The sequence below is a fragment of the Cibotium barometz genome, chromosome 30, assembly GCF_041138505.1.
Source record: "Cibotium barometz isolate CiBa-2024 chromosome 30, ASM4113850v1, whole genome shotgun sequence".
In the NCBI taxonomy this organism is placed as follows: Eukaryota; Viridiplantae; Streptophyta; class Polypodiopsida; order Cyatheales; family Cibotiaceae; genus Cibotium; species Cibotium barometz.
The window spans coordinates 32,738,399-33,026,756 of NC_141075.1; the positions used below are offsets into that span (position 1 = coordinate 32,738,399).

At 39.9% G+C, this 288,358-nt stretch overlaps 2 protein-coding genes and 1 long non-coding RNA gene across 3 annotated transcripts; 2 read left to right on the plus strand and 1 right to left on the minus strand.

Annotated features, from left to right (window-relative positions):
- Positions 1-35,871: 35,871 nt before the first annotated feature.
- LOC147621396 (homeobox protein knotted-1-like 4) lies at positions 35,872-167,594 on the minus strand. Its single transcript, XM_086824556.1, has 6 exons — positions 166,755-167,594; positions 165,836-165,956; positions 165,505-165,674; positions 165,119-165,247; positions 36,097-36,220; positions 35,872-36,016 (listed from the first exon to the last, which is right to left on the minus strand). The coding sequence occupies exons 1-6, from the start codon at positions 167,208-167,210 to the stop codon at positions 35,997-35,999; spliced, it is 1,020 nt and encodes a 339-aa protein (XP_086680682.1). The 5' UTR covers positions 167,211-167,594; the 3' UTR covers positions 35,872-35,996.
- A 25,995-nt stretch (positions 167,595-193,589) lies between these two features.
- LOC147621397 (uncharacterized) lies at positions 193,590-194,206 on the plus strand. Its single transcript, XM_086824446.1, has 2 exons — positions 193,590-193,805; positions 193,898-194,206. The coding sequence occupies exons 1-2, from the start codon at positions 193,590-193,592 to the stop codon at positions 194,021-194,023; spliced, it is 342 nt and encodes a 113-aa protein (XP_086680572.1). The 3' UTR covers positions 194,024-194,206.
- A 24,378-nt stretch (positions 194,207-218,584) lies between these two features.
- On the plus strand, positions 218,585-220,129 carry LOC147621398 (uncharacterized). The gene is made up of 3 exons (XR_015269888.1): positions 218,585-218,661; positions 219,642-219,670; positions 219,761-220,129. It is a non-coding gene; the product is annotated as an uncharacterized LOC147621398 (long non-coding RNA).
- The last annotated feature ends 68,229 nt before the right edge of the window (positions 220,130-288,358 follow it).

Here is a 288,358-nt window from a genome sequence, read left to right on the forward strand (position 1 = left end):
GTTTCATAGCTATAAAAGGCAAAGGTGAGTGGTTACAACAGCAGCAAAGGCAAAGAGAAAGCAATAGAGAGAAACAATATGCTAGTGAAGAGAATGTGACATGGAAATGAGCAAATGGACATTGGATTTGAGACTCTTCTCCTTCGTGAGACTCAAACTCAAGTTTGAGCCATTGTGCATTATATAGATTTTAGTTGAATTTTTAATCGCATAGTTTATAAGTATATTTGGGTGTATGGGGAAAGAGGGAAGAAAAGAAGAAATCTCAAGCTCAAGGTCAAGCTCAAGGCTCAAACTTGAGTTTGAGCCTTGTCTATTACACAAGTAAGTAGGAATAGAGAGGGAAGCTAGGATAATCCCATAGAACAAGTGGGGTGTGGGTGAAGATGGGTATATAATCAAAAGTGAAAGTAACTATAATCAAAAGACCTGGGACCTGGGCCTGGGCCTGGGCTTGGGTTTGGGTTTGGGAAAGAAACCGAAACGACTTTCTGCCACACGCCCCCGCCTCCTCCTCTCTCGTGCCCCGTCCGGCGCACCCCCCGCCCTCTCTCCTCCAGCCTCCCTCCTCTCCCGTCCGGTGCAGCCCCCACCTCCCTCTCCTCCGTCAGCCCGGCCCCTCCTCTCCGGCGTAGCCCCATCCTGCCCGCTCCTCTCCTGTGCCCCGTCCGGTGCACCCCCCGCCCTCTCCCATCCGGCGCAGCCCCCGCCTCCCTCTCCTCCATCAGCCCGCCCCCTCCTCTCCCGGTGCAGCCCCCACCCCTCCTCTCCGGTGGGGAAGAAATCGAAACTGAAATGACTTTTTGCTGCACGCCCCCGCCTCCTCCTCTCCCGTGCCCCGTCCGGCGCACCCCCACCCTCTCCCCTCCAGCCTCACTCCTCTCCCGTCCGGCGCAACCTCCTCTCCTCCGTGCCCCCGCCTCCCTCCTCTCCCGTCCGGCGCACCCCTCTCCTCCGTCAGCCCCCCTGACGCAGTCCCATATCCCGCCCCCTCCTCTCCGGTGCACCCCCGCCTACCTCTCCTCCGGGGCACGATGCACCTCCTGCCCTCTCCCTCTCCTCCGTCTCCGGTGCACCCCCGCCGCCTACCTCTCCTCCGGGGCACGATGCACCTCCCGCCCTCTCCCTCTCCTCCGTCTGGCGCACCCCCCTCTCCTCTGACCGTCAGCCCCTGCCCTCCTCTCCCGTGCCCTTGACGCAGCCCCATCCTTCCCCCTCCTCTCCGCGCACCCCCCTCTCCTCCGCCTCCCTCTCCTCCGTCCGATGTTTGTTTCGACCTCTGTTTCCTCTGTTTCCTGCAGAACCATCACGCCGCACGCCATCGGATACTTCAAGCATCCGTCACGTCTGTGCGACATCGGAGACTTTCGTGTGCCCATCTGCGTTTCGTGTGTTCCTTCATCTAATTGAATACTTTACGCAGCAAGTAAGTCCTTCTTTAATTGATTGTCTATATCAATATAAACGCTTACTTGATTGCACGCTAAGTGTGCCATTTGTCAATCGTTGCTCGTCATAGATTGTTTGCACTTCTTGCTGCTCTCTTTTGTATCTTCACGTATGTCGATAACCTGTAAAACTGATCTTTGTGCACATTATATAATCTAAATGACAAGGGTTCCCTATATAAACATGGTATATGTGTCACATATCTGAGTGCACAACTTGGATACAGACTCCACCTTAAGTTCGAGCCTCCCCTACATAGAACTTATGTGTTAATGCTCGACCTAGATTGAGTCTTTGTTCTCCATGTTAGTGCACCGGCCTTAAGGCTCGAACTTGAATTTGAGCCTTTGCTCTCCATGCTAGTGCACCCCGGCCTTAAGGCTTGAACTTGAGTTTGAGCCTTTGCTCTCCATGCTAGTGCACCTCGGCCCCTTAAGGCTCAAACTTCAGTTTGAGCCTTTGCTCTCCATGCTAGTGCACCCCGGCCCCTTAAGGCTCGAACTTCAGATTGAGCCTTTGCTCTCCATGCTAGTGCACCCCGGCCCCTTAAGGCTTGAACTTAAGTTTGAGCCTTTGCTCTCCATGCTAGTGCACCTCGGCCTTAAGGCTCGAACTTCAAATTGAGCCTTCGTTCTCCATGCTAGTGTACACTGGCCTTAAGGATCGAACTTGAGTTGGAGCCTTAGCTCTCTATGCTAGTACACCCCGGTGTTAAGGCTCGACCTTCAGATTGAGCCTTTGTTCTCCATGCTAGTGTGCACCTGCCTTAAGGCTCAAACTTGAGTTGGAGCCTTTGTTCTCCATGCTAGTGTACATCGGCCTTAAGGCTCGAACTTGAGTTGGAGCCTTGGCTCTCGATGATAGTGTACACCGGCCTTAAGGCTCAAACTTCAGATTGAGCCTTTGTTCTCCATGTTAGTGTACTCTAGCCTCAAGGCTTGAACTTGAGTTTGAGCCTTTGCTCTCCATGCTAGTGCACCCCTAGCATCTAAGTGCACAACTTGGATATAGACCCCACCTTAAGATCGAACCTCCCCTACATGGAACTTATGTGTTAAGGCTCATTCTCTATGCTTAACTTTACATGGAACTTGGCCTTAAGGCTCCAACTTGAGTTCGAGCCTTGCCTATCCATGCTAGCGTATCCCTAGCATATGAGTGCACAACTTGGATCTAGGCTCCAACTTAAGTTCGAGCCTCTCCTACATAAAACTTGGCCTTAAGGCTCGAACTTGAGCTTGAGCCTTGTCTCTATATGCTGGTGTACCCTTGTCATATGAGTGCACAACTTGGATCTAGGCTCTAGCTTAAGTTCGGGTTTCCCCTATATATAGAACTTGGCCTTAAGGCTCTAATATACTAGTGTACCCCTAGCATATGAGTGCACACCTTGGATCTAGACTCCAACTTAAGTTCAAGTCTTCCATACATGGAACTTCGCCTTAAGGCTCAAACTTGAGTTTGAGCCTTGCCTCTCTATGCTAGCATACCCCTAGCATATGGGTGCACAACTTGGATCTAGGCTCCAGCTTAAGTCGAGCTTCTATATGGATTAAGTAAATGTAAGTTAGGCCCCCGCTATTCAAGAAAACTAAGTGAAGCATCAATAATTGTAGCATGCATTAAGTTTCTTAAGTTTGATAGGTTTTGATTTGATATGTAGCATTTAAATCCATTTTTTTCTAAGGTTTTGAAACTTTTTTTGTTCTTCACAGGAATGGAAGCTAGCAGAGCGTCCGCTACCTCGCAACAACCACATGGTGTACCAATCTTTACTCTGGATGCTCTCGAAACAACAACTCAAGCTAAAAGTGTCACTCCTAGAATTAAGGTGGATAAAACCTTCGAATTGAGTAACAAAGAAGGAGTAAAATGGTTTGTGGATAGCTATGATGCTAGTGCAAACTTCAAAGGAGTCCTCCATTTGTTTCTGTCTCAAGGTGATACATCATATGGAGATATGGGGATTGTGGTAGGCGCTAAGGATGATGTGGATGCAAGAGCAAACCCATGCTTCACATGCACTGTAGTGCTAGAAGGAGAAACTACAAAAGCAAATAAATTTTGCTTATCATTGGACACTTTTCACCCAGCAGACATGACTAGCAGTAAACTAGGAAAGGACAATTCTATTATAAATCTAGGATTGAAGATCATTGACTTTTCCAATCAAGAAGACTTAGGGGTGGATAATGTGGAGAACCTGGTGAAAGCGATGAGGCATGCAAAGAAGGCTTTGGATTCACGAAAAAAGTCCATACCTGAAAAGGAGACAACAACCACTCAAGTTAGGAAAATTGTGGAGAAAAAAGGCAGGGCCATAGTGAAGAGTGCACTTGAAGCATCTACAAATGCTGGTGCAACTTCTTCAAAACATAAAAAGGAGGGTGACACAATAAAAGTCCTTAATGTAAGCACAATAACAACTGAAGACATGGCAGGCTCTCAGGTGCAAGAAGAGGAGCAATCACTTGCAAAGAAGAGAAAGGCAAAGCACTCTACAAAGGTTTAAGAAATCTCTTCAAAGAGGCAAAGGACAAAACCAGCAAGTGGTTCAAAGGAGATAGATGCATCCGATGACGAGCTAATAGAGATAGATGCGTCCGATGAGCTAATGGAGGTTGAGACTCCAAACAAGGGCAGCAAAGCAATTATCTCATTAGAAATAAAGAAGGGATATTATCCCTTTGGTCTAAATGAGGTCTTCATCAGCATTGATGTGATGAAATGTTATCCTGCTCCTTCAAACTATGTGTATAGAAGGTTTGGGTTCATATTTTGACCCAAGACTTTATTGAGGACCCAAAGCAAGAGGAGATACTTGCAATTTTGATGCACTGTAATCGTGCTATGAAACAACCCCTTGATAAAATCGTAAAAGAAGATATTCATAAAGTTGAATATTGGATTATCTCTGGTCAGCACTCCATTAGTGCTGCAAAAAGCTTGCAGGCTCTAAATATGGCTATAGTGACCCCTCAACTGCGTCAGCAATTTAAGTTAAGGAGATCAAAGATAATTGTAAATTACCCACCCAAGATTTCTTGTGACATTTCCAAGGATGCAAATTTATCTGTTGCAAAGTCAATGCAAAAGGAGCCATTCCTCGATCAACTTCTACAAGCTCGAGCACAATGGCATGTAAATGGTCGTCCTAGTAAACCTTTGCCAAGTGTCAATCAACCCAAGATGGACGAGTCTTGGAAGGTACTCTTTTGATTCTTTGCTATATCTTGGTAAATCATAGACATACATTACTTCTTCTTTACTTTTCATAATATCTTTTACGGATCTATAGTTTCAAGTGTAGCAGTAGCATAAGAAAGATGCATGTGAGGCTTCTTCTCAAACTGCATAAACTTAATAGTTTGGTTTGAAATTGAACTTCAAGCCTCACCTCTCTGTGTGATGGTGTAGCACTTGCATATCTAATTGTGGCTGGAACTTAAGTTGGAGCCTCACTTGCAAGTGCTAGATTTGCATACGGAGGTGACGCTCAAACCTAAGATCGAGCATCACCATTATATACTAGTTTAGCACTGGAAAGTGAGGCTCAAACCTAAGATCGAGCATCACCATTATATACTAGTTTAGCACCGGCAAGTGAGGATCAAAATCAAGTTTGAGCATAAGCTCCAAATGATTGAAAACCCATAGATGCATGATTCCTCCTAATATTTTGTGATATCTATAGCGAGGGGGCTAACTTCTTACTTTGCAACTTTGCAGGCCTTTGTGGAGACCACGGAGCACACACTACATAAGAATTTTGTCAAAAATGATTTACACTTGCTTCTATGTGATGATGATGTATGGCAGAATTGGGTTAAGATCATGAGGCTATATGCAAAAGACTTGTTACCAAATACAAAGGGCGAAACTCAAACTAAAGGTCTTGATCAAAATCCCAAACTTCCAACTTTGAAGAGTGGGCAAATTCAGCAGGCACCAGGAACAGTCACACTAGGCCCAACGTTGTTTAGGTGCATTTTAGGCCTTCAAAAGAGTGATGTTTTGGACATTCAAATAGCACTTCTTGTGACAAGAGAATATTGCTTAAAAAGGAAAAGCAAACCCATCAAAGAATGGATATGGAGGAGATGGCTTGGAAGCTAAAAACAGATTGAGTTATCAAAGATGCAATAACCGCCTTCTATTTTGATCTGACAAGGGAAAAGATGACTTGGGAATAGGTGTGTGAGACATATAAGCTAGGGGAGTATGAGTATAATCAATTAAGGAGCTATAGCCAGTCCTTTGTTAGGGATGCTCTCAATCGTTCAAAAAAAAATCCTTCACTTCCAAAAAGTGTAGTAACTTTACTGAATCACCTATATAGAGCATCTATGGGTATTGTATCTCAACAAGAGTCTATTCCTTGGACAATTAGGGGGTGGGTTTTGATATGACAAAGATCATAGCCTTCTGTAGTGAAGAGCATGTACCATTTCAACTGGCAATCATGGACCTACATGGTACAAAGGAGCAGCTCTCATCATAATTTTTCTCCAAGTTGGCACTTGATTTGAACACACTAAACTCACAATATGAATATATTCTTGTGTGTTTTGTTGATTTCATCACCATTGGAATGCTTATCGAAGGGATTTCTAGCCAGTCAACAAAGGTGCACTATGAATTTGGCGTGATCCACACACAAAAAGATGATGCCTGGACATCTGGAACAGTTGAGATTGCAACTGTTATTCTTTTCATCAGAGCAAGGTTGACAAGTTTGAGGCCATTGATAAGGTTCTCACAAAAAATGTATTCATCTCAGGCTCTAGTGGCCAAAATAGATAATTCATCGACAAAGGCTTTATTGACGGTCTCATCACAGGGTTTTGTCCTGAACAGAGCTATGTTATAGAGATATATTGTGGTGGAGTTGTGCTAGAGGAGAGCTTTCTAAAGAAGAGACGATGTATTGCTTTATGCAAAGATGATTTGGAAGCGATGGCATTAGAATCAAAGTGCTATGCTCTTTTAGACGGTCACCCGTCCTTGCAAGAGTGGTGTGGTGCAAGTGGCGGCACAAAAAAGCAAACACTAGATGATGCAAAAAAAGAGAACCTTCAAAATCTTCACATTGATGACCCGCTAAGTACAGAGGAGGAAGACGAAGGTGATGATATTGACAACAAAAATGACACAGATGATGATAAAGAAGTTGGGGATGCTATAGACTTTGAAGATGCAGGGCAAAGGAATGAAGAGGACCAAGGGAATGATGCTCTATTCAATGAGGATGCCGAAGACAATTTTGAAGATATTGGAAGGCATGAAAATGACGATGAAGGTGGAAATGGTGATGATATATTGGATACTGCAAAAGCCATGGAAGCTACAAATGTTGGGGTTGCTATGGCCGTTGAGAAGATTGGGGATACACATGTCAACAAGGCTTTCCATGCTCATAGCCCATCAAGCTCTCAACCAAAGAAAGGTAGAAAAGTGCATTAATAGTGCTTATTATATGAATGTACAATGAATGGTGATCATTGAAAGGAGCTTATCACAACTAATATTAGCATAGGTTTTGTTCAAAGTGTGGATTTGTTGAAATAATTATTAGTCTTTTGATTAATACATTGGCTTTTTTGGATTCACTTTTAACATTTTTTTATTAAAGTGAATATTTCTATTCTATTTATCCTTTATTTCATGCCAACGTCTGGTACAAATGATGATGCACACTTACTATTAAGAAATTACTCCATATCCTAGTGTAGCAGTGAGGCTCAAAATTAAGTTTGAGCCTAATACAAATGATGACGCACACTTACTACTATTAAGAAATTACACTTACTCCATATCCTAGTGTAGCGGTGAGGCTCAAACTTAAGTTTCAGCCGTACCTCCACTTATGTCCAACCTTGGGGATGTCTTCCAACACAAGGCACAATCTCAAGTTGAGCGATCTTTACATTGCCCTTGTAAGTGAGGCTCTTGACTCTTATGTTATGGTTCCTAATTCATTATGGTACATCACTCAAAGTTGAGTAATCTAAGTTTGGATACAAAGTATATGTGTAGATATGAAAATGACTAGTATTGTATTAGCCTTGGTGTATTATTTAAATCCTAAAAGTAATAGCATTTATTTTAATCTTACAGATTGTTACAAAGAAGAGAAAGATGAAGATAACATTGCTCGACTAGAACATCATCATGAAAGCCCTAAAGAGATCAACTCTCATGATTCAAATGGTAGAAATAATGAAGACAACATGGTGGAGGTAGATCACATCGATGATTCAGCTTTGCAAACATCTTCAAGGCCTTCAAGTGATAGGACTAAAGAGACTAAGGACATTCCTGATTTGCAAGTTAACGTTGAGGTTAGTGAGAATAAAGATAAAGTTAATGAAGAGCTTCAAGAGACTTTTGCAACCAAGGAGAGACAAGAAGAGATTGTCGAACAAATTGATGAGGCTACATATGCTACGAATAAAGGGAAAATAGTTGAAATCAAGGAGAGACAAGAAGAGATTGTCGAACAAATTGATGAGGCTACATATGCTATGAATAAAGGGAAAATAGTTGAAATCAAGGACTCTGTGGGTGTTGAAGAAATTGACGAGGCTACATATGCTACGAATAAAGAGAGAATAGTTGAAATCAAGGACTCTGTGGGGCAGAGGGTGCCAAGAAAACTAAAGGTAGATCTTTTTCAATAGGATGTTATTTAAGATGATTTATTCAGCAAATTTGTGTGTTAAAAAGTATGTTTCTCAGCGAGAGTTGTTTTTGCAGGTACAGCTGCTTCTAACAATCACAAGTTAAGTGCACGAGAAATAGAGCAATGTGTTGAGGAGCTACGTTCCGATACACAAAAGAGTAGGCATCTAGGAAGTTTATATTCTTTTGAGAGAGATGGAGATAGATTAGTATTTCAATCTTCACCAATCAATAGGGAAATGCAATCAACTCTAGAAGCCATCATCATAGATGAGTATGGGAGCATGAAATGAAAGTAAACTTGTGGATGTTTTGTTGTAATTAGCTCTCATTGATAATATAGGATCACTTGTTTTAATATTGTTAAGTATGTAAACACATTAAAGTGTTATCATTCTTTTGTATTGTATGCAAAAAATATTCCTCGTGCAATCACCATAAAGAAACATGCACTTATACTTGATCTTAATGGAGTTTTACTCAACAAGGAAGAGAAGAGGCATCCACAAACAAATTGTATTCGAATTGATATTGGTCGCACCACAGTTGTTATTCGCCCCGAGTGTTTTGAATTTTTGGATGAGATTTGCCAGTACTTTCATGTTGGTATTTGGTCCACCATGCTATACACAAGAATGTTTGTGCCTATGTAAACACTCTTGAACAGTATGCCCATAAAGAAATATCATTTCTTTATGGGGACAAGAAGAATTTTATATCCATAATCTTCGAAAAGTGTATAGGCCAGATAAGCCTACTGTTGAGGCTATGTTTACTCAAGGTTTGGAATCACTGCCAAGATATTTGCAAACAAGAAGAATACATTGCTTATTGATGATAGCCCTTTCAAGGGATGTGTTAATCCAAAAGACAACTGTCTCTTCCCTGAAAGTTTTCAAGGAGGGCACAACTACGTATTATGCAATGACCTTCTACCCTACCTTTTAAATCTAAATAATGACATTAGGTCTAAATAATACAAATGACATTAGGTCTATTATTTTGCTTAATCGGCTAGGTCAATCTCCTATCACACATGGCCATAATTTATTTATCGATTTCCAAGATGTACTGGAAGAATGGCTCCAATTCACCTCCCTATTTTTGCGCAAGAAGAGCTCAATGAATATTCAGATGAAGTGGAAAACTCATCTTTTGCATCTTCACACTTACCATTGTATGGTGATAAGCTAAAGTATATCCAATCAAGAGGGGGAAAAAGAGAAGTAGAATCCATAAGCAAGGATCTAGCAATGTTGGCATCCAAAGCTGGAGTACCATTACTATCCAAAGACCAGCTAAGCTTGTTAAAAGTGTGTCACAAAAAAGAAGGATTTTGAGTGATCAACATGCTATTGCTTATGCTACTCACTTGGGATATGATCGTGGTCATCTCATAAGTGGACTTGTAGCAAAAGCATACATATCAAGGCTACAAAAGGCTTACTTGAGCTTATGGGTAGGATAATGTCTGGTTTCATTAAACAAAAGGCTTACTTGAGCTTATGGGTAGGATAATGTCTGGTTTCATCTCATAAGTGGACTTGTAGCAAAAGCATACATATCAAGGCTACAAAAGGCTTACTTGAGCTTATGGGTAGGATAATGTCTGATTTCATTAAACATTGAGTGACAAAGTATAATCAGATTCCAACCTAACCCATACTAGTTGCTGTTGTTGCAGGTCAAAGGAAACCATTTCCTGAGAGGTCTAAACGTGCAGTTTGAAGTAAATTTGTCTCAGTACTGGATCTTCGGAAATTGATTTTGACTTAGAGAGAAATGTTGGAACTTTGGAGATTGTGATGACCTCAAAGATTGGCTCAGGGACTGTTGGTGGCTCTGCATAACTAGACAATTGTGGTTCTTGGTTGACCTCGACCTGTGAATCCAACAATGTGTCTTGTGTCTCTATGGTATCCCTTTGTCTTTGGTCCTTGTACTTCACCACACCTGCTTCCTCTATTTGAGCTTCCTCCATGGGTGGACTCACCATGGTACTTGCTGGCTTTCTTGCTTGAATCTCCTGTTGGCATTCTATCAACTGTTTCTCCAAATAATGATCTTTGAATTCGATTCCATACTTCTTTCCCACTTCGTGTAAATAAGAAATTTGAGCAACGGATTCAGGATACTGGCAGCGGAAGTAGCACTTCTCGCGCGGGACAGGGGTCCCACATTCGGCACCCACGGGTATCCGGATAAGAGACTAATCCGTCGATTGTTCCAAAACCGAACCCGAAAAAACTTCCTTTATCGGAAAGCACGGGCGATTCCACCAGGATAACTTTTTACTCTAACGTAGTCAAGATCATTTCTGATCGAGCTGATCCAATTGCATCTATAAGATACTTGGTCAGATCAAGGAAGAAACTTGCACTTGGATCATTGGGATCAACGCTTTTTTTCCCATTCAAGAGGCACAGCCGTTGATTCCTATCCATAGAACAGTTACTGTCCGGGATTTATTTTATCTATCGTAAAAACAAAAGTTTGAGTCTCGATTTACGGATCCATCAGTCTAGCCTAACCCCATCCAATCCCATGGGTTAGCCAACCGCCCAACCACTGTAGTGATGGAATCCAATTAGTAATTTGGTTAGGTTTTGTCCCGGGTACCAAGGAAAAGAGTTCCAAGGCCCCCTAGCCGGATGTTCATGCAAAATAAAACTAGTCACACCACTCACACACCCAATATGAAATTGCCTTTTCACAGATTCAACCAGTTTAAAACAATCCTTTAATAAAACCATAGTATCACTGATCACCATCTTCCAATTTATCCAGTTGATTCTTAATTTTTCCATCATTCCTTCATCAGAGTATCTATGGCATCATTGGCAACTAGGACGCTCACCACCTGTCCACTCAGGGGCCGTTTCCTAATCCCTAGCCCATAATACTCGGCAATATAATCACTTATCAAGATGGACTCTCGTTGAAGATCAGCAAGATCAACCAACAGATCCATATAAAGAGCCATGGACTCATCCATTGAAGACCAGCAAGGTCAATCAACCAGATCCATGCCCGATTTCAGAAAACAACTCCAACTCTGTTCCAATATCTTCCTCGACGCACGCGTGGGTATCCTAGGCGACCCAGAGCCCAAGCACCGTATGGTCAGCACCCTCTAGGATCTTTCGTGTCGCAGGTGACCTAGCGCTTCACTCATAGGCCGCTTCCTTGGTCCCTCATCCACCATACCGGAAGCTCACCATTTTAATCGCACCGAGACTGGTCAAGACCTCGGCCGACCTTGCTACGCGAGACATCCTTCATTGACTCTCCGTCAGCAGTTGCAACTTTTTCAGTTAGGTCTCCACGACCTTAATCACAAGATGGTCACAATGCTTTCCCAGCAATCTTGACATAAAACAGTCATTTACAAACAGCATTTACAAACAGTCACAAAATACAGTTTCTATATTAACTCTCATTTTTCCACATTACCCTCCTCATCAATCCACATTGCTTATTCCACATTCCAGTTATATGTGTACTCATCCCATCACATCATTTTCCATCTCATCACTTCAGATTCCTTCACATCACATATCATATATTCACATCCATACATATATCTACATCCACATCCACATTCACATCCATACATCCACATCTACCTCCATACATCTATTTTCACATCCACATCTACATGCACATTCATGCATCCACATCCATACATCCACATCTACATGCACATTCACATCCATACATCCACATCTATATGCGTACATTCACATCTACATGCATACATCCACATCTCTATGCATACATCCACATCCACATTCATATTCACCTCCATACATCTACATCTACATGCATACATCCACCTCCACATTCACATCTACATCTATACATCTACATCTACATGCATACATCCACCTCTACATCCACATCTACATCTATACACCTACATCTACATGCATACATCCACATCTCCATTCACATCTACATCTTTACATCTACATCTACATGCATCCATCCACCTCCACCTCCACATCTACATCTATACATCTACATCTACATGTATACATCCAAATCTCCATTCACATCTACATCTATACATCTACTTCTACATGCATCCATCCACCTCCACATCCACATCTACATCTATACACCTACATCTACATGCATCCATCCACCTCCACATCCACATCTACATCTATACACCTACATCTACATGCATCCATCCACCTCCACATCCACATCTACATCTATACATCTACATCTACATGTATACATCCACATCTCCATTCACATCTACATCTATACATCTACTTCTACATGCATCCATCCACATCTCCATTTACATCCTCATCTACACATCTATTTCTACATGCATACATCCACATCTCCATGCATACATCCACCTCCACATTCACACTCACATCCATACCTCTACATCTACATGCAAACATCTATATCTCTATGCATAATAATATTCTTTTAATTAATCTAGGATGATAGTTCCTAGAATATGGTAGGAAGTCCTCTTTTTATGCTTTGAATGAAATTATTTTATGCGTAATTTCTATAAAAATTTTGCCATAGCTCCGCTACTATGATGACTGATAAATCTCAATTTTTTTCTAAGGGATAAGGCTCATTATTAAAGAAATAATTAGAATGGTCTCTAATTGGATCATCAATCCATAATGGATTGAATCATCAATATACATAAAATAAAAGCATAGAAAAAAGCCATTAATTTGGCCTCAAGCATAGCTTAATCTTGGATTAAGGAAAAGCCTTATGAAAAGCTTCATTTGGATTGAAGAGGGTCATGAGTATGACCATTTCTTAAGTGAGAAAGAGAGAAAAACCATTAGAATTAAATATAAATAGAATTTTATGTAATTCTTTACTATCATTAATTAATTAACTTCAATAGCATTTCAAAAACCATACCAATTAAGCTTCTCAAGCTTGAGAGGGGTTGAGAAGAGAGAATCATTGAGAAATTATAGAAAAGATCATAATTCACTATACTTATCTTATAATTTGCTTGATTCTTTGTTCACGGTAGAGGCCCCCAACCAATCAATTGGATTAGTATGTTGATGGAGCCACCAATGGGGATTGAAGAAAGAGAGAAGTATCAAAAACTAGTGAATTATTAAAGAATTCACAGTTCTTGGCTTAGGTAGAGTAGAGTAACAATGCATAAGACATTATATTTTTTTCAACAAGGGGAGGCTTCTATTTATAGGAAAATTTGAGCTCCTAACCAAACAAACTGATTCTAGAATTTTCCAAGTCAGTTAGGTCACTTTTTGACCATTTTTAGGTCAGTTAAGCTAACTTTTTGGAACTAGACTTGAATGAGGAGAGAGGAGAGATGAAATATCTCAATTTTTATGAGTTTAAAACTCATTCAAGCATGTGAAATATGCACCTCCTTTAAAGAACTCTCCTTCCTTACATATGTGTCATAGTTTTTTTTTTTTACTAATAAACCTTGTACATTTTCAACTCTTCATCTTATGTGAAATATGCACCTCCTTTAAAGAACTCCCCTTCCTTACATATGTGTTTTTTTTAAACTAATAAACCTTGTACATTTTCAACTCTTCATCTTATGTGAGCATTTACTCATTTTTGGATACACAAAATATCTCATATTTTTAATATTGCTCATAGTTTTTTACTAATAAACCTTGTACATTTTCAACTCTTCATTTTATGTGAAATATGCACCTCCTTTAAAGAACTCCTCTTCCTTACATATGTGTCATAGTTTTTTTTTACTAATAAACCTTGTACATTTTCAACTCTTCATCTTATGTGAAATATGCACCTCCTTTAAAGAACTCCCCTTCCTTACATATGTGTTTTTTTTTAAAAACTAATAAACCTTGTACATTTTCAACTCTTCATCTTATGTGAGCATTTACTCATTTTTGGATACCCAAAATATCTCATATTTTTAATATTGCTCATAGTTTTTTACTAATAAACCTTGTACATTTTCAACTCTTCACCTTATGTGAGCATTTACTCATTTTTGGGTATCTTCTTTTTACAAATTGGATTTATCTTCTCCCTACACATGTATTGATGCTATTGGCCCATAGAACCTTAATTGGACCATAGTCTAAAGATTTCTGAAAATCTAGACCCTTAGACTAAGGCTCTTTATACCTATTTCCAATTAATTCCAATTGCACATTTGAAAATTCTTTTTGAATTTCTGTTTCAGGGGAATTCATCTTAATTATATGAGATATTTTTCTATCCAAAAATATTTAAAATCTGAATATTCTCTCTCTAGAATATTTTCTCTCTCTAGGTTAAAACAGTTAGAAACAAGGTCTTTATATTTCTGAAGAGGGATTGATTACAGGGGAAGATACTAGACATCAAAAAGGGGGTTGGAGGAGGAATCTTACAGATAATCTAGTCGTTCTGATGAAGATTATTTTAATGCTTGCTCAGGTGTGTTAAGATTATCAACACTATTATGGTTGGAATTCTAGATGTATATCTTTATGCCAACTTTGGTTCTTTATACAAAGAAATGTAATTGCTTTAAGAGCTTCTACATGGATATATGTGGCAAGTATGGTGTGTATATATGTAGGTTGGCAAGTTGAGGACCATGAGGACCAAAATGGTCCTCATGTGATGAGCTTTTGTTTTTATGCATGCAAGAATACTCTTGTGCGTTAGGGACGGGTCATGCCACTAGGTATGGGTATAGCTGTGAGTGTAAATAAGTGTGTGTGTGTGTGTATAGGTACATGAATGCTATGTTTGTACTTATGTATATCTAGAGATAGATAGATGTTGTTCATATCTATAGGTGGTCTATGTGAGATAGATAGATGTTTTTCATATGTATAGGTAGTTATGTATAGGTAGTGTATGTGAGTACCATGTATGTATATATGTGCAAATATATACATTTACATAAGGCTAAGTTTAAAATACATACATATATATATATATATATATGTATACTTGATTGGTTCTATGCATGGGTACATATGGATGTATAGGTATGAATGCGTATATATAATGTATATATGTATGTGAACATATATATTTACAAAAACATATATATGTGTATATATAATGTATATATGTATGTGAACATATATATTTACAAAAACATATATATGTGTATATTTATTTAGGCATATATGTGTGTGTATGTAAATATATATGGATAGACATTGTAGATGTATGTGTATATATATGTAACTATATATATGGATAGACATTGTAGATGTATGTGTATATGTATATATGTTATATATGTTTATATGTGTGCCAGTTCCTAAAGTATGGATGTATGTGTGTATGTATATGCAAAGAGATTTTGCGTGCGTGTATAAACATGAGAGAGAGAGAGAGAGAGAGAGAGAGAGAGAGAGCGAGAGAGAGCGAGAGAGAGATGTCCATGACTCTATGGTACCCAAACCTCTCATGTTCGGAGGATGGGGGATGGGCTGTCTCCTCATGAAGTTGTCTTTTTTAATGGTGTGCTTGGCTTAGCCCATTGGAGATAGGTCTTGCCACTAGTGATACTCATGTGTGTTATCTGGCTTTCTTATACTGCACAGTTTGCCCCGGTGCATCAAATTTTACATAACTTATAAATTGAAAATCCTAACTTGGTGAAAATTAGCACAATTGAATTTTGTGAAACTTGGTCTTCCACCTAAGGCTCATGTAACCAATTAGGCGAAAATTAGCACAGTTGAATTTTGTGAAACTTGGTCTTCCACCTAAGGCTGATGTAACCAATTAGGCATAAGAACGTGAAGCTAGAGGTTGAATTTAATCTATATAATTTCTCCACATTTTAGTTAACACAGCAGGGGTGTGTGAAAGGGATATTATTTCGTGTGTGAAATAATAGCGTGTAAAAGGACTATTGTTTCCTATGTGAAAGGGCTATTATTTTCTATGTGAAATAATTCCTATTTTCCTACATTTTGAGAGGGTGTTGGTTGATGTGGCCTATGTAGATCATTTAGAATAATTTCCTAAATTATGTACCAAAATGCAAAGGGTGCTGGTTGTTGTGTGGCCAATGTAGAGTAACCCACTATACATGCAACTTATTAATTAGCCACCCATGAGCACATGGTGCTTACTAGAGTTGAACCATTATGGTATGTAGTCCATTGTTGAAATTTGAATGCCTTCAAAACCATTTTAACCTTCAAGGGAAGGCCAACCTAAAGAAGTATCAAAACAGGCCACTGAATGTAAATTCTATTAAATAATAGATTTCCAAAATTCCTAAATGAAGTCTAAGGTCGTTTTTAGGGCCTTGAAGTCTAGAGTAGGCCTTGATATTATCTACCATACACAATAGATTGCCACTTAGAGGTTTGCCCAGTCATTAAGCTCCATGGATTTGTCAATAGAAACACCTATGATAAAATTCATTTTTGATTTCCACTTAGAGATTCACCTAGTCAAGAGGGGACCTTTCTTGACCTCCCTTTAGGAGTAGAGAGAGAAAGACATTTAAAGAATAAGACAATGAAATTTAGAGAAATTGAGTTAGGAGAATCAATTTGGAACACTTAAATTATAAATCGAGTGTATTACATAGGAGATCAAAGAAATGGGTTCTACTAGGTGAATAACTTTTTTTTAGTCTTATCAAGGTTGTAAAGAATTAACGAAAAGAGATTGCTAAAGTGTATGTGAATGAAGGATATATAGAATTTTGACCTAAAAGAATTAAAGAAAAGAGATTGCTAAGTGCATGTGAATTAAGGATATATATAATTCCAACCTAAACCTTAATAAACTTAAGGCAAAGGTTAAAAATTGGGATCAAGAGATTCAAGTGGAGCACACTGTTATATCCAAAAATCTAAGAGATAAACGAGCTCTTTAGGCTAAAAGAGAATTCCCATAGTTATTAGAGACCTTAGAAGATGCAACATTCTGAAGCAAGTCTCATGACATGGGACTTAAAAAGCTACTGGATGAAGTTATTGAGAGGATCACGACAAACTAGAGAAATGTCATTCGGAGATTTAATGGAGAACAAAGAATGTCTTGTTAAGCTTATGAAGGTTTACTCATTCTTAGTGCATGTTTGATGCATCACTGCTTGATCATGCTCTCTATATTGATTGTTTTCTGTATTCATTGTATGTATTGTTGTGGAAGCCTATAAAGGTACCACACATGCCTTTATATTACTAGACAAATGTCATTTGAGTAGTGAATCCTGTCACACGAAGATGGTCGTCCCTGCTCGAGTGGACATGGGTGTGCTCTTAAAATGGTTGGTGTAATAGAGTGGCGACGGCTCCCATCATAGTGGGGCAGTGAGTGTTTGGGGAACTCAGTTATATAAATTCAATAATTTAATTTTATAAATTTAATACGACTCTCATTGTACTCCAATTTCTTGTGGATCAAACAAGTTATGGTGGTGAATTTAACAAAAAGAGTTGGAGTGAATTTGAGTAAGGGAAGCCCATTTTCCATCCATCTTAATCAAAATTTCCCTCTTTATCTACCTAAAGTCTAAAACAAAGGATGCCTATTATTAGGCTTGGTGTTTCTCCAAACCAAGAGAGTATGCCATTTGTCAAGCAATTGAGCTATGGTGACATAGTCTTAGTCCTACATGTACATGCCACATCATATGGAGGAGACTCCACATAAGCATCTTGCCATCTCATCATGCTTTTTCATCATGCCACCTAAAAAAGAGTTTTTACGCTCAAAAACTCAAAAGCACTTGAGATTTTGTTTTGGAGTTATCTTTTTGAAACGCAAGCCCTAATACATATAAATATGGGCAAGAGGTACAGTGGGCCACACTCATCTAGGGGAGATTCAACCCAATCTTATGTCAGCGGTGATCTCTTTTCTACTTTTGAGTTCTCTTGTTTTTTAAATTTTATGTGAAGATTTATATTTTAATTTGTTTCAAGTCTATGGTTTGCCCTAAATTTTGTGCTTGAGGATTATAATTATTCTCCAAGAGTCATAAAAATCCTATCATTCACCTTATCATTACACTCTAGATCTGCTACCCAATGGATAATGCACTAGGCTTAACCAAAGATCTAGGTTCAAGCTCAAGGATCAACTTTCCCACAAGCTGCCACCATTTGGATAACTTTTTGAGCGATCAGAGAGGATGAGAAGCCCCATGTTGTGACTACACTTACATTCTGTTCATTGCATTGCATGACTTTATTTTATTTATCCACTTGATATTTAATATAATAATTTGATCTCTTGAAAGTGATTTAAACTCTTGGGGTAAATGGTTATTGGCTATGTGTTGCTAACCCTACTTGGTTTGTTTAAGAATGGTGGTGTCTTGACTTCATACTTGATCAAGGAGATACTCATACATGTGCGATATCACTCTTGAAGATCCACCATCTTTTGGGCATTGAATTACTGTTATGACCCATGTTATTTGAATAATAATCATGGTCATTTAAATTTATATATTTTTTATGATGCCTATTTCTCATCATGAACACGTTAGGATTGATTGATGTGATGTCAATTGATTGTTACTACTGACGTGGTTTATGTTTATGAGTTTAGGTGATGAGGTGTGCAAGGGTACCGATTTAGGTGTTGCACAGTGCGAGGGTACCGATTTAGGTGTCACACGGATGGTGGATTGAGTCATGGCGTGTGGACCGATCTCACAATATTTTTGTGACTGTATTATGGCATTTGAAATTATTTTGACATCAGTGTGATGTGGTGTGTGCACGTGTCAATTTATTGTACAGTGTGCGTACGAGCATTAGTTGATTTATTTTGTAATGTGCATATGTGCACAAGTTGGATTATTGAATTAGAAAAATAGTGCAAACCTTAGAAGGTTTGAGGACAAAGGTTAATTGAGGACAAAGGCTAATTAAATGGCAAAGTCCAAATATGGATGTATACTTTATTTTTGGCTTAAAGCCTGCTTTTTGGAATATATAAAAATACCCACGCGAGAAGAAGCCACTCACGTTGGGGGGGGAAGATTGCACCCAGTCTTGTGTTGCCTTGTGATGGTGATGTATTTCTTTCTCTTATCTTATGTTTTGTTTTATGCTTTAATTTTTAATTTAATTCAAGTAATTGTTTGATATTTGATTTAATTTATGAGTCTTTTGATTATTCTCTTCAAGAAAATTAAAGGTCCGGTTGCAGTGGTATGAGAGCTTTGGTGAAATTTAATTTTCTTGAAAGCCGTCAAAAGAGGTGAAAGAGACAAAAACCGAGATGAATTTTGGTAGATTTTGGTAAATTTTCTTGAATTTTAATTGAAGTAGAACACGTTTAGGGATTTTTTATGTAGGGATGAAATAAAGGTTGTTTTTGACCATTGGGTAATGAGTCTCCATCAACCTATTGCCCAAAGAAACCATGAAACCTCTCTCAAAAATTGAAAAGCGGTTTTGCTAAATTCTTGACCTCTTTGTGATCTGTCTGTATGGATGGGTTTCAAAATTGATAGTCAATCCTGCTTAGCTTTCCAATTGCTAAACCATTGAGGGAGGAAGCAATCTATAATAGACGGTTGAGAAATATTCTACAAAAAAAAATTTTACTTTGTTTTGTTTTATTTTCTTTTTCTTCCTCCTCTGCGCTGCGTTGCGCTGCGCTGCGCTGGGCTCAAATTTTAGAGTAATAAATATATATATATAATATATATAATTTCTTTTGCCTCTCTCTCCCTCCTTCGTATCCCGGCGGCAGCGGCGGCAGCGGTGGCAGCAGCAGCGGCTTTTTCCCTCCTTAGTACCCGGGCGGCGAATTCAGGTTGCAGAAGGCGCTGAATTCAGGGAAGGAATTTTTTTCAGGATTGCGCTAAATTCAGGGGGGGCGCAGGAATTTTCTATTTAGCTAATTGCGCTTAAAGCTTTGATTTATTACAAAGCTTAAATTAGCCAAAAGTTTTATAAGCTTAAGTTATTTATTTATTTTTATATTAGATGCTGAATTTTCTTTTTTTTAGTGGGCTGCATTCTAACGATTGGCGTTGGGCATTGGCAAGTTTTAGTAAAGCTTTCATAAGCCTTTTACTAAGTTTAATAAGTTTAATTAAAAGTTTATTAGTATAAAAGCTATATATATATATATATATACAAATTGTAAATATTAAAATCATTATGCATTAATTATAATTTCTTCCAAAGCTTTTTTTTAAAACAAATTTGCCCTGAACTTTATGAATTTCAAGATGATTGAATTCACCTAATCATTTCGTTTAAGCTTTTATTAAGCTTGGATTTAACTGTGTGTTGGATTTAAATTAGTAGAAAATCATGTTAAGCAAAGCTTTTATTAGTCAGCTTAATTAAGAAACTCTTTGAGCTTTAATTAATAAAGCTTTAATTTTAAAAGTACACGGATTATTTCTTGAAAAAAAAAATATGTATTTGTGTATTGAGCTAACTTGGCAGGATTCACATCTAGTTCGACGTTCCATATGAGATAAGAAACCCTATCTTTTCTCTTGTTTTAAATTTTTTTTTTTCTATTCTTTTAATTGTCATGAGATGGGTGAATATCCACACCATCGTACTATTCAGGAACAGCTTGACACCGAAGAGATTAACGTACTCGACACACTAACCAAAGGTGGAGGTATGTGTTAAAAATTATTTATAGTATACAATTTATTGTTTGCTTTTGTATCTGTTTTCTAAATATTCTTTTCTTCTAGACCTAGTTAGAAAAACTTTAGCTCCTGAAGAGAATTTTAGATACAGTGACCTAATTAGAAAGATCAAGACAAGATTAACAAAAAATATCTTCAAGATCTAGTTGCCCCAATTTAAGTAAAAGTGATTGTTAGACATCTCATACAAGAATAAGACCAATTTGAAGATTCAAGATCCAAGCAAGTTTCTCTAGTCCTTGATTCAAGTTATCAATTGCTTCACCATCGAATTTAGTGATGATGAGAAAAGTAAAGAAATAGCTTTCAAGTGATTAGAAAACAAGCTTAAGTTCTATGTCAATCACAATTACGAAGTTTATAACAATTCAAGTAAAGTTTTGTTTAAAATTTCAAGTGTTCCAGTTTAAAGATCTATCCAAGTACAAGATTCTTTCTAGACCAAGAATTGCTAAGTCAACGATGTATTCAACCACAAGATTTAAACCCCTTAAGAACAAGATTTACTCAAGAATTGCAATTATGATTAATTAAAGACTAATCTCTCAATTTTCGTCAATTCAAGTATTTTTAATCTAAGCCAAGATTCATCAAGTTCTTGCTAGCAACTAGGGCACAAGATGTTTAATTTTATTCAAGTTCTGATTTCAAGTTTAAGATTAAGCTTAAGATCAAGATCCCCTTTAGATTTCACAAGTAAGATTTACAAATTCAAGAATTATATACCTATTCAAAGATTATAATTTTTGAATTTAATGAGACACAAGATCAAGATTAAGATCAAAGACAAATCTCAAGAATTCATCAAGATTAAGATCAAAAACAAATCCCGAGAATTTAGTGAGACAATTACAAGATGAAGATCAAGAACAAATCCCCCGAATTCATCAAGTTATTGACAGTAAAGTAAGTGATTATTTTTCAATTCTAAGTTGATAAGAATTTTCATTTCGACCTAATTTATTTTTAGAATAAGACTTGTAGTCTAATTTTGAGGATAGAGAAAAGTTATGTTGGAATGAAAGTTTCAGACGGAATTAGCTACTCCGTCTCAAACTTCTATTCTTAAGGTAGTGTCGTGTGAAATTAATCTATGGTATGGGACATTAGATTGGTTTTACATACCTACCCCAGACGTATCTATGTCTCCTATCTTTTACCAGCGAGTGTTTGTATGTGGAAGGTACCTATGTGGTATGGGACACTTAGATCCCTTTTACATGCGTTCATTTGTTTGGTTTTATTTTTTAGAAATTGTTTGATGTGATGATCTTGTCCTCCACATGTACCATGAAGCCATCCACTCATTGATTGCACAACTGAGGACAGTTGATTCCCAATAGGGAGGACTGTTATGACCCATGTTATTTGAATAATAATCATGGTCATTTAAATTTATATATTTTTTATGATGCCTATTTCTCATCATGAACACGTTAGGATTGATTGATGTGATGTCAATTGATTGTTATTACTGACGTGGTTTATGTTTATGAGTTTAGGTGATGAGGTGTGCAAGGGTACCGATTTAGGTGTTGCACAGTGCGAGGGTACCGATTTAGGTGTCACACGGATGGTGGATTGAGTCACGGCGTGTGGACCGATCTCACAATATTTTTGTGACTGTATTATGGCATTTGAAATTATTTTGACATCAGTGTGATGTGGTGTGTGCACGTGTCAATTTATTGTACAGTGTGCGTACGAGCATTAGTTGATTTATTTTGTAATGTGCATATGTGCACAAGTTGGATTATTGAATTAGAAAAATAGTGCAAACCTTAGAAGGTTTGAGGACAAAGGTTAATTGAGGACAAAGGCTAATTAAATGGCAAAGTCCAAATATGGATGTATACTTTATTTTTGGCTTAAAGCCTGCTTTTTGGAATATATAAAAATACCCACGCGAGAAGAAGCCACTCACGTTGGGGGGGGGAAGATTGCACCCAGTCTTGTGTTGCCTTGTGATGGTGATGTATTTCTTTCTCTTATCTTATGTTTTGTTTTATGCTTTAATTTTTAATTTAATTCAAGTAATTGTTTGATATTTGATTTAATTTATGAGTCTTTTGATTATTCTCTTCAAGAAAATTAAAGGTCCGGTTGCAATTACATCCTTGACACAAGGGAAAATTTTGCTAAAGGTCAATTAGATGCTCAGTTTTTGGTGAGACACATTATAAGATAGCTAACAACACCATCCAGATGAGCAAGGGAAAAAGATTAATACATTTTTACTCATAAGCTTTACTAATACTCGTGTATGTTCACTTTTGATTTATGTGTATCCTTGAGCTAAGTGTGTGTGTATGGAGGCTCCTCGTGTCTTGCACATGTCTGATAATTAGCAGCTATGAGTCAATCTGGGAAGGTGAATCATCCTTGCTATGGAGCCATTGTGAGCAAAAGTAAAATTTTTCGATGCCTTAGAATCTGGGGGTAAATGCACCTTGCACAAGTGTAAACCTTAAGCATAATGAAAATAATAATAAGGCTAAAAAAGGCATAAATGCCTTAGTGGATTAACCAAGGCTTTGATGCCTTACACCAATGGCACATCTAGCCAGTGTTGGCAATGGCCTCTCTTTGAAGACAACACAAACCCGGTTCTTAATCACTAGTCTTTCTAAAGCACTTCCTAAAGTACACATGCAACTTTTTTCTCTCATATACATAACCAGCATAGTTCTTTTCCTTGCACGTCACATACGCAAAAGGCTCCATTAAACATAACATAGCAAGGTGTTTTGGCTTGGTTGATTGCATGGTAGCATTGCCACCTATGGAGACACATCATAACATCTCTACTTCCCATTAGCTTTATGTTATCCTTATACATATCACACCATGCTCTTACTTTTTAGGCGCAACATAGCCTTTGTGCCAAGTATTGTTTCTCATAGAAAGCATAGCCCTTGCACCTATAGCACTACACATAGCTAGCATCTGCATAGGCCATGCACTAGCAAAAGTAGTGCTTTATGTTATCCTTATACATATCACACCATGCTCTTACTTTTTAGGTGCAACATAGCCTTTGTGCCAAGTATTGTTTCTCATAGAAAGCATAGCCCTTACACCTATAGCACTACACATAGCTAGCATCTGCATAGGCCATGCACTAGCAAAAGTATTGCTTTCTCAAGTACATCTCGACAGCCTCTCTTTAGCCATGTTTGCAGTGCATAGCCCTTGCACCTATAGCACTACACATAGCTGGCATCTGCATAGGCCATGCACTAGCAAAAGTAGTGCTTTCTCAAGTACATCTCGACAGCCTCTCTTTAGCCATGTTTACAGTGCACACATAAGCAGTATGAACCAATCCCACAATCATACACATAGGTGGAGCCAGGCTTATGTTGCACCTAGTAGCACAGTTGGTAGTGCCCAGTAGCTCAGTGGTGGCAGCAGAGCACTCAGTCTGATCAGTCTGACCACCTTGCATGTCGTGAGCACCACCTTCGTACTACATCTGTGAAGCCTTGGCACGGGCTTAACCACTGGAGTAGCCATTGACAAGATTAAGAAGACCGAGCTTAAAAGGATGGTGCAAGGCAAGCGAGGAGAGAGCGCCAACTGAAGATTGTAGAAGAGCATGTTTTTAATCTCATGTAGAGCAGTTGCTTAGTTGTGAATTTGTACTGGTTTTGGAAGTAATACAAGAACAATGTTGTTTCTCCCTTCATCTCTGTGTAATCGCAATGTGTTGGATAGGAATGCTGTAACGTTATCTTAAGAAACATGTTGTGTACTTTTGATAGAGAGAGTGAGAGAGTTATGTGGTGGTGTAAGAGTAGAGTGTGAGTGTGTGAAGTTCTAAAGCCGAGTGGTGTTCTATGTGTCCCCATAACCACACTGGAGTTGGTGTTTGAATCCAGAAGCTCTGGCAGGTGGCTACATGTCTCCCATGGCATTGCTTGACTGGTCCATTACCCTAGACTTCTGTCTTGCCATTTCGTTGTTGAGAGTGAAAATAGTGAGAAACATCTGGTGATCTTGCTAGGGATTTACTATAACGTCCTGTTAAAAGATCTCCACTCTTCCTTATGGGGTACCGTGACGATGAAGCGAAAAAATCCTGGGTAGAATTTTTCACTCTTCCTTATGGGGTACCGTGACGGTGAAGCGAAAAAATCGTGGGTAGAATTTTTCACCTTTAGGAAAAGGAAAACTTTGGTTTTGCACACATAACTCTATATCAAGCTTGCGGAGAAGCCATAATATAGAGGAAATTTTTAATCGTAGATCTATTGGAGGCAAGTAAAAATCTACACAAGATGTGAGCAGAGCTCAATAATGAAAGAAGCTTGGAAGAAAGCAAGAAGAATGCTGATTGGTTGCAAACTAATGTGGTATCAATGCTGCTGGACAGATAGGTCCTATTGAGACAAGTGTTGGATTTATGTCCAAGATTTAAGGCTAAAATCTTAATGGGCAGGCATTGAAGAATTGAGTAAATAAATGAAAATCTCTAAAGAAGAAACTCCAGAATGTAGAGAATGCAAGAAGCTGAGAAACCCCTAGTTTCTAGATATGATGAAGCAATTCAACAATGTAATCATCAATGATGTAGTATTTGATGGTGGATCCAGAATAAATGTCATTATAGAGGAAATTGCAATAGGATTGGGTCTCAAATGGGAACCCACTCCATTCAACATAAGAATGGAAGATAATAGAATGGTGGTTTCTAAGGGAATTGTAAAAAATATCCTCATGAAAGTCAAGCACTTGTTGACTTCAGGGTCAACCTAGTGGTTATAACCACTAAAAACCACACTGGGTCCTACGAGATGTTATTGGGAAGGCCCTGGTTAAAGACACGGCAAAGTGAAGCAGGACTGGGTAGAAATAGAATCTCCATCAGAAAAGGGAAGCGAAAAGTCCATGTTAACTTTTGTAGAGTAAGGGGATCAGTAAAACCTACCTAAAGGCCAGTTTAATGCGGAAACATTCAATATGTCAGAAGGCCTTGCTGATGATGAAGAGGACACAATACTCCAAGAAATCGATAGGCTATTAAGAGTAGGATTCATTGTGCTAGTGGAGAAAGCTGCTTGAATATCCCCAATTGTGGTAGTCTCCAAAAAGAACATGAAGATTAGGATCTGTGTGGATTATCGTAGCTAAATGCCACAACTACCTCAGACCTCTTACCCACTTCCATTCATGGACTCCTCGCTAGATGAGGTGGTAGGGAAGGAAATGTACTCATTTCTAGATGGATTCACTGGGTACAACCAGGTAAAAATGGCACTAAAAGATAGGGAGAAAACAACTTTTATGATTGAGTGGGGTGTCTTTGTGGGGTGAGTGTCATGATGTTTGGCCTGAAGAATGCACAGGCCACTTTTCAAAGAGTGGTGGAAGAGATTTTCTATGATTACCTAACAGACTTCATGAGGCCTTTGTAGATGATTTTAGTGTACCTCGGATAAGGCAAAGCACATCTATCATTTGAGGCTATGTTTACAGAGATGCAAAGATACAAGGCTTGAGCTAAATCCAACCAATTGTGCATTTGCAATAAAATCAGGAACTCTGTTGGGACACATAGTGTCAGCCCAAAGATTGGCCATAGATCTTGCTAAAGTAGAGGCCATATCCAAAATGTCTACTCCAGAGAACATCAAACAACTAGAGAGATTCCTTGGTAAGGTTAAGTGGCATGCTAGGTTTTTGAAGTATTTAGCACATGTGGCCAACCCACTGTATGAACTTACCAAGAAAGATACCAAGTATGAGTGCAGCCCCCAGAGTGTCAAAGAATTCCAATGGCTAAAGAGAATGGTGTCAACTGCACCCCAGTGGTGACCACCCCAGACTGGAATGAGATATTCCATGTATATGTTAGATGCCTTAGACAAAGCAGTGGGTACTGCATTGAGGTACATGCGATCCATTCATTATACTAGCAAGGCCCTCACAAAGGTAGAAAGGAACTACAACACAATAGAGCGCTCTCTATATGATTTATGCCACGAACAAGTTCTAACACTATCTCTTGGGAAACAAATTTGTTTTCCATGTAGACCATCAAGCCTTGATTTATCTGGTGAACAAAGCTTTTCTTCTAGGAAAGATGGCAAGGTGAATGCTCCTACTATGAGAATTTGAGTTCACCATCCAACACACACTCTGGGAAGAAAATGCAGTAGTAGGAGGTTTTGTGTCCGACTTGGATTCTGGAGAACCGGCCCTAGATGGAGTGGATGATCAACTCCAAGATACCAACCTCTTCACAGTAGCAATTGCAAGAGAGGAGGAGAATTGGTATTATGATATGATGTAGTTACTAGAGGATGGAACATTCTCGGAAGGGTATATTGCTGATAGAAAGAAGAGAATTGCCTTAAGGAGTAGACATTTCACCATGATTGTTGGACAGCTGTACAAAAGGCATAGACCAGATCCTGTGTGCAGGTGTGTCCCAGATCATGAGCAGCAAGCGGTCTTAAGAGAACCACACTGCGGCATTACAGAAGGACACATGGGCGGAGGAATCACAGCTCGAAAATTTTTGCAAGAAAGCCTGTGATGGCCCAATGGTCATGAGGGATGCCATCATTGAGTAAAGCAATGTGATGTCTGTCAGCGGATGGGTCAACCTGATGATTTTGATAGATTGCCCATCTCACCCATTTTTTCGTTGTTTCCATTTATGGTGGGGATTGGATTTCGATGAACCAATCAAACCACCCACGAAAGGCAACATGTGTGAATACATAATTGTGGCAACAACTGATTACTTCACCAAGTGGCTGGAAGCTAAATCTATAAAGAGCAATTTTGCAGAAGAGGTGGTGAAGTTCCTCTTTAAGGACATCATTGCTAGGCATGGTTTGCTGGTGGAGATAGTCAGTGACTAGGGCACACACTTCATGAACAAAGTAATGAAAGGGTTGATGGAAAGACACCTTATCAATCACAAGAAGTCCTCAACCTATTACCCACATTGCAATGGCCAGGCGAAATCAATGCACAATCACGATGTACAAGGAATATACAAGATACACAAAAATAAATGTGATAGTAGATTTGCTTTTCCCTCTCTAATGCCGTATATTTTATGGGGCATAATTCTTTATTAATTCTTCACTTTATACAAGCATAATTATGTGACGATGCCCAAAGATAGTATTTTGTAAGTTAATCACAATCACAATGAAAGATAATGATGACGACAATGTTACTGAATCACACGTTAACAAAATCATTAATTTGAAGATAATTATGATTATCAAAAAGATAATTAGTTTAATCAATTAAGATGATTAAAAATAATGTGTTCACCATCCCTTGGTCTCCTGTGTTTAAACCTGAAGAGGTGATCCACTATCAATGCCCAGTGTGGGTGGATTTCCCAGGGCTTCCATACTTCTTTTGGGAGCAGTTCAGAGAGATCGCAGGCACAATCGGAAGGGTGATGCATGTGCCAAGGTCAGGTGTGCAAGAAGGAAGGGAAGCTAGGAAGACATGCATTTTGTGGGACAGGAGGCAAGAGATCCCTGATTATGTGGAGCTAGATATGCCAAGGTGCAAGATGGATATTGCAGTGCACTTTCATACTTTACCTGATTCATGCTACAAGTGCAGAGCCGTTGGCCACTTTGCTAAAGACTATACTGCTGAAGCACAAGAAGAGACGGTTGAAGTTGAAAAAAAGCAGGGCTTAGATGATCAGCAGAGTGGACAAAACAGTAGTCAGGATGTAACTCAACTCAAGAGTCAAAGGTGAACCTGTGGGTAATGCTCAAAATAAGGGGGACAAGCCTGAGGTGTCTCAAAACTGAGGCAAAGCCTCATTTTGCCAAAGTTTCCTTGTAGATCATTGCCCAATTTATTCTCTCCTGCTTCTGCTGCCCTGAGCATTCTATAATTCTTGTTTGACATTTCCTCTGGCTTTCCCATGAATATTACATTCTACAAGAAGAAGACAAATTGCTCTCTTCGGGTCTCATCAGCCACATCCTTCACCTAGTGCATGTTGCTTGTCTTCGGGATTTCTCTCTCCACCTTGGGCTTTATGTTCGTGTCTAGGACCCCATCCATTAGCAACCCTAGTGCGTGGTACACTGCAAGCTCCAAAATATTTATGGACTCCTTTCCCTCCACATGCATAGTGTTCGTCTCAAGAAACTGATTAATCAGTTTGCCCCCATCCTCGGGTCCTGCAGGTCCTCCCACCAACGATCCAGCAGCTTTTCAAAGCCGCACTTCTTTGCCCATTCCTAGTGTTTCTTTTTTCCTAATGTTGGGGACCATCATCGACATGCAGAGGCTTCCCTCTGGCCTTTGTGTCTTGTTGATCTTTGGCATGGTTCTGTCTTTAGAGAGAGTGCTGTGAATCGGTGAAAAAGATGGGAGCAAGAAAGCAACTTGAGAACGTGCGTGTTTTGGCTCCTTATGCTCTTTATTATTGCGATACTTTTTTCTCTTTCCTTCCTTTCTTGGGGCATTGTCATTTTTGGCTTCCCACTTTTCGATGTGACTTGACCATTCATGTGTATCATTCCTACCATCTTGGCTTAAAAGCATTAAACTTTGCTCGCCACCTCCGTGCCTTATGGTTGCATGTGGAGTTTTAATGATATTGTGACAGCTGTCCTCCATGTAGTCACTTATGCCGATATCGTGGACATTTGCATTGCTTACATGGATCTGGTTGGTGTATACTTGGTTGTGCTTCTTTGCTGACCTAGCCTTGTTTGGTTGCAAAATTGTGATCTCTTGGTAGACTGGCCAAACTTGTGGACTCCTTCAACGGCTTTGTTGCTTTTTGGGTTTTCCACGTTAATTTTCGCTAGTGAGATCGTGCCACAATAGACGTTCCGAACCAGCTGCTGCTGCCGGTCCTCTATTTTTTCTTCTTCCGGTGTTACTATCACCTGTGTATTTTCTCATCTTGAAGTCATTCACTATTTTCGAGAAAGGTATGCTGTCCAAGCCTTCTAGTGTAAAGGCGTTCTGACTTCTTAGGTTTTTTACCATGAATGGGCCTATCCACTAGATCTTGAATTTTTTGGGGTGTGATCCCAACTTGGAGTTGTAGGCTGATACCAAGTCTCCTTGTTTGAAAATTTTATGCTTGAGATTCCTTTCAATCTAAGCTTTCCTGCTCCGTTGCACTATCTCAGCCTGTAGAGAGCTAAGTTGCCTTTCCTCCTCTAAAGCTAAGAGCTCCTGTATTTTGTGCTCCTGGGATTCCTCCATTGGTAGCTTCTTTTGGATGGCCACTCTCAGACTAGGTACCGTAAATTCCATGGGCATTACAGCCTTCAAACCATATGCTAGCTTGAATGGTGTTTGCTCTGTTAAGACTTTGTATGACGTGCAGAATGCCCATAAGCCGGCATCTAACTTCTGGTCCTAATCATTTTTGCTGGCATTTATGATCTTTTTTAGAGTTTTGGTTAGAACCTTGTTGGTCGCGTGTGATTGCTCCATTGCAACCAATATATAGTGTTGAGTAATCATATTCACAAGGGTTGCTCCATTCTCTTGAGGGTACAATAATTACCATACATCCAAGATAAACAAAAATGTTTTTCTTAATTTCTTAAGGTTTTACTAAGATTTAGGTATTAAATTAATACAAAATGGAATAAAGGCTAGGCCTTAGAGATCTTTGGACTAAGAAATTATGTAAAAATAATTTAATTACATTTTTTATTCAAGTGCAAGCTCTATAGAGATAGAAATTCATTAGTTTAGGTAGGAGGGTGTTGAAAATACAATTGATGAAGGGTGCAAAGGGGGGCATGCAACCTTAAGATATAATTGTGGGTAGCCTGTATGTATAAAAAGGAGCACAATGTGAATAAGAATCATTCCTAAACTAGCTCAAAAGATTATTGAGAGCTTGATTAAGCATGATTATGGATATAAACTAGTGGATATACTGATAATGTATTCTCACCCTATTTAAGAGGCAACCAAATGCAATATGTGTGTGTTTATCTCATTTCATTGCCTTGTTATTTTTACTAATCCGATTTCTAATTATCGTTAGTATTCTATAATGCCAAAAACCATGAATTTAATCCTCCACAACTTGCTTCACCTCTCTCTCTCTCTCTCTCTCTCTCTCTCTCTCTCTCTCTCTCTCTCTCTCTCTCTCTCTCTCTCTCTCTCTCTCTCTCTCTCTCTCTCTCTCTCACACACACACACACACACACACACACATAAATAAATTGTGTAGACCATGTCCTCTCTCTCTCTCTCTCTCTCTCTCTCTCTCTCTCTCTCTCTCTCTCTCTCTCTCTCTCTCACCTTATCTTGACTCCCATGCAAGGTGGTATTTATGTACAATCTGCCCCCTACACCCTTTCATAAGTAAAAGGTGTCGTGGGGGCTACCTTACACCCATAATTGATTAGTATAGTACAGTTAGTATGGTGACATCCTCTAAAAGCCCAACACACATGAAAGGTGGTGTATCATATGAATGTAAAACCTTCTTTACACTCTTTTACTACTAAAAGTGTGTTTGTGTGGGTGCCCACTTAGACCCTCAATTGTGATGTATCCTTAGCATGTCCATGTGCCCTCTAAAAGCCCAACACACATGAAAGGTGGTGTATCATATGGATGTAAAACCTTCTTTACACTCTTTTACTGTGTTTGTGTGGGTGCCCACTGTCAGGTTTTTTTCCTGTAAAGCTGTTTTGAGTCAGTGTACATATGGTGTGGATGGTTTGCAAATAAATTTTGCCCTGAATGCCCTGGCATGTGTACAGACGGAATGGCTTTGGAGTGAGTAAGTGAATGCATTTTTCTTCGGAACAGCTACCGGAGACTTGGAGTTTTTATTTGTATGAGCTTTCTAGTCGTCAAGAAGGTGTCTGGGATGTGTATAAATAAGAGGTGGATGAGCATGAGGATATCAATGATGAGTTTTGATGAGTTTTTGGTAAAAATAATGTAGATATACTGGTTTATGTAGAGAGAGCTCAATACAGACTGTAAATATTGAATTTACAAGGGATGCCAGCAAATTATAGATTGTTTTTAGGCTTGAGTTTTGAGAATCTTTCTGGTTTGGAATGGCCGTCCTGGTAATGATGATGCTGTGAGACGAGGCAGTGGGCGGCTCTGGTTTTGGAAAGGTTGTGGGTACAGTGTGATAACCCGAAGCACAAGGAGAAGGAGAGGCTATTGTAGTTGGTGGCCATTATTTTGAAGTAATAAATAAATAAAAAATATGATACACTTGGCCACTTTATAAATAGCCAAGTGGAAGGTCTTTTGGCAGCCAGCTGGATATCTCGAAGGGTGGCGCGACGGCGTGAAGGAGGTGGTGGAAGGTGCCAATCGCAAAAAGAGGAGGGGCCGGTACAGAAGCGAAGGGGGGAGAAAAAGAAGCGGCGGGAGGTGTGTGTGTAAAGGATAGAGAAGGGTGTGCAGCCACAAGCAAAGTAGACGGAGCCAGTAGAGAAGGGTGCTTGTCCGGTCGGTCACCTGGTGGAGTTGCTGCAGAAGCGAAACGAAGTAAGGGAGCCGCTTTGATAGAGAACCTTGCACAGGCGAGGGAGAGACCCCGGGTCGCCGACGAGAGCTGGAGGACACTTGCTGCAGAGACGGGGTTGCCGTCTGTAGGAGTGGTGGTCGCCAAAACCGGGCCCTGAAGATCGTGACTGTGAGGCGCTGCGAAGACATAAAAAAAGTGGCCGCTTAGAGCCTGTGGGAGAAGTGAAAAAAAGGAGTGGAAGGTTTCTGCGTTCTGCAGGCGAAAGTGAAGGGTCTGGCGAGAAGCGAGGTGTGGAGAGAGAAAAAAAGCCGCCAGAGGTGTGAGTGAAGGATAGAGAAGGGTGCTTGTCCGGTCGGTCACCTGGTGGAGTAGCTGCAGGAGGGCCGCATATGGGAGCCGCCTAAGAGTGCAGCTGGGTGCAGAGAAGCGGGTGATTCGGCTGGGAGTCGACGGGGGAGAGAAGGCCCCTTGTGTGTTTCTTGCCTGCCTAGCTACAGCCACAGGCGGCGCAGAAGTGACTGGGCCACGCTGTTGAGGGTTGGCGAGCACTATAGATGTGTGGCCGGTCGACTGGCGTGAGCACAAAGAGCTGGTTGGTGTGGGCCGTGTGGAACTTAGTGAGGGGAGAGGAGAAAGCCTCTGTGTGGCTAGGCAGGGAGCGGGTATGAGCAAAGTGTGCAGTAGACGGAGCCGGTGATTATTGCGATCGTAGAGAAGTGCACCAAAGTCGCTAGGTGACAGGTTGGCGCTGCTACACTCGGACGGGGGCTTTGGTCATTCTATAGAAAGAAGTATGAGAAGGGCTGCTGCCTTTGTTAAAGGTTTTCTTTGGAGGGTGTAGGGCTGCTGGCATTGATTGAAGAGGAGGGTCGCCGAGTAAGAAAGGTGCCAGGTCCAGAGGGAAAATGGCTGGCTGCTGCAGGCGCTTGGAGCCGAGTGTGTAGGTGACCTTAGGAGAGCTGCTCGTTAGCGCAGAAGGGTTCGTGCTGAGGCTGCTGCTGCAGACAAAAACAAGAGACACAGCTGTATGGTATGAAGGGCTGATCACAAGGTTGGTGATATAGAGGGCTGATTCTGCAGAGACACCAAAGAAACTGCTGGTTTTCTACTGGAGGTAGCTGCCTTATTTCGAGACTTCTGGTGTGAGACCAAGAGAAGCTTAGGCAGTGTGTGTGTGAGTTGTTTGCTGTGAGTGTCTGCTAAAGGAGAGTGTGAGGATGAGTGATTGAAGCTTGTCATTTGATAAAGTATGGTGATGGACCACCTCTTGTAAATGGATAATAGGGTCGGGTTAATGGAATCTGAGTGGCTTAGCCTTGCTGACAGAGAAAAGGTTTTTATAATGGAATATGTGAGCTGTTAAAACTGCCTTTCTTTGGGTATCTCTGGGTGGTGTAAAGTGAGAGAGATTTATCTTTCCAGCTAGAGAAGCTGGTGGTGCCCCTTATGCTTGTGAGTGTTCTAAAGGTGGTGAGTCGACGAGCTATAGTGGCCTTTTTATTTTCTTGAGCTGCCTCACACCCACTTAGACCCTCAATTGTGATGTGTCCTTAGCATGTCCATGTGCCCTAGCATGATATACATGAGATATGTTGAAGGAAAACTTGTAAAACCTTCCCTATTTTCTTTTGCTTATGAAATGATGCTTAATGGTTGTATGAGGCCTTTTACTTAGATGTGCTAGGATGTGCACTCATGGCCATGTGCTCTGAACCTCACACACATGCATGTATGTCTTTCCCTACATCCTTCCATGAGCCTTCCATACACAAAAGAGAGTGATGAGGCAATGTATGCATTTTTTACATATTCCCCGACATCCTTCTGTCATGCACAAAAGTGTGCTACCGAGGTACCTTAGACCATCAATCATGTAGTTTCCTCAATACAATTGTGCTAATATGGTTGTACTCCTTCATTACAACCCCCATGTAAGGTGATGTATACGTGTACCTCATTCTATACTGCCTTTTAGTAGTGGAAGGCTAGGCCAATCTTACCCTTTGCACTTTGAAGTGCACCTAGTACCATCATATCAACACCCATGCAAAGTTATGTATGCATGCACACCATTTTATGCCCCCTTCCACGGTGCGAGGGACTACCTTATACCCTCAATAGTGTAGTGCCATAAAGGTGAGCATGTACACATACATGTGATGTACGCATACACACCCTTCTTTACATTTGTTTATCAAAAAACAGTGTTGTTGATGGTAACCTTAGATCCTTAATTATGTAGTTCCCTTAGAAACATCCATAAGACGTTATCTTAACACCCATGCAAGGTGATGTATGCATGTATATCCTTTCCTACACCTTTTTTTCAAATAGAAAAAATGTGTTAGGGATTACCTTAGAGTCTTTGATTGTGTAGTCCTATTTAAACATGGCCATGCGGCCTAATGCAAACACTCGAGCAAGGTGATGAATGCAAGCACACCCTTTCATAAACCTTTTTTTTAAACAAAGGGGAGTTGAGGGTTGCCTAAGAACCCTGGATTTAGTTTTATGTGGAGCATGAAAATTTTCCCTCATCTTTACACACATGAGAGATATTCAAGGTAAGTACACCCTTTCACTTGCAAAAATGGTGTTGGTGACCCTTAATTGAGATGTATAAGGTCATGCTTTATCATCCCAACACACATGCAACACACATGCCACTTGATCCATGCATGTGCACCCTTCCTTACACACTTTTACTTGCAAACGGTTGTAGGTTATATATATGGTTCTTAACATGGCCATGTGCTCTCATCCCAATATCAATGCAATGTAACATATGCATGTACACCATTCCCAATATTAACATTTTCACCAGTGAGATGGTATTAGCTAGCTTAGATCCTTATTAGTGCCCTAAGCATTGCCACATGCATGTGTGTAAGCAGTATGTAGATTTTACATGTATGACCTATGTTATGACCATAACTAAGAGAACCTATCATTACCACATGCATGTGTGTAAGCAATATGCAGATTTTATACGTGTACATGCAATTGTGTGTTACCCAACTAGCACATTATAACAACCATGGAGCAACCTTTCTTGGAAATCTCCATTGAGTGAGAGAAGCCTTTAGGCCATGTGCTCCTTCACGCACAATAACCAGTGGTGTGAAGACACTAAAAGGTATTGTGAATATTGAATTATCCCTAAAAGGTATCCTTTCACCAAGAGACAGGGTGCATGCAAGGGTGACACGATTGTAGGAGCATGAGATCAAAAACCACACTATACACAGAAGAAGATATTCACAGTTTAAAATTTGAAATATATTTGATTTCAAAATGTACGTACGATTAACACAAGCATCTTTGATTCTATATTTGAATTAAAAGCACTAGTGGGGACCTGTTATTGCTACATCACTATGTGCATAGATGTGACAAAATGAGATGGCAAGAGAGAGTGACAAGTGGGTGAATGCTACGGAAAGGGCAAGAATAGTGAGAATAATAGTGTAGAGAGTCACTAGAATCATACAATAATGTAAAGACATTGAACTCTACAATAGATCTCTACAATAGATCTTCTATTCTTCCAAAGAGAGTGATTAATCAATTGGATTGGCATTATTTAGAAGCATAATGCACATATTTAAAATTAGATTGCCAGTAAACTATGGCACGTCTTTATAAAAATTCTGAAACAGATTTCTTGTTTGATCCAGAACCTTTTAAGCTAATTCCAAAATATTCATTAAAACTTGAGAGAGAAGCTTTGAAAGCTTTTGCTGATCCATGCAAAAGCATGATTTAGTGTTGAGAAGTTGAACCTGCAACCAATGTAAATCCTACCATTTTAAAAAAAGGGGGGAAAAGGAAATGAAAATCTAATTACTTAATTTTCGTTTACCTGTAGATGGCACATTAGAAGTTGCGCGATCGCTCCAATTCCTCTTTCGATGATTAATGAACCAGTTATTGATTTGGCGCATCTCTAAACCTGTCTCCTGCACCATCCTCCTCTTTTCTTCTTCCTGGAAGAGTTTGAAAAATATATATGACTGCATATCCATTATGAATGCTTTTTTTCTTTTGTACACCCCCCCAAAAAAAAAAACAAAGAAAGATCAAATTCTAATAATATATATGACCATATCCATTATGAATGCTTTTTTTCTTTTGTACACCCCAAAAAAAGAAAGAAAGAAAGAAAGATCAAATTCTAATCCATGTCCTTGTGAATACCGAAAAAAAAAAACAGAGCGGTGATTTTTGTTTTGATTCGTCAAAAAAAAAAGATTAGCAAAAGGAAAATAATTTGAACAAGAAACTAAATTGATAATCAAATAGCTGGGGAATCAAACCCCCCAATTGTTGGGCTGATCCATTATGAGTTGTTTGGTCACATTAGAGCTTCTTGGCTAGAGCATGGAGAGAACCAACCTTATTTAAACCATAGCACCAACCCTTGCCACACAAACCACATATGGATGATAATCCCTGCAAATCCCTGAACAAAAGAATGCCCAACTTGTCAGAGTGGGTATGTGCTAGAAATCAATGCTCATCCTTGTCCTTGACACTATGCTTTTGCAGGTGATGGTTACTCTCTTCTGTAAGACTCTTTCCTTTATATGAGGAGAAGCCATTGTGTTGAGCATTCGAGCACCCGCGAGACAGTTCCTAGTTTAGACAGTAGATGTTGCCCATATGTGGCCAGATGGTTAGGGACGGCTTAGTAAACTTGACACCATGCTAGGTAGGTTGCATGGAGGCTTAGTAAACTTGACATCATGCCAAGTAAGATGCATATAAGTGCAAGCCAATTAATTATACTCTTGGATAGAAGGAGATCTTCCCAAGACACCTAGTCCTCAAGTTGCCAGGCCTGAGTGGATACTTAAATAACCTCGGATGGGTGTGGAAGCTACACCCAGACTGTAGATCGTACGTTTTTATGTTAACTTTGAGATACTACCATAGTATAGTAGTATTTTCAGTTAGGATTCCAAACATCATCAGAACATCGGTGTCTCTTTGACTCATATTCTAGAAGCTATTTGAACACCTTTGCACTAAGCGCTTCTGATGATGAGTTATCTTTGTGACTGGATATGCAATCTGGTAATAGATGGAATTATAGTAACACAACATGATGTTCTTTATTTCTAATTGTTTGCTATCTTATCAATGCTTCATAATATTTTTAATTAAACTACAAAATGTTGTGTTGGTAAATCTACTAGCACCTTTCGCGATCTCACTACAGTCAAGTGCTCAATCATGTCTTCGGTCTTGTTTTGATTTTTACGATTATGTTGGCACCTACATGGACTTGGCTTGGGTAAATCTCCTTCCTCAATCCATATGACATGACATATTTTGGTGATTGTTAACTCCTCCTATTGTCTCATTGCATTCTTGCTCCATTTTGGATGGTGTCGTATGTATTTTTATTTTATGTGTTAATGCTCATGCTATTTGCGATTCTTTTATTTCTGTTGCACTTCACGGACGTGACAAGTGCCATGATCTGGATCCAAAAGAATTCAGGGAGGAAGATGTTCATAAGGAGGATGTCACAAGCTTGGGCGGAGTGTGACTTGGACATCTAGCAGCGGGGCGGCCTTCCACAAACCAAGCTTCATGACACGGCTCAACCGGCCTGTCTCGCGCGTCGTCTCGCGCGTTTTCCTTGCGGGTCTCACCATTCACTTGCCTTCTTGCCCGGTCCGGCTCCCATGGCCTAGGCTCGGGACTTGCCTTCCATCTTGCCTTCAATCCATGATCCGCCGACTTGGCCGCGTCTCGGTCCCCGTCGACATGGCACGGCTCGCCGGCTTGTCGGTCTGCCGTGTCCACACTTTTCGGTCCCGTTTCCACGTTTCGGCATTATCGTTGTCAAGGTGGGGAGGGCATCCCCCAAAGGCACTCGGCACCACGAAATCTCACTCGCAACACGCGGGAGGCCTAACGTGCCTACCCGGTGCATGAGTGCTTCTATGTGTGCCTAACATGGGTCCTTGCTACGCCACTCCCTTGCACCTCATCCACATAAAGATGCATATTCTTTGGCGCAGGCTAGCATACCCCCAAGGTACCAAGGGCCTTGGATAGGATTCCCACCTCACATACCCCTTTATGGAATTGACGCCCTCGTCAATTTCCTTCGAAACCAAAGGTTGAGTGTATGCACCTTGAAGTATGATCTTTATGCGTAGTAATAAGTAGTAAATAAACACGGGAGGTCTTAACCCTGCTTTATAGCCATCAGCAAGGTTAGTGTCTACCCGTTTACAAAGAAAAATGGTGCATATATTTGTATTTTTGAATTTTTTCTTCTAAAGACCCCAACTTTAAGCCCCCACTTGAGAGTCTCCCAATCCCCCAAAATTTGGCGAGGTGACTGCGTGGTCTCACCGAAGCTCCTGTCGTCTGAGGTGAGTAAGAGTGATTACTTGAGGCAAAGAAGTTTTGCCTAGAATGCATAAGCCTTCAAGGAAGTTGAGATTTGTCCACCAAGTTGACACCAACTTGGTTGCAACATCTTTTCTTCAAATTTGACTTCACATTCCTTTCCGTTGGAGCGTTGTCTCTTGAGCCTTGATGCTCACCGATGCCCCTTGAGCTCTTTGTGCAAAAATCTTCATGGACAAGAGTTGCCCACCTCACTGACTCTAGCTTGGTTTTCCCCCTCTTGTGCCACTTCCAACCCTGCACTTGGTTGCTTTGGAGCTTCTTGCCCTGAATCAACCTGCTTTGGTACATAGGTGCATTGATCCTCTTTGACAAAGTGCCTTTGTCCCCACGTGACACCAAGTGAAACCACCGCGATCCTTTGGCATTCGAACCTTTGCACCTCTTCAGCCTTGGTTCACCCTGATTTGAGTGCTCTAGCTTGCCTTGACACCAAGACTTGCTTTGCCATGCTCTAGCCAACAAACTGCCCCGAAACCTATTCAGAGGCGGTCTTGACCTTTAAGTCTAAGTATGCATGTTCCTGTTCACCAAGGCGCAAAGTCCCTCCACTTAGTCTTGCTTAGGCCCCCATGACACCATGAGGACCTTCACATTAGCTTCGTTTCCTGACTTTGCACCATCACCTTGAACCTTAAGTTCTGAATGTGTCCTGTCGTATCGTGAAGATTCCAGTCTTCTTAGACATCATGCCAACAAGCTTTGCTTGGACGGCTAGGTCCCAAGTTTTACCTTCTACTTTGCATCCACTTTGCCCTTTGGCTAGATATGAGTGCTTTCCACATTGAACTTGAGTGAGCCAGCTGCCACTCTGTCCCACCCAATTGCATGCACACTATTACTTGCACATCCAACTGTTTCCATCTTTAGGTAACCTGGGCCAAGTCTCCCTTTGGACTTTAGTGAAACAACTGCCACTTTGCCTCACCCAACCATCTGCACAACTACCACTTTGCACAAACGGCTGTTTCCATCTTCGGTGAGTGGCGAGTCAAACAACTCGGGTCCACTTGCCCATCTCCAGTTGTACTTGTTCACGCCCACACCCAGAGTGCTATGTGCCCGGCACACTACGGTTCCATGTCCTATGCTTGAGCGCTTGCAAGTAGTCCCCTTCATTAAACTTGCTTTCCAAAGCCATGTAACTCATGAGCCACACAACTCGAGTCCACCTATTTCAAATCGAGCTGTACCTGTTCACCCCCTCACACAAAGTGCTGTATGCTCAGCACTACGGTCCTTGTCTTGCACTTGAGAGCTCAAAGTACTCACCTTCTTCAAACCTGCTTTCCCAAGTCACATAACTTTGTGCCTCTACAGTCCTTTCTGACTTGATTTGGCATGTTCTTGCCCAAAGAAACTTTGCTCTCCCCGGATTGCTCCAATTTGGGCTATCATGGGCTCCAAAGCGCTTATGGAACCTTAGAACCCATGGGTGTTGTCGAGGTGAATCAAATGTGTGCCGCTTGACGGCCCGCACAGTGACCTTGTGTGCCGCCTTGATGGCCCGCACAGCCACATCCTTGGACCACTGCATGGCCTGCTTTCCTTTATTGAGGTCAAAGACCCGGGGATCTTGGTGCCGTGTCTCGGCCTTACCCTCACCCGAGTGCGGTTTTATTCGGCGGTGCTTTATTCGGGTAGCTCGTACACCATGGCGGGCTACACGGCCACATGGGGACCCCTCAAGGTATGGAGAACTGCTTGCATTGCCCAGGGCTCTTGGTGCCTTGCTTGGCCTTACCTCCCTCACCTAGGCGAGTCTTCGGTGTTGCGGTCGGTGGTGGGTGACACGTGTGCCTCTTCTGGGCTACACGGCCATAAGGGGGGACCACTCTCTGTCTGGAGAGCTGCTCACAGTAGCAGTCTGCAAGGCACAGGGATCTTGGTGCCTCTCCTAGGACCTACCCTCACCCAGGAGGAGGACTCAGTGTTGCCTTCTTTGGGTCATGGGTCTCTTGTGCCATCTTGGGCCTTACCCTCACCTGCATGCCTGATGTGTGCCAACATTATTACATCTTCCAGGTTGGTTACTGGGACTGTAGCTCGGTGGTCTTTGTGAAGGTTGATTGCTTGGCTCTTGTTAACCTGAAAAGGGATGTTGACACCTTCACCCTACTTGTTGGCACTGCGAAGGAGTGCGGGGCTTGGCATGCTTGCCTTACCCGAAGTGATCCTTGGTGATTTGAGAAGGGGCTTCAGCTCCTCCGGCGGCCTAACCCGTGTTCTGCGTAGCACTGCAAAGGAGTGTGAGCTCCCGCTTTGCTGCGTTCACTCTTTGACTTGATCCTGCATGATCTGAAAAGGGGCTTCGGCTCCTCCGGCCTAACCCGTGTTCTACACTGTTGCGAAGGAGTGCGGGCTCTTGCTTTGCTGCGTTCACCCTTTGGCTTGATCCTCCTAAATGATCGGAAGAGGGACTCGGCTCCTCGGGCCTATCCCATGCTCTGCACTATGGAGAAGTTGGGCTTCTACTTTTTGCTGCATCTGCCCAAGACGTAATCCTTAATGATTTGAAAGGACTTTGGCTCCTCCGGCCTAACCCATTTGCATCGTGATGATAAAGAGAGGGTGGCTCCATTGCCACAAGGCGAATCATGGTTAGCGGATTTCTCTCTCGCTTACATGATCCCCAAATGATTGGCTAGGTGGCTTGCATTCTGCTCTCTCTTGGGCACCACACCAACACGACGTCCCATTTCATCGCATCTAATTTCTTAGCATAATAAAACCCAGCCCCATAACCGGTGTTGTCTCTCTGTGCGTGGCCCCTTTGCTTCCAAGGTTCTTTCCTTGACCTTTGAGTGGCTACCAGCCCGCGGCCCCCATCTGAGGTGCTGCTGATCTATAAAGTGCCACTTTATCACATTGCCCATTATTCTTCTTTTGCTTTTGAAGTGCTGTCAGCCCCACTAGGATCTAGTGGCATGCTTCTCTAATTAGCTTATGTGCCACCATCTTTAGCTAGACTTGCACTCGGAAACCTTACCTCACATGGAACCCAACTGTCCACTAGCCACATGGCGCATTGGCCAACTTTGGAATCTCTTGGAATGGACCACGCGGTTGCGATCTCCTCGAAAAATTGATCATTTTTAAATATATAGCATGTCCCCAGATTCCATCATTCGGGCCCCTGTCGGGAACTACGTTGTTTTGAGATGCCTTGTGTCAGCAACTTAGGGTCCTGGCGGGTTTGACCAACCACATCATCCTGTGCCTTGCTTCCCGCTGCTCGAGGTAGGTACAAGCAACCATGGGCAAATTCCTTCATCTTGAGGCTCAAATCTCCGTCGGTAACTTTTGTGCCGTTCGGCTTGTGTGGCCGTCACATGGACTCAACCCAACTCGTCGTTTTTTACGTTTTCGCCGTTCTTGCCGTTCTTACCATCCTGGCATCACACGCCTCACATAGGCTTCCAAAACCAACCATGCTCTGATATAAAGTGTCACAAGCCCGAGCGGAGCGGGACTCGGTGGGTTCGTGCTACGCTGCTCCATTGCACCTCATCCCCATAAAGATGCATATTCCTTGGCGCGGGCTAGCATAACCCCAAGGCACCAAGGGCCATGGATAGTATTCCCAGCTCACAGAGGATACTGGCAATCTGCTCCAACCGATACTGTAGATCCGCCCAAAGATAGTGATGGCAATACGGATGCCCAAAATTTTATCACTCTTGCTGCTTCTTGTTTGGTTCCTTGAGGTTTGGGGGTGGGTCCACTTCCTCCTCCCATGGTGGAGCAGGTGTCTTTAAAGTATCAAGATTTTTATGGCAAAAATAGGGATGATCTAGAGATCCACGGGGTCAATTTTGAAAATATATGGCCAATGGCATGCCATTGAATGCTCCCATAGCTCAAAAGCACAAAGTGCAATGCTTTTTTCAGAACCTTTGGTAGGCAGGTAACAAATTGGAATACATAGTATGGGCCCAACCACTTTTGCACTTATAAGGCCTTGTGTAATGCTTTCCCTAGATATCATCATCATCAACAACAAATTATTTTCATGTAACCCTTGTAATTTTTCATCGCCAAATGGGCAATCATATGTGAGTGACTGTAAGTCAAAGGTGGATGTAAAATGCGGCCAAATGAGCACGCTAGTGTGTGTGAAAATGAAGAGTAAATCCTTTGTAAAAACACTGCACAAAATGAGTATGCAAGCATAGGTGTGCACAAGAAAAACCAAAAGTCGACAAGAAGAAGAAGACGTCATCGACAAGAAGAAGAAGTGGAGTCAAGGTCATAGCAACCAAGAGGCTACCATGACATCGGCATCAACTTTAAGAAACAAAGAAGCTACCAATCCACTACCCCTACCCTAAATCACATGTTCAAAATCCACCAAATGAGTAGGCAAATTGATGTAAAACACTCGACCACCAGAGAATAGCCAAAGTAGCACCCTGGGGGAGTGAAAATAAACTCGACGATCTCTAAAAGTAACCTCTGAGCTAGAGAGTAACCAAGCTAAAGAGCCTCTGAGGAGTTACCTAGCCAAGTAAAAAATAAGGGAGGGTAAAAATATGTTGTAACTGACATCCAACCACCTTGAGTAGCCAAAATATTTGGCACACCAAGGAGGGTGTTGAGAAATGTGGTGCGAAAGAGCGCAAGAAAGAGGTAGGGAGTGAGAATGAGTAGCCAAGAAAGTGCAGAGTCTAGCATGAAGCCACATGAGAAAAGGAATTTATCCCACATTGATGTTCAAGCCCAAGGGTGTAGCTCCTCATATAAAAGGGGGGTGTTCAAGCCCAAGGGTGTAGCTCCTCATATAAAAGGGGGGCATTTTAAGTAATAAAATATATCACTTGCACACATCTTAAGCCTCTTTATGAGTACAAGTCTTAATCTTCTAACCTAATTGTGCTTGAGTCTATTACACATACTCATCATCATGAGTTCACTTAGGTATCATCCACCTTAGATTAGTAATGTTAATTGTGTTGTCATTAGAGTAGGATTAGCATCTCATTAGGTAGTTGATTATCATTACGAGAGCTGTATCCATGATTCTTAACACTTGCATCCCTCTAGCCACTTCAAGAGCAAACCCTAGCCCAAGTCCTAGTTGGAGGCCACCCACATGGAGATTTGATTGATCAAGGACAAGAGGGTGGATTATCAGTACCATGTGAGGACCTCCTTTTGGACTCTAGTTCAGGACATGGTCACCTCAGATTTCTTTGAGATTGCAGGTCCTCACCATTGTAGAGACGTGATTGGACATTGTGAGGAGTCTAAATGGTACCATTGAGGAAAATTCCCCCAAGTTCAAGTCATAGCCACATGCCCTCATCCCACAGGTGTGGAGGCAACGAGGGAGAGAGTTTGGGAGATATGTGGAAGGTGGTGCCCCCTGCCCTCCACGCCCTCTTGCACTATCCCTTCTCTCTTATTGATCTGTGATATTCACTTCATTGAGCTGTGAGATTCACTTCATGCCCTTCCACTGCGTGGGGACAAGTGCCTAGGCGAGGTGACTAGTCTCTCTTTTTTTTGCACCACTGGGATATCATGGAACGTGATTTCATGGCCGTTTTTAATGAAAGCATGGCCTCATGACACATGCGGAGAGATTCTCTAAGGGTGAGATTCACTTCATTATGAAGGAGGGTGGTGAAACCATTTAGATATTTGTCAGTGGTGCCTCATCACCATATCAAGAAATGCTTACCAAACCCTCACCAAAGACATCAGATACAGCCTCATCTCCCTAACCTGATTCATCTCACCCAAAGTAGGTTCATCCAAGATACAAGCATCTTGGATAATATCTTCACCTTTTGGGAGGCAACAACTTAAACAAGGTCTCGTAGGGTGGATATGGTAGTGCCACTTTTCGATTATAAGAAGGCCTATGATGGAGTCGATTGGGCCTTATTGGAGGGAACCATGCTTAGGATGGGCTTTCCAACAGAATGGATTAAGGGTGTCTCCACCCTTTATTCGGTAGCTCATAGCGAAGTTCTCATCCAGGGTGCCAAGGGGGATAGGTTTTCGATTTCTAGATAAGTCAAACAAGGATTCTCCCTTGCCCCTTTCCTTTTCCTCTTCATAGCTAAGGTTTTGAGAAATTTTCTCTCCGCATACGAGACAAGACTCTAGGGACTCTGTCTTCTTCCCATTAGATCCCAATAGGAGCTTCTTGACTTGGAGTTTGCAGAGGACACAATTGTGTATCTCTCAGAAGAGGAGAAAAACGTCTAGAGATTTATCCCTTGCCGTTGAGACCTTCTTCTTAGCCTCCAAAACTCACATGAACTGGCACAAGTCATGTGGTTTTTGGGTACATCCTTCACCCAGCATGACTTGATGCCCAATCGAGTCTTTCCATTAGTTCCCAAGGGCACCCCGATCAGACGCCTTTGGATTAAGATTTTAGTCAAGCAGTAGAGCTAGCCCCCCTTCTTTTGAAGAAGCTTTTATATAGGACCAATGCCTACTCATCCCTCCCGCTGCCGCCATGTGATTATGGACAACCATGTGCTCCTTGCCACCATGTGGTACATTACATCTTGCTAGGCATTCTCCAAGGCACAACTAGTCAAGCTTGAGGTCTGATCCCAAGTTTTATGTGGGTCAAGACGGATGGCTCCCTCACGGCCTTTTCTTTGGTTTTCAAGATCGTATGGAGCCATCCCCCTGCAGACACTCCAGACATGTCGAGACTTGCTCCATGCAACCCTTATCGACGAGCCAAAAAAATAAATCGATGGCTGTGTACACTCTGGTGGAGTTTGATTCACCCGTATTGGTGGTGGCTCATAGAGCCTGACGGAGTGATGCAATAAGGTCCCATTTCTCGTGATACATAGTGCTTCTTATGCATTCTTTTGCAAGATGGCACCATGGTTTCACCCTGCATTTGACCCCCTTACAAGTGTTTACAGCTTTCCCATGATGGTCTGTCTCTGATTTTATCGATTGGATGGTCGGTAGGGTATCTCTAAGAGTCTCTGCAGATGATTGCTTTAGTGATGGCGATCTGGCATCCCGTCCCCCATCAAAATTTGAATTTCCTCCCTAAAGGATCTCCCATAGTCATGCTCCCTAGTCTCCAGGGTAATCTGATTCATTAGTGGGTAGAGCACGTCGGTCCCCAAGCTAGTGCTTCGTCCACCTTGCTTGTCCTACCCTTGGCACCAAGCCTGCAAGAGGATGCCCTTCCACCCCACTTGAAGCCGCTTGGCAAGAGCAGGAGATGTAGGTCCTGAGCCTGTGGTGGAGATTCTTGACTAGGCAAGCCTCTTGGCCTAGCCTTCCTCCTAACCTCTCGGCCCAGCCTTCCTCCTTGGCGAGAGTAGGAGATGTAGGTCCTGATCCTACGGTGGAGATGAACCTAACCAGGCAAGCCTCTCGGCCTAGCTTTCCTCGTTGGCGAGAGCAGGAGATGTAGGTCCTGAGCCTGTGGTGGAGAATAAGAGGAGGGTGCTACCATTTTGGCGGCCACTTCGTTGTTTTAGGCAGAGAGAGGGGCTGCAAGATAGATCTTCAGAGAGCAGGAGAGAAGCCTCCGCACGGGCCTTGCATCCCTCTAACGGCTTCAAGAGAAAACCCTAATTCGTTGTGAGAACTCATTGAAAAAATAGGTTGTAGAAGGATATGATGTACATATGTTAGTCTAGAACAAGTTACCAGCAGTGCGGTAGAGCAATTGGTGAAGCGTGTGCGTGTTTGGGGTAAGGTATCGTGATCGAGTCTTACTTCCAGCTCTCATCCGTAAGGACACTGCTTGGTACAAATAAAAATCTCGCGTTACAGAAAAAAACATAGTGTGTAGTTGATGTAGTATGAAAAGAATAAATAGGAAGGGCATGCAACGGCTAGAAGGGGAGATTGTGCATGAAGATATGGGGAGATCCAAAAGACCTAGAGGATGAAAGAGATGTGCATGGGGAGTTCAAAGGCAAAGTGTGACAGTTTCTTATTAGGAAGGTAGGAGAAGTAGTGTGTGTTTTTTTCTATGAATGGGGTTTTTTGGGTTGAAGGTCACAGAATAGGAGGGAGGCTTTGGGAGAACACATTAGAGAGTGTGTAGAGAGAAGAGAAGGAAGCAGCGTGAGTAGGTGAGGGTTAGACCAGGGCAGAGGGAGTGCATGAGAGACAGAGGATCAACTGGTGTTTGCTGAGGCAAGCGTGGGATCTCTGCCTGGAACTTGGTGCTACCCTCAAGACTTAGCTCAATCGCTCTGTCTTTGAAGAAGAAGATCTTCAGAGGTGGCTACAGAATTCATCAAAGAGGTTTGACGCTGTGGAGGTTCCCTCTGTTTTCTTGTTTCTTTCTCTTATTTGATCCGAGGGTCTCAGGGTTGTTGAGACAGTTTAGTTTTGTCTATATGCAGAAGATAGTGTTTAGGTTTGAATTTGTTGTAAGTCGATGATAGAGTTTTGTTTGGGTTTGAATCTGTTGTAAGTGCATGATGGAGTTTTGTGATATGGTGTTTTAGTTGTGATGAATGTGTTGTTTTGATTGAGTTTGTTGAGGAAAAACAATTGTGAGTGAAGATCTAAAGTCTATTGAATCAAGGCTGAGTCAAATAGTGTTAGCTAAGAGTCAGTAGTGTCAAAGAGGGTAAGCTGAGTATCAGAGGAAGTCAGCTTAAGGGGCAAAAGGATAGAAATAAGATTTTTGAGGAAGCTAGTTTGAGTCAAGTCTCTGACAGTAGAGGTTTGTGAGGGTTAGTTAGACAATTTTGTGGACCGAAGGATATTTAACAGAGTCAGCTGGGCTAGTTGCTATAGGGATTGCAAGGCTGGATCATTGAGGAGTCTAGAGTGTCTGGGGTTTGTAAGTTTCAGAGGACACATGAGTGGAAAGTCTGTGTCAGCTGAGTTAGCTCAGTCAAGATTGATCTGACAGTCAGAAGAAAGGTATTGACATGTTTATAAAGATCAGAGTTATTGAGAGTTATATTTGACCCAAGAGGACATTTTAGTGGGTCACCTGATTGAGGTTAAGAGGGTTCAGGTGTCTGACTATATCAGCAGATGTTTAGAAGATAGTTGCAAGGCTGTTGGGTGTCATAAAGATCAGAGTTATTGAGAGTTATATTTGACCCAAGAGGACATTTTAGTGGGTCACCTGATTGAGGTTAAGAGGGTTCAGGTGTCTGACTATGTCAGCAAATGTTTAGAAGATAGTTGCAAGGCTGTTGGGTGTCATGTGCTGGAGGCTTTCAGTGATTTAGATGCCTTAGAGGTAGATTCTATTTGTTCTTCTCATATTTTGGGTTCAGGTGTCTGACTATATCAGCAGATGTTTAGAAGATAGTTGCAAGGCTGTTGGGTGTCATGTGCTGGAGGCTTTCAGTGATTTAGATGCCTTAGAGGTAGATTCTATTTGTTCTTCTCATATTTTGGGTGTTTAGAAGATAGTTGCAAGGCTGTTGGGTGTCATGTGCTGGAGGCTTTCAGTGATTTAGATGCCTTAGAGGTAGATTCTATTTGTTCTTCTCATATTTTGGTGCCTCCACTGTGGATCAAAGAGTTCTTATATAGGGCTTTAATAAACAGGTTGGAGACCACTTGAAGATCAACTCAAGACCTATGGTGGTTGGAGCAGGGTATGAGTTGTTCAAATGGAGAGAGGGGTGAAGATGTAGACCAATTACTAATTTAAGGAGGATTGAATTGGCAACCCTTAGCAACAATAGAGATGAAGATGCTTATAAATTAAGAAGGATGGGATTGCTTTTGGAAGGAGTAGCCAGAGAGTGGTATGAAGATGTGGCTACATAGGATGAAAAAGGAATCTGGGACATGTTGAGGGGAGGTTTGAGAAGGAGATATGGGAAAGTGGACATCCTAGAAGATCTTTGGAGAGAATTGAGTAGGTTATATTAAGGAGAGAAATTAGAAACTATAGTTTTTGTGAATAGATTTGAAGTGAAGAATTCAGAGGGTTTTGGGAGAAAACTAGGTGTCACGAGACTTCTTGAAGAAAGACGGATTCATAGGATTGTTGCATGGAAGCATTAAAGAAAAAGTGGACCTTAAGGATCCAGGTACTTATGCAGAGGCAATGACGATGGCTACAGAGCGATGGAAGAAGAAGATGAGGAAACAAAAGCTGGCAAGAAAGGAAAGGGAAGCAAGCAGGCATGTGGTAGAACCTTTATGTGGAAAGGGAGTCAAAAGCTGGCAAGAAAGGAAAGGGAAGCAAGCAGGCATGTGGTAGAACCTTTATGTGGAAAGGGAGTCCCATGTAGAGGCTCCAAGGGTTGTAGAGTCAAATAGAGGGCAAGATGGGCTACATCAAGAGATTGAGAGGTTGACTGAGTAGATTAGAAACTTGAATCTTGCTATGTAGGCTATTCAAAACCAAGTAAGAAGACCACAAGGGGAGAGATAGCCAAGAAATAGAATGAAGCAGGTCCAGTGCTACAATCGTGGAGAGAGGGGTCATATAGTGCCTCAATGTCTTCAACCAAGAAGGGATCCAGGAGGTATATATCCGATTATTCAAAGACTAGAGGGTAATAGGGATGTTGCCAATAGGGATGGAGTTAATGGAAGTCAAGTGCGCAGACAAGGACAAGTGCAATCTCAAGAACCATTGGTGGGTAATGTGAGTATGATTGAAGAAATTATTGAGGGATGTTTTGGCCAATAAGATGATAAGGTATGATTTGAAGACATGCAAGATTTTAGAGATGGGATAAGAGTTAGAAATGGATATAGGGACTCATTCAACCTCTTTTGACAGCTAAGATGCTTATTCTACAGGATCCTCAGATGAAGCTGACATGGATTTGGATTAGAGCTTGGTGGAGCAAGGGGTGGAAAACCTATCTAATGATACTCATAGAGCTTTGGAGCTGAATGCTGGTGAGAGAACATAAATAGATTTGGAGCATGATAATGACATGTATTCAGGAAGGGATTTGAAGCAAGATGACTTTGTGGAGTAGACACTTGTATATGTAATAGAAGTGCTAGGAAATCTTGTGGATATTGTGGATGATGAGTGTGATCAAGGTGAGTTGAATGATGCTTCTCCATGCATTGTTGATACCTTTCTTGATGTTATTGATGTTACGCTTGGATGTGGTTGTTGCTGGGAATGTTAGTGCAAATGATGCTGAGCCTTTGGATATGGGTTATGTTGATATCTAGGCAGGTGGTTGTGATGTGTTTAGTAAGGGTTGTTGCTTGTAGGATGCAGAGTATTTGAAGAAGATCCAGAACTTGGTTGATGTGGAAAGTAGGTGTGATGTTGATTTTCATGCAAACTCTACTCTACAAGAAGAGAAGCGCTTTAAGGAGACTTGTGGCTCTATGCTAGGTGAGGTTGTTAGTGGAAACATGTATGACCTTTTAGAGATAGACATGCTTGATGATTTGGGTGAGTAAGTACGTGTGGCAAGTATGCGTTGTAGCATAGGGAGTCTATCTTTATGTGGTTGCAATCTTGTAGCTAAGGAGGAGGAGGATTGGCTTAGGGAAATTGATGCTAGAATCTCTCGTCTTTGAGAGAGGTGTAAAATGCGCTCTTGTTTGCCAATAAGGGATGATCATATTGTTCATGTGGATTTTTTTGGTGGTATGTCTTTGCACAAGGCTCCAGAGGGTGATCGGGATTGAAAGATATTCTATGCTGGTTACTTATAGATGTTTGATCCAGGTGGGAGGGTAGATTTAGATGAATGGCTATAAAGGGTGATATGGTACCCTTTTGATCTAGGAGGATGTTAAGTTGTATCTCACTTGATAAGGAAAGGACTACATAGACCCTTTGATATTAAAAAAAAGAGAGAGCAAAGAAGACAGAGTGAAACACTTTCAAGTGTTTCACAATGGGGTTGGGGCAAATATGTGAGAGGTTTTTGGAGCCCAATGAAATCATGACATAGACAAGTTGAGAGGAGGAAAAAACAGTTGTAGAAGGATATGATGTACATATGCTAGTCAAGAAAATAGTGTGTAGTTAATGTCGCATGAAAAGGATAAATAGGAAGGCCATGCAATGGCTAGAAGGGGAGACTGTGAAGATATCAGGACGTCCAAGAAATCTAGAGGATGAAAGGGATGTGCATGGGTAGTTCAAAGGCAACGCATGGCAATTCCTTGTTAGGAAGGTAGGAGAAGTAGAGTGTTTATTTTTCTATGAATGGGTTTTTTTTTTGGCTGAAGGTTGCATAACAAGAGGAGGCTTTGGGAGAACCCAGTGAGTGCGTGCAGAGAGAAGGGAAGTAGTGTGAGTAGGTGAGGGTTAGACCATAGCAAAGCGAGATAGAGGATCAAGTGAAGGTTACTGAGGCAAGCATAGGAACTCTATTTGCATCTCTGTTGGAACTTGGTGCTATCCAGGACTTGGCTCAACTACTCTTTGTGTTTGAAGAAGAAGATCTACCAAGGTGGCTGTAGAATTCATCAAAGAGGTTTGAAGTTGTGGAGGTTCCCTCAGTTTTCTTCTTTCTCTCTTGTTTGAGCCCAAGATCTTAGGGTTATTGAGACTGATTTGGTTTTGTCTATATGTAGAAGACAGTGTTTGGGTTTGAATCTGTTTGTAAGTGGATGATAAAGTTTTGTGATATGGTGTTTTAGTTGTGATAGATGTGTCATTTTGACTGAGTTTGTTGAAGAAAAACAATTGTGAGTGAAGATGTCAAGTTTTTTGAGTTAGGGTTGAGTCAGATAGTGTTAGCTGAGAGTCAACAGTGTCCTAGACAGGGTCAACTGAGTATCAGAGGAAGTTAGATGAAGGGGCAAAAGGGTAGAATTAAACTTTTTGAGTTGAGAGGAATCTAGTTTGAGTCGAGTCTGACAGTTCAGAGGTCTGTGAGGGTCAATTAGAGACAATTTTATGGACTAAGGATATCTAACAGAGTCAGCTGGGGCCAGCTTGCTCTTAGATTAGGGATTTTAAGGTTGGATCATTGAGGAGTCTAGGGGGTTTGGGGGTTTGTAAGTGTCAGAGGACACAAGGTTGTTGGAAAGGTCTAAGTCAGTTGAGTCAGCTCAGTCAAGGCTGAATTTGACATTTAGCTGCAGTGAGAAGAAAAGTATTGACATAGGAGATTTGAGGATTGTTGAATCTAGAATAGAATCTAGAAGTCTAGAAGACAAGAAGTTGTTTGAAAGTCTGAAAAAGTCAACCAGAGTTAGTAATAATCGGTTGAGAGTCAATTGGGGTCATTTGATTCAGGTTGAGAGGGTTCAGGTGTTCGGCTGTATTAGGAGATGTTTAAAGGATAGCAGCAAGGCTATTGGGTGTCTTGTTCTTGGATGTTTTTAGTGATTTAGATGCTATAGAGGCATATTTTGTTCGTTCTTCTCACTGTGGTGGGTGGAGTCCTAGTTGGAGACCACCCGCATGGAGATCTGATCGATCAAGGACAAGAGGGTGATTATCAGTACCATGTGAGGGCCTCCTTTTGGACTCTAGCTCAGGACATGGTCACCTGAGAGTTCTTTGAGATTGTAGGCCCTCACCATTGTAGAGATGGGATTGGACATTGTGAGGAGCCTAGATGGTACCATTCAGGCAAATCCCCCTAGATTCGGGTCATAGCCATATGCTTTTTTGGAGACCTCCTTTTAATTGAGTCAAATCCCCCTACTTTCGGGTCATAGCCATATGCTTTTTTGGAGACCTCCTTTTTGGAGATCTCCTTTTAATTAATCAAATAAGCATGGCATCTAGTGTATTGGTATAACATGTGGGGGTTAAAGAGAGATTTTGTGATGCCCTCACCCCACATGTGGAAGGTGGTGCCCCCTTCCCTCATCAGGGCCTTCTTGCACTCTCCCTTCTCTCTCATCATTGAGCTGTGAGATTCACTTCATGCCCTTCCACCGTAGGGGCAAAGAGTCTTTTTTTGCACCACTAGGATATCATGGATGGTGATTTCATGGCCGTTTTTTATGAGATTATGGCCTTGAGACACATGCGGCGGGGAGATTCTTTGAGGGACTGATTCAATTCAAGTGGTGAAACCATTTAGATATTCGTTAGTGGTGCCCCATCACCTTCTTAGGAAATGCCTACCAAATTCTCTCCAAATACATATAATGTTGACAGCCTTATCTCCCAAACCTGATTCCTCGAGGGATTCACTATAATTAAACCCTCTGTATCACGTGCGTTCAAGGCCTATTTTTAAAATCCCTTATCTGTGAATTTTTCATGAATGAAACAAACCCTTTTTTCTATTCAACTTGTGAATATCCCCTTAAATGGTACCCTTCTATATGTAAATAATATGGAAAAAAAGGGATTTTAAAAATCCATTCTATTGAACCCACTTGCTATGCTTACATATTTATGAGTGACCCCCCCTGATCCTGAGTCATGGCACCCAAATTGGCTTCATTCAAGATAGAAGCATTCTGGATAATATCTTCACCTTTTGGGGTGACAGCTTCAACAAGGTCTGTTGGTATACACTCAATGCCCGCCTCTCAGCATGTATCTCACTTCGATGCATATGAGGAGTAGCCATGTTGCATATGTCTTTAGTGGGAACCCTGGCTTAGACGCCACCCAATGGGGTCATTATTGTGACCATTGATGATGGTTAGGAGATGGTCAGGGATATGTGTGTTAGCTGGGGTCCACGATGGTATGAAGAATATTTCCTAGAATATTCCCTCGGATATTGGGTCCATCATTAATGGTGGGGCGCGTTCTTGATATGATGGTATGAAGAATATTTCCTAGAATATTCCCTCGGATATTAGGTCCATCATTAATGGTGGACCGCGTTCTTGATATGTGGCCATGTCTATACAATGTAACCTCCCTCATTGTATACGTGCCTACCACACCACCTACAGTACTATATATGGACATGGTTGCCATGAGGCTAAGGCATCCAATGCTTGTGAGTATCCACCCCCTTCTACACTTCGTACATACGCAGTGACCATGTCTATACAATGTAACCTCCCTCGTTGTATACGCGCCTACCACACCACCTACAGTACTATATATGGACATGGTTGCCATGAGACTAAGGCATCCAATGCTTGTGAGTATCCACCCCCTTCTACACTTCGTACATACTCCATCCAGATTCTATCTAGATTGCCATCTAAGCTCTACTTGAGAGCGCACGAGTGGACAATGCCATCACTTGTACCTCTTTGGTATAATCAAAATTTTAAATTCTCTCCATTGTGTATCTATTGCATTGTCCATTGTGCATTGTCTTGCTATTTCTTTCTATTGTGCCATATTCTTATATGGTATTAGAGCTTAGGTGCTCTTAGCAAGAATAGTGCATAAAGTTTAGTCTTTCTTTGCATAGAACCCTAGGAGTGGCTTCTACCTCTATTGTTGTTGCTGTTGTTGCACCAGTCTTGCGCATTCCTCCACCTGCCTTCACGGAAGGCAAGTTTGATGGGACGAACTATACTCTTTGAAAATTCAAAATAAATGCCATTCTAGACTCTTATGAGCTCCTAGAAATGCAGAACCAATGGGAAGTCCTAGCCCCAACAGCTTTGCAAACATGCTTCCCGCCAGATGCTACACTTCTTCGGGCATGGAGAAGGCACAATGCTGACACACTTTGTGCCATTGTCAGTGTAAGTGATTATGTTCTTACTCTGATTCAACATACTACCAAGGCTACAGAGGCTTGGATCATACTGAGAACTCAGTATGAGACTTGCAATCAGACCAAGATTTTGAACTTGGGTAATCATCACCTTGAAGTCTTCATGTAAGGGAAAAGAATTAGTCAACAATGTCGAGACCGAGCTTGAACTTTGGGTCGTCCCATTGAAGAGGTATGTTCATCTGCTCAGGCTCTAGTTGATGATTCATGTATTTTGGATAGTGGAGCATCCCGACACATGACTAGTAAGAAGGGTTGGTATAGTTCCTGGAAGCCTCTATAGAAACCCATCAATGTTGTTGTTGGGAATAATGCTAAATGTCCAGCCAAAAGGTCTGGAACCATATATTTTGTGGCAGCTACTATAGGTGAAGAGAAGAAGCTATCAGATGTGCTCTATGTACCCAAGATAAAGAGAAATCTACTATTAGTTGCTGCGATGATAGATTGTGGGGGCTTGAAGTACGCTTCAAGAAAACTAAAGCAGCAAAAATTCTAGATGTTGTTGGCAAGGTAGTCGGCAAAGGAGTAAGGCGCAACAATCTCTACAAGTTGAGTGCCCTTATAGTGTCTGCAGATAATAAGAGTACAAGCAAGCTTTAGCACGAGCGATTAGGTAACACTGGATTTTCCGTGCTAAAGGAGGTATAGAAAAAGGGTATGGTAGCTAATTTGCTTGCATTTTCAGAATTGTAGGAAACATGTGAAGCTTGTATGATGGGCAAGCAACAACGCAAGGCATTTCCACCACAGGAAAGCAGCAATCGGGCGGCAAAGACTCCTCTAGAGAACTGGTACATGCTGATCTTTGTGGTAAAATGTCTACTACTACATTAGGGGGATCTTCTTACTTTATGCTGTTAGTCGACGATTACAGTAGGAGATGTGGGTTTATTTCCTAAGGCTGAAGCTTTTGGCAAGTTCAAATAGTGGCATAAGCTTGTGGAAAATGAGACAAGAAAGAAGGTGAAGAAGTTTTGTACAAATCAAGGAGGAGAATTCCTTTTAAAACAAAATTTGACAATTATTGCAAAGGAGAATGGCATCAAGCGCCAACTCACCAACTCCTCACACACCTCAACAAAATGGTGTTGTAGAACGTCACAAAATCGAACTGTCATGGAGATGGCTCGGCGATGCATGTTAAAGGCAAAGGGTTTGCCCAATACATTTTGGGATGAAGCAGTCAACATAACAGTTTATGTCCTCAATTAGAGCTACACAAAGGCACTCAAGGATGTTACACCTCAAGAGGCCTACTTTGGTAAGAAACCTTCAGTTTCTCATTTCAGAACATTTGGCGGTGAATGTTATGTGCATATTCTAGATGCATCCAGGACCAAGCTAGATGCCAAAAGCAAGAAGTGTATCTTTCTTGGATATAATCAAGAGTCGAAGGCTCTATGATACAGAGGTAAAGAAGATTGTGGCCAGTCGAGATGTGGTATTTGTAGAATAGTCACACTCAGTGGAGGAAGGACGTCTGTCCACTCTATCATCAGTCAGAGAAATAGTCTACCATGAGTCCAACCCACCAGTCGGATTTTCTCTCAAGGAGGAGGAGTTTTTAGAGCATGAAGACTCTCACACATCACAACGGCCCGTTGCTACACCATAAGGAAATCCACTTCCAAAGTGGGCACAATAGCTCTTTGATGAGCGTAATCTAGTATTTGAGAAGCCAGAATCTTTAACAGATGGACCACGCAGATCAAGGAAAATAGAGGAGCAGAGAAGAGCATCTGATCTAATCGTCAATATGGCCTTGATGGCTGAGATAATGGGAACAGTGAAGCAGCCAGCCACCTTGGATGAAGCCTTAGCAAATCCAAAGTGGAAAGCTGCGATGCACTCTAAGTATGACAACATCATAAAGAACAACACCTGGGAACTAGTTGACTGACCACCAAACAGAAAGGTAATTGGTACCAACAAATGGGTTTGGAAAGATAAGTATAAGGCTGATGGCTCACTTGAAAAATACGAAGCTAGGTTGGTTGCACAGGGATTTGCATAGGTAGAGGGTTTTGGCTTTGATGAAACCTTTGCTTCCACAGCTTGTATGACAACTATCAAGGCGGTACTTGCCTTGGTTGCTCATAAAAAGTGGCCGGTCTTTCACATGGATGTCAAATCAGTATTCTGAATGGCCATCTCAAGGAGGAGGTATATGTAACTCATCCACCAGGTTTTGAGATGCCCAGATTAGAAAAAAAAGTTTGTAGGCTGAAGAAGGCATTGTATGGGCTGAAATAGGCCCCAAGGGCATGGTATCACAGGATAGACCAATTTTTCAAAACGATTGAGTTTATAAGAAGTGCTTTTGATGCTAACTTATATGTTCTAAAAAGGCATGGCAAGATTGTTTTGGTTGTCTTGTATGTAGATGACTTAAACACTTCAGGTGACAATGAAGAGATGATCCAAAAGACAATGGATATACTGAGCCATGAGTTTGAGATGACAGACTTGGGACTTAAGCATTTCTATTTGGGGATTGAGGTCTAGCAAGAGTCAAGTAAAATCTTCATTTCGTAGCAAAAGTAGGCTTGGGAGATTCTCAAAGCATTTGGGATAACAAACTGCAAGCCTGTGTCTACGCCAATGGAAGTAAACATGAAGCTTTCTGCAGAGGATTCTTCATCACTTGTTGACATAAGGAAGTACAGGAATTGGTGGGGAGTTTGATTTTTCTCACTAACACTAGACTTGATATTAGCTTCACAGTTGGTGTTTTGAGCAGTTCCTACATACTCCATCCAGAGTCTGTCTAGATCGCCATCTAAGCTCTACTTGAGAGCGCACGGGTGGACAACACCATCACTTGTACCTCTTTGGTATAATTAGAATTTTAAATTCTCTCCATTGTGTATCTATTACCTTGTCTATTGTTGTGCTTTGTCTTGCTATCTATTTCTACTGTGCCACATTCTTAGAAGTCTCATAGGGTGGACATGGTAGTGCTACTTCTAGACTTTGAGAAGGCCTATAATGGAGAAAATTGGGCTTTCTTGGAGGGAACCATGCCTAAGATGGGCTTTCCAAAGGAATTGATTAAGGGTGTCTCTACCCTTTATTTGGTAGCTCATAGCAAGGTTCTCATCCAGAGGGCCAAGGGGGGTGGGTTTTCAATTTACAGATAAGTCAAACAAGGATTCCCCCTTGCGCCTTTTCTTTTGCTATTTGTGGCTAAGGTGATGAGAAATTTTCTCTCCGCTTAGGAGACATGACTCTAGGGGCTGTCTTCTTCGCATATTAGATCCCAAGACATGACTCTAGGGACTGTCTTCTTCGCATATTAGATCCCAAGAGGAGCTTCTCGACTTGGAGTTTGTAGATAACACAATCATGTACCTCTTAGAAGAGGAGGGGAGCCTCCAAAGGTTTATCCCTCACCATTGATGAGACCTTTTTCTTAGCCTCCAAAGCTCAGATTAACTAACATAAGTCATGTGGCTTTTGGGTAGATCCTTCACCCACCTCGAGTTGATGCCCAATTGAGTATTTAGCAAATCCCAAGGGCACCCTAATTAGATACCTCAGGTTCTAGGTTGGGATTAAGATTTTAGTCAAGCATTAAAGCTAGCCCCCCTTCTTCTAAAGAGCATTTAGAAGAAGCTTTTGTATTGGAGCATTGCTTGCTCGTCCTCCCTACTGCCATGTGATTATGGCCAACCATGTGCTCCTTGATACCATGTGGTATAATACATCTTGTTGGGCATTCTCCAAGGCATTCCTAGGTCAAGTTTGAGGTACGATCCTAAGTTTTATGTGGGTCGGGGACCGATGGTGGCTGGCCTGATCGGGGCCAAGGTGGTTTGGAGGGTGACTATGACCTGGTTGTGAAAAGTAGAGCCTTGTAGGGCAAGTTGATCATTCAAGGACTTATGCTAGGAGGTGAGTTCTTGAAGGCTTTTTTGATGAACCAGCGGACCCCGTAACTTGGTGGCCCATGGACTCCCAGTGTACGATGGATTTTCACAGAGGCCACATCTCGAGGCTTGAGAATTGCTTTTAAGGATAGATTTGTAGTAGCCAATTTAATGAGAGCTGGGGGCCAACCCTTTAGTAGCTCCCCCCAACCTCAAATAAGGAGAGACTTCACTAAATGTTGATCTGGAACTGTCTCTTCAAGATGCCCAGTGTTCACCCCTTGGGCATCCTAGGAAAAATTCACTTTCCATAGAAAGGGGACGTGAGCTGTGTGCATGAAACTCATAAAAATCCCTTATCTAAGTTTCTCTAAAAAATAAACTATACACCTTTCTAAGCATATGAGTCCCAATTATGAAATTTAAGTACCCCCTATTTAAGGTTTAAAAGTCAAATAGCAGATATTGATGTTATACATGTGACAAATTGTAGTTCATGTAAGTAGCATGGATGTAAGTGCTAGAAGCACAAAGACCTCCATGCACTCTCCAAAAATTGTTCCATGTGTGTTTAGCGTAAAAGAGTAGTAAACTAATCAAGTTTTCAAGCTACGCCACTAGATTGCATACTGTAAACTACAAGAAGAAATGAAACCCCTACTTTCATTCTCCCCTTCTTCCTTGTCCCCCCTCCCCCTCGCCACCATAAATCTCCATCACCCCCTAAATTATAGGCTTAAGCCCCCCCTTCTAAAACACCCCTCCCTTACACTCATGTGATACCATAAGATGTAGCTTGTAAATCCCTCAGGTTGGGCATGTGTTCTCACATAGCCTGTGGCCCCTTGAGCGTAGGCCCTGCTAGTCTCTGGGTGAGTGGACTAGCTTCAAGTGGCTTTATAATAAGGAGGCTTGGGATAGGCGGCTTGCCAACACAGAGCTAGAGAGTAGATACTCCTCATCATCGACTTGGCCATCCCCCTAACTAGCTCACTCCCTTATAGGACCCCCCTACTCCTCCCTAGTGTGGATGAGATCTTTCATGCACCACCCCATCCCTTTGGTGGTTTTATGATGAGATCTCTCATCTTCTTAATCGGATCTCATGGGTGTCCGACTCTCTCCTTCTAGAGGAGAGGACTTTAGTCTCGGGGGGGGGGGGGGGGGGGGGGTCACTCATAAATATGTAAGTGTAGCAGGTGGATTCAACAGAAGGGATTTTTAAAATCCTTTTTTACACATTTTTTACATACAAAAGGGTACCTTTTAAAGGGGGTATTCACAAATTGAATAGAAAAAGGGTGTGTTTTATTCATGAAAAATTCACAGATAAGGGATTTTTAAAGTAGGCCTTGAATGAACGTGCTATAGAGGGTTTATATATAGTGAACCCCCTGAGACTTTAGTGATGGTTCACTTCAAAGGATAAACATTGGCACATCAATCCTCCTCCATCTTGCAGAGATAGCCTGCGCCAACTCTTGGATACTCTGGCTTTGAGAGAGTTGACCCTCGACATGGACTATATATATATATATATATATATATATACATACATACATACATATATATATATATTATATCTATATCTATATATATATATATATATATACATATATATTATATCTATATCTATATCTATACCCGCTTCAATAGATCACTTGTCCTCCCAAGAAATTTGGACTAGCTTCCTCAGAGAGACTATTGGAAGAGACTTTGGGATAGCTTCTTCCCTCGGAAGGTCACTATGTTTCTCTCGCACAACAAGAAGCAGTTGGCCCATAGGAGTTTAGTAGTACGCACATGGATAGCCATTGGTGGTCATCCCCCTACAGTGCATGAGGTGTAGCCACCCATTGAAGTCACAATGGCATTGCATTTGGGATTGCCCCAAAACATAGTAGGTATGGAAGAGGATTCTTTGGTGCCATTCACCACCTCTAGGGCTACCTCCCACATTATCACATGGAGGCAAAGTTGCCTGGGTAACAAAGTTAGGGCCCACCCTTTGTGAGATAAGGAGATAATTGATGGTGGGCCAAGCCTTGAGGCCCACCCTCTGTGTTAGGAGACAGCTAATGGCCAAGCCTTGAGGCTCACACACTATGAGGCTATCCCCACCCTCGGCTCTCCACCAGTAGAGGCATGGTTGTCTGGCACTTGTTAGAGATGGGAGATAATCACAACATCATAGTGTCATAATTTGGGCACACTTTAGTGAGACCACTGTGGGACCCTCACCCCCAACAATGAAGTACACCCATTACATAAGGACATGTATCATTCATACCCTTCATATCCCCAATGGTTCAGACTGTATGTTGAAATGTGAAGAGGTCTTCCTACGCATTTGGCGATAGGGTCCCTTACGCTTGGAGAGTGGAGGAGACATCACTTGGCATCAGAGACTGTCAATTTGGCCATACCTCCCCCCTATGTATGATTAGCCATACCTCCCCCCTATGTATGATTAGCCAACCATGGAGGGGCTTATCCTCCCTCCCACTATATATGAGGTAGTTTCCCTCCAAGAGTAGCCAACCATGGAGGGGCCTATCCTCCGCTATTTTTTTGTACTCTTTCAAAGGTTTTGTTTCTATAATTTAGGCTACTAGAGCTGGTTTTCATATAACTAATAGGAGGATCTTTTTTGTACTCTTTCAGAGGTTTTATGTCTGTAATTAAGCCTACTTAGCTAGTTTTCATTAATAAATAAAAGAATCTTTTTGCCCAAAAAAAGCATTCTATAGCACTCATCGAGATCTAGATGATTCACAATGGAGAATACTAAAAAATGATAAATTATTTTGTACTAATCAAAGAGATCTATGTAGAAGCAAATTATTTTGTAGCACTCGATGATTCATGGAGGATCATTCACAATGAAGTGTCTCATAAATGATAGATTAGAAGAACAAGTATAGCTCCCTATACATAGTAGCGTTTGTAAATGATTCCAAATGCCTAGCAAGAGGCACAAGGAGGGCACAAGTAACAGTGATACTAGAAAGTTATCAAATATCCTCTATGTGCAAGATATCAAGTGGAATATACTCTCTGTTGTGGCCATGTTGTGATTGGGCTGACCTTGGATACCAAAGGAAATATCACTAGCAAAGGTACTAGGTGCAATAATTTATATCAATTGTCAATATTTTATGCTCGGGGAAATTTGAACACAAGCAGTTATGGTGCATGAGAGATTAGGGCATGAGAGATATGTGTTCTTGTGTTAACCATTCTAGTTCACATTACTTTTGTAACCGCGCTAAGCGCTTAATGTGAAAGAGACATGGGATGACTAAGATTACGGCCTGTGTAATGCCGCTCATAGAAAGAAGTTGTACATAGAGCTAGGAACATTAGCTTTGGGGCCCCACTTGTAAATGGACAGCCGGCCATTGTAAACTATGAGCTCTTGTATATAAGACATCTATGAAATATGAAAAGGGAAAATCCCATTAGTCTTTTGCCTCTTCTCTATCTCTCTCTCTCTCACACACACACACACACATTGAGATTGTGGATGTATATGCTTACTTGTGTTTTCTTGCTTGCATGCATGATTGTTGTAGGGATGGTGATGCTCTAACTTCTCTCCTTCTCTCGCCTCTCATTGCTCTCTACCAAGTCTCTCTTGCATGCATGTGGCGTGAAGTGAAGGTTGAGCTTTCCATAGCTCCTTCCTTCTTGCTCTTTACCTAGCCATTGAATCTCTACTTGGGTGACACAAGTAGAAGTGGAGTGAGCCCCTAGCGGCTTCACATCATCGAGGAGTTAACCCTCACTAGGGTTGGCTAAGGGAAACTCTCCGAGCTCGACTCTTACATGTTGTCTCTCTTCTTCTCTCTCTCCCTCTTGTGTGCAAGGTAGTATGTTAGGATTAACATCTGGCACTGTTGGGGAAAGTGCATTTAGCTTAGGGTCCTTCCCTTTGTTCATTTGTTAGAGTCTTTGTGTGGCCCGTTTGGAGTGCAAATCCACCAAGTGGTTGCTTGATTTTGAGCTTGTTTTTGTTTGTTGATGGTTAATCCATGGAGCATTGAAGGTTGATCGAGCATTGGAGCATTGAGATCTTCACCAAGCGTGGGAAGATCACAATGGAGCATTGAAGGTTGATCGAGCATTGGAGCATTGAGATCTTCACCAAGCGTGGGATCTCCATTTACAAGTTGTACATAGAGCTAGGAACATTAGTTTTGGGCCCCCACTTGTAAATAGACGGCCAGCCATTGTAAACTATGAGCTCTTGTATATAAGACATTTATGAAATATGAAAAGGGAAAATCCCATCAGTCATTCACCTCTACTCTCTCTCTCTCTCTCTCTCTCTCATACACATTGAGGTTGTGGATGTATACATACACATTGAGGTTGTGGATGTATACTTGTGTTTTCTTGCTTGCATGCTTGATTGGTGTGTTCTTGTAGGGATGATGCTCTAACTTCTCTCCTTCTCTCACCTTTCATTGCTTCTACCAAGTGCCTCATGCATGCATGTGGCATAAAGTGAAGGTTGAGCTTTCCATAGCTTCTTCCTTCTTGCTCTTTACCTAGCCATTGAATCTCTACTTGGGTGACACAAGTAGAGGTGGAGTGAGACCCTGGCGTCTTCACATCGAGGAGTTAACCCTCACTAGGGTTGGCTAAGTGAAACTCTCCGGACTCGACCCTTGCATGTTGTCTCTCTTCTTCTCTCACTCCCTCTTGTGTGCAAGGTAGTATGTTAGGATTAACATCTTTGGCGCTGCTGGGAAGTGCATTTAGCTTAGGGTCCTCCACTTTGTTCATTTGCTAGAGTCCTGTGTGGCCCGTTTGGAGTGGAAATCCACCGATTGGTTGCTTGATTTTGAGCTTGGTTTTGTTTGTTGATGGCGATTCCATGGAACATTGAAGGTTGATCGAGCATTGTAGCATTGAGATCTTCACCAAACAAGCATGGGAGAAGCAAGTAATGCAAATCTTTGATTTCTTATTCTTTTTTCATCAAGTTTGTACCTTAGTTCAATTAACAAATTAATCTTAATTAGTTACATTTCATTAAGCATTGTAGGCATTAATAGATAGCTTGAGATTAGCTCTAACTCTCTATTGAATTAAAACCCAAAAAATTGATTCTCTATTGAATTAGAATCCAAAAATTAGTGATAAGATACCTGATTAGCATCAATCTGAGGAAAAAACTGGGCAAAAATTACATTATGCAGGCTAATCTAAGAAGCAACTGATCATTCCTTTCATAGGCCATGACCATGGTACTTCTGCCACGCCCGTTCCATTCTCACTGGGTGGCTAAATCTTTGAGGATCTCCAGCCTTGAATGTAGTAGTTAGCATTAAAAATAGAATAATTTTATTAATTGGGCATATCTTGCATTTAATTGCATTCAACCAAGTAGGTACAACTGAATTTGTTAGGGAATATAGTGGGTGGATGTTAGACCTGCAGCCTTAAATTCTCTGAAATCCCCTAAAATTTCTTAACAATCTATGAATCTGATAGTGTCACGACGACCATTCCTTTTGTGTGCCACAACCGTTCCTTCCCGGATGGTATGCCCGTTCCAAGGTCTTCAATTTCATTTTCCACATCCGTGTCTCTTTTGCCACACCCATGCCATTTCCATTTGCCCTTGCATTCAGAAAGTGTATGGCCATTCCACTTGTGCCATGCAGGGATTTAATATTCACGTGATCACAAGATTTTTTGTGATAAATAACACATGTGAACAAGTTATTCACATGTTCTCATGTTACCGTTCATAAAATAACAGGTCACTTGCCATTTGGGAACCCCTTAAAAGCTTGGCTACACATGGGAATAAGCTATTCACATGTTCTCATGTTACCATCTTCACATAATAGCAGGTCAGTGGTCACCTAAGAAGATTTTTTATGCCCGACAAAGATAATTTTTTAAGGCCCTTGTGAAAGCTTTGTGAATATAACATGTGATCACAAGATTTTGTGTTATTAACATATGTTATTAACATGTTCACATGTTCTCGTTTACGTCAGTGAAATCCCTGGTGCCATGCCTATACCACTTGTTCTGTTGAAAGCGAATGCCCATACCACTGGTTTTGTCTCAAGAGCGTACGTCCATGGCAAACCTAGCATGCTTGTACCATTCATTTGCCATGCTTATACCTTCTCCATTTCAAAGCGCACGCCTGTTCCTTTGTGAAGCCATGCTTGCGTCCTTCAAAAAAGAACGCACGTGCCATCTATTATATCTGAGAAGCATACGTCCGTTCCCTTCATCTCTAGACAACGTATCCTCGTACCATTCCAAAGCGTACGATTGTACCATTTAAAAAAAAGGAGTTTTCACAGGGGGTTCTACACAGCAGTTCCACATTTCCATGCACCTACGCTCGGGTAAACTGGTGTAAAACAATTCACTTTTTAATGACGTGAAATCTCATGAGGCTCCCTCGCTTATAAGGTTAGATCCATTGGTCAATACCGCGTGGACCCAAACGGTGCTTGTCTTTGACACAGCACCAGCACCAGCGAGAGCGAAGACCATCCTAGCACAGGATGAGAAACTCATGACCTCGAGGTAGGAGAACTTGAGCCCCACTGTATAGACAGACCACCTGTCCCCACAAGAGCATGCTCCTACCTCTCCCACACATTCACAGAGAAGCCTTGTTTTGAGGCTCCATAATTTAATCCTAGGAAACACACAATCGAAAGAGCCGCAACCTAGGGCAAGAGGTATGGACCATCCACAAGAAAGTGAGCCCACATTATCTCTAGATCCTTAAGCAGAAATTGGGCAGAGCAAAAGCCATCAGACCCCAATTTGGAGAGCTATGCCTGTCTCAGGAGTGGCTAATTCATCCACGGCCCAAAGACCTATACAAAACCTAGGGCCAGGTCCATCTTATCAAGGACCAGAAACATCATACCAGAGAGAATGGGTCTACCTAGGCCCATCACATCAACCCAGTCCACCTGTATATCAATAGTAGTACCTGCCCCACGGGGAGCATACCTTGGGTACCCACATGGGACCACAAGAGGCACCACCGAACCCACCCATGAGACAAGGGCCTCCAATGGTTTATTATCCGCTAGGACCTCCTCCTCCTCCAACCATTCTTGAATTTATACTTGTTCGAGCCATGGTAGGGCTAACCCTAGAAATGTTAAGATTAGCCATGGAAATAGGGAGGGAGGAGGTTGCGGGCATCACGCACCCACCAGCACCAGTGCAACCGATACTTGCACCTAGATTAGAGTGGAAAAACCCACAAACATCTCAAAGCTGATCACTAAATTTGATGGGACTAGAGATCTCATACCACATTCAGAGATGTTCAATCAAATTTGTGAAGCCTTTGGCCACGTAGAAGATCAAGTTAAGGTGAGTGCCTTTGGCCTCACCCTCGACGACAAAGCTCGCCAATGATTTAGGTCCTTGAAAGATGAGGATAAGTCCACATTTGAAGCCTTGAAAGAGGCCTTCAAGGTAGGATATTCTTGCCAAGGCACCAGCCCGATGGGCAACTACACAATGTTACACAAAGAGAGGGTGAAACCATCCAAGACTATATCAATAGAGTCAGATATCTCCACTCTCATTGCAGTGCCAGAGACAAGTTCTCTAATGAAAGATTGATTGGGAGATTTTTGGAAGGTCTGGAAAATGTACCCCTACACAAGTCATTGTATGCCTTGGGCCATACCTCCTTTGAGCAATGATGTAGGAGTGATATGGACTTTGAGGACAACTTCAAGGGAACACGTTCTTGAGAACTTCATGAGGGTACATTGAAGCCTCTTTTCAAGCAATGATGTAGGCGAGATATGGACTTTGAGGACAACTTCAAGGGAACACATTCCCGAGAACTTCATGAGGGTACATTGAAGCCGCTTTCAAGACCACCAATATAAGATCTGATGGAAAGAGCAAAGATTCCACATCAGGACAACAAGTTGAATAGCTGGCTGCTGTTACATTAATACAACAACAGATGACCCAACATTGGAGAACCGACCAAGTGGGATAGAGTCGACCAACCCCATCTCTATCTGAAGAGGGAGCTTGTATGGTGCCCGATCTATGGATCTAACCATACCAGCACAGAGTGTCCACATTTGAGACCCCGTCCCAACCTCTATTGCACATATTGCCAAAGATGGGGCAATCATGAAGTCACAAACTGTTATCAACAAAGGGCTGCTCAAGCCCGTGTTCTACCCATGCCTTGCTTGCAAACCCAAAGAAACCGCTAGCCTTGCCAGCACCTTCTCTCCACAATGTACCTTAACCAAGCCAAGCAGTGGCCCAAAGAGGAATTCTCAGGGTACTTGAAATGCACTTACCATCCCCAGTTCTCCCACGTCAACCCCCATTGCCTCGAATTGCACAAGTTCGTTAGCTAATCCTAATGGAAACCTTCGAAGAAGGGGACGAGGGGGAAATCCAAGAAGGTAATACTACTATGAAACCCTTGAGCCAACGAGTTCACCCTCACAAATTCTAAGCCACTATGTGATGGAGGGTGACCAAATGTACCCCCAGTATACTTAATTTCCCCAATGCTGCAGGCCAGAGACATGAATATGATGGCAAAATGACCACCGATGCATTGCCATCATTGTGTGACGGACCTCACCGAGTGGTTGAGTATCCTATCAAGAAAGGGATGTCAAGTACCTCTATAGGTGCTCCCGCGTTAGCCCCTTTATACGTCGGGTGCGAAATTGACCATATACATAAAGATTGTCCGTTGAGACCTGGAACAATAGGGAAGGATCGTGAAGCTAATCCGAGCACCAGCATTAACCTGTTGAATGTTAGAGACGGCTTCATCGGCATGGCTCCTCTCAACGCCGTAACCAGACTACAAAATAGACAAAGAGCCGCATCTCATGCTACAACAGAGGCATTAACCTCACGAGACTAGGGCCAAGCAAATGTCCCTGAATATGCACAAGCTACTAGATGCTCAAGAAAGAAAACCACAAAGATCGGCAAGGGAGACATCCAGGTAGTTATCAAAAGTGGTTAAGAAGATGACACGACAACACATGCATTAACTTCTTTGTGAGAATAGGAAGATGTGCTATGCTCAGCCACTCAATCCCAGGAACCTATTGACGCTAACCAGCTCCTGAAAAAGCTTGTGGAATATGCTAACTCCATAAAAGAGAAAGAAAGCTTGTGGAATATCCTAACTTGGTCAAGGATTGCCAAGCGCAAATAGAAGACGAGCCTCCTACTGCCTACTTTCTTAAGCCATGTCCGTCGGTCTCCAATGTGAGACCTACTGAGAGAAAGCTTAGGTATGTCTTAGAGAGCTCCCAGACCAATCACCCCAATAGAGGCCAACAAAAGTGGTAGCTCCCACTCTTGTAGCTACCCCCCACTAGGGAGACCGGGTAGCAGAGTATCTCAAAGACCTGGGGGATGATCATCTTAAAATAATGGATACACAAATCCCTATCCACATCCCATGTACACAAAAGAGCTTAAGATTAAGCCAGAGCGACCTTCCCCCCACGGAACAACCTCCGCTCCTAGAGACATGGCTGGTCTCTCTTTCTTTCTTTCTTCTCAGATCTAGATCTTATCGGCACCTTGATTCAAGGTAGCCAAAGCTTATGGAAAGATCTGAAAGATTGGATGGAGGGATGCCTCGATAGGCATGCAAGAATCCATAGAAGGGGATGTCCAACTCTAATGAGTCAGAGGAAGAGGAGCTAGTAATACCCCACATGATTACTAGCACCCCCACAGTTTGAGTGAATAAGCTTGGACAATACTTCAAAGGAGAGGAATTGAGCACTACATTGCCAATAACCTTTGATGGCCTCAGGTCACAACAATCCCAGATGCATGATCAAGAGTGAGCATTGTTACAAAGAAATGCTAGGAAAAATGGGGAGCACCCACAATGGATGAGACACCACATTTCTAGTCAAACTAGTTTGACAGAGCCACAGCTATATAGACCCATTAGACTATTGAAGGATCTAAAAATAAAGATCGTTGGAATTACCTACCACCACACATTTGTGGTGATGAATTTTGGACGTTATCCTGTTTCTTATGACTGCATCCTTGGATGACCATTCATGAGGGAATCTAAGATAATCAACGGTTGGGATACTGACCACATATACATTCAAAGAAAGGATCAAATTGTAAAGATCAACCTATGCACATAGAAGGTACACCCAATGAGTGGCAGACCATTCACAAAGGACTCAGTAACAACAACTAGATCCACTACAGTATCTCTATATCAAATGTGCCAAAAGACACTAGATGATGAAAAGGATAGAGAGGAATGTGCATCTCTTCTAGAGCGTGAAGACTCTGAGAATTAGATGCATATCCTTGCCACCCTAGACATACTTGCTAGATGCACCGACAAGAGATTTGCTATGGTAGACGGGCATGAAATCACATCTTTATACGTGCTTAGCTCAGCACACCTGCCTAATGTTGCCACCTAGGAACTTGAATAGGCCATTAGAGCAAAACCATCAAGGGAAACACTCTCCCACAGGACTCACAAGCCTGATGGATTCCTAGGACTAGAACAATATGTCTTCTCGGGCAATTCAGACACCCATTAGTTAAGTATGTTGGGGTTGTTGAAGCACATGACCACTTCAACAAAATATGGCAAAAGGATTTCGCCAATAGCTCCCTTTTGGTTGACATGACCACCCCAAAGCCAACAGAACCCGTTGTTCCCGGACCTGAACTAGAAAATATTTGGCGCTTTGCACGCAACAAAAAGTTAGCGCTCGCAAAAAAAAGAAGCCAAAATGTTTGTAGAAGAAGAAAGCGCTAGGGCAAAAGAGACCAAACAGGTGCCCAAACACTTCAAGACCTTTCAAATAGCTGACAGATTCATCTAATATGACTTGGCCCAAAGGTCTTACAAGGGACAACCAGGGGCCTCATTTGATGGTCCAATGAAGGTCAAAGAAATTAAGCCCGGGCGAAGACATGATGCCGGTATATATTGGAGAAGACCTCTCTATAGAGGAAGAGATTGAACTCATCGTTGTGCTTACAGAACTCCAGGATTGCTTTGCCTGAAAGTACATAGATATAAAGGGTGTACCTTCCAAAGTAGTTAAGCACACCATCCCGATGGTTGATGAAGCAAGGCCGATCAAACAAAGGGCATATCCTATGAGTATCCTATGAGTATCCTATGAACCCAAAATATTCCAAGATGGTCCGAGAAAATATTAGCAAACTCATTGACGCCAGATTCATCTATGAGATAGAGTATACCGAATGGGTATCACCTATTATGATAGTGCCCAAAAAGAACGAGAAAGTACGAGTGTGTGTAGAACACAAAAAGGTCAATGCCACCACTATAAGCGATCATTACCTCTTACCCTTCATTGAATTTGTGCTAGAACGAGTAGTAGAAAGGAAGCCTATAGCTTCCTTGATGGATTCTTTGGACCTGGTTGATCGACTCAAAGGATCAGTGCAAGACAACCTTCACCATCGAATGGAGCACTTATGCATACCGTGTCATGCCCTTTGGGCTGACCAATTCCCCAGGCACCTTGCACTTCCTATAAGGAATATCTTTGAAATTTCCTTGAGGTCTTTATGGATCACCTTTGCATCAACTCCTCATGGAAAGGCACACCTTGACTGTTTACGTAAGGTGTTAGAAAGATGCAGGCTGTATCACATCTCATTGAACCCACTCAAATGTCAATTTTGGGTTAGACATGGAGTGATCCTGGGACACATTGTGTCCAGCCACAGATAAAGTGTGGCTCATCTTGAGATGCCCCCACCCACTAACTTTAAGGGAGTCCAGCGTTGTTTCATGGGACATGTGGGCTACTATCTCGGTGATTTATTTTTATGTATGCTGATATAGCTCGACCTCTTTATGGACTCCTGATAATTTTCGAGTGGATGCAGGAATGCCAACAGGCCTATACGTCTCTCAAGAAAGCCTTGGATAGTGTTCCAATTCTTAGGTCTCCCCCCAACTGGGACATTATCTTTCATGTCCACATCAATGCCTCCACTTTTGCTATTGGATGTGTGTTGGCCCAACCGGGTGAATACAAGATGGATTTCCCTCTTAGCTTTACCAGCCACGCCAACCCAATGATGCTTAGAGGAATTATACCACAACTGAAAGAGAAGGGTTAGCCATCATCTACACTGTCAAGAAGATTTGCCATAATCTTCTGACGACCAAGTTCATATTCTTCGTAGACCCTCAAGCTCTTCTATACCTGGTAAACAAGTCCTGTATACAATAGGAAGAATCAGGAGGTGGCTGCTTATCTTGCTTGAGTTTGACTTCACTATTATAGTGAGGAAAGGCTCATAGCATGACTTGGGAGACCACATGTCAAGGATCCCCAACGGCGAGCCGCCAGTGGGAGTCGAAGATGATTTACCAAATGCCGCCCTATTCCAACTATGCTTAATTCTTGAGTGGGGCGAGGAGATAGCACCCTTTTTAGCCAATCGCTTACCAGTGGACCGCCTCCTAAATAAAGATCATGTCCATCGCCTAATTAAACAAGCAATCCCCTACTAAATCATTTTGCAGATCAACTCTATAGGCAAGGAAAAGACAAGATCAACTCTATAAGCAAGGAAAAGACAAGATTCTTAGACATGTACGTGAAGATGAATATGTCTTCCTTCTAGAACAGGCTCACTTTGCCTGTGCTGGTGGGCACTTTACAATAGATATCACTGCAGGCAAGGTCATATTAGTCGGGCTATGGTGGCCCACCTTAATGGCAAATGCAACATAATATGTCAAGTGGTGCGGCGATTCCCCATTTTAAGGATAACATAGCCCCGAATCTTGTAGTATCCCTGCAACCATTTGAGAAATGGGGCATAGATTTCATCAGACCCATCAGTTCAACAACCAAGTACACTCAAGCTAGATATATAATCGCTGCTCTACGAACTATTACACTAAGTGGGTTGAAGCTCAGGCTACCTGCAAAGCTGATGCGTGATTGATTGTGAAATTCCTTTATGAATCAGTCATCACATGCTTTAGTTTCCCCCTAGAGCTTGTCAAGGAACTCTTCCTCTTATAAGAGTTCCTTGTTACTCACAGAAGTCCTCCCCCTATTACCCCCAACAAGCGAATGGCCAAGATGAAAGCACGAACAAAGTTTTATGTGCCATTCTAGCTAAGACTGTGGAGGTCAGCCACAATGATTGGGAACAGAAGTTGCCGACAACACTTTGGGCCTATAGAATTTCCTACAAGAAGGCAGCTACTAATGCCACCCCCTTTAGTTTAACTTATGGCACTGAAGTAGTCATGCCAATAGAGTTCTTAGTTCCTAGCTTACGCATCACGGTACAAAAGAAACGTCTTAGCCTATCGTCTTTTTGAGCTTGAAAAGCTCAATGAAACACGCCTTCTAGGTATATACAGCATGATTGTTGAGAAGCTAAGGCGCAAACAATGGTTTGATGACCAAGTAAAAGACAAACAAATGAACGAGGGTGACATGGTCCTCCTATTTACCACAAAGACACATAAAAAGAAACTAAAGCTTAGAGGCTTAGGACCCTTCCTAGTCACTGAGATAACCCCACAAGGTGTTGTGTGCATCGAGACACTAGACGATGTCGAAATGGTTGGCTATTTCAATGGTAGCAAGTTAAAACACTACTATGGCCCACTTATTGAGGCAACCTTAAGAGCCATCCACGACAAGAATCAATGTAAAAAGGACCTTGAAACAAGCCGCCCAACAAGAGGCCAAAGCGAGGCAAGCCAAGCTTTGGCAGAAAGAAATCATGGTCAACATGGCCCAAGTGGTCGACCTTGAAGAGGAAGAATGGGAGGTGAAGCCTGCTCAATTGCGGTTAGGAATGACCACCCCGATGAGCTTTGTCCAAAAATTATCTCTTGTCAATAACGGGGCTAATCGCAAATAAAAGGCCCACATTGAATAGAAAATGTATATTTATTTATTTATCATAGTGGCTCTGGCTCTATTTCTAATGACTCTCCTACTCTGAAAATTCAAAGCTCCCAACTGTATGCACTAATGAGGGATTTTCCTCTTCATTGATATTTTTTGTTTTCAATAGGAAAACTCCTATGGATTCAGATTCCTATGTCAAGGGTTGAGGTGGTAATGCTTTCTAATTCCATGATATGTGAAATTGACAACACAATTTCCATGCAACTTAAACACCTCAAGAGTATATGTGTCTTCTATGTGTTCAAAAATTAGTAATGAAAAAACCTAGACTTTACCATCGGATTTGATTTGCAATAGGTTGTTGATAAAAGACTGATAAAGAGAGAGCACACACACAAGAGAGCAAACCCTAATCAGCTACGATGATGACCTTGAGGTTTTGTTCTTGTCTACTGCTGCCGCCTGCTAATGTGTTGTTGCTTTTGCTGATGAGGAGGTCTTCCCTTCGACTACTTGTGTGATTTGCATAGTGAGCTCTCTCTATCATCATCGTGCTTCCTTCTTGCATGCTACATGACTACTGGTGTGGCGAGAGAAGGCTACTGTGTGGCTGTTGTTGGCGGCGATGCTACTCATAGTGCATCAGCTACTCTCTTCGCTTGTCAATTTTGTTGTGCATGAGTTGCTTCTTCTCTTTGGCCTTGACTGGGTAGTGGGGGTACTTGCTCTTTTCCCTTAGGTTTGGGGTGGTGGTGCTTTGGGTGGTGAGTGAGGAGAGGTTTGTGGCGGGGGCATAGACATGGGCAATGCATCTAAGCCATTGAGCTGGATTGCATAGGGTAACTCCTCCCACACTTTGACAGCATGGTACAGTACCTTCGTAATGAGAGTGGCTGCTGCTACCACTACGGGTTAGAGTAGACTGCCTAGTTGACCATCTGCTCTTGGCCAGTGTTGATATGCCTGCACTTGCTAAATTGGTATGTCTAAAAGGAACTGGAGGGCTCTTGATGGCATGACCAAATCATCCTGAGTAATGTTCACCCACTCAACCTTGTCTTTGTTTGTGTTGGCCCTATATGTGCCCTTGGTCAGCTTGGGGGCATTCGTATAGCCACACATATGGTTGTTCCATGTGGGGGAGCTGTAAAGCATCTCAGATATGGTCCACGCTCACATGTACTCTCTCTGGATGGCCCTCGTTAATCTCGCACTTCCCCTGTATGCAGGTTGGCGTCATATGTCTCCATGAAGTATAAACAGTTATACAACTCTGGCCCCCATGGCTCCAGAGTAGGTAATCTGCCAAGCCCCAGCTACTCTAGCTTTGTAACAACTGCAGGATCTGCGATGGCCACTGCCCTGTAACACGGCCCTGTGAAGTAGAGGAGCTTGTTCTCTACTTTGTGGTTGTTCTTCATGAGAGAATGCATTGTGTGGCCACACACTTGCTTCATCCCCAAGTGGGATAGCTACGTGGGGTGGTGGGATTATTCCTCAAAGCTTCCCCCCATCGGGCGCTTCCTCTTGATAGTAGTGTGAGGTGTTAGTCATGTTGGAGAGAGGGTGTGAGCACTGGAAAGTTTAGGAGAAAAAATGGCAAGAATTTGAGAAAATGAGGGGATGGGGCCCATATATAACTTTTTCAAAAAGACACGGCCATGGCAGTTGCAACGAATGGCCGTGGCAACCTCAACAAACATGCATGTCTTTCAGGGTTGGAGTTGGTATACGAGCGTGGCATTTTGTGGAACCGGCATACCAAGTCTTGCTGAGGATGGAACGGGTGTGGCATTTTGGTTTGGGGGAATGGTATGGTCATGGCAATTTTTGCAAAAGGTTGTGCGGTCGTGGCACATTTGGAACGGCCGTGGCAATTGTGTTTGAGGATGGTGTACGACCATGAGACTTCATTGTATGGGTTGGAACGGCCGTGGCACGTTTGTGGTGGCAGCTCAGTTGGACTTTGTATGGCCGTGGCAAATTTTCAATCCTGAATGGTGCGGCCATGGCATATTCGGTATATGGCTATGGCAATTTTCAAGTTCTAAAGGGTGCGACCATGGGAAATGGGGAATTCAAATGGTACGGCCATGGCGAATTTGGTACAGTCGTGGCACTTTATCATTATTTTTGTAGGGCACCCTGAGTCAGGTTTTGTACCCTTGGGCTATGTTGCCAGCACCCCATTGTGGGTTTTGTACTAACTGCGTGCCCAATTCACCAAGGTGAGGAGTCGATTCCAATTCGGTGATGACGAGGGGGAAAAGTCAGATTCTTGGGAGGATGCAAAAACTGATGAACGAGGGAGTACCTGAAACTGAAGAGGTTGATTGTGGCTTTGGAGGACTCTGAGGCAGCTTGAGAATAATGGGTGGAGGAGTGGCTTACATTGAGGGTATATCATTGGTCAGGGAAGTCGATGGGCAGAATGGGAGATAGAGTGTCATCGTGAAGATTTTTCTTTCCTTTTTCTTAGGCAGTCTTTGTAGCGGAAGGTAACTTGGGTTTCCATTGAAGGATCGGTAAATGCAGAGTGACACGAGGTGGGGCTTGGGGTTGGGGTGATTTGGGATCCAAATATGTCGATTGCCCTCATAAAAGTGTTGGGCTCACATTAGAGGTTTGGGTATCCACCTCCTCGAGGTTGTTTTGTGCACGACTGAGGGTTTGATGGAGGATAGGGGGCTGTGGAGAGCGTTGTGTGGCTGGCGTTTGTCCTGCACCCTCCTGTAGGCTTATGGTTGGGGAATGGGCTATCGACATGGGGGACGAGGAGCTCGGGGTGCTTGTGTATGAGGGTGAGAGTCAGATTGTCGGGGGATCCACAATGTAGACGTACCCTCATAATAGTCATGTGCGCTTCGGGAGCTTCTTAGGCACCTAATTTGGAGAAGGCGTGCCTGTGCGTATGTTAGTATGGTTAGAAGTTTTAGTGCGGTTAGTTTTTGGTGGTGGGTTAGTAGCGTGTGTGATTGTGGAGATGTGAGAGTGGGCTGCTACCGAGTGTGGTGGTGGTGAGGGTGTGAGAGGTGATGATGTGGTTGGAACTGTGAGCGGCCTCTTCTTGAGTGGGATGGATTTGTGGGGGTGTGAAGGTGGAATAATGGTGGGGGGTGTAGGAGGGATGATTTCTTGGCATGTGGGAGTAGCGGCGGCGGGTAGGGGTTCCTCGTCTGTTTGAGGATAGTAACTTGGCCGAAGGCCAGCATTGTAAGGTTGTCGTTCGTGTATCCCAATCGATGTTGTATCTGTTATGTCCATCAAACCCTTCCAAGGAGTATTTCCTCACGCATCATTCTTGATAGCGAGAGGAGCACAAGCGACTAGTGGAGATAAGGTTGAAAAACCTTTAAAAAAGAAGAAGATATAATTAAAAATGAATAAATCGTAAACCCTCTTTATAAGAGGTTGTTCATATAAGCTCATACAAGGGCTTGTTCACATGGATTGTAATGTATTATCTCTATGGGGGGTTATACCAACACATGGACATCACCGAAATCATCACGGTCCTCAACACTGACATGGGCACTATCATTATCAACATGTGTGCTGGCACAAACATCACCAATGTAATCTTCATCGATAAAAAAATGTTCATAAAAAATGTGTAACTCTTGTAAAAGCGGCCAAATGAGCATGCAATCAAGAATCCTCTCACTACTTACATAAAAAATTGTTGTAAAAATCCTACTTCCTACAAAAAGTACTTGTAACTAGCCTCGGGGACCAATGATGTACCCAAGCTAGAAATTCATCCCTCACCTAAGAGCCAAAGTAGCATTAAGCCCGGGAAGTGCCAAAGTAGCACATGGGGGAATGTAGAAAGAAAAAATTCAAACAACATTATGTAACCAACATCCAACCACCATGAGTAGCCCAAAGATTTGGCACCAAGGGGGGGTGTTGAGATATGTGGTGCCAAAGAGCACAAGGAAAGTATGGAGTGAGTGTGAGAAGCCACATCACCAAGTGAGAATTATTCCACATGCAAGAGAAAAGCTAAGTTGTACTCTCCTCATATAAAAGGAGGTCATTTCAAGTAATGGAATACAAGCACAACATCTCAAGTCTTTTTATGAGTACAAGTTTCCATATTGTAACCTAAATGAACTTGAGTCTAAACTTAATTAGTACACACTCATCACCATGAGTATTGTTCATTTTTATCCACCTTAGATTAGTGTTGTCATTAGTGTAAGAATAGTTTATGATTAGGTAAATGTATTGTTATTAGAAAGTTGTTTAGGAGAGCTCGATCCATGATTATCAACAACAGATAGATCTGGCCATCTTCGAACATTACTTTTGCAAGCATGGCTATGCTCATTGTACTCATGTTTTGTAACCGTGCTAAGCGCTTAATATGAAAGAGACATGGGATGACCGAGCTTACAACTTGTGTAATGTCGATCATAGAAAGAAGTTGCACATAGAGCTAGGAACATTAGTTTTGGGCCCCCACTTGTAAATGGGCGGCTGGCCATTGTAAACTATGAGCTCTTGTATATAAGACATTTATGAAATATGAAAAGGGACAATCCGATTTAGTTTCATTTGACTTTTGCCTCTTCTCTCTCTCTCTCTCTCTCTCTCTCTCTCATGAGCTTGTGGATGTATGCTTGCTTGCATGCTTGATTGTTGGTGTGTGCTTGTAGGGATGGTGATGCTCTAGCTTCTCTCCTTCTTTCCCCTCATTGCTCTCTACAAAGGGTGTGGACATTCAGGTAGGTCCATATGAGAGTGACTATGTTGTAAGACCCCTATATGAAGAGTAGCCATTGTGTTGAGCACGTTGGTGCATGATAGCTCCTAGATTAGACATAGATGTTGGCTATGTGTGTCTGGATGGTTAGTTAGATAGATAGATGTTGGCTATGTGTGTTTGGATGGTTAGGAGATGGAATATGTAGACTTGGAACCATGCTAAGTAGGATGTATATGTGTAAAAAGCCATTATTTTCACCCTTGGCTAAAAGGAATTGTTCTTAGGACACGTAGTCCTCAAGTTACATTGGTTTCCAAACATGAGCCCAAATAACCTCGGATGGATCTAGAAGTTACACCTAAATCATAGGTATTTTGTTTATTTTACTATGGTTGCAATTATGTGGAATGGTTAGATGGATCTGGACACTACACCTAAACCCTAGGTCTTTTTTAAAAGTTTAATGGGGTCTTAATTATGGGATGTGGCTAGCTTAGTCTATATGTACCACTCATAAGGTGGCCAATAGGTCATGACCTCTATATTGATAGGTTTGGTATCCTCCTCCTTAGTCATATTGAGATCACATTGTCTATAACTATTCTTATTGCATTATGCACCCTTGTTGTTCATAACATCCTCATCTAGAGTCTATCTAGATTGCCATCTTTCTTGTGAGATCTCATGACTTGGGGTTTAAACAATAATTCAGTATTATCCCTTACATCAAGTTTTTGGTGTTATGATCATTTCATGAAAGTTATATTTCCTTACATGGCGTCAGAACTCGAGATCTTTATAAATGAGGATTATTAGCAAGTGGATCAGTTTGATAGAAAATTTGGAGAAACTACACAACCTGCAAAGGCACAACCACCACTATTCACATTGATGAAAATTTAGATGGAGTCAACTATAAACTCTGGCAATTAAAGTCAATTTCCTCTTTACATGAGTTATGGGAGATAGTCACAAAGACTAATGTGAGGCCGAGATCAATTATGGATCCACCAATGCATGCAACATAGACAATAACCCTTGATCCATGATCCAGCTCTTACTTTGGCATTGGAAAAAAGGAACCAAAATGTTGTTTCTCATCATCACCGTCATCACTAATTCTGCATGACTTTAATTGAGAATATTGACTTGCCAGTTGAGGCATGGGTGGTGGCACGGAGATAATATCAAATGATGAATCAGATAAGGATTTAGAACCTTGAGAATCACCTAGCTTCAATGAGACTTTTTGATGCATAAATAACCCATCATTCCATTATGTGGATCAAGGACCTCTACAAGACTAGATGGCAGGGATTGGTCTCTCAAAAATCCAAATAAAGACCCAATTAAAATGTGGTGAATCAAAATCTTGACCCAAAAGTATAATGGCTTGGTCACCTCATTGAACCCTTATGTGAGCAATCCTCCTTAAAGTTCAACTTTTGAATAGCTTAGTGCTATACTCATGGATCAAGAGATAGTGTATGATGTATTGGTCACCTTATTGAACACTTATGTGAGAAATCCTCCTTAAAGTTTGACTTTTGTATAGCTTAGTACTATACTCATGGAGTAAGAGATAGTGTAAAAAGCTAGAGATGTTGGTGATTTTTCTTTCTTATCTGGAAGATAACGGGAAGAAATATAGTAACCTTTCTTATTTTGGAAAAGAGAAGAAGAAGATGATGAAACGTCTCTATTTCAACAAGCCAACTACATCCAAGAAAAATGTAGAGACATTGGGAGGAACATGAGAAGAATGGAACCTTAAAACTCTCAAGGAAGAGTTAAGTAACAATGTTGAAGTGTAGTTGGACCTCTTTGTAGTGATGAAGAGATTTGTGCAAATAAAAAGCATTCAACAACAAAGAATGATGATTTGTGGATCATCGATATTTGAGAGTTCTTATACATGATCAATTCAAAGGGATTGTGCTCATTGATAGTGGAAAGTCCCAATACTCTCCACACTGTCAATGATTTGTAGATCATCAACATATACATTATCAATTTAGAGGGATTGTGCTCCCTACTATAGCCACTAGGAGATTCTATCCTAGTGGCGGCTAGGAATAATGATAAATTCCTCAAAAAACAAAAGGCACAATGTGTAATATTTATTTTATGTTAAATAATGGTCATAATAAAAAATTAATGGTGCCAAATACCAAGAAAAATCTACTCTATGTTGTGGCCATAGGGACTGACGAGGGTTCACTTTGATTCAGTTGGTGTAGTCATCTTGGATGCTAATGGCACATTCAAGGTATGCTGACTTCAAAATGTATTCTATAGCACTTGAGCTTGAATGAGTAGGTAATAGTTATTTCTCATACTGATACAAACCCATTCGTACCATACGATTCGTATAGTACGGTACCATATGATATCGTACATGTTCATAGTTGAGCATACGCAATTAGCAACTATGGAGTTTGATGAAAATTTATTTTTAAAAGACACTTTGTAGAAGAAACTTCTCCATTAGAAAGACACTCCTAGAAAAAAGACTGGTGGGCGTGGAGTATAGGAAAATGATAACAACCTTTACCTTCTTGTGCAATACATGGATATAATTTGTGTGTTGAGTACATTCTCAAATTAATTTTGGGATAAGCATTGGAAGGTAAAGATGTTTTGGTGTTGCAGGAGTTATAATCATGGATGAAAAGATGAAGCTACAAACAACAACCAAGAATTGTGTAGATATCTTGAGAAAGGCTCTTGTAAGAGATTTATTGCGGCATCTTGACCAACTCAAAGTGTTGGACTGAAGAGGTAGTTCAACCTATGGGGGGCTCTTGGAAATCAATGCTCCACCCTTGTCATTGTTAATTGTTTGTTGGTCATTATGTGGGTGATTGGTTTGTCTATTTTATAAGGCCCCATATATGACGAATAGCTTCGGCATCTTTATCTACACTACCTGGGCTCCTCACAAGGGAGTACTTGGTGGGGCTGTCATGCCTAGGCAGCTAGTCTCTCGGGAATATGCCTCAAGGAAGTAACAAACCGCACAAACCCTACACTACCTGGGATCCTCACAAGGGGGTACTTGGTGGGGCTGTCATGCCTAGGCAACTAGGCCACTTGGGGCTATGCCTTAAGGGAGTAACAAAATTGATTTTGACAATGTTAATGACAAAAGTGTTTCTCTATTGGAGTCCAGGAATGGCTTTGGCCGCCCTTGATCCTAGCTCAAAAAACAAACATCTTGATCTAGCTTTCAAGAAAATATTAGTAGCTAAAAAAGAATACACAATAATAAAGAGAGAAGCGTTTGAATTTTCAAGCAAAAAGTACTGGCAAAGCTAAAAAAGAAAGGAAGGTTAAGGAGATGGATGTTGCTACTTCAAAATCTTCACTTTAAAATTTTTTCCCGATGCACAGTTGTTTGTTGTGGAAACCCTAAACCCATCCAATACATTTCCATCAAGAAACTTATAAAATATTTAACCAAGAACTAGAAGAAAGAAATAATCCTGAAGTCTTGGTGGTATGTAATGATTGTTGATCGAGTACTCTCTACTCTAACAATTGAGAGCTAACATGGTTCTCCAAAAATGTGTTCTTGGTCACAAAGCAACGAGTTAGTGAATCATTCGAGAGGTTTATGAGGATGATTTGTGATTAAGATCACAACGTAGAATGTGCTAAATGCTAGACTGTAGTGAGCTTGTTTTATATAGGGATTAAGATCACAACTCATAATATGCTACATGCTAGACTATGGTGCATTTTGTTATATAAGGATGTCCTAGAACTTTTTAGCCAATGTAACCAATATCAAATATTAGGGAGATTGATACCGATCAACTTAATTCAAGGCCCAAATCCATTTATAAAGTGAATCAAAATTTATGGGCCCGTCCCCAAGGCAAGTAGCCTAGTGGATAAGACTTTTAACTTGCAATATGAAGGTTGTGAGTTCAAATCCGTTGGGGACATCTATGCCAATGGGTCCTTGTTTCATCATGATTCACCCTACCTAAGCGGTCATGATGTTCAAAGCCTTGGTATGGGTGTGTGTGGGTAGCATAGTTGTCTTCGTACGACGTATGACAGCATATCATACGGTATGATACCATACGGATTTTTTTCGAGATTTGTTTTTCAAAATTTTTTTTGGGAGTAATGGTCTTGTTTTTACTTGTATATGGCTGTTTGAGTTTTCCTTTGTACTATAATGCTTCCCTCCCTTTTAAAATACTCCATATCTCGAAATTAGAAATACCTAAGTTTATAAGTAAATTTTTAAAACACACGATGAGGTTCCAGTAGTTCTTCCTTGTTAGAATTAGGGTTGCAGCAGGAAAGCACACAAAGCTTGGAGAAGAAGAAGCAAGAATGCACACAACACAAAGTCTATTAGATTGTATCAATGTACAAAGATAAGTTAGCCCTAGAATGATGGGCGTATATACAAGCCGGGGAAAAAACCTCCTAAAGAGGGAAAAAGTACCCCGACGGTCCTAAGTGTGTTCACACACATCACTGCCTATATATATGGCAACAAATCCCCCCTGGGAGTGATGGTGTGTACGAGAGCTGGCACTCATGTACAGGGAAGTGCCATGCCCGAAGTAGATTAGTCCACAAAGGGGAGCAAGCCCAAAGCTTTGTGGAAAGCTTTGAACTTCTCACGAGGAAGCGCCTTTGTGAAAAGATCGGCGAGGTTGTCCTGTGTTGGCACATAGGCCAAGCTGATCTCTCCTGCCTGCTGAGAGTCTCTCCCTGACATAGTGATAATGCACCTCAATGTGCTTTGTGCGAGCATGAAAAACTGGGTTTCTCGCAACTGCCAATGCGCTCTGACTGCTGTCAGTGTAGATAGAGGTGGCAGACTCCTGTCCAATACCCAAGTCAGCCATAAGCCATCTGAGCCACACACACTCAACCGTAGCTGTGAAAGCTGCCCTCCTGTACTCAGCTTCACAGCTAGAAGTGGCCACAGTAGGTTGCTTCTTACTCAACCAATATATGCATGAGCTACCAAGCATGAAACAAAAACCACTTGTGGACACTCTTGTGTCATAGCAACCAGCCCAATCTGAGTTCGAAAAAGTATGTAAATCTGGCGACAACGACCCCCCTTGGGAATAAAACAACCCAAGATGTATGCTGCCACTCAAGTAGCGAAAGATACGTTTATTAACTGCCTTCCAATGTTGAGACCCTGGGCTATGCATAAACCTGCTCACCTGTGAGACTGCAAACTGAATGTCCGGCCTCGTAATGCATACATAAATGAGGCAACCAACAGTTGTCTGATAGAGTGTGACATCAAAGTGATCTCCAGCATCATGAAGACTCAACTTCAAACCTGTCTCCATTGGAGTAGCAATAGGTTTGCAGTCTTCAAGGCCAAATCTCCGCAACAATGTCTCAAGATACTTTGTCTGACACAAAGCAATACCTCCATCACACTGCTTAAATTGTATCCCCAAATAATGATGCAAATGCCCCAAATCTGATATCTTAAAAGAGGCATTCAAACCAGCCTTAAAATCAGCAATATGATTCTCATTTGGTTCTGTGAGCAGCATGTCATCGACATAGAGAGTAATGATTAGATGTACATCATCCACATGTTTAATATACAAAGTGCTTTCTGCTGAACTATTCTGAAAACTATGTGCAGTCAAATATGCATGTATCTTTTCATACCAAGCTCGTGGAGCTTGCTTTAAACCATACAAAGCCTTTTTCAACCTGCACACTTTGTTTTCTTGCCCTCTTTGAACAAAACCACGAGGCTGTGATACATACACCTCCTCATGCAAATCTCCATTCAAGAACGCAGTCTTTATGTCCAACTGATGTACATTCCAACCATTATGAGCTGCCAATGCACAAATGCTACGAATGGTAGTCATATGACAAGTGGGAGCAAAGGTCTCATCAAAATCAATGCTCTTTTCTTGAGCATAACCCTTTGCAAAACAAGTCTAGCCTTATAGCGATCAACACTGTCATCTGGCTTTCGTTTCAACTTAAAAATCTACTTACATCCAATGACCTTTTTACCGATAGGCAAATCACACGGCAAATCACACAAAGACCATGTACCATTCTTCATTATAGCAGCATATTCACTTTGCATTGCAGCCAACCAATTTTTTGATTTTTGTGCCTCATCAAATGAAAGACATTCTTCCTTTTCACACATTCTAGACACAGCCAAAGCATAACAATCTGATGCATAAGAGGCATGCTGAAAACCTGAACGAGTACGACTAGAAATAGGTGCATTAATTTTACTATCACGCAAGGTTTGCACCAGCCATTTAGGCATACCTCTAGCATGCTCATTTTCAGCCCTATCCTCATAAATTACATCTTGTAAATCTGCATCAGAAATAGGCTGATCTATGATGTCGTTTGAAATCTGCATAGGCTGAATATTTGCCTCATTAGGACTTACATTTGAATTCCCACACCTGTAAACAAAGGCAACAACGTATCAAATACATCCCGCGAGCTCACACCTGTCTCTTTGGTACATAATAACAAAGGTTGCACAGCATCTTCCACAAAAACAACATCTCGACTAATCAAGATATGCTTTGACTGCGGATGATACAATCTGTAACCCTTGCTCTCAGCACTGTAACCAACAAAAATGCATTTGACAGTCTTATTATCTAATTTTTTACGTTGTTGCACAGGCACTAAAGCATAGGCCAAGCAACCAAAGACACGCAAGTGACCAATAGAAGGCTTCCTGCCATGCCAAGCTTCGTATGGAGTAACAGATTGCAAGGCCTTAGTGGGACACCTGTTGAGTACATATGCAGCACACATGATAGCCTCAAGCCAAAACGCATGTGGCAAAGCTTGGCTCTTGACCATACATCGTGCCATCTCCATAAGTGACCTATTTTTCCTCTCAGCAACACCATTTTGCTGAGGGGTATACGGCACTGTACATTGATGTTTTTTCCCACGACTAGCCAGAAATGCATCAAACTCTTTAGACATGTACTCCCCCCCCTCGATCAGAACGGAGGGTGCCCATAGTACAATTGGATATATTTTCAACCATAAGCAAAAACTGTTTGAAGCACAAAAACACTTCGGACTTTGCCTTTAATGGATATACCCATGCATGCCTCGAGTAATCATCAATGAAAGTCACGAAGTATAAGTGTTTACCAAATGACGGAGTTTGCATAGGTCCACATACATCATTATGTACAAGTTGCAATTTGCGAGTGGCCCGCACAGAACCATCCTTTGGAAACGCAGAACGCTGCATTTTGCCCAAAATACAGCCTTCACAAACATGTTTCAATGGTGCCTCAAGAGGGAGCAATGAAGCAACCATATCAAATTTCTGCAAACGCAGCAAACTAGCAAAGTTCAAATGACCAAAACGAGCATGCCATAGTTTTGCATCTGAAACCGCCTTTTCATTAGAAACTGCATTTGCTGAATCTTCCACACACTTGTCATAAGAATTGAGCCTATATAGCCCACGAAACAAGGTGCTAGATGTAATAATCGTATCACCAGAAGTCAAATCATGAACAGTACATCTGTCATCCACAAATTTGACTACAAGTCCAAGTCTAGCAAGCGCAGAGACAGACAATAGGTTCTAGAAGTAATGGTAAAATGGTGCAAAGATGACCAAGCTATTAGCCAAAGCTAAAACCAAGAATAAAAGCCAAGAAAGCAGTAGTGGAAGGAAGCAGCTAAGAGAGCAGTGGGCCAAATGGAAGAAGAAATGAAAGCACACGTATAGAACAAAAAGCACAAGAGGCAGAAAAGATAATGAAAGAAGATGATTAGAGAGAGCTAAGAAGAATGAACAGATGAACCTCGAAATATACTCAATATGAGCAAGCGACCAAGGATTTGGAAGAAGCCAGGGTTTTTTTGGTAAGGACTCTACCTCCATAAGAGGGTATGGTACCTTTTAGGCATGTCAATTTCCAATCAATGAGGATGCTTTGACTAAAGCATTAATTAAAGATGCATCACTAAAGGCAAACCTGATAAACGAATGAGTGGAGGCTTAGATGCCAATAAAAGTAAAGAGACACCAAGATGGAGTTAAAGGCCATGGGGGGGAGGATTTGAAAGGGAAGGCCACAAACAAGGGAGTTAGAGGCCATGGGGGGGAGGATTTGAAAGGGATGGCCACAAACAAGGGTCCAAGGCTCCCTATGGATGTACTACAGTTCCATCTGTAGCAGATCAAGAAGTATGCCCAGGTAAAAGCTTGCCAAATCTAGTGGACTGGCATCGAGCTTATGCACCTACATGAGCAAAATATACATGGGATTCGTAACTAGAGGGTAAAGAGCTAGTTCCTGATGACCTGCTTTCTGCAGCGAGGAGAGATGCCATGAAGGCCCTGCACATTCCATGAGGCAACTCTCATAGCAAAGTGGTAGAAAACATGGCGCCAAATCTAGTTTGGCACCTCTCATAGGTTTGCCCTGCCCCTATAAAGGGCGAAAAGTTAACTGGTCAGATGGCAGTCTTAAGACATTATCATCAACAGGGACATCATCACCAAGATGCTGTAAGGTGTGTACATCTAACTCATCTGCCTGCACACTCTGGTGTACATACATCCTCATGCATTAAATCCCTATGTAAGACATCCTGTTGTACATCACCATGCAATACATGCTCATGCAATAAATCCCTATGTAACGTTAGAGGCTCTAGCATGGCCTGCAGCCTGTGTGGAGCAGTGTGACCTGTGTGGGGGGAAGCTGGGGTCTCGAGACGCTTGTGTGTGCAAGAGGCTCCTGCAGTAAATGCACAAGATCTAGAAAACGCCTTGTTATGCACATTGATTCTTAACGTGCTAAAAGCATCAACCCTATCATCACATGTCTGTCAACTAGAAAATATATGCCATGTGATTTTTTCCCAAGCACATGATTTCGGTCTTCTCAAGAAATATTGAACAGAACTTTTCTAGAACTCCAACAAATCTGGCTAGTTTACAAAATCAACCACGTGGTTTTGGAGGAAGAGTTTTGCAGGAAGAGTCAGACACCCAGCTTACACCAAGTTGTTAAATTTAGCACCCTATTTCCATTTGTACCCAAGGATAGATAGTTTGTGGAAAAGGATAGATAGTTTGTGGAGCTGCTAACCTGCAATCACTGCTGCAAGGTGTTGATGTTCTCTTATGGAGCAGAAAACTCTCTCCAACGATGCCAAAGCTCTAAGGTCAAATGTACAACATGCACTAGTTGCTGGCATGGAACTGAGAAATGATTGAAACTAAGCTCATCAAGCTAGATTGAGATGAAATGGAAGAGAGACAACATACAACTAAACCTCTCGGCTGATTCACCACTCAACACCTCCCGTGTTGTGGTAGGCAGAGTATAGCAACTAATCCCTTACTCCTAGCTAGGTTTTATGAAATCTCAGAGTTTGGAATATACAAAACAAAGGAAAAATAGACATTTTTGGGGATGACCCGAGCAGAGGACCCTTATTGACTCAAACACACATAGAAACATAAAAATGTGGAAGTTGCAGGTACTTCCTATGCATGATGTTTTCAGGTCAGAGCTATGGCAGGTGTGTGTGCGCAAGAGAGCCATGGCTAGAGAGAGAAGGAAGAGAGAGAGTACAAGATAAGACACAGTAGCTTGGGCACAAAGTACACTGCTTAATTGCTTGATTGTATATTTATGAGTACATTGGGGCCCCTTTTATGGGCTGAAAGTACCTCTTCTTTGACCTTTGCTTGATTGTATATTTATGAGTATATTAGTGCCCCTTTTATGGGCTGAAAGTACAACCTCTTCTTTGACCTTATTAAATGAGGTGTGACATCACTACTTACCTGGAGGGAAGATTCCTAGACTAAGAGGGTGTTCCCACACACAACTCCGGTGCAGTTCCTTTACTTTTTAGCTTCTTGATGATCTTGCAGTATTTCTTTGCATATCAACTGGCTCATGTTTCAAGAAATGGAGAATGTGTCTTCTACTGGCATGAGTGCGTATAATGCTTGGCAAGATGAAACTTAGGCAGAAAGGTTCACTAGCTGAGACAGAGGTACATCTACATAGCAGCTAATGCAGCTCATTCTTTGGATAAAAGATGCATGAGTCCTGTTTTGCAGGTATTCACGCGGAGATCTTTCACAACCCAGTGGTCAGAGTTGATTTGGTAATAGTCACCAAACATGGCAGGATCCTCAGTGGAGTTATCCCTCTAAGGCAGACTGGTGCAACTTGCAACCACTTCCAGGGCCCTTGCATTTTCTATCAGCATCTGGGAGAGGAATTGATGGTTTTTTTTAACTCACTTATATAGAGGGTCAGTTAGTCTGTATGTGGATCTGTATGTGGATGCTGGACATGGAGGTTGATGTTTTGTACAGAGGCCCCCGTCCTGAGTTTGCTTTTTAGCTTGTATGATTTTTGGGAGAAGCTGTATGTTTGTATACATGGACACACGTATATGTACATATATACATGTATGTATATATATGTGTATATATATATATATGTATGTATATATATATATATATATATATATATGTATGTATGTATGTATGTATGTATATACACATGTATATGTATATATGTACATGTTATTTTTTTCAGAAAGAGACTTCTATTGAGTAATATAAAATCATACATATACTGCAGATACACTGGGTGTCATAAACACGAAGACCCTCGAAGTTCTCTTAGCATCTGGTCTTCCACATATGCCATGCCCGTGATCTGGTCTTCCACATATGCCATACCCGTGATACTAGCAATAATCTCTGTTTGTATGCCACTTCCTATAAGGGTCTTCATCAAAGATTTGGAACTTTTCTTGTTATCCTTCTAGCAGGTGCACATATTTATAGTCGTCATATTCTTCTCCATCCTTTGATCAAGGGAGCCTCCATAGTCAACTTTAGCGTGTGATCAAGGAGTTGGTAAACGGCTGCAAATTAGGCTTGATCTTAGCATCCACTCCATGTTTTGAGGACTGATGAGCTAAGCTAGATGATGGTGAGAATGATCAAGCTAGTGAGATTAAGCTAAGCTAGTGATTAATGGCATACAATTAGGCTAAGATAATGATCTAATTAGGATCAGGATACCTCATATCTCTCCCCTTTGAGTTTGAGATTGCCCTCAGTCTCAGTCGAGGGAGAAAACTCCTTGAGTAATGTAGTGATTGTGCTTGCCCATGAGATAATACCAATCAATGCTGTCGTGAGTGCCTGGGGTGATGATTGCTTGATTTGGGCCCAATCATCTGATTAAATGTGAGGTTAATAGGGCTTGATGCATACCATCATTACGGGAGCTTCTTGCACATGGGTGTTGTAGAAGGTTGGAGCCTTGTGGAACTGCAAGGAAATGTTGGTTGAAGTTAAGTGGAGAGGAATGATGATGATCTCTTTACATGGTTGGTGTATATCAGGGCTTGTCTTTCTCTGAGCATAGTGCATCCAGTAGTTGGGGCAAGCTATGGCAAGAGTGCTGCTGCATGAAGTGGAATTTAATGGTTGGCTGGTGCACTGTTTCCAACAGCATCAAAGAGTAACCTAAGGACTAGTGATGATGATTAATATTAAGGTGATGCCAGGTAGAACCTCCAACAGATTGCTATTGGGGGTCATCTTCGAGAAGAATTTTGTATCAACTTTTTGGTAGGGGGTATGGATAAAGACATGAATGCTAGAGCTTAAGATGATGTGGAGGGCATCTGAAGATGTTGGCTGCTGGGTAGTGGTAGAGGGTATGGAGTGTTTGCTTGGCTTGCATCAAATGCCATAAAGCTTTGTGAAAAGCATGTGTGGCCATTCTGTTGGTTTTAGTAGAGGGGCTGACCATACTAAAATCTTCAAAGATGAGTATGTGTACCTTCATAGCTAACATGATGGGATGGCCCAATTTATATATTACTGCCGATAGTGGTCATGTACCTCATGCATCGAATGATGGTTTGGTTGACTTCCTGAGAGGTCTAAACCAGGGACACCAAATCAGTGATGCCTTTATCCTTGAGTGGCTGATGCTCTGTTCCCAGCAGGCTGTAGATGGAGGGTATGATACATCCATGACTGAATGTGTTCTCTGGCTTATGGCTGGGGATCCTCTTAGCAACAAAGGATGCATGAGAATCAAGGTGGCTGATGGTTCTCCTATCAAGGTCAGGGGCAAGGGAAAGGTAACTAGTTTGCATGCAATGATATGTCTTTCAGATTTGGGAGGACCTTTGATGTGAAGTCCTGTATATATGCATGGTGTGATAGGATTGTAAAAATATATGGGCGTTGTCACATCATCCAACAGGACATTGGGATGCGTGATGACCTGAGCATCCTGAGTATGCTCTTGGAGCTGGTTAGTGCTCGACATAAACAAGTTTACTTGCTATTCTCTGTAGGCAGATTTAGGCAACCTGTGGTAGAGCCTTTCAAAAATAAGAATGAAAATTAAGCTATAATTTTAGTTGCATAGCGTCTGGAAAAGCTCTTTAACATTTTCTTCTTTTCTTCGTCAGAAAAGAGACTTCTATTAAGTAAAATAAATTCATACAAAGGGAGATCTCAATCCAAAAGTTAGGGAAATCTCAAACAATTGGGAGCACTATGCTGCCATGAAAGCCTTGTAGGAGTGGAGGAGAAGAAAATTTCATGGTTCCAGTCTATCATAAATCTTGTGCATTTTGTTTATGGAGCTCTGGAAGATCCTTGTATGTTGGCCGAGGTAGCCAAAAGAGTGTGAACGGTGTCATAAACATGAATACCCTCGAAGGCCTCTAAGCATCTGGTCTTCGAGATATGCCACGTCGTGATAATCCCCCAAGTGGAGGTGGTGTGTATCCTAACTTTGGGATATCTTGATGCAAACATCTCTGAGCTATGCCCCTATGGACAAGTATAAGAGAATCTCCTCCCTTGTCCTCAAAAAGAAGTGTTCCACGGGAACACTCACGGGAACACGGATTGTGGAAGGAGGCCGGAAGCAATTAATGCGAGAGAGTGGGATTGTAGCCATGGGAACATAAAGACGCACATAATTTTTCTATATTTTTGTGCCGAAGTACAATGTAAATCGTTTTAGGCCAATGTGGGTTCTAAATGAGAGTTCTAAGTGTATTAAGCAAGGCTCACTTATGGGGTTGTCCGCCCATGTGTGAGAGAGGCCTAGGGTTAGGGTTAGCGACATCTCTACAAAAGAGAGGTTAGCTAAAGAAAGTGTACGTTTTTGGCCATTCTCAGAAGCTATTGAGTGAAGCTCTTGAGCTCTCAAGCTATGACAACTCTCTAACTCTCTCTCTATTGTACTCTAATGAGCATCAAGCTTCAATGAGTATAGCTCCACTTCTTTCTCTTAATGTGTTTTAGCATCATTGAAGTAGATTAATCTATGATTAGTTGAATGCTTCTTTCTTTCTCTTGTGTATGCTGCATGCTTGTAGTGTGTGTGTGTAGTCTCCATTGATGCAAGCTCTTGCCCACTTCATTGATGCAAGCTCTTGCCCACTTCATTGGCAATGAGTTATTCATGGATAGACTCTCTCTATGAGCTTGTGGGTTTGTGAGCCACCAGCAGAGACTGTTCGGGGGATTTGGCAGGAGTTGATCCACACCCTGCGCGAGGACAGTATGACCGCATCCGGGTCAACTCGGATGAGGCGATCTTGCGTCGCCAGGCCTTTCACACCACTTGGCGCAGCGGCCCCTTCTATACCCTACACGCGGGTTCCCCTCGCTGGCACTACAGGCCACCTGTTTGGCTTTTCCCTCCTCCTATTGTATGATATAGCCCCTTAGTTCTTTGTACTGATATTTGTATTTTTCTGCACCTAGGGAGAGTCTCCCTAGCTGCCTTGCTTGGATCTCTACTCTGTTTTCTTATGAGCAGCAGGAGAGGGTCTTTTGTAGCCCTACGGGCATTTTTTATATAACTAATGAAAGGATCTTTTCTCGAAAAAAAAATAAACAGAACCTGCAAACCGTGCTCAATCATTTGGCCAACTGAAACCAGATTCTTTGTTATGTTCAGAACATGAAGTACATCTTCAAGGTACTTCACTTTGCCATCCTGCATAGACAATGGCACATCTCCAACATGGGCAATTGGATGAGCAGTGTCATCCCTTGTTTCCACAAAACCTGGTCTTTCAAGGTTTTCATCTCCTTGAACCACTCCCCATGACTTGTCATGTGGTTCGAAGCACCTGAATGAACGTACCATACATTATCTTTATGTGCTGCTTCAACATTTTTAGACATGGCATTAACGACATGCTGCATAACAAACAACCTTTCATTATCCTCATTGTTTCTGCTCGAGGATGCATAGTTGTTTTGCTGTAATTTTCCATTTTGCATGTCAGCCTGCTTCTTATAACAATCTGCCTGCACATGTCCAGGTGTATCATTATATTGCCTTTGCCAATTTCCACACGACCTCTTTGACTCCCCCTGCCTCTGAATTGGCCTCTTCCACCTGCGTGTTGTTGTTGTTGTGAATTCTGGGACTGTTGTTGTTGCTGGCCATAATTTTGATTACCTGCTCGGCCACCTCCTTGGCCGCGTCCACCTGTATCATATAACAATCTGCCTGCACATGTCCACGTGTATCATTATATTGTCTTTGCCAATTTCCACGACCTCTTTGACTCCCCCTGTCTCTGAATTGGTCTCTTCCACCTGCGTGTTGTTATTGTTGTGAATTCTGGGACTGTTGTTGTTGCTGCTGCTGGCCATAATTTTGATTACCTGTTCGGCCACCTCCTTGGCCGTGTCCACGGCCTCTTCTACCTCGTCCTCTTCCTGAACTTGTGTAGAAGGCCTGTTGCTCTGAATTGTTTTTGTTTTGTGAAGGCTGTTGGTCTTCACCCAAGCTCTTCTTTTCTATAATCAACAGGCACCAAATCTGTGAAATTGGGAATGTTTTCCCGAGTCTGAATAGACGTCTTGAATGCCTTGTATTGTGGCCCGAGACCACATAGACAGACTTCCATCTTATCATCATCATCTACTGAAACGCCAATAGATGCAAGGGATTCCACAGTACCCTTAATCTTCAATGCATAGTCATTCACAGACATACTCTTTTTTTCCACAGTATGAAGTTCATTCTTCAACTGTATCTTTTGTGCCTTGGTTTTCATTTCATAGAGTTTTACCAAGGTGTCCCACGCCTCCTTGGGGGACTTGGCATCCTATACGTGCCCAATCATGGTGTCCTGTATACTGATAGAGAGCCAATACATAACTTTTCTGGCTCCTTGGTTCCAATCCTTAAACTCTTTCACATCTATAGCAGTCGGATTGATCTCCGATATCTCCGGTGCCTCTTCATGTGCTTACCTTCTATGTAGTTCTAGAGTAACCCTTTCCCATCAAAAAATTTGTTAACCTGAACCTCCAAGCATGGAAGTTGTTCTTATCAAGCTTCTCAGCAATAATCTGGTTTATGCCATCATTTGACATCTTGCCAGACACACAAATTTACCAGAAATAGCACTCTGGTTTGTCCTGCACAAACTGCTGTATTTTCTGCAGCAGTGATACTATACTACACTCAAATGTCACAGAACCAATGGCAACTGTTGACCTCCTTGCAGCACACACAATGTCTGTACAACCAATTTGTCTTCTTGCAGTTCTTAAAACAGAGTTCTGTAAAGAATCGATGACTTACCCGCAGTGCTAGAAATCGCCTGCTTTCTGAAAAACGGAGGTTCTAACGTGCTTGAAACGCGTTTTCGGCCTAAAAAATTCTATCCAATAAGACATTATAGTTGCCCTATAGCTTTACTCCCGCAAAGAAAGCTCCTCAATCACAGATCGTTTGCTGGTGCCTCCCGTGGAGCTCCCTACAAGGATGTAGTCGCCAACACAAATAGGAAAGAGTAGATGAAGCTCTTACCCTCGTACCACTTCCTGTGCTTCTCTTGCTTGCAGCTCAGCCCTTAGCATGAACTAGGCTTTGATACCATGAAAAAATGCAAGGGAGAAGAGAGCTTGAGCTCTTGCAACAAGCACACACACACTCACAAAACCCTAAAAGAGAACACACAAGGTAAGAGGCTAAAAATCTTCTTTTTCTTCTTCACAACACTCAACACACCATATACAAGGATAAGAGTACACACAATATGAAAAGGTACTCAACCAAATACATACTAGGGTTCTCTATAGTGTGAACCCAACTAAATGAGCTGGCGCTATAACTATGCCAGTCTCTAGAATGGCTGTCACACAGCCTGTCATCCCACTGGCCACATATCACCCATGATCTCACCAACCATGCCAGTGGTGTAAGTGTGGGGCCTATCTCCTAGGCGGGTCATCAGTATCCACCGCCTCATTAGATGAGCTCAATATCTCAACAGTAATTGGGTGTAAAAAGTCAAGCATAATGTTGATAGTTCAGTGAGGAGGTATAAGGCAAAATTGGTTGCCAAGGGTTATGCGTAGACTTATGGCATTGACTATGAGGAGACATTCAGCCCAGTTGAAGAATGACAACCGTGATAGCTGTCATTGCTATGGCTGCAGTAAAGGGTTGGTCTTTACATATAAGATGGATGTAAAGAATGCCTTCTTTTTGCAAGAAGAAGTATACATGATGCACACCCAGATTTTGTGTGCATGTTATGCAAAGCATTGTATGGCTTGAAGAAGGCACCCAGATCATGGTCAAAGAAGATTGGGGAGGATCTTGTTACCATTGGATTTTAGATATTCAATGTAGATTTTTTACTTTATGTGAAAAGACAGATAGAGGGATCATGCTATTAGTCATCTATGTGGATGACTTAATTATCATTGGCGATAGTGATGTTGACATATATAATGTCAGGAGGCTTTTGAAGTAGAAGTTTGAGATGAAGGATTTGGGTGAGTCGGTATTTCTTGGGCATAGAGATCATGAGATCACCTCATGGCATTTTGTTACTATAGAGGTAGTATGGATTGGACATGTTGTCCAAGTATGGTATGTAGGTTTTAAGCCTATTTCAGTGCCATTGGAAAAAAGCACAAAGATTTCCATAGATGTAGGTGAGCTTTTGGAGGACCCTACTACGTACAGGCGCATAGTGGGTAGCTTGATCTACATGACCTTTACTAGGCGATTGGACTTGTGAGCTAGTTGATGAACGCTCCTAGCAAACCCCTAGTTTATGCACCACATTTTCAACATGATCACTATTTATTAGAGCTCGATGTGGTGGCACAAAGTTACCTTTAGAATAAATCATATTTTAGGAAATTACTTGTGTTTGAACCCTAAATGGTTATCCGTCAACTTGATGGAGAATATACATTTATAAAGTCTCCAAATCATAACCATTGGTTGGATAAATGTTTGAGCCTTGGAGAGAATTGAAATCCCATATTATGACTGCACTTATGTTCTGCACTTGCATTCTTTTTATTTCATTGCACCTATTTATTTATTTATCCACTCAATGATTATGATAAGTCTAATTTAATTTCTTGGCAAATGCCATTGGGCTATGCATTGCTAACTCTCACTTGATTTGATCGAGAATGTTATTGTCTTGAGTCAATGTGCGTGTGTAGGAACCCGTTCATTGCACGTATTATATCCTCAATGCATGCATCCCAAGTAGAAGAAAAGAAGAGGAATCCACATAAGCATTTGCAAAAGCAAGATCACAACATTAGAAACAGGGTAAGCTACACTATCATATCTCATCGTTTACCATTTCCAATTCACTAAGGTTAAGATTTCCATGTCTGTACTTTAATTCTTGCTACAATGCCTCTCAAAGATAAGTAAATGCTTTAGAGAGATGTGTGGAGGTTATCTTGTAAGCATTAGGAATCCTTAAGTTCAAAAGATATACCCATTACAAATAAATAGGGAGTGCCCATTGTCAGGCTAAAATCTGAAAGGTATTTCTGACCCAGTGTACATATGGTGTGCGTGGTTTGCGAATAAATTTTGCCCTGAATGCCCTGGAAAATGTACAGGCCGAGTGGTTTGGCAATGAGCTGGTTTATGCACGTATTTTTTTAGGAGCAGACGCTGGAGATCTGGAGTTTTATGGCAATTGTGTGATGTGCGGGTGGTTACTAAAAAGAGGGCACCGACTGGAAATTGATGGGCTTGGTAGTTATGATGCTGATGAGGGTGGCCGGGAGCAGTTATGGTATTGGAAGGTTATGGACGCGGTGTGATGATCCGAAGTACAAGGAAGAGGAGGGGTTTTTTTAGTATTAAGTGTGGCTATCATTTTGGAGCCTTAAAAAAATAAATAAAAATATAAAGAAGGTGGCCACCTTGTAAAGGGGCTACGTGGAGTTTAGATTGGCTGCCAGCGAAACCATCTGGAAGATGGTCGAAGGGTGGCGCTTCGAAGGTAGGAGGGGGGGGTCGCCAAATAAAAAAAGAAGAGAAGAGTCGCCCTTGAAGAGAAGGAGTGCAGGCGCCAGGAGATGCTTGCTGGAGTGCAGGCGCCAGGAGATGCTTGCTGGAGCTGCAGGCACAAAGGCTCGAGTTGGTGAAAGGCCACCGTTGGATGCGAAGGAATAAAGGTGGTTGTGTGGTCGGCGTCGAAGGCGATACACAGTCAGGAAGCATTTTGTGGGGGTTTTCTAGGGCGTGTGGAGCCGCAAGTGTATGCTGAAGAGGGCCTTAGTGAGCTGTAGCCAGGCGGATAGTGTTGAAGAGCTAGCTGGGCGTTGGTGCAGATAGACACGAAGACTTCTCAGGTGAGAGCGCACGTCAAGGGCAACAGAAAGCGTCGACTTGTGGAAGGAGCAGCCTGGTTAGAAAAGGACGCTTGGCTGGGGATACTGGAGGCGCCAGAAAGGTAACTGCCTTGTGGACCGGGTGAAGAAGAGAGAGGCGATGGCCTTGCTGAGGCAGCTTGCAGGTGTGTGGCTGGCGGGTATCATTGCTACAGAGAGGCGAGGCGATGGGTAGTGGTTTGTGTGACTCTGCAGAGGCTGACGATGGCTGAAAGAAGGTGTGCAGGCAAGCTGTAGAAGCGTGGGCTGGCGCAAGGATGAGGCCACAAGTAGGCTTTGGTCATTCAGCTACGTCAAGGTGCAAGGCAAGACAGGAAGGCCGTGTGGGAGCCAGTTGGCAAGGGTCATGTTTCGTGTAAGGCTGGCACTCAAACAAACGGGCTGGAGGTGCTGGTCGAAGGATTGATTGGCTGTCCAGCGTGGAAGGTGCCCGCTTGTATCAGGAGGTTTCTTTGGTGAAGTGTGCAGCGACGGCCGTCAGGAGAAGTTGTCTGGTGTTTGGGATAGCGTGTGTTAGGGGACTGAAGTGATGTGGCTTGGGCTGGTGGATGCAGAGAGGAGGCTGCTGTGTTGAGCTGTTGGGTGGTGCTGAAGAGATTGTGCAAGGCTCTGGTGGTTGGTGAAGCTGCTGGTCACGACATACAGAGAGTGGGAGCTGCTGAGTTGAAGGTTAGCTGGTGTGGGCGCCTTCTGGTGAGGAGTAGCTGGTTTTGTGTGGGCGGTGATTGCAGGCAGAGAGTGGATGCTGACCAGAGATAGAGCCTTGGTGTTTTGTGTGCATTGGTTGCAGAGGTGCTGATGTGTGGGTTGGAGACAGTGGGGCTCGCCTACGACACTTGGCAGGTAGCAGCAGACAGAGAGTAGCCGGGCTACAGAGAAAGTGAAGAAGGGTTGCTGGTGTGGGCGCCCTCTGGAGAGTGCAGAGACCGGGAGACAGAGGCTTGGTTGTCAGACGCAAGGGTGTATTCCCTTGGCAGTAAAGAGTCCTGGTCTTTGGTGTATTTGCTGTGTTTATACAGTGTGTATGGTGTTGTGTGTTTTGCTGAATGATCATCTGTTCATTGTGGTTCTGAGCTGTCTTATGGTGTGGGTGGGTGGTGAACAAAGTGAAAGTGTTCTAGCCGGTGGCTGGTGGTGCCCCCGTTCGTGATAGTGTTTCCAAGTTTGGGAGGTGGAAGAGCTATAGAGGCAGGTCTTTTCTTCTTTTTTTCACCTCACATCCTTCTGGTGCCCCCACTGAGGATAACTCTGGCGTTGTGCTTTGGCGTGTGTTCCACTGAAGAGTTGCTCTTTTCTAGCATTGTTTCACTGAGGATTGGGCTAAGTGTCTCTTATCAGGGTGTATGCCCCAGAGTAGGAGATTGAAGGAAGGTGTTTTCTGCTTTTTAATCCATTGAGGAGCTTTGAAGAGCTCGTCGCCATCAATTGGCGGTTGCTGAATTTAGGTGGATGTGCAAAGTGGTGGTGGTGGATTCGACATCGATTTGACGATCGGCTGTGGCTTAAAGAGGAAGCAGTGGTGCAGGTGGCCAGGTATCTCAAGTGGTCTATTTAAGGTTGTGTATGGCATAAGATGGCCATGAATGTTTATTGGGCGAACCTTGGCATCCAAGCCAAGTGGTTAAACTATGTGGATGCTGCTGTTCCATTTAATGGATATGGCGATGTGGTCGAGTTTATAGCATATGCAGAAGACAGATGCCGAGTTCCTGGCGTATGGGGTGATGAGGTCAAGGTCAGCTTCTTGTCCCAAGCATTCGAAGGTGAGGTCAAAGAGTGGTTTATTGAATTACCATGGAGAGTGCAATCCAGTTGGAAGGCCATCCCCGATACCAGTTTTGTTGGCACATTTCGACCAAGGATTGTGTTTAAACGCCCTGCATGTTTTGAAGGAGCAATGGCAGCTGATAGGAGACTATGAAGCCGCTTTCAATGTGGTCTGGGGAGCTTATGTAATGGTCTCATTCTTTGATGAGATAACATTGGTACAGTTGAAGGACATGAACCTAAGGGCCTATAGGGCAGCCAGAGATGAGCTTGCAGCTGTGAAGAGTTTCCAGCAGGAGGCATTAGTGATGATGAAATCCACTCAAGTGGTGCAGAAGAGTAAAGAAGCTTTGGAGACAAAAGCAGAGTCAAGTGATGACAAAGACCAGCAGGCTTTGAAATGCCTTGTGGATTTGAGCTACTTGGAACGGATGAAAGAGATGAGGATGAAGATATTGCGAGTGCTGATGACAGTGAAGAGAGTGCTTCACTTGAAGATGAGAAAGAGGGCAGAGGCCAAGAGGATCCGTCGATGACCATGACACCTTTGAGTGAAGAGAATGGTTTTGTAAGAGTCGACAGTGTTGGTGATGCCTTCTCTTGTGTCGAAGAGACATTGCTATGTGAAGACCTTGTCCAAGATGAGATGACCGACGACTTGGCAAGTGTTGAGGAGAATGAAAGCAATGAAGTGTTTGAAAATAATTTGAATGCTCAGAGCCAGGAGCGGCTTGTAGCGGAGGTAATCCCCACTGATATGGTAAAAGTGTATGCAGGTGTGCCTAGTGATGTGGGTGACTTTTCAAGCCTTGAAGAAGAATTACCAGCAGAAGGTGTGTATGCTATGGCTAATGCAAATGGCCATTCACTTGAAGTTATGGAGTTGCAGAGGTTGCCTGTGAGGCTGGATGATGATGTACAGGTTGTAGACCAAGGTTGGAAGCAGGAAGTGGAGATCACACAAGTGCAAGGTTTTGTGAGTATAAATGTTATGGCTAGTATGGTTCAAAATGCTTGCTTGTTGGTGGCCATTAGTGAACTGGCCATGTCTTTATTGTGTTGGGGTGGAAACTTGTTAAGCATATGCTATGCCCAAGTGGTGGATGAAGAGTTAGGGGTGCTGTCTGATGATGAAGATAAGAGCGGTGATGAGGTGGATATGGTCAGAGAACAAGTCCAAGAGATTGAAGTGAAGCTGCCGCTGGTCAACCCTGTGTTGCTAGATGAAATGTCATGCTATATGCAGGTTGTTGCAGTGTTTGTTGTAACAGGGGGGTTGGCTTTATTAATGTTGCAAATAGGTTGCACCATGTGGAGTTACTAGAATGCTTGCACCGAGGATGCAGTGTTGAAAATGTTGGATGATGATGAAGATTGGGGTTTTGATGACCCGAAAGTGGAAATAGATGCAGAGCAACAGGTAATGGTGTCCAAGGCCTTGCAGCGAGTTCAAGAAATGCGTAGCCAACAATTGGCAGAGGCTAGGTGCCAGTTGGAACTGGAGAATATGTTAGATGTGCTATATTCGGACAATGATGATGATTGGTGCAGCGAGTTACAGGACTATGAGAATAGCAGAGGGGTGGAGATGGATGAAATATCACTGCAGCTAGTATTTGACCCAGGTGGGGAAAGGACAACGATGCAAAGGTCTTGGGCCATATATTGCTGGCCGTTTGACCTGGGTGGCATTTGGTGAAATCAAGTATTGGGGATGTACATATGGCTTCCATTTGAGTTTCGTGTGTGAAGTAGGTGTTATGGTTTGTGTGTCAGTTTGTTGTTTATAATAAATGGAACAGAGGTGAAGGTGCAGGCAGAGGGGGATGACTATACCCCGGACAAAAGACAGATGAAGTGTATGATGCTGCTGCTTGGCATAAATGCCTACCGCGCAGGCTGGGGGGTTGGCTAAGTATGTCAGGCTAAAATCTGAAAGGTATTTCTGATCAGTGTACATATGGTGTGCGTGGTTTGCGAATAAATTTTACCCTGAATGCCCTGGCAAATGTACAGGCCGAGTGGTTTGGCAATGAGCTGGTTTATGCACGTGTTTTTTTTGGGAGCAGACGCTGGAGATCTGGAGTTTTATGGCAATTGTGTGATGTGCGGGTGGTTACTAAAAAGAGGGCACCGACTGGAAATTGATGGGCTTGGTAGTTATGATGCTGATGAGGGTGGCCGGGAGCAGTTATGGTATTGGAAGGTTATTGACGCGGTGTGATGATCCGAAGTACAAGGAAGAGGAGGGGTTTTTTTAGTATTAAGTGTGGCTATCATTTTGGAGCCTTAAAAAAATAAATAAAAATATAAAGAAGGTGGCCACCTTGTAAAGGGGCTACGTGGAGTTTAGATTGGCTGCCAGCGAAACCATCTGGAAGATGGCCGAAGGGTGGCGCTTCGAGGTAGGAGGGGGGGTCGCCAAATAAAAAAAGAAGAGAAGAGTCGCCCTTGAAGAGAAGGAGTGCAGGCGCCAGGAGATGCTTGCTGGAGCTGCAGGCACAAAGGCTCGAGTTGGTGAAAGGCCACCGTTGGGGATGCGAAGGAATAAAGGTGGTCGTGTGGTCGGCGTCGAAGGCGATACACAGTCAGGAAGCATTTTGTGGGGGTTTTCTAGGGCGTGTGGAGCCGCAAGTGTATGCTGAAGAGGGCCTTAGTGAGCTGTAGCTAGGCGGATAGTGTTGAAGAGCTGGCTGGGCGTTGGTGCAGATAGACACGAAGACTTCTCAGGTGAGAGCGCACGTCAAGGGCAACAGAAAGCGTCGACTTGTGGAAGGAGCAGCCTGGATAGAAAAGGACGCTTGGCTGGGGATACTGGAGGCGCCAGAAAGGTAACTGCCTTGTGGACCGGGTGAAGAAGAGAGAGGCGATGGCCTTGCTGACGCAGCTGCAGCTGTGTGGCTGGCGGGTATCATTGCTACAGAGAGGCGAGGCGATGGGTAGTGGTTTGTGTGACTCTGCAGAGGCTGACGATGGCTGAAAGAAGGTGTGCAGGCAAGCTGTAGAAGCGTGGGCTGGTGCAAGGATGAGGCCACAAGTTGGCTTTGGTCATTCAGCTACGTCAAGGTGCAAGGCAAGACAGGAGGGTCGTGTGGGAGCCAGTTGGCAAGGGTCATGTTTCGTGTAAGGCTGGCACTCAAACAAACGGGCTGGAGGTGCTGGTCGAAGGATTGATTGGCTGTCCAGCGTGGAAGGTGCCCGCTTGTATTAGGAGGTTTCTTTGGTGAAGTGTGCAGCGACGGCCGTCAGGAGAAGCTGTCTGGTGTTTGGGATAGCGTGTGTTAGGGGACTGAAGTGATGTGGCTTGGGCTGTGGATGCAGAGAGGAGGCTGCTGTGTTGAGCTGTTGGGTGGTGCTGAAGAGATTGTGCAAGGCTCTGGTGGTTGGTGAAGCTGCTGGTCACGACATACAGAGAGTGGGAGCTACTGAGTTGAAGGTTAGCTGGTGTGGGCGCCTTCTGGTGAGGAGTAGCTGGTTTTGTGTGGGTGGTGATTGCAAGCAGAGAGTGGATGCTGACCAGAGATAGAGCCTTGGTGTTTTGTGTGCATTGGTTGCAGAGGTGCTGATGTGTGGGTTGGAGACAGTGGGGCTCGCCTACGACACTTGGCAGGTAGCAGCAAACAGAGAGTAGCCGGGCTACAGAGAAAGTGAAGAAGGGTTGTTGGTGTGGGCGCCCTCTGGAGAGTGCCGAGACCGGGAGACAGAGGCTTGGTTGTCAGACGCAAGGGTGTATTCCCTTGGCAGTAAATCCTGGCCAGAGTCCTGGTCTTTGGTGTATTTGCTGTGTTTATACAGTGTGTATGGTGTTGTGTGTTTTGCTGAATGATCATCTGTTCATTGTGGTTCTGAGCTGTCTTATGGTGTGGGTGGGTGGTGAACAAAGTGAAAGTGTTCCAGCCGGTGGCTGGTGGTGCCCCCGTTCATGGTAGTGTTTCCAAGTTTGGGAGGTGGAAGAGCTATAGAGGCAGGTCTTTTCTTCTTTTTTTCACCTCACACCCATCTGTAGACTGTATGATACACGAGTTAGTGATTAGAGGTGCTATTGTAGACCTAGGATTTGGTGTGCTAATGTACTTAGATAAACGATCTTTATGCAACTAGGTCTCACTTTCAATGGTACTTCGGACATGGGAGGATTAAGACCATAGAACTATCCTAGCCGAAGTTTTTGTCCAAGGGTTACCTATCACTATCACAAAAAACGGTCTTAGATGACTTTTATGTCATTACATTACATCTTGAAGCAGGTCAATATAGAGTCTTATTAGGCCGGGGCCTTCGATTATGAAGAGTTATTTTGCAATAGACATACCTAGGGAGGGTGTCTCTAGTTTGGGTGTGGACATGAGAAAGTTAGAGTTGATGCATATCCTAGTTTGCTAGAGAGTGAGACAGATGTGGACTTATGTGAGGATAGTGACAATGATGACAATGAATTTATAAATCCTGCCATGGAGGATTTTTCCATTCTTTATCCAAAATCCACTAAGATAAAGGACCAACTCAGTAGAGCGGCTGACTCTATAAAGTCTCCAATCACAGGTCTTCACAAGACTATCTCAACGAGCACATCCCTAGACCCTCAACTACATCAAGAGATGGTTTATCTAACTATTCGATATCAAGATATCTTTGGATACGATTATTGTGAGCTTAAATGGATTCCACTTGAGCTAGTGGTGCATACAATACCTCTAAAGTTAGACACCCAGGCAACATAGACAACCAGATAACTATAGATTGAGAATGTATAACAAAATAAACCAGTGGGGATGACACTAAGTGGTGCTCCCAGTTTTTATAGTCCTTAAAAAGAACAAGAAATTGAGGATTTATGAACAATTAAGGATTATTATCCACTTCCATTCACTGACCAAATCTTCGATTCGTTTAGCACAAAAAGATCTCTAATCTTTTATGGATTGTTTCTTAGGATATAACCAAATAGCAGTGGTCAATATATGGATAAGTTAAGGGTAGGTTATTAGTGGCCTTTCGTTTTCAAGGATTCATATGAGTGGCATAAGAAATGTGAGATGTGTGAACATGCAAGTAGACTTGAGAAATTGTCTAAGACCAACCAACACCATTTTAGCAATTATACCTTTTGAGAAATGGGGGATTGATTACGTTGGATCCAATATTGATTATTTTACTAAATGGTATGAGCCTTATGTGTGATAAGGAAAGATGTTGCCTAAACAATCGTCCTATATGACTTTTATGTCATTAGATTACATCGTGGAGTAGGCTAATATAGACTCTTATTGGTACGACCTTGGATTAGAAAGAGTGATTGTGTGTTAGACATACCTAGGGGGTGTACTTTGGGCGTGAACATGAGAAAGTTAGAGTTGATGCATATCCTGGTTTGTGAAAGGCTAAGAGAGATGGGGCCTCATGTGAGGATAGTGATTATGACAATCAATCTATAAGTCCTACCACGTAGGATGTTTACATGCCTTATCCAAACTCCACTAACATAGTCTTTGATGAGAAAGAGAAAGAACCACTCGTTAGAGAGGCTGACACTATAAAGATTCCAAGCAAAGGTCTTGATAAGACTATCTCACTAGGCACATCTCTAGACCCTCAACATCATCAAGATATGGTTGATATACTTATTTGATATTAAGATGTCTTTGCGTGGGATATTGAGGGGATATTTGTGAGCTCAAATAGATTCAACCTAAGCTAGTGGTCCATACAATACCTTTAAAACCAAACACTAAACTTGTTTGACAAAGGCAACACAGATAATCGGATAACTTTAGGTTGGGAGTGTATAATGAGGTCAAGAGATTGCTAACCATAGGGTTCATCTTTCCTTTTGATAACTGAGTGGTCTTTCCCAATTGTTACAGTCCCTAAAAAAAACAAGCAATTGAGGATTTGTGTGGACACTATAAACAATTGAACAAGGGAAAAGTTATCCACTTCCATTCATTGACTAGATCTTAGATTTTTTAGCAAGGAAGGAACTCAAATATTTCTCAAGATATAACCAAATAACTATGGCCAATGAGGGTAAGTTGAAAACCACTTTTATAACCATATTTAGAACTTATGCCTACCATGTGATGCCATTTGGTTTTTGTAATCTCCCAAGTACTTAAGCAGGAGACCTTTAGGGATGATTTTGATGGAGTTCTTAAAAATATTCATTAGTGACCTTGGATTGGGTACTAATAGAGAGAAGTATTTACAAGCGCTCAATGCATGAGACCTTTAGGAATGATTTGATGGAATTCCTAAAAATATTCGTGGATGACCTTGGATTGGGTATTGATAGAGAGAAGCATTTAAAGGCTCTACAATATGTTTTGTAAAAATATTGAGAGAATTAAATATCCCTCAACCCTCTAAAATGCATGTTTGGGGTAAAATATGAGACATGTGATTGCTATGGATCTATTTAAGGTCAAAGTCTTGATAGAGATCCCTTCCCCTATAAGTGTTAGGTAATCACTCAAGAGGATTTCTTGGGACTGCTATGCATTACTCTAGGTTCATAAAAGACATGGCACACATAATCTAGATTTTAAACATCTTTTTGAGGATAGAAGTGAAAAAAGATTCGTTGTTAGAGGCTCAAGCATCCTTCAATCCTCTTAAACAAGCATTCACCACTTCAACCATCATGAAACCACACATGATGCATCAAAAGCATTTCATCTTTATATTGCTTGTTCCACAAAATTCACATCCGCTTGTCTTGCACAAAAGTAAAAGAATAAAGACCATATGGTAGCTTACTATACTTGGAAACTCAAGGATGTTGAGACTAGGTAGATTGGGTAAAACAGGCTTGTCTAGATACAACAGAGGTAGCTACTAGGAAGTTTTTTAACCACACCTTACCATGCAACAAACCATAACCTATATACCCAAAGACTATGAATTTTTTATTAAAAAATTAGAACCACTTTAGAGGATAATGAAATGGATTGTTGAACTACAAGCATATGACTATGAACTAAAATCTAAACCACCCACCCTTCAGAAACTAGTTGATTGCTTGGGTGAACTTCTTAAAGTAGATAAACTAAAAAGAATGTAGAGTCTATAGTTGACTTATTTGGAATTGAAGTGTCTCAATAATGATATGATAAGATTGGGTTAAGAGAGAGAGCTTAAGCTCTTGCAAGCATAAACACACTCAAGACCATATTAGGGAGTTTGGAGAAATCCCATTACTTTGGGAATTTGCTTTTCAATCTAATTTTTGGTGTATCTTGAGCATACCAATTCCAAAGTTGTGGGAGAATGTGGATATAGAACCTCCTCTTCAAGAACTTTCTAATGATATGTCACATGAGGGGGTTTTGACAAAATGTTAAAAGGGTTTACCATGCCCCCCATATGCAAAATGGAAATTGGGTTTTTCCCAAACTCCCTAATATGGTCTTACTCACACAATAATGGATAACCCATGCATAAAGATGGTTGAAGGCTGAAATCTTCTTCTTGTTGTTACTCTCAAAAGAACGCTACAAAAGATAAGCGGAAACCGAATATAAGTACTAGAGTACTATATACAGGTGGTCCATAATGTAAAATCACTAAATATGTGAGCTGGCAAGATAAGTATGCCATAACTCGATTGGACTACGTAGATGTAGTCTAGTTGTAAAATCACAGGAGAAGATCCATCATGTTAGCTACCAAACATGCCAGTGACATAAATGTGGAATGGTCACCCAAAATGTATCATGAGTGTCGATTCGTGTTGACCTTGACATCTTAAACTCCCCCTCAAGCTCAAATCTATCTCTAAGTCTCCAAGCATAGTGCAGAATTTGTAAAAATGTCAGCTACCTGCTTCTCTGTGTTGACATAAATGAGATCAACATCTCCTACTAAGACCTTCTCTTTGATGAAGTCATAATGGACGTAGAATATGTGTTTAGTCTCTGCACATGAAACACTGGGTTGTATACTACTAAGGTTGCCACAATAGATGATAACTTGCGTGTCCACATGCATTCCCAAATCTCCAAGTAGATTTCATAACCAAGCGACCTCACATGCTACCCCATCGTAGCACCACTGTACTCTACAACAAGCTTGGTGGGGGGTCACTATATGTAAACCCTTTATATCACATGCATTCAAGGACTATTTAAAAAAACACTTATTTATAAATTTTTCATGAATAAAACACACCCTTTTTCTATCCAATCTGTGAATACCCCTTTAAATGGTACCCTTATGTATGTAAAAAATGTGTAAAATAAGGATTTTGAAAATTCTTCTATTGAACCCACGTGCTACGCTTACATATTTATGAGTGACCCCCCTAAGACAACAAGGCAACCGTTGGATGCTTTTTTCTGCTCCATGTAATAACCCCACTCCCAAAGAAGAACATAAACTCACTAGTAGATCTTCTTTCCAAGACATTACCAACCCAATCTGCATTAGTCTATCCATACACCTATAACCCTATACCAGCCTCATAGAAGAGACCATAATCCATCGTGGACCTCACGTAGCATAGTGTGCACCTCACACTATCCAAATGTGGCTTTTGAGGAATGCTCATAAATTGGCTCTCTAAGTCAAACCTCCATGATGGCTTGCTTAATATGGCGATATATGAATGCACCTGATGTTTTCCTCCCCGCCTTTCCGAAATCCACGCCCCGCACAAAGTATGTGCCAAGAGGGCAAGAGATAAGTATGTTGATGATGCCTCTGTTCTTTTGGTCGCTCCATCCATCGGAGAGGATGCTACACCCATACTTCGACCATGCCACCTGCATCGGATTGAGAGATCTATCGATTCTCTCCCTCTCATCCACAGGCCTCTTTATGGGCATGTCATGATAGGAGACGTTGGTCCATCCTTCACATGGGCCCACATTTGCAATGGCTTTCACCATTGACTTCAATTGATCTACCTTGTGAGCACATGGAATGAGAGATTGCACTGAATAATGGTGCGTGCAATCTCTATATCCGCTAACCGTTGCCATTCTCGAAGATGTGATAGAGAAGAAGAGAACCCCCGGGTGGGTTGGGCTAGAGTGGCTTTCCTCATGGGAGACTCAAGCCTTTTTCTCTTTGAGGAGGCAGAGGTGGCACCAGCGGAAGCGGCACTGAGACGGAGGCGGCATGGATGGGGCGAGGGAGGATGTATCACAAGGTAGGGAAATGACCTCATCATCCATCCTTGAGCTTCTACAACTATAACGGTGAGCACCCAATCCACCCTTGATCTTGTTGAAGATCTCATTGGATATAGCAAGGGGGACTTCCTTGCATGGCGCAACTTGCCCCCCCACCTTTCCGAGAACCCTAGTAACTCCACTTGCGTATTGTTTGCCACAATACTTACAAGTCCACCTATATGACTTGGACTTTCCATCAGCTTTCTCTACATAGATAGCATGCACATTGAAGGCTTCATTCTTCTCCCTCTTCATTGTAATAGAGAGAGAAGGAGAGCTTAGAAGTTAGAAGATTCAAGAGATGGATAGGCTTGAGAGAGAGAGAGAGAGAGAGAGAGAGAGAGAGAGGCTTGAGAAAATGAGAGAGTGAGGCTTGAGTCCTTGAGGCTTGATCTTGAGAGAGAGAGAGAGAGAGAGAGAGAGAGAGAGCCTAAAGGCTTGAGAGAGAGAGAGAGAGAGGCTTGAGAGACGGCCCACGGTGGAGAGAGTGGCTTGAAAGTTGAGAGTTGAGAGAGAGAGAGAGGGGGGGGCTTGATAGTCACTTGAGCAATGAGAGCCTTGTGGGACGCTTAGGGGGGGGGGGGGGGGTATTTTATAAGTATCGGCCATGGCCTAGCAAAACACGTCACAAGGCAAGCAACACATGTCACAAGGCAAGCAAAAAATGTCCAGAAAACGGCCATAAAAACGGTCATAAAACGGTGTAGAAAATGGGCAGCTCCAATGGCCATAAACGGGCATATCGTACGGTATCGTACTGTACAAACCTGTTTGTACCGATAGGAGAAACAACTATGGCCATAACTCGATTAGACTAGGTAGGTGTAGTCTATTTGTAGAATCACTTGTAAAGATCCATTGTGTTAAAGCTACAAAACACACCAGTGGTGTAAATGTGGAACGGTCACCCAGGTGTATCATGAGTGTCAGCATGTGTTGAGCTTGACATCTCAACAAAGATCTCATATTTTCTTTCAAACAAATTAGTTCCCTCCTAACATGAATAAACTTGAAAAGAAAAGTTTAGCTACATTTGTAAAAAAAATTCTCAACCATAGATGGCTTCTTGTATAGGAAGGGAACGGAAGGAATTTTAAAGACATTGTGTGGAAAAGGAAGGGATCCCTCACATACTCAGGGAGTGTCATGGCACTACATGTGGAGGTCATTTCATTGGAGAATTCACCTTGGTGGCCTTACCTTTTCAAGGATTTATCTGAGTGGTGTAAGAAATGTGATGTGAACATGTAAGTAGACTTGAGAATTGTCTAATAAACAACCCTATCTTAGAATTTCTTCCTTTCAAGAAATGGGGGATTGATTAACAACTGATTATTCTACTTAATGGTCAGAGGCTCGTGTAGTAAGGAAAGATCATGCCCAAACAACCTGTTGATTTCTTAATGGAGAAAATAATTGGTAGATTTGGAGCTCCCACTACGTTGTCTCTGATTTGGAGCTCCCACTAGGTTGGTCTCAGATCATGGCACTTATTTTTTAAATGATGTCATTGAACACATCACTGACTATTTAAACATAGGACCACACAAATCCTTTACTAAACAAGTTACTAAACAAGCAAGTTGAGAGTATAAATAAATAATTGATCACCATCCTCGAGAAGACTATTGCATCACATAAAAGAGACTGGGATGATAAGTTCTATGTGGCACAACATACAAGGAAGCCTTTGGCTTTACCCCATTCTCTTTAGTGTATCTAGATAGAAGTGTGTGACCTATAGAGCATGAGATTATGAGCCTTAGGCTTCTTCATCAACACACTTTCCCATGGATGAATCCTTGAAAGAGACGTTAGCCACACTAAGTCAGATAGACGAGTGGACATTGAGAGCATTTTTTCACCAATGGGTAGCCAAGAAACAACAAACAAAACAAATGGGGGGGAGAAAGAAAAGGAATATGAATTTAAGGAATATCAATTAGTCCTTCTGTATGATGCTAGACATGAGCTATCCGTGGGAAGCTTAGCCATGTGTGGACATTGCCATATAGAATCATAGAGGTGAAAAGAAACAATAAGGTGTACCTGGTGGAATTGGATGGGACATGTTTTCTCACCAAAATAAACTTCGATAAGATTAAGTCGTATAGGGTTTGAGTCATTTACCGCTCTTGATGTAGATGAGGGTGATGTTCCTACATAGAGTTCCTAGATGGACTACGTGGTTTGATGAAGCTAATTGAGAAGCTCAAAGATGCATTGGCATATGGGGGGCAAATGTACCTTGCATATGTGTAAAACCTCAAGCTTGATAAAAGGAGATCAGGTTTAAAAGAGACTAAAGCATTACAAGAATGTTTTCACAATGATGTGATATCAGTAAGTCTTTAATTGGTGAAGTCAAAGGCTTGAGGTCTAAAGGCTTTTAAGCCTGGCAAACAAAACACCAACCAGCACACACAACTCCCCATGCATCAAAGTGGCACATCGGTATCCCAGCAGCCACATCCAATAGGCCCAATCCAAGTCCTATACAGCAGGCAGCTCTCAGCATTGCCTGCTTCACATGGCTACCACATCAACAAAGAAAGCCCCTCCATAGCTACGTAATGACCCTTGTAGAGCATACACGAGGGCTGTACAAGCCGATGTGCTCATCCACTTCCCTCACATGCGGAAAGACTTACATGTTAACGAACAAAGCATCAAAGCCCATACAAAGACACCTGCACAAATTCTCTCACGTATAATTACATAGTCAAGGAAATTTCATAATACCTTTCCCCTCTCCTGCCCCCCCGCCCCCCCACCCTACACACACACACACACACACACACAAGGTGGTAGTTCTCTCGCATTGAGTAGTTATCAATGCCAAGCTGCCCTTGCATATACGTGAATGGAGATCACAAGATAGCCTTATGTCTCACACAATTGCTCATTGATAACACAAAAGAAAGATCACACATATTGTTGTAGGAATAGTGCAAACCCTCTGCAGCAACCATTTAATGCTATCCTAACATCGATCACAAAACTCTCCAAATAAGTTTGTTAAAGTTCATGGTGGATTAAACACAAGCACTATCATGGTGGATCAAACACAAGCATTTTCATGGTGGATTAAACATAATCAAACACATGATCAAGTGATTAACAAATAAGCAAAGCAATTAACAGAGGACCAACATAATAACATAAAGTGTGAGGATTATTTATTCATGAATATGAACCTCATTATATAGGCTTTGAGTACATCTGATTAGGTGATCCTAATCTTGCTTAAGATACTAATGAGATGCTTCCATATTCTCTCCATGATTCTAGCCCGTAAACTGAGCTATCAACCAGTTACATTTCTTCATCCTGATTTCTCTCCTAATTGATTCCTTGCCGAGCTGCACCGAGTTGCTTTTGAGAGTTTATTGCTTGGTGATTATAGACCTTTGCACACATTTTCCCTAAGGTTATGCCTCATATATTATCCCTTATCCTCATGTACTCATCAATTTTATCCAACAATCCCTCGGGGTGTGTGCTACTAAGAAACACTGTATCACCTGCATTTGAGGGGTATTTAAAAAACCCTACCTATAAAGTTTTCATGAATAAAATGACCCCTTTTTCTTTATAGTCTCATGGTAGTTAAGAAAATTGGTCTCATGAGAGCCTACAACATAAGTAGGTTCTTATTTATCTTAATCCTCCACCAGGTTTGCAGACACCCTTCTCTTGGTGTAGCAATCTTTTTGAAACCTAGGCCATAGAAGTGGCACTTACTCTCTCCTTTGTCTTTGAATGTTGGCTTTGATATAGATCCTTTGTTGAAGTGCTTCTTTGTGAAGTAAGCCTCATCTTGAAACATGTTTCGTCTTTTACTCTTCTTTTCCTCTTCCAAAAGAGCTGCAGTGATGTCAGCGAGTGTGGAGAAGGCATGTTGGTGAAGGTGATGACTATGTTGCCATAGTCCTCATGGGGTAAACTTTTTAACTATAATGCAATGCAAACATCTTTCTCCATGGTTAAGTTAACTCTTGCAAGCCATGTGGTTAGACTTCTCATCAGATTTAAGGGAGAGCTCCTTGTTTAAGTTAAGTTCAAAAAATTGAATTAGAAGACTGATCTTCGAGCTATGATGGATAAATTGATCACTTAATCCCACTACTATGATGGCAAGATCTTTTGCATCTTTACTAACCCACAATGCTTCTCCCTCCCTAGTGTTGGGCCTTTTCTCCTTCCCATTGGCAAGATCTTTTGCATCTTTACTAACCCACAATGCTTCTCCCTCCCTAGTGTTGGGCCTTTTCTCCTTCCCATTGTGGCAATAATCCACAACCCCTTTCTTATTAATGTGAATTTGATCTTAGTTTACCATGTGTGAAAGCTTGTTCCTTCAAATTTATCTATCTTGGTAGCCATTAGGGAAGGCCTTACCTTAGAGAGACAATGTCTAGTCCCTTTACAAGAAATAAATGATTAATGTAAAGATTAATCCCAATTGATTTAAGTAGATATGCATGAGAATAAATGTGGAACAAAGTCTGAAAATGTGAAACAAAATCTGAATCCGATAGCCGATTTAGACAATTGACTTCGAAGTCTGACTCAGAGTTAGCTGACTTAGATAGCTGACTCAGAGTTAGCTGACTTAGATAGCTGACTTAGATAGCTGACTCAGAGAGCTAACTTCGAGAGTCTGACTTTGACCAGCTAATGCAGATAGCTGACTCCGAGAGTCTAACTCTGACTCTAAGCGCTAACTTAGCTAGATGATGCAGATAGCTAGTCAACTGACTCTAAGAGCTAATTTAGCTAGATGATGCAGGTAGCTGACTCTGAGAGCTGATTGACCTAATTGAGCTAGCTAAACACAGATAGCTGATTCAGGCAAGCTGACTCAGGCAAGCTAACTTAGGTAGTCTGACTCAGATAGCTGATTCTAACATATGATTCTAACATCTGATTTAATCTCGCCAAAAAATATAAACCTGGCCCAAAATCATGAATTGTCAGCAAAATCAAGTTATCAAATGTTAGCAGGTCATCAGATTGTCAGCAGAGTAGCATGTTGTCGACGATTAGCATATCAGGTTGTCTAATTGTCAGTAGAGAAAGTCATAGACCATTAGTAGTAGCAGGTTATTTGACTGATTCAACAGGTCGTCTCGAGAGTCCTACAAGTACATTATCTGACTGATTCTGTGTTTGTATGCTCCTTGATGATGATGCTGATATGCTTGATCTCAGATGCTAAGTGAAGCAAAGCACCAATCGGAGGACAAAGTAGCACACGGAGCTGACATGACAAGGTGGTGTGCGGAGTTAGTGGCTAAGGGATGGAAAGACAATCAGCAATAATGGTCCCTCTAGCTGAGTTGAATGGGGCACATGACCTTTGTGTGGCTACACTATAGTGCTGATGTAGCTGATGATGTAGCCGGTGTGCTTTGTGACATGTTGCAAAGTAGCAAATGTAGCTACATGGGATCGTCAAGGAAGAGTGACAACAATTGTGGTTCGCAAGAAAAAGTACTAACAAGGCTTAAAGCTCATGGTGCATCAAACACAAGCATTATCATGGTGTATTAAGCCTAAACAAGCACACGATCAAGTTATTATTAATAAGCAAAGTAATTAACAGAGAACTAGTATAATAACATACTAGCGTGAGGATTATTTATTCATGAATATGAATCTCATTATATAGGCTTTGAGTACATCTGATTGAGTGACCCTAATCTTGCTTAAGATACTAATGAGATGCTTCCATATTCTATCCATAATTCTAGCCTATAAACCGAGCTATCAATCACCTACATCTCCTCACTCTGATTTCTCTCCTACTTGATTCCCTGCTAAGTTACGCTGAGTTTCTTTTGAGAGTTTACGTCTTGGTGATTATAGATTTGACCTTTGCACACATTTGCCCTAAGGTTATGCTTCATATATTATCCCTCATCCTCATGTACTCATCAACTTTATCCAACAAACCTATGTAGCATTTCATAGATTAGAATAAAAGAAACCAAAATTATTTACATGATTAAAAAAATTTATCACCCGAGCTAGCCATAAGAGTTGGTTCACATGGTGGATATTTTAAAGCAACAGAAAGTCAACATTCGATCTCAAAAGTTTCTATAGTATACAGGAAGGTACTAGTAGATTAACAAGGCATCATTGATGTAAACTCCAAAGACGTCTCCAAAATCAAATAAAAAGGAAGAGACTATGAGGTCTTAAGAAAACAACACAACTAAAAAAAGACCAAAATTGGATCGTCTTATCACATCATCAGAGGAAAGGAGAACTAAGTCTTTGAAATCAAAGCTCAACATGAGACCTAGGAGCATTTCAACACACACATGGTGCTCAAGGATCACCTGATCACACAATTCTACTCGAGAGTGCAACACGAGCTGAGTAGATTTTTTCTTGGAATTCGAATTTACATTCGAAGTGGTTGAATTATCATAAAAAAAACCAACACACACATTAATTATCTCACTTTCCATCTTTACAAATTGTTCAAACACATTGTGAGAGGTGCCCAAAGCTCAAAAAAATATGGAGAGTATAAATATATAATAAATAAATAATGTTGTGTAAAGGATCGAAGGTGGTAGTGAAAGTGTGACAGCACAGCAGAGAGAGGATAAGAGCAGATGCTAAAAAACCAAAATAGAAAGAGTATGGGTGAATAAGGGAGTTAGCACAAAGGTTCTAGAAGGCGGCAAATCAAAGGCGATGACGTGCAAAAAGGGGGGGGGGAGATAATAGACAATAGAAAATAGACAAGGAGACAAGGAGACAAGGAGACAAGGAGACAAGAGATACAGGAACAATGAGAAGTGCATGAGTGAGTGAAGTGGGAGAAGTACCTACAGTGAAGCAAGCGAGCTAGCTACAATCAAAAGATCTTCTAGTTTTTGAAGGGAGCAGAAGTGATGCATAGAGCAATCGAAGTGAATTTGGGTAAATTAGAGCAGAGAAGGCATTAAGATCTAGAGAAGCAATCAGAAGAGGTGTTCTCGGTGGTTTTTGAAAGGTGAATCTGTTAGTGATGTGGTTTAACCCAATTCATGTTCAATTATTGCTATTTAAGGTCAATTGTGTGCTGTGTGTTGAGTCATCTAGGAGAGGCCTACACTTTGTGTTAGTGAATTCACTGTAATTAGACTAATATCTAGAGTCTACTAGTGGAGAAACCTCAAGTTTTAGTGTGTTCTTCTCATTAGTTTGAACCCATTGTCTTAGGGATGTTGAGACAGTTTGTTTAAACATTGAGTTTGAAGCTTGTATTTGTGTCATGCTAAATGAAAATTCATGTTTTAGAGCTTGGTTTGAGTTGTTCTCATTGATTTCCTTGAGATAGAGCACCTGTGAAGAGAGGTGTCTGAAGATCTAGGAGGTTTGAGGTGCTTCATAACTAGAAAATTCATCTTTTTTTGAGAAAAAGCTACCAAGAAGGGTTAGAAAGATGTCATCTACAAGCAGCCATATGTCTAGGGGGTCAACAGATGAGATTCAAAGGTTGTTATGATCTTCTGGGATACAAGGGAAGTTATTTTGGGTTGGGACTGACATTCTAGAGCCTAAAAGAAGTCAAATGGGGTTGTGGGAAAATTGGTCATTCTTGAGCAACTAAGCCTTGATTGTGATCAGTTAGGTGTCTATATCGTTATATCTTGAGTGATTTGAATGTTTAGTGTGTTAAGAGGTGTTAGAGGACTCAGAGCTAAGAAAGCCTATTCTAACTGAGTTAGCAGTCAGCCACCATCAACTAATCAGAGGCCAGATCAGTAAATAGTAAGTCGACTGTGGATAACAGAGTGTCTTGAAGTCATATCTTCATGAAACTAGGGTAGCCTAAGGGCTAGGAGGATTCAACCGAACATAAAAGAGAAGTTTCTGATCCATGTAGGGATTATGAGTTAGTAGACTCTGCCTCTAAAAGTAGAACTGGTAACAATTAGGACCAGTTGGATCAGTGTTAGTAGAATATTCGTAGAGCATATGGGGATGTTTAGCGTGGTTTTGGAGCTGGATAAGGAGGACGATAAGAGAGCAAGGAGGATGAATATTGAGGTCTGATTTTGCATCAAGTATATAAACCAATTTACAAGCAACTAGGGTAGATTAGTGTCGATAGGACGTCAACAGAAGAGAACCAACACGGTCTAGGTTGTTCAGGATCAAGTATCTATGGTTGGCTGTCATTGGAGGACATTGTGAAGGACATGCATACATTTTTCTATCTTGAATTTGCAGGCAGACATCTGATCTAATCTACGGTCAAGATTAAATCATTTTTGTGTCCATAATCCGAGGCATTTTTCTATCAGTAGGTGGTTAGAAGAGGATCAACTAAGAGTTGGGTAAGGTTCTAGAGTTGTGGCTATAAGGTTGGCTGATCAGGGATAGAAAGAGGATTTTGGAGACGGTTTCCTATCATTTTTGCATAGCTGAAGTGAGTTCAGGTCAGCAAAGGAGTGCAGACGAGTGCTCTGAATAGCTTAGATAGTTTTTTGTAGTGTGCTGATGTCTCAGGGGGTTCACTATATGTAAACCCCCTATATCATGTGCATTCAAGGCCTATTTTAAAAACCCCTTATCTGTGAATTTTTTATAAATAAAACACACCCTTTTTCTATTCAACCTGTGAATAGCCCCTTTAAATGGTACCCTTTTGTATGTGAAAAATGTGTAAAATAAGGATTCTTAAAATCCCTTCTGTTAAACCCACGTGCTACGCTTACTTATTTATGAGAGACCCCCCCCCCCCCCCCCCCCGAGGCTGATGTTAGCGGACATTTTTTTCCTAGGGTCATCAGCTAAGGCTATTTCGAGAGTGAGAGTCAATATATAATCTATTTGGGGTAGCTGGGAGAGATTTACGTCAGCTATTTATTAGTTGTGTCAGTTGAGGCTTTTAGGCTAAAGATCTAAAATCTTGGAGGTTTGGTCTGATTGTGGAGGATAGTTGGAGGTGATAGCCTAGTCGGACTAAAAGTGAAGAGGTACCCATTTGTGTCAGCCGAGGGTTAGAGGTTAGAGTCTGAGCTGATTGGTGCCTTTTGAGCTGGGAGCCTAGTGTCCCCAAGTTATGATTCTTATTCATTCTCTTCTTGTGTGTCTATTGATGGTGTTATAGAGGCCATCACCCAGCTACCACACATGCTTTGGTGCCCCCACTAAGGAATAGAAAGCTCTTATTAAATACTTTGATTTGCAGGTTGGGAGATCCATTGTAAATCAGCTCACGACCTATGGTTCATACTACACATATGATATCTGCAAAGGTGAAGATGTCTCTCTTTTTGTAAGAAGGGTTGAGTCTACAGCCTTGAAAAATAATAGGGATGATGATGTGTATAAGTCTAAGATGATGGGGTTGCTTGGAAGGGGCAGCCAAGGAGTGGTATAAAGATGTGTTGACAGAGGAGAAAAGGGGTAATTGGGATTATTTGAGGAATGCAATAAGGAGGAATTATGGGAGGAGTGAGAGTCTAGAGGAGCTATGGAAGGCGCTAATGTGAGCAGGTTATACCAAGGGTAGGAAGAGGAAATTGTTGCTTTTGTTTACCCCATGATTCAAAGGCGTGAAGGGAACTGGGGAGTTGGAAATAGAGACATGAATAATGTGAATCAGGGGGGGCCAGTTCAAGGTAGGTACCACATCAAAGCCCTTTAGGAAATGTACATATGCTAGAGACCATTGAAGAAGAAGAGGAAGATGAGGCAGACATGCTAGCTAACAGGAGAATAAGACTACAAAAATCTGAGTTAGAGGGAGCTGGTAAAGAACTAAGGGTAAAAAAGAAATGAGAGAAAGGGAAGGAACCCATGGAGAAGCTTGAGTCTAGTAAGCAACGGAGAGTCAGAGCTAGGAGGAGGATAATTGGGATGGAAGACTTTCAGTTGGGAAAAGGGGAACTCCCTTATAACCTCCGGTAAGATGTCAACAATAAGAAGGCATATAGTACTTATGGTGGCCAGCCACTGCAGCTAAATTCAAACATAAGAAGACAATGGCATAAGCTGGCTAGTGTCACAAGGGTAAGAGTTAAGATACCTTAAGCTAATGTAGTGCAGATTATTGGATTCAGGGCAAAAAGTTAAGTAAAGTGCATATAGATAGTGGAGCCCAAGTATGTGCAATGATAGAGGAAGAAGTTCCATTTTTAGTGTTAAGATGGCCAACATTTCTAAGATCAAATGCATAGGTGTGATTGAGGCCATGGAGATGAATTTATTGGGGCAAAAAGTAGTAAATAATATGCAAATAATGCCAGCTGGGGTTGGGGAATACCCTATCATACTAGGTAGGCCCTGGCTCATTGCAATGAGGTCCAGACAAGATTGGTACAGAGAGTGTAAAGTTTTAGAAATTGGAGAGAGGTTGGAAACAGAGACGGAAGTTGATTCAACTTCTGGTGACATCTATGAAGACTATTCTAAAGGCTCATTTGAGATAGATGGGGAGTCAGAATTGGACCAAAGTTTGTTAGAACTGGAGGCAGACATTTGTGATGTACAGATGACTAACCATCCTAAAGAGCAGAGCCAGCTTGTGTTCAAGACGTAAAGACAAATGTTCCAAAAGATGAGTTGATGCAGATGCTAGCAAAGGATCTAATTAAAGAAGAGAAAGAGCAGTATGAAGAGTTTTTGGACAAATAACCCACATTGTTTGCAAAGGATTATAATCAGATGAGGGGTACCACTAGTCTTGTACATGAAATCAAGTTGAAGGAAGGTGCTAAACCAATAGTTCAAAAACTAAGGAGATTGGAAACAATACAGAGAGAAATTTTGGAGATAGAGGTTACCCCAACATCGAGTGCTTTAACTAGAAATCTTCCAAGTGCCTTGGTGCTCACCACAATGACTACTCATACAAGGGAACTTAAAATTGAGCACATATGCCACTCACTAGTAATAACACAAAGGTGGAGCATTGAAAACATGATTTTCTAACACTTCCCGTCTATGTCCACCCATAGGCAAGCTATCTCTTTGGTCCAATGAAGATGGAACTCAAGAAAATCTCTCCCAAAAGCTTTTGTCAAAATACATGCACAATTCCTTATCATTGGGCAATAGATAAGCTCCACTTCTCCATCTATGAGCTCATGGGGCATAATGATACTACACCTTAATGTGTGCCATGCTAGTATGAAACACCAAGTTTTCCATGTAACTCTGACTGTCACACAACAATCAAAATCAATCCCTTTAAAGAAGCACCCATGTCTCCTAAAATCCTTTCAAACTAGTAAACTACTTCACATAAAGAAAAGAATGCTAGCTTTCTATAGAAGAAAGTGCCATTGTAGGCTGATTCTTGTTGATCTAGGACATTGTAGTTCTAGACCCAATAACAAATTAGTAAATATATCCAAAAATAAATTTTCTACTATCACAATCTCTTGCCCAATTAGAGTCACAAAATCTAGTCAAGTGTATTGCCTGATGTGTAAGTGATACCATATCCAATGGTATCTTTGATATATTTTAACACTTGTATCCATGTCTTCTCTTGAGGATGGTTTGAGAACCTGATAATGTGACCAACTACAAAGCTAATGTTAGGCCATAGAATCTTTTCATTAATCTCCATGGGTTAACTACTAACATTTACTCAACCACATGCCAAATACCTTTAGTATTTTGCTACTCAGGCTGGTTTTCTCTATCCAGTAGATGATGTTGAGTGGGTGTCTCTCATTGTAATTGTTTCTAAAAAAGGTAAGAAATGGAGGATCTGTGTAGACTATAAACTATTGAATGTAGGTACCAAAAGACATCACTACCCTCTTCCCTCTCAAGATGAGATTCTAGATTAGGTAGCATGGCATGAAAGGTACTCAGTATGTGATGGATTTAGTGGGTACTATCAAATAAGAAAAGCTCCCGAGGAGGAGAAGGGAGTATTTTTCTACAAGGTGCCTTTTGGTTTGCTGAATGCTTATGCTAGCTTTCAGAGTTGAGTTGACAAGATCCTTGCCCCATACTTGGGGACTTTTGTGAGAATACTCATGGATGATTTCTGTGTGTATAGTGATAGGTTGCTGCATGTACATAAGCTAGATGCTGTTTTTAAGCATATTGATGATGATGGAGCTCAGTTGGACCTAGTCAAATGTAAAATAGCAAGGATCAGAGTTGTACTACTGGGACATGAAATAAGTGAGAATGGAATAGCGCCAGACCTATCAAAAGGGGAGAATCTACTGTAGATGGAAAGCCCCAAGTCAAACTAAAGAATTGACGAGCTTTGTACAAAAGCTCATATATCTGTCCAGGTCATTCTGTCTGCTGGTTGAATTTTTCTACCCTTTGTAGATGGTAAATCAGCAAGACCCTTTCAAATGGAGCTAGATTGAAGAGGATGCTTTCAAATGGAGCAAGACCATTTCAAATGGAGCTAGATTGAAGAGGATGCTTTCAAATGGAGCAAGACCCTTTCAAATGGAGCTAGATTGAAGAGGATGCTTTTGAGATCCTTAAGGACAAATTGTCTACCCTGCTATAATAATAATGCCCCTAGATTGGAGCCAGCCATTTTATCTAAGTTTGAGTGTTGAAAAACATGCAGCAGGGGAAGTATTGATGCAGAAAGGGACCAAACAGTCATATATGAGACCTGTATTTTACATCAGTCGAGCGAACAATGAGTTTGAGAAGGGCTTGCATAAAGCTGAACTACTAGTCTAGACACTTGTATATGCTACCAAAAGGTTGAAGTCCTACCTAATTTATAGACCTTTTATTGTGCTTACCTCCTGTAACCTTCTACCACATGTAATGTAGTCTATTTCGGGTGACAGTCAATATAAGATCTATGTGGGGTAGTTGAGAGAGATTTACGTCACTTATTTGTTAGCTGGGGTTGGTTGAGGCTTTTAGGCTAAAGACCTGAAATCTTGGAAGTTTGCTCTAATTGTGGAGGAGAATTGGAGAGGTGATAGCCTAGTTGGACTAAAAGTGTAGAGGTGCCCTTTTGTGTCAGCTTAGGGTTGGAGGTTAGAGTTTGAGTTGATTGGTGCTTTTTGATCTGGGATCCTAGTGTCCCCAAGTTCTAATACTTATGAATTCATTCTCTTTTAGTGTGTCTGCTGGTGGTGTTACAGAGGCCATCACCTAGCTACGACACAACGTTATAATATCTATGCTACGTTATTAATTGTTCCAAGTGTTTAAATTAAATATCTTCTTGATAAATTCTAATGCATTATTAAATTAAGCATCTTCACAATTAAGTATCATCTTAACTTAACATTTGAAAATCTTCAATTTATTTATTCACAAACATGTGTATTCAAATGTGTGTTTGATAAACATTGTGTAAATTATCTTTCAAAATAAATTAAATATCTTCAATTTATTAATTCACAACCATGTGTGTTCAAATGTGTGTTTGAGAAACATTGTGTAAATTGTCTTTCATTGTGATGATTGACATGTAAAATATTACCTTAGGATTAGATGTCTAAGTGTGTGTGTGTATCTAAAGTCAAAAATCAAGAAAGAACTGTGTCTTGCAATACAGTGACATTAGGGAGGGACATAAAAAACTAATATCAGATATTTATTATACTAATTGCATATTCCTTCTAAATCATAATTGTGCAATTATTTCAAAATCATTATTGCTTCATTGCTATCATAGTAGTGTTTATTATTTGTATTCAAGAGGGTTGCTCCATTCTCTTGGGGCACAAATAACTACTTACCTTACCATTAAGTAAAACATTCTCCTGGTGGATAACCTCATCTTAATAAATAACACACAAATGTATCTCACAAACAAAGTAATTATTGAGAAAAGAATCTAAAATGAGAAATTGTGTCATGTGTTTTTTTTGAAGCTTAAATCATGATAGTATTCATCCTATTAGAAAAAGTATGCTAGAGAGATATAAGACAAATTTGGCATCTCTAGGTACAAGGCTTTTACTAAACCTTAATAGAGGTTGATATGCAAAGTTTTCCATTAAAAAACTTCTTCACTATTTGATAAGTCACTATGTCAAAGAGATTATTTCCTTTCCTAGAGCAACTAGACTCCTTTTGAGAAACTCTGGACAAGCATGACCAGATTTACAACAATGAGATGTGCAAGAAAGCTCACTACCTTTAGGTCCCTTCACAAAAATGAAAATTTATGAAGATAATCTCCATATCGTATTTGCCCTGAAACTCCTTAGCAAAGATAAATAATGGGGCACATTTCTCTCTCTAAAGGAAGCCAATTACCTTGTGTTGCTGAACAACCATAGGATTAAGAAGTAAAGTACAAAGCTATACTTCGTAACACATTTTGTTGAACTCTTTATTGCAAGCTATTCATAGAAACCTAGGTAGTAGGAGGGTAGTAGCAATGAATAAACAAAGCATATACATAGAATTTAAGAACATCTAGTGAAATTTAAGAATAGTGCAACATCTCAATATATTCTCAAAGAGTAAAGCTAAGTTGAATAAACAAAGCATATACACAGAATTCAAGAACATTGAGTGTGAAATTTAAGAATAGTGCAACATCTCAATATATTGACAAAGAGAAAAGCTTGAGGACCACTATCAAACCCCAATCATAAGAGTAAGTTATGTTGCAAAAGAAATCCAAATAGCTTGCAAGGCCCAATACAAAGGTAGCACCTTTTAAAAGATAATGGTCACATTACACATTTAAAGAATCCTTTGCAAACATAAGACTTCCCTTGCATAATATTTTGTTAGTTACATTCAATAAATAATCCCAAGAATTAAACACATAAGCCATCAAATCCAAAACACAAAAAGGAGTTAGGCCTCCAAAATTTTATGACATTTCTATGGCCTTACAAGGCTTCATAAAGAATGGCCTAATGGATGAAGTGATGTACTTTTAAGGACACAAATTATATGTTCTTTTTGCAAGGCACATGTAATGGATTAAGTGATGTACTCTTAAGGACCCAAGTTATATGTGCTTGAAAGACACATGCTTCTGACCCTTTATGTCTCATTGGGTAAATTCTTTGAATGTACTCTTAAGGACACAAACTATATGTGTTTGCAAGGCACATACTTCTCATTCTTTGTATCTCATTGGATTAAGTCACTGAATGTACTCTTAAGGACACAAACTATATGTGCTCATCACAAGGCACATACTTCTCATTCTTTGTATCTCATTTGGTAATGTCTTTGAATGTATGCTTAGGATATATGTGATGTCTTTTCTCTTAGAGCTATCAAAAAGTAATATATCGCTGAAAATATCAATAACAATGCTTAACTTCAGAGCTCCTATATAGAGGATGCACCTTTGATGAAGCTTACCTTGAGAAGCTTTATATGGAGGCTTCTTATGGGGATGAATTATAAGGCTTAAGCACAATGAAATGGATGCCCAACAAAAGCTCCTATATAGAGGATGCACCTTTGATGAAGCTTACCTTGAGAAGCTTTATATGGAGGCTTCTTATGGGGATGAATTATAAGGCTTAAGCACAATGAAATGGATGCCCAACAAAAGCTACTAAACTATCCTATATATAGTGCCCATGGTTAGCATGGACGTACGACCAAGTTGGCCACCCCACACCATGGTCCAAAATGATTAACCGACTATACCATCTCACTAGAACCATATTAGACTACAATAAGGTCTTATTGAGTATTTATGTAGCTCCCACATGCATTTGAGATTGTGTGGACCGACTATACCATCTCACTGGAACCATATTAGACTACAATAAGGTCTTATAGTGTATTTATGTAGCTCCCACATGCATCTGAGATTGTGTGGACCCTTGTAACTTGTGAAGAACAAAATGGATGCCCTTGGTTTATTGTTCAATGCCCACTAATGTGCGATCACATAGCACACATGCTTGACAAAGTGCCAAGTCTACATAATCTTTCTCCTAACCATTTGGCCACATTTTCCCCAACATCGAGTGTCTAAACTATAAATCTTCCAAGTTCCCCGAGTGATCACCACAACGACTACTCATACAAGGGATCTTCAAATTGAGCACATATGCCACTCACTTAATAATAACACGAGGGTGGAGCATTGAGAAAATTATTTTCTAAAACTCCCCCTCTATGTCCACCCACATTTGATCCAACATTGAGTGTCTAAGCTAGAAATCTTCCAAGTCCTTGGGTGCTTACCACAATGACTACTCATACAAGGGAGCATTAAATTGAGCACATATGCCACTAACATAATAATAACCTGAGGGTGGATTGTCAAGAAAATGATTTTCTATAACTCCCACTCTATGTCCACCCATAGGTGAGCTATCTCCTTGGTCCAATGAAGATGGCAGTCAACAAATCTCTCCCAAAAGTCTTTGTGAGTGAAAATACATGCACAATTTTTTATCGTTGGGCAATAGATAAGCTGGGCAATAGATAAGCTCCACTTCTCCATCTATGAGCTCATGTGCATAATGATACTATACATTAGGAACTCAATGGAGTCTTTTTGGGCCCTTTAATTTTCCATTGCCTAATGGAGGTGATTAAAAAATAGACAAACAGGGAGATTACATGTGGACTGAAACCAATGGTTTGTACGAGCCTAGAAGGTAGTGGTCAAACTTAGAATAATAGGCTGAATAGGCTCTTTTTTAATTTTTAAAATCAACTAAAGCTCAAAAATTTTATACGTATATGAATTTTTCTCCTATTTTTATAGAAAAGGATAGTTGCAGCCTGCAGCCATCATTAAGTAAGGTCTCTAAAGTGATAGAGGCCCAAAAACGAGTTCCCATGCATTCAATGCACATTCCCCTTCACTTTCCACTATCCCTCTCTCCCACGTTCCCTCCAAAACGCTCTCTCTTCCCCCTTTCTCATAGCAGGGCATTTTTCACTCTCTAGACTACTTCTTTTAGCTATCTACCTCTTGATCTACCTCTCTCTTCACTCAGAAACCTAGATCTATAGCTATAGAAGCTTGATCTGCAACCTCCTCTCAGAAGCTATGGAAGTTTGATCCTCACTTACATTTCCTTCCTTCATCCTTCTTCCTTGTCCAACCTCCTTTTACAGAGTGTAACAGCAGAGCTTAGCTATGGAAGCTTGATCTGCAACCTCCTCTCAGATGCTATGGAAGCTTGATCTGCAACCTCCTCTCAGATGCTATGGAAGTTTGATCCTCACTTACATTTCCTTACTTCATCCTTCTTCCTTGTCCAACCTCCTTTTACAGAGTGTAACAACAGAGCTTAGCTATGGAAGCTTGATCTGCAACCTCCTCTCAGAAGCTATGGAAGTTTGATCCTCACTTACATTTCCTTACTTCATCCTTCTACCTTGTCCAACCTCCTTTTACAGAGTGTAACAGTGGAGCCAAGCTATGGAAGCTTGAGTTGCAAATGCTTTGGCTCTCATAATCTTACTCATTGTCTCCTCTCACCCCCTCTAATATCCTCTTTCAAAGTGCAGTAATAGCACAGCCAAGCCCTTGGAACTTGCTCTACAACTCCTTCTCTTTTGTACATCTCCCTAGTCTAAGTTTTTTTCTCACCATTCAGTTTTCCTTTGCCATCAAGGTTTATAATCTCCCTAATATATACATCTGATGTCTTCTTCTAGAGCTCGAAGGCCTCCGATCAGTATTCAATCTCTCTCTTGTAGCAGTGGTCAAGATGAGGATGGACACTGGAACATCAAACAGTACGAGAAGTGGAATTGGATTACGATGCAGCCTAGTACAAGAGGAACCCACAAGGTGTCAAAGTGATACGTTGATATACAAAGTCACCATTGGAAAGGGCGGATATTGGAGCTCAAACAAGATCGTGATGGAAAAAAGCTAGCCAAGGTCCAACATGTTTACAAGGCAACAGAGCTGAAACTAGCAGACCATGACCAACGTCAACGATTTCTTGCAAATTGTAAGTTATTTCACCACTTTATATTCTTGTTTTTAAATCAATTGTGTGCTAATAATGGGGTACTGAGCACTGCTTTGATTGTTCTTGGGTTCCTCTGCGTAGATATTTTTCCCTCAAACTATAGTGAGTGGGAGCCTATGGAGGCAATTTCAGGAACCTTTGAAGCATACCATGTGGAGCTTGGTAGTTTAATCTTTGGAGGGTGTCCAGCTGCACAACTTCTTGCACGAAACATCTTCTTCTATGAGGATACATATGTGGTTCCCACGACAGCAAATGGTACTGGAAAATTAGTTCCAAAACCTACGCCAACTCTCACATCTATTGAATGGCCAATTCCAGACAATGCTTCAGTGGCCATGGCTTGTTTGCAGATCGAAAGCAAGGTGCAAAATGCTATGAAGTGCACATATGGATCTCACAAAGCAACCATATCCTGCTTCATACCTCTACACCTCTTTGTGTACCTGTTCCGTACAAGTGACACACATCATACCCGAACTTTATGGATTGCAAAGGGGGAGAGAGCTCTGACTTGTTTCTTATCACCTGCATGGGATAAAAAAGTTGTTCAACACAATGGAGACACCATCAGGAGTAATAGTTGAGAAGGTTGTGATGCGCTACCATCTTGCCAAGCAACAGTTGTCCATTGCGTTTCCTTACAGGCGATGGAAGCTTACAAATGGAGAATGGGAGGCGTTACAACCTCTACAGAACAGGGTGTGCTACATATATCCATGCAAGGTGGGGATGTAGAAGATGTTGCTGTGAACGATGACTGGTCCCTTGCCAACTTACGCGACTACTTAGTTCTTCGATTCTCACTGAGTGGTGATTTTGCTTTTATAATCAATGGTAGAGTAGTGCGCAAAAGGCAGGAACGATCTTTTCTTTGTAGAGAAATTACTTTCCCTGGCTGTGTAGCTATCAAATAACCACTGGATATGTAATCTTGAATTGAAGTAAATACAATTTCAATTTTTTTGCCTCACTGTCTTATTAAGGTTTTTCAATTGTCTTGTGCAAGTTTTTTTTTTGTGATAGTGTAAGGTTGGTCACACAAGCATCTGTGGCTTGAGCCACTAGTAAATTAGAAATGACCTTGCGATGGAAGGATACATTCTTGCTTTCGCACACCATTTTTTAAAAATTTTTTGGTACTTAAAAATTTTAAAAGTTTTTAAAATTTTTATAACAAGGTCGCCCATTTATAAACGATACTTTACTCATTTTTATCAATTGACAATTATCGTTCTCTCCTAACACTTGCTCTCAATTTCGCACACCTTTGTGTATCACACACTGTGGCTTGAGCCACTAGTAAATTAGAAATGACCTTGCGATGATGGAAGGATACGTTCTTGCTTTCGCACACCATTTTTTAAAATTTTTTTGGTACTTAAAAATTTTAAAAGTTTTTAAAATTTTTATAACAAGGTCGCCCATTTATAAACGATACTTTACTCATTTTTATCAATTGACAATTATCGTTCTCTCCTAACACTTGCTCTCAATTTCGCACACCTTTGTGTATCACACACTCTCTAGTTCTTGCAATCACTCATAGTCATGGCACCTCTACTTGACGCACTTATTGCACAGCTAGGAAAGCTTAAGTTACTTCATAGGGTTGATGAGATTGTCCCTATGTTTGAGGGAGCGATTGATGTGCGTGCAACAATGCATCTACACGCGGATGCTTTTACAGATGTCATTCAGTATATGGATGAACACATCAGCACGTACTCCATCATGTTTGAGGGTGATGAGGGCCTATGGGTTCCAGTTGACCTCATCAACAAGTACATATTCAGGGAAGACAAGAATTTTAGATTTCGCCTAACAAGGTTTTTAAAATCCCTCATAGAAAAGGACTATAGGAATGAGGAGGAAGACTTACTCTTGGATCTACAAATGGGCAACATCGGCACTTCTTTCCTGAGCTGGGACATGGTGTTGGTCCTTCTGTTACAAGAGGGTGTGGCGAAAGAAAGTGGCAAGGAAAAAGAAAAGGGCAAAGTAAAGCTCATGGAGCAGGTCCAAGAGGCCCATGCTGAGGAAGAGAATGTTACAGAACAATGGGAGGCCTCAATGGCATTGGTGGCTCTACAAGAGAATGTCCCCGAGGAGGTTCTGGACCTAGTTCTAGAGGGGGATGAAGTACTTAAGGAGGTCCCAGACCTTGTTATCATGGCTTTGCATCCAATCATTATTGATGGGAAAGAATTTTTGTTTTTGGATGACATTGCCAAGACACTCGGGTTTCGCGAGGATGAGGCACTGTCTATTATTGCCGTGAATGCTGGAGGTCAAGACAAAGGAAAAGTGAAAATCTCTTTTGAAGATGACAACCTCACAAAAGCGCTTGCATACGATATTGGTAGCAGTTCCTTGGAAGATGTAGTGGCCAAAGCGCTCGTTGAAATAAAGCAAGATGTGCAATTCTATGAGAGCGTAGCTGCCTTTGAACCACACATGCCCTTGGTTGCTGGCGATGCTCAAGACCAAGGAAGCATAAACTTGACAAATGAGCAACTAGTTGCAAGTGACGATGCAACTGAGGTATGTCCTAACTTCTTAGTTGTAAAGCAAATTATTTTTAGTTGTATCATTTCACACTTCCTAACTTCTATATTGACATGTTGACAGACTGCTTTTGAAGTGGACAAGTTTGCTATGCGCGTAGGAGGAACGCGACCAAAGTCGGAGGGTCGAGATGCATCTCTTTGGCACTACATACCTGCCCTCAGAGCCGACATAGTGCGGGTTTTTCATTTAGACTATTCAGAGATCGCCTATGCCGAGCTCCTAAAATGTAAAGCACTTAGTGCAGTCTTGTCGGAGAACCCCTTAGCCTCGAACATAAATAAATGTATTTTGGTAGCTAGGGAAGCTGCCTTGTATTGCTTTACGGGCAAGCATCTCGGCTCAGTTTTAGGCCATTGTGCCCTTTCTCAGGCTCAAGGAATCAATGAGCCGAGTGATATATTCCAAAGCTTAGGCCAGAAACCAGCCTCTAGAACTCTCTCTCCTGAGCTCTTCCAAGAGCTTATTAAAAAGATGTAATGCAAACTTTTCTTCCAAGTTTAATAAAAAAATTTTGTTGTGCATTGTAAGTTGTGATTTTTCCTGGCATACTTGTGATATACCATTTCAAGCCTCGCAATTTTAAGATTTTGTTCATGTGTTCATAGAAAATATTGTTTAGGATTCATTTTAAATGTGATTGTGATTAAAAAAGTAATCGAGATTGGGTTAGAGCGGTACAAAAAAATGTTGTATTTATGGATGTATACACACTCACATATATGTATATATATGTACATATATGTATATATATGTACATATATGTATATATATACATATATATATGTGTGTGTGTGTGTGTAGCTATATATATATATAAGATTCTGGGGCTATTGAAAGATTTATATATATAATATATATATATATATATATAAAAGATATATAGGATATATATATATAAGACATAAGATATTATAAGATTTTGGGACTATTATAAGATATATATAAATATATATAATATCTTATATAAATATATAAGATTTTGGGACTGTTAGGGCACCCAAAGGGCCTTATGAGCCTCACCAGACAAAAAATATCAAAAAATAAATAAAAAAATACCATGTGTGCTACGGCGCAGAAATCGATAGTTTGACCTGGTCAAACTAGCGATTAACGCGCCGTAGCGCACATGACATTTTTTTTATTTTTTTTTATTTTTTTGGTCTTGAGGCTCGTAAGGCCCTCTATAAGGGTCTCTAGGTGACTTTATAGGCTCTACCTTTTTTGTATATATAAATATATATATATATGTGTGTGTGTGTGTGTACATATATATATATATATATATATATATATATATATATATATATATATATATGTGTGTGTGTGTATATGTATATATATTTGTATATGTATATATATATGTGTGTATATATGTATGTGTGTGTATATATATGTATGTGTGTGTGTGTGTTTGTGTGTGTTTTTTCCTGTGTGTATAGTGCTTTTATATTTTTTTAATGAAATGTTCATTGGCACTGAGCATACAAAAAAAATTAGACTCAACAAAGAATGTAACACAACTCAAAAAGCTTTCATTAATGTGTGAAAATGCTACAAAGAAATTTGGGAACATTACAAAATTTTATAGGGAGAATTACAAAGTGGGTTAGCCTATTGAGGTAGAAGGCTACGCTCTAAACGTAGACGTAGGGCTAGGGACATATCTACAGGCTTCAAAGTAACTCTCTTGGCATGTACCATAGCCAGCACTGAGTCTTCAAAAATAGAAACTACAATATCTTCAACAACTTCTTGAAGAGCTTCAAGAGCTGTACTCTGTATGCGATCAACCCTGTCAGTAAATTTTTCCATTGTTTCTCTCACCAGTCGAGAGAATGGTGTCTTGGGGATGAGAAGATCTGTGCTTTTCTGATATTTCCTAATCTCTCGTAGCGCGACTATCCCTGGCCTCCATTTTCTCTTCTTCTTTGTAACTGGTGGAGGCGGTGGTGGTCTTTGATTCTCCCACGGTGGTCGTTCCAGACCTGAACTTCTTTTTCTTTTGTGCACGCTCTTCCCCTTCTTGCTGGTCCCGAAACTTGCCCTCCATTCTTTTGCCACACTTCTTGACTGGACGTCTAGATGTTGTGGCTGCTTGTGGCTGTGCTTGGCTTGCCCTCCTTGCATCCTCTTTGGGCTGCTGTCTCTTTTGCATTTCTGTCTCCCAAGCCGCCCTCACAAGAGCAAACTCTTTGTCAATGGTATCTTTCGTGATGCCATAGGACAAGAGCTCGACCTCCCTGTTTTGTAAGATAACCTCTAGCTGTTCTAGGTTGTCGGCCTCAATAACAATCTCCGGTGGTTGCCCTTGACCTTCCTCGGTTTCTTTTCGACGCTGCTCTTCTTCTGCTTCTCTAATAGGCTCGGCTTCTTCAGCTTCCTTCCTGCGTTGTGCTTCTTCGGCCTCCTTCCTGCGCTCTTCTTCTCTCATCTCCTTTGCCTCTTGCTCTGTTACTATAGGTAGATTTGTCCTTTTTGCTGTAGCAGGTAGTGGGCCGAGTTGATCGAAAAACCGCAAGTCTTGCTCCTGTTCTTCTGGCATGGCCTAGGTATGTACGAGTGCAAGAGATAGTGGGAGGGCAAGAGAGAATAGAGCACAAAGAAGAAATTGAAATGTGGTGGCTATAAATGAAAAATGACTTAAATATGTCTATAAATATAATTTTTTAAAACTTTTAGAAAATTTTAAAACACAAAAAGATTATAATCAGAGAGTTTAGGCCCATGAGGAACCACACCGACGCTTGCTTGCTACCCACTGCCGTAGTCTCTCCCTAGCATTTGATCTGTTGTATCCTTCAGTTCTTCTTGCATTAACAGTTTTCATTATTTGATGCCTAAGAGACAAATTACCGTGACTTTTCTGCCTTTTTTTGCCAACCAGAACGCGATAGAACCAGTTGAACATTTCATGGAGCGCATTACTCTTGACTTTGCCACCACCATGGCGAGTGCCCTTAAAATACACATCCTTTGCTTGGTAATGTGATTTCTCCATGCCTTGATTGCTCCAAAGTGCTAAAGAGCCATATCTATCGAGAAAGTATGGCCCATGTGCATACAATATATGCTGCATAGAAAATTACAAAAAGTCAACAAACAGTATGAAGAACATACTACAAGGACACAAGAAATATAACATTACCATGTAGTGAGTAATGTGTGTTTCTCCCCATGCCTCGACCATTTCTTTTGTAAATCTACAAGTGGCTTGTTTAAGTGCCTCAATACCATGGTCATCCAGGTGAGGTCGCTCTAGAAGATCGACCATTTTATTACACACCTCCCATACATGTGCACGTTTTAGGCCAAGCCTGGCATCATTTCCTCGATATGTTGTAACATCACATATCTTCTTCCAAATTTCAAAGTCAGTGTGGCTATGAGAACCCTATTGAAAGAACGGTAGAGGGGGAGGAGACACACACACAGGAGAAAACCCTAATGTATATTACAAACCCTAACCATAGAGGGAAGCCATCTCCACTCTCACACAAAGCATAATGCACTAATCCATAATCCACACAACACACAATGAGTTGTGTCCACACTCTACTAACCCTAGCTAATGTCCACACACTATGACCAGCTGGACATGCGGTCATTTATGTCTCACACATGTTCCTACCTAATTTGCCAGCACATAGCATAGCTGGCTCACACTCTCATGCCTCAAACGTCCTGTACCATGGACGTACACTGCTACTCTCAGCTTCTGCTCTGCTGGCCCAGACATAGTAGTAAAACTAGAACTTGCTTGTGATGGCAAGTTCACAGGCACATCTGCCTCAAGTGACTCAATGACTCCCTCATCTTTTGCTTTGTACCAACTAGCAAGCTCATCAAACACCACATCTCGTGAGATGACCACTTGTCTAGTTTGAGGGTTATAACATTTGTATGCCTTTTGATCCTGTGCATATCCAACAAATACACATTTCTCTGCTTTAGGATCCAGCTTCCTTCTTCTTTCATTAGGCACATGTACATAAGCTATGCATCCAAAAACTTTGAGATGTCCAATGTCTGGCGTGTAACCTGTAAGCCGCATCTCTGGCGTGCTTCCATGAATGGCTGCTGTAGGTGTTTTGTTCAATATATACACTGCTGTAGCACATGCTTCTGCTGCCCAATAGTAATCTGGCATGCTCTTTTCATTAAGCATTGCCCTTGCCACTTCACATATGACTCTATTCTTTCTCTCAGCCACACCATTCTGCTGAGGTGTATACCTGCAAGTCAACTGTCTTCTTATTCCATGCTTCCTCAAGAAATGCTCAAAAGCCTTTGAGGTGTATTCACCAACTCCATCTGTCCTCAGACATTTAATCCAACAGCCATATTGCTTTTCTGCAAAAGCTTTGAAATCTATGAACTTTTCCAACACTTCACTCTTCTCTCTCAGAAAGTATATCCATGTCATCCTGCTAAAGTCATCAATAAATGTCACATAGTATAAACTGCCTTTGATAGATGGGTTTTGTACAGGACCCCATACATCACTATGTACGATCTCAAGTGGCCTGCTACTCATATTTCCTTCTCTAGGAAACCTCAACCTTGCCTGCTTCCCAAACTGACAGGCTTCACAAACATGCATATGTCCATCATATTTGAACCTAGGTAATCCATTGACAATGCCTCTTGTTTGCATGTTCTTTAATCTCTGTATATTGACATGTCCAATCCTCTTATGCCACATATCAATGTCCTGTACCACATTCCTGCTCTTTGAGAACATGGCTGATTTTAGCTCAGGAATTCCAGCATCCAGCTTAAACAATCTGCCTTCTTTCTTGCCTTTAGCAATCACTCTACATCCATGTTTGAAATCTTCAACGAAGCATCCATGCTCGTTGAAGCGAACCTGTAATCCCTGTTCTACCATTTGGCCAAGCTTTTAGTGATCGAAGGCACATACAGCACATCTGACATAGACTTTGTCTGACCATTATGCATGACCAATGGTACACTACCAACATGTGTAATGACATGCTGGGTATCATCACCTGTTTCCACATAGCCCTTTACATCCATAGGCTTCATGTGCTCAAACCATTCTCCATGACACGTCATATGGTTTGATGCTCCAGAATCCATATACCATGTATCATCATTCTTAGCATTTGTCATCATCGATCCAACAACATGTTTCATGGCGAACAAATGATTAGCAGTTCCATCATTACTGCTTGATGCATAATTTCCACCACCATGTTGTGCATAGTTTCCACCATAATGACCACCACGTTGTGCTCTACCCCCTCTCAAATCATTCTGTTTGCGAAAACAATCTCTCGCGCATATGACCATATTTTCCACAATAATGGCATTCAACATCTTGCATAGAATTTTATTGGCCTTGCCAACGTCCTCGACCACGGGGGTTACCACGACCTCTTTGAGGTGCATATCCACGACCACCTCGAGCACCATATGAAGGCTGAAAATTCTGTTGTGGAGGCCTATCCTGCCATCCACGACCATTACCACCACGTCCACGTGATGTGAATCTCCCCCTGCCTCTAAAGCCTCTCTGCGAGTAGAAAGCCTGATTTTTGCCATCATCATGGCTAGAGGATGCATCCAGAAATGAATCACTGAGCTTGATTTCCTCAACCAACAAGAGTGAAACCAACTCATCGAAGTCGGGTAAACCTGTACTCCTCACTGAGATAGATGTATCAAATGATTTGTATTCCTTGCCAAGACCACACAAGGTAATATGGGATTCTCAGCATCCTGAATGTGTATGAGCATAGCATCAGAAATGCATATAGACAAATAATGCAGCACTTTGAATGCTCTCTCTGACCATTGCTTATGAGCAATAAGCTGCTGCTGTGTAGGTTGCCGAGGTAGCTCAGGCTTTGGCTCAGTACCTGTAATGAGATTCCAAAATCCTTTCCCTTTCAAGAAACTCTTTATCCTGTACTTCCATGCCTGGAAGTTCTTCCTATCCAGCTTTTCACCAACAATCTGAACTGGATTGTCCGACATGTCTCCTCAATGTGTACCTTCCGCACAACTCCAAATCTGAAACCGAGCCTTCCTCAGCTCAACCACACTCCAATGAGTGTTCCAGATACTCCAAGATAGCCAACAAACTCCAAATTTGATGTAGAAAATCAACCTGTAATCAGATGAACTGTCTCACGCAGTCCGAGATAGGCTATTTCGATGCGCTTCCACGGCTCCAAAATGCAATGTAGTGGTGCAATCAAGTATGGGCAACTTGCATTGACACCTAATCAACCTCAATGTTGAGTATCAACACCATCTGACATGTGTACATATCAATTTTTGAAAACCCCTTTTTCTGTTTTTGGAAAAACCAGAAAAACCAGTAGAAAATTTACTCTAATTCCTTCAATATTTGGCCAAATTGAGCAACCAGGCATTCATTAGCTTAGCATTAGTGTCCATCAACTCCATGTAAGAGGAATTTGTCCAATTGTAAAAGACCAAGGATTAATTGCTCAATTAAAATGCTTTGTTTCTCTGCAACCAGTGGACAACCTGTTTTAATCAGCTCATTCCCAGCTCAATTAAGCATCATTGACCAAAAAAATCACATAGCCCTCTTCTCCAAAGTGTAAATCATCCAATTGCTAAAGAAGTTGTGGAAGATGTCAAGTACCAAGTGAGAAATTGATCTCCTCGTAGTCAAAAAACCAGAAATCTGCCCTGTTTCCTCTGTATGGGCTGTGACCCATCAATGCTTTGATTTTTACCAAAAATGAGTTCCAAATGCTTCAATTTTTGACTCCTCTTTCTCTGTTTTGTGAGAGCTCAAAAACCAGAGTTTTTCACTCAATCAAATACTTCCAAAATGCTCCAAAATCACAATAGGGCTTGCATAAGAGTTGCCATTACATCCCTCATTGTCAAATACATATGTCTTTTTCCAGAATCACTTGTATTTCCACCATACATCAATGCTTTCAAGCTTTAATGAAAAGCTTCAAAAACCAGAATTTTGCTTTGCTTTGATTTGCTCTATTTTGCTTTGTTTTTGCCTGTATCACCTGCAATCCGCTCAAGGATGTTTAGAAGACCTTACCCGGTAGGCCAAGCTCTCAGATCTGATAGTATTTGGTGTGTTCCAAGCTTCACAACTCCAATGGCAAGCTTCACAGCTTCTCTTCACAGCTTCTTCTCCCTCTTCTCTTCACTCACTCATAAACCCTAATAAACAGCACAAGACTCTGATACCATGTTGAAATAACGGTAGAGGGGGAGGAGACACACACACAGGAGCAAACCCTAATGTATATTACAAACCCTAACCATAGAGGAAAGCCATCTCCACTCTCACACAAAGCATAATGCACTAATCCATAATCCACACAACACACAATGAGTTGTGTCCACACTCTACTAACCCTAGCTAATGTCCACACACTATGACCAGCTGGACACGCGGTCATTTATGTCTCACACATGTTCCTACCTAATCTACCAGCACATAGCATAGCTGGCTTACACTGACATCGAGCTTGAATCTCAACAAACCCAAGTGGTTTGATAGCAAGTGTCTTGCCTTTGATCCACCCATGCAAATTTTATTAGGGTTGTCTTGTGTAGGGTTTGATTTTCTGTCGTTTGTCAAGACCACTGCTCCAGCATGTAATCCCATAGAGGAAAGTACACCCTCTAGTGCACGTATTGACTCTTCTCGTCGATCTTCGGGCTCCATGTTCCAGACATAGTTTATGTGGAGCATCAATAGCTTATCCAAAATCCTGAGTCTTGCATGTAATGTGCACACATGCACTTGGCATAGTGGAATGTCCAAGATTGGGTTCCAAGCATTGTCCTCCTGGTCACGACTAGGTGGCTTGCTCTGGTCACAACTTAATATGCCATTATGCCATACCTTTGATCCTTTCCTCTGTTCAGCACCAAAAACGATTGCTTTTTTTTGCACCCACCTGTTTTTGACTTTTGCCTTTGCTAGGTTGTTTCCCTTTTACTCTTGAGTCTACTGCTGTCTTGGAATGACAACAATAAACACATGAGAATATAGTATTCGTACCTGTTTTACAACCCAACATACACTTTAAGGTTTTTAGATCGCCACCCAATTCCCATTCAATGTTAAAGCAGCCTATTCCGGGAACATCAAGCTTTTGACCATTGACCTGACAAGAGACGACATGTTGAATGCCAGACCATTCAAAATACCACCTCAAGGTATCATGGTTCTCTTTTGGGAGGACCCATGCTGCTTGCCACTAGATGTTCTTCTCTGATTGAATGCCGTAGTAGTCTTGCTTATGCCCTTGACCCCTATTGTTGCTGTCTTCAGTTGCATCCAACTCTTGGGTCTCTAAAGGCTTTCCTCTAAGTGCTCGGCTCATCAAGGTTAACTAGCACGCTCCAGTCTTTGACCTTTAACCACTTGACATTCATCCAGCTTCAAGACAAACACGGCATTTCCACCTGTCTCTTCAAGTGTGAGGCCATAGTACTGAATCATTGCTTTTTGTAGCAGTTCCATGTCAATGTAGACATTGTTATATGCATTGTATTCAAAGGGTTTGATTGTTGGCATTGGCATAGTATCCTCAACCCACTTGTACCCACCATTAAACATGGATGCAATATCACCATTAGCACACTTCTTTGCCATCTGTAAGCTGTAAAGTGTTGGAAGCAAGGATTGCGTAACTCCCTTTGCTCGCAACCCTAAAGTGATTGACCTGTACATTGCTCTGTAACCTTTCTGGCTAATACCTGCTGAGTCACATATATCAAGCATCTCTTTGGGTGTGACAATTTCTTTGATTTCCTTCAAGAAATGTTGACGAAGGGTCTCCCGCAGCTTATCATTACCAGAACCTATTATCATTTCCATGATATCCTTCTCCTGAAGGACATGCTGAAGAAGGGAGACATTAACATTGTCCTCAGCGTTGTTACATCCTAGTATAGCTGTTGCACATGCCCTACAATCGCAAGAGTCACCCATGAGAGATGCTTTATTCATTAATTGCTTCTCAAAGTTGCTATAATTCCTACAAAAAATTTTACCTGGTTGTTTGTTTATGCCTCTTGCATGCGCCTGCTGTCTTAGAAAGTAACCCAACAGCTTTACGTTTTCTTTGCCTTGCGTGATATCCAATGGGAAGATGAGTGAAATGGTGAACACGACGCCGAAGATTACGAGTGGAGTGTTGAAGACGAACATAATTATCGGTAAATTGATTTATTGTGCGCACACGATCCACTAGATTATTCTTCTGCACCTCAAGCTCCTCTGAGAGCTCTTTAATCCTCTGCATCAAACTATTGATCTGCTTAGTCGATGCCGCTTGAAGCTGGTCGAAGGCAAATTGTGTTTGTCTCTTTTTAGCTGCCTCATCTAGCCACAACATGTGTAATCTCCTACAATAGCCAAGAAGCCCATTGAAACCATCACCAACAAACTTAAGAAAACTTGTAATGCTTTTAAATGGTGGAGGGGCACCAGATATTGGATCTGGTGGATAAAGATTTCCATCAATCCAAAGATCAATGGCCTTTGCTCCTTGCATTCGAAGCTAATCGTATGAAATATTGGGTGCAACATGCCTACTGCATAGGGTTGCGTATTCTGTCTCCAAATCAACCTGAAGGCGGATCTTAGAAGGCTTATTGGTGATGTCTTGTAGTGCCATCTACAAGAAAGTAGGCTTGTAAGCTTGGGTTGAATAGGAGTGGAAGGAGCAGGATATGGTATCAAAAAATAATGGGAAGAATGGAGATGAGGGTTGCTTCTCTAGAGCTGCATTGTGGATAGAGAAAGAAGCCAGAAAGGGAGCCAAAGAAACATAGAGAGGGTTGGCAATGGTGAGACGAAAATGCAAAGGAGACAATGCATCATGGGAAGCTTCTTTAGTGCAAGCTATGGCTGCTAAGCAATATAGAGAGAGAATACATCATGAAAAGGTTCTTCTGTGCAAGTCATGGCTACTACTGTGGGTTTGGAGAGAGAACCAAGTATTGTAGAGAGAATTCTCCTGGTAAGCTTCTTCCTTGCAAGCCATGGCTACTACTGTGGGTTTGGAGAGAGAAGGCTCATTTAAGAGTACAGACCTGCTAGCTATGGAGAGAGGACCAAGTATTGTAGAGAGAATGCTCATGGTAAGCTTCTTCCTTGCAAGCCATGGCTACTACTGTGGGTTTGGAGAGAGAAGGCTCATAACACCATATTAGATAATTTGGGAAAAATCCCATTCCCATTTGAAAAATGGGAGCATGGTGAACTTGTCCAAAAGTTTGTCAAAACCCCCTCATGTGACATATCATCGGAAAGATCTTGAAGAGTAGAATCTAAATCTATGATCTCTGACAAATTTGGAGTTAGTATGTTCAAGATATGTCCAAAACTATATGGAGTAATTGATTCCCAAAATGTGAGATTTTTTCCAAATTACCTAATATTGACTTTCATGTAGGAGTACAGATCTGCTAGCTATGGCTTTTGGAGTAGAGAAAGACGCTTTTTTCCATGGAGAAGGAGTGTAGGGCGTTTTAGAGAGAGAATTTAGAGAGAGAAAGAGATCTGGTGCACACACAAAAAAGGGGGAAAGAAAGTGACGAATTTTTGGAATGTTTGGAGTTCGAAAAGGTAGAGAAGGCTATGATAACTGACTGACAACCCATTACAAAGCTTTAAAGTCACCTAGGTGGCCAGATCTAAGAATATCTTCTTTTTTTTTTGGTGAAAAATCAAATATATGCTTTTAGGACTAGGCCTCTAGGCTTGGTCAAAGATGGATTAGCATTTTAAGCATTTCACTAAACGTCCAAATTAAAGGGCCCAAGAAGACTCCATTGAGTTCCTAATGACCTTAATGTGTGTCATGCTAGTATGAAACACCAAGTTTTCCATGTAACTCTGATTGTCATACAACAACACAATCACTCCCTTTAAAGCACCCATGTCTCCTAAAATCCTTTTAAACTAGTAAACTATTTCACATAAAGAAAAGAATGCTAGCTTTCTATAGAAGAAAGTGCCATTGTAGGCTGATTCTTGTTGATCTAGGATGTAGTTCTAGACCCTTGGAATAACAAATTAGTAAATATATCCAAAAATAAAATTTTTACTATCACAATCTCTTGCCCAATCAGTCAAAAAATCTAGTCAAGTGTACTTCCTAATGTGTAAGTGATACCATATCCAATGGTATCTTTGATGTATTTTAACACTTGTATCCATGTCTTCTCTTGAGGCTGGTTTGAGAACCTGCTAATAAGGTGACCAACTATAAAGCTAATGTTAGGCCATAGAATCTTTACATTAATCTCCATGGGTTAACTACTAACATGCACTCAGCAACATGCCAAATGCCTTCAAAATTTCGCGGTCGCAAGCTGGTTTTATCTATTGAGTAGATGATGCTGAGTGGGTGTCTCCCATTGTAATTGTTCCTAGGAAAGGGAATAAATGGAGGATCTGTGTAGAGACTATAAAACATTGAATTCAGCTACCAAAAGACATCACTACCCTCTTCTCTTTCAAGATGAGATTTTGGATCAGGTAGCAGGACATGAAAGGTACTCAGTATGTGATGGATTTTATGGGTACTATCAAATAAGAATAGTTCCTGAGGACGAGAAGAAGACTAGTTTCGTTGCTCCATGGGGAGTATTCTGCTATAAAGTGATGCCTTTTGGTTTAATAAATGGCTATGATGCTAACTTTCAGAGTTGGGTTGGCAGGATCCTTGCCCCATACCTGGGGACTTTTGTGAGAATATTAATGGACGATTTCTGGGTGTATAGTGATAGGATATTGCATGTATAGAAGATGGATATCGTTTTTAAGCACTTTGATGATGATGGAGCTCAATTGAACCCAGCCAAAATATAAAATAGCAAGGGAGGTCAATTGAACCCAGCCAAAATATAAAATAGCAAGGGAGCTCAATTGAACCCAGCCAAGATGGATATCGTTTTTAAGCATCTTGATGATGATGGAGCTAAATTGAACCCAGCCAAATATAAAATAGCAAGGGAGAGAGTTGTACTACTGGGACATGAAATAAGTGAGAATGGAATAGCACCAAACACATCAAAAGCGGAGAATCTACTCTAGATGGAAAGCCCCAAGTCAACTAAAGAATTGATGAGCTTTGTACAAAAGCTCAGACATCTATCTAGGCCATTTTGTATGCTGGCTGAGTTTGTCTAGCCTTTGCAGATGGCAAGTTAGCAAGACCCTTTCAAATGGAGCGAGATTGAAGAGGATGCTTTTTAGAAACTGTCTAGCCTGTCTCAATAATAATGCCCCCAAACTGGAGCTAGCCATTTTATCTAAGTTTGAGTGTTGGAAAACATGCAATAGGGGCAGTATTAATGTAGAAAGGGACCAAAAAGTCATATATGAGACTTGCGTTTTACATCAGTTGGGCAAACGGTGAGGTTGAGAAGGGCTGGCATGAAGTTGAACTACTAGTCTAGACACTTGTATATGCTACTACCAAGAGGTTGTAGTTCTATTTGATTTATAGACCTTTTATTGTGCTTACCTCCTGTAACCTTCTACCACAAGTAATGAAGTATCCTGGGGATAACCCTAAAGTTTAGAAGCGGATCATGGCATTGCAGGAATATGATATGAGCTTTATTAAAGAAGATAGTGTGAGAGCCCATTTGTAGACATGTTGACCTATAAAGAGGTGTAGGTAAAGCCCAAACCAATGAAGGATAATTAGAAGCAAGTGCTTCTAGATCATAAATTACATGAAGAACTACAAGATGTAGATGGAATTCTCTACTTTGATGGGACTTTTAAAAGAGGTCTGGGTAAAGGGGGTGTTGGGTTTGTCTTTGAGAGCAGACAAGGCAAGGGGTGGCCAGGAGATTCAAGTAAAAACCAATAATGAGGCTGAGTATGCAAGCCTCCATTTGGGTCTTGAAGAGTGGAGATGGAGGAAGGTTAGAAAATTGGTTATAAAGGGTGACTCTAATGGTTATAAGGTAGGTACAGGGAACTTGGAAAGTTAACAAGCATGCAATGAAGACCTGGTATTTAAAGGCGAGGAAGCTCTTAAATTGTTTCTAGGCCTTCTAGATATGGTATGTATCTAGGGAAGACAATATAAGAGCCCATGAACTTGCAGAGCAGGTTTTCTCTAAAGATTTGCATGCTGTGTCAATCCAAGAACCACTATATCAAGGTAGAAAGACCCTTTTTGAGAAGGAATGCGGATATTTTGCTAACAGTGGTCCTAACTGTTACCAATTCTACTTTCAAAGGTAGAGCCTATCGACTTAGAAGTCCTACTTGGATTAGAAACTTTCTCTTATATGTCTGCCCGAATCCTCCTAGCCCTTAGGCTACCCTAGTTTCATGAAGATATGACTTCAAAGACACTCTATTGTCCACAGCTGACTTACTATTGACCGGTAACAGTTGACTCAACTGGAATAGGCTTTCTTAGCTCTTAGTTCTCTAACACCTCTTAACCCATTAAACATTCAAATCAATCAAAGATATAACCCGACACCTAACTGATCGCAATCAAGACTCAGTTGCTCCAAAATGACCAGTTTGCCCACAACCCCATATGACTTCTGTCAGGCTTCAAACTGTCAGTCCCAACCTAAAATAACTTCCCTTGTATCCTAGAAGATCAGGACAACCCTTATGTCTCATCTGGTGACCCCCTAGACACGTAACTTCTTATAGCTCACATCTTTTTGACCCTTCCACAGCTTTCTCTCAATAGTAGACGACTTTTCTATTTATGAAGCTGCTCAAAGCTCCTATATCATCAGACAAAATCAATCACAACAATTTAAAACAAGCTCTAAAACAACAATTTTCATTGACCATGACACATATACAAGCTTCAAACTCACTATTAACTTCACAAAATAAAGACAAACTCTCTCAACACCCCTAAGAGACAATGGGTTCAAACTCATTAGAAGAGCATACTAAAACTTGAGGTTTCTCCACTGGTAGACTCAAGATATTAGTCTAATTACAGTGAATTCACTAGCATAGCCTACAGGCCTCTCCCAGATAGACTCAACTCAACACACAACTAACCTTTAAACAACAAAAATTGAACATGAATTGGGCTAAATCATGTCTCTAATAGATTTGCCTTTCAGAAACCATCGAGAAAACCTCTCTTGATTAGACCTTAGTGCCTTCTTTCCTCTGATTTACCCAAATTCACTTTGATTGCTCTGAGCATCACTTTCACTCCCTAGAAAACTAAAAGATCTTGCAAGCTAGCTTGCTTTACTGTAGGTACTTCTACCACTTCACTCACTCATGCGCTTCTCATTGTTCCCCTGTCTCTTGTTTCCTTGTCTCCTTGTCTATTGTCTATTGTCTCCCTCCCCCTTTTTTCTTGTCATGCCTTTGATTTGCCACCTTTTCGAACCTTTGCGTGGGCTCCCTTCTTCACCCATACTATTAGTTCTTGGAAGAGGTCCTATTACAACTATTCCCCACTTCTCAAATGCCCCATAGCTCATTATGTGATGCAAGGGTTAAGGAACTCAAATCTTCTTCTGAAAGGCTTGACATTCAAAGTAGATCCTACACCAATGGTATATGTCTCTATTCATGCTTGGCCACATAACCTTTGATGTCAATATCTTCCTCTTTGTAATGTCTATCCCATAGTGGCCACCAGTGTGACCACACCCTTCTACATGACAAGCTTTCAGATTCTTTGTTAGATGCGGCAACAACAACAAGTCATGAGATGTACTCATTCCTTGATGGATTCAGTGAATACAACCAAGTCTTGAGGGCTTCGAAGGATCAAGAAAAGACATCTTTTGTGACTGAATGGAGAGTTTTTTCTTCAAATGTAATCACCTTCAAATTGAAGAAAGCCCCAGCAACCTTTCAACAGATGGTGCAAGAGATCTTTGAGGAGTACTTAACAAGTTTCATGAGGGCATTCCTAGATGACTTGAGTGTCTTTAGGAAGGAGGCAATGCAAGTGTTGCATCTAAAGTTATGTTTAGAAAAATGCTAGAAATTTTGGCTGAGTTTAAATCCATCTAAGTGTGCATTCACAATTAATGTTGGAATCCTTCTTGGGCACATTGTCTCCAGAGATGGCGTGGTAGTAGATTTGAAGAAGGTTGATGTCATAAGATATCTAACTAATCCAATTAATGCAAAGAAGCTTAGCAGATTCCTTGGTCAAATCCGCTGGTATAGCTGATTTCTCTTATACTAGCCGATGTGGCACATCTCTTACATACACTAATGAAGCAAGATATGGTCTATTTTTGGATAGACAAATGTGATAAAACCTTCCAAAAATGGATCAAGCTAATGTTGATGAAGGATCTAATGTTACAAGTGCCAGATTGGGCCAGACCTTTCCATGTTTTTGTGGATGCTTTAGATGTTGCAATTGGCTATGCATTGATCTAGGAGTTTGGCGATGGTTGGTTTTCGCCTATTTATTATGCCAGTTGGCTGCCTTCACGGGTAGAAAAGATTTATTCCACCACTTTTTATGATCCTGCTATTTTCAAATGCTTCTTGGTGATCCACTACGTGTGCCTCCAGCATTCACTCTACCTTAATCCGCCTGCCCTCTTCCAGGCTAACTTGAAGCCGCATTTCCTTTTATATATTCAGGTGGATGAATGGGATAGTGGGAGCTTAAGGGCCTAGCTGATATAACTAAGATATATGATGATATGGAACAGTGCCTCCTGACGGCTTTGAAGAAACTAACACCTACCTGCAAAGAAGTAATCCTCCACAACAAGAATCAACTAGATCTGGATGGGGATAATGGAGTAGGTGGTGACCAAGAAGGTTCTGATCGGCTGGATAGGCGATAATCTTCTACAGGGTATACCCAACCTACTTCTTCAGAAGTTATGCTCCTGAGTTAGGTAGATGATGTGCAAAAGTAGGTGGTTGTCCTTGACAAGAAGCTGAAGCTCACCCCACGATAGAATCCAAACGACCCATGTAAGAGGTGGTAGACCCCAGCGAAAAGCAAATGTTGATTTTAGCTTTTAGCCATTGATGACCCTTGGGCAAATCTTGATGTTCTTACACTATGGGAGCATGACTTAGTTCTTTGGAAGTAGCTTCAAGTGATCAAAGATGAAAACAATTCTCTGCGCTTTCAGCTGAAAGACTATGAGGATGAAACTGAAGAACTCTGTAAGGAGAATAGACAGTTGTTGGCAGAGTGGATGGATTTCATGAAAACTTTGGTCGAAAGAGGGAAAACATGCAGCAAGGTCAGCCTGGAGCTTTGTAAAGCAGATCAAGGAGCTATCCAGGGATAAAACTCATCTCGAGGCGGACGTAGTAAAAGCTGAACAAGACCACAAAGGTCAATTATAATGCTTCTAAAAGAGTCTTGAAGACCTAACATCTCAACTTGAAATGAGAAGCCAAGAAACAGTAGCCCTACAACTCACGGTGCCCAAGACCACCATGGAGCACAAGGATAGTAGAGAGTGAGTATAAAGTTAAGCAACTAGCAAATAGCCATATGAGTAGGTAAGGAAAATCCCACATGAGATAGAAAAGCTAACATGTACTCACCTTATATAAGACGGGGTCATTTCAAGCAATGGAACAATAAAGCACACCTCAAGTTTCTTTATGAGTATAAGTTTCAATCTTGTAACCTAATTAACGTCTAAATGTCATGTAGCGTGTAAACAGCATGAGTGAGTCACTCGTACTGGTAGCATAGCTTAACTAGATAGAGTCCATGCACCGAAGTGTATGTGGCAAGTGTGTCCAGGGTTCGGCGATGAGGCGCTCAGGCCAGAGGACCGTGGACAATCGGGCTAGTGTGGGCAGGCATGCCACTATATAAGCCGGCAATGTGGACACTTATCCATATTCCTCTATGGTTGGGTGGTGACCAAAACTCGGAGCCCTCCTTGGCTATGGTGACATATGTAGCGATGTAACATTAGTATTAGAGCCATTGTAGTCCTATATCTCGCTTCTTCCCGCACGTGATCGAGCTCCTGAAAGAGCTTATCTTGTTTTTTTTAGTTTGTTTATTTTGGGATCTCTCGTTTTTTCTTTGAGGGTCTTCGTGCCTGGGTGTGGAAGAGAATAAGGTGGGTGTGGAAGAGGATAAGGTGGTTATGGTGGGTGCAACAAGGCTTAAGCTGAAGGCGGCAGCTTTGGGCAGCGAACAGCAGCGGCTACACACTGTGGTGTTGTTGAGCGTCGCATAGTAGGGCGGTCCTGTAGTAGTTGAGCACAAAGGATAGGCGGGCGAGCAACACCGTTGTGCACCGAGAGAGCTCCAGCCCCAGTGTGCGCAACAGCCGCCACAGCACGGTCAATGGCACCCAGCCATACACAGGCCAGCGCAGATCAATGGCTGCTGTGCCACTAGAGGCAGCAACGCCGACGTCGACACACGGCCGCGCGAGGAGAGTATACTCTCGGGAGCGGGGCACTTAAGCCACACAGATAAAGCTGGGTGGGCACTTATAGCAGGCGTCAACAAACCTACGTAGCGGGCGTCAACAACGCGGCAACAAAGCGGGTTAAAATAACAAAAGCTTAGTAGCGGCACTGAGCTGCGTAGCAAGCAGCGCAGGTGCACCAGCGCACAGCAGGCGTAGCTGCAGCAGAGGCAGCACGTGCTGGCAGCCGCTGAGACAACCGCCAGTGAAGGTAACGCGAGAAGCACCACATTGCAGAGGCAATGCTCAATGGGCACGTGAGCTATGGCCGCCAAGGTGACCTGAACTCGACCTAAGCTCAAATGGCTGCGAGGGTTTATGCTAGTGCTTCTTATGCCAGAGCCGCACACTGCAACGACACGGGGCCTTCATGGACATGGCTAGCGTGCTTTCTCTAGGGATAACTCCTACTCTAGACAACAAATCCGAATAGAACACCCGTGGCGAGAGTTCTTCCTTGGCTCAACACATTGGAGGATCAAAGAGGGTCCCGAAGAGCTCGTATGGATAGGAGAAGGGGGAACGCATTTAATGAAAAAAGCGCAGCCCAGGTCACAACAGCTTGGCGTGAACTCTGGAACTGGACAAGGGCATGAAGGGGGCATTGAGACAGAGTCACGACATGTGAGTGCATAGCCTTAATATACACATGGTGATATTTGCATCGCCCTTGGGCTTTTGGATATACCCTTGGGTTTTTGGATGTGGAATCATCCAACCAAAAGAAAGAAGGTTCATTTTGTGTCATTATAGTTTTCATGATCATTTGGTGGTATGGGACATCAAGTGTTCTAGCAAAGTCTTGTGACCTACCTGGTCTGGGACACCAAGGCAAACATAACAAATTAACTTTCTTAGCTTTTCTCGTTGATAGGATTGGCTGACCATTTCTCGTTGTGGGTCATTCTGTATGGTGTCAAGATGGGATGCTGAGTCAAAACGAACAGATGGGTCTCTTGACATGGATGTTTGAGTTTAGGGTTGAACACGATGGTTCATAAGTAAACTCAAGGTTTGAAGCTTATCCAGAGAGATTAGAGGCAATCAGCACTAGATTTGGTGATAATCCAGAGTCATTACACTATGTATATCTTGATCTTGATGCTAGTATGGAGTGCTCAACAAGTATCTTGATCTTTTGTTATACTTAGGCATGATATTGCTGTACGCACTTGCACTTTCCAGCAATCATCGCCTTCCTCGACAAAAAGGAGTGCTATTTCGGAGGGATTAGACGAGGTTTTGGTGAGAAGAAGAGTGAGCGTTATTCCGGAGTGATCGGACGAATCTCTTGGGTTATGTACTGAGATGGAGTGCTGGGTGGACCCTTCATGCCCACTTCACCCTGTATCAAATGGGGGTGATAAAATTTATCAAGAAAAAGTGATAGATATTTTAATCGATATTAGGTTTTGACTTCTAATGAGCTCAAAGTTTATAGAAAGTCACATAACTTAGGTGCTTGATGGTCATAGTCCGCACTTGTATTCTATTAAAGTATGAGATGTGGAGAAACATGTTATCTGTTTAGGTGGCTATTATGTCTCAATGGTTGGTGTATTTACTTATGTTCTAGTCAAGTATGTGTGCGGAGAAATATGTTCTTTTGTGTAGGTGGCTATTAAGAAAATTTCACCTTTTGTGATGATTAAAAAGAAAAAACGTCATCACCACTTGGTTGAGGTGACTCAAGCATCAAGGCCATTAGTTATTCCACCATGATACAATTTGATACCAAGGAAAAAAATAAGGGCTAATCTTTGCCAATTAGCTATTTTTTTGGGGTTTTTTCCAAACACAATTTGCCTAGCTTCTTAAAACATTCACCCAAATTTTGGCCGTTTTGAAGCGTTTTAGAAAACATTCGCCCAATTTTGGACATTTTAGGGCATTTTTGGAAAACATTCGTCCCATTTTCTATAATTTTATATTCTTAAAGAAGGAATACTTGCCAACCCACCTACACTTATATATTCATGGAGGCATCTTATTTTTGACCTTGTCTGATACCTAGAAGAGGTGGAGATGGAGGGTCAAAAGTATATTTATACATCTGTTGCGTACTTGTGAGAGTTTCCTACTTGTGAGCGTTGCCTACCTACATACACAACATGCATACATTGCAGCTTATACCCTCTAACAAAGCATCTAGGTGAAATGTAATGTTGGTTTGCAAAAATAAAAATAGCTTAATCTATATCTCTCTATGATGTTAAATTATGATCTTCATGAAGATCCTACCATTTGTGTTCTACTTATTCTCTATCTATTTGTCTAGCTAAATCTTGATATTTTTCTCTCTATCTCACTAAATTATGATGTTAACAAAGATCCTTTTATTTGTGTTCAACTTATTTTATATCTATCTATCTTGTTAAATCATGATATCGTTCTCTCAAAATAAACGAATAAATAAAAGAACTTTGCTTGGATTCTTATGAAGTAAGGACTTTAATAGACATGGAAGTAGTAGAGAGATGGTATTGTTCTCTCAAAATAAGAGGACAAATAAAATTACTTTGCTTGTATTCTTGTGAAGTAAGGATTTTAATAGACATGGAAGCAGTACACATATGGCCAATATATGATAACCATATATGTATGGTGATTACAATAAATCATATATTCCATGATTACACATAGAACATTGAGATCTACTACCACTTCACTTTGATATCTAGTAGCACTTCACATTGATTACAACATGGAGATCTAGTTCACTTTATGCATAATCTTATCATGGATGGACACATTTAGATGATCTAGAAAATGACAATTCAATAACTATGTAGATATCTTCACAAAGTCTCTTTATATCAAAGATCTTATAGAGTAGCATATTAAGTTGAAATTGGATCAACGAGATTGGAGAAAAGAGATATTTCACCTATGGTTGGACAATGATGGGCTTGTTAAAATTTAACCCTAGACTATCCTTTTCTCATAACACATATGTGGATTCTAGATCTACCTTGTAAGACCCCATCTATGACGAGAAGATATTATTGAGTAACTTAATCACCTAGCATGCATGACCTAATTTAAGCACCAAATAGTAATGCTAGTGGTTCGATGATTTAACTTGGACTTGTCTTCCTACTAAGGCTCAAATAGGCATGCAAATAAGTTTGCATAAAATTATAAGTTGTGTAAATACATGTGGTATATTTGTAGTCTAGTATTAAAATATCTAGATAATATGGCCAATTGGGTGGAATTATATTCAAGAGGATGCTGATAAAAATTGGTTTAAGCTAGGTACACCATTAGATGCTATATAAATATGAGTAGCATGGCCCCTTCTTCATCATATGATTTTTAGCCTACCATTTCTTTCTCAAAGCAACGTACGTTGATTCTTGTGAAGCAATTTGGTTGAGAAAGAATTTTGTGGACATGGAAGTAGTGCAAAGGTAGCCAACAAAGTTATGGTGTGATAATTGAAGGCATATTCTGATCAAAATACATGCTCCCCATATCACATTGAGATATAATACCTTTTTATGCATGACCTTATCATGGATGGATATGTCAAGATGATTTAGTAACTAACAATCAAGAGCGATGTAGATATCTTCCAAAGTCTCTTGATGGGAGAGATATTATAGAGTATCACTATAAAGCCCCATTTACAACAAGGAGATGCCTTTTTTTGAGCTACCTAAACACCTAGCATGACCCATTTTAGACATCAAATAATAGCTAGTAGTGGTTAGATGATTTGAATTGGTTTAGATAGGTTTGGAACTCTACATAATACTTTACATATAAGTGTGGGTGAACAGTCTCAAATATGGTTAACTATGTAATACAAATGAGTTTATCTAAGATAATAAGTTGTTGGATCAAATGGGACTTGAGGAGTATACAACCTCCATCTCCATGGTTTCATACACATTTGGAACTTCCAATCAACTAGAGCACAAAGGTGCAAAGCAAAAACTATCTATCATAATTGCCTTTGTAGAAATAATATAATTTTACTAACTATCTTAATGTATTTACAGAGTGTGCTAGGTTTATCTTGTAAAAAATCTTACATTTTAAATGGCACAAGGGAATGCTAATGCAACCTTAAAGGTTTCTCCACATCCACTATTTGCAAAATATTGAAAGCTGATTTGGCACCAACTTCACTTCTTAAGAGTTTTGGATAAATGTAATGTTTGCATTTCATGAGCTTATATAGGCCACTCCATTGGAATTGATAGGATGTAAACAACAATACCAAATATACTAGAAAATGTAAGCTAGATTGTTTATTTGGATTCTGTTTAAAAGGGATGAAAATATATCGTATTTTATTATGACTCAAACTAAGCCCATCTCAATGGCTCTAGAAGCCTAGGTAGCTCTATTGAAACACAACAAGACTATAGATTATCAATGATACTAAACCTCAAGTGATACCTACTAGCTACAAAGAAGGTATTTGGAGAGAAAGCCTATACTGACTCCCCAAAATCATCAGAAACCTCAAGTTATACCTACTAGCTGCAAAGAAGGTATTTGGAGAGAAAGCCTATACTGACTCCCCAAAAATCATCATAATCCTCAAGTGATACCTACTAGCTGCAAAGAAGGTATTTGGAGAGAAAGCCTATACTGACTCCCCAAAATCATCATAAACCTTGGCCAAAATTAAGGCTATTAAATTCTTGTAGAAATTTTATGTATGAATTACAATAAAAAAATCTAACTTTATAGACATAAATTATGGTGTCTAGGTTTGCACTCTACAACCAGTGTACGAAATGGAAATAAAGTTAAATAACACAACCTATGCTATCCAAGGTAAGTGTCTTTTTTCTTTAAAATTTCCCAAATGGTAGTGTTTTAAACTTTAAGTTTTGTATGTTTTGAGTTTTAATAAATTACCTAATTTATGTGTCTACATTGTACTGGCAAGGTCTTGTTGTAATTTAAATGACAATATTAAATGTAAAGAATAGGATCCCTCTTGTGGACATGCTAGCCATAGGCACTTTGCAGGTAGGATTATACACGTTTAAATCTGAATAGGTGTTCAATTTTTGTGACATAGTCAATCACACTTTGGCATTCTAGGTTTGGTCATGTCAACTTTGCAATCCTTAATAAATGCTTTTTATGGTGGATAATATTTATATTCTTAGGAGGCTTGCTTCATTACATTGTGACGGTTGCATTTTTTTGATAATATATTAGATAACTTTTCCAAAAAAGAAAAGTTTAGTAAGAGCCACAAAACCATTACACCTTTTGCGTAGTGATTTTGTTAGACCAATGCAAACTACATCACTTGGTGTGCTAAATACTTTATCACTTTATTGATGGCTTCTTAAGTTTTACATGAGGATATCCATTAAGGGTAAGTTTTACATGAGGATATCCATTAAGGGTAAGGGGAAAGTATTTGATTCTATTGAATACTTCCTCCTTTATATTGATGGCTTCTTTAGTGATACATGAGCATACCCTATTAAGGTAAGGGGATGTATTTGATTCTATCCTATTAAGGGTAAGTAGGAAGTATTTGTTTCCATAAAAAAATATGTGACAATTTAAAATCAAAGTGGTCATAAGTTAAAAACTTTTGGAGGTGATAAAGGAGGTGAGTATGTTTTCATGCTTCAATTGAGTAGTAGGGTTCATGGAATCAAGCATCAATACTTGATTGCAAACACTCAATATTAAAACAGAGTAGTAGCATAGATAAAGAATAGATCTTTAGTGGAGATCACTAGTGGACACATCAGTCATTGTATGCTTAAACAAAAGGGTGTAGACAACATGTTTTAGATTAAAGCAATATTTGCTAGAGAGCTCATGTTGTTAACATGTGCCCAAAATACCTATCGACCAAGGCATACCAAGAAAGGTGTATTCATGTTCCAAACAAATTATATGAAAGAAAAGTTCCTCAAATTTCACATGCAATATTGCAAATTAATAGCAACATCTATGGAAAGTTATTTTAATCGTCATGAAGGGAAGTTTGGAGAGTGAGTAGATAAAACTCTTTATAAGAAAGCTATGGATGTCATAATTTGTCAAGTTGCAATACAACAAATAGGCGTTTCCAATAGTGAGATAGTAGTTAAATGAGTTTTTAGATATTCATTACAATATAGTTTAGAGTAGAAGAAATCATATGCTTTACACTTTCTTTCTTACTGAGATTTAGAGGTAAGTGATGTAGAAACTAGAAGTACTTTAATGAGGTTTCCTTTCTCACTAGACTCTACGTGTGTAGTATTGTGGATGAGTGAGGAACAACCTACTCTAGCTCTCATCAAGTGAAGTTGAATACTAGGTAGCCACTCCGACTATACTATACTATACTATTGAATGCTAAGTAGCTAGTGGCATTGTGAAGTGGAATACTAGGTAGCTAGTATGACTACTATAGAATGCAGTTGGTTTCATAGTTTGATACACAATTATGAGTATTTTATGATAGTCAAAGTGCTATTGCTAGCATAGGCAACAAATATTTAATGCTACTCTATAATCCCTACATTAGAGAGAAAGGTTATAGACCAATGATCATACTACTGATAATGTGAAAAACACCTTCACCAAAAATCTCTTGACAGACAAATTATCTCCTTTTAGATAGGTTGTGTCTACTTCGGTAAATACATGAAAAATTGATGTTTTTAACACACATATTCATTGAGGGAAAAATTAAAGAAGCATTTTGATAATGTAAGTATGTTACATGGAACCTAATCACATGCATGATTAATGGCCACCTTAGCTAGCAAGTAATCATAGTAGGTACATAGGTTGATAGCTTATATAGGCTTAGCTTGATTCCTAGGAAAAATATATGCTAATTAGTTTTCTTATCATTTTGCATGGTACTCAACTCATAGTAGTATTCATTATACTTATGTTTGTGAGTCTTGTTGAGTTTATTTGATTGATTCTTGTGTCAATCTATTCTACCAATGTGATTCCACACTTTTGTATCCTTCTTTGACATTACACATTGAATCAATTGATTCCACACTTTTGTATTGTGTCATTTGACATTACACATTGAATAAATCGATTATTAGCAAATGTATGTTGAACAAAACTTATAGCACATACGGGAAGCTAATGTATAGTCTCGAGGGATTCACTATATGTAAACTCTCTATGTCACATGCATTCAAGGCCTAATTTAAAAACCCCCTATCTATAAAATTTTCATGAATAAAATACACCCTTTTTCCATTCAATTTGTAAAAAATGTGTAAAAAAGAGATTAAGAAAACCCTTTTTGTTGAACCCACATGCTATGCTTACATATTAATGAGTGACCCTCCCAAGTGTATATTTCAGCAGTAAGAAATCACCTTATGGGCTGTGAAGTCATTTACCGTGAATTATTTTTTAATCGAAAAGACTAAATAGGTTGGTCAATTAAGACCATGCACTTCTAATGATAGTTTGTATAATTTTTTGTATTACATTTTTTGACCAATCCATCCTCTAAGGTGTGGGCTAGATAATCACCTAGGTAGGGAGGATGAGGGGTACGCTACGAGAATGTTGTAGCAAGATCTGGGTCGTAGAAGTTGTACCTTATTTGTTGTTTATCCATTCTTGTAATCCTAATCCTTATGAGAGAAGATGAAAAAAACCTCAAATTGCTTGTGGGTGTTCACACCATGGTTCTTTACTTGTTTGAAGACACCTAGAGAGGTGGGATGTTTCTTTTATCCTCTTGAAGTGCTACTTCTATTGTTTACTTGAAGGCCCCTAGAGAGGTGCGACATACGTTTCTCCTAGCCTCTTGGACCGCTACTTCGATTGAGGTATTCTATGGTCTATATCGTCAAGAGTTTTTTGGGAACGGTAGGGATACAAATGTGGAGTCTCCATATAATGTCTTTGTTTGTTGGTCACATTTTCAAGTGGTCTCCTTTGAGTTTGGAAACTACTAATACACAAGCTACATTGGCCAAAATTATCTACTACATGGAGACCTCATCCCATGAGGGTATATACTCCTTTTAAAACTTTGTTTGGTGTCCTTATGGGTTGCTATACTTACACTTAGTACCCATATCTCATGGGTCCTCCTCTATTGTGCTTCTAGTTGGTTACAATAGGTACATAAGATATAACATAGATATTCTATAATGAATGTATTTCTTTGGGCCCTTCTTCAATGGCCTTAAAATGGTTTATCTACTACATGGAGACCTCATCCCATGAGGGTATATACTCCTTTTAAAACTTTGTTTGGTGTCCTTATGGGTTGCTATACTTACACTTAGTACCCATATCTCATGGGTCCTCCTCTATTGTGCTTCTAGTTGGTTACAATAGGTACATAAGCATAGATATTCTATAATGAATGTATTTCTTTGGGCCCTTCTTCAATGGCCTTAAAATGGTCATTATAGATATTCTATAATGAATGTACTTCTTTGGGCCCTTCTTCAATGGCCTTAAAATGGTCATTATAGATATTCTATAATGAATGTATTTCTTTGGGCCCTTCTTCAATGGTCTTAAAATGGTCTATTGATACCTAAAGATTAAAATTAGTTTCCTTTTGATGTTTATTTTCCCTTAGATATTTGATTGTTGTATGCACCATGAACTAAATATTTGACTAGCAATTTCAATAAATTCTAATCTTTCTTTCATCTAATATGCAATTTGTCTCAAAAATATAGCTCAGGTATCCTTGAAAATCTCACAAAAATGGTGTTTTTGAAAGAGGTAATATAACCCAATAGCGTGAATATGCAAAGGGCATGCTTGTTGGAAAGTCACTTCTCAATACTTCTAATCACTAGATACTATAAATTATATTGCTATGTGTTACAACTAGAACCTTTGTAAAATAAGTTTCTTCTAGATTTTTTTGCCTAATGTTCAAGATTTGTATATACATGTTTTTGTTTATGTGTCTACAAAGAAGTTGAAATTGATCAATGGCACAAAACTCAAGAGATAGCTCATGAAAGCGAAGTGTGTTTATGCATTAGAACTTTGTAAAGATGAAGATATAGATGGTGATAAGTAATGCATGAGTGCATGGCTAACTCTTAGGTGAGTATAAATATGCATTTTAAATGGCAAAGCCTTACCACTAAAGAGAGATATTGATCATGGTATTGAGCTTGAACTAAAAGCAAAGGTGGTCAACAAGCCCCCATATAGGCTCTCTAAGGTGAAAACAATTGACGTTACAAGGTAAATCAAATAACTCTTGGATATGGGATGGATTGAACCAAGTCAATCACCATTTGCTTCACCCATACTCTTGGTAAAGAAGAAAGATAAAACATTGTATATGTGCATTGACTATCATGATCTCAACAATATCACTATCAAGAATAGGTTTCCAATACGTCATGTGGATGATCTTGTTGATGAACTTAAGAATGCCAAGTACTTCTCCAAGATTGATGAACGTAAGGATGCCAAGTACTTCTCCAAGATTGATGAACTTAAGGATGCCAAGTACTTCTCCAAGATTGATTTAAGGCTGCCGAGGTATTAGCAAATTAGAATGAAGGAAGGTGACGAGTCTAAAACAATTTTAGAATGGAAAGAGGGCTATTTCATGTCATGGTGATACCATTTGGGTTGTGCAAATCACCCACTAGTTTCCAACATTGATAAATAAAGAAAGTACTATAGGCCTTCCTGTTTAAACTTGTATTGGTGTTCTTTGATGATATCCTCATCTATAGCAAGAATGAGGACATGAGAATTTGATGCATGCTAGAGAAGTACTTGAGCTATTAAGGAACAACCACTTGTATATCCAAAGGAGACCAAATGTTCTTTTATGGATTAAGAAGTCGAGTATATTGGTTAAATTGTGAGAAAATAAGGCATCAAAATGGATCACAAGAAGGTAAATGTGTGAAGTACCCACTTAGTGTGGCTCAACTAAGGGGATTTTTGGGTTTATCTTCTTTCTATAGAAGGTTCATTGAGAGGTATGCAAAAATTGCTACCCGTCTTACCAAAAAGCTTAAAAAGATACCTTCTTTTGGGATGCAATAGCAAACAAGAGTTGTGAGACAAGCTCAAAAGGATTCTCACATAGGCTCCTATTTTGGTTTGTCTGAACTTCTCTAAGTTATTCTCACCATTTGATGAGGGTTGATGCATGTGCAAATTGGCATAATTCAATACCAAGATCATGGTGTGATTGCTTATGAGAGCTGTAAATTGAATGAGAAGGAAATGAAAATGCATGTGTATGATAAAGATATGGTTATTATATAACATGATATTAAGAAGTGGCATCATTTCCTCTATGTGAGTCACTTTTACGTGAGAAGTGGTTGGCCACACCACTGCTATCTTACATGCTATCAAGAAGTGGCATCATTACCTCTATATGGGAGTCACTTTTATTTGAGAAGTGATCATAGTGTGTTGCAGCATTTCCTTTCTTAGCCAAATTAAAATCCTAAGAAAATGTGGTGGTTAGCAACATTGGAAATTATAATTTTGAGATCACATACACAAAAGGTAAAGACAATGGGGTTGTGGATACTCTATCTAGATTGTAGGTATGTTCTTTATGTAGGCCATCTCTAAAGTCCATATAGGGATTAAATCATGGATATTTAAGAGGAGTATCTATGTGTCATAAATGGTGCAAAAAATATAGCATAGTTCTCAGGAAGAATTACCCCATTTGCACTACAAAGAGAGAGTATATCTTCTTCCTACACTGGAATATAAACAAAAGGTGATGGAAGAAATAAAATCATCTCCTATTTTGGGGAATTCAAGAAATTTGAAAGCCCATGACAAGATAAAGAAGAGATTTTATTGGAAACTTGATGTGAGAGATATACTCGCATATGTGTCAAAGTGCATGCCTTATTAACTCAACAAAAGGACCCAACACATAAGCCCAGGTGTGTCAAAGTGCATGCCTATTCCCAAGGGGAAGTGGACTCGCATCGTTATGGATTTCATCACAGAACTTCCTCACACAAAGAGCATATTAGACAACTTATATGTAGCTGTGGATAGATTGACAGAGGCAACACATCTCGATCATAGCACGATTTGACAGTATGGTCTCTAATGCATATGATCGATCTCAAGTAAGACCCAACTTTCAATCGACATGTTATGGTTTCTCATAACTTATATGAATCAAGTAATGGACCTAATATTGAACTTTGAGAGAGTGTAAGTTATCCCATCTAGCTGTCCCCCATCACCAAATACTGGAGGACGAGCATGAGAGGCTTCATTATTTGTTATAGGTTGGGCCATCTCTCCAATAGAAAATACACAAAACAAGATTTTCCTAGAGCCTAATCTGGGATAGAATGTAGCAAAACATAATAGTGGAAGCTAAATCCTCACAATATAAAGCTTTCAATTACAGAAAGAAGGGGAGAGTAAACAATGCTACTACTTGTAAACCTTGATTACAAATTGAAGGATGTCCACCCACCTATGTGATTTGGGTAAGGAGCTTTGATGGACATCTATATTGACTCTGGACAAAGGATAAATTGCTTACAAGAGTTCTTAAACAAAAAAAACTTGACGATGAATAAAGACTACCAAACTAGTCTGTCTATAGTGCCCACAAGGTTAACATGGACGTAGGGTCGGCCATGTAAACCAACCCAAGACTTAGTCAAAAATGAACAACCCACCATATCATATGCCTGGGACCATATTATATTGCAACTAGTCTTGGCGTAACTCCCACATCCACCTGAGACCGTTTGGACTCTCAAATAGACCCTCGTAACCTGAGAACAGTGTGTCCTTGGTTTGTTGTCTCAATTTATTATCCAATGCTCAGTAATACGATTCACATAGCTTGCAAAAGCATGCATACCACTTGGTAGAGTGTCGATTCTACATAATCCATCTCTTGATCATTTGGTTGCATTTGGCCACCTTGCAGTGTCTAAACTTAGAAACTGTCATGCCTACATGCTCATATAGGGGTCCTTACAAAATAGAGCACACATGCGTCGCCCATAGGAACATTGAAAAAAATAGTTTCCAACAAGGCATACATTACTTCCACTACAAGGAAGAAAACCACAAAGAGGAGAAGTGGTGGTGAGACTAAGGGATCTCAGCTAGATGCCAATGAACATTAATATTCTTATTGTTCTCTTTGTGGAACAAATTTAAGACATTACGGATGGAAGGACCAAGGCATGTGTTGGGGTACATCAAAATGACATTAGGATGGATTGACCAAGGAGCATGTTGGAGGACATGGAGATGTTGGTGGATATTATCAACAAGGTGATATTTTCGCTTGGTGTAGGGTCTTGATCAATCAAATTGTACAAGGAATCTTTTTTGTAGTTTTCTTTCATTTTCCATGGTGAGGGAGCTCAGATAGAATGTTACTTCATTTAAACCAACTTAATAAGAAGGATATTTCTCGAACAAGGAAGTGTTTATTATGTCCACTTAAACATGTGATGGAAAGGGGACACGAATTAAATAAGAAGTAAAATCAAAGTAGTATTCATATTGCTTACAGTTTGAAAGAATCTTTCTAAAGGGGATTTGAAGGAATCATGAGCCATAAGATAATTTCATGAGCTATCTATGAATGTTAGAAGAAACACAGAAGATGCACATTAGGGTGCACATAAGGGTACTGGTGTGCACTTTGATAGATCCAAGAAGGGAAAATGAAATACCTTTGCTTGCTAGATTACAAAGATTGACTCTTTAGAATAATATTTTAAAGAGCTCTCTTCACGTGAGGCAAAGAGTTTGGAGTTGAGTAAAAAATTCGAACCAAAGTCCACCACGATGTCATATATTTCACAAGAGATCATGACCTTGCAAAGTTGGCCTACTAGATATTATTTACAATCCATAGAGGGACTACATGTTTACACATATTAAAATGTATTACCTTAGGGAATTCATGCTTTATATACTTAAGGTGGTGATGTATTGCTAATTACAATACATGTTTAGTATATGTAAGGTGGATATCATGCTTATTATTTCTTATCATTCTTAAGGTGGTATACGATGATAAGGTTAATGCAAAGCTAGCTAGCATTGCATTAACAAAAGATCTAAATGCAAGAATAGACAAGGAAAAGAGCATTGTTGATGACTTGAAGAAACCATATTATTCCCCCTGATGAATGATGACTAAATTATGATTTTCTATGCTTAAAATAATGAACTTTGAACTAAGTATGTAATGAACTTTGAACTAAGTATGTAATGAACTTAAAACTAATGATGACTAAGGTATGATTTTCTATGCTTAAAATAATCAACTTTGAATGTAATGAACTTTAAACTAAGTACATGATGAACTTTGAACTAATTAAGTACGTAATGAACTTTGAACTAATTAAGTAATGAACTTTGAACTAAGTACGTAATGAACTTTGAACTAAGTTTGAACTAAGTATGTAATGACTTTTGAACTAAGTATGTAATGAACTTTGGACTAAGAATGTAAGTTGTGAGAGTTTTTGGTTCCATTTATTATTAATGTGTTTTATTTGTTTATTTATCTTTTATCTTCCTTTTGGATATTCACCATCATTAATACTTTGTTGAGTGATATAATGGGAAAAAAAAATATTTTTCCTTTCATTTAAGGGATAGGTCTCTTTTATGGAGTTTCAAGAATTTGAACTTGAGAATTAGATCATGTGGGGTTGACTTTGATTAAGGACTCTAAATCTCTAAATTAAATGTATGCCATACCTTGACAAAGAAACCATGAGGAAGAATTGGTCAATTTACAACATAAGCTATTTTAAATATACATGAACACAAGCTATTGAAAATATACACTTATTTGGTCATAGTCCTCACTTGTGTTTTATTAAAGTATGACATGTGGAGAAGCATGTCATTTTGGGTAGGTACCTATTATTTATCAATGGTCAGTGTATTTACTTATATTTTGGTCAAGTATGTGTGTGCCTGGAAGCATGTATGTAGGTGGCTATTAAGAAAACTCCTCCTTTTATGTAGGTGGCTATTAAGAAAATTCCTCCTTTTGTGATGATTAAAAAGACAAAACAACATCATTTGGTTGAGGTGACACAAGAATCAAGGCCATCAGTTATTCCACTATGATACAATTCGATACCAAGGAAAACAATAAGGACTAAGGTTTGCCAATTGGCTATTTCTTGAGTTTTTTTCCAAAAAATATTTCCCCAACATCTTTAAAAATTTGCCCAAATTTTTGGCCATTTTGAAGGGTTTGAGAAAATATTAGCTCAATTTTGGAAAATTTAGGGCATTTTCCAAGAATACTCGCCCCATTATATATATTTTTATATTAATATAGATGGAATTATCACCAACCCACCTACACTTATATAATCATGGAGGCATCTTATTTTTTCTCATGTTTGATACCTAAAAGAGGTGGATATGGAGGTTCAAAATTATATTTATATGTCTCTTGCATACTTATAAGTTTTGTGAGGGTTTCCTACTTGTGAGTGTTGTCTACCTACATACACAACATGCATACATTGCATCTTGTACCGTCTAACAAAGCATCTAGGTTAAATGTAGATAGTTTTAATTAAATGTAATGTTGGTTTGAAAAAATTAAAATAGCTTATTCTATATCTCTCTATCATGTTGAATTATGTTGTTCATGAATATCCTACCATTTTTGTTCTACTTATTCTCTATCTATCTGTTTGGCTAAATCTTGATATTGTTCTCTCTATCTCACTGAATTGTGATGTTCACAAAGATCCTTCTATTTGTGTTCTACTTAGTTTCTATCTATCTATCTTGCTAAATCTTGACATTGTTCTCTCGAGATAAAAGGATAAATAAAAGAACCTTGCCTTTATTCTTGTGAAGTAAGGATTCCAATGGACATGGGAGTAGTACAGAGATGGCCAAGATAGTTGTGGTGCATGATAATAGTGTATATATGGTGATTACAATAAATAATATATTCCATGATTACACATAGAACATTGAGATCTACTTCCACTTCATTTTGATATCTAGTAGCACTTCACATTGATTAGAACATTGAGGTCTAGTTCAATTTATGCATAATCTTATCATAGATGGATACATTAAGATAATCTAGAAAATGACAATGCAATAACTATATAGATATCTTCACAAAGGCTCTTTACATCAAAGATATTATAGAGTAGCATATTAAATTGAAATTGGATCAAATATATTGCATCAATGCGATTGGAGCAAAGAGATATTTCACTTATGGTTGGACAATGATGGGGTTGTTAAAATTAATGCTCTATCCTTTTCTCATAACACATGGGTGGATTCTAGATGTAAGAACCCATATATGACAAGAAGATCTTACCTTGTAAGAACCCATATATGACAAGAAGATCTTATTGAGTGGATAACCTAGCATGCATGACCTAATTTAAGCACCAAATAGTACTACTATTGGTTAGATGATTTTACTTTGACTTGGCTTCTTACTAAGGCTCAAATAGTCATGCAAATAAGTTTGCATGAAATTATAAGTTGTGTAAATACATGTGGTGTATTTGTAGTCTCATATTAAAATATCTAGATCTACCTTGTAAGAAACCATATATGACAAGAAGATCTTATTGAGTAGCTTAATCACCTAGCATGCATGACCTAATTTAAGCACCAAATAGTACTACTATTAGATGATTTTTTTTGGACTTGGCTTCTTACTAAGGCTCAAATAGGCATGCAAATACGCTTGCATGAAATTATAAGTCGTGTGAATACATGTGGTATATTTGTAGTCTAATATTAAAATATCTAGATAATATGGCCAATTGGGTGTGGAATTAGACTCAAAAGTATGCTAATAAAAAATGCTTTAAGCTAGGTACACCGTTAGATGCGATACAAAGATGAGTAGCATGGTCCCTTCCTCATCATATATTTTTTAGCCTACCATTGCTCTCTCAAAGCAGCGTACGTTGATTCTTGTGAAGAAATTTGGTTGAGAAGGATTTTTGTGGACATGGAGGTAGTGCAAAGGTAGCCAAAAAAGTTATAGTGTGATAATTAAAGGTGTATTATGATTATAAATACATGCTTCCCCATATCATATTGAGATATAATAACTTTTCAAGCATGACTTTATCATGGATAGATATGTGAAGTTGATCTAGTAACTAACAATCAAGAGCTATGTAGATATCGAGATGTCTTTTTCTGAGCTGCCTAAACACCTAGCATGACCCATTTTCAAGAGCTATGTAGATATCTTCGAAAGTCTCTTGATGGGAGATATCTTATACAGTAGCAGTAAAGGCCCCATTAACAAGGAGATGTCTTTTTCTGAGCTGCCTAAACACCTAGCATGACCCATTATTGTCTTTTTTGACAATAATAGCTAGTAGTGGTTGGATGATTTGAATTGGCTTAGGTAGGTTTGATAATCTACATAATACTTTACATATAAGTGTGGGTGAATAGCTAGTAGTGGCTAGATGATTTGAATTGGCTTAGGTAGGTTTGATAATCTACATAATACTTTACATATAAGTGTGGGTGAATAGTCTCAAATATGATTAAATATGCCATGCAAATGAGTTTGTCTAAAGCTAATAACTTGTTGGGTCGAATCCGACTCAAGAGGAGTATACAACCTCCATTTTTATGGTTTCATACACATTTGGAACTTCCAATCAACTAGAGCACAAAGGTGCAAAGCGACAATTATCTATCATAATTGCCTTTTAGAAATAATTTAATTTTACTCACTATTTTAATTCATTTACAATGTGCTAGGTTTATCTTGTAAAAAAATTTAGATTTCAAATGGCACAATTGAATGCTAATGTAACCTTAAAGGTTTATCCACATCCAATATTTACAAAATATTGAAAGCTGATTTGGCACCAACTTCAATGTAACGTTTGCGTTTCATGAGCTTATATAGGCCACTCCATGCATTGATAGGATGTAAACAACAATACCAAATAGACTACAAAATGTTAGCTAGATGGTTTATTTGGTTCTTGTTTAAAAGGGACGAAAATATATCATATTTTATTATGACTCAAACTAAGCACATCTCAATGACTCTAGAAGCCTAGGTAGCTTTAAGGAAACATGATAACAAGACTATAGATTATTAAAGATCCCAAACCTCAAGTGATACCTACTAGCCTTTCGAAGAAGTTATTTGGAGAGAAAGCTTATATTAACTCCCCAAAAGCATCATAAAACATGGCCAAAATAATGGCTAATCTTTATATTCTTAAGAAGCTACTTCATTACATTGTGATGGTTGCATTTTCGGGATAAGACATTTGATGGATTTTCCTAAAAACTATTTTAGTAAGAGCAACAAAACCATTACACCTTGTGCATAATGATTTATTAGACCAATGCAAACTACATCACTTGTTGGTGGTGCTAAATACTTTATCAACTTTATTGATGGCTTTGTACGTTTTACATGAGCATATCCATTAAGGTTAAGGGGGAAGTATTTGATTCTATTGAATACTTCCTCCTTTATTGATGGTTTTTTTTTGAGAAAGGATAACTTTATTATTAATATGGTTTAAATACAAAAAGAAGTGAGTTGTCGCCTGTGAACTACAGGCTAGGTACTGATTAGTAGCCACTTAGCAGAGTCCAATAGCTTAGAACTAAAGAGGCTAGTAAATACTTTCACATCTTTTGGGCATGCCCAACAGCTCAAGTGCTTTGGAGAGGAACAAGAAAGTGGCTAGACAATAGGGGCTTCTTTAGTTATACATGCACATACCCTATTAAGGTAAGGGGATGTATTTGATTCTATCCTATTAAGGGTAAGTGGGAGGTATTTGATTCTATCAAAAAAATTGTGACCATTTTTTGAAATCAAAGTGGTCATAAGTTAAAAAACCTTTGGAGGTGATGAAGGAGGTGAGTATGTTCTCATGCTTCAAATTACTAGCAAGGTTAATGGAATCAAGCATGAAGATTGCAAGCACTTAATATTAAAATAGAGTAGTAGCATAGAGAAAGAATAGATCTTCAGTGGAGCTCACAAGTGGACATTAGTCATTGTATGCTCAAACAAAAGGGTGTAGAAAACATGTTTTAGATTAAAACAATACTTACTAGAGAGCTCATGTTGTTAACATGTGCCCAAAACATATATCAACAAGGGCATACCAAGAAAGGTATATTCATGTTCCAAACAAAGTATATGAAAGAAAAGTTGCTCAAATCTAACATGCAATATTGCAACTCAACTAAGGGGGGGTCACTCATAAATATGTAAACGTAGCACGTGGGTTCAACAGAAGGGATTTTTCAAATCCTTTTTTAACACATTTTTTACATACAGAAGGGTACCATTTAAAGGAGGTATTCACATGTTTAATATAAGAAGGGTATGTTTTATTCATGAAAAATTCTCAAATAAGGGATTTTTAAAATAGGCCTTGAGCACATGTGATATAGAGGGTTTACTTCTAGTGAACCTCTTGAGCAAGCCAATAGCAACATCTATGGAAATTGATCTTAATATTCATGAAGGGAAGTTTGGAGAATGAGTAGATGAAACTCTTTACAGGAAAGCTATCGATATCATAATTTGGCTTTGCAATACAACAAATAGACGTTTCCAATAGTGAGTAGTAGTTAAATGAGTGTTTAGATATTCATTACAATATAGTTTAGAGTAGAAGAAATCAGATGCCTTGCACTTTCTTTCTTATTGAGATTGATAGGTAAGTGATGTAGACACTAGAAGTACTTTAACGAGATTTCCTTTCTCAGTAGACTCTACGTGTGTAGTATCGTGGATGAGTGAGAAACAACCTACTCTAGCTCTCATCAAGTGAAGTTGAATACTAGGTAGCCATTGTGACTATACTATACTATTAAATGCTAAGTAGCCATTGTGAGGTTGAATACTAGGTAGTTCGTATGATTACTACTTAATGCATTCAGCTTCTTAGGTTGATACACAATTTGAGTATTTTGTGATAGTCAAAGTGCTATTGCTATTGTACATGAAAAATATTTAATGCTACTCCATTATCCCTACATTAGAGAGAATTGTTATAGACCAATGATCATTACACATTGAATAATACTTTTGACACTACACATTGAATAAATTGATTATTAGCAAATGTATTTTGAACAAAACATATAGCACATATGGGAAGCTAATGTATATTTTGGTAGTAAGAAATCACCTTATGGTTGCTAAAAAGTCATTTATCATCATGAATTGCTTTTTAATCAAAAAGACTAAATAGGTTGGTCAATTAAGACCATGCACTTGTATTGATGGATTGGATAATTTTTTGTATTAAGTTTTTTTATCAATCCATCCTCTAAGGTGTGGGCTAGCTAATGACCTAGGTAGGGAGGATGAGGGGTATGCTATGAGAATGTCGTAGGAAGATATGGGTGGTAGAATTTGTACCTTTTTTGTTGTTTATCCATTCTTCTAATCCTAATGACTATGAGAGAAGACGAAACAAAATTGCATATGGGTGTTCACACCATGGTTGTTTACTTTGAAGACTCCTAGAGAGGTGAGATGTTTCTCTTAGCCTCTTGGACTGCTACTGCGAGTGTTTACATGCTTGAAGGCTCCTAGAGAGGTGAGATGCTTCTCCTAGGATGTTGGACCACTACTTCGATTGAGGTATTCTATGGTCTATATCTTCAAGAGTTTTTTGGGAATGGTAGGGATAGAAAGGTGGAGTCTCCAATTGTTGTCTCCATTTGTTGGTCACATCTAGATCTTCAAGTGGTCTCCTTTGAGTGGTTGGGAACTACTTGTACATAAGCTACATTGGCCAAAATTATTTACTACATTGAGACCTCATCCCATGGGGATACGTACTCCTTTTACAACTTTGTTTGGTGTCCTTGTGGGTTCCTATACTTACACATAGTACCCATATCTCATGGGTCCTCTTCTATTGTGCTTCTACTTAGTTACAATAGCTACATAAGATATAACATAGATATTCTACAAGGAATGTCTTTGTTTGGGCCCTTCTTCAACGGCCTTCAAATGGTCTATTGATACCTCAAGATTGTCTATTGATACCTCAAGATTAAAACCAATTTAATTTTGATGTGTATTTTCTCTTAGATATTTGATTGTTCTATGCATCGTGAACTTAATATATGACTAGCCATTATAGTTAATTCTAATCGCTCTTTCATCTAATATGCAATTTATTATCTCAAAAAGATAGCTCAAGTATCCTTGAACATCTCACAAAAATGGAGTTGTTGAAAGAGGTTGTCCAAAGAGGTAATATAACCCAATAGTGTGAATATGCAAAAGGTCATGCTTGTTGGAAAGTCAACTCTCCATACTTTTAATTGCCCGCTAGATAGTATAAATTATATTGCTATGTGCTACAACTAGAACCTTTGTAATATGTTTCTACTAGATTTTTTTGCCTATGGTTCATGACTTAGGATATTTGTATATACACATTTTTGTTCATGTATCTCCAAAGAAGTTGGAAAGTCAAGAAAGTACATTTTTCTTGGCTATAGTTAGGTGAGCAAAGGTTGTAGACTCTACAATACTTTTTTTTTTTTGGCTATAGCTAGGTGAGCAAAGGTTGTAGACTCTAGAATACTGGAGTAAGAGTCTTTATGATTAGCATAGATGTGCATTCTATATACTAAACCACATTATTATTTTTTTGAAACTTTAACTTTTTTTAAAACACTCAGCCATATAAACTAGTTATATTAAAGCACATTAATTTTTTTGAAACTTTACCTTTGAAAAAAAATACTCAGCCATATAAACTAGGTAACAACATAATAGATTTAATCCTACATCTATGAACATCTTAATGAAAAGAGAAGAGGCTAACCGTTGGGTACGGCCATTTTGAATGCGCGTTCCACCACTTCTTTAGTATTGCTACATCTCCAGGGAGTTTTCCTACTTGGCGTTTTCTTATGATTTCGTCCCTTATAGCAGCTATGCTGACCCGGTAACTCTGCCATCGATATAAATTCTTTAGAGTGTCTCACCAAGAGTCTATTGTAAAGTAATCAAAACACTCATGTGTAACAAAGCACTAGATTCTTTGTAAAGTTTTTATGTAATATCATAAAAGAGGCTTGGTACAATACAGTAGAATCTCTCTACTTTTTCCAATATGTGGTACATGCTTTTGCCTCATGGCATGTGCAGACAATAGCTTGAATGACCAAAGATAGAGAAATAGCAATGATAATAATGCTAGTGAATTGCCTCTTTTAACTTGTGTTTTAGCTCCATGCGAACATGCTCCAAGAGTGATCGATCTATGTCACACTGAGACTCTACTCCAGAATCAACATCATCCATCTCAAGGTCAAAATTTGTGTCCTCTACATCTTGTTCCAAGCTTATTGCACTTGAGATCTCCTTTGTTGATGCTCCTAAAAGCCACCACACAATCATATACTTATGTGGAGTCTTTTATGTTAGTTCAAAAGTGATCAATGATGATAATTTGAATATGCAATTGTCATCAATATTACTAAAAACTCCATGATTATTATAGACATCACTAAGGTGCATCAAGTTCACAAATCTATACCGGTTAACTCACAAAATGCTCGTTCAAGTTCACAAAGTGCATCCATAGCCTTGATTGTTGGGGGTAAAACCAACTCCTCCATGTGCTTCTTCCATGATATTAATAATTGTAAGTAATTCTCCTATGTAACACAAACAAAATAGAGGAAAAAGGAGGAGTTAGAAAACCTATTGAGCTGTAAATAAATAGCACATCCATGATTAGTGAATGCCGTACCACAACAGGCCATGCAAAAGTCTACTTGCTATGACACACTTTATTGTTTAAAATGACAAATTTCAAGTTTTGTGTTCGGTTCACTCTAGAACAAATGTCAAAGGCTTGAGTTTGAAAGCAAACTAGAAAGTCCAGATCAAATTAAGACTTCACTCAGAAAACTGGATTAGTTCATCCATTGAATTATAAAAAACTACTGTAGCAAAGTTGGCAATAGTATCTCTTTATAAAACATAAAGTTGACAATTAATTATCATGTCATGTTAGGAAAAGATACCCTGCCAGCATAAAAAAGAAGTCAAAAGCCTAATTGTGAACTGTGTTGCAATCAGGAAAGGTCTCGAACGTGGCATTTGCCTCAAAATAGTGAGCTCTGCTGTGGCAGTTAGATGCCCGTGAGTGTTTGAAGGTGGGCTGTATCAGGCCGAGTGCTAATGCGGCAGCACGGCGACACGCAGGTGGCTAGGGTTCGAAGTGGAAGCCTGTATAATGGTTGTCAGCGCAAAACGAATCACTGTACATGCTACAAGGTGATGATCTTTATGTGACTCCAAAGAGGCAACGTGATTATAGTTCCGCCTGTTATGAAGGCCGGAGCTATGGAAGGCACTTGTTTGGGAGGTGCAGACGCAAGAGTAAGAACGCTTTAATAGCATTCTCAACGTCTTTAACAGTCAGTTGCACAGACGCATGGAGCACTCACCATGAACTCGTCGATCTCCTTCCTGCAGCCGCATAACTTGTTCATATCCGCATCGTCACCACGTGCGGCGTACTGATCTTTGCCTAGCATTAGGTACTTGATGGCCACGCTGTGCTTGTTGGCGAGCTGCGCTTCAAGGGCTCGCACGTGATCCGCTGGGAGGCCCACGCTGAGGCACTGCACGTGCGCCCGCAGCACGTGCTCGTAAAGGGGGTGCGAAACGATCTCCGCCTTGAGCCTGGCCGAGGTGCGGAGCTCATCGATGAGGTGCAGGTAGTCAGGAGGATGATGATGACGGTCACGCAATGATGATGAGGATGATGATGATGCATATGAAGATGAGGCTGCATTTGTCCCTGGCGGAACCACAAAAGAAGAGTGCTCTTCTGCGTACTGCTGCTGTTGTAGATGATGGTCATGCAGCTGCTGCGAGGGGAAGAATGCACGCTCAGCCATAGCGATGCACAAGATCCAATTATCAGACGACACCTGTTGAGAGAAGGGTAGTTTTTTTTATCTCTGACGGAGCTGGGCACTTCAAATGCTAGGGTAGTACTCTAGTTGGAGCTGGAAAACGAGGCTACAGCCAATAATCCGGAGACACCTGCGGAGAGAAGCTGATCTGCTGATGGGCACTTGATCGCCTGCTAGCCGAAGAGGACGAGATGCGGCACATGCAACCAGAAGCTGCAGAGCGGTGAAATTGAGCTGCTAGGGCTACTGTAGCATGAGATGGGGAAGGCGACAGCCAATGACCAGCGGATACATATAATATTGAGAAGGCTCTAGGCGGCGACCATGATGAGGAGAGGAAGACGACTAAACAGTGAGCGAGCTACTGGTGGGTTGCTGGGTGGGCTGCGAGCTGATGGGATGAGAACCTTGCGCACACAACAGTGAACCTCTCTCTCACTCTTTGTCTGTCTGTCTGTCTCTTTCTCTCTCGCTCTGTCTCTCAGTCTCTATCTGCCCTGAAAGCGCCCCCTTTTTTCTAACCCATCCTCATCATAGCTTCACACTCGAGCACCTGACGTTGAGAGCCGAACGACCTTCCCCTTCTATCTGGCCCTACGCCTCGGGACTCGCATTAAAATTAAACATTTCTCTGAAAATCAAGTAAATTATTCCAGTATCTTTTTTGCCTGGCTCGGTCCCCGACGCTTAATGCGACGCTAAATTTTGTCCCCCGTACTGCCCCATATTAACACCTGCTTTGACGTGTTGCATAATCTTATTGGCCAACGCATTAACAGATTTGTGTGCTCAAAGCACGCTATTAGTTATAATCACTTTCTCGCCGCCCCCACTGGCCCTACGGTCGCAGCCTTCCCTGCGTAAATGTGTACCTGGAATTCAAAAAGTTAATCGCCGCACGCAATTAGCCACTCTGCGTCCAAGCTTAGTAGCCGGTTGACTTGGAAGATTACCAAATTAATATTGGTGCTCTGCAGATTAGAAAGTATCTCAACAAGGATGCCATAAGAATATCTCTATCTTCAATATCTCGCAAATCTTCTCCCAAACTGCTGATTCTAAAGTATCTCAACAAGGAGCATTGGCCAGCATTCACAATAGCCGAGAATATCTCTCTTCAATAGCTCGCAAATCTTCTCCTAATTACCTTGTTACATTTTGGTGTCCTATAGCCTCCTAGTGAATCTTTCCAATCGAACTTTTCAGTAGACAATGTATGTCTTGTTTGCTTGGTGGATATGTACATGTTCTTATGGGTTTTCTCTTAGGTGGGGACCAAGACAATGTATACCTTATTTACTTGTGTGTTTTTGGGGGGACAAATAAATTTTAGCGAGACATCAAAGAAACAAAATGTGTGGTCGTTGCTTGTCCATGACCAAGATCGAAAAAATGAAGTTTAGGTCCTCCATTTAAATTTGTCTTTACAAACTCCTTGATTTCATTGAGATCTAGATCTAAGTCCTATTTAAAAGAGATACCTCTACCATTTTACCTACTTGAGACCAAGCTTTGTGAGAAGAATAACAATTGTGGCAACATTGAGAGATAGCAAATGCATAACCCAACTTCCATGGACATTGAGAGATAGTTGTGCTCATGTTGATCCTAAACTGTACCTCTTATGTGGGGATAAAACATACTCTTAATCTCACAATACATGGAGCACAAATGCTAGTGGCATAACTCTTCTACATCTCCTCATCATCATCCTCTTCATAAGGAAGATGAGAGAAAGAGGATAAGATACACAAGAAGAAGGAGAAGAACAAAACACTTATTCTTCTTCTTCTCTTATTAAAGGGAGCAAATCAAGAAATCTCAAAGACGAAGAAGAAAAACAAAGAAAGAGGAGGACAAGAAGGAAAAGAAAAATGCAAGGAGAAGAACAAAACTCTCATTATTATTTATTACAAAAGATCATGTCCTTCTAGTCAACCATATTTTTGAGATGAGAACTTGAATGGAGTTCAAAAGAATATGACGGAGGCTACAAATGTTACGGAACATAAGTGACTACTAAATAGATTGTATGATGAGAGAACACATGACCTCTATATATATCCCCACATGATTCAACGGGTAGGGCTTCTAGCCTCCAAAATGAGGTATTAGACATACAAGTGGCTAGGGCAACCAATATTCTATCCCCATCCTAGATCAAGTGTGCACCCAAAAGGGACCTTGTCACTACTACACATTGGGTGCTTAATTACAATGCAAACTCTATTTGTTTTTTTTAAATGTTGATCATTACTAATGTTGTCACATTGAATGCACTTACTATGTTGCTTCAGGACTTAAAGATAATATAAGCAATAATGCATATAACCTTTTTTTTTCAAGCTTCATGGCCTCTCTTTCTCTCTCTCTCTCTCTCCTCCCTCCACCACACACACACAAATAACATACTACAATTGTAATTGTATCTACCACAAACTAGCTAAGTACTCACACACAAATAGCATACTTATACTATTGTAATTGTATCTACCACAAACTAACTAAATACTAAATCTTTTTTTTGTCGCAAAACATAAAGGGAATTATAAGCGTAGAAGGTAGCTAGACATTACCAAAATGCAACCCTGGCATGGAACCTACATTCACTACAAGGAAACTGGTGTTAAATGTAGGCTATATGAATATGCACAACTTTAAAAATTTTAGGTGTCGTGATATTTTATGTGACACATAAGGCATATTGCACAGGGTTACCTATATATGGATACTTTCGACATCACAATTTGCATGCATGGGCTTTAACAAGTATGTCACTCATTACAGGCACTTGGCTCTTTACCAATGGTTTTTTTCTAGGAAAATAGATTTTTTAAATTCCCAACTCCCATCGTCGGTGTAGACATCGATATATACGTCGGTATGTGCATTGGTAAAAGCATTGATATACGGATGTTCATACCGACACTGGAAAAAAAACTTATCGAATAATTTTTTGACATTGATATTGATGGCATGAAATTACAAAACCTAAAGCAATATTGCTTTCCTCTCTTTATTTTTTGTTTTGATAAGGTCTCTCCTACCTTTCTCTCTCTCTCTCTCTCTCTCTCTCTCTCTCTCTCTCTCTTGCCTTTCTCACCTCTTGCGCATCCCTCCCTCGCCCCTCGATTACAAATCTTCCATTTCAAGGAGGTAATATTTGTAAGATTTAAATTTTGGATTTTTTTATTAATTTGAGTTTTGTTTTTTAGGCTCCTTATTTATAATGAATCCTAATCTATGCTTATGTCTATGCTACACTCTAATTAGCAAAAACCTTTATCTATTGTTAAACCTTAATGTTAAACCCTAATCTATAGTAAATCCTAATCTATAGTGAATCCTAGTTTATAGTAAATCCTAATCTATGTTTATGTCTATACTACACTCTAATTAGTGGAAACTCTTATCTATGCTAAACTCTAATTTATATCTCTATGATAAATCATAAGCACTAGGCTTCTCTACTCTCCTTTAGGGTTTGAGCATGTGCTTTTATTTTGTTTAGATGATCTCTCTAATGTATCTGCTTTTGTTTTGTGGCTCTTGTTTTATAGGTATTATCTTTTATGGGCCCAACACATTCCCAAGCACTTGAGGTAAGTGAAACAAGAATCTTTTTCCAAGTACAAGCTTAAACCAAATTCTCACAATAATAAATTAATTAAATAGAGATAAATTAAATCAACATAAGAAGATGAACATAAATACTTGAAAAATATACTTCATCAAACAAAAGACAAGTATTGGGTGCAATCTATCTCCCCCCAAGAAGTGTCGACATACTCCCACTTCTTGGGCATTTATGTCTTTATTAACAAAAATAGCCCACATGCCAAAAATAGTTACACGCTCTTGCATGGGCTTTCCATTACAAAAAAAAGGAATTGATTTACCAAAATGTTAAATAAATCCTTCCTATCCAAATCGCTAAGGAAAAATACATATAAAAGAATAGAAGAAAAAAACTCTCTGTAGTGTTTATTATAAGATCATGTCTTAGTCAAATTGTATTTTGGAGATGAGAACTTGAATGGAGTTCAAAAGAATATTAAGGAGGATAAAAACGTTTTAGAGCATAAGTGACTACTAAATAGATTGTGAGATGAGAGAATACATGACCTTTGTATACATCCCCACATGATTCAATTGGTATGGCTTCTAGCCTCCAAAATGGGGCATTAGATATACAACTAGCTAGGGCAACCAATATTCCATCTCCATCCTTGATCAAGTGGGCACCCAAAAGGCTACTACACTTTGGGCACTTGATTACAATGCAAACTCTATTTGCAAATTTTTTTAAATGTTCGTCATTGCTAATGTTGTCACATTGAACGCATCTCACTATGTCTCACTATGTCGCTTTAGGACTTAAAGATGATAAGTTATTTTCATCAATCAATAATGCATATAACCCTTTTTTTCAAGCTTCCAGGCCTCTCTCTCTCTCTCTCTCTCTCTTTCTCTCTCTCCCTAACTCTCTCCACCCCCACCCCCCCACCCCCCCCACCCCACACACACACAAACACAAATAACATACTACTATTGTAAATGTATCTACCGCACACACATTAACTAAATACTCACACAAAAATAGCATACTTATACTATTGTAATTGTATCTACCACAAACTAACTAAATACTAAATCTTTTTTTGTTATAAAACTTAATGGAATTTCTAAGCATAGAAGGTAACAAGACATTACCAAAATGCAACCACAACATGGAACTTACATTCACTACAAGGAAACTGGTGTTAAATGTCGATTTTATGAATATGCACAAATTTAAAAACTTGAGGTGTCAAGTGATACTTGATGTGACACATAAGTCATATTGCACATTGTTACCTATGTATGGATACTTTTGACATCACAATTTGCATACATGGGCTTTAACAAGTATGTCACTCATTACAGACGCTTGGCTCTTTACAAATGGTTTTTTTCCAAGAAAGAAAGATATTTTTAACTCACAACTTCAATCGTCGGTGTACATGTCTATATACACGTCGATATGTGCATTTTTAAAAACATTAATATATGGACGTTCATATTGACACTCGAAAAAAACATAAATAATAATTTTTTAACATTGATATTGATGGTGTGAAATTAAAAAACCCAAAGCACTATCATGTTCATCTCTTCATTTTTTGTTTTAATAGGGTCTCTCCTTCTTCTCTCTCTCTCTCTCTCTCTCTCTCTCTCTCTCTCTCTCTCTCTCTCTCTCTCTTGCCTTCCTGACCTCTTGCCCATCTCTCCCTCGCCTCTCCATTACAAATCTTCCATTTCAAGGATATAATATTTGTAAGATAGACTACAAGATTTAAGTTTTGGCTTTTTTTTATTAATTTAAGTTTTGCTTTTTTTTTTTGGTTTTGTAGGCTCCTACCATAAAGAAGGTCTCTAAACTAGGAAGGACTTTGGGTTTGTACAACCATTCAAAGAAGGAGTTATGATCATGCACTTGTGTTAGTGGAGTTCCATGCAAACACACATGTACACAAAGAGGACATGATAATAATTCTAACAATATTCTATTATCTCTAATACAAACTTGGCTAAAAGAAATAAAATTATACATGTTATAAAATTTGGAACATCACTAGTTCATCCTTTAATAGTTATCACGAGGATTTTTCCACTTTCTTTTAACTTGCCTAAAACAAGACTGCTGTCAAATTAAGTATTATTTTCTCTAGCAATGGAGAAAATCTATGGAATAAATTTCATTGAATCTTGTAAAAGTACCTTCACAATATATATATATATATAGCTAGGCCATGTGTCCCTCAAACTTTAAGAAGACAACCTTATGGACATAATTTTCCATTTAACATAAAAATCTAAAGGGAAGTCTTTGATAGGTTTGCTCTTAGTGTCACATAATCGAAATTTATCAATATTGTTCCACCATATTTTGGTTTTAGAAGGTCTTAACTTATTCTTTCATAAGTTAAATAAATGTATATACCTACGTAAGCTATTTAACACCCTCGTATAAGAATTTTACTTGAAGTTTTTGGACACTTAAATTTTGGCTCCACAAGCTTAAATTTGAGCATGATTAAAAGTTTTGGAGCGGTTAAAATAACAAGAATTCTAAGTTTAATATCTTTAGAAGCTAGGCTTGATAGCTAAGAATAGGTAAACTATTAGCTACTAGCTATTAATACATATAGTCTAGCTAGTTTTTTCTTACTTTGGGCAAGAATGAAATGTGGTGGTATCACCACAATGGAGAGTCAAGAAAACAAAAATAATAGGCCAGCTCAAAATATAAAGAGTTTTTAAACTAAAGCTTTTTGGCAAAGCATCTCCATGGCTGTCGGCTGTGAGAAAAATGTAGCCAGCTAAAATATGAAACCCTTTTAAAAATATATATATAATTTAAATCTCTTTTAAGCTTTAACTAAAGATTAAACTTAAATATTTATAAATTAAAGCTTTTTTAGCAAAGCGTGGTTTTATACATGGGCAGAAGAGCATGCAACATTACACTCAGGAGAGAAAAAAAAAATTCACTGCCTTGGGATTTTTCGTCGTCCCCTGAATGGAAAAGAGGGAGGAGAAATAATCAATTGCCTCAATTTCCACTTGCAAACCTGAGTTTCATCCTTTGGTTAAAGCTTCTCTTTTTTAAAATCCAAATATAAATGACTCTATAAATAATGATTAACGCTTCTTCATAAAATTGATTTGTGGAAAATTATTCACCCTCCATTATGGATTTTTGTTAGTAATAGTGGTTAAGAAATCTGATAATTGGGCTCAAGACTCCTTCAATTACTAAATTCATCCATATGGTGGGATCATGGAGAGAAAAAAAATTGGAAAATCCCTTTTCAAGATAAAGGATGGTTTGGTGGTTTTTATAGAGTGGTTTATCACCTCCTTTGTCTTTTAGTCCTTGTCCTTTGGGTAAAAGCTTTTTTTATTCTTATCATAGGGTTCCTCCACCTTCTCCTTAGGCTTGGAAATTGATATATACCCTTATGCAAAATCTTGCAAACTTTTATAAGTCCCATGCAAATTGTTTACATACTTTCTAAATTTAATAAATTCAAGTTTACAAGAGTTTAGCCATACCTATGAATTTTTGGATTGCTTCAAAAATATATTTTTGATTTCAAACCTTAAAGAGACGTTGACACCACTAAAACATGAATCTTTTTCCAAGTACAAGCTTAAATCAAGTTCTCACAATAATAAATAAACTGAATAGAAATAAATTAAATCAACATAAGAAGATGAACGTAAACACTTGAAAAATATACTTCATCATATGAAAGACAAGTATTGGGTGCAATCGACCCCCCCCCGCCCCGCCCCCAAGAAGTGTCGACATACTCCCACTTCTTGGGCATCTATGTCTTTATTAAAAAAAATAGACCACATACAAAAAATAGTTGCACGCTATTGCAAGGGATTTCCCTTTACAAAAACAAGACTTACTTTTACCAAAAGCTAAAATAAATCCTTCCTATCCAAATCAATAAGGAAAAATACATATAAACCTCCAAGGGCTAGTTCACATGTAACCAAATTAATAAGTCCATGCCTATGTTTAACAAAAGTGGGCGGCAAAAAAAAAAACAAAAATATCTCATAGTAAATACCACGGCCAAAATACCAAATTCATTGGCTATCCCATCAATACCAAAATACTAAAAGAAAAACCTTCTTGGTAATTACTTATGCCAAATCATCGCCATCATGTCCCAGCCATATCGGCTTATGAGCACAAAACTCATCAATCTCACCAACCTACAAGTTGTCCATTCAAACACATTACATATTACCAATACATGCTAAAATTATTAAACAACACATAAACAACGAATCTAACACTTAGTTTCATCCATCTCTAAGTTTATGTCCTACACATCAAATATTCAGAATCACCCAAGTGACATGCTACGAATATGTTTTGTTTTGAGCCTTAATCTTGTCTTGTTTTAAAACAGTCATATCTGGTAGCCTACGAGACTACATACAAGATGAGATCTAAAATTTCTTCAAAATTCTCTCCCTTAAGTAGCATGAGATAGCTATGTTGGAGATTACCTCACCCATTCCTGGCTCATCGAGTCCTGCCACCCCTGTGCATGCTAGTGATGCATAGAGTTTATGACATAGGTCTCCTAGTAATCGTTGTTGATATTTGTGGTGCCATTAAGCACAAAGTAAGGGTAAGGCTGTTGAGATGATGTCAAGCTCAACATGAGATGACACTCACGAGGCGCTTGCATGACTGTTTGACATTTACATCACTAGCGGGTTTGGTAGCTGGCACCGACATATCTTCACTAGATATTCTATAGATGGACTACACGGACGACGACTAGTCCACACCTACTCACTCCACTTAGCATGTTCACATTATGGACCATTTGTATATACTCTATTATGTGTGTTAGTCACTTTCTCATTTTTGTAGAACTATTTTGTTGTGTGAAGAAGAGGAAGAATTTTTAACCTCTCACCTTGTGTGTTCTCTTCTATGGTTTGTGTGAGTTTATGTGCTTGGAAGAGCTCAAGATCTCTTCTCTATTGCATCTTTTTATGGTATTAGAAACTGGTTCTCATGCTAAGGGTGAGTAGCAAGCAAGAGAAGCACAAGAAGCGGTACGAGGGTAAGAGCTTCATCTACTCTTCCCCCTTTGGGTTGGCTACTACACCCTTGTCAGGAGCTCTTCAAGAGGCACCGGTAAACGAACTTTGATTGAGGAGATTTCTTCAGATGAGAAGAGCTACAGGGCATCTATACTGTCCGTTGGGAAAATTTGTAGGGGCAAAAATACGTTTCGAGCACGTTTGGGCCTCCATTTTTCAGTTCGCAATAATTCATGGTGGATACTACGGGTAAGTTTCTATTCTTTGGCAGAACTCTGATTTTGGAATTGCAGGAAGGGCAATTGGTTGTGCAGACACTGTGTGTACTATAAAGAGGTCTTAAAATTGCCATCGGGTGTATGTATGCAAATTGAGGTCATTGGTTGTGACAGCTTGGGTGCAGTATAGTACCGCTCCAGAGAATATATCAATTTGTGTAGGTTAAACAAGAGTGCTATTTTTTGTAAAGTTGTGTTGCAAACAAGATGCCAAATGATGGAATAGACCATATTGTTGTAGAGAATCTTGACAAGAACAACTTCCATGCTTGAAGGTTTAGATTGATAAATTTTCGAATGGGAAAAGGTTACTCGGACTACATTGAACGTGAACATGAGGAGGAGATTAACCTAATTTCTACAGATATAAAAGAATTCAAGGATTTGAATCAAGGAGAAAGGAAATTCATATATTGGATTTATATTAGTATACATGCCACCATGATTGGGCATATACAGGATGCCAAGTTACCTAAGGAGGCATGGGACACCGCTATATGAAATCAACACCAAGGCACAAAAGATTCAGTTGAAGAATGAGCTTCATACCGTGGAGAAGAAAAACATGCCTTTGATGAATGATTATGCCTTGAAGATCAAGGACATTATGGAATCCCTTGCAAAATCAATTGGTGTTTCTGTTGATGATGATGATAAGGTGGAAGTGTGTCTACGTGGTCTCGGGGCATAATACAAGGTATTTAAGACGTCTATTCAAACTTGGGAGAACATTCCCAACTTCACAGATTTGGTGTCAATGTTGATTATTGAAGAGAATAATTTGGGTGAAGATCAATAGTCTTCACAAAACAAAAATAGTTCAGGTAGAGAAAGAGGTAGAGGTCGTGGACATGGCCAAGGTTGTGGCCAAATAGGTAATCAGAATTATGGTCAGTAGCATCAATAATCATGCATGTGCCTCGTGAGTGTTAGCTCATGTTGAGCTTGATATCTCAACACTCCCCCTCAAGCTCAACTCAGCTTGTGAACTCTAACCATATCTCAAAATCTGTGGAGCTTCTCAACTCCCAAGGCCTTTGTGAAGATGTTAGCAACTTGATCATGTGTGCTAACGTAGGCCAAGTCAATGTCACCTACCAAGACTCTCTTCCTAATGAAGTGGTAATGTACCTCAATGTGTTTTGTCCATGGATGGAAAATTGGGTTCTTGGGCCAATTGTGTACTGTTAAGATTGTCAAATATATGGCAACCTTTCTCTCCACATGCAACCTCCAAATCAGTAATTAGCTTGTGTAACCAAGCTACCTCACACACTTCCACCAAAGCTCCTCTATACTTTGCCTCTGTGCTCGACAAGGCAATTGCGGGTTGCTTCTTGCTTCTCCATGTCATAGTAGCACTCCCTAGTGAGAACATAAATCCACTCGTAGATCTCCTGTCTGAGATGCTACCTGTCCAATCTGCATCTGTGTACCCATATAGCTCCAATGGTACACCAACTGCAAACAATGCATAATCAATAGTGGCCCTCAAATATCGACGTGTGTGTTGCACACTCTCAAGATGTGGTTTGTGTGGAACCTACATAAACTGGCTCTCTAAGCCAATAGTGTAACTCAAATCTAGCCTGCTGATCATGACATAGATCAAACTCCCTACAATCTTCCTATACATAGTGGGATCCTCCAACACATAACTTGCACCCGCACTAAGGTTGACATTTTGATCTAATGGAGCCTGACTTAATCAGTCATCCCAACAAAATGCCATCAGGTGTGCCAATGACCTCAATTCCCAAAAAGTAGCGCAGATCTCCCAAATCCTTCATCTCAAACTTCCTTTTGAGAAGACTTTTCACATGCTCAATCTCTTCCAAGTTTTCACCCGCAAGAATAAGATCATCTACATAAATGATGATGATCATAATACCTTTATCACTCTTGCGCACATACAAAGAGTGATCTGAAAACCAATATTGACAAGATACTCATGAGCAATCTTGTCATCCATGCTCATGGAGCTTGCTTCAGCCCATACAAGACCTTAAGAAGCTAACATATATATTTTGGGTGACCTGTATCCTCAAAACCTGGTGGCTGATCCATACATACCTCTTCTTTAAGTCACCATGCAAGAACACATTTTTTGCATCCATCTGATGTAAAAACCAGGCTTTATCTGTAGCCACCGCTCACAACTCTCACAATTGCCATCTTTGCAACTGGGGACAAACACTACAAGAGCTTGAGGACATACCGACGCAAATGTCGAACGTCGGTATGTCCGTCGTCATGTTGGAGAAGACAAGCATGGCGGGGTTTTTTTAAATTTTCGTATTCCGACGTCTATACCGACGTTTATTCCGACGTCTATACCGACGCATATTCCGTAGCATATACCGACGTATATTCCGACGTATATTCCGTAGCATATACCGGCGCTCGTAAGTTTTTCACAGCCGAGAGCCTATTTTCTGGTTTTTTCGGAGAAGAAGCGCAAGTAGAAGCGAATTAAGGTGCTTTCTCTCCCTCTTCTCTTTCTCTCTCTCTCCTCTTTTTTCCTCTCTCCTCTTTTCTCCTTCTTTCTTCTTTTCTCCTCTTCTCCTTCTCCTAACATGTTATTGCAATTGCTTTTAGTTTTTAATTCAAGAATTAGGACATTTAGGGTTTTGTGTTTTTTTGGCTCTCTATGCATATTGAGAGCTCTCTATGTATGCATAGATCTCCTAATGCATGCATAGAGATTTTAGGGTTTTGTATTAGTTCTTTTTCTTGTGTTTAATTTACTAATTAGTTTGTTAAATATTTTGTTTTGCAGCTCTTTCACCTCACCAATCTTTCACCAATCCTCTCCTTCAGCTTTGCAAAAAAGAGGTAGATCCTCTTTCGATTTTTCTTGTTTATGCTATTTTCTATGAATTTTTGCATCCCTGTTTTATGGTTTAGGGTTAGTTTTGGGTTCTTGTAAGCTTACACATAGGATTAATTTAATATCTATGCACAAAACCTATAATAAGCTTGCAATCTCTATTATCCATGTACGTAAAACAAGATCATGTTTATTACACCATTGGGTGATGGGATTAAGGGTTAGCATAGTGCATAAGGCATATAGCATAGAGCTTATGCATAGAGCTTATGCATAGGTCTTGCATAGAGCGTATGCAAGAGACTTATGCATAGAGCGTATGCATAAGACTTATGCATATGACTTATGCATAGAGTTTATGCATATGGCTTATGCATAGAGCGTACGCATAAGACTTATGCATATGGCTTATGCATAGAGCTTATGCATAAGGCTTATGCATAGAGCGTGTGCATAAGGCTTATGCATAGAGCGTAATTGCATAGAGCGTGTGCATAAGGCTTATGTGAAAGGGATTAAGGGTTAGCATAATAGTGCATAAGGCATATAGCATAGAGCTTATGCATAGAGCTTATGCATAAGTCTTGCATAGAGCGTGTGCAAGAGACTTATGCATAGAGCGTATGCATAAGACTTATGCATAAGACTTATGCATAAGACTTATGCATAGAGTTTATGCATATGGCTTATGCATAGAGCGTACGCATGACTTATGCATATGACTTATGCATAGAGCTTATGCATAAGGCTTATGCATAGAGCGTGTGCATAAGGCTTATGCATAGAGCGTAATTGCATAGAGCTTATGTGAAAGGGATTGTTGAAATGCAATTGCAAATGCCTTGATTGTGGTTAACAAATGCTTATGCAAATGCCATGGTGAGGGCATTGTGAATTGTTGGTTTGTGTTGGAGCTTTTGGATGATGGATTGAGGCATGAGTCCATGCTTTATTGATGAGTTCTAAATTGTAAAAGGGCATGAGTCATGCTCAATACTTGTAAGCCAACAAACTTGTTCTATCATTTGATATTATCCACATCATTTTGTACCTACACTCACCATTGCAACCACTTCAAGTTTCTATAGAATCTAGCAATGTGTGAGGGTACCTTGGCATTGGTTGGAGAGGCCAAGGGGAGAATGGCTTGAACTCTTTGTGCCGTGATTGCATGCGATGTAAATACCAAATCTTTCGAAAACGAAGGATTTGCAACGAGCATGTTCATGACGCTGGCATATTTCCAATGGAGCGCTTGCAAAATTTACGGTTTCAATCGTACAACCAAGCAAGTGTGCAGCCGCATCTTGATAACATTGCGCCTGTGAATTCTCGTCCCCAACAAAGGATGAGGATATCGCAGGAGGGAGTGACAGATGGAGCTCAATTAACAGCACCCGAGGGAATGGAAGAAGGTCAGGAAATGGAAGAAGGTCCAATGGAAGAAATGTTGGATGCCTTCATCGAGCAACAAGAAGCTCTCTTCGAGGAGCATGAACATGAAGATCATCAACCACGACATTCTCAACGGTCAAATTATGAACCAGAGGAAGAGGCCATGCGTAAACTTGCACGCCTTCCATTATACAATGGTGCCAACATATCTGTATTGCGTGCATCTCTTACGATGCTAAATTTGCAGTCAGTTTTTGGATGGTCTAATACAAGTGTCACTGAACTATTCAAGTAAGGTCTTTTTTTGGAGATTACACCTACTGTTGAAATGTTAAATTATCAACTTGTATTTGAGAAAATCAGATATTGCCATACTTGCAGGCTTTTGAAAGATCAAATATTGCCCCCTGGCAACGAGATGCCTCCATCTCGTGCAGATGCGAAGAAGTTATTGAAATCCATAGGCATGGATTACAATAATATTCATGCTTGTCGCAATGATTGTTGCCTCTTTCGCCATGAATATGAGCATTTGCAAGAATGTCCCCATTGTGGCTCTAACAGATATAGAGAAGATGTTCAGGGGGAAGCTGTCCCGGTAAAGGTTCTCAGGCACTTTCCAATCATCCCAAGGATAAAAAGCATGTTCAGGTGCAAATCAATAGCAAGCTTGATGACATGGCATGCCACAACTCGATCCACAGATGAAGTGATGCGTGTGCCTGCTGACTCACCCGCATGGAGACACATTGAAGAGAAATGGCCGACTTTTAAGGAAGAACCTAGAAACCTCCGTCTTGGCCTAGCAATGGATGGTGTAAACCCTTTTGGTTTAAGGAGCTCTTCATGGAGCACATGGCCTGTTTGCCTTGTGAATTATAATCTTCCGCCATGGTTAGCAATAAAGAAAGGTCATCTGTTGCTCTCATTAATAGTTCCAGGAAAGTACAAGGTGAAGAACATGGATGTATATTTGGCACCACTTATTGATGAGTTACGCACCTTGTGGAACGGAATTGAAGTGAAGGACATGTCAAAGCAGCAGAGTGGCCAAAAACTTACAACTGTGCAAGGTATTCTCATGTGGACAATGCATGATTGGCCTGGCTATGGAGAATGCTTAGGTTTGTCTATATCGGGTTACAATGCATGTCCTGTATGTGGTCCTCGACTTGATTCAAGATACTCAAAAGCATTACGAAAGAATGTCTACCAAGGACATGTTAGGTATCTTCCAGAAAATCATGAATTGCGGGATGGTAATCTAGGAAGACCTCCTCCAAGTGCATTGAAGGCAAGCGATTGGAAGATCAAATGGGAGGAATGTGGCAACTTGGCATGTCCTGGGATGAAGAGGCTCTCTATCTTTCACCAACTCCCCTATTGGGGTGATCTCCTTATAAACCATTTGCTTGACCCGATGCATATTTTCAAGAATGTAGCTGACATTCTGTGGAAGACCATGACAGGAAAAAAGGATACTAAAGGCCAAAGGGATGACTTGGAAGAGATTGGTTGTATGCAAGAGTTGTGGGCTCGCACTAGACCCAATGGAAAGTTGCTACTTCCAAGAGCCCCATGGGTTTTTAGCAAGATGGAGGAACAACAAGTCAAGAGGACAATTTCTGAGTTTTAGACTCCTACAGGTTGTATGCATTGCTTGAAAAGTGCATTTACAAAGGATGATGATCTTAGTGGTCTCAAGAGTCATGATTGGCACAAGTTTCTACAATTTGTGCTACCCATAGCAATAAAAGATTGCCTCACTGAAGACATTAGAGCTACTATCTATAAGATTGGCACATTGGTGCGCTGGATTTCTTCAAAAGAGATAAAGAGAGACACTTTGGAGACAGCGCGTTTAAACTCCATAGAGGCAGTCTGCATGGTAGAGAAGTTTTTCCCTACAAGTTTATTAACAATCCAGATGCATCTGCTAGTTCATGTTGTAGATGAGGTTGCTGGAACAGTCCATTCAAGATGGATGTTCTTTTTGGAGAGGTTTATGAAGACATTAAAGGGATTTGTTCGCCAAATGGCTCGCCCAGAGGGTAATATGTCAGAAGGGTGGCTGATACAAGAGTCCCTTGTTTACATCACTGAATATTTAAGTTCCTCAGATCCAGAGATACCTCGACTATGGTCTCAAGAGTCCAACAGGCAAGTCATTGGTGAGGAACCTCAAGGCCAAGGCATTAAGAGAAAGATGGATAACACTTTGAGAGAAAAAATCAACAAATTTTGCATCTTGAACTCTCATGTAATGGAGAAGTGGATTGAGACATATGAAGCTCTCAAGCGACAGCGAGTACAAGATCGTTTAAGTTTCAGAAGGAATCGCACTACAAGAAATCTCCCATATCCAGAAGGTATGCAAGCTCTTCCGGACTTTCCCACAGGTAGATGGCTAGAAGCTACAATTTTAGAAGCCAAACGTGCTGGTTTACCTATAAACAGAGGAGGAGGAGGAGCTTACAAAAGGATGCGATTGGCATGTAAGTGTTTAAGTTCATGTCTCTCTTTTTTTTCTCTACATGTCTCTGTGTTTGATTCTCCATCAACAAACTTTTTGTGCTATTTGTAGTATCACAAATATGGGGCGTTTTGGTCACATGGACGTCATTTTCGAGTAGAACGAATAGACCAAAGAAGAGCAACCTTTGATTGTGGTGTCACAGCACAATTTGTTCAAGAAAGTCATGCAAGTGCAAGTGATGATAACACAATTACTGGAATGCTTGATTACTTTGGAACCATTCAAGATATATTAAAGGTTGGCTTCAGAAGTTTTGAGTTGTTTATCTTTGATGTGAAGTGGTTCAAGGTAATCATGAATGGGCCACATGCAACTGTACGCAGAGACAAGAGTGGCCTCATCCAAGTGGACTCCACAAAGGTATGGACCGATCAGCAAGATACTTTTGTGCGCCCAGAGCATTGTGAGCAGGTTGTCTTTAAAGCGGATCCAAAAGATCCACACTGGCTGTTTGTGGTTCAAGTCGCCCCCCGGAGTAAGCAAATTTTTGAAGAATTTGAGCTACAACAAGGTGATGTGGATGCACATGGTAATGAAGAGCAGCAAGAACAAGCCGAGATCAACAATGAAGAGGAGCAAGCAAAGGAAGAGGAGCAACTAGAGCAAGATCCAAATGAAGAGGTGCAAACCAAGGAAGCTGAAAAATAAGTTGAGGAAGAAGACATAGATGATGAAGACATCCTTCATCAAGGGACTTTTAATGATGAGGATGCTGAAATGTACATAGACATAGATCTCTTTGGGGCTACTGATCTTAATGAGGATGATAGAATAGATAACGATTTTTAAAATGATGTATCTCAATGATTATGCAAATAGTTTTGACATATTTGTAATGGGTTTATGACATTGAAGGTCCATTCATTGTTTACCATTGTTAATGTTTACCATCATAATCACTACTGTAGGAGCAAGTTGATATAGTTTTACCAATGTTGTTTATCATTGTTAATGTTTATCTTATGGTTCTTTCATTCATTGTTTACCGTGTAATTTTCATTTCGTACAAGTTTGTCATATGGTTTTTTGTCCAACAGGCCATGGGTGACTCACCGCCCTTTCCTACGACTACAGTCCAGATTTCTCATTTAATCCTACACCGCAGGGCATGAGTCCCCAGCAGTTATATGGTTTTCTTTCGTCCATGACTCCAGAGCAGAGAGCCATGGCTCAGAGTTATTGGGGTTCTGGAGCAGGGACATCTGCCTCACCATCTGGCTTCCCGACGCCAGTTCCCACACCCGTGGGTACGACAGCAGCTCCCACACCTCATACCACACAGCCTTCCACTCCTCTTACAGCTCGATCTACCACCTCTTCACATAGACGGCGCTCACGTAGTAGGTCTTCAGGGGGAGGTTGTTGTGGTGGTAGTGCCACAGATGCTGTGACACCACCACCACGTGAGCGTCGTCCTTCGCTCTCATCTGTTGATAGCACACCCATAGGGTCACCTTCCACTCCCTGGGGTGCACATGACCATGACAACAGCAAGATTTACACAATTAGGGATGGGGCACCAATAATGGATAGTGCAGGGAAAGCAATGAAGACACGCATTCGACAATTGTGCACTATACAATTTCATGACTCTGTCATGACTAAATGGGATCAGCAAGACAAGGGGAAGAAAAATTATATAAACACAAAGATAAAGCAAGAGTTCCAGCCATCTGACCCTATGAATGTCGTCTCTAATGAGTGGATACAGTATACAGCTCGCATTTTGATGGGGCATCGTAGGTCAGAGGCGAGGGACGCATTTAGAGAGGGGAAGGAGAAACCTGTTTGGCTAGATGACAGGGAGTGGCTAGATGACAGGGAGTAGGCGAGAGGAGAAGTACGCTCACAAACATGGCCTTGTGGCCTTGTTTGAGATGCTTGAAGAAGAAGGAGAGACCGTCAATTGGGAGGCATTACCATGATGTAAGATGACCTTCAAACTAATGAAATATGATCAAAACATTCTTGAGTATTAATGTTTAATTTAATTTCTTATTTGTCGATCAGGAGAATATGCAAACGAGCACGGTTGTTTTTGTGCTCTATTGTAGACAGAATGGTGCTGTCTGTTACTGTTGTTGATCCTGCTCATTGCAGGCAGCTAGGCAACAGCCAGGCACAGCACTATTCTGCCCAAAAAAAAATTTCTGCTACAGCGTCGGTATATGCCCCGGTACCGACGTCGCTATATTCATTGGTATTTTTGTCGGTATTAAGGTGGGTACAGACGCTGGTATAGGCGCCGGTATAGACACCGGTATAGACGTCGGTATAGGTGCCGGGTGTGTTACCCGACAGTTATACCGACGCTATGGTTCCGGCGCATATACCGGCGCTTATACCGATGACGTGGCTTTTTTACACCCCGTTAAATAGCGCCGGTACAAGCCCCGGTATTAGGCTAACATGTAGTAGTGAAATGTCTCCTCATCAATCCCATGTGTCTGTGCATATCCTTTAGCTACCAATCTAGTCTTGTACCTGCTTATGCTACCATCATTGTTATGTTTCACCTTATACACCCACTTACAAGCAATATCTTTCTTGCCTTCAAGAAATGGCACCAAATCCCAAGTCTCATTTCTATACAATGCATCCATCTCCTCATCCATAGCTTTCTCTCAACACACATTTCCAATAGCCTCATCAAAACATGTGGGTTCTACAACGTGCACTTTTCCCATATAAGCATAGTGATGTGCCACATAACCATCATACGTCAACCTCTGCACAGGGTTTTTGACTCTTCCAGATCTTCCTAACTTTGCATTCATGGCTTCCATAGCCTTCTTCACACCAGGTGTCCTCATTTGTGGAATCCCAAGCTTCTCATCAAGGCTCATCTCTCCGAACCACTACACTCTCCACCATCAACAAGAGAATGCCCTACAAAAATTTTTGGCATACCAAGGGGCTCAACCGTTTTCTCGTTGTCTTTATGTGATGAATCAACTACATTTCAAGGACGGGTAATAAACTTGCTCCCTCTAGCTTTTGAGGTGTAAAGGTGTAAGAACCTCCCCTTCTGATCTAATAATTATTCTCCTCTCTGAAATAACCTCCCCTTTTGATCTTATAATTATTCCCCTCTCAGAAAGATCCTGTTTTACCCTGCTTTGGCCTAGAGAGAGAAAATGTCTAGAAGGAGGTAATCCAAAATTGAGATATTTTTGGATATAAAAATCCTTCTAGTGTCTAAAATGGTTTCCCCTGAAACATAAATTCAAAAAGAACTTTCCAATGTGCATTTGGAATTAATTGAGAATATGTATAAAGGACCTTAGCCTAAGGGTCTAGATTTTCAGAAATTTTTGGATTATGGTCCAATTAAGATTCCTATGGGCCAATAGGATCAATCCAAGTGTGGGGAGGAGATAAATCCAGTTTATAAAAGAAAAATACCCAAAAATTAGTAAATGCACACATAAGATGAAGAGTTGACTGAGTATAAGGTTTATTAGTAAAAAAACTGTGAGATATTACTAAAAAAATGAGATATTTTGGGTATAATGATACATTTTTGACACCTTGGTAAGAAGAAGGGGGCATTTCAAGGAGGCGCCTATTTCACACGTAGTGGAGTTTTTAACTATAAATATTGTGATATTTTTATCTCTCCTCTCTCCTGGATCAAACCAAATCAAAAGGGAGCCAAACTAGATCCAAATCTTGTCCAAATTCAACCAAACTGAACTTAAAAAATTCTAGAACCTAGTTGGACTTGGCTAGAGGCCTCCCTTTCCTATAAATAGTCCTTAGTCCTTTGTAAAAAAATCTGTAAACTATACCATGCCAATATTATACTAAAATAATGATATTTTCTATTATCCTCTAAAAATCCTCTACAATTTGGAGAGATTGGAGCTTCTCTCTCTCTTCAACCTTCTTTGGAGCCTTCCTCAACATACCAACTAATTGATTGGTTGGGGGTCTCTCCAATGACTAAAGAATCAAGCAAAACAAGAGGTAAAGTGTGATTTTATGGTCTTTTCCTTAATCTTCTAAATGTTTTTCACTTCTCAACCCCTCTCAAGCTTGAGAAGTATTCAATTGAATGGTTCTTCAATGCAAATGAAGCTCTCTAATGAATTTTAGTGATTAATCACATCAACTCTAGGCTTGTAAAGCTAGAGGTTTATGAAAATGATTTTTATACTTATATGCTTGAAAAATGTGGTAATATTATGAGGTAAATCCATAAATTGGATTTAAGGCTAAAAGATAGTTACACTATCATAATTACTTTACTATGTCTTAATCTTTTCATAAAAATTAAAAATTGCCAGTAATAGCGCAGCAGAGCGATGGTAATTTTTTAAGAAAATTGATACATAATTCATTCTTATGCATAACATGAAAAGAAGACTTCCTACCATATTCTAGGATTGGATATCCTAGGCTAAAATAATGGTTCTTGTCACATTCAATGGAAAACTATTTTTTAAGTTTATGTGTAACTAAAAAAATTAAGAAAAGAGAAGATTATGGTAATTATATTTAAATGATAAAAGAGAAATTCCTATGACATTGGAAATCAATCATTAAAATAGAAAAAGAGCAATTCCTAGCATATTGGAGCTAATGGATATTTTATTTGAATTCAAAGATGAATTTTAGATTAATTTTTTTTATCTATGAGAAATATTTATATAATAAAAGAGGAGTTCCTATGACATTGGAATTCAATCATTTAAATGGGAAAAGAGAAACTCCTAGCATATTGGAATTAATGGATGTTTTATTTAAATTCAAAGATAAATTTTAGATAAATTTATTTTATCTATGAGAAATATTTAAATGGGAAAAGAGAAACTCCTAGCAATTGGAATTAATGGATATTTTATTTAAATTCAAAGATAAATTTTGGATAAATTTATTTCATCTATGAGAAATATTTAAATGATAAAAGAGAAATTCCTATGACATTTGAAATTTAATCATTTAAATGGAAACAGAGAAAATTCTAGCATATTGAATTAATGGGTATTTTATTTTAGATGAATTTATTTTATGAGAAATATTTGATGATAAAAGAGGAATTTCCATGACATTGGAATGCAAATAATTAAATGCAAAGAGAGGAATTCCCATGGTATTTGATATTCAAGAAATTAAATGGGAAGAAGAGGAATTTTTAGTATAATTCAATTTATGATTATTCATCAAAAGTGGAAATATAATCCCATGAATTCTTTTATTCAAAAGAGGAATATTGAATATAATTCATTTGAGGAATTGAGAAGGAATATGGAAATAGTCATCGAAAAAACGAACCTTTATCTAGGCCAAGAAATTGGCAGAAATTTAGAAAAAGTCCCATTATCGGTATCAAATTAGAAAAAGCTACTAAATGGGAATAGCATGTGAATAGATGTGATAAGATGAAAAATAAGATGCAAATGGGATGTGATAGGATATGGTGTGATGAAAAAGAATGGGGATGAGATGTGAAGTAAATGGATGTGGATGTGAATGATGAGAGGATATGTGAGGATGATATGTGAAGTAAATGGATGTGGATGTGGATGTGAAGTAAATGGATGTGGATGTGAATGATGAGATGAGAGGATATGTGAGGATGATGGGAAGTAAATGGATGTGGATATGTATGTGAAAGAATGTGATATAAATGAATGTAGATGTGGATGTGAAAGGATGTGATGTGATACAAATGGGTGTGGATGTGGATGTGAAAGGATGTGATGTGATGCAAATGGATGTGAATGTGGATGTGGATGTGAAAGGAGGTGATGTGATGTAAATGGATGTGAATGTGGATGTGGATGTGAAAGGATGTGAATGGATGTGAATGTGGATGTGGATGTGAAAGGATGTGATGTGATGTAAGTGGATGTGAATGTGGATGTGAATGTAAAAGGATGTGATGTGATGCAAATGGATGTGAATGTGGATGTGGATGAGATGTGATGTGATGAAAAGGGATGTGGATGTGAATGTGATGTGAATGTGGATAGATGTGATATGATGTAAAGAGATGTGATGTGATGTGATATAAATGAATGTGAAGTGATAGATGTGACACTACAAGAGCTTGAGGGCATACCGACGTTAAAATACCGACGCAAATGTCGAACGTCGGTATGTCCGTCTCGCAATGTTGGAGGAGACAAGCATGGCGGGGTTTTTTTAAATTTTTGTGTCCCGTCGCGTATACCGGCGCCTATACCGACGCTCATTCCGACGTTTATACCGACGCATATTCCGTAGCATATACCGACGCATATTCCGACGCATATTCCGTAGCATATACCGAGATATATTCCGACGCATATTCCGTGGCCTATACCGACGCTCGTAAGTTTTTCACAGCCGAGAGCCTATTTTCTGGTTTTTTCGCAGAAACGGCGCAGGAAGAACCCAAAAAGGTCTCTTTCTCTCCCTCTTCTCTTTCTCTCTCTCTCTCTCCTCTTTTTTCCTCTCTCCTCTTTTCTCCTTCTTTCTTCTTTCTTCTTTTCTCCTCTTCTCCTTCTCCTAATATGTTCTTGCAAATGCTTTTACTTTTTAATTTAAGAATTAGGACATTTAAGATTTTGTGTTTTTTTGGCTCTCTATGCATGTTGAGAGCTCTCTATGTATGCATATTTCTCCTAATGCATGCATAGAGATTTTAGGGTTTTGTATTAGTTCTTTTTCTTGTGTTTAATTTACTAATTAGTTTGTTTAATATTTTGTTTTGCAGCTCTTTCACCTCACCAATCTTTCACCAATCCTCTCCTTCAGCTTTGCAAAAAAGAGGTAAATCCTCTTTCGATTTTTCTTGTTTATGCTATTTTCTATGAATTATTGCATCCCTATTTTATGGTTTAGGGTTAGTTTTGGGTTCTTGTAAGCTTACACATAGGATTAATTTAATATCTATGCATAAAACCTATAATAAGCTTGCAATCTCTATGCATAGCCTTCTTGCAAGCGTTATGCATAAGCTCTATTCATAGAGCTTGTGAGCTTGTGAAATCTTTATGCATAAGCTCTATGCATAGGCTTTATGCATAGAGTTTGCAAGCTTATAAAATCTCTATGCATAGGTTTCTTACAAGCTTATAAAATCTCTATGCATAGGTTTCTTGAAAGCTTGCATGGACATTGTACATAGAGCTTGCGTAGCCTTCTTGTTGAAAGCTTTTTGAATGTTTTTACTCTCTTATACATATAACATATAAGTCTTATGCTCTGTTTTTCTATGCATAAGGTATTCTCTTTATTCATAGAGTTTATATATGTTATCAAGGTAAGATCTATTATCCATGTAAAACAAGATCATGTTTATTACACCATTGGGTGATGGGATTGAGGGTTAGCATAGTGCATAAGGCATATAGCATAGAGCTTATGCATAGAGCTTATGCATAAGTCTTGCATAGAGCGTATGCATAAGACTTATGCATATGGCTTATGCATAGAGCTTATGCAAATGGCTTATGAATATGGCTTATGCATAGAGCTTATGCATAACGCTTATGCATAGAGCGTGTGCATAAGGCTTATGCATAGAGCGTGTGCATAAGGCTTATGTGAAAGGGATTGTTGAAATGCAATTGCAAATGCCTTGATTGTGGTTAACAAATGCTTATGCAAATGCCATGGTGAGGGCATTGTGAATTGTTGGTTTGTGTTGGAGCTTTTGGATGATGGATAGAGGCATGAGTCCATGCTTTATTGATGAGTTCTAAATTGTAAAAGGGCATGAGTCATGCTCAATACTTGTAAGCCAACAAACTTGTTCTATCATTTAATATTATCCACATCATTTTGTACCTACACTCACCATTGCAACCACTTCAAGTTTCTATAGAATCTAGCAATGTGTGAGGGTACCTTGGCATTGGTTGGAGAGGCCAAGGGGAGAATGGCTTGAACTCTTTGTGCCGTGATTGCTTGGTAAAGCGGTACAAAGGGGGATTAGGTACACCGGTGTGAAGAAATGGCCTCAACCTTCACCTTGGAGGAAAACTCGGTGAAGGGGTGAGAAGAGCTTGGCCGGGAGATCGGCAAGCTTCAACGCGCGTCCTCAACAATCCTCACCATCGACGTTGTGGATGCATTTGGGCAATGGGGCCCCTTTTCCGTCATATTATGTGGATATTGCAAATGCTTTGATGGACAAAGAGTGCATATGATCTTTCATGACATTGTGGGATACAAAGAGTATTGCATTGTGATTTGAGAAGTTGCATTTTCATTTAGGATTTGGTTCTAATTACAAAGGAGACTCTGGCGGAATTTTTCCAACAAGGGAGCCAAACAAGCTTACAGTTTATGCATAGAGCTTATGGCTTATGCATAAGACTTGTGCATAGAGCGTGTGCATATGGCTTATGCATAAGACTTATGCATAGAGCGTGTGCATAAGACTTATGCATATGGCTTATGCATAGAGCTTATGCATATGGCTTATGCATAAGGCTTATGCATAGAGCTTATGCATAAGTCTTGCAGCCTTATTATGCAAGCTTATACTTATACTATGCATTTAGATTATTGCATAAGGCCTTTATAAACAGCTATTTATGAATAGAGTTAGCTTCTCCTGCCATCCTTGTTCAAATTCTATTTAATTTTGTATGGAGAGGAGATAAGCTGATCTGTGTTTAATGAGCTGCATATACATGTTATCCTGCTAGATGGAGCCTCTCAATCTTGAAGAGAGAATAGCGTGTCCATGCATGCGATGTAAGTACCAAATCTTTCGAAAACGAAGGATTTGCAACGAGCATGTTCATGACGCTGGCATATTTCCAATGGAGCGCTTGCAAAATTTACGGTTTCAATCGTACAACCAAGCAAGTGTGCAGTCGCATCTTGATAACATTGCGCCTGTGAATTCTCGTCCCCAACAAAGGATGAGGATATCGCAGGAGGGAGTGACAGATGGAGGTCAAGTAACAGCACCCGAGGGAATGGAAGAAGGTCAGGAAATGGAAGAAGGTCCAATGGAAGAAATGTTGGATGCCTTCATCGAGCAACAAGAAGCTCTCTTCGAGGAGCATAAACATGAAGATCATCAACCACGACATTCTCAACGGTCAAATTATGAACCAGAGGAAGAGGCCATGCGTAAACTTGCACGCCTTCCAAAAGGTGTCACAGCACAGTTTGTTCAAGAAAGTCGTGCAAGTGCAAGTGATGATAACACAATTACTGGAATGCTTGATTACTTTGGAACCATTCAAGATATATTAAAGGTTGGCTTCAGAAGTTTTGAGTTGTTTATCTTTGATGTGAAGTGGTTCAAGGTAATCATGAATGGGCCACATGCAACTGTACGTAGAGACAAGAGTGGCCTCATCCAAGTGGACTCCACAAAGGTATGGACCGATCAGCAAGATACTTTTGTGCGCCCAGAGCATTGTGAGCAGGTTGTCTTTAAAGCGGATCCAAAAGATCCACGCTGGCTGTTTGTGGTTCAAGTCGCCCCCCGCAGTAAGCAAATTTTTGAAGAATTTGAGCTACAACAAGGTGATGTGGATGCACATGGTAATGGAGAGCAGCAAGAACAAGCCGAGATCAACAATGAAGAGGAGCAAGCAAAGGAAGAGGAGCAACTAGAGCAAGATCCAAATGAAGAGGTGCAAACCAAGGAAGCTGAAAAACAAGTTGAGGAAGAAGACATAGATGATGAAGACATCCTTCATCAAGGGACTTTTAATGATGAGGATGCTGAAATGTACATAGACATAGATCTCTTTGGGGCTACTGATCTTAATGAGGATGATAGAATAGATAACGATTTTTAAAATGATGTATCTCAATGATTATGCAAATAGTTATGACATATTTGTAATGGGTTTATGACATTGAAGGTCCATTCATTGTTTACCATTGTTAATGTTTACCATCATAATCACTACTGTAGGAGCAAGTTGATATAGTTTTACCAATGTTGTTTATCATTGTTAATGTTTATCTTATGGTTCTTTCATTCATTGTTTAATCGTGTAATTTTCATTTCGTACAAGTTTGTCATATGGTTTTTTGTCCAACAGGCCATGGGTGACTCACCGCCCTACGACTACAGTCCAGATTTCTCATTTAATCCTACACCGCAGGGCATGAGTCCCCAACAGTTATATGGTTTTCTTTCGTCCATGACTCCAGAGCAGAGAGCCATGGCTCAGAGTTATTGGGGTTCTGGAGCAGGGACGTCTGCCTCACCATCTGGCTTCCCGACGCCAGTTCCCACACCCGTGGGTACGACAGCAGCTCCCACACCTCATACCACACAGCCTTCCACTCCTCTTACAGCTCGATCTACCACCTCTTCACATAGACGGCGCTCACGTAGTAGGTCTTCAGGGGGAGGTTGTTGTGGTGGTAGTGCCACAGATGCTGTGACACCACCACCACGTGAGCGTCGTCCTTCGCTCTCATCTGTTGATAGCACATCCATAGGGTCACCTTCCACTCCCTGGGGTGCACATGACCATGACAACAGCAAGATTTACACAATTAGGGATGGGGCACCAATAATGGATAGTGCAGGGAAAGCAATGAAGACACGCATTCGACAATTGTGCACTATACAATTTCATGACTCTGTCATGACTAAATGGGATCAGCAAGACAAGGGGAAGAAAAATTATATAAACACAAAGATAAAGCAAGAGTTCCAGCCATCTGACCCTATGAATGTCGTCTCTAATGAGTGGATACAGTATACAGCTCGCATTTTGATGATGGGGCATCGTAGGTCAGAGGCGAGGGACGCATTTAGAGAGGGGAAGGAGAAACCTGTTTGGCTAGATGACAGGGAGTGGGCAGCCATTGCTCAGGAGCTCACCGAGACACCAGACAGGTTTCAACAACAAAGAGAGGCGGCAAGGGCAAGACTCCAAACAATAGGGGCTTCTCATCTCGGGAGTGGTGGTTACGAAACCATGCGCCATGAATTCGTAAGTGTTTGTAGCAATTTTATTTATTTAAATGTATGTTTATGGACTAAATGTTGATTTCTAAAAGTTATAATTGTTAATCGTGTGTGCAGGAGTTGGCCATGAATCGCCCACCAAGTAGGCGAGAGGAGAAGTACGCTCACAAACATGGCCTTGTGGCCTTGTTTGAGATGCTTGAAGAAGAAGGAGAGACCGTCAATTGGGAGGCATTACCATGATGTAAGATGACCTTCAAACTAATGAAATATGATCAAAACATTCTTGAGTATTAATGTTTAATTTAATTTCTTGTTTGTCGATCAGGAGAATATGCAAACGAGCACGGTTGTTTTTGTGCTCTATTGTAGACAGAATGGTGCTGTCTGTTGCTGTTGTTGATCCTGCTCATTGCAGGCAGCTAGGCAACAGCCAGGCAGCACTATTCTGCCCAAAAAAAAATTTCTGCTACAGCGTCGGTATATGCCCCGGTACCGACGTCGCTATATTCATTGGTATTTTCGTCGGTATTAAGGTCGGTAAAGACGCTGGTATAGGCGCCGGTATAGACACCGGTATAGACGTCGGTATAGGTGCCGGGTGTATTACCCGACAGTTATACCGATGGTGTGGTTCCGGCGCATATACCGGCGCTTATACCGATGACGTGGCTTTTTTACACCCCGTTAAATAGCGCCGGTACAAGCCCCGGTATTAGGCTAACATGTAGTAGTGTGAATGTATGAATAGATGTGGGTAATCATACATGTGAATGATTGGATGGATGTGTATGAATGAGATATGATGTGGATGTGATGTAATGTGGATAGAATGTATGCGATGGGATGGTGATGAGAATGAATGTGATGGATATGAATGAATGTGATGTGATGGATGTAAATAGATGTGATGTAAATGAATGTGATGGACGTGAATGAATGATATGGGATGTGAATGGATGAGATGTAATGTGATGTGAATCGGGACGTGAATGAATGAGATGCGATGTCATGCGAATCGGGATGTGAATGAATGATATGAGATGCGATGTCATGCGAATCAGGATGTGAATGAATGATATGGGATGTGAATGGATGAGATGTAGTTAAGGCCCTTGACTACGTAAGAGTAAAAATATCCTGGAGGAATCGCTCGTGCTTTCCAGGCGAGGGAAGTTTTTTCGGGTTCGGTTTTGGAAGAACCATGGGATTAGTCTCTTGTCATAATATCCGTGGGGGCGAGGCCCCAAGTGAGGGACCCTGCCCCACGCAAGAAGTGCTACTTCCACTGCTAGCACCCTCGAATTCGTTGCACGGAGGGGGCGGAGATCTTTCATTAAACTCCACCTATGTGTTGTTGTGAATCCTGGGATTGTTGCTATTGTTGTTGCTGACCATAATTCTTATTACCTGTTTGGCGACCACCTTGGCCACGTCCATGATGTTGAAATCATGGATCAAGCTCTCCTAAAGACATAACATCTATCTAATGATAAACTAATCCTACACTAATCACAACACTAATCTACTATAATGAAATTGCTAATATAAGGTGGATAAAATTGAAAGAGACTCATTGTGATTAGTGTGTGCTAATTAAGTTTAGACTCAAGTTCAGTTAGGCTACAAGATAGAAACTTGTACTCATAAAAAGACTTGAGATGTTGTTCTTGTATTCCATTGTTTGAAATGTACTCCTTTTATATGAGGAGAGTATAACATGGCCTTTCTATTGCATGTGGGATAATTCTCACTTGGTGATGTGGCGTCTCACACTCACTCCATATTTTCCTTGTGCTCTTTGGCACCACAATTGTCAACACCCCCCCTTGGTGTGCCAAATGGCTCCACCCGATGCATCATCTTTGTCAGGCCCATCCTATGGAGAATCTCTAGGGTTAATCAGAGTTGAAGTCATCACCATAGATTCTACTTCCTCTCCTTCCATCTCACTAGAAACTACCCTCTTATGCACAACCTTTGATACCTTAACTTTTTGTTTGCAAACAAGTATCTCATTTCCTTCCCTGATGATCTATGATGGACCTTCTTCCACGTACTCTCAATCATCCTCCCCTTCATTTCCTACCTCTCTCTCTCTCTCTCTCTCTCTCTCTCTCTCTTTTTTGCTTCTTTCCTTCTCTCATATTCAATCCAAGAATGAAAAGACGTTCAGTAGAGAGGATCCAAGGAGAAAACGCAACAGCAAGAAGAAAAATGTGGAAGTAGGGGAAGATAAAGAAAGTGGTAGTCGCGTGTGAGCTAAACGAGAAGACTCTTAATTGTAGAAGCTAAGGAGGGAAAAAAAAACCTTAATTGACAAGACTATGAAAATCTTAATCTCTTGCTAATACAAAATAACTAAGCGAGGAGAGCTAGACCTAAGCTATGATACCATGTTGAAATCATGGATCAAGCTCTCCTAAGGACATAACATCTACCTAATGATAAGCTAATCCTACACTAATCTACTCTAATGACATTCCTAATCTAAGGTGGATAAAAATGAAAGAGACTCATTGAGATCAATGTGTGCTAATTAAGTTTAGACTCAAGTTTAGTTAGGTTACAAGATAGAAACTTGTACTCATAAAAAGACTTGAGATGTTGTTCTTGTATTCCATTGTTTGAAATGTCCTCCTTTTATATGAGGAGAGTACAACATGGGCTTTCTCTTGAATATGGGATAATTCTCACTTGGTGATGTGGCTTTTGGTGATGTGGCTTCTCACACTTACGCCATGTTTCCTTGTACTCTTTGGTACCACATTTCTCACTTGGTGATGTGGCTTCTCACACTCACTCCATGTTTCCTTGTGCTCTTTTGCACCACATTTCTCAACACCTGATCTCTACCTTTTTCTCTACCTGAACTTGTAGAAAGCCTGCTACTCTGAAATATTTTTGTTTTGTGAAGACTTTTGATCTTCACCCAAATTATTCTCTTCAATGATAAGCATTCACAACAAATTATTCTCTTCAATGATAAGCATTCACAACAAATTTGTGAAGTTGGAAATGTTCTCTCGAGTTTGAATAGACGTCTTGAACGCCTTGTATTGTGGCTTGAGACCACATAGACACACTTCCACCTTATCATCATCATCAACACAAACATCAATTGGTGCAAGGGGTTCCACAATGCCCCTTATCTTTAAAGCATAATCATTCACATACATATTTTTCTTCTCCATAGTATGAAGCTCAATCTTTAACTGAATCTCTCATGCCTTGGTATTAGTTTCATACAGCTTCACCAAGGTGTCCCATGCCTCCTTAGGTGACTTGGAATTCTATATATGCCCAATCCTAGTGTCCTGTATGCTGATAGAAAGCCAATACATGACTTTTCTTACTCCTTGATTCCAATCCTTGAATTCTTTTACATCTGCAATAGCTGGAATAATCTCTGGTATCTCTGGTTCCTCCTCATGTTCACCTTCAACGTAGTCATAGTAACCTTTTCCCATCAGGAAATTGGTCAATCTAAACCTCCAATCATGAAAGTTGTTCTTGTTAAGCTTCTTTGCAACAATCTAGTTTATTCCATCATTCGACATCTTATCTGCAACACAAATTTACCAAAAAATAGCACTCTTGTTTGACTTGCATAAACTGCTCTCTACAGTGGTACTATACTGCACCCAAACTGTCACAAATAGTGACCTCAATTTTTATACATACACCCAATGGTAACTTTAAGACCTCTTTGTAGCACACATAGTGTCTACACAACCAATCACCCTTCCTGCAGTTCCAAAAACAGAGTTTTACAGAGAATTGAAACTTACCTAGTACCCGTGAATGCCTACGAATTGAAAAATGAAGGGCCAAACATGCTTGAAACACATTTTTGGCCCAAAAATTTGGCCAATGAATATTATACTAGCCATGCAGCTCTTCTCCCACAAACAAGCTTCTCAATCAGAGTTTGTTTGTCGCTGCCTCCTGAAGAGCTCCCAACAAGGGTGTAGTAGCCAACACAAAAAGGGGAAAGAGTAGATAAAGCTCTTGCCCTTGCTTGTTGCGCAGCTCTTAGCATGAACCAGGCTCTGATACCATGAAAAGATGTAGGGGAGAAGAGAGCTTGAGCTCTTGCAAGCACATACACACTCACACAAACCCTAGAAGAGAACACACAAGGTGAGAGGTTGAAAATTCTTCTCCTTCTTCACACAACAAAAGAGGTCTACATAGAAGATAAAGTGACTAACACACATAATAGAGTATATACAAGCAGTCCATAATGTGAACATGCTAAGTGGAATGGGCAGATGTGGACTAGTTGGTGGAGTCGAGTTGTAGAATCTCTGGCGAAGATATGTCGGTGCCAACTACCAAACCCCACAAGTGATATAAATGTCGATTCATGCAGGCACCTCGTGAGTGTCAGCTCATGTTGAGCTTGACATATCAACACTCTAGATCATCATCAATAATCTAAATGATATGATCATCCACCATATCACTATGAATCATCGCATCATGTGTAAAAATATCATCATAAACATGAGAAGAAGCTTGACTGTCATTAACCATATCTGAAACTACATCTTGTGGTGTGAAGTAGACACCACAAAAAATGAATCACATAACCTACTTCTCTCCATGAGAATATCAACAAGAGATCTACCATAAAAACTATGTGGTGCTACCACCACAAGAGGCTCCACAATGTGCACATCATCATGAGCATCATGACCATCCACCAAACCTTCGGAAACACTTGATGAGAGGCTAGAGTCATTCGAGAAATCCTCCTAGAGCTTTCGGCCCTCTTGGTTCTCCCATACACCCCCAACCTCTACCATATCCCTCCCATCATCATGGCAAGAAAGGTCAATATCATCATCACATAAATCCCCTCTAATTCCTCTATGGTTTACTGCAATAGGGCTATCCTCCTGCGGCTAGAACATGATCTATGCCTACCCCTCTCATGATAATCATAGGCATCATCTAAAGGACCAAAAAAATCCTCAATTGATCTCTAGCTTTCCCTAGTTTGTTAGACAATGAAGCTCTCTTCTATGATTTAATGATACTATAAATATCAGACACTAAATCCACGATGCAAAAGCAAACATCCGGTCTAATGCACCTGGTTGACCCAATCGCTAGCAAATATCACATTCTCAAGCAAACTTATATGAGCTTTTAATTATTGTTGTGGCCACCATAATCTGGTCTAACGCACTTGTCCCAATTGCTGGCAAACATCACATTCTCGAGCAAACTTCCATGCATCTTTAATCACTGTTAGCCACCCTAATCTAGCTTGAAATATTTTTTGGTTGGTTACTTCTCTAGGAAAATGGCTGCCACTTACACTTTGGTGTGCTTCCATCAATACTGCTTGTTGCTCATGTACTTGGACACACCAACATATAATTTGATCAATGCCCATTTTATATAATTGACCCGCAATTACTAAAAAGGTTTTACACTGGAGAGCTAACATCTTCCACAGATCTCTGTTCATACCATTTTGTTAAAAAATTTCTTGTTAAAAACATAAGAATTTTGTCATACCAATCTAGATCTGCAGTAATCAGGAATAAATCTGCATCCGGTAACTGATCTGATACACCTTCTGAAGCTTCTCTAATGTCTATCCCCCAGGACACAAAATCTACAATTGCATGTTGATTCTTTTAGTGTATGATGAATAGTACATTCAAATTCTTGCAATATCATCATCCACTTTGCTAATTTTCTTGATGAATTGGGCTTGTTGCCAAGAATACCAAAGATTGATGATCCATATGAAAAGTAAATTTATTGCCCAAAAGATAATGCTAGAATTTCTTCATTGAATAAATCGTGCCAAATGCTTCTTGCTCTATAGTAGAATAATTCCTTTATACTCTTGATAACATCCGATTGGCATAATAAACTAGTCAGAACCATCCATTTTCATATTCTTGCATAAGTACACTTCCAATTGCTAAATAAAAGGCATCAACAATAACATGCAATGGTCTGGACCAATCTGACGGTTGAACAATTGGTGCGACTGCCAACACCAGTTGTACATATCAAAAAGATTGTTAATAGGCCTCCGTCCACACATACCAAACATCTTTCTTTGTGAGAAGATACATTGGATAAGCCACATCCACCAGGTACCGCAAAAATCTATTATGCCATTTAATCTGACCCAAAAATATTTGTAATTCTTTGATATTGTGGGGTGCCAATAAATCTTTAATTACTTCCACCTTTTTGGGAATATATTGCAACTCCAGCTGTTGACACTACATGCCCCAACAAAATTCCACTGGTAGATGCAAATGCATATTTAGCCGGATTGAGACTGAGACATGCAATCCATCATCTTCCAAGATAAAGTGTCAAAAACAAGAGATGCTCCACGATTTTGCTAAAGACACTGAAATCATCCATAAATGTAACCAACTAGCTAGTATGCCTATTGCTTATGAGAAATGTGTGTATGCACTCCCAAACCAAACTAACATGACCCTTGCATCAGTTTCCTCACCTTTGACCCTTAAAGAAACTAGGATGGAAGCCAAGAAGACTTCCAAGGAATCCACCTCACAAGTTCAAGTGGACTTAGTTCCCATCATGGATGAGAAGAAGAAGTTTATTAGGACTTTCTACTATTGCAAGAAAAAGGGACATGAAGACAAGGTCTATTTTAAGAAGAAGTGGGATGAGGAGAACAAGAAGAAATAAGACAAGCAAGCTAGGAGCATCCATCATGAGGCCAATGTGGACATTGATACAATTCTTAAAGCTTTGTGCTACTTATATTTTTAGGAGTCTATGTGACACTCATTAATGGGGGGTGGACTACTAAGAAACCCTATGTATCACATTTGTTCAAGGGGTATTTAAAAAACCCCTTACCTATGAATTTTTGATGAATAAAATGACCCCTTTTTCTTTATGGATTTATGGGTTTATTTTCAAAATTGATAAAAAACTCCTTATTTAATTTTATTTATGTAAAGTTACCTTAAATTTTTGAATTAAATAATCCCTTGATTTGAAATCACGTGCTATACTTGCATATTTTTAGGTGACCCATCGAGCACTTATTGTAACCCTCTTTACTACATACCCTATGTGGAATGGATGTAGATCAAGAGGGTGTTGAGATTCTAGTGATCTAGAATCCATTTTTATTAGTTCTTAGTAATAAATGCTATGTGAACCTTAGGGATAGAAGGTCTAAGGTCATAAGGTCCTCAATTACCATGGTTAACTAGAGTAGGCATGGTAGGTATCACCCTTGATTGAGGAGTCACTTTATGTGAGTCTGGTGGGACAATCAAGTTGAAGGTATCTTAGGGATCCTAAGTGCTTACCTCCAAGAGATCTATATATTTGATGTTGCTACACTCATTGTGTACATGAGAGGAGACTTTGTTCGTGCTTTGTGCAACATTCCATTTGTTGGCAATATACTTGGTGGTTTCTTTGTGGGCAAAATAATTCTAATTTCTCTTGCATTAAGGTAATCTTGGTATTTTTTTTTTCATTTACATTCATGATGTTTACTTTCTAGTATCTCATATTCTTTGTGCACCTATTCACTTATTTCACTAGCATTGTGTATGATTATGTGTGGGAATGTTTATGCTTCACAATCTAGCTCATTAACATCATTAGCATTGCAATCTCAAAATCTATTTTCTAAGAGTTAAGGGGTGTGATGATGGGTCCCGTCTGTGGGTTTGTCACCACATTCTTGTTGGGGTAGTCCTTAATCCAATGATCTATGCCACAATGGTTTACAAGTAGCTAGTGACATGTTTGAGGGTACTGCTTGGTTGAGTTGAGGAAACTTTAGAGGGCACTTTGAAACTTATTAGGGACCTTCATAGTGGTAACATTGAAGAGACATTCTTCTATTTGTGGCGCTAATGTCTCGGCCTCTTCCTATTCTTGTAGCAAGTTGGTAAATTGGCTTGACTCCCCCTCTCCCATCCACTACATATATATTAGTCAGGATGAAGGAGGATGAAGCTCTATGGAGCCCTGAAAGATGTGGGGGGTGGGTTTGACATCCACCTCATATTCTTGGTAATCAATAGGCTCCTCGAAGCTTACTGGATTAAGAGGTGTCATCCTTGGTGTAGGTGGTTGGGGTCCCAATATTGGTGGAGGTAATGGCACAGTGGGTGCATGGTGCATGCCCTTTGATAGGAGTTGTTGCATGGAATTTTTAACCATTGCTTGAGTTGTTAGAAGATTGAGGGTTGGTATTTGTTGTTGCAGTACCGACAATGCTGTGCAACTACAAAGCCACACTCCACAAAGCTCCCTCATGCAAAACTACTTTTGGAATAACCTTTGAAGTCTAGTTTAAAAGTTTATATGTTCTTGAACTCTCAAAGTTTCATACCACCAGTCTTGCCATCTAGTGTAAGGCCAAATGTGTTGTTATTTGCAAGCTCATTTCTCTCACCTAAGGTCCCACAAATTTGAATGAAGACCTCAAGGTGTTTTGTAGGTCGACCTCTCCATTCAACTTGTGTGTAAGCATTGTTAACTCTCATGATTGGTCTTATACTTTTAGTCATAGCTCTTCCCAATGCTTGTGTAAAGGCTATTGGATCAGTTGGAAGGGTTGCTGCTACTATTGAAGGAATCGGTACAACAAGGGAAACATTTGTATGAAGGGTGCTACCCGTAGGGACATAATGACTTGAATCTCGGAGGAGTAACATGAGTTCGGTAGGAGGGGGTCATACAAGAATTCCCATAGGTACAAATGGCATATGAGCCAACGGCACCATTGCTCTAGTCATTTGTGAGGATGTCCCCATTTGTGAGGATGTCCCCATTTCTCTAGGGTGCATTGGCACAGAAGAGGAAGATACAACGAATCAAGGATCTTGGGTTTAAAAGGTTCCTCCTTCTATGGCCCTAGCCGATGAGGTGGATGTGTTAACTAGGCCTAGAGCCATTGATATAGGGATTGCTACCATGGCTGCCATAGTTGTAACCAAGGGCATGAAACTAATGGAAAATCTTGGATGGTTGGCCACAAATGGTGTCATTATGAGTGGTGTAGAACCCATTACCACATAATCTAGAATTGTGTTAACAACATCTTGGGTTGGTACCTCTCTAATACGGTCTTAGAATGTGAAGTCTATGCTTGTAGATTCTTAGAGTCCTGTGTAACCTAGAGGAATAATAGCAACAATTGTGGCTTGGTCCATCGTGTAGCCGGGTGATACTACAAAAGTAGGATCCAGTGGGCTCATAGGAGGTGTTACCATTTTGCTCATCATGGGCATTCTTGCTTTGGATGTTCCGACTTGTGCTATAGGTATTTGGATCCTTTCATGTTCCATGATCCTATATATGCAATCACAGATCTTGTGCAATCATTCCTCCTCTATTGTGGCCCGTGTGATCCAATACAAATTAGACAATCATAAAGATAGAATAATTCATGATAAGATGAGTTCCAACAAAGTAATAAGACAAGTGACAACAAAGCATGAGTAAACACAATTGCAAAGTCTCATCAAACTTTGACATTATATACACATGTTGTCTCAATCAAATTAATAGGACCTTCAGTGCCACACGATATAATAAGTGAAAAATGTAAATATACTACTAGAATTTCATGGATCGAATCCCATTACAAAAGACGTGCACTAAAAATGTGACAAATACATCTATTATCTATGTGGAGTTAGTGGGCCAACCATAATTCATTAGTAACTCCTCACCAGTACACCACCATGTAATAGCATTGACTACAATGTATCTAGGCACATCTCTACTCATGTGCACTAGCTCATGACCATTATCACACCACAAAAGTATAATTCGTTCTTTCATTCCTCCCTCTGCTCTATTGCTGATTAAACCCAATATATTTCCTTGACTTTAATGTTTGCCATCGATATACAGTCTCTCTAATTTGTTATGGGGGTAAAGACTCTTCTAGTGAGAGAGGCAACATTAGCCCATAGGCCATATGTGGTCATACTTCTGAGTAAGCTCATGCCATGGATCCCATGAATAGATAGGTCCACAAAATCTCATGTGAGTGACCTGAGAGTGAACTCAGATATGAAAGTCATGTGCAATAAAAAGACCTCAACCCCCGCCAGCAATTGTAGATGTGGCGCGATCCCATAGCAAGGATCCTAAAGGCTGAAAACCTCTCCATCAACCAAAAGTGGTGCTCCCAACAACTAGTCACCATAAAATCTCATATGAGTGACCTGAGAGTGAACTCAGACATGAAAGTCATGTGCAGGGTTGTTGCAAGATCAGGGTGTCCAGTTTTGTTCAGTTTATGCTGGACTGGGACAATGCTTGGAGAGCAAATTTTGGGGGGCAAGGTACTTAAAATGATATCAAGCAAATAATAGAAAATACGCTTGCCCTTAAATTAATCCAATATAACTTAAATTAATATAAATTAGTCTAATTAATCAAAATTAATCAAAAATATGATGAAATGATAAACAAATGATCTTTCCATACTTAGAGTGATCCAATTTATTTTTCCATAGATGCACCAGTACAAGTACACTAGTCCCTATAGGTTTTAGATGATTCACATCAAAAATGTAATTTTACTAATTAGATTATTAATATTTACAGGCCTTCTGATAGTCTGGAAGAATTTTGAAAAAGAGATCATTAAAAATCCAACCATTGGATTTGTAATTTTTACTAACCACCACATTCTACTAATGTCTTAGTATCTACCCACTCTTTTGATCTACAAGATTGAGGATTTTAAGTGGTAGCTATTGTGGGTACAAAAAGTGGCATATATTATAACACTTTAAAGACCTTGAAATATTTAAAGAAAATAGACAAATATCTTAAAATTTTCTCAAAAAATCAAGTTAAGCTCCATATTATGTGAAGATCTAAGGTATAAAGTGGGAAAAAGATATTAGCATTTTATGGAATCAATTCAAATTTGGGACAGGGTGTATACATTGAAAATGAGGACTTTTGACTATCTAATGCTTAATCAAACTATGCAACTATATTTTCAACAAGTTTTGAATATGATGTTCCAACAAAAGAACTTGAAACGAAATTCCTTCATTTACTAGGAGAGATTAGCCACTAAAGGTAAACAAATGCCTGTTTTTTAACTGTTTACAGGGTGCCTGAGTGAACAAAACTGGGCACCCTGATCTTGCAACCACCCATCAATAAAAAGACCTCAACCCCCGCCAGCAATTGTAGATGTGGCGCGATCCCATAGAAAGGATCCTAAAGGCTGAAAACCTCTCCATCAACCAAAAGTGATGCTCCCAACTAGTCACCATAATGTCTTCCATTATATGAGGTAGTAGGCGACTAGGTAAGGGATGATTGTCAGACATCTCTGACTAAGAACTAGGAGGCAATTGGTGTGCATGTGCCTCCATTTGGGGACCTACCATTTTTTGAGCAAAAACCCACGAGTTCCCGAGCTAAGGTATCACAAAAGAGGAGAAATTACTAACTTTTTGAGAAAAATAACATAATCCCACTAGCATGTTTATCCAATAAATATGGATATGTTATTAAATTATGTATTGTTTACATTCCAAGAAAGAAACATTGATATTACATGATGGCTACAAAAAAAGAAATAACTAAATATTAGGAGTTACATGTGAGGGTGGAATGGAGAGAGACTATTGAATTGAAGACACGTGAATGTAGGCATATGTAAAGTAGATTATGACCATATAAGAGACTGTTGAATTTAAGACACATGAATGTAGGCATATGTAAAGTAGATCATGACCATATAAGAGACTCTTCTCCATGCACTTAATCAGCAAAAGTAGGAAGAACAAGGAGTTCATGGTTCTATAGAGGAGATTATCCCTATATACATAGTAGGATAGACTTAAGTAATGTCATTGGAAAAAGCATAAGAAATAGCTTTTAAACTTATATAAGAACAAGGAGTTCATGGTTCTATAGAGGAGATTATCCCTATATACATAGTAGGATAGACTTAAGTAATGTCATTGGAAAAAGCATAAGAAATAGCTTTTAAACTTATCCAATTGTAGATCTATATCTTTATTTTAAAAAAAACATCATAGTAAATCATGTTTTTTGTAAACTTTAACCCATTTAATTGCTCAAATGGCATTTTCTCTTCAATTCAAGTGGCTGGATGACTATATTTAGACATTAGATGTGAGAGTTATGGTGATTTTGAAAAGTTGTCCCAAGTACTTTTTCTAGTGAAAGTACTTGGACTTGCCTTCTTTCACAAGCTATCCCAAGTACGTTCTCTAGAGAAATTACTTTGGCTTGCTTTCTTTCACACCAAGATCCTAGTTCATGTGCATGGAGAGGAGATCTTGATATCCTAGAGACTCCTTTTTAAGTACTTTACGTAAGGGGGAAGTAGAGGTCATGGTAATGTAATGGAGGACATAGCCATGCTCGGGACTCTTCTCTAGGTACTTTCTTCAAGTAAATCAAGAAGATATGGAGGTCATGTGTGCTTGTAAAGGATGCCATGCCAAGAAATTCTACTGAACACAAATGCTTGTATAATTTCTTGGATAAATATATCAATTAATACATGTGGAAAAGTATAGCTTGACATTTTTAACTCGGAGGTTTTAGCTCAGTAAATGCTCATACACCTCCATTTGTAACTAAAGAGCATCTTGAATGTGGCACGTGGAAGGAAGGAAGCCCATGAAAGCCATCGTCGTCATCAGAAAGATGTACAACTAGATTTGGCCATGATGATTGTACCTAGATGCAGGTCATTTATCACTTTGTATATCAAGATCATATAGAATTTGAATACTGTTAATGTAGAATGTCTAGAAAATGAAATATCACTTAAAATAGGTTGATCTTGTCTCTCTCGTACCAGTGCATCATGACATCTTCCAAAGTGTAACTCGTGGATACGGCATTGCCGTCATGTTCGTCGATGAGTGCCTTGAAAATTCACACACCAACATGGAACTCTCTGCTCGTAGTATGTATGTGACACAGGGGGTGCGACTCTAGACACATTGGGATTAGCATAAGGTATGTAATATTTACCCTCTAGCTATGTACTAGTGCCTATCTTAAATCTTAGGTCTATGTATACATGTTTTTTGATTTCGAACGTATGTCTATAGGATGCAGGCTGGACATACATCACATCTTGGTAGGATGGGCAAGAAGGGATTTGTAGCCACTTTTGCAAGTAATTATTAGAAAGTTTACATTTGGTCTTATACGTGCATGTAGGTGTGTATCATATGCTCTTTATATCAACTGATAACTCATGTGCTTTTTACATAATAGGTAAAGGACTATGGTCACGAGCCCATTCCTTAGGAGATAGAGATGGCCACCTATCAAGGTTATAGGCAATTGAAGACCTAGCTACCTCCACCAGCTAGGCCTATGGTCACGAGCCCATTCCTTAGGAGATAGAGATGGCCACCTATCAAGGTTATAGGCAATTGAAGACCTAGCTACCTCCACCAGCTACTTTTGTAAGTAATCTCAATTAAATGTCATTATAGTTGTAATTAAAGCATGCAAATATTAGCTAATTAAGTTTTCTAGACTGTAGGAGTTGCACAGATGAGGACATGATGGAGGTAGATTGACAGAGTGACATTGTGTGTCGATGGAGTAGCGTGTGCTCTCAGGGACTATGATAATGAGGAGGACAAGGGTGCAAATCATGAAGACTAGATGAACCTCCTTGTTGAAATTACAGCAATGTGATGGGCTATGGTGGATCAAATACTAGAATCAACATCATTAATAAAGTGATTAGCAAATAATTAAGATATAATTAGCAAATAATTAAGATATAATTAGTGAGTAATTAGCAAATAGCTTAATGTAGGCATGGATAATAAAAAACCAGCAAATTCTCATTAGGCCAATTCCTCAATTTATAGAGTAATTAGTAAATAATTAAGATATAATTAGTGAGTAATTAGCAAATAGCTTAATGTAGGCATGGATAATCAGAAACTAGCAAATTCTCATTAGGCCAATGTCTCAATTTATAGAGTTTACATCCAAGCATCTAATCCCACTGATTTCTCCTTGATTCACTCCACCTCTTTTGCTTGATTCTCTCCACCTCTTCACTTTTCCCATAATATCTCCCAGAATATCTCCACACTTCCTAAATCTTCTCATGCTACCCTTTATTCTCTCCCAGTAGATTCTTCTCACCTTTTCAAAGGTTCTTTCACATTTACACATTATCTTTTACAGCCTCTAACCAAGGGCTTGTTCCCGCACACACCCTATTCACTTGTATATTTCAACACCTCTCCTCAAGTGAATACTCCTAGCACACCTAGACCCTATACCAAGTTTCCCTCTTACTTGATAGTCCGCCGACCAGTGTCTACCACACCTCCCCTCAAATTAACTTAGCACACCTGGACCCTGTACCAAGTTTCTCTTTTACTTGATAGCCCGCAACCAGTGCCTCAAGTCCCTAAACTCAAAGTCCTTGACACTCTCTCTCTCTATGTGTACAAGTGCCCGCGACCTTGACTAAAGTGCTCACACATACATCTATCTACCACAAGGCCTACATCATCGGTGGCTCAGAGGTGGTTTTACTTTGTTGGGGCAGGTTACATTGGGTTATGGGGTCTCTCTCTCTCTCTCTCTCTTTCTTAGAGATTTTAACATGGCTCCTCACTCTTTGGAGCCTCACATCTTCTCTTGTCTTCAGTCTTGTCTTGGCAGCTTCTCTTCATGTGTCCATGTCTTCTTTCAGTCTTCTTGGTGCACCTTCTCTTCTCGTGTCCATGTCTTTCTTCAATGCTTCCTCTAGATCTTCTTGGTGTGGATCTTCTTCTTGGAAAGAGATGTTCTTCTTCTTTCATGGTGGCTGGGGCCATGAGCTTGTCCGTCAGGTCCTTTTTTGCTCCATGTGAGCAACATGTTCAAATGTTTTGCTGACAGTACCTTTGGGTTTTTTATGTTTATCTTGTGTCATCATGCAATGTAAACACAAATTTATGCGGGAGGTCTTACCTAGACTTGCCTTATTTTGGACAAGGGCAGTGTCTGATCCCATTTTTACACTGATGTAATGTGCCTAATACATAATGCATATAGCATTCATTCTTATGCACATTCCCAAATGCAACTTTGGCTGTGAATAATCTTGAATTTGAGTGAGATTTATAGGCATTAACCAAGGGTTAAATGCAAAATTATGATTTTATCAGCACAATTTTACCAGAAATGAATCAAGGGTAACCAATTTGTACAGAATGGTTGGAGTATCAAAAAAACTCCGAATTGAAATTTGAAGTTATAGGGATCTGTATCAAATACCTAATGGTTAATTTGAACCCTCAATTGCACCAAAATATAGTGATTAGCATGGATTAATCACTGATTAGCAAATTAATCCTCTATTTTGTGTGTAGAAAATAGAGTATGCGGGGAGTCCCGATCTGGTGCCTTAGACTTCAAATGAGCTCAAATGCTTTCAAAGACATCAATAGCAATGAGTCTAGTAGAGGATTAAGCTAAGAAACACAAGATTTGACCAAATATTGAATGCTTAATCTCTGTTTTACCAAAGTCACCTGCAAATTTGATGAAGAGCTTGGATCTCACTGTAGACTTGATCAAATTGAATTTTGACTTCACCAGCTTGTAGAGCATGCTTGAAAACACTTGGGGCTAAGAGGAATTAGACCCATTTGAACTGTGGAAGTAAAGAGTGAAGATCTCAAATTTTCTCCCAGAAATAGACGCCTGGTAAATTCCCGATTTCTCCTGAACCCGTCGGCGGTTTGCTGCGCTGATTTGATGAGCTTGAAGAGCAATGAGATAGCTACGTTGTGCTAGAAGGGTTTGGGCTAATTTGATGTGTGCAAGGAGATCAGGGAGCTCCTCCACTGGCTGGGGGTGCAGAGGTGAGTTAAAAAATAACCAAAATTTTGATTAATTTCTAATTAACTACTAATCCTAATTAATTAGATAATGGGCTCATAAACTTGATGGATTCTAGGCATGGCTCTGATACCATGTTAAAATTACAGCAATGTGATGAGCTATGGTGGATCAAATACTAGAATCAACATCATTAACAAAGTGATTAGCAAATAATTAAGACATAACTAGTGAGTAATTAGCAAATAGCTTAATGTAGGCATGGATAATAAAAAACTAGCAAATTCTCGTTAGGCCAATGCCTCAATTTATAGAGTTTACATCCAAGTATCTAATCCCACTGATTTCTCCTTGATTCACTCCACCTCTTTTGCTTGATTCTCTCCACCTCTTCACTTTTCCCAGAATATCTCCACACTTCCTAAATCTTCTCATGCTACCCTTTATTCTCTCCCAATAGATTCTTCTCACCTTTTCATAGGTTCTTTCACATTTACACATTCTCTTTTACAGCCTCTAACCAAGGGCTTGTTCCTGCACACACCCTATTCACTTGTATATTTCAACACTCCTCCTCCTAGCTCTAGATCCCTAGCTTGTTTTGAGTCTCATTATTTGTATTTTGAGGCATTGTACATAGTTATAGGTACTATTACCCATAGCATTAGTATAAGATTAGGTAGAGTATGCCGGGCTCATAGTCTACCATTTGTACTCATCAAATTTTACCATTTGCGGACATTTGATCACTCTATGTACTTTGTACTCTTATATGCTGATCTACATGAGCATTTTATTTTTGTTCAACTTTGTGCATTGAAGCATAATTATGTGCTTACCGATGTTATAATCCGTCATGTTGATCTTTGCTCACTTGTGTGCTCAAACTTCGAGAGAGAGAGAAAGGCATACTTTGATATTGTATGTGTGTGTGTGTGTGTGTGTGTGTGCGTGTGCGTGCGTGCGTGTGTGTGTGTGTGTGTGTGTGTGTGTGTGAGAGAGAGAGAGAGAGAGAGAGAGAGAGAGAGAGAGAGAGAGAGAGAGATAATAGTCGCACTATAATGTGTATATGTGAGAGAGATAGAGAGAACCATCACACTAATATGCCACTTTTTAATCGGCTGAAATAGTTGTTAAGTATGCTTATGAATTGTGTATAAGAGACTCACTTATTGCATTGTTTTTAGGTGAGGCCCATGCAACATGCATCGTTTATACCATGCTAGAGCCTATAGGCATCACTTAAGCAATATCTAGTCATCGTCTCGCCGATGCCTGGCGAGATGGAAATAGGCATTGCTATGGAGGGCTTGTTTTGTAGTGTATGTATTAATTTTGAGAAAGTCATACGTTTGACCCCAAGTCACATTGATAGGTGTTTTGATGACTTCTTTGTATGTGTGGCCCTTCATGTTCACCTTGATGGTATTTCTCTCTTAACGGAGGTAAATGTCATCATAATCCCAATCATGAATCCTCAACAATATGTGCACGAATGGTCTTCCAAGAATTATGTCGTAATTGGTGGGCCTCCCAAATTCAACAATGGCAAATGTATATTCCTAGGTCACGCCATATGATGTTACCTCAATATCCTTCCCATAGGGATTCCTAAATTTTTAACCTCCTAGCTTATGGACTATTTTGGTTCTATTAAGGGGATTGTGTCCCTATATTTGCCACATGTTTATGGTCACAATGTTCACTGATTCTCTCTTTCAAACAAGGATCCTAGTTATGTTCACTCATTTCGGTTTGGTTAGAATGGTGGCATTCATAGTGGGTGAGCATTTTTTGAGCAAAAACATACGAGCAATCCGAGCAACAAAGTGAAGGCATAGATAAGTTTCAAACTTCATAAAATAATATTATTCATATAAATTATGAAAATCATGTATATAAACCATTATTTTTCATTATCCAAATCATGCACATTGAATAACTAAAATTATTGAATTCAAAGATACATATCTGAATATTATCTTGATCAAAATATTCTTGGAATTTCTCTAATACTTATAATTTCAACATGCAAAGATAAAAATAAGAAAAATGCTTCTACATATCCAAATGATATACGTATATCAAGCAAAATGAATGTTGGGATTTCTAATAAATACATCCAAAATGTTGCCCAAAAAGCATGGATAAGTAGAAATGCAAAATAGGTCAAGGCATGGCTCTACTGTCAGTGTTATCAAAGGGTATGAAATGTCTAGTACAGCTCTAAGTTGCATCGTGAACAAACATATGTTTCTCTACATCAAGTTCCAAATATGTGAGGTAGATGTAATAAAGGTGGTAGCATGGCACATATCCTCCTCCATAGTGTGCCCTTCTTACAAAGTTGTCATAGTTGCATGATGGAAAAACAAGCACCACAGACTTGTACCTTTCACCCTTTTTATGTGACCCAATGGTGGAGAGATGAAGAGTCCACATGCTCCTTCTCCACCACCACATTGACATTGTGCACATCAAACTCTAAGCCTATGGATGAGTTGATCCTCGTCTGCATGAGTTGACATGAGATTATAGTCCATTCCACACGTTCTCCATCACACAAGTGAGGTCTCTCGTCAAAACCACCTCCACTTCCATCTCTAACTTTCCCTACATCTAGAAGTACTTATGATTACTTACTATTCACCTCAAACCCTCCTGTCTTGAGTGTAGTGATTTTATAATCCCTCAAAAATGTCCCCTTATCAATAGGCCACTGTTGTTGCACCTTTGGAGGAGTACCCTTAACAATATTGGAAGGAGTACATGCATGATCAACATTATTGCCACAAAACTAAATCATTTGTCAATGTATGCCTATAGGTGTATTGATCTCCCAAAGAAGTAAGGTGCAGGAACACCTTGCTTTCCTGACCTTCCCTTAATGTTAATGAGCTTGTTGCATTTGACCCGGGCTTTGACCTGAGCTTTGTCCTCTAGGTATCCTTGACGCTTTACTTCACCATCGGCATTAGTTCTTCGGATAACCCATGCTGTTTTATGGATATTTGCTTCTCCATGGTTTGATTCGCTCTTCGTAGCTCTGCTTTGTTTCTTTGTTGATCTTGGCATATTCACATATTGGTATTCTGGGTGATGAGAGTCGTTATGTATGCTTCCTTGAAAAGAGTGGGGTCTCTTCCTTCTTAGAGTTTTCATGTCTCGCATGATGCAAGCATCCACACCTGCAATGTTCATTGACACAGAGCTACAACCTACAGTCGAACTATATCTTCTTGCCAACCTCAAGACTACGACCACTTCCCAAGTACAAGGCCTTCATATATTGCATATACCGTTGATAGGTTTTTTTTGGTGAGGTAGAAGGCATCAGTGTGTGGACAATGTGCTCGACTTGGATGGCAATAAGGCATGGTATGAGAGGTTTATGGGCTTGTCTGATGTAGGGCTGGAGCCACTCCTATTGTGGATGTGCATCAAGGTATAGTCAAGGCATTTTCTCTCGGCTAGCCAATGGGTGGGGACGCAATAGCCGGTGTGAACACCTCCTATGGGGGACCAATGCAAATATGTTTTTTTGCTAAAATATATCAAAGGCTGGAATAGCTCATAGGTGTAAACCTCAGGAGGCCTTTTTCATGAACCTTTGCATGGTGGGCGGCTATAGGGAGTTGGCAGATGATGTGTTTCAGCATGCGGGAAGCCAGGATGTTACTGGCATGTGGTGGACTGCAGGCCAGGAAGTGTAGAGAAGGGAGGGGGTGTCTTTGTTCTCTCTGAAGCCGACAGTCTGAGGCCTATGCAATGACCCGGTGAAGCAGCTGCTGTTGAAGCTGGATATAGAAGACAAGTGGAGAGAAACAGGGTAAATGAAGCAAACGTTGGAGCCAAAGTGAGGTTGCTACTGTCGGCGGGGTGGCGTGCTGCACATGAGACAAAGGTTGGGCGCACGGAAGCCAAGGGGGCTTGGCACATGGTTTGGGCAAAAGCAAAGATTGGGTGCATAGCGGCTAAAAAACCCTAGCAGCTATCCTCCTGTTAGCAGTGAGCCAGCAGCCACAACGAGAAGAGAACAAGAGGAAAGTGATGGCTGGTGAGAATCGTGAGGCAGTGTGCAACACAGAAGCAACTAAGGGTTGGTATGGAGGCACACAAGCACGTAGCAACCGTAGCGCAAAAAGGCTTGGCAAGCAGCAAGGCAAAAGAAAGATCTTGTAAGAGGTCGGGGGTCTTCTAAACAAGTCAACAGCAGCATTTGCGGGGTAACAGGCTAGTCTCTTGCAATTTTCTTCTCCATGCATGTAAAAAAGAATGGGCCTCTTACAGACTAAGCACATTCATGACACTGAAGGCTCATTGATTATACAGGGTTGTATCTCTTTCGTAAATGAGTATCCATGAATTCATGTCTTAACAATCTTCACTAAAAAGGGTTTGTTGGTGATCATTTGTTCTTTAGTGTCCTCGAGGTGCTTTGTTGTGGATGAGATCAGTGTTCGAAAAAAACTATTTTCCCAAAAAGTACAAAACCTTCATCTAAAAATTGTGAAATTATTTATAAAGAAAATTTTCAAATTTTGAAGGTTTTTGTTCTACAACCCCTCAAAATCTGCAGGTTTCTGTACCCTTAAGTTTCAAATTTGAAGGTAATTTTAAAAATCTGCAAGTGCAAATTACACTATACCCGGGTTTTTTTCGAACACTGGATGAGATGCTATGCACATATCGGTTAGCACAAGGGTGCATTTATATTTGCTTTTCCTGGGTTGTTGGGTGCTAGTTTGAAGAGTTCTTTCCACGGTGGAGTGTTGGGATGGGGCTATAGAGGCTGGTCTTCCCCGGCGTTTCACCGTGAAATTTGAAGCAACGCACTTGTTATATCAGTGGTACACGCATTCAGAAGTGTCACGTGCTTAATATCGTCATTTGATGCCAACTAGCTCCCATGCACTGATTTAGCAAGGTTAGCTCTATGAATTAAATATCCATCCTTGCTTTCCATACCCTAAAATAACGCAATAAAGATGTTAACACATGTTGAAAAAGCAAGGGAGGGAAAGCTAACATCACAAGTTGAATATTCATAGAGATTACCTTTACATGTATTCCCTCGACTCTTGCATGCCACCAAGTAATCCATGTCTCCAACATGGAGATCTCTTTTTTGTTTACATGTCCCTTTATGAACCATGCATGAAGGTTCTTGAGTTCTATCTCTAGTGCCTCTTGGGATTTGAATTCTTCTTGGTGACAGGGAGGTATGCACTTCTTTGAGTGATTATCAAGTCTTTGTTCCCAATGGAACAAGCAAGATCTCTCCTTGTCTTTAAAAACTTTGTTTGGGTCTCCATTAACCACAGTTCTAATAGCTTTCCAATTATTCTCTTGAGCTTCATTAGCCATGAAGCCTCTAAACTTTGCCTTTGGGTAGCCCTTTTTCACCATGACCTTGTGAAGTAACTCCCAAAACAATGTCTAAGCCTGTGTTTCCTCTACCTTAAAATCTCCAATTGCAATAATTTGCAACTCTTGGACATAGGGGTTATACACATGGCATGCCATGGTTGACCAATCATGCATTCTTTTCACAAAGTCGAAACACACCTAGGAGCTACCAATCTCACCTCTCGGTCTCATCTTATTCACTAGGTCAACTCCACTCCCTGGCTCCTTGGTTGACATCTTGAAGACATGACATTGTTCAAAAAGAGAGAAGGTCAATTGTCCCAAGAAAACCATGCTCTGAAAGAAGTCATAAGTACACTTTCTCTTAAGTTGTAAGATAGCATCAAATCCGATAAAAAACAATGTTTACCTTCTTGTGTCCAAGGTGGGTATAATACTTTCCAATAATGTCTGCAACTCCACATTAGTCATAGCCTTTTGATAACAAAGTCAAGGATAATTTGTTTTGCTAATGTCTTGTATAATTCCTTGGGTCTACCACCAACTATTTGCATAATTTCATTCAACCTATCCTTCACCTCTTTAATAGCACCTCTAGAGCTCCCTTCACCAACAGGATGCATATGATACCCATTATGGATTACACATCTATTGCCCTTCATGTCAGCCTTACATTTTGGGTAATAAATAATCAATTTGCATTGACATCCAGAGGCACAAAGAGGTGGCAAACGCACTAACACATTGACCAGATGGATAATTTCTTACCAGTCTCCCTTGTTAGTGCTTTTCATTAACAATTTAGGTCTATTCAACAAAGGGGCAAAAATTGTTGGAGCATCTTAAATGACCACCACATCTTCTCATTCTTACAACACCTTCAAATCAAGATATATTATTTGTTACATCATCTGTCCATACATGACTATCATACTTACTTTCAATCCCTTCAACCCTACGCCCATGCAATTTAGGTGGAACCTCAAGTAATATATTCCCATCATATCTAGAGGAAAGCTCATCCATACTTACTTTCAATCCCTTCACCCCTATGCCCATGCAATTTAGGTGAAAGCTCAAACAATAGATTCCCATAATCTCTAGAGGAAAGCTCATCCACTTGTTAGATTGTAGTGACCAAATCAAATGCTTTTTGCGATGAGCTTTTACATGGCAAGTGTCTTAAGAAAGGCACCACACTTAAAGAAGTCTTAGTAGATTCCATATCTATTATTATTTGGGTGTTTCTTGCACGTATCAATCTCACTCCCTTGATGTTGAAGGTGTCTCCAAATTAAATATCCAAGTGAAACATATTGTTCTCTCCATGGTATATACACTAGGCACTTCAAAAGACACATTATTGCAAGTCGCCCACAGGTAATTGGTAAAGTGTCAAAGAACTTTTTGAAATACCAAAGGTAGAACATAATTTCTCCTTAGTAAGAGTTGCCACTCCATTCCTTGTAACAAGATGCAAATTCTTGTTGCCATCTTCATTAGTCAAGGTTGCCAATTCCATTACTTCCTTGTGTATGTGGAGAGATAAGGGTGATGGTTAATATGATAATGGGTGAAGTGAATGATGGAAATTTTTTTAAGTAAGAGTTAGATGACTATTGAAATAGTTAAGTTGTAAATAAGCTCGCATATATTTTCATGATAGACAATTAAGAGATATGTTTTTACATAACTTAAAATGATTACACTTTATTTAAGCAAAAAACATAAATCTTTGCTTGCAATGAGGATGGGTTTTATGAACTGCACGACATGCATGAATTGATTATAATGATTTTGAATCAAGATTATTTAATAGCATTAAGTTTAACATGTTGTGAGAGGAATCCCAAGCCCATCCAAAGATGATGTAAAGGTAAATTTAATGTATATATGATAGTGTGGAGTGGACCCTTGGTGGAAAAAGTGAAGTGTGCCAGCCTAGAAGATATGCAGATGCATGAAGGAAAAAGAAAACACATGGAAAATCGAGGGAGTCGGCGGCTATGTGCAACATTCTATCAAAAAATTAGCTAGGATGTGGTTGCCCTAGGATCTCTATGTGACATCTCTGAAAGAGACTTGGTTCAACCTAATACATGCTCAACTATGGCTGCTGCCTGTTGGATAAAGACTGGTTTGTGTGTTTTAAGAAGACACGTAGATTGTGGTTGCAGATTTTTTGAGGATTGAAGCCATGGCTATGAATATGATGCAATTAAGGGTTGATGTTGGGGTCCATCTATGGAGGATCTCGTTAGGTTGTTTTTTTTCTTCTTCTTCTTCCCTTATGTTTGAGACCATGACTCATGGATGCTGATATAAGGTCTCGTTTTGTTTATATGAAGAAGATTGAGTGTTTAGAGCTTGAATCTGTTGTTGGATTAATGAGATTTTATGATATGGAGTTATATTTGTGCTATTTTGATTGAGTTTGTAGAGATAGAACAACTATTGAGTCTGTCTGATGTCTTGGGAGTTCGAGATGACTCATAGGTGAATTAGTCACCTTCAATTGAGTGGATTTGGGATCAGATTGGGTCAAATGAACAATAGAAACTATCTGCTGAGTGTGAAGAAGAGTAAATCTTATCTATTTGAGTTGAAGGTATTTGACAGCAGGAGGACTGTCAGTTGTGTTTCAGACTGATTGTGTGTTGAAAGGTAATTCAGGTATTAGGTTCAACACAGAGTCTACAATGTTATATCTTTATGAAATTTGAGTTGTCTAAGAGTTAGGGAGTGCCAAAGGACACATAAGTGAAGATATAAGAGTCAGGGAGTGCCAGATGATTCTACTGAGGCAGCTGAATCAACTGGGTCTGTTTCAGTTAGATCCCATTAGACATGTGTCAGCAGAAGGTCAGCAACATGTTCAGTAAGATCATAGGGTTAGAGGTTTAAGGTTAGCTGCTATTGGAGGATAATTAGAGAGCCCGAAGGACTAATGAGACAGATTAGGGTCAGCATCAGTCTTCTGAATTAGCTTGTAGTCAGCTGTTTTTCAACTGGGAAGGATTCAGGTTAGCTGATATCAGAGGAGGTCAATTGTGGCATATAGGTTGAAGATCAGAGGTGTTGGAGGCCAGATCTAACATGGGAGGATAGTTGGAGGAGTCAGATGAGTCAGATTGAAGTGGGTTGAGGTTTAAGATTATGTTATTTGAAGGATTGAATATAGGTGCAGAGTGGATTGGTGTCCCTGCTGAGATTTTAGTGTCTCGTAGTTCTGATCCCTTTACATTTTCTTCTTGTTTAGTTGGTGGTGTTATAGAGGCCATCCTCGAACATCCTAACAACTTTTTTATTACTAACAACTTCTAACACACACATGCAAATAACTAATGAGTTCAATCATACAAAATATTAAATGATAATAAATTTCTCATGATATGGACACTTTTCTAGATTATAAATATTTACCTAAATAACGCACACGTATTATTTTCCCTATTGTCACTTGCCCAATGTTAAAATAAAACTAAAATGTGTTTTAGACTTGGAAAATATTATTATAAGCCTTAAAAGAAGATAGAAAGTGAAGGGTTACACCTACCCAGGATTATCTACTCATTCCAAACATGAGAGGAGGAGCTCAGGAGGAGGAGGAGCTTCTCGTTACAAGGAGAAGGCTCAAGAAGGTAAGCTTTCCCTTCTCTTAAATTTTCCTCCTTTTCTTCTGAGCATTTTGCTGGAAAAATATGGTGACCTAGCATGCTTCTGTTGGCCTTCTGGCTAGTACTGGAGCATATGCTATTAAAATTTTACTAACGAAATTCTTTGTTTTTTGGTTCTGCATGATTTTTCTAAGCATTGGAGGATCTCGTGTACAAGTTTCACTGTCAAAATTCATTCTTTGGGCCAACCTAGCTGCCTTCGTGCACTGGCAAACAGCATGAAGCCTAAGGCTCTCACATGCTTTAATGTGGGCTCGAGAATTCTTTAATGTGGGCGCCTGCTTCAGGGCTGCTTGCAAGCACACCGAGATAGCCAGATTGGCCTTTTTATAGGCCCAAAACTTAATTTCACTAGCGAAATTTGTAAAGGCGCCTTGTGCTTTCTGGCTAGCCGGGTTTAGCTGGGGAGGTTGCTGCCCTTCACGCACCTGAATGTAGGTTGGTTTTTTGGTCTCGTCGGGGCTACTTCTGGTGGCGTGTTGGCTGCCTGTGGGTCTCGCACCCAGAGCCTATATGCACCCATCGCTTTTATGTCAGTGAAATACAATCATGCTATGGTCCTGATTCAAAGATTAAGAGAAAGGTAGGTCAAGATAAATGGACGAGAGAGAGAGAGAGAGAGAGAGTGTGTGTTTGGAGATGCATTGATTGTCCATGATTTAAAATTGGGACAAGGGATTTACTGATGGTGATGAGAGGACAACGCATACCTCCAATTTGTATTTCGCCAATGAAATATAATCGTGGTCTCCCCCTTTTTGATTCCCATGCTCACACAACCAATTCCCTTGACCAATTATACTAATGGTGGCTTACATGTATGTGAACAGTTAAATAAAACTCCCTCCATATGTGTTTTGGTAACAAATTTTTTTAAAAGGGAGTGATTTTCATATGTGACTTATTTACACTTTTTATTTTGATGCTTATTGTTCATTTTGTAGATATAGCACTTGCAACAAAGCCTCTTAAGGTAGGTCTCTATAAATCAACTTTCACAAATATTTTAGTTTAGGATTGTGTATATTGATTTTCATCTACCTTGTGTCTTTGATCTCTTTAGAGAGGGAAGAGAGCTTCTGGTAGCAAATCCAGAGGATGTGGCAAGAAGAAGAAGAAAGAAGAGAAGGAGGCTAGCCAAGAGCATGAGGATTCTCAGCAAGGGAGTGATATTCAGGACATGGAATCCCAATCTCTTGATGATGCCCTACCGCCCACGCAGGCTAAGGAGAGAAGAAAGATGATCAAGGGAACAATAATGGAGTAGGTAAATAAGAGAAGAAGAAAGATGATGTGGAGGATCTTATTCTAGCTAGCATTGAAAAGCCTGAAGGTGGGGATATCCTAAAGGACATTACTATTAATAAAGGGATTATACAGCCTCATATTCCCTTGTGTAGATGTCTTGTTAATCCAATTGTGAGGAAATTAAGAAGTGATTTTACCACTCTAAAGAGGGCTTTCAAAGCAGAGGGGTATATTAGCACAAAGGGCCCTTTCATCCTTTCAATCACAATGCCACATGAAACCTTAAAGGTTGTGGACAATAACATAAGGGCTACATGGGATTAATATTGGGTTATGGTTAATGATGAGTTTGAGGTTGAAATTGCAAATAATGTAGCATGGAACTTTCTTTCCAACTAGATGTTTTTTTAATGGTAAGGGGATCATTGGACTGCTTCTTAGATGCCAATTATAGTAAAATAAAGTATCTACATATTAGGGTGCAAGCTAAAGTTATCTCTCCACAAGCTAAGGATGCAATTCACCTCATTGCTGCATTGCAGAGATTTAACTTATAATAAGTAATGCATTGTTTCTTTCCCTAAACATCAATGTTTGAACTATTCTCAGGGGGGTGACTCATAAATATGTAAGTGTAGCACGTGGGTTCAACAGAATGGATTTTTATAATCCTTTTTTAACACATCTTTTGCATAAAGAAGGGTACCATTTAAAGGGATATTCACTATTCATAGGTTCAATAGGAAAAGGGTGTGTTTTATTTATGAGAAATTCATAGACAAGGAGTTTTTAAAATAGGCCTTAAACGTACTTAATATAGAGGGTTTACATATAGTGAACCCCTCGAGGAATTGTTTTACAAATTCTCTCTATTTATTTGGTATCATGAATATGTTTGTTGTGGGATACATCTTTCGTGATATTTAAACTCTTTTCAATTAATAGGCTAAATGAGGATGCCATTGTGGTCACCAATCTTAAAGACTATCTTTGCCATACTAGCACACTTGTCACTTGTGGTGCTAGTCACTTTATAGAGGGTTTTAGTGAAGAAGAGAAGAAAGCAATTGAGAAAGCAAGACAAAAGGAAGTGGCGAATGGATAGAGAGTATGGTACCCACTCACACAAGCCATTCTTGGTCGAATGGTATTCTCGGTGAGTGTTTTTTTATAGAATCATAGCATATCAAGATTATGTAATACTGCTTAATTTTCATTTATAGTATGTTTTTCTTTCATTGTGTGATTAAAATATAGGTAAAGTGGAAGGCAGACTTTGATGTTGCATGCAAAAAGATTCCCTCCATAACACCAAAGGATGAACATGATTCTAAAGTGGAGGCAATCAAAAAGGCAATCAATGCTATGTATTGTAGGAAGATACATCGGGTGAGTATAATACCCTTTCAAAATTTGCATTGAAAAGCTAATATAATTAAAGTGTATATGTGATACTTATGATGTGTAGATGTTATTCATTGTGAATCCCTCTCATGGAAAATATTTGCTCAACATCTTATGGAGTCTACCACCGTATAAAGATGCTGCTACAAATATTACCTTAGATAAGCTGTATCAAATCTCTATAGCAACATGCTCCAAGGAAAAGCAAGAATCTACCCTTTCACTTTTCATGGGCAAATGAGAATTTGAAACAGAGCTATGGCATGAAGGTATCTGACCATCCTTTTATTGCATGGCTTGCAAAAGAAGTGTGGATGGATCATGTGTTGTGACAGATGTAGGGAGACTTCTTGACTAGGTTATCAAAGCCTCTACCAATGAAGGGCCGGTACACAGACCATCTTGCACTAGATGAGTATTTCAATGACATTGTGGGGAGACATAGAGAGTACTTGTTTGAGTCACTAATTTCAAGTATGACTATTGCTGCTTTGCCATCTAAACAAGTTGATCTCACCAATGCTAGAGCCAACGACTTGTATATAGGTGAGAGTATATTTCTCTCTTTTTATTTATGCTCTCTTATGTAATATAGTTTATTTTGATGTATTGGAAATGTAAGAAGTTGTGATCCACAAATAGGTATCTTCACTACTTGGTTTCACAAAAGCTACTACAAAGAGTGCCTACTATATATAGGGCATGGAGTGTGCTTTAGCCAACTACATTTTGTAGGTAACCTCATTCATATTTAGAGAGGAAACAAAATCCATATGGTTGGATTATCCTCTCTGAATGGGAGTGAAAGCATTGTCCTTGGTGGGTAGAAATGAAAACTAGTACATGCCTTGGAGAATAGAGGGAGACCTATGAGAGGCACTTGAGGAGGGAGTGCAAATATGATTCTGGACCCTCTGGTGATGTGGATGAGCAACAAAGTAAGAAGCTAGTGGAGGAGCAACAACCTCTTGTAGCAAAGCAAAAGGATTAAAGAGGGGATCCAGACCATGCTAAGAGAGCTGCATGAGAAATTTATTGTCACTAAAATGATTGAACTCATTAATTATTTGCATGGGTGTGTTGCAAGTTATTAGTGGTTTTTAATGTTGTGAGGATGCTAGGCGATGGCCTCTATAACACCACCGGTTGCCACACAAGAAGAAAATGTAAAGGGATTACAACTATAGGACACTAAAATCCTAGCTCCAAGGGCACTAATTAACTTTGCACCTATCCTTAGTTCCTCTACTAACACAATATGACACCTTAACCCACTTCAATCTGACTTAGTTGATTCCTGGAGCTATCCTCCCATGTCAGATCTGACCTCCCAACACCTCTGATCTTTAACCTATATGACACAACTAACATCCTTTGACAAATCAGCTTACTTGAATCCTTCCCAGTTGACACACTACTGAATGGAAGCTGATTGAGATCCAAGCTCTCTAATTATCCTCTAGAATCAGCTAACCTTAAACCTCTAACCCCAAGATCTTACTAAACACGTTATTGACCTTCTGCTGCTGCTAACACTTGTTTGACAAACTCAAATTTCATAAAGGTATAACATTGTAGACTCTTTACTAACTTCAGCTGACTCAAACTTGATACCTGAATCACCTTTCAACCCACAGTCAGTCTAAAACACAACTGACGGTCCTCTCGTTGTCCAACCAAACACTAAAACACTTCCCTTCAACTTAAGATCTAGTCTTCTTCACACTCATCTCTTGATAGTTTTTGATGTTAATTTGACCCTATATGACTCTCAATCCTCTCAACTGAAGGTGACTGATTTAGCTATGAGTTAGCTCTGACTCCTAGGACATCAGAAATATACCAATAGTTATTCTATCTATACAAAATCATTAAAATTAAAACAAATAAAACTCAATATCATAAAATCTTATCAATCCAATAGCAGAAGCCTTCTGAATAAATTTACATCTAGTACTTACATAGTAGTTGCTACTTTAATATATATTATTATATTTCTTTAAGAAATATGCCTTGTTGAACTCCTCAAAAATGTCCACTCCAAAAAAATTGCTCGAATGTTTCTATGAGTTCATAAAATGTACCTATCCGCATTCATACAGTCTCCTTTGTAGAGCATTCAAATAGTCTTCTTCATAGTGCCTTTCCCAAGTACAATGATTGGTACATCCTTGATTGTCCATCATGGGTTCTCTTCCACATCTTGGTTGGTCTCCTAAATTTCTCAAATAGATTTAATTTTTTCTTTCGTCCATGGATGGACTTCATCCCAAGAATCCAACTCATAGGTTTAAGCTTTTCTTTTAGCCATTGATGGACTTTATCCCAAGCTTCTAGCTCAAATGCCAAGTATTAAATCATGATTATAGTATCTAGGGTTGAGAGGATTTCTCTCAATGCTCTTGTTTCTCCTTTTAGTGCATGGCCTTAGAGATGGCACATTAGTTGCAACTATTATTGACTCTTCAACCATACCCATGTAGGATTTATCGATGTCTGGAAACGACTTGGCACTTACATGGTCCTAGACCACCTAGTCGACTCTGGAGGAGACAGAACTAATATAGTTGTGCCCAATGCAATAATCCAATGCGCAAATGTTGAGATACCATCTATCTAACTGCTGGGAGTTTAAGCATGAATGCAAGTAGGTTAGTTCCTATGGCTATCCGAATTCCAGACAACCTATTACATCAAGACAATAGTAACTTAACACAAGATTAAATACAACATAGATAGAGATGAATAGATAGAAAGAAATAGTGAGATGAGACAAAATCCATTCATGAATATTACATTACAATGCCTTAGAAGAACTCTACCAATGATCTTTCCTCTTCATTCTCCTCTGTCCCTATTCTCGGGGGGTTCACTATATGTAAACTCTCTATATCACGTGTGTTCAAGGCCTAATTTAAAACCCCTTATCTATAAATTTTTCATGAATAAAACACACCCTTTTTCTATTCAATCTGTAAGTACCCCCTTTAAATGGTACCCTTATGTATGTAAAATATGTGTAAAAAGGAGATAAAAACCCCCCTTCTATTTAACCCACATGCTACGCTTACATATTTATGAGTGAGACCCCCCCTCGAGCCCTATTTGGTGTTGTTCCTCTCCTTAGAGCCTGAGTAGACTTGACATGTATCTCCTTAGAGCCTCAACTGGGTAGACTCGACTCACTCTCACTCCTCTATCCTCTTATCCAACTAATCCCCCTCTTTCCATTACAACCACAAGTACTACCCATTCATCAAGAAGTTGTTACAAGTTTGTTACAAAATAAGAAGATTCAGTTTGTTGCATAGTGGTCAGTCCAACATCAATCTGGGCGGTTGCCAAATGGGCTGGTTGGCTGCCAACACATGGTGATCAAGTGGATGGTATGCCAATGATGCCCATAGTTGCGGTTTAAAAATATTTATTCTTGAATTGCAACTTGGTATAGATCCTCCCGTCTTTATTCTTGAATTGCAACTTGGTATAGATCCTCCCGTCTGGATTCCTTGCGGCCTATTCTAACCACCTTCTTCTCGTAACTCCTCCATGGCAATGCCCCGTGAGATTAACTTGATAGGGCGATTGGGAGAATAGTGCAACTCATAGGCTCTCTTCCTATTGCTTACCCAGGTGTACCAAATGCTATTTCTTTCATGAGCTTTCTGAAATTACACTTCGATGGGTCTTGCATCCGGATGCCTCACCCTTTCCCAGTGCATTACTTCCACTGCCATTCCTATAGTAGCTCAAAGGCATGAGGCTTTGTCTTCTTAGGTGTGACGAGGTCTTATTCGAACATTGTCTGTTCTGGTTCCTTGGGCCTTGTCTTCCCACCCCAATCTCATTTCTACCCATAAGGTGGTGTTCCTATAGGTTCAGGGCTTTGGCTTCTCCTTTTGCATGTTTTTTGGCTGACTCCATTGGTGAGGGGTTTAGCAAGGTTGCTCTTTGGATGAGCTATTACTGCCTCACTCGGATCCGCAATTCATAAGATACTGTTGTTTCCGCTTCTTCCTTGTCCTCTTGATGCACCCACATGTGAGGTGTCCTGCCCCTGCCTTGTCGGTCTTCCACCCTTCCAACTAGTTCATGAATTTCACAATCTCCTCCCAATTGGAAGGCATCAAGGATCTTGCTTGTTGGGCTATTTGGATTAAAGTCTGCATACAATTTAGGGCAATGCCCTTCTAGATGGCCATGCTCTATTGTCCTAGCTCTTTGTGGAGCCTTTTTTATAGCTCTTCCTTATCCCTCTTCTGCCTTTTGGCCCAGCCTTGAAAGGCTTCTATCACCTTCTTGGCATGCCCCTTCCTCATGGCATTTAGGTGATCTTGTCTTTTTTGGAGGTTAGCATGTGTTGTCTGTCGTACACAATGTTCAGCTTGTTGTACATTGATTTTTCCTCCTTTTTCTCTTGTATTCTCGACAAGGGTTGTAGATTCTGCCTCCTCCTTGAGGGTCTTTATGGTCAACCCATCCTGCCTCTACTATTCTTTAAACTCCTCCACGAAGGCTTCCAGTTCTCCAATCTGTGCTTAAAGTGCACCCTCGTGATTCTTCTACTCCTCTAGCTCCTTTGTCACATCCCATGCATGCTTATTTAGCTCATTTTTGGGGATTAGGTCCATTGATGACCCATTGTACATTACAAGCTCCCTCCCCTTCCCATCTTTTGGCGCGTGGCTACCTTCTCCCCATATCCTTTCAGGAATGTGAACCTATGCTTCCAGACTTCCAGCTCATTTCTTGGCTACAATATTTCCTTTTGTAGCTATGTCCATTGTATATTGAAAGATCCCTCTCCTTATTGTCTTTTGGCATAGCTACCTTCTCCCCATATCCTTTTACGAATTTGAACCTATGATTCCAAACTTCCACCTCATTTCTTAGCTACTCAATCTCCTTCTGTAGAGTTGCATTTCTTTGCATGGCATTTATCCCAGTAGCCTTGAACTCCTTCCCTTCTTGGCTGGGTGCTGCTGCTTCTAAGGCTCTTGTTGGTTCTAGGCCTACTAGCTTGGCTTGGTTTGGTTTTCTAGATCCTCCTTTTGGATTTCTGTCTTGTGAGTGGTAGGGGATCATCCCCCCACACCTCCTTTAGATCTTCAGTGGTCTGCCCTTGCCACTACTCCATCTTTTCTAGAAACTCATCAGCGTCCAAGACAGACAACCTTGCCTCCGTCTTGACTAGATCTCTTTTGTCTCTATTGGCCTTGGCCTGCACTTCTTTGATGATTCTGACATGCGCTTCTCTTATTAAGGTAACCTGGACTTCTGTTGGCGGCTTGCCTCTCCCACGCCCTATCCATATCCCCTCTTGTAGCCGCATAACCTCCTACTCCCTCCTTTCCATTGTCTCTTTCATCCTTTCCATATCCTCCTTAAACTTGTAAGATTCCTCCCCAGCCTCTTAGGATGTCCAGTATCTTTCCCTGTAAATCAAATCCCTCTTTAGAAGTATAAAAGATCTTGTTTCTACCTGTTCTGGCTTAGAGAGAGAAAATATTCTAGAGAGATATTTTGAACCTATGATTCCAGACTTCCACCTCATTTCTTAGCTACTCAATCTCCTTCTGCAGAGTTGCGTTTCTTTGCACGGCATTTACCCCAGTAGCCTTGAACTCCTTGCCTTCTTGGCTGGGTGCTGCTGCTTCTAAGGCTCTTGTTGGTTCTAGGCCTACTAGCTCGGCTTGGTTTGGTTTTCTAGATCCTCCTTTTGGATTTGTGTCTTGTGAGTGGTAGGGGATCATCCCCCCACACCTCCTTTAGATCTTCAATGGTATGCCCTTGCCACTGCTCCATCTTTTCTAGAAATTCATTAGCGTCCAAGACAGCCAACCTTGCCTCCATCTTGACTAGATCTATTTTGTCTCTATTGGCCCCTTGGCCTACACTTCTTTGATAATTCTGACATGCGCTTCTCTTATTAAGGTAACCTGGCATGCTTGCCTCTCCCAGGCCCTATCCATATCCCCTCTTGTAGCTGCATAACCTCCTACTCCCTCCTTTCCATTGTCTCTTTCATCCTTTCCATATCCTCCTTAAAATTGTAAGATTCCTCCCGAGTCTCTCAGGATGTCCAATATCTTCCCCTATAATCAAATCCCTCTTCAGAAATATAAAAGATCTTGTTTCTACCTGTTCTGGCTTAGAGAGAGAAAATATTCTAGTGAGAGATTATTCAGATTTTGGATATTTTTGGATGGAAAAATATCTCTTCTTATTAAAATAAATTCACCCGAAACAGAAGTTCAAAAATATTTTCAGAAGGTGCATTAGAAATCAATTATAATCTGTTCAAAATGCCTTATCTTGGGGATCCAGATTTTTGAAAAATTTTAAATTAAGGTTTTGAGGGGTCAATCAGATTCTTTCAAATGTATGGAGGAGATAAATGAAGAGATAAAAAAAATCCCCCTAAAAATGAGTAAATACTCACATAAGATGAAGAGTTGACTAAGGACAAGGATATTAGTTAAAAAAGAAGAGATATTTAGTGAAATGATGCATTTTGACACCTCAGTGTGGGGGAATTTCTCTCATGAAGAAGGTGCCTATTTCACTTGTGTAGTGGAGTTTTAAACTCACAAATAATGAGATATTTTCATCTCTCCTCGCTCGTGCTTCAACTAGATCCAAAAAGTAAGCTAAACTGACCTAAAAATGGTCAAAAATTGACCAAACTGATCTGGAAAAATTCTAGAATCAGTTTGCTTGGTTAAAGGCTCACTTTTTTCTATAAATAGAATCCTCCCCCTTTGTTAAAGCTTAATAGTGTTTTATGCACTGTTACTTTGCTCCACCCCAGAGCCAAGAACTATGAATTTCTTAATAATTCATTAGTTTTTGACATTTCCCTCTTCTAAAGAATTGGTGGCCACTCTTGTTGCAAACAAGAGTAGATCCCTCAAACCATCAAGCCAAAGGAAAGCTCTCAGAAATTTATGTAAGTTAGAAATCTTACTTTTTCTTTATTCTTTTAATGGTTTTCTGATTTTTGTTATCTTTAAAATGATAATCTGATGCTATGCCTTGCTGGAAAGGCTTTCCCCATCTCTCATTCTTAAATTCAGCCCTTCTTTATCCTAGATAAGTAATCTGATTGTTGGAATTAAACTTTTCATATTGTTTCTCTTTTAAAAGTGAAATTTGATAAGTTTAGAGTGCTTAAAAGCATTTGGGGATAATTTTAAGTAATTTTAAGATAGGAAAATTTGAGAAATGGTCAGCCATACAAAGGAGGTTATGGCAAAATTTTCTAAAAATTGGTGAAGTAAGTTTTATCTTACATTATTCAAAAAGAGTAATCCCCACCATTTGTGTATCCTAAAAGTGTTATTTTAACTTTATGCATAGAAAGGTGCATAAAGAAATTTATTTTTATTTCAAAAGAGTTATTCTCATCAATTTTGATTTTATGCATAAATAGGTGGATAAAGAATTTATTTTTATTTCAAAAGAGTTATTCTCATTAATTTTGATTTTAAGCATAGAAAGGTGCATAAAGAAATTTATTTTTATTTCAAAAGAGTTATTCTCATCAATTTTGATTTTATGCATAAATAGATGCATAAAGAATTTATTTTTATTTCAAAAGAGTTATTCTCATCAATTTTGATTTTATGCATAAATAGGTGCATAAAGATTTTTTTTTTAATTCCAAAAGAGTTATTCTCATCAATTTTGATTTTATGCATAGAATGATGCATAAAGAAATTTATTTTTATTTCAAAAGAGTTATTCTTGTTAAAATTGAATTTATGTATAGAAAGATGCATAAAAGATTTATTTTTATTTCGAAAGTGTTATTCTCCTTAAAATTAAAATTATGCATAAATAGATGTGTAAAGAATCTTTACATAAAAAATAAGGATTCTCTTGCATTCTAAGAATGGATGTGAATCAGATAGATGAGAATGAATAGAGAATAGATGTGACGAAAATTGAAGTAATGAGAATGACAGGTAGATAGATGTGATGATATGTGATATAAACCAAATAGATGAGAACGAATGGATGGATAGATGTGATGAGAATAGATGTGATGAGAATGAGAGGTACATAGATGTGATGAGATGGGATGCGAATCAAATAGATGAGAATGAATGGATGGATAGATGTGATGAGATTAGATGTGATGAGAATGAGAGGTAAATAGATGTGATGAGATGGGATGTGAATCAGATAGATGGGAATGAATGGATGGATGGATGTGATGAGAATAGGAGTGATGAGAATGTGAGGTGAATAGATGTGATGAGAAGTAATGTGAATCTGATAGATGGGAATGAATGGATGGATGGATGTGGATGTATGTGAAGAATAGAAGTGGATGTATGGTAAGGAATAGATATGGATGTGTATGTGATAAGTATGGATGTGGATGTATTTGAAAGGATAGATGTGGATGTGTATGTGATAAGTATGGATGCGGATGTGTGTATGTGAAAGGATAGATGTGGATGTGTATGTGATAAGTATGGATGTGGATGTATGTGAAAGGATAGATGTGGATGTGTATGTGATAAGTATGGATGTGGATGTATGTGGGAGAATATATGTGGATGTAAATGTGATGGATATGAATGAGAATTGAAGCGATGAGATGTGATGTAAATTGGAAAGATATGAATGATAAGGGATGTGAATGAATGATATAGGATGTGAATGAATGATAAGGGATGTGATGTGATGTGAATCGGGATATGAATGAATGATAAGGGATGTGAATGGATGTGATGTGATGTGAATTAGGATGTGAATGAATGATATAGGATGTGAATGAATGATAAGGGATGTGAATGGATGTGATGTGATGTGAATCGAGATGTTAATGAATGATAAGGGATGTGAATGGATATGATGTGATGTGAATGAACGATAAGGGACATGAATGAATGTGTTAGCATGTGAATCAGGATGTGAATGAATGAGATGTGATGCGAAATAAATGTGATAAGATGCGATGTAAACTGGATAGATGTTAATGTATGTGAAGTGATGAGATATATGGGTAGATGCAAGTGGGTGAGATCTTATGAGGATAAATGAGGAAATCAGTGATGAGATAGAAAAAGATGTGATTAGTTGAGAATGGGAATGCTTATGAAATGAGGTGGATTGATGTGTGGATAATGTGGATTGATATTCATGGATGTTTGGATGATGTGGATTGACATGTGGATTGATGTGGATTGACATGTGGATTGATGTGGTTAGATGTATAGAAGATATGGATGGATGTGTGGATAATGTGGATTGATGTGGATGATGTGGATTGGTGTGTGTATGATGAGTGATGTGGATGATGTGGATGATTGTATGGATGAGGTGGATTGATGTGTGGATAATGTGGATTGACGAGCATGGATGTTTGAATGGTGTGGATTGATGTGGGTGGATGTATGGATGATGTGGATTGATGTGTGGATGATGTGATTGGATGTGATTTGATGTAGGAATGATGTGATGTGATAGGGATCGATGATGAAAATAAAATTTTGGTAAGATGAAAAAAGATGGGGTCTAATGTGAAAGGATGGGAGTAATGAGAAAAGATGAAAAAAAGATGGGGTCTAATGTGAAAGGATGGGAGTAATGAGAAGAGATGGAAATATTGTTGGAACTGTATTTGTTTGTAAAATCTGTTTTTAAATGATTGTTTTATGTCAAGAATGGTGGGAAAGCATTTTGACCGTCTTGTGAATGAGGTGGTGGAGACCTATCTGTTAAAGTTGCAATTCCTGTGGACGGAGAGTCATCGGAGGACGTCTCGCGTAGCAAGGTTGGCCGAGGTCTTGACCAGCCTCGGTTTGATTAAATGGTGAGCTTCCGGTATAGTGGATGAGGGACCAAGGAAGCAGCCTATGAGTGAAGTGCTAGGTGACTTGCAAAGGATCCTAGAGGGTGCTGACCATACGATGCTCGAGCTCTGGGTCGCCGAAGATACCCACGAGTACGTCGGGGAAGATATTGGAATAAGGAGTAAAAGTCGTTTTCTGAATTCAGGCATGGATCTAGTTTATTGACCTTGCTGGTCCTCAATGGATGAGTCCATGGCTCTTTTATATGGATCTGATGGTTGATCTTGCTGATCTTCAACGGGAAGATTCCATCTGGATATTTTTATGTGATTTTATTGCCAGGTATTATGAGCTAGGAACTATAGAAAAGGCCCCCAAGTGAACAGGTGGTGAGCATTCTGGTTGCCAATGATGCCATAGGTACACCGATGAAGGAAGGAATTAGAAATTAGGATCCAATTGGATAATTAGAGGATTATGATCAATAACACTATGGTTTCATTAAATGATTGTTTTAAAGATTGTTGAATCTGTGAAAAAGGCAAGTTCATATTGGGTGTGTAAGTGGTGTGACTAGTTTTATGTTTGCATGAGTATCCGGCTAGGGGGCGTGGGAACTTTTTTCCCTGGTACCCGGGAAAAAATTAAGCAAACTCCTAATTGAATCCCATCACTACCGTGGTTGCGGTTGGCTAACCCATGGGACTGGATGGGGTTAGGCTGGACTGATGGATCCGTAAAATGGAGACTCAATTTTTGTTGTATAGTATGATAGATGAGGTAAATCCTGGATAAAAATTGTTCTATGGAAAAGAATCAACGGCTGTGCCTCTCAATGAGGAAAAAAGCGTTGGTCTCCATCATCCAAGTATAGTCTTTTTCCCTGATCTAACTATGGGACTTACGGGTTTGGTCAGATGAGTTCAGTTAGTTAAGGCTTTTGACTACGTTAGAGAAAAGTTATTCTGGTGGAATCGCCCGTGCTTTCTGGGCAAGGGAAGTTTTTATGAGTTTGGTTTTGGAAGAACCAATGGATTAGTCTCTTATCTGGATATCCGTGGTGGGTGAGGCCCGGAGTGTGGGACCCTACCGCACATAAGAAGTGCTACTTTCGCTACTAGCACCCCCAAATTCGTTGCGCACTGGGGTCTCGGATCTTACAAAACTCCTTGTTGGCCTTCTAGAGTTGCATCTCTCCTAGGTGATCCGCCTCCATTCTCCTCCTATGCAGCTCTTCGTGCATGGGTTCCTATTGACTTTTCACCATCGGGATGATGGCATCCTTTTCCTCATAGTACCATGTAGTTTTGTCATCTCTTTGAGGCCATTAGTGATGCATCTCTGCATATAGTTGAGGGATCCTTACACCTAGTCTGTGTTTTTGTTTTTCGGAAAGCTCACAACATTGGTTGTAGGGATGTCCAATTGCACTTGTTGCTCCAGCTGCATGCTTGTGCTTGTTAGTGCTTCCTACTACTTCTACTCTAGTTGGTGTGCCAAGATGGACTTTCCAATGCCAGCCAAGTCCTCCTTGAGATGCTTGCCGCTCTTTGCTTCAGCCCCCACATTGCTCCCCTTCTTGGCCGTCTTTCCCTTTTTGCTTGACGTCTTGTCAAACTCCAAGATTCTCTTTTCCACATCTGAAAGCTTTTCCCCGGGGTTTCTCAGCTTTGTCTCTTCTTTTTATTTTGCCACTTCTTTTTGGTCCTCCTCCTTCCGGCTCCTGATTCCCCCTTGAACAGAGCTGTCAAAGTAAGGGCCAATCTATGTTTTGGTGTTCAAGTGGTTGCCAATGTGACTCTTCAAATTATTGTATAGCACTTTAGCCCATGCCACTTTGGTTCTTGCCTTTGTTGCCTTCACCATTCCGTAGGATTTTCCTGACATGTAGTATGGCTTGTGGGTGGGATTTATCATCTCCACCATGAATCACATTTTCTTCTTTCGCTCCTCATTTGAAGTGCCTGTTATTCTAGATTCCTTGGCCTTTCCATCTAGCAGGCCAAAATCCTTGATTAGATTGTCATCCTTTGATGGATTTGACTTTAGCCTCCCCTTCAACCGGTAATTTGATCAATTCAACTACATAGAGGGGGTTGAATGTTCTCTTCACAACTAATGGGATTGTTATGATGTTGGCTTTTTACAACTGTTATAGCTGCTCAGTGGCCTTGAAGTTTTGTAGAGATCCTTCGAGGGCATCTACAACCCCATTTTCTCCTACCACTGAGCATGCTTGTCTACCTCCTTGTACAAGGTGGATGAGAAGTAGTCGTACTCCACCACTTTGTCTGCTTTGGTTGCACTAGGTTTAAGAGAGAAGGTGAGGGTGGAAACAGAGCACAGAAGCAGCGTAGTTCAGAGAGCAAAGATGAAGAACTTTTTGCATATTACTTTTTGAATTGGGCTTTCAACAGAGAGACAATTGGCCGTTGTCATGGTGCACGCTTTCCTTGGGTATGGCCATAAACTACTCTTGACATCTCCAGGATTTTCCAAAATTACTTAAACAATTTGGCCATGAGTGCCTATGGCGTATTTTTCAAGGTCATTAATGGGCTTATTTGAGAACACAGGCAATGGTGACCCATGTTCCTTTCCATTCATGCACCCTTTTTCAGCAATTTTCTTACCACCTCCACGCTATTGCTAGTTGGATCCTCTATTTCTATGTATACTAAAATCCTATTTACAAATGTACATACTAATTTTGGATTTTGTTTTCTTTTACTTCTATTTACTCTAGAACCCTATCTTGATTCCCAATCCTGAGAGAACTTGGACTCTTCATCTTGGGCACCTTCTAGATCCTGATTGCACGACAATCTCCAGATTTGGATCTTTGTATGAACATACTTCTTAGATTCTCTAGACTTGGATTTGGACACATGTCCCTTATGTTCTCTAGATTTGGATCCGAATCTATACCTTCTTTTCCTTCAGGACATGCTTGTCTTGCTAGTTTTGGCATTTCTCCATAATAAGGCTTTAGCTTGTACCCATTCACCAGTTTCCTTAAGCTTTGTCCATCCAGAATTGCCAGCTTAAATGTTCCTGCTCCCGTTTTCTTGACAATTCTAAATGGGCCAGTCCATCTCATTTTAAATTTTCCTATGGGTGGCATCTCATTCTTTATGAGAACAGCTATCCTAAGGCTCTATGTTAGGAACTCCATGGGAACAACTTCCTCCAATCCATACACCATGCTAAAAGGTGTAAGTCTCGTTGCATTAATATTCTTATACACTCTCTAGAATGCCCACAGTGCTGAGTGTGGCTTTGTGTCACATTCACTGACTTGATCAGTATTCCCCTCATGATTTTATTTGTGGATTTTTCCTACACATTTGCTTGTGGATAGTAGATTGCTGACTTTTTGTGTATTATCATGTGTTGGTCAGTTTCTTGATCACTTCATTAAGGAAATGGGTCCCTTAGTCACTGAATATTTGAGTTGGGCATCGAAATCTTGTCATTATGGTTTCATAGAGAAACTTCATTCTACTAATGATGCCTTGCAATCTTTCAAGGCCTTGGCCTCTACCCATTTGGTGCAGTAATCTATGGCCAAGTGGCTTCATAGAGAAACTTCGCTCTACTACTGATGATGCCTTACACTCTTTTAGGGCCTTGGCCTCTACCCAATAATCCATGGCCACCAAGATGTATTTGTTTTGTGTTCTTTGAGATGTTGGCTTGAATGAGCCCACAAAATCCAGACCCCATTTCTAGATTGACTCTAGGGGTAACATTGGGTTGTGCAGCATTCTATCCACATCATTTGATTTCCCCATCCTCTCGACATATCACATTCCTTTGCAAACATGTGCATATCTTTTATTAACGTAGTCAGTCCCACCACCACACATTGCAAACATGTGCATATCTTTTATTAACGTAGTCAGTCCCACCACCACACAGACCTTCTTGGAACACCTTCTGCCCATAACTTCTCCAAAAAAAGGCCCATCAATTATGCCTTGGTACGCTTCTACTAGCACAGCCTATTTCTCATGTTCAGCGATGCATCTTCTTAATACCTGATCGATGCCTATCTTGTAGAGCTACCCAACTACCACAATGAATGACTTTCTCTGAAGAGTTAGTTTCTTTCTCTGATCTCTAGACATGTACTTTGGAAAGGACAAGTTAGACAAGAATTGAAGAATTTTTTCATACCAGCTGGGCTTCTCTCTTTCCGTGAGGAAGAGCTCCGCATCGGAGAAATCATCTTCCACCCCCTCTGGCTGTTCTCTCGTTTCTAGTCTTGAGAGGAAGTCTACTCTACTGCATTGTGTGGTGGCTGGTTGATGGTCTCTATAACACCACTAGTAGACATACAAGAAGAAAATTTGTATGGATCATAACCTGGAGACTTTAGGATCCCAGCTCAAATAATAGCTATTAGCTCAGGCTCAATCCCCTAACCTATGGTTGAAATGGGCACCTCTACACCTTTCTCTCCAACCTGACCAGTACCTCTAACCGTCCTCCACCATCATATATTAATTGTTACCCAAAATAGACACAAGAGCTGATGACCCCAAACCAAAAAACATCTACCAACATCAAAACTCCATAGCACCCATTAGCATCCTATAGCTGACCAATGTTTATTTTGATTGACGTAGAAATGACAAAAAACTCCCTCTGAAATCCTCCTTTAAGTTTCAAGTCTAGAATGAGTCTTTTTGGATCCTCTATTGTCACCAAACATGGTAGTCACTATCCCAAAACCTTACCCATCCCTTGGCCGCTCTGCGACCACCTTCTGCTCCCGTGCTGATAAAAAAACTAACAGAAATTTGCCTTAGATGACTAACGCAGAAATGAACAAAATGAACAAATTCTGACAAAAGTTTAATACACGTGTTTACAACCAAAATCATGTCAACCTATCCTCTAGAGTGTCCTCTAGTGGTAGCTAACCACAAACACTTGATCCCACTCTATTTAAAATCTGTCAGCTCCCTTTTGCTGACGTCTTGTGTTAACTCTATTATGCCCTATAAACCTTTAAATTGGTTCGGATACCTAACACAAAATTAGCCCCAATAATCATCCTCTTGGTTTTTTTTATCACCCTCCCTGATCATCTAGTATTAATCTTTCATCCAGAGAACCATGATAGATATCCCCCCATGATCTACTGACCTCCAACTACATTGATCCAACTGGTCTTTCTTGTTACCAATTTTGCTTTTAGAGGCAGAACCACCTGACTCCAAATCTCTATTTGGATCAGCAACTCTCACTTTTATGTCCACTATATCCTCCTAGCCTGTAGGCTACCCTAATCTCATGAAGTTATGGATCCAAAGACATTGTTGTCAACAATTGACTTCTATGGTTTGATCTGATGCTTGATTGTTGATCTCGCTGATAGATGACTCAATCGGGATAGACTCTCTCATCTATGTGTCCTCTAAGATTTATAAACCCTCTAAACACTCAAACCAAAGTAAAATATGACCCTTTAGACATCCAACTTATCACTATCTAGAGACTGCTACTCCAGAATGAATAATTTTCCCACAACTTTGTCTCTTCCACTAGGTTAGACTCAAAATAGCTTTCCTTATGTTCAAAATGATTAAAATGCCCTTTTACTTCATTTTCTGACCCCCTAGACACATGGTTGTTTGTAGCTAACACTCTTTTGTTCCATTTTGATCGGATATTCTCAACATGAGTAGAAAGTTTCAAATATAAAGCAGCTCAAGCCTCCTAAATCATTAGACACTTCTCCACATGTGTTCTATCTCATCTTATTCAAACAGAACAACTCAAACCAAACTCCAAAACACAATTTCTCATTGACCAAGACACAGATACAAACTCCAAATTCATTGTTTTCTCCTCAAAGCAAAGAAATACTATCTCAACAGTCTTGAGACAATGGGTTAAAAACAATCATGCGAACGCACTGAAAACTTACAATTTCTTCACCTATAAACTCAAGCTTCTATTCTAGCTACCGTTAACTCGCTATTAGAGACTGCATGCTTTTCCTAGACAAACCCAATTTATCACCCCACTGACTTATGACAATAGCAATTGAACATGTTTCTTGATCAAGCCACGTCTCTAACAAAGAAGCCTGATAGAAATCATTGGGTACAATAGTCTTGAATGATTCTCTGGATCCTAGCACCTTCTCTGCTATGATTTTTTCAGATCCACCTCAATTTCACTAAACATATTGTCTTCTCCCTTTCAAAACTAGATGAACTCTTCTATGCAGATAGATTACATCACTCTGTAGATACTTCTCCTACTTCACTCATTGCTTCACTTATCATAACTCCTCTGACTCTTTTTCTTGCTATTTGTTTTTTCGATTGTCCCAAAAAATCCCCTTTTTTCTGTTGTCGCCTTGCAGTCTTCTGGAACCTTTGTGACATCTCTCCCCTTCGACCATACATCCTCTATTTTGGTTTTCCATCACCTTCTCTTATCCTCCCCACTGCCACAATGTCCTTGCCACCTTGAAACCTTTACACATGAACATATCTTTATTATTTATTGGCTCCTTCCATATTTGTTTTGATCCTTGGGCACCTCTCATAGCGTGCTTGTTCCCGTGGGTGTGCCTTATGTTGAAATTGAACTCCTATAAAAGAAAAGCATCCATCTAGCCAATTTTCTTGCCAGATCTAGTTTGTTTATTAGGTACAAGAGAGCCTTGTGATTCACATGAATTTCAAACATTTTTCCCAACAGGTAGTGCTTGAAGTTTTTGATGGATTAGATCATTGTAAGTGACTCCTTTTCTATCTTATTTGGCCTAGATAGCCTTGTACTTGCATAGTAGATTGGTTTATACTAACCCTCTTATGCTTCTTGGATTAGAGCACTACCAATGGCAACATCAAAGGCATTGGCAAACACATGGAATACTAGGTCATATTTTGGCTCTTGGAGAATGGGATCCAAAAGATACTCTTAAGATTCCAGAATGCCTCTTGATAGGATTTGGACCACACATATTGTGCATCTTTCACTGTTAGACTATATAGGTACACTGCCATTTGCCAGGAACCTCATGAATATGCTATGCCACTTGATTAACCCTAAGAATCTTGAAAGTTTTTTGGCATTCTTGGGTAGCTCTGCAACTTCACAATGATCACCAACTTTGCCAAATCAACACATAGCCCTTTGCAGACACTATATGCCCTAAGAGGGATTCACTCGTTATAGCACACTTCACTGGGGATTCAGGCTCAATCTAGCCTTCCTACACTTCTCTAGAAATATTGTGAGGTGTGTAATGTGTTCTTATTTCTTTTCAAACGCGCTAAATTTATCCACAAACACCCTCATTAATGTGGTCAAATATTTATAGAATATTTCCCAAACCATCCTTTGAAATGTAGCAAGAGCATTTTTCAGCCCGAACGTCATTATTACATTGGAGGAAAACTCCACCCATTTTGTTATAAAGGCTATTTTATATGTATCTTCTAGGGCCATCCGTACGTGATTGTACCCACTCAACCCATCTAGAAATGAGTATGTCTCATGCTTGGCTACCACATTGAGCAAGGAATCTATGAATGGCAGCGATAACAGATACAATATGGTGGAGGCGTTCAACTTGTGGTAGTTGATGTAGATCTTCAACTTCCCTTTTTTCTTCGAGACAATGACTATTGGTGAAAGCCATTCTACCTTGTTGCACTAGATAGATGAACCCAAATCTCAACAACTTGTCAATTTCCTCCTTCAGTTGTTTTTTATAGTTGGGGTTCATTCTATATCTGCTTTGCTGGTGGAAAGGGGTTTCATCCTCCTTAAAGTTAATCTTGTGTTGGTAGAAGCTAGTATCAATCCCTTTCATATCTGAGTAATTCTAGGTGAACACATCTTTGTAGGACTTCAACAATTCCAGGAGCCTTCATCTAAATTCTTGATTCAGTTGGGCACTGATCCCCTAGGTTTACTTCCTCTAGTTCATCTTTTTGGGCTCTAATGTTCTACTTTCCTCAGTTGGGCTTACTCTTGCTTGAGGTCCAACAATTCTTGTTCCTGCTCGGCTTGCAACTCTACCACACTGTCATGAGGGTCCTCTCCCTCTTTTTCATTTATCAGCACTTCACGATGATGATCCACAAAGACTTATGGATCATACCCTTGTACAATCTCCTCTATGTCCACCTCAAATAGCGGTAGCGGATCTGGATTCTCCTTCATGATCTGCTCTTCTTCATCATCTTCTACCCCTTCTATGTAGTTTAGGCCTTCTTCGTGCATCAGTTGGCTTGCCAGGTTTAGCCTGTCTTTTCCTACAAAATGAAATGCAAACTTTCTATTTGCTCTCTTGATTGTTATCTTGTCCATATCCCAATTGTGCTTTATCCTTCCACTCTTGAGCCACGGTCTTTGGAAGAGCATGGGATATGCACCTGATATCTTAGTAATCTTGAGAATTATGAACACGGTAGTGTGAACATGCATCCTGTGACTTCTATTTGTTCTCCTCTAATTATCCCAACAAGTCGTACCCTTCTCTCGTCAACCATGCGGATCTAAAATGGAGCTCGTTGCATGTCAGTAATTCCTAGATTTTTAGCTAGACCATTTGATATTATATCTACCCCCCTGACCCTCCATCTAGAATGACCCTTGTCATTGTCTCTACTTTGACCTTGATGGTCACTCTTAGAACAAATGTATCATAGTCCTGGATTGTTACCACATTCCTCCATTCAGCTATGCCGAGCTTTCTAATTTTTGCAAGGGAATCTACACCACCAAGCTCTCATTTGGCACTATGGCTTGAAGCAAATTTTACTTGTAATTGGGAACCAAATTCAACATTTGATCCATCATGATGTTCAATTTCATCTTGCTGAGGTCCTCCCATAGGTTATATTCCTTGCTTCTATCAGTTGGCATGCCTTGGTTTCTGTACATCCTTCCTTCTTTCTCTTTTTCTTCCCTTCCCTTTTCGTGACTTCCCCTTGTCTCTTTTCTGGTTTGGATTCCTTCTAGATTTCCTTCCTTTTCTCTGGAGACACTTCTACTATTCTAGGCGATAATTGGATTCAATTGGCAGTTTGCGGCATCGGCTTCTTTCCTGCTCCAATATCCTCTCTTTTCTTGACCAAGTTTTTCCTATCCAAATTTTTCTCAAGATGCTCTCCCAAGGGTGGCCTTTCATGCATTGTTCTCACCATCCCTTGTGTGCTATAGGGTTTCCCTCCCTTTGCGGCCTTGCCTTGCAGCTCCTACTGATGGCATTGAAAGGTGGTGCAGTCATTTTGTATATGTCCTAGACCGGCTCTAGAGTCATTGGGGCTACATATCTTGATTCAAATCTCTAGGGGGTACTAATACGTAGGCTAGTCTTGCATACGCATAGGTTGGTACTCTAACATATGGGTGCTTTTGGTAAAGGTTATGGGATCACATTTGCCATATGTGTCATTTGGGTATCCCACCATTGGTATCCCACTAGATATTGGTATCCTACCATTTGTATCCCACTAGCTATTGGTAGTGTAGCTCTTCGTTTGTGAATATCTTGTCTTTCAATTTCTCATGCTCTTGGAGTTGGTACTCTAGGTTCTTTAAGGGAGTATCTACCCTTTCTCTTTTGATAGGTACTACCTCTCTTTGCACATCATTGTTTTCCCTTGTCGTTTCTTCCCTGATCGAGTGTAATGAAGAAGGAACCCAAAATTTGGCATCTCATCCCTATGGTTATAGAATGATAATTATTTCTTTTCCATGGGACTATCTCTTCTTGAAGTGATTTCCTCCTAAGAGGTTCTTCCTCCTAAGAGGTTCTTCCTCCTACTATCTCTTCGCTGTGGTGGTAGGCTCTATGGTGGTGTGATGCCCCCTTGCATAGACCTTTCAGGATTCCTTGCCTTGTTGGTAAGTCTTGGGATATATGTATGTTAACTCAAGGTTAATACTAACCACAAGTGGAGATGAGCCATTTACAACAATGAGCTAGAGCATGCCTAAGCACAATGTAGAGTCATGAAAGGACGTATACACAAAATGGGCATCGCCTAAGATCCTTGTCCACCACCACCCTCACTTGTGTGTTATTTGCCTAAGCGAGAATTAATAACTTGTTCCAATCATCATATTTCTTGCATAATCGTGCTTAATGATGTAATCAAGGGATGGCCAAGCCAAGTGAAAGAGCCTCCACTAGCTTAGATAAGTTTATTTAATAAGTGGGTGCCCAATTAGTTATTGTGTGTGGATGTACTCAAGGGATGGCCAAACCAAGTGAAAGAGCCTCCACTAGCCTAGATAAGGTTAGTCAATAAGTGGGTGCCCAATTAGCTATTGGGTGTGGATGTCCAAACTTATAACTCCCTTATATATAAGTGAATTTCTCTAATGAGAAAGAGAAATTCCCTTGAGTGATAATTGAGATTGTTCTCTAGCTCTCTGCCCTTTCATCTTACCCTTTTAGTAGCGGCTTGGGTTCTAGTGAGATTGTGTAGAGTGAGAGAGAGAGGGCTCTACATGGAAAACTCTTTTGTGGTGACAATGGGAGGTTTGTGGTTTCATCTTCTAAACGAGATGGCAAGTAAGCAACCAGGCTTCCAATGACATGTGAAAGGTAAGCTCTCTTCGCTTAGTTAGCCTTGAGCTATAAAAGTGTGGTGGGTTTGGGCTTTTCATCGGCACTAACTAGGGAAAGCAATACTTTTCCTTAACGGTTGTGTAGACTCTTATGTAAGGCTTGTTTTTCGTTATTACCACTTGGTGAAAGACCTTGTGTTAAGGATTATGGACTTTGTAGCACTCGGTGAGAGATCTAGTATAGTTGTTTGATTTAGTTTTGGTTGGATTAGATTTGTTTGGGTTGATTTTCAAGAGTAGGATAAGGTTTGATGCTTGGTGTGTGTTATTTTTTTTGTTAATTATTAGTGTTTCTTAGGGTTTTGAGTTTTTTAATCATTAGTTAGTGTTCTCATGTTTAGGATTAGTCTTAGACATTAGTGTTAAATTTAGCACTTGTGTTAGTATTTAAGATTAGCACTTAGGATCACTTTTACTATGAATTTTAGGATTAGTATTACTATTAATTTTATTAACAAGATTAATTAGTGTTAATGCTAAGTTAGTGATACTATATTGTTAGTGTTAATCGCTAGGTTAGTTAGGGTACTTAGATTACAGTAGGAGAGAGTAAATAAGAGTGCGTAGTAGAGAAACAAAAAGAAAAAGAAAAGGGAAAAAAAACACACTTCACTCCCACTAACCTATGACTTGATGAATGACAGGTAGCTCAAATTCAAATGTGGTAATGAATTTAGAATTATCTACCTTGCGATGGACTCTAAGATATCTGTCGATGTCCATCGATTCCTTACGTCGAATGTAATCATAGCCTTAATGATCATACTTTATAAACTATTCATATAAACTTAAGAAAGACATGCATACTCGGGGGGTTCACCTAAAAAAAATATAAGTGTAGCACATGAGTTCATTAGGAGGGGTATATTAATTCAAAAAAGTTATAGAAATACATCTACAAGAGAGGTTTTTAACACCAATTAAGAAAAACCATAAGTTTATGAAGAAAAAGGGGGTAATTTATTCACAAAAGCATGCAACTAAAATACCCCTTGAACGCATGTGATACATAGAATTTCTTAGAGGTAAACCCCTTGTGCACGCATACAAAGATGATGTGCTGCAGAAATGGTATGGGTTGCTGTGTCCATCTTCATTCAAGCACTTCAAGATGTTTATACATGAACATAAGGACACATGTTCTTTCAAAGTACATTGACAACGGACAAGTGCAAGCACATGTTTATACATGAACATAAGGACACATGTTCTTTCAAAGTACATTGACAACGGACAAGTGCAAGCAATCAAGAGGATAAGGGTACCCAAGCATTCTAGTTATGTACTCTAATATATGCATGGTTTTCCAAACCTTTGTACTCTACCCTAACATGTGCTTTATCTAGCAAAGCTTGTATGTACTCTACCCTAACCTTTGTACTCTACCCTAACATGTGCTTTATCTAGAAAAGCTTGTATGTACTCTACCATAACATATACTTGGTCTACCAAAGCACATGTTAAGGTAGAGTACAACTTTGGTAGACCAAGCATATGATAAGGTCATTGAAACAACACCTAAGGTAGAGTACACAAAAATCATGGTAGATCAAACATATTCTAAGGTTGAGTACAGAAAAACCATGGTTAATTTTATGTATTTATGTACTCTTCATTAATATGTGCTTGGTCAACCATGATTTTTATGTACTCAACCTTATGTATTTATGTACTCTAGATTAACATGGTATCGATGTACTCTACCTTAGATGTATCAGTGTCCTTCCTCTTTATCACCATAATCTTCTCTCACCATAATCTTCTCTCCTAGTTGTTATTGATTGGCTTTCCTCTTTAGCACCATCATTTTGTTGAAATTAGAGCATTGTGATGAGCTATGGTGAATCAAACACTAGAATCAACATCATTAACAAAGTGATTAGCAAATAATTAAGATGTAATTAGAAAATAGATTAAGATATAATTAGTGGATAATTAGCAAATAGATTAAGATGTAATTAGTGGATAATTAGTAAATAGATTAATGCAGGCATGGATACTCAAAAACTAGCAAAGTGATTAGCAAATAATTAAGACGTAATTAGTGGATAATTAGCAAATAGATTAATATAGGCATGGATACTCAAAAACCAGCAAATTCTCATTAGGGCAATGCCTCAATTCATAGAATTTACATCAAGCATCAAATCCCACTGATTTCTCTATGATTCACTCCCATAATATCTCCACCTCTTGCTTGATTCTCTCCACCTCTTCTCTTTTCCCTAAATATCTCCCAGAATAACTCCACACTTCCTAAATCTTCTCATGCTACCCTTTATTCTCTCCCAGTAGATTCTTCTCACCATTTCACAGATTCTTTCACAATTACACATCCTCTTTTACAGCCTCTAACCAAGGGCTTGTTCCCGCACACACCCTATTCACTTGTATTTTCAACACCTCCCCTCAAGTGAATAATCCTAGCACACCTGGACCCTATACCAAGTTTCCCTCTTACTTGATAGCCCGTGACCATTGCCTCAAGTCCCTAAACTCCATAGTCCTTGACACTCTCTCTCTCTATGTGTCCAAGGCTACTATAAGTGCCCGCCGCGACCTTGACTAAAGTGCTCACACATACATCTACCACGTGGCCTACATCATCGGTGGCTCAGAGGTGGTTTTACTTTGTTGGGGCAGGTTACATTGGGTTGTGGGGTCTCTCTCTCTCTCTCTCTCTCTCTCTCTTTCTCAGAAAAGATGATCCGACTCCACTTCCTTTGGAGCCTCCATGAAGTTTGCCGATGTCGTTCCTTCTCCACTGGGTTTGCTGTAGCAGTCTCTTGCCATGTGTCCTGGCTTTCCACATTTGTGACAAGTGAAGGTCCTTCCTCCTACTCTGCCTCTTCCTCGTCCTCGTCCTCAAGAGAATCCTCCTCGGGTGAAGAATGCTTTTTCTTCTCCTACTGTTGAGTCAAGCTATTTCTTCTCTTTGCCTCTGCTCTCTTGCTCTAGTAGAGCTGCTTCTATCTCATGTAGCTTCAATTCAGTTACATTCTTTAGTGTTGCTACAATGTTTTTATATTCACCTTTGTCCACACTCTTCAGAAGTACAACTAATGCTTCATCATCTTCTACCTTTTTGCCAATAGTTGCCAGTTGTTGCTTAATGCTTTTATATTTGTTCAAGTGTGTGATTAAAGGTTCACTTTCCTTCATGTCCAATTTGTAGAATTGCATTAACACATTTATCTTTGAATTTTTTGCTTGTGTGCCAAAGAATTTATTGAGTTCATCCCATGCATCTTTTGCCCATTGTATCCCTGTGATGTGATGAATGATTTCATCATTTAAAGTGAGTGCAATAAGTCCCAATGCTTTTTTATTCCTACTCTTCCACTCATTTTCTCCTCTCTCTGGGCATTCATCTCTTCCCTCAACTAATCCCCACAGATTTTTCTTCATGAGCAAATACATGGTTTTTGTCTGCCATGTATAAAACTGCTCCCCATTAAATTTGGCTTTTTCTTGTGCTGAACTCATGGTGATGTGAAGGGGGTCTTACCTCTTGATCCAATTTCAAGATTCAAGGGTAGTGTATACTCTTTTACAACTCAATCTGGTGTTTAATAGATGATTACAATAATTTTATCAGCATAAAATCACCAAAAATTACATTAAATTAAGGGTAACCAATTTGTACGAGATGGTTGGAGTACCAAACCAACTCTGATTTGCAATCTGAAGTTATAGGGATTTATATCAGATACCTAATGGTTAATTTGAACCCTCAATTGTACCAAAATATAGTGATTAGCACTGATGAATCACTGATTAGCAAATTAATGCTCTATTTTGTGTGCAAAAAACAGAGTATGCGGGGAGTCGAGATCTGGTGCCTTAGACTTCAAATGAGCTCAAATGCTTTCAAAGGCATCAATAGCAATGAGTCTAGTAGAGGATTAAGCCAAGAAACACAAGATTTGACCAAATATTGAAAGCTTAATCTCTAATTTACCAAAGTCACCTGCAGATTTGATGAAGAGCTTGGATCTCACTGTAGACTTGATGAAATTGAATTCTGTCTTCACCAGCTTGTAGAGCATTCTTGAATACACCTTGGGCTAGGAGGAGTTAGAAGCATTTGATTTGATGAAGAAGAGATCAGTAAATTACTCAAAAAAAATAGCGCTGACTAAAATTGTAAATTCTCCCAGATGCGCTGGCGGTTTGCTGCGTTTCTTGCATAGGCTGAAGCTCCTTTGGGTTAGCTACGTTGGGCTAGAAGGGTTTGGCCAATGATTGAGTATGCAAGGTGCTAGAGCTGCTCCACTGGCTGGGGGTGAAGGGGTGAAGTGAAAAATAACTAAAATTTTGATTATTTTCTAATTATCTACTAATCTTGATTAATCAAATAATGGGCTCATAAACCTGATGGATTCTAGGCATGGCTCTGATACCATGTTGAAATTAGAGCATTGTGATGAGCTATGGTGGATCAAACACTAGAATTAACATCATTAACAAAGTGATTAGTAAATAATTAAGACATAATTAGTAATTAGCAAAAAGATTAATGTAGGCATGGATACTCAAAAACCAGCAGATTCTCATTAGGGCGATGCCTCAATTTATAGAGTTTACATCAAGCATCAAATCCCACTGATTTCTCCATGATTCACTCCCAGAATATCTCCACCTCTTGCTTGATTCTCTCCACCTCTTCTCTTTTCCCTGAATATCTCCCAGAATAACTCCATACTTCCTAAATCTTCTCATGCTACCCTTTATTCTCTCCTAGTAGATTCTTCTCACCTTTTCACAGGTTCTTTCACAATTACACATCCTCTTTTACAGCCTCTAACCAAGGGCTTGTTCCCGCACACACCCTATTCACTTGTATTTTCAACACATTTTCTCTCCTAGTTTATGCAACTTGTGTGTGTACTCGAAAATGGTATTTATGTACTCTACCTTAGATGTATCATTGTCCTTCCTCTTTATCACCATCATTTTCCCTCCTAATTCAAGTATCTTTGTTGTTTTTGTGGGTATATGCAAAGCATTCTCATTGATTGTGTAGATAATTTGATTTGCACTCTTCATATTATTTAGCACCATCTTGGATATCATTTCTAATATGATACCTTAGGTCCTCAAATCTACTCTATTATATCTTGAAACTTACCAATATCTTGTAATACCATAGAAAATGACTTATTTTCCTTAATATAGCTTAAAGTTTTGCACAAAAAATCTGCATATCTTGATTTGCCAATTATTTTTCATGTGAATCCAGAAATTGCTTCATGAGATCCTATTTTGTCCATGGTTTATTTAATATATTGAAACCTTTCTGAAGTGCTTCTAGGAATTTTCAACACATGCTCAATCATGTGTTTATTGCTGTAAACCTTGACATTTATAGAGACTACGAATTTCTCTTTCACATCCATATTTCCAAAGTAGAGAAAAACGTGATAATTTCTTGAGACTTGGATGGGATAATTTCCCTTTGCATAATTATTGGTTCTAAATATTAAAGTGCTTAAATCTAGCTAACATGATGGATGATATGGGATACGATTGTTAACCACATTGACTACATTACTCCGAATGTGCGACATCACCTTTGAGACATATTTTTTATACTATGCACTACGCTTCATATAGAATGATTATGGGAAATCTCTGGGCTTACATATTATGTAATGCCAGAAGATAGTCAAAACTAAACCTACAACTTATGTAATGCTAGAAGATAGTCAAAATTGAGCTTATGGTTTATGTAATGCCAGAAGATAGTCAAAACTAAACCTACAACTTATGTAATGCTAGAAGATAGTCAAAATTGAGCTTATGGTTTATGTAATGCTAGTTATACTTACACTAGGGAATTGGCCTAGACTAGCTTATTGGGTCCTTGGACATTACTCGGGAAGCAAGCATAGTGCATATAAGTCTTGTAAATAAAACAATTTGACGAATAAGAAAACACATAATCCCATTCTCATAATTCAGTTTGAGTTTCTTACTTTTATGATTGAAGTTGCTTGTATGCTATATCTTCTTCTTGTTGCATGCATGCTTAAGGGAGTCTGTAAATGAGTGGCTACTAGCAGTGAAAATGTGAGAGGTATCTACTAGGAGAGAATAAAGGGTAGCATGAAAAGATGTAGGATGTGTGGAGATATTATGGGAAAAGTGAAGAGGTGGAGCGAATCAAGCAAAAGAGGTGGAGTGAATCAAGGATGAGGTGTCCCCCTAGATGTAGGGGAGATATTATGGGAAAAGTGAAGAGGTGGAGAGAATCAAGCAAAAGAGGTGGAGTGAATCAAGGATGAGGTGTCCCCCTAGATGTAGGGGAGGTGGCACAAATCAATGGAACAAATCAATGGAGCAAATCATGGACAAACTTGTATAAATTGAGGCATTCGACTAATGAGTAATTTGTTGGTTTTTGAGTATCCATGCCTACATTAAGCTATCAGTTAATTGCTCAGTAATCTCATCTTGATCATCATCTAATCACTTGCTAATGATGTTGATTCTTACATTTGATCCACCATAGCTCATCACTTTGCTTGCATTTTAAACATGGTATCATAGCCTAGCTTTGGATCCATCCAATTTCTGGTCTTTTTTATTTTGCTAATCACCTTATGAATCACAATTAGGAGATAATCTCATTTTTAGTCTATTTTCAACTAGTTTCTATCCCCCCAGCTGGTGGAGGAGCTCTCTCTCTCTCCAGCCATAACATTAGCCCAAACTCTCTTAGCCACACTTGAGGAGACTCCCCACGCTTCAACCAGTCACCTCAAATCATCATCAAACTGCCATTGGGAGCTGCTGAAATTTGCGATTTTGTCGGTGCTTCATTTTTGAAGAAAAACGTAGATCTACACTCACACAGAAGGAATTCGTATAATTCCTCTCGGCCCTAGAGGTTTTCAAGAGTTCTCTACATGCTGGTGATCTCATATTTGTGAAATTCATCAAGGAGAAGTGGCATCAAGCTCTGCATCAAAGTTGCAAAAGTGACTTTGGTAAAACATAGATTAAGCATTCAATGTTTGGTCAAATCTTTTGTTTCCTGGCTTGATCCTCTACTAGACTAACTGCTATTGATGCCTTTGAAAGGACTTGAGCTCATTTGAACTCTAAGGCCCTAGATATTGCCTCCTCCCACACTCCGTTTTTTGCACACAAATTAGGGGATTATTTTACTAATCAGTGATTAATCAGCACTAATCATTGCATTTTGGTGCAATTGAGGGTTCAAATTTACCATTGGGTATTTGATTAAGATCCCTATAACTTCATATTATAATTCGAAGATGGTTTGATACTCCAACCATTCACTACAGATTTGTTACCCTTGGCTTTATGTAATTTTTGGTTTTTAACACTAGATTTGAGTTGTAAAAGGGTAGACACTACCCTTGAATCTTTAATTGGATCAAGAGGTAAGAAGCCCTTCACATCATCATGAGATCATGGAAAAAGAAATAGAAAAATTTAATGGGGAGCAGTTTTATACATGGCAAACAAAGACCATGTATTTGCTCATGAGGAAAAATCTGTGGGGGCTAGTTGAAGGAAGAGATGAATGCCAAGAGGTGATTGGGGAGAATAAGTGGAAGATCAGGAATGAGAAAGCATTAGGACTCATTGCACTCAGTTTAAATGATGAAATCATTCACCACATCACAGGGATACAACGGGCAAAAGATGCATGGGATGAACTCAATAAATTATTTGGCACTCAAGCAAAAAATTCAAAGATAAATCTTCTAATGCAATTCTACAAACTTTATATGAAGGAAAGTGAACCTCTAACCACACACTTGAACAAAAATAAAAGCATTAAGCAACAACTGGTAGCCATTGGTAAAGAAGGTAGAGGATGATGAGGCACTAGCAATGCTTCTGGAGAAAGGAGAATATGAAATTTAAACATTGTGGCAACCTTAAAGAATGTACCAAAATTGAAGCTACATGAGATAGAAGGAGCTTTACTAGAGCAAGAGACCAAGGTCAAAGAGAAGAAAGGGGTGGACCCAACCACTAGAGATGAAAAAGCATTCTACACCCAAGGAGGATTCTCATGATAAGGACAAGAAGAGGCAGGGGAGGAGGAAGGACCTTCACTTACCACTGCAACTCTGGGAAGCCAAGACACATGGTAAGAGACTGATACTACATCACACCCAATGAAGAAGGATTGACATCGGCAAACTTCAGAAGACTCCTAAGGAAGTGGATTCAGATCATCTTTTCTGAGAGAGAAACCCCACAACCCAATGTAACCTACCCCAATAGAGTAAAACCACGTCTGAGCTAGCGATGATGTAGGCTATGTGGTAGATGTATGCGTGAGCCCTTTAGTCAAGGTCACGGGAACTTATAGTAGTAAGCCTTGGACACATAGAGAGTGAGTGTGTCAAGGACTATGAGTTAGGGACTTGCGGCACTAGTTGCAGGCTACCAAGTAAGAGGGAAACATGGTATAAGGTCCAAGTGTGCTAGGATTTCACTTGAGGGGAGGTGTTGAAATATACAAGTGAATGGGTGTGTGTGCGGGAAGAAGAAGCCCTTAGCAAGAGGCTGTGAAAGAGAGTCTATAAATGAGTGGGTAGCAGTGAAAAGGTTAGAGGTATCTACTGGGAAAGAATAAAGGGTAGCATGAAAAGATATAGGATGTGTGGAGATATTATGGGAAAAGTGAAGAGGTAGAGAGAATCAAGCGCAAAAGAGGTGGAGTGAATCAAGGATGAGGTGTCCCCCCAAATCTAGAGGAGGTAACACAAATCAAGGAACAAACCAATGGAGCAAATCATGGACACACTTGTATAAATTGAGGCATTGGCCTAATGAATAATTTGCTGGTTTTTGAGTATCCATGCTTTATTAAGCTATCAGTTAATTGCTCATCTTAATCATCATCTAATCACTTGCTAAATTGAGGCATTGGCCTAATGAATAATTTGCTGGTTTTTGAGTATCCATGCCTACATTAAGGTATCAGTTAATTGCTCACTAATCTTATCGTAATCATCATCTAATCACTTGCTAATGATGTTGATTCTTGCATTTGATCCACCATAGCTCATCACTTTGCTTGCATTTTAAACATAAGCATGCCGGTAACTACTGACATGAATCGAGAGCTCCCAATGCATGCTCGATGCTACTTAAGTATGCTCTTAGCTACCAGCATGCATCAGGAGCTCCCAATGCATGCCGAGTGTGCTACCTAAGTATGTTGATAGCTGTCAGCATGCACGAGGAGCACCCAAATGCACGCCGGGTGCTACCTAGGCATGCCAGTGCACTGAGAGCACCCAATGTATACCAGTAGATTTCAATGCATGTTGCATGCTACCTAGGTATGCCGATGAAATGGGAGCTCCCAATGCATGTTCAGGTGATACCTATGCATGCTAGTAACTATCGACATGCATCCAAAAATCCAATGCATGTTGGGAGCATGCCGATAGCTATACAAGCATGCACTAAGAGCTCCCACTGCTGTCTCGGTAACTACCAACATGAACTAGGGAGCTCTAGTTGCTACATAATCGGTAACTACCAACATGAACTAGGGAGCTCTAGTTGCTACATAAGCTTGCTGCTACTAACATGCACCGTGAGCTTCCAATGCATGTTGGGTTCTACCTATGTATGGTAGCATATACCGATATGCACTGTTTAAGCACCCACAAGTGCTACCTATGGTAGCTTCCAATGCATGTCGATAACTATCGGTATGCACTAAGAGTTACCTTGGCTATCAGGTGCTACCTAGGCATGCCTGTAGCTACCAACATGCGCATCGGGAACTCTTAATGCATGCCACACCTAAGTATGTCGATAGCTACCTGCATACACCAACAAGAGAACCCAATTCATAGTGGGTGCTACCAAGGCATGTTGGTAGCTCCCAATGCATGCCAGTAACTACCAGCATACACTAGGAGATACCTTGGCATGTTGGGTTCTACTTAGGCATGCTAGTAGCTTCCAATGCATGTTGGGTGTGCGACATAGGCATGCGGGTAGCTCCCAATGCATGTCAGCTACTACCTAGGCATGTCAGCTACTACCTAGGCATGTCAGTAGCTACCAATATGTACTGGGAGCTCCCAATGCATGCCTGGTGCTACCAATATGTACTGGGAGCTCCCAATGCACTGGTGCTACCTAAGCATGTCCATAGGAGCTACCTGCATGCACCGACGAGAGCACTCAAGGTGTTACCTAGGCATGCCGGTAGCTTCCAATGCATTCCGGGTTCTACCTAGGCATGCTCGTAGTTTCCAATGCATTCTAGGTGCTACCTTGAAAAGATGAAGAGGAGAAGAGATCTTGAGCTCTTGCGAAGATATGTCGGTGTGCTAGCTACCAAACCTGCCAGTGATATAAATGTCAAATAGCCATGCAGGCGCCTTCTGAGTGTCTGCTCATGTTGAGCTTGACATCTCAACACTCCCCCTCAAGCTCAACTCTACTTCATGAACTCCAAGCATATCTTGAAATCTGCGGAGCTTCTCAGCTCCCAAGGCCTTCGTGAAGATGTGAGCAACCTGATCCTGTGTGTTGACATAGGCCCCCCAAGTCGATGTTGCCTGCCAAGACTCTCTCCTTGTCATGAAGTGGTAATGTACCTCAATGTGTTTCAATGTCTGCGCATGGAAAAATGGATTCCTGGCCAACTGTATACTGCTAAGATTATCACAGTATATGACAACCTTTCTCTCCACATACAACCCCAAATCAACAAGTAGATTACGTAACCAAGCTATCTCACATGCTGCCACCACCACAGCTCGTCTGTACTCTGCCTCTATGCTCGACAAGGCAACTGTGGGCTGCTTCTTGATGCTCCATGTCAGAGCAGCACTCCGCAATGAAAACATAAATCCACTAGTAGATCTCCTATCTGAGATGCTACCTGCGCCACCCAATCTGCATATGTGTACCCATATAGCTCCAATGGTACACCTACTACATAAAACAATGAATAATCAATAGTGACCTTCAAATACTAAAGTGTGCGTCCCACACTGTCAAGATGTGGTTTGCGCGGAACTTGCATAAACTTGCTCTCTAAGCCAATAGTGTAGCTCAAATCTAGCCTAGTGATCATGACCTAGATCAAACTCTCCACAATCTTCCTATACATAGTGGGATCCTCCAACACATAACCTGCATCTGCACTAAGCTTGACATTTTGATCTAATTGCACCGAGATTGGCTTACAATTAGCCATCCCATACTTGGACAACATGTCCAATGCATACTATCTCTGCGAACAGCCAAATACCCTCAGGTGTGTGAATGACCTCAATTCCCAAAAAATAGTACAGATCTCCCAAATCCTTCATCTCTCAAACTTCCGTTTGAGAAGACTTTTCACATGATCAATCTCATCCAAGTTGTCACCCCCAACAATAAGATCATCTACATTATGGTGATGATTACAATACCTTATCACTCTTGCACACATACAAAGAGTGATCTTCTGCATCTACCATATGAAAACCAATAGTGACAAGATACTCAGCAATCTTGTCATGCCATGCTCGTGGAGCTTGCTTCAGCCCATACAAGGCCTTACAAAGCTTACACACATACTTTGGGTGACTTGTATCCTCAAAACCTGATGATTGATCCATATACACCTCTTCTTGCAAGTCACCATGCAAGAATGCATTTTTGACATCCGTCTGATGTAAAAGCAGCCTTTAGCTATAGCCACCGCAATCTCACCTCTCACAGTTGCCATCTTTGCAACTGGGGCAAATGTCTCCTCATAATCAATCCCATGTGTCTGTAAATATCCTTTGGCTACCAATCTAGCCTTGTACCTGCTTATGCTACCATCATTGTTATGTTTCACCTTATACACCCACTTAATAGCTTTCTTCCCTTCAGGTAATGGCACCAAATCCCAAGTCTCGTTTCCATACAATGCATCCATCTCCTCATCCATAGCTTTCTCTGAACACACATTTCCAATAGCCTCATCAAAACATGTGGGTTCTACAACCTACACAAATTTTGCAATATATGCATAACTGATGTGCCACATAACCATCATAAGTCAACCTCTGCATAGGATTTTTGACTCTTCCAAATCTTTGCAACTTTGCATTCATGGCTTCCATAGCCTTCTTCACACCAGGTATCCTCATTGCTGGAATCTCAAGATCCTCACCAAGGCTCATCTCCAAGCCACTAGAATCTCCATCATGTTGGAGCTCTATATATGGCTCACTCTACCTAACTTGGTCTCACCTATATATATGTATCTTGTCCTCAATATGAATCAGTCTTTGGCGTACATGATGTGTCTCTTGTCTCGTCTCTTTCTCTCTACATTTCAACATGGTATCAGAGCATCTATGAGGGAAGCATCTATGTCTTCTTGTTAAATTCATGATTATAATTTCATGTCTTACAAGATTGTTCTTTGATTATGTGTTGTCTACATGATTTTATAGCTTAACTTGTTGTAATTAGAGTTGTTTCTTGATCGCGTCCTTAAAACTAAAACTTGCTAATGATGTTGATTCTTACATTTGATCCACCATAGCTCATCACTTTGCTTGCATTTTAAACATGGTATCATAGCCTAGCTTCGGATCCATCCAATTTCTGGTCTTTTTTATTTTGCTAATCACCTTATTAATTATAATTAGAAGATAATCTCATTTTTAATCTATTTTCAACTAGTTTCTGTACCCCCAGCTGGTGGAGGAGCTCTCTCTCTCTCTCCAGCCATAACATTAGTCCAAACTCTCTTAGCCACACTTGAGGAGACTCCCCACGCTTCAACGAGTCACCTCAAATCATCAAACCGCCACCGGGAGCTGCTGCAATTTGCGATTTTGTCGGTGCTTCATTTCTGAAGGAAAACATAGATCTACACTCACACAGAAGGAATTCGTATAATTCCTCTTGGCCCTAGAGGTTTTCAAGGGTTCTCTACATGCTGGTGATCTCATATTTGTGAAATTCATCAAGGAGAAGTGGCATCAAGCTCTGCATCAAATTTGCAAAAGTGACTTTGGTAAAACATAGATTAAGCTTTCAATGTTTGGTCAAATATTTTGTTTCCTGGCTTGATCCTCTACTAGAATAACTGCTATTGATGCCTTTGAAAGGACTTGAGCTCATTTGGACTCTAAGGCCCTAGATATTGCCTCCTCCCACACTCCGTTTTTTGCACACAAAATAGGGGATTATTTTACTAATCAGTGATTAATCAGCACTAATCATTGCATTTTGGTGCAATTGAGGGTTCAAATTTACCATTGGGTATTTGATAGAGATCTCTATAACTTCATATTACAATTCGAAGATGGTTTGATACTCCAACCATTCACTACAGATTTGTTACCCTTGGCTTTATGTAATTTTTGGTTTTTAACACTAGATTTAAGTTGTAAAAGGGTAGACACTACCCTTGAATCTTGAATTGGATCAAGAGGTAAGAAGTCCTTCACATCATCATGAGATCATGGCACAAGAAATAGAAAAATTTAATGGGGAGCAGTTTTATACATGGCAAACAAAGACCATGTATTTGCTCATGAGGAAAAATCTGTGGTGGGGGCTAGTTGAGGGAAGTGATGAATGCCAAGAGGTGATTGGGGAGAATTAGTGGAAGATCAGGAATGAGAAAGCATTAGGACTCATTGCACTCAGTTTACATGATGAAATCATTCACCACATCACAGGGATACAACGAGCAAAAGATGCATGGAATGAACTCAATAAATTATTTGGCACTCAAGCAAAAAATTCAAAGATAAATCTTCTAATGCAATTCTACAAACTTTATATGAAGGAAAGTGAACCTCTAACCACACACTTGAACAAATATAAAAGCATTAAGCAACAACTGGTAGCCATTGGTAAAGAAGGTAGAGGATGATGAGGCACTAGCAGTGCTTCTGGAGAAAGGAGAATATGAAATTTAAATATTGTGGCAACCTTAAAGAATGTACCAAAATTGAAGCTACATGAGATAGAAGGAGCTCTACTAGAGCAAGAGACCAAGGTCAAAGAGAAGAAAGGGGTGGACCCAACCACTAGAGATGAAAAAGCATTCTACACCCAAGGAGGATTCTCATGATAAGGACAAGAAGAGGAAGGGGAGGAGGAAGGACCTTCACTTACCACCACAACTGTGGGAAGCCAAGACACATGGTAAGAGACTGATACTACAGCACACCCAATGAAGAAGGATTGACATCGGAAAACTTCAGAAGACTCCTAAGGAAGTGGAGTCAGATCATCTTTTCTGAGAGAGAAACCCAACAACCCAATGTAACCTACCCTAATAGAGTAAAACCACGTCTGAGCTAGCGATGCTGTAGGCTATGTGGTAGATGTATGTGTGAGCCCTTTAGTCAAGGTCATGGGAACTTATAGTAGTAAGCCTTGGACACATAGAGAGTGAGTGTGTCAAGGACTATGAGTTAGGGACTTGAGGCACTAGTTGTTGCAGGCTACCAAGGAGCTACCAAGTAAGAGGGAAACATGGTATAGGGTCCAAGTGTGCTAGGATTTCACTTGAGGGGAGGTGTTGAAATATACAAGTGAATGGGTGTGTGTGCGGGAAGAAGCCCTTAGCAAGAGGCTGTGAAAGAGAGTCTATAAATGAGTGGGTAGCAGTGAAAAGGTGAGAGGTATCTACTGGGAGAGAATAAAGGGTAGCATGAAAAGATATAGGATGTGTGGAGATATTATGGGAAAAGTGAAGAGGTGGAGAGAATCAAGCGCAAAAGAGGTGGAGTGAATCAAGGATGAGGTGTCCCCCTAGATCTAGAGGAGGTAACACAAATCAAGGAACAAACCAATGGAGCAGATCATGGACACACTTGTATAAATTGAGGCATTGGCCTAATGAATAATTTGCTGGTTTTTGAGTATCCATGCTTTATTAAGCTATCAGTTAATTGCTCATCTTAATCATCATCTAATCACTTGCTAAATTGAGGCATTGACCTAATGAATAATTTGCTGGTTTTTGAGTATCCATGCCTACATTAAGCTATCAGTTAATTGCTCACTAATCTTATCTTAATCATCATCTAATCACTTGCTAATGATGTTGATTCTTGCATTTGATCCACCATAGCTCATCACTTTGCTTGCATTTTAAACATAAGCATGCCGGTAACTACTGACATGAATCGAGAGCTCCCAATGCATGCTCGATGCTACTTAAGTATGCTCTTAGCTACCAGCATGCATCAGGAGCTCCCAATGCATGCCGGGTGTGCTACCTAAGTATGTTGATAGCTGTCGGCATGCACAAGGAGCACCCGGGTGCTACCTAGGCATGCCAGTGCACTGAGAGCACCCAATGTATACCGGTAGCTTTCAATGCATGTTGCGTGCTACCTAGGTATGCGGATGAAATGGGAGCTCCCAATGCATGTTCAGGTGATACCTATGCATGCTAGTAGCTATCGACATGCATCCAAAAATCCAATGCATGTTGGGAGCATGCCGATAGCTATACAAGCATGCACTAAGAGCTCCCACTGCTGTCTCGGTAACTACCAACATGAACTAGGGAGCTCCCAATGCATACTAGTTGCTACATAAGCTTATTGATAGCTACTAACATGCACCGTGAGCTCCCAATGCATGTTCAAGTGATACCTATGCATGCTAGTAGCTAATCGACATGCATCCAAAAATCCAATGCATGTTGGGATTAGCTATACAAGCATGCACTAAGAGCTCCCACTGCTGTCTCGATAACTACCAACATGAACTAGGGAGCTCCCAATGCATACTAGTTGCTACATAAGCTTACTGATAGCTACTAACATGCACCGTGAGCTTCCAATGCATGTTGGGCTCTACCTATGTATGCTGGTATATACCAGTATGCACTGTAAGCACCCAAGTGCTACGTATGGTCGCTTCCAATGCATGTCGGTAACTATCGGTATGCATTAATTGCTACCTTGGCTATCAGGTGCTACCTAGGCATGCCTGTAGCTACCAACATGCGCATCGGGAACTCTTAATGCATGCCAGGTGCAAGTGCGTAGATTGTATTGTGCTGGTGAATCCTATCAAAAAAGTTTGTCAAACGGAGTTGTGAGTCAAAAGTTATGACAGTTCAGGCAAATTGCATCTGTAAGCAAAACAGGTTCTTTGAATAAGCAAACAGGTTCTTTGCACACAGGTTTCATCTTCGTCAAGTATCTTTGTGAGCACACAGGTTTTGTCTTTCTCAAGTGTCTTTAGCAAACCGCCAAATCTAGCTTCTTTGTCAAGCGTTTTTAGCAAACCGCCAAATCTAGCTTCTTCATCAAGCGTCTCTTATTATTTTGCTATTTTTAGCAAAACGACCAATCTAGCTTTTTCATCAAGCGTCTATCAATGAATCTTGCATCCCACATCGTCTCGCTATTTTGAGGACTCTTTTCTTATTGACGTCTCTTATCTCTTGCGGTCGTCCTTGTCTATGGTGTGCAGATTTTGTGATTTTATCTTATACGTCTTCTCGCAGATAGATATGGCTATGACTGTTCTCGTCAATGGTTTTCCTTCTAGCCAACGTTCTATTCCTTCTTTTCAAGGCCAAGGGTTTCCCGGTTGGAAAGCAAAGATGCTGTTAATTCTTGAAGGCGATGAGCTCTCAGATGTTGTTATTGGCGATTCTCTATGTCCGTCTCAGCCTACTATTCCGGATTCTGACAACGTTCTTATCACGGAAGGCCTTGTTTTTGATGCATGGCGTCTTGCTTATATGGATTGGCAGAGGCGTGATAAAGCATCGGTACATTCTCTGCTCTTAGTGATTCTCTCATGCTTGTTTGATGTGTATGACTTTCCTACTTCCCATGACGTATGGGAGTATCTTATAGCAAATTTTTAGAAAAAGTCTGTTACAGAAACACTTTATTTGAGAGGTTTGCTTTCAAAGTTACAGTATGAAGTTGGTACTGCTATGATGACGGGGCATATTGATTCTTTCAAATCTATTATTTATCAACTTGCTGCTGTGGGTGATCCTATTCCACGAAAGCAACTTATTACAATTCTTCTTGATACAGTAAAGGATCCGTCTTATGACAACATTGTTACCATTCTTTCTAATAAGGACGGTCTTGATTTTGACTAAACTTGCATATCTTTGATTGAGTATTCTCAATGTCAACAATGACGTAGCATTGGTCATGATGCAGCTATGTTTTCACAACAAGAGGAGCCTGAGTCACAACAGTTGGAACGGGCCTTTTATGTGTGAAGGCGTCCTTTTCAACGAGGCAACCGTAGAGGTGGTCGTCATGGTGGTAGTTTCTCTCGTCTCAAATTTCCTAACAAGCATTGTTCTTATTGCAATAGGAATGGTCATACTGAAGATGACTATTGGGCACGTCAATATAATGAAGAACACAACATTACCACAAAATAACCACGTTTATCTAGAGATTCTTCTTCTTGTGATTATTGTGGAAAATCTGATCATCCCTCTTCCATGTGCTTTAAGCGTCGATTTGATGTAGATCGAAATCGAGCATATGCAGCCGAGCATCATGATAATGTTGTGCCTGAAACAAGTGTTTTATGTTCAGTTTCCCCAGACAGAATACTTCATGTACGTGATGGTTCACTTTTCATTATTGATTCTGGTGCTACAGGAAATATGACATATGAATCTAAGTGGCTACATAACTATCATTCTTTGCCTGTTAAGCGTGTTGTTTATCTTGCTGATGATACAACTTGCCAAGTCAAGGGCATTGGAGATTTATATCTTGGCACCTTATCTTCTTCAACTCGAGTTTTATGAGGGGTTTTACATGTCCCAGAACTTCAACGTAATCTTCTTTCAGTTGCAAGACTTGTTGATCTTGGTTTGTTTGTTGGATTCGACCACACCAAATGCTTATTGAGAAAGATGGACAGATTATTGCAACTACTTCTCGTAATGGCAATTTGCTGTAGCAAATGTTGTCACTGCTCCAGGAAATCATGATTGCAAGATATGGCATCATCGCTTTGTTCATGCTGATTTCTCAAAGCTTCTTGATCTTCATCGTCAAGGTCTTGTACGCGGCATGGATCTTAAAGCTCATCCTCATAAGGGAATCTGTGAGTTTTGTGCTCTTGGGCAAACACAATCGTAAACCCTTTCCTCTCTCAAATTTAGTTCATTCTCATGATTTGTTGGATCTTGTTCATACCGACATTTGTGGACCTTTGCCTCCATCGAGAACACAACATCGTTATTTCATTACGTTTATTGATGATTACTCACGGTATATAGTTGTTTTCTTGCTTCGACAAAAATCTGAGGCATTATCTGTTTTTAAGCAATTTCACAAGGCTGCCAAACTTCAAACCGGTTGTCGTTCGTCTCAAGAAACTTCGCAGCGATAATGGTGGAGAATATGTGTCTCGTGAGTTTGAGAGTTATTGTACGGACCATGGTATTCATCTGAACATACTATTCCATATTCACCTCAATAGAACGGTGTTGCTAAACGTAAGAATCGCACTATTATCAATGCCATACGATGTATGCTGATTCATTCTGGGTTATCTCGTGTTTTCTGGAGTGAAGCTCTCTTGACAGTAGTCTTTGTTCAGAATCATCTTCCTACTACTGCTCCTTCTGGTGAGATACCCATCACAGCATGGACAGGTGAAATTCCTTATGTATCTCATTTTTGAACCTTTGGATGTATTGCTTATATTCATGTTCCTAAAGAAACACGAGCAAAGCTTGATGCTCCTGGGCTGAAAGTTATTTTTATTGGGTATTCTGACACTTCCAAAGGCTACAAATTCTATGACCCGTCCTCCAAGAAAGTGCTTGTGAATCGTGATGCTATTTTCAATGAACAGCTTATGGGCGGTACATGGTCCATGGATGATTCTGATGATACTAAATCTTTGCTTCAAGCTTTTCCATTCTTGTGTGATGATGAATCTTCTTCTATAGAGCAACTTTCCTCTTCAATCACAACCATCTAAAGATCAACTTTCCTCTTCACAACCATTGATTCCGAATGCTATCATTGATTCCGAATGCTATCATTGATGATGTTGACATTTTTATTGATCTGCCTATTGATTTTGAGCATGGTTCTTGTCATGTTTATGATGAAGATTTTGAGGCTAATGTTTTCTCTACTTCTGAAGATCCGGCCACGTACAGTGATGCTATATGTTCTCCACAAAAGGATCAATGGCAAGAGGCTATGGAAGCAGAGTACGATTCTCTTATCTCTAAAGGTACATGGATACTCACTGAGCTGCCTCCTAGCCGTACTGCCATTAAGTGTAAGTGGGTATATAAGACAAAATTTAAAGCAGATGGATCCTTTGACAAATTCAAGGCACGTTTAGTTGCCAAAGGTTATTCTCAAGTTGCTGGTGTTGATTATCATGAAACCTTTTCACCAGTTGTTCACATTACTAGTATTCGGGTTTTATTGGCATTTGCTATTCAATTTGACTTAGAAATTCATCAGATGGATGTGCGCACAGCTTTCTTGAATGGAGATTTGAATGAAGAAATTTACATGGAACAGCCAGAAGGATTTGTTATTGCAGGTAGGGAAGATCTTGTTGTTTGTCTTTATAGGGCTTTATATGGTCTTAAACAAGTTTCACGGGCCTGGTACATCAAGTTTGATCTTTTTCTTACCTCCCATGGCTTTCTCTCTTGCTCTTCTGATCCCAACTTATTTACCAAACACCAAAATGGTAGTTTTGTAATCGTTGTCCTTTATGTGGATGATACAATCCTTGTTTCCAATGATTTGGGATTTCTACACCAAAGTAAGCAGTTGTTATCTTCGGCATTTGATATGGTGGATCTTGGAGAGCTTCACTCGTGTGTTGGCATTCAGATTCAAAGGGATCGCAGCAAAGGTATTTTATTACTTCGACAGTCAAAGTTTATTGAAGATACTATTAAGAAGTTTGGTTTGGAATCTGCACATTCAAAACTATTCCTTGTGAGTTCCATGAAAAACACTTCTGATGGTGGTGGCTAGCTTGTTACAAATCAACCATATGCTAATTTGGTTGGATGTCTTCAAGTTGTTGGTTTGAACACTCGTCCTGACATTTTGTTTATTGCTAATTATCTCGGGCAACACCTTGCATGTCCTTCTCTTAAGCATTGGTCTTCAGCAAAGCGCGTGTTAAAATACTTGAAAGGCACTGTAGATTATGGTTTGGTTCAATTCATATCCGACTCCATTCCATCTCTTTCTCTTTTGGGTTACACAGATGCAGATTGGGCCAGCTCACATTTATCTATGCGATCTACTAGTGGCAATTGTTTCTTCATTAATGGTTGTCTTATTTCTTGGACCAGCAAGAAACAACGTTGTGTTGCAGTTTCTACAACCGAATCTGAATATGTTGCGGCATCACTTGCAGCTCGTGAACTCATTTGGCTTCGACAAGTGTTGACAGATATTGGCCATTCTCCTCTTTCTAGTACACCCTTGCGGTGTGATAATCAGAGTGCTATTAGTCTTGCAAAAGACTATGTCCAACATAACAAGTCAAAACATATTGCTGTGCATTACCATTATGTTCGATACGAAGTACGCAAAGGCACTATCATGATTGAACATTGTCCAAGTGACCAGATGAATGCAGATATTCTTACCAAAGGTCTCAATGAGTCACGCTTCATTCTCTTGCGCTCAAATCTTGGAGTTGCCTCGGGCTCACTCTTTCTAGATTAGGCTTTTTACTCTTATGGTAGCTTTGTACATATATCATTGTAATCTTCTAGACACCATGCACTTTGCACATTTCACAATTGCACACTATGACCTCTTGGTCCTTTTGTATATTTGTACATAGATGCACAATGCACTTTCACATCATTACTTCTGGTTCATATTTTCACATTTGTATAGGGGCTTGGGTTTTTCCCTTGTACTCCCCAAGGGTTTTTTCATCCATAGCTAGAGACCCTTGTTTGAGTGGGGGTGTTGGAGCTCTATATATGGCTCACTCTACCTAACTTGGTCTCACCTATATATATGTATCTTGTCCTCAATATGAATCAGTCTTTGGGAGCATACATGATGTGTCTCTTGTCTCGTCTCTTTCTCTCTTGTCTCGTCTCTTTCTCTCTTGTCTCGTCTCTTTCTCTCTACATTTTAACACATCAACAAGAGAATGCCCTGGAGAAAGGCATACCAAGGGGCTCAACCACTTTCTCTTTGCCTTTATGTGATGTGCCAACTACATTTTCAAGAGGACTGGTATTATGACATAGCCTGCCACTCCATGGTCTATCAACAGAACTACTGGATGAGGACTCTCCTGGTCCACTCAATGACTGTGATTTGCTGACTTGCATTCTGTGCTACCACATTTCCACTTACATCATCAGCCCCAACATAATCCTTTTCAGTAGAGCATACCAGCTACTCATCTCATCAAATACAACATCCTTGCTTACCCTCAATTCATGTGTAGCAGGATTATAACATCTATATCCCTTTTTCTCAAGGGAATACCCAATAAATACACATTTTTTTTGCTTTTGGATCTAGCTTGGTATGTAACTCATCTGGCACATGCACATATATAATACATCCAACGACTTTCAAGTGAGACAAATTAGGTTTCTTGCCAGTACACTTCTCCTCTAGTGTTACATCATGTATGGCTACAGTAGGAGTCATGTTCATACTATAAATTGATGTAGACACAGCCTCAGTCCAATAGCTATATGGCATATTCTTCTCAACCATCAATGCGCGTGCTATCTTTACAATGTGCCTATTTTTCTGCTCAGCAACTCCATTTTGCTGTGGAGTGTATCTACATGTAAATTGTCTCTGAATGCCATTATTTCACAAAGCATTTAGAGAACTCATTGGAGAAGTATTCTCCCCGTCCATCTGACCTTAAGCACTTCACATACTTTCCTATCTATTTTTCACCCATAACTCTGAAATTCTAAAAATGCCTGAACACTTCACTCTTCTCCTTCATGAAGTAAACCCACACTTTCCTCCCGTGGTCATCCAATAAATGTTATGTAGTACTAATAAAGTGTTGATCTATTTTTATTTGATATTATAGGCTCTTCTTCTACATCTTCAAGTCAACACAAACAAAAATCTTGATGTAAGATATCACTTAAAGAGATTAACACTTACATCTCTCTTGCTGTTTTTCATTCTTATGATGCACCCCCCCAGTGTTTGGGAGTTTTTTAAAAATTACTTAATTTGTAGCATCATGCATAGAGCTTCATGAAGCTTGTTTGCATAGAGCTTCAAAAATCCTATTTGCATAGAGCTTCATGAAGCTTGTTTGCATAGAGCTTCAAAAATCCTATTTGCATAGAGCTTCATGAAGCTTGTTTGCATAGAGCTTCAAAAATCCTATTTGCATAGAGCTTCATGAATCCTATTTGCATAGAGCTTCATGAAGCTCATGAAGATTGGGGAGTTTTGTGAGAACTTCCTAGTTTGCCCCCTTTTTTTACAGGTTTATTTTTTATGCGTAGAAGCATTATTTTTATGCTGAGAAGCATGATTTCACTACTTAATTGCATTATTAGTAGTTCTTTTTACTGCTCAGTAGTGTTATTTTTTTGCTCATCAGCAATACTATTAATAGCATTGTTTTCCTGCTCAGCACGAAATTTTGATGCTATTTTCACTCTTGAGATGCGACTCCATTTTGTAGTGAAAATAGCAGTATTTCTAGCAACGAAATAGACCCATGTCTCTTTACCCTTATAGTTATAAAAGTGCTACTATTTTCGCATTCTGTTTGGTGTAGTGACAAGGTCCACAATTATAAATGCATCTCACCCTCTAAGTATGTGCCTGAAAGAGGAGTGCTAAGAGTTGTAGAGTTAACCTACCAAACTGTAGTGTTGCGAGACAGCTCTGCGGGGGTGACCCCCATGAACCTTGATTGACCCTTACAAAAATACCTGAGGAGGAAAGGAAGAGGAGATAGGGAGGGACTCTAAACTACCTAGAATCCCACAGGCTAAGAGTCCCCTAAGTCAAATCCTAATTAACTACATTCATCAAGATGGTGATAGTGTCTACCCTATTTATATAGTTACCATGTGCAAGTAAATGGGGGAGGGACACTAATGCCTTAGGATTCTCGTATGAATCTCATTATGTGCTCTATTAATCATTAGAGTTAAGCATAAGCATCTATACATATATTGAGAGCTCTATGCATAAAGCCTACACATAAAGGCTATGCAAGCTTTATGTATAAGGCCTATGTAAATTTCTTGCATAAATCCTATGCAAGCTTTATGCATAAAGACTACGCATAAAGCTTTCATAAAGCCTATGCTAAAGCTTGCATTGAGAGCTCTATGCATGCATTGAGAGATAACCCTAAAAGCATAAAACCCTAAAAGCATAAAACCCTAAAATCCCTAAAAGCATTGAGAGATAACCCTAAAAGCATAAAACCCTAAAATCCCTAAAAGCAAGAGAGAAAGGAGTGAGCCCTTACCTCAAAACACCATATTAGATAAAATGGGAAAAATAGCATTCCCAAATTGGCCCATTTTTTAAGTTTATTAAGATTTTTCTTCTTTTCTAACATGAAAGTGAAAATAAGACCGCTCAATCTATAGAATCATGAATTAAAAAAATGTTAAAATCAATAATTCTTTTATAGAACTTGTCTCTTAGGCTAGTAAGGAGAACAACAAGATTTGGTTTGAAACAAGCACTTGAAAAATCAAAGGTGAGATAAGTATAATAATAGGATGTTAAGAATATCCCTACTAGAGCCATTCTACATCTACTATTCATGCCAGATTATTGAGAATGGCCCTAGGAACATTCTACCACGCACACTCTTTATTGAATATAGCATAAAGGACATGGAATGGCTCTAGGGCCATTCTATATCCAATGTAGTAAAAAGGTATAGAATTTCCCTAGGGCCACTCCACCATGCGTATTTGTTTTTCTTCTAAAGCGCAAAGGGTTCTAGAATGGCCATAGGGCCATTCTACCATGGGAATTGTGCTCTAGTGAAGCACAAGGTGTTTATAATGTCCCTAGGGACATTCTATAATGATAGAAAACAAGACAGGTAGAACATGATCATCACTCACCCAAAATGTTAGAATGTGTCCAAAGTTGTGTTAAAAGCATGGATCGAGCTCTCCTAACTACACATCCTAATAACACACTAATTTTATCTAATGACATGGCTAATATAAGGTGGATAGAAATGAAGGAGACTCATGTGATGAGTGTGTGCTAATTAAATTTAGACTCAAGTTCAGTTAGGTTACAAGATGAAAACTTTTACTCATTTAGGTTACAAGATGGAAACTTGTACTCATAAAAAGACTTGAGATGTGATTGTATTCCATTTCTTGAAATGTCCTCCTTTTATCTGAGGAGAGTACAACTTAGATTTTCTCTTTTTGTGTGTGGGATGATTCTCATTTGGTGATGTGCCTTCTCACACTCACTCATTACTTTTCTTGTGCTCCATGGCACCATATTTCTCAACACCCCCCCTTGATGCCAAATCCTTGGACTACTCAAGATAGTCAGATGCGAGGTTTTACAAAATATTGTTTGACTTTTTACTTTCTACATTCTCTTATATGTTGAGAGAAAATTTGCCTCATGTGCTACTTTAACACTTCCCCCCCTTGATCATGACTTGACCTATCTTTGAGGCCTAGAGGTCATCTCTAAGAGTTGGGTCCCCCATTGATAGAGACTTGACCTATCTTTAAGGTCTAAATATCTCGTCTAAGAGTAGGGTTATAAATTTTGGCTATTTCTTCTATCTTGGCTACATTATCGATGTCAGAGGGTAGTTACAAACACCTTTTGTAGGAAGTAGGATTATTTTTTAAATAAATTTTTCTTTAAGAGATGGGTAGTGATGGTAGCTTCTTTGTTGCTCATCGTCGTTGATGTTGACTTGATGTTTTTTTTGTTTTTTGCTTATGCACACTCACATACTCATTTGGTTGCGGTGTTTTTACAAAGACTCGTCTCTTTAGTTTCAGACTTTCTCTTGCGTGCTCATATTGGTCGCATGTACAATGGTTGCAAAAAAATTGGTAAAATTTGGTGAAGTTTTTTTTTATGATGGAAATGTTGATTTTGATGAAGAACTTGTTTTAGAAATTCATCTTTTTGTTGCTCTTGATAAATAAAAGCTAATGACAAATTTTACATAGCACTTGGATTTGCACTTGATGATGCCCATGACATTGATTAAAAAAAAACTGAATTAGAAATGTCAAAATGAAATCCATAAGGATCCATAGGAACACTATCCTAAGGAGGGATTTTTTCTTCTTCCTTTTTTTTCCTTCAATTTTCACCAAACAAAAAAGAGATCTCTTATCTCTTTATTTTTGTGGTGCTACCATTGGGGGTCATGGGTTTGTTGGTGCCTTCTTTGGACTTACCCTCACGCACATGCCCGATGTGTGCCACCATCATTAGATATTCTGGGTTGGTTACCGTACCGTAGCTTGATGGTCTTTGTCAAGGTTGCTTGCATGGCTCTTGGAAACCTGAAAGGGATGTTGACACCTTCTGTCTCACCCTGCTTTGGCACTGCAAAGGAGTGCGAGCTCTTCTTTGCTGCCTTGCCCGAGTTGATCCTGGGTTGATCTGAAACAGGCTTTGGCTCCTTTGGCCTAGCCCTTGTTCTGCACTGTGGAGAAGATGGGGCTTCTGCTTTACTGCATCTGCCCAAGACGCAATCCTTGTTGATCGGAAAGGGCGTCGGCTCCTCCTGCCTAGCCCTCTATACTACTCGGCGATGTGATTGCTCGCCTTGCTGTTGCAAGTGACATGGCTCCTCGCCTTGCTATTGCAGCTAGAACTACTATGGAGAAGGTAGTCACTAAGGACCTCGCCAAGAACAATAAGGGAGTCTGTGTGAATCTCTCTAGCTCACAACTGAATCTCTCTTTCACATAGTTGCATGCTAACACACTACAAGAGGCGGGGCCATTATCCATGCTTTAGAACTAAGCTTAAAATCCCCTAAACGTCGAAATACCCATCAAAAAAACGTCGAAATAGAAATGTCGAAATAAGCGTCCAAACAAGAGTCAAAAAAGGTAATTTTACCACACATTTTTTGATGCCCTTTTTGAGCGGTGACAATTATTTCAACTACTATTTCGACGATTATTTCGACTGCTATTTCGATACATATTTTGACTATCATTTGGACGTTGTTTTCAACGGATGCAAGAAACTTTCAACGCTTATTTCGACACGTGCAGGTATTAATTTTTTTTTAGCATAATAGTGTATCTAGCTGTAGTCTTGTCACTGGATGCACCATTATGCCAAATTATTTTGACGGTTATTTCGACATGTATTTCGACTATCATTTAGACGCTGTTATCAATGGATGCAATAAACTTTCAACGCTTATTTTGACGCGTGTAGGTATTGAATTTTTTTTGGCATAATGGTGGATCCAACTATAGTCTTGTCACTGGATGCACCATTATGCCAAATTTATAGAGTAGCAAAGGCAACTGTACTCTGATGTGAAGAATGAAGCAAATTTATTAAAAAAGTTAGAGAGTTCCATAACGTTTTTTACATTAGAAAGTAGGTACAAAATTCACACAAGTGCAAACAATGGACAAATTATATTGCAAGATGTGAAATTTACATATCAAGCTGTGATGAGATAAGCCACAATTGAAATTTACATATCAAGCTGTGAGACGAGATAAGCCAAAATCTGCATACAATCTATTCAAGCTCAAACAAAGATGTGACCTGACCAAAATGTGTATGTACAAAGACATGGGCAAGGCCACTCTATGTGGAGCCCTCACTCAGGATCAAGCATTGGTCCCTCCTACAAAAACCATACAAGACACTTTTTTTGGTATACCAAAACAACGATCTAACATGACAAGGCAAAGAAAGTATACAAATCATAAGGTTAAGGCTTGCTGCACTTATCATATCTACAATGCACTCCCCCAATTGAGGTTGGCACCTTATCGCTCAAGCTTCTACAAAAGAAAGTATGTGTTATGGCAGCGAGCAATGTTCTCGTCTTCTCCCGTTTTGCCGGCCGACCAACCACTTGATTCCAAAAGTACCAAAACAATAAGATAAGCGTTGATACTTACAAAGTAGACATAACATCAAATGAAACATACAAGATAAATTTTGATACTTACAAAGTAGACATGGAACGCGTCCAAACCGCCGCTTCCACGGTGAGAACTTCCTACGCTCTCCATTCGACGCACCCTCTTATTGCTTGTAACGTTGGGGATTTCAAGCATGTTTTTGCTTCTCCTCATTCCAATCCTCGGTGCTCATGTACTAAAGGCTTCTCATCCCCTGCTGCCTTCACTCTCCTAGTCACATCTCCCCACCAATGTTTCATGATGTCCACCATGTCCTCCTTTGTCCACGTTATGGAGACAACATCACTACCGCACCGGCCGGCTTGTACTCATCCTTGATTTGATTTATGACTCTATCTTTCTTGTCTTTATCCAACTTTGGCCATAAAGTCATAAAGTCATTTGCAAAGACAATGTGACAAAGTTCGCGGATGCGGCTCTTCATCTCTTGCCTGACATTATCCAAAACCACATTTCCATTGACAATTGTGTAAAATTCTTCTCCATCGGGTGGGTGTGGGCTGTGCGTCGAAACGTCACCGATGATCGCGAGCGTGGAGTGCTTCTGGCATGCTAGATGGGGAATGTAGGATCCCTTTCCCCACCGCACAATGAATTCAAGGTGCTAACAGTGGAAGTAGCACTTCTTGTGCGGGGTAGGGTCCCTCACTCAAGGCCTTGCCCACAGTTATCCGAATAAGAGACTAATCCATCGGTTCTTCCAAAATCGAAACCGAAAAACTTTCCTTTCCCGAAAAGCACGGGGGATTCCTCCAGGATAAAATTTTCTCTAACGTAGTCAAAATCCTTAACTAACTGAACTGATCTGACTGAACCTGTAGTATCAAAGTCAGATCAAGGAAAAGATTGCACTTGGATCATAGAGACCAACGCTTTTTTCCTCATGGAGAGGCACATCCGTTGATTCTTTTCCATAGAACAATTTTTATCCAGGATTTACTTCATCTATCATACCATAACAGTTTTGAGTCTCATTTTAAGGATCTATCATTCCAGTCTAACCCCATCCAGTCCCATGGGTTAGCCAAACACTGTAGTGATGGGATCCAATTAGGAATTTGGTTAGGTTTTTTCTTGGGTACTAGGGAAAAGAGTTCCCAGGGCCCCTAGACAGATATTCATGTAAACTTAAAACTAGTCATAGCACTTATACACGCAATATAAAATTGCCTTTTTCACCGAATCAGCTATCTTTAAAAACAATCATTTAATGAAACCATTGTGTTACTGATCATTATCCTCAAAATCTCTGGTTAAATCCTTATTTACAATCATTCCTTCATCGGTGTACCTATGGCATCATAGGTAACCAGAACGCTCACCACATGTCCACTTAGGGGCCTTTTCGATAGTTCCTAGCTCATAGTAATCGGCAATATATTCACACACCAAAATGGAATGTCTATTGAAGATCAGCAAGATCAACCAATAGATCCATATAAAAGAGCCATGGACTCATCCGTTGAGGACCACAAAGGTCAATCAACCAGATCCATTCCCGAATTCAGAAAACAACTCTTACTCCTTTTTCCAATATCTTCCACGCACGCATGGGTATCGTCGGTGACCCAGAGCCCGAGTACCATATGGTCAGCACACTCTAGGATCCTTCCCAGGTGACCTAGTGCTTCACTCATAGGCCGCTTCCTTGGTCCCTCATCCACCGTACCAGAAGCTCACCATTTTAATCAAACGAGGCTGGTCAAGTCCTCGGTCGAACTTGCTATGCGAGACATCCTCCATTGACTCTCCGTCAGCTGTTGCAACTATCACATTAGGTCTCCACGACCTCATTCACAAGACGGTCAAAATTCTTCTCCAGCATTCTTGACATAAAACAGTCATTTAAAAATAGTTCAAAAATACAGTTTCTACTATAAGGAACTCTCATCTTTCCACACTACTCCACATCAACCTATATTATTTAATTCCACAACCATTTCATAAGGATTCCTATTCTTATTCAATCACATCATTTTTCATCTCATCACATCTTTCCTATTTAATTCCACAAACATTTCATAAGGATTCCTATTCTTATTCAATCACATCATTTTTCATCTCATCACATCTTTCCTCAATTTATCCTCATCAGATCTCATCCACTCGCATCTACCCATATCCCCATCTCATCACATCACATTCATACCTATCCATCACATCACTTCTATCCACATCATATCTTATTCATACACATCTCATCTCATTCATCCACATCCATCCAATCGTTCACATGTATGACTACTCGCACTTATCCATACATTCCTATCTATCACTTCAAATCCACATATATTCATGTCACATCTCATCTCGTTACATCGCATCACATTCTTTCACATACACATCTATATCCATTCTTTCACATACATCCACATCCATTCTTTCACATACACATCTATATCCATTCTTTCACATACATCCACATCCATTCTTTCACATACACATCTATATCCATTCTTTCACATACATCCACATCCATTCTTTCACATATTCATTCACATCCATTCTTCGCATACACATTCACATCCATTCCTCACATACACATTCACATCCTTTATCATCACATACATTCACTCACATCTCATATCGTTTATTTCCATTCTAATTCACATGACATCACATCTCATCCATTCATTCACATTTATTTGATTCGCGTCACATCCCATCACATGTATTCATCTCATATTCTCATCACTTCTCATCACATCTATTCATCTCATATTCTCATCACTTCTATTCACATCACATCTATCCAATCATCTATCTGATTCGCATCACATCTCATCACATCTATTCATCTCATATTATCATCACTTCTAGTCACATCACATCTATCCAATCATCTATCTGATTTACATCTTATCTCATCACATCTATTCACCTCACATCTCATCACCTCTATTCACAGAATTTAAACATAGAATTTAAGAGGATCCTATTTTTATATATATAAAGATTCTTTACGCATCTATTTATGCATAATTAAAATTTAAGAAAAATAACACTTTTGAAATAAAATTAAATCCTTTATGCATCTTTCTATACATAAATTCGATTTTAACGAGAATAACACTTTTGAAATAAAAAAAATTCCTTTATGCATCTTTCTATGCATAAAATCGAAATTAATGACAATAACTCTTTTGAAATAAAAAAAATTTCTTTATGCATCTTTCTATGCATAAAATCCAAGTTAATGAGAATAACTCTTTTGAAATTAAAATAAATTTCTTTATGCATCTTTCTATGCATAAAATCAAAATTAATGAGAATAACTCTTTTGCAGTAAAAATAATTTCCTTTATGCATCTATCTATGCATAAAATCAAAGTTAATGAGAATAATTCTTTTGAATTAAAAATAATTTTCTTTTAATGAGAATGACACTTTTGAAATAAAATAAATCTTTTAGAATGCACAAACTGTAGTAGTTACTCTTTTAGAATAACCTAATGATAAACTTTAGAATAACCAAATGATAAACTTTAGTTCCACAAAATTTGAGAAAATTTTACCATAACCTCCTTTGTATGGCTGACCATTTCTCAGTTTTAACATTCAATTTATGACTTGACTTAATCCAATTTGAATTCTAATATTTCTAATCTACTCCATTTTCTAAAAATTAAGAGAGTAAACAATGAAAAGAGTTTAATCAATCATTTAATTAAACTTTCTAGGATTAAGAAGGGATGGATTGCAAAGAAGAGAAGGGATGGCCTTTCCATCAAGACATAGCATCAGTTTTTAATTCAAACATTTTCAAATCATAAAATTTAAGAAAACCATAGATTTAAAATTTACAATAAGTAAGAATTAAGCTTACATGGAGTTTGTAAGCTTTCCTTTGGCTTGAGGGATTGAGGGTTCTACTCTTGTTTGGAGCAAGAGTGGCCACCAATTCTTTTTTTGGAGAGGATTTAGTCAAAAACAATTGAATTATCAAGTGAATTCAATGTATTTGACTCTGTGGTGGAGGAGTAGAGTAACAGTGCATAAACACTCTTAATCTTTTACAAAGGGGGAGGCTTCTACTTATAGGAAAAAGTGAGCCTCTAACCAAGCAAACTGATTCTAGAATTTTCCAGATCAGTTTGGTCACTTTTTGACCATTTTTAGGTTAGTTTAGCTTACTTTTTGGATCTAGTTCAAACAGGAGAGAGGAGAGATGAGAATATCTCATTATTTGCGAGTTTAAAACTCATCCACACATGTGAAATAGGTGCCTCCTTCATGAGGGGAATTCCCCATACTGAGGTGTCAAAAATGCATCATTTCCTCTAAATATCTTTTCCTTTTCTAACTAATAAACCTTGTTCTTAGTCAACTCTTCATCTTATGTGACTATTTACTCATTTTTGGGAGATTTTCTTTTATTCTTTAATTTATCTCCTCCCTACATTTCGATTAATCTTATTCGTCCATAGGAACCTTAATCCAAAATTTTTAGAAAATCTGGACCCTCAGGCTAAGGTCCTTTTTACCTATTTTCAATTTATTCCAATTGCACATAGGAAAGTTCTTTTTGAATTTATGTTTCAGGGAAAATAATTTTAATAAGAAGGGATATTTTTCCATCTAAAGATATCTAGAAACTGAATTATCTCTCTCTAGAATAATTTCTCTCTCTAGGCCAAAGCAGATAGAAACAAGATCTGTTATTATTCTGAAAAAGGGGATTGATTACAGCAGGGGAAGAAACTAGACATCTTGAGGGGCTCGGGGAGGAATATTACATCCTATCCCACTTAAAAAATGCGAGATATCCTCGTCTCGGTGGAGTATGAATTCTTTCATCTTCACCTTCTTCGTCACAATCACTTCAATCACTTCTTCTTCAATCACTTCCAGCGTTACTGCCTTGGAAGTGGACGGCCGATTTGGAAACAATTCTCTTTGACTTTTCCTATTCTGAGGCAGAGGTCTTGCATTACTTTGGTTTGAAATTACGGGTTGGTTAGAGAGTCTACCTCTGGAATTTCCCTGATTTTGGTGGGGATAGAAACGTGATTACTCTAGAAGGAAGGAGATTGAGTATGGAATCTTGATCCTTGATTTTTCGGCCCTGAAAACCTTGATCCAAAAGGAGTTGGATCAAAAAGGAGTTGGTGGACAATCCAAACGTGATTACTCTAGAAGGAAGGAGATTGAGTATGGAATCTTGATCCTTGATTTTTCGACCCTGAAAACCTTGATCCAAAAGGAGTTGGTGGACAATCCATACTGCGATGTCCAAATCCTTGACAGTTATAGCATTTCACTCCCTTGTTCAAGGGTGGAACTTCTGAAGTTGAATTCTAGGGGATTGAGTTTTGGGAAAAAGACATTTCTTCCATTCTGGAACTTCCTATATCCTAGGCTTAATATCTCTTAGATAGGCGGTGGAAGGTTGGAATCACCTTTTGGAACTAAAAACCTTTTGAAAGGTGATGGTGCTCGCTTTGGTGGGACCTTGACATCAAAGGCCTTGGAGAAATCCTTCGCCATCCGCACTACTTCAACCATGGAAACTGGCTTGGCGTTCTTCACCAAAATATTCAAAGGTTCATTCAGTCCCCGAATGAACCTGGCCATCAGCTAATCTTCATTCAACAGTGGCGAGTATTTGAGAGGGAGAGCGAACTCTTGGTGATAAACTTCAATAGTTCTGCTCCCCTAGGTTAGCTATAAGAATTTGTTTATCTTTGTTTCCAAAAAGCCGGGAGGACAGAACCTCGTGCTTAGGTAAATTTTGAGATCATTCCATGTCTGGATATTCAGATTCAGACCGTTTGTCTCGCAGTGGTTTCTCCATGCCACTTTGGTTGTTTCTACTATCTTCAGCCTTGCAAGAGCCTCTTTACTCTTTTGGTTGTAGCTGGTGACATCAAAGTACTCTTCCATTGCTTCGATCCACTTCTCCATAGCCTCACCCAAGTTTTCCCCTTCACCCTTGAAACGCCAAGGCTACGAACTATGAAGAGTTTTACGAACATCCAAGTTGAGCTCTTCCTCATCGAGTTGGGGGTTATCATTTCTACCACAACGACCTCGATCCATGTTCCTATTAATATGAAAAATCTTGTTAAGTCTCTATATTTATGATTCAAATTTGATTTTTGATTCATCTAATTTTGGGATTCTTTAGATAGGTCGATTCCCCACAGAATCGAGGGATAAAGATACTCGTATTATCAGATAACAATTCATTCAGAACACATCATTCATATCTTTAACACAATAATGGTCTATTAGATCGAATTTTTCATCTGAACAGTACTCCATGGGGGATTTCAAATTTTTTAGATTTTTAATTTGTCATCCCTTAACTTGATCCACTGGGTCAAGAGTTAATAGTAGCAATCTCTCAGCACAATCCACTAATCTCATAGTGATTTGCAGAAGTCATTATCGTCATTCCAGTTACGAATATCAACACAGGGACTCATTCCATTCATCCTCATTGTGGTTTTGCTCAGTTTATCGCTTTTTAACCAAAAATTCAAGAATCATCATTTTTTCAATCAGAATCCAATTCAACTCATTACTTCTCAATCAGAACTTTAAAATCATATCAACCACATTCGAATTCATCATCTGGATAGCATTTTAGCTTATAATTTAAAGATCTTAGATTTACTCGTATATACTGCCCAGTAAAGAGCTGCAGTTATACCCTTGGTATATACGGGTAGTCATGATCCTTGAAACTATAAGGTAAATACCATCATGTCTAGGCCTCAAGCAAGTTAGGGATTCCATATAATTGTAGTACTTCCATCTAAAGACCCAATTATCAATTTAGGAATTTCATTCTGAATATCAATTTGTATGAGTTTCATCACACAATTCCAACCTTTACTGCTACTTCTTAAATTTATGACATTCTTGGCTTCTCGGTTGATCCACTTTAGTCAAATTGCTTTGATACCAGCTGTATGATCCGTGTATGAGTTTCATCACACAATTCCAACCTTTACTGCTACTTCTTAAATTTATGACATTCTTGGCTTCTCGGTTGATCCACTTTAGTCAAATTGCTTTGATACCAGCTGTATGAGTTTCATCACACAATTCCAACCTTTACTGCTACTTCTTAAATTTATGACATTCTTGGCTTCTCGGTTGATCCACTTTAGTCAAATTGCTTTGATACCAGCTGTATGATCCCTGTACCCACTGCGCAAGGAATTTAGGGTGCTAGCAGTGGAAGTAGCACTTCTTCTGCGAAGGTGTAGGGTCCCACACTCGGGGCCTCGCCCACACGGATATCCAGATAAGAGACTAATCCATCGGTTCTTCTGAAATCGAGATTGGAGAAACTTCCCTTGCCCCGAAAGCACGGGCGATTCCTCCAGGATAATTTTTCTCTAACGTAGTCAAAAGCCTTAACTAACTGAACTGATCTGAACGAACCCATAGTATCAAAGTCAGATCAAGGAAAAGATTGCACCTAGATCATAGAGACCAACAATTTTTTCCTCATAGAGAGGCACAGCAATTGATTCTTTTCCATAGAACAATTTTTATCTGGGATTTACTTCATCTATTGTACCATAACAGAATTGAGTCTCATTTTAGGGATCCATCACTCCACCCTAACCCCATCCAGTCCCATGGGTTAGCCAAACTTCCCAACCACTGTAGTGATGGGATCCAATTAGGAATTTGGTTAGGTTTTATCCCGGGTACCAGGGAAAAGAGTTCCGAGGCCCCCTAGCCGAATATTCATGTAAACTTAAAACTAGTCACACCACTCACACCCAATATGAAATTGCCTTTTTCACCGAATCAGCTATCTTTAAAAATAATCATTTAATGAAACCATTGTGTCACTGATCATAATCCTCGAAATCTTCAGTTAAATCCTTATTTCCAATCATTCCTTCATCGATGTACCTATGGCATCATTGGTAACCAGAACGCTCACCACCTGTCCACTCAGGGGCCTTTTTGATAGTTCCTAGCTCATAGTAACCGGTAATATATTCACACATCAAAACGGAATCTCCGTTGGAGATCAGCAAGGTCAACCAACGGATCCATATAAAAGAGCCATAGACTCATCCGTTTAGGACCAGCAAGGTCAATCAACCAGATCCATGCTCGAATTTAGAAAAAAACTCTTACTCCTTGTTCCAATATCTTCCACGACGCATGCATAGGTATCATCGGCGACCCAAAGCCCGAGCACCGTATGGTCAGCACTCTCTTGGATCCTTCGCAGGTGACCTAGTGCTTCACTCATAGGCCACTTCCTTGGTTCCTCATCCACCGTACCGGAAGCTCACCATTTTAATCGAACCGAGGCTGGTCAAGACCTCGGTCAACCTTGCTACACGAGATGTTCTCCATTGACTCTACTTCAGCTATTGCAACTATCACATTAGATCTCCACGACCTCATTCTCACAAGACGGTCAAAATGCTTCTCTAGCATTCTTGACATAAAACAGTCATTTAAAAACAGTTCAAAAATATAGTTTCTATAACGAACTCTCGTGTTTCCACACTACTCCACATCAACCCACATTATTTAATTCCACAACCATTTCATAAGGATTCCTATTCCCTTTCAATCACATCATTTTTCATCTCATCACATCTTTCCTCAATTTATCCTCATCAGATCTCATCCACTCGCATCTACCCATATCCTCATCTCATCCACTCGCATCTACCCATATCCTCATCTCATCACATCACATTCATTCATATCCATCACATTCATTCTAATCACCATTAAATCGCATCACTTCTATCCACATCATATCTTATTCATACACATCTCATCTCATCCATCCACATCCATCCAATCGTTCACATGTACGACTACTCGCATCTATCCATACATTCATATCTATCACTTCACATCCACATATATTCATGTCACATCTCATCTCTGTACATCACATCACATTCTTTCACATACACATCTATATCCATTCTTTCACATACATCCACATCCATTGTTTCACATACACATCTATATCCATTCTTTCACATACATCCACATCCATTGTTTCACATATTCATTCACATCCATTCTTTGCATACACATTCACATCCATTCCTCACACACATTCACATCCTTTATCATCACATACATTCACTCACATCTCATATCATTCATTTCCATTCTGATTCACATGACATCACATCTCATCCATTCATTCACATTTATCTGATTTGCATCACATCCTATCACATCTATTCATCTTATAATCTCATCACTTCTATTCATATAACATCTATCCAATCATCTATCTGATTCACATCACATCTATTTATCTCATATTCTCATCACTTCTATTCACATCTATTTATCTCATCACATCTATTTATCTCATATTCTCAATATAGAATTTAAGAGGATCCTAGAATCTAAGAGGATCCTAGAATTTATGCATCTTTCTATATATAAATTCGATTTTAATGAGAATAACACTTTTGAAATAAAATAAAGTCCTTTATGCATCTTTCTATGCATAAAATCGAAATTAATGAGAATAACTCTTTTGAAATAAAAGTAAATTCCTTTATGCATCTATCTATGCATAAAATCAAAATTAATGAGAATAACTCTTTTGAAATAAAAGTAAATTCCTTTATGCATCTTTCTATGCATAAAATCAAAATTAATGAGAATAAATCTTTTGAAATAAAAATAAATTCCTTTATGCATCTTTCTATGCATAAAATCAAAGTTAATGAGAATAACTCTTTTGAAATAAAAATAAATTCCTTTTAATGAGAATGACACTTTTGAAATAAAATAAATCTTTTAGAATGCACAAATGGAAGGAATTACTCTTTTAGAATAACCTAATGATAAACTTTAGTTCCACAAAATTTAAGAAAATTTTGCCATAACCTCCTTTGTATGGCTGACCATTTCTCACTTTTAACATTCAATTTATGACTTGAATTAATCTAATTTGAATTCTAATATCTCTAATCTATGCCATTTTCTAAAAATTAAGGGAGTAAACAATGAAAAGAGTTTAATCAATCATTTAATTTAACTTTCTAGGATTAAAAAGGGATGAATTGTAAAGAAGAGAAGGGGTGGCCTTTCCATTAAGACATAGCATCAGATTTTAAATTCAAACATTTTCAAATCATAAAATTTAAGAAAACCATAGATTAATTCACAATAAGTAAGAATTAAGCTTACATGGAGTTTGTAAGCTTTCCTTTGGCTTGAGGGATTGATGGTTCTACTCTTGTTTGCAGCAAGAGTGGCCACCTGTTCTTTTTTTGGAGAGGATTTAGTAAAAAACAATTGAATTAGCAAGTGAATTCAATGTATTTGTTGACTGTGTGTGGAGGAGTAGAGTAACAGTGCATAAATACTATTAATCTTTTACAAAGGGGGAGGTTTCTATTTATAGGAAAAAGTGAGCCTCTAACTAAGCAAACTGATTCTAGAATTTTCCAGATCAGTTTGGTCACTTTTTGACCATTTTTAGGTCAATTTAGCTTACTTTTTGGATCTAGCTGAAACAGGAGAGAGGAGAGATGAAAATATCTCATTATTTTGAGTTTAAAACTCCTCCACACATGCGAACTAGGTGCCGCCTTCATGAGGGAATTTCCCATACTGAGGTGTCAAAAATGTATCATTTCCTCTAAATATCTCTTTTTTTAACTAATAAACCTTGTCCTTAGTCAACTCTTCATATTATGTGAGTATTTACTCATTTTTGGGGGATTTTCTTTTATTCCTAAATTTATCTGCTCCCTAAAGTTGGATTAATCTTATTGTCCATAGGAACCTTAATCCAAAATTTTAAAAAAATCTGGGCCCTCAGGCTAAGGTCCTTTTTACCTATTTTCAATTTATTCCAATTGTACATTGAAAAGTTCTTTTTGAATTTTTGTTTCAGGGGAAATCATTTTAATAAGAAGGGATATTTTTTCATCCAAAGATATCTAGAAACTGAATTATCTCTCTCTAGAAAATTTTCTCTCTCTATGCCAAAACAGATAGAAACAAGATCTGTTATTATTTTGAAAAGGGGATTGATTACAGGGGAAATCATTTTAATAAGAAGGGATATTTTTTCATCCAAAGATATCTAGAAACTGAATTATCTCTCTCTAGAAAATTTTCTCTCTCTATGCCAAAACAGATAGAAACAAGATCTGTTATTATTTTGAAAAGGGGATTGATTATAGGGGGAGAAATTGGTCAGAATTCTTACATCCTACCCCACTTAAAAAACATGAGATGTTCTCATCCCGTAGGTGGAGTATGATCTCTTTCATCATCTTCTTCTTCTTCAATCACTTCCAGCCAGGGATTTCACTGACGTAAACGAGAACATGTGAACAAAGTTAATATTGGATAAAGTGAAAAAAATCCCATTCCCATGAAAAAAGTGGGGGTATGGTAAACTCATCCAAAAGTTTGTCAAAACATATTCATGTGACATATCATTGGAAAGAGCTTGAAAAGTAGAATCTAGATCTACTTTGTCCGACAAATTTGGAGTTTGCATGTTCAAGTTATGGCCAAAATAAATTTTTTAAATACATTCCCATTTTGAGGAATTTTTTCCATTTTATCTAATATTGACTTAACATGTTAATAACACAAAAAATCTTGTGATCACATGTTATATTCACAAAGGGCCTAAAAAATTTATCTTTGTCGTGCATAAAAAATATTCTTAGGTGGCCATTGACCTGCTATTATGTGAAGATGGTAACATGAGAACATGTGAATAGCTTATTCCCATGTGTAGCCAAGCTTTTAAGGGGTTCCCAAATGGCAGGTGACCTGTTATTTTGTGAACGGTAACATGAGAACATGTGAATAACTTGTTCACATGTGTTATTATCACAAAAAATCTTATGATCACGTGAATATTAAATCCTTGCTTCCAGCTTTACTGCCTTGGAAGTGGATGGCTGATTTGGAAACAACTCTCTTTGACTTCCCGTATTCTGAGGCAGAGGTCTTGCATTACTTTGGTTTGAAACTGCGGTTGGTTAGAGGGTCTACCTCTGGGATTTTCCTGATTTTGGCGGATATAAACCTGATTACTCTGGAAGGAAGGAGCTGGAGTCTGGAATCTTGATCCTTGATTTCCCTGCCCTGAAAACCTTGATCCAAAAGGAGTTGGACAATCCATACTACGATGTCAAATCCTTGACAGTTATAGCATTTCACTCCCTTGTTCAAGGGTGAAACTTCTGAAGTTGAATTCCAAGGGATTGAGTTTCAGGAAAAGGACATTTCTTCCATTCTAGAACTTTCCATATTCTCACCTTCTGGAACTAAAAAGCTTTTGAAAGGTGATAGTAGTGGCTTTGGTGGGACCTTGACATCAAAGGCCTTGGAGAAATCCTTCGCCATCCGCACCGGCCATGGAAATTGGCTTGGCGTTCTTCACCAAAATATTCAAAGGTTTGTTCACTCCCCGAATGAACCTGGCCATCAGCTGTTCTCCATTCAGCGGTGGCGAGTATTTGAGAAGGAGAGCGAACGCTTGGTGATATACTTCAATAGCAGCTCTAAGAATTCGTTCATCTTTATTTCCAAAAAGTCGAGAGGACAGAACCTTGTCCTTAGGTAAATTTTAAGATCATTCCATGTCTGGGTATTCCGATCCAGACGATTTGTCTCGCAGTGGTTTCTCCAGGCCACTCTGGCTATTTCTACTATCATAAGCCTTGCAAGAGCTATATTTTTCTCTTCTGGTTGTAGCTGGTGACATCAAAGTACTCTTCCATTGCTTCGATCCACTTCTCCACACCCTCACCCAAGTTTTTCTCTTCACCCTTGAAAGGCCCAGGCTACGAACTATGAAGAGTTTTACGAACATCCAAGTCGACGACCTCGATCCATGTCCCTATCAATATGAAAAATCTTGTTAAGTCTCTTTATTTATGATTCAAATCTGATTTTTGATTCTCGGGTTCTTTAGATAGGTCGGTTCCCCATAGAATCATGGGATAAAGATACTCGCATATCAGATAACAATTCATTCAGAACACATCATTCATATCTTTAACACAATAATGGTCTATTAGACTGAAATTTTCATCTGAACAGTACTCCATGGGGGATTTCAAATTTTCTAGATTTTTAATTTGTCATCCCTTAACTTGATCCACTGGGTCAAGAGTTAATAGTAGTAGCAATCTGTCAGCACAATCCACTAATCTCATAGTAGTAGCAAGAGTTAATCATAGTAGCAATCTGTAAGCACAATCCACTAATCTCATAGTGATTTGTTGAAGTCATTATCATCATTCCAGTTACGAATATCAACACAGGGACTCGTCCCACATTGTGGTTTTGCTCAATTTATTGCTTTTCAACCAAAATCTAAGGAATCATCATTTTTTCAATCAGAATCCAATTCAACTCATCAGTTCTCAGAATTTTAAAATCATATCAACCACATTCAAATTCATCATCTGGATAGAATTTTAGCTTATAATTTCAAGATCTTAGATTTACTCGTATATAGTGACAGTAAAGAGTTGCAGTTATACCCTCGATATATACGGGTAGTCACACGGTCCTTGGAACTATAAGGTAAATACCATCATGTCTAGGCTTGAAGCAAGTCAGGGATTCCATATAATTACAGTACTTCCATCTGAGGACCCAATTATCAATTTAGGAATTTCATTTTGAATATCAATTTATATGAGTTTCATCACACAATTTCAACCTTTACTGCTACTTCTTACATTTATGACATTCTTGGCTTCTCGGTATATCCACTTTAGTCAAATTGCTCTAATACCAGCTGTATGATCCTTGTCCCCACCGCGCAACGAATTCAGGGTGCTAGCAATGAAAGTAGCACTTCTTGTGCAGAGTAGGGTCCCACACTCGGGGCCTCGCCCATGGATATCCGAATAAGAGACTAATCCATCGGTTCTTGCAAAATCAAAACCGAAAAAACTTAGAGACCAACTCTTTTTTCCTCATAGAGAGGCACAGCCGTTGAACACCATATTGGGGAATATGGGAATTTCCCATAAGTTTGGGACACGTGGTCAAAACTTTGGATTTGCCATAACTTGAACACCATTACTCCAAATTGTGCGCTTGAAAGCTTAATAGATCCCTCTTTTCAAGTGCCTTCCAATGATAGGTCACATGATAGGGTTTTGAGAAACTTATAGACATGTTAATTGGGTCCCACCTTTTTAGTATTACAAAAATGGGACTTGGGAGATTCCCAAACTCACGAATATGGTGTTGTTGATTCTTTTCCATAGAACAATTTTTATTTGGGATTTACTTCATCTATCATACCATAATAGAATTGAGTCTCATTTTAGGGATCCATCATTCCAGCCTAGCCCCAGCTAGTCCCATGGGTTAGCCAAACCACCCAACCACTGTAGTGATGGGATCCAGTTAGGAATCTGGTTAGGTTTTGTCTTGGGTACTAGGGAAAAGAGTTCCCAGGCCCCCTAGCCGGATATTCATGCAAACTAAAAACTAGGCACACCACTTACACACCCAATATGAAATTGCCTTTTTCATCGAATGAGCTATCTTTGAAAATAATCATTTAGTGAAACCATTGTGTCACTGATCATAATCCTTAAAATCTTTGGTTAAATCCCTATTTCCAATCATTCCTTCATCGATGTACCTATGGCATCATTGGTAACCCTAGAATGCTCACCACCTGTCCACTCATCAGGGGCCTTTTCGATAGTTCCTAGTTCATAGTAACCGACAATATATTCACACATCAACTAATGGAATATCCGTTGTTGAAGATCAGCAAGATCAACTAATGGATCCATATAAAAGAGCCATGGACTCATCCGTTGTTGAGGACCAGCAAGGTCAATCAACTAGATCCATGCTCGAATTCAGAAAATAACTCTTACTCCTTGTTCCAATATCTTCCACGATGCACGCATGGGTATTGTCGGCGACCCAGAGCCCGAGCACCGTATGGTCAGTACCCTCTAGGATCCTTTGCAGGTGACCTAGTGCTTCACTCGTAGGCTGCTTCCTTGGTCCCTCATCCACCGTACCGAAAGCTCACCATTTTAATCGAACCGAGGCTGGTCAAGGCCTTGGTCGACCTTGCTATGCGAGACGTCCTCCATTAACTCTCCGTCAGCTGTTGCAACTATCACATTAGGTCTCCACGACATTCACAAGACGATCAAAATGCTTCTCTAGCATTCTTGACATAAAATAGTCATTTAAAAACAGTTCAAAAATACAATTTCTATAACAAACTCTCGTCTTTCCACACTACTCCACATCAACCCACATTATTTAATTCTGCAATCATTTCATAAGAATTCCTATTCTCATTCAATCACATCATTTTTCATCTCATCACATCTTTCCTCAGATCTCATCCACTTGCATCTACCCATATCCTCATCTCATCACATCACATTCATTCTCATATCCATCACATTCATTCTCATCACCATCAAATCACATCACTTCTATCCACATCTTCTCTTATTCATACACATCTCATCTCATGGATCCACATCCATCCAATCGTTCACATGTAAGACAACTCGCATCTATCCATACATTTATATCTATCCCTTCACATCCACGTATATTCATGTCACATCTTATCTCTTTACATCGCATCACATTCTTTCACATCATACACATCTATATCCATTCTTTCACATACATCCACATCCATTGTTTCACATATTCATTCACATCCATTCTTGGCATACACATTCACATCCATTCCTCACATACACATTCACATCCTTTATCATCACATACATTCACTCACATCTCATATCATTCATTTCCATTCTGATTCACATGACATCACATCTCATCCATTCATTCACATTTATTTGATTCGCATCACATCCCATCACATCTATTCATCTCATATTCTCATCACTTCTATTCACATCACATCTATCCAATCATCTATCTGATTTGCATCACATCTCATCACTTCTATTCACATCTCATCTATCCAATCATCTATCTGATTCGCATCACATCTAATCACATCTATTCATCTCATATTCTCATCAGTTCTATTCACATCACATCTATCCAATCATCTATCTAATTCACATCTTATCTCATCACATCTATCCAATCATCTATCTGATTCGCATCACATCTCACTTCTATTCACATCTCATCTATCGAATCATCTATCTGATTCGCATCACATCTCATCACATCTATTCATCTCATATTCTCATCAGTTCTATTCACATCACATCTATCCAATCATCTATCTAATTCACATCTTATCTCATCACATCTATTCACAAAATTGAAACATAGAATTTAAGAGGAACCTAATTTTTTTTTAAAAAGATTCTTTACGCAGCTATTCACCTTACATCTCATCACCTCTATTCACAGAATTTAAACATAGAATTTAAGAGGATCCTAATTTTTTTAAAAAAGATTCTTTACGCAGCTATTTATGTATAATTCAAATTTTAAGAAAATACCACTTTTGAAATAAAATTAAATCCTTTATGCATCTTTCTATATATAAATTCAATTTTAATGAGAATAACACTTTTGAAATAGAAATAAATTCTTTTATGCATCTTTCTATGCATGAAATCAAAACTAATGAGAATAACTTTTTTGAAATAAAAATAAATTCCTTTATGCATCTTTCTATGCATAAAATCAAAATTAATGAGAATAACTCTTTTGAAATAAAAATAAATTCCTTTATGCATCTTTCTATGCACAAAATCAAAATTAATGAGAATAACTCTTTTGAAATAAAAATAAATTCCTTTAAGTCTCTTTCTATGCATAAAATCAAAATTAATGAGAATAACTCTTTTGAAATTAAAATAAATTGCTTTATGCATCTTTCTATGCATAAAATCAAAATAATGAGAATAACTCTTTTTGAAAAAAAAATCTTTATGCATCTTTGTATGCATAAAATCAAAATTAATGAGAATAACTCTTTTGAAATAATAATAAATTTCTTTATGCATCTTTTTATGATAAAATCAAAATTAATGAGAATAACTCTTTTGAAATAAAAATAAAATCCTTTATGCATCTTTATATGCATAAATTCTATTTTAGTGAGAATGACACTTTTGAAATTAAATAAATCTTTTAGAATGCAGAAATGGAAAGAATTAATCTTTTAGAATAACCCAATGATAAACTTTAGTTTCACAAAATTTAAGAAAATTTTGCCATAATCTCCTTTGTATGGCTGACAATTTCTCAATTTCAACATTCAATTTATGACTTGAATTAGTCTAATATGAATTCTAATATCTCTAATCTACTCCATTTTCTAAAAATTAAGAGAGTAAACAATGAAAAGAGTTTAATCAATCATTTAATTAAACTTTTTAGGATTAAAAAGGGCTGAATAGTATACAAGAGAAGGGGGTAGCCTTTCCATCAAGGCATAGCATCAGATTTTAATTCAAACATTTTTAAATCATAAAATTTAAGAAAACCATAGATTTAAAATTCACAATAAGTAAGAATTAAGCTTACATGGATTTGTAAGCTTTCCTTTGGCTTGAGGGATTGAGGGTTCTACTCTTGTTTGCTAGCAAGAGTGGCCACCAGTTCTTTTGGAGAGGATTTAGTCAAAAACAATTGAATGATCAAGTGAATTCATTGTATTTGACTCTATGGAGGAGTAGAGTAACATTGCATAAACATTATTAAGCTTTTGCAAAGGGGGAGGCTTCTATTTATAGAAAAAATTTAGCCTCTAACCAAGCAAACTGATTCTAGAATTTTCTAGATCACTTTGGTCACTTTTTGACCATTTTTAGGTCAGTTTAGCTTACTTTTTGGATCTAGTTGAAACAGAAGAGAGGAGAGATTAAAATATCTCATTTGTGAGTTTAAAACTCATCCACACATGTGAAATAGGAACTTCCTTTGTGAGGGAAATTTTCCATACTGAGGTGTCAATGCATCATTTCCTCTAAATATCTCTTCTTTTTTAACTAATAAATCTTGTCCTTAGTCAATTTTCATTTTATGTGAGTATTTACTCATTTTTGGGGGATTTTCTTTTATTCTTCAATTTTTATCCTCCCTACATTTGAATTACTCTTATTGGTCCATAGGAACCTTAATCCAAAATTTTCAAAAAATCTGGACCCTCAAGCTAAGGTCCTTTTTACCTATTTTCAATTTATTTCAATTGCACACTGGAAAGTTCTTTTTGAATTTCAGTTTCAAGGGAAATCATTTTAATAAGAAGGGATATTTTTCCATCCAAAGATATCTAGAAACTAAATTATCTCTTGCTAGAACATTTTCTCTCTCTAGGCCAAAACAGATAGAAACAAGATGTGTTATTATTTTGAAAAGGGGATTGATTACAAGGGGATAAACTAGACATCTTGAGGGGCTGGGGGAGGAATATTATAGGGAAGGATACTCACGTGGGAGCATAGACCCATCCATGCCCCCACTTGGACAACAACCGTCTCCACCTCCACTGCTCGAGCGTTGTCCTCTCTGCGAGTGGACGAGTGACCTGAGGGAGGGGTTCTAGCGGCTGTTTGTGGGGCTTGTACAGGTGAACTAGGGTTAGCGGTGGTGGTGCCCAATGGTGTGGCCGAAGTGCCCGTCCCTCTCCCAAAATATTATTGTGCCATCGCTCTTTGCTCGGGTGTGGCTTGTGCTAAAAAACCCATAAACTAGTCAGGCGACATGGCATATGGAGAGAAGGATGGAGAGTAAGCCGGTGTCTCATCTGGAGTGCGAGACATGTTTCTACACACAAATAACAAATCCCACATGGACACTTTAATAAGAGCATACACATGAATTATCCCACAACATTCATTCATTTATACATGAGGCCTTATGCATAAAGCTATGCATGAGGCTTATGCATAAAGCACTATGCATAAGGCCTTAAGCATAAGGCCTTATGGATAAATCTATGCAGGAGGCTTATGCATAAAGCATGAATGAGCATTATGGGCAAATCTACAAAAAAAATCCCCAGCACCCAAGGGTGCAATAATAATAAAGGAAAGAGAGGAAAGATAGAAAAGCACTTATCTCTTTTTTGTGATGTTGAAAGAGAGGATTAGAGGACCTACAAAACCAACAAAATGGTGAGGAAAGGATTAGTAATGCATACATACAAAAGCTTATGCAAGCCATGCAAAAGCTTATGCAAGACTTATACAAAACTATGCCGCTATGCAAGCCTTATGCAAGCTATGCCAAAGCTTATGCATAAAGCATGCATGAGGCTGAGGAAATGATTAGTAAAGCATACATACAAAAGCCATAAGAACCTAATGCATACATACAAAATCAAAAAGAGAGGAAAGAGAGAAAAGAATTTACCTCTTTTTGGTCAAGTTGAAAGAGAGGATTAGAAGACCTATAGAAAAAAACAAAAAGTTGAGAAAAGAATTAGTAATACAAAACCCTAAAAGTGTGAATAGCATGGATACACAAGGAGGTTTATCCTTCAACACACACACCAATTTAACAACCAAGA

Bases quoted from the DNA above. Each gene is read 5' to 3' on its own strand.
- LOC147621396 (XM_086824556.1), bottom strand. From the start codon at position 167,210: ATGGCTGAGCGTGCATTCTTCCCCTCGCAGCAGCTGCATGACCATCAT. The intron at 165,675-165,835 runs GTATAGATTTGT...GGTGGCTTTTAG, and splicing joins AGCATTTTGTGAGTTAACCG to GAGCATCAACAAAGGAGATC. The intron at 36,221-165,118 runs GTTAGCCTCTTC...AAACTCTTCCAG, and splicing joins CAAAATGGCCGTACCCAACG to GAAGAAGAAAAGAGGAGGAT.
- LOC147621397 (XM_086824446.1), top strand. From the start codon at position 193,590: ATGGGGCATCGTAGGTCAGAGGCGAGGGACGCATTTAGAGAGGGGAAG. The intron at 193,806-193,897 runs GTAAGTGTTTGT...TCGTGTGTGCAG, and splicing joins AAACCATGCGCCATGAATTC to GAGTTGGCCATGAATCGCCC.